General features: G+C 57.7%; 6 protein-coding genes and 1 long non-coding RNA gene across 20 annotated transcripts; 3 read left to right on the top strand and 4 right to left on the bottom strand.

Annotated features, from left to right (window-relative positions):
* Positions 1-60,887: 60,887 nt before the first annotated feature.
* EIPR1 (EARP complex and GARP complex interacting protein 1) lies at positions 60,888-144,709 on the bottom strand. Of its 8 annotated transcripts, none has more exon segments than NM_001244207.1 (9): positions 70,115-70,483; positions 71,075-71,242; positions 72,255-72,422; positions 74,302-74,438; positions 85,213-85,312; positions 97,624-97,780; positions 129,352-129,484; positions 138,385-138,468; positions 144,565-144,709. In NM_001244207.1, coding segments are annotated over 9 exon segments (1,164 nt in total). In that variant the 5' UTR covers positions 144,607-144,709; the 3' UTR covers positions 70,115-70,308.
* On the bottom strand, positions 108,959-110,282 carry LOC146404992 (uncharacterized). The gene is made up of 2 exons (XR_014842578.1): positions 109,365-110,282; positions 108,959-109,180 (listed from the first exon to the last, which is right to left on the bottom strand). It is a non-coding gene; the product is annotated as an uncharacterized LOC146404992 (long non-coding RNA).
* Positions 144,710-147,659: 2,950 nt separating the features above from the next.
* Positions 147,660-198,553, top strand: TRAPPC12 (trafficking protein particle complex subunit 12). Of its 2 annotated transcripts, XM_003354951.5 has the most exons (12): positions 147,660-147,794; positions 150,312-151,472; positions 161,562-161,678; positions 168,309-168,422; positions 169,299-169,437; positions 178,681-178,793; positions 183,092-183,164; positions 183,764-183,837; positions 187,536-187,634; positions 189,343-189,443; positions 193,489-193,576; positions 193,694-198,553. In XM_003354951.5, the coding sequence occupies exons 2-12, from the start codon at positions 150,318-150,320 to the stop codon at positions 193,934-193,936; spliced, it is 2,316 nt and encodes a 771-aa protein (XP_003354999.3). In that variant the 5' UTR covers positions 147,660-147,794; positions 150,312-150,317; the 3' UTR covers positions 193,937-198,553. The 2 variants fall into 2 exon arrangements, 1 of the variants encoding a protein (XP_003354999.3); XR_014839866.1 differs by lacking the exon at positions 178,681-178,793.
* Positions 198,554-202,090: 3,537 nt separating this feature from the next.
* On the bottom strand, positions 202,091-210,498 carry ADI1 (acireductone dioxygenase 1). Of its 2 annotated transcripts, none has more exons than XM_085015751.1 (4): positions 209,712-210,118; positions 207,909-208,028; positions 203,492-203,671; positions 202,091-202,756 (listed from the first exon to the last, which is right to left on the bottom strand). In XM_085015751.1, the coding sequence occupies exons 2-4, from the start codon at positions 207,957-207,959 to the stop codon at positions 202,637-202,639; spliced, it is 351 nt and encodes a 116-aa protein (XP_084871877.1). In that variant the 5' UTR covers positions 207,960-208,028; positions 209,712-210,118; the 3' UTR covers positions 202,091-202,636.
* Positions 210,499-226,719: 16,221 nt separating this feature from the next.
* RNASEH1 (ribonuclease H1) lies at positions 226,720-236,823 on the bottom strand. 3 transcript variants are annotated; one of them, XR_014839478.1, is made up of 9 exons: positions 236,628-236,821; positions 235,560-235,675; positions 233,348-233,512; positions 232,764-232,863; positions 231,622-231,676; positions 231,184-231,268; positions 230,596-230,720; positions 229,516-229,736; positions 226,720-229,303 (listed from the first exon to the last, which is right to left on the bottom strand). XR_014839478.1 is itself a non-coding variant. In XM_085015753.1 (8 exons), exons 3-8 carry the CDS (start codon positions 233,349-233,351, stop codon positions 229,217-229,219), a joined length of 456 nt encoding a protein of 151 aa, XP_084871879.1. In that variant the 5' UTR covers positions 233,352-233,865; positions 234,449-235,675; positions 236,628-236,821; the 3' UTR covers positions 226,720-229,216. The 3 variants fall into 3 exon arrangements, 2 of the variants coding, with proteins under 2 accessions (XP_084871879.1, NP_001230610.1); XM_085015753.1 differs by lacking the exon at positions 229,516-229,736 and having other exon boundaries at positions 233,348-233,865; positions 234,449-235,675; NM_001243681.2 differs by lacking the exon at positions 229,516-229,736 and having other exon boundaries at positions 228,689-229,303; positions 236,628-236,823.
* A 5,743-nt stretch (positions 236,824-242,566) lies between these two features.
* RPS7 (ribosomal protein S7) lies at positions 242,567-247,042 on the top strand. Its single transcript, XM_005662783.4, has 7 exons — positions 242,567-242,623; positions 242,793-242,876; positions 242,960-243,031; positions 243,145-243,288; positions 243,808-243,872; positions 246,312-246,462; positions 246,933-247,042. The coding sequence occupies exons 2-7, from the start codon at positions 242,802-242,804 to the stop codon at positions 247,008-247,010; spliced, it is 585 nt and encodes a 194-aa protein (XP_005662840.1). The 5' UTR covers positions 242,567-242,623; positions 242,793-242,801; the 3' UTR covers positions 247,011-247,042.
* Positions 247,043-251,199: 4,157 nt separating this feature from the next.
* COLEC11 (collectin subfamily member 11) lies at positions 251,200-278,809 on the top strand. Of its 3 annotated transcripts, none has more exons than XM_005662778.4 (7): positions 251,200-251,332; positions 253,618-253,760; positions 259,042-259,113; positions 272,883-272,954; positions 275,554-275,607; positions 277,666-277,761; positions 277,921-278,809. In XM_005662778.4, exons 2-7 carry the CDS (start codon positions 253,643-253,645, stop codon positions 278,310-278,312), a joined length of 804 nt encoding a protein of 267 aa, XP_005662835.1. In that variant the 5' UTR covers positions 251,200-251,332; positions 253,618-253,642; the 3' UTR covers positions 278,313-278,809. The 3 variants fall into 3 exon arrangements, with proteins under 3 accessions (XP_005662835.1, XP_084872308.1, XP_005662838.1); XM_085016182.1 differs by lacking the exon at positions 251,200-251,332 and adding an exon at positions 273,407-274,000 and having other exon boundaries at positions 253,623-253,760; positions 272,883-273,356; positions 275,289-275,607; XM_005662781.4 differs by lacking the exons at positions 251,200-251,332; positions 253,618-253,760; positions 259,042-259,113 and adding an exon at positions 266,841-267,008.
* The last annotated feature ends 255 nt before the right edge of the window (positions 278,810-279,064 follow it).

Below are 279,064 nucleotides of genomic sequence, written 5' to 3'. Positions count from 1 at the left end.
GGGGCCAGCGCACGTGCGCCGGGCAATTCCAGCTGGGGCTACTGTCCGACCACACGGGAGCTGACTCCTTCCTGAAGACACAGGCCGCATCGATTCCTCGGAGGCAGAGCAACCCCCCCAGAATGCAGGCTCTGTACCTTTCACCTCTTCTCGTCAACACCAGGGTCTACCCACACGGCAGGGCAGGGGAAACGCCACGCTTCATCAAAAGCACAGAGGAACCAGCAACGCGGGGAAGAACCCACACTCACCGGACAATGCCTGTAGCCTCCAGAAAACGGAGGCCTGGCATTGGTGGTTTCTCTCTGTGCCTGCAGACTCCACAGTTCCGGGCTGCTGCCACCAGCGAGGTCCAGGAACCCCGGGACTGTGGTCCACACCGTGGGCTGTGCTCACACCAGCGAGGTCCAGCAGTCCTGCAGCGTGACGCCGTGGGCATGCTCTCCCAGGCTCTGCATGGCCTGCTTGGCATGTTAGGTGGCCCAGCACCACCAGCCATGGAAACAACCCACGGTTAACTTAGTTCATTGACTCCTCTGCTTGACGGGTACAAGACAGGCTTCCAGTGCTGCAGGGAGTCCCCTTCCTGCCCCAGGGGGTTGCGCCCGGAGATTCTGAGTAGTAAGACGAGAGTAAGTGATACATGTCAGAAGCTAAGACGAGAAATGAAGGCATAGAGGAAACAGAGAGAATTACCAGAGGCATGGCGGGAATGCTGCGGGCACTTGTCACGGCAGCTCGGCACAGCCACGGGACCAGGAAGGACCAGGGTGTGAGTTCGGGCCCCTCTCTCCTCTTGCAAAATGAACCCTCGAAGCTTGGGGTTCTTCATCGGCAGGATGAGAAAAACCAGAGGGTGACCCTTAGAGAGGAGCCACGGTCCCGCACGTACGGGATGCCAGCATCGGCCGCGGGATGCGGAAGGCGCTGCCTAGATGCCTGTCGTGCTGTTGTTAAAACCGGCGTTTGGGCCAGGCCTTGAGCAAGGCGAGCAGGACTCGAGCGTGTCAACAAGGAGCCCAGGATGCAGACACTGCGTGGCAGAGGCTTCCGGGCACACGCTACAGGTGGACAGCGGGTCAGAGCTGGAACTCGGGTTAGAGAGGCGGGCAGGCCACGGGCGAGCCAGGTGGGGCTGATGAATTCTGCACGTTGTCCTTTCGGGGGTGAAGAGCCGCTGAGGGGTCTTGGGCAGGGCGTCTCCTGAGCTGGCGCAGCGCTTCAGGTGGGAACCCATCAGGAAGTGACACTGAGACACCGGAGCTCACCTCATGGGACCGGCAAGGGGGCTCAGAAGGGGCAACCCAAACAAAGCACGCAGGCCAGCGCCCAGGCGATGAGCACCAGAACCAGAACCGTCAGTGCCAGGAGGCTCGTGCCCCAGAAAGCAGCAGTGGAGCATGGCCGAGCCCTGAGGAGGTCAACCCCACTCAGGGAACAGCCCCACCAACAGCCTCCGAGATCGGTGCGCAGCGGCCCTGGCAGGAGCACAGGCGAAAGGCCCAAAGCCAGGAGGAGGCCAAGCTGGGCTGCAGAGACCTGGGGGCCCAGGGACACAGGTGGGCCAGGCCAGAGTCTGGATGCGGGAAAAGGAGGGAGGGAGATGGGGGCGGGGGAGAGAGAGACCCAGCCGGGCGGATGCCCTGAAGACTAGAAATGCAGGAGGGTTGGCGCAGCCCAGAGGGGCTCTGGCCCCTGATTTCAGGCTAAGTGCGCCCACTGCTCCCCTTAGCATTGTCCCCAGCCCAAGGGGGCCGGAGAAACCCAGGGCCCTGACCCTCCTGCCTGTGGGTCAGCCATCGGTCTCCACCAGGGGGCACTTCAGATTCCCCCAGGAGGCCGCACACGGAGGGACCCGGGCACACAGACAACCCGCAGAGGGCGGGCCCAGCAGCAAGGCTCTCCAAAGATCCCCGCGTCCTGACTGCAGCCAGGGCTGGGGACCCCCAACTCCCCGTGCAGGTGCGCAGAGCTGCCCACCTCCCCTGAAAAAGCAAAGCATGTTTCCATCCCAGCAGCACCTCCTCTGGCATCAAGGAGGTAGGGGGTGGAGGTGGGGTGTGGACAGGGGTGGGGGGTGGGGGTGCAGAGCCGCTGCAGCCCCCACTCGCCCCTCGGTCCTTCTGCCTCTAGATCTGCAGCCAAATTAGGCAACAGGCACAGACAGGCCATGCGCCTTTCTCTTCGGACCCAAGTCGGGTCACAGAGCTCTCGCTGCACGCGGACCTCGCCGCCCCGAGCACCTACCTTGTTGGGGCTCTCGGGCCAGCGCACGCGCACAGCGATGCACCCGGTCTGCTGCGTGACGCCTGCTGCTCCTGCAAAGGACAGCCTGGGACTCTCTCAATTCGGGCCCCCCGACCCCACCTCGGCCCCCACTGACCCCGAGGCAGGTGCAGAGCCTCCAGCTCTCAGACAAGGCACACCGTGGACCCCTCCTCCGGCCCGCTCCCTGTCACAGCCCCCTCTCTCTGCGCCAGGTCCCCTTCCGGTCTCCCCGCTCCCGCTCCTGTTCCCCCCCCACAGCCTGCCCAGCTCTGCCAAAGTCCTTTGCACGCTCTGCATCGCCTCGTGTCCGTTCCTGCAAAGCTGACTTCCATCCTCCCTCCACAGAGCGGGCCACGTGGAAAGGGACATGGGGCGGGAAGCAGGAGGGCCCTGCATCCTGTGGGACAGGTCGGTGCCACCCAACGCCCCCAGGGCATCCGGCACAGCGCCAGCACCCGGATGCTTTTCTCCAGACTTTCTACACTGAAGTCATTTCCCGGGCTCCCCTTGGCCCGCAGGCTCCGTGAGGGCAGGGACCTAACCTCGGTCGTGCCGCAGCCCCAGGAGCTCAGCACCGGGTAGGAGCAGCCCAAAAGCACGGTGGAGCAGCTGAGGCCCCTGATGTTTTCTCGAAGCACCTGCCCCTTGAGGCACCGTCCGCCGGTGGTCCCCAAGCTCCCCAGCTTACCGTTTTGTGTGTCACCTGTGCTGTAAGATTTAAGAGCCACCTCTGCTGGGTCAGCAGGTCCTCCCACCAGCCCCGGACAGCCCCGTTTGGATGGCGGCTCCCAAAAGCGCCTTCTCAGTCGGGGAACAGGGCTTCTGGGAGCAGCCCTCCATCCACGTCCTTGGGGACTGCAGGCCACTGTCAGTAACTGCGGGGGAGCCAGAAGGGTGGGGCCCCAGCCCCTGCCCCGGACACCAGTGTGGGAGGCATGCAAATCACTTGCCTCCCGAGCCTTGGCTGCCTGGTGCCCGGGAGTCAGATCCTTCCCTTGTTTGTAAATGAGGAGAGAGAGGAGGAATGTGGGTGAGAGAACCCGCCCCGACTCTGCTCCTCAGGCTTGAAATACCTGTCACCTGCCCCCAGAGACGCTGCAAACCAAGCCAGCGTGCAGGGCTGGTCGCGCTCTTGGCTGACCTGGGGCTGGGGCGGAGGGCCGGGAGCCGCGACAGGGTCTCAGGCAGCTTCCAGCCTGTCCTGAGTCAAGTCCCCACCGTGCTGGCTTCTACTGGGAAGCGGGTTTCTAGAATGCGCAGCAGGCTTGCGCTTAAGCAGAAGGATGAAGGGTGCTGCTGAGCGGCATCGCAGCGGTCTGGGGATTTTTCCGTCACGAGGTCACAGGCGGTCCTGCGTCTTCCCATTACTGACATAATCAGGACTTGTCCCTCGTTTTAGCACAGATTACCCCAAAGTCACAGATAATTGGCAAATCAAGTGCTATGCAAATCATGTGCTAATTCCAAGCAATTAAAACCTGAGTCACAGCTAAACGGCAGTTAATTTGAAATTTTATTTTTTATGCAGTGGCAAACAGCAAAAGCCTCCTGTCGAACAGAGACACAGAGACCAAAGCCATGCTCCTTACTGCTCCAAATAGACCGGACGTGCTGGGGCGGCTCTGCCTCTTCCCATCAAGGCCTGTCTCGCGGCAATGCGATCACTTCCTCTCCTGTCTCTGCCTGAAATAAACGCCAAGAAGGGGGAAATGATGGGGGGGGGCCACTCAGAAGGGAGGGGAAGGCAACACGGCCGGACTCTGGACAGAGAAGCACGATGACGCCTGGCAGCCAAGGTGCCTTTCGGAGGGGACGCTGGAGGGGGAGACGCCCCCGGATTCTGTGCCAGCCCCGCCATGCAAGGCCGGGGAGTGGCGGGTGCCGCCTTCTCCAGGCCACCTCAGTGTTCTGCACATCCTTGGTAAGCCCGCCCAGGAAGACACAGCTTGGGGAGCAGAGCGCGAAGGACACCGGCCCTGCGGGTCCTGGTCCTGGAGACCCGCAGTTTGCCTGGCTGACCTGCGCCCGCCGCCACTCCCGCGGCCAGAAGCGCTGCAGATGACAAGGAGAGGAGGACAGACCGGCCCCTGCGGCCCCTCCCTGGGGGAGCTGCTCCCTGCCGCCCCGGCTGCTTTTAAAACCCCTTTATGGCTCCTCTTCACTGCGGGTGGAAATGAAGCACCGAGGCCAGTGTCACAGGCGCGCACACAAAAGCTGCAGAGGACAAAGAGCCCTCACGGTCATTGTCTGCCCGGGAATGGAAAGACAGATGGCCCTCTGTGACAGGCCCGGTAATGTGAGCCCGCGCTCCAGGCCGCGAGGACAAGCTATCTCCAAAGGATAAATCTGAGCGCGGCCAAGCAATCACTTTGGATTAAGGCCACTTTTCCAGGGCCGGGAGGAACAAAGGCTATTTCCCGGAGCCCGCAGAGCAAATGCCAGTCGTTGTTCCCAGCGAGAGAGGCTTGCAGGCGGAGGAGAGGCAGCCCGCGTGGACCAGGGCAGGCGGGCGCCCACGGGCAGCTGCCGTGACCTGCTCGCGTCCTCGGCCTCCGGTCCTTGTGGGCCCCACACTCAGGGCCCTCCTCACAGTGCAGGCCAGGCCTTTCCCAGGCAGAGCCCCCCAGGATCCACGCTTCACCAGAGCCTTGGCGGGGGCGGGGGGGTGAGCAGCGGGATTGTGCCCCCGGGGAGGCCCTGGTGCGGGGGGGGGGGGGCGGGGGGCAACTGCCCCCAGCCCAGAGGGTCTTCTCTTTCCGTTTTTCTAGCTGCACCACATGCTTCTCCCACCGAAGCAGCCGTTTCAGCTCAGGCCACGACCTCCCCTCCCAGCCCGGCCAAGACTGGAGCACAAGGTCCCTCGTCCTGGGGACGCCAGCATCCAGGCAGGGGCTCAGGCTGCCGGCCGCCCTGGTTCACCACCCAACCTCTGCTTGCTTTCAGCGCCCCCCGGGGCTCCCCAGGGATTCCCTGAATTAGAAGGGCCTCTCTCTCCAAAGGCATCACAGCGCCCGAGTGTGACCGTCTGGGAGAAGTGGACTCAGGGCCAAGGAAACAGCGACTCCTTCACAGTGGACAGTGCGGGGTGACGGCAACGAGCCTGTGGGACCCAAAGCTTTGGGAGAGACGTTTTTCTCGAAACCGCTTCCCACAGGTTGCCTGCCCCGCCTTCTTAAACAGAACATACTGGTACCTCTTGGGTGACCTCCAGGATGAGCTAAACCTGACCTGCATCCCTGTCCCCAGGTGCCTCCCCTCTTGCCCCTGGACGCAGAGGTCACACTGCCTGCAGAGAGGTGGTCACAGTTAAAAACAGGATGTGGGGTGAGGCTAAACAAATGCCGGGTCCCCTTCTCTCAGCCCGCCCCCCCAGTCCCCCAAAACCCCGGCCCAGGGACGGCTGAGCTGTGAACAGGCAGGGCTTCCCCTAAACTAAGTGACTTCAAGTCGATGTACTCAGCACCCTCCCAAAAGTCCCCTCTGTGTCCTTCTGTCAGAAACCCTTTCCTGCTGCGATGACCGCCCCTCCAACATCCCACTGACGAGGCTGCGCTGCCCACTCCAGCCTCCTCGCCAGCCTCCCTCCAACGTCACCTTAACGAGGCTGCACTGCCCACTCTAGGCTCCTCAGAGCCACTACAGGGCCAGCGTTCTTAACCAGAGCCCTGCTCCCAACGGCCCCTGCCCGCCGGCCTATGCAATTTAAGAGCAGGGACTCCAGCTGTGCCTTGCATGGGCACGGGCTTCCCGGGACCCGGGACTGGGAGGCAGTGGCTCAGGTGAGAGAAGGGAGCTTGGCTTCCCCCTCGCTCTCCTCCGTGGTACCTCTGCATGGTCCGGATTTGGGGATGAAAACCCTCTTTGTGGCTTTTTTCCTGCTTGTTTTTTTAACCTCCATAAAATCTACACATCTACAATGAGAATTTATTTATCAAGTACAATGTGTTAAGCATGTGACCATATTTTAAGAGAATTTAAGGTGTGGAAAGAGAAATAAAAACACTTTCCTTGGGGGAAGAGGGGCCGGTATAGGAAGGGGAGCTGCTTTTTACTCTTTGACTATCAAATCGATTTTTTAGCTTTGAGCATGATTGACTATTTTGTTGGAAAACTAAAATTAAAAGAATTGAATGTACATATCCTTTCACCCAGCCGTCCATGGCCAGCTGTTATCCTCTGCGCGTACTCAGACGTCTCTGCCGGGATACACATGAAAAAGGAAAGACCTTCACTGCAACGTTTTTGGAAGTAGCTGGACCCGGAAAGAGTCGTAAACAGAAGACAGAGCTGGACACTGCAGTCCTTGGAGATGAAGGAGCTGGGAGGGCCCGTGGGGGAAAACCCTAGGACGGTTTAAGTGGCAAAAAGGGCCAGCGAGGCACAGAGAGCACTGGAGATTATCTTTCGTAATTTAAATAGTTTTTAAAGAACTAAAAATTTTCTTTGGAAAAGAAGCGCAGAAATTCGGTAGGTGCCTTTGGTGGGACGGACTGGGGGCGGGGGGCTCGCTTTTGATCGTGTGTGATCCTGAACCACGTGACCCCCCCCCCCTTTACCCTGCGCACTGGGAAGGAAAGCCACTCGCTCCACCCCTCGGGGGAACCCGTTCCCGCCCCCCGGGATCCCCGGGGGGACCCAGCACAGAGTCAACACCAGATTCGCGCCCAGACCTCAGCTTGCCCCATGGACGTCCGAGCCACTTCTTGGGACCCCAGCACCCAGCAGGTGGATCTGCGCCTTGAGGTCCCCGGGTCCAGGCTGAGGAAGCCACCGCAGAGGCCTGGACCCCGGGCTCAGCGAACCTCTCCTCCCCGACTCCCCGGCAGAAGCCGTCCTGTTTCCTCCCCATGTCGGGTGCCGGCCTCCAGACGTGCCATCCCGCGCCGTCCAGGGGGACGTGGGAGACGCGGAGGCGAGAGAATCAGCTCCCCTGAGAGAGAGCTGGTCAACGAGGCTGTCTTGAAATACTCCTCCTGTTGCAGATATTTTATTTTTAAAAGAAATTATCAACGGAGGTGTCTGAGGGCGGCTACTCTCACATCCCTTCCATTCTCTTCTTTGACACCATCAATATTTCAAATAAAAACACATGTCGTTTTTTAAAGATAAAAGTGAAACCAATGTTTTAAAAAACTATAATTACTGACTTCATCAAAAGAGGAAGTTTGAAAATGACACGCATTTCGGCCATGGGGAGGGAAGGCTTTGTGGGGTGGCGGGGTGTGCGCTGAGCGAGGCCCACCTGGACAGACAGGCAGAAGGGGGGGCATCTGGGGTGAGGGGCGGGGGCCTGTGACCCAGGAACCGGGGGGCGCGGGACATGAGGCACGTTCAAGGAACAGTGGGTTTCAGTTCATAATGTTTTCCGGGCAGAAGACGCAGGCCAGGGGAGAGGCACGTCTTTTTAAAAAGCCTCTTGCCTTGAAGTCACTGTAGAGTTACAGATAGTTGACTGGAAACGCACGGGGCACCCCATGCACCCGCCTCACAGCTTTCCCCAAAGGTGACACCTTGCCTAACTTGAGTGCAATGTCACCCCCAGGAAACTGTCAACAGTCGGTCCACGGAGCGGCTGGGATTTCACCAGTTCCACACACACTGTGGAGGGCGGGGCCGGGGCTGTGGGCTCCGTCCCTCGGCAGGGTTCCCTGTGGTCTGTCCAGGCGGCCGCAGGTAAGATGAGCTTGTCCCTTTTTACTGCTGTGTAGTATTCCACGGCGCGGTGCCCACCCTCCGCCCGGTGAAGGACGGTTAGGTTTTTCCATCTTTGGTTACCAGGAAGCTCCTGGGAATGTTCACAAACAGACTTTGGCACAAACATCGGCTTTTGGTTCCTGGGTCAGGTGGTAATTAGCTGCGTGTTTAGGTTTTTAACTAAACGGTTTTCCAGGGCGGCTGCACCATTCACATCCCCACCAGGGTGGGAGAGCCCGTCTCACCACATCCTTGCCAGCAGTTGTGTTGTCAGCTTTTTATTTTACACCTTGTGATAGCTGTACCGAAAAATCTCACGGCGGTCCCCTCTGCATTCCTCCGTGGGGCACCTTTTCAGGAGCTTGGTCACCGTATGGCTCGTCTCTTTGGTGGAATGTCTGCTCCTGTCTTTTGTCCCTTTTCTAGGTGGCTTGGTGGTGGCGGGTCTTGCTTTTTAAATTGATGTTCGTATATGCTGGAGGCAAGTCTTTTTTGAGGTATGAGGTTTGCAAATATTTTCTCCCCATCTGTCAATTTCATTCTCCCAACTGTAAAATTTTACATTTCACTGAGGTCCAGTTTATCTGTTTTTCTTTATGATTCATGCTTTTGTTGTCAAGTTTAAAAACTCTTTGCCTAGACTTGTCTTGAAATTTTCTAATTTTTGTCTAGAAATGTTATAGTTTTACATGTTACATTTAAGTCAGCAATCCATTTTGAGGCAATTTTTTTGTAGTGTATGAGGCTTTGGTCAGATTTCTTCTTTTTTTTTTTTTTTCAAACATATGGATGCTCAATTGCTCCGGTGCCATTTGTTTAAAAGGCTATCATTCCTGCATGGAATTGTTTTTTGCTCCTTTGTCAAAAATCAGTTGCCACCAAAAATGGCAGCGTAGGGAAATCCCAAATCCCATTCCTCCACTAAAGCAATGATTAAACTGGCAAAACCAGTCAGGCTGAATTTTTTGGAACTCTAGCATATAATCAAAGACTTACAACACCCAGGGGGACTTCTTTCTTAATAAAGAAGTTGTTAAATTTCAGCAAAAGAGCGTCGTGATGTTTAACTGACCTGCTTCCATCTCCTGGTCCCAGCTCCGTGAGGGCTGTGGAGGTGGCATCTCCTGCTGCAGCTTGCTGGACTCTGAGAGCAACATGGACCTCATTCTCAAGGACCTGTGGCTGTATTTTTGCTCCTTCGTGGATTCCTGGTCACCCCTGCAGGACCGACTCAAGGGCTTGTCTTTGTTCCACCCCCTTGGACCTCTCCCAGGGATGCTATGTGCCCAACATATTTAAAGGCACATGTGGTATCTGCAGCCACCTGGAGCAAAGAGTGCACACCATGGAAAGCAATAGTCACACAGAAAAGCCTGGAAGGAAGAGGCTGGGGAAGGAGACACTGGGAGGAATAAGGGGCTTTGAAAAGCCCCTGCATATCCCGGGGAACCTAGAAAGCCACAAACATAGGCAGGGCTGGACACATGCCCATGAAAACCTGAGAGAGCCTAAGCTTCCACTTCTGCCTAATGCTGTGGCTCCATGAGAAGAGGAAGTGAAGGTGGCGGCTGTGGTAAACGGCCTGGAAAGGCACTGAAGGACCACTCCAACACAGAGCCAATCTGCAAAGACCAGGAGAGGGCTGGTTGGTTGGTTGGTTGGTTGGTTGGGTTTTGGCCCCAGGCATTTAAGAAAATCTCTGCCAAGTCATTCAACATAATGGAACAGAGACTTCAGTGACCGCACATGACAAAGAACACAGCCTTGACCCACAATGTTTAGGAAAAGCCTCTAAATTAAACAATCCAAATGAGAGCAACAATAAACCCTGGCTGGAGGTGGGGGCATTGTAATTTCCAAAGTTGCCATGCCATCATATATTAAATGTCCACTTTTCAACAAAAAAAATTTATGATTTACTTTGCAAAGAAAAAAGAAAGCATAGCCATTCACAGGGAGATGAGAAATTAATAGAAAAGTGTCCGTACAAGATATGACAGTTACTGGACAATGACTGTAAATCAACTGTCTTAAATGAGCTACAACAGTTAAAGAAAACCATGGACAAAGAATTAAAGGAATCTAGGAAAATGCTGTCTTATGAAATAAAGGATATCAATAAAGAGATAGAAATTATAAAAAAGAATCAAATAGAAATTCTGAAGGTTATAACTGCACATATGTACAGGCAGGAAAAAGAAGCAGCAAACTTGAGGACAGGTAAGTTGACACAATCCAGTCTCAGGAGCAGAAAGAAAAATGAATTAAGAAAAATTGGAGTTCCCGTCGTGGCCCAGTGGTTAACGAATCCGACTAGGAACCATGAGGTTTCAGGTTCGGTCCCTGCCCTTGCTCAGTGGGTTAACGATCCGGCGTTGCCGTGAGCTGTGGTTAACGATCCCGAGTTGCTGTGGCTCTGGTGTAGGCCGGCAGCTACAGCTCTGATTGGACCCCTAGCCTGGGAACCTCCATATGCCGCGGGAGCAGCCCAAGAAATAGCAACAACAACAACAACAACAAAAGACAAAAAAAAAAAAAAGGAAAGAAAAATAAACCTTGCCTAAGAGATCTATGGAACACCATGAAGCATCAACATATGTGTGATGGATGCACATGAAAGATGCTCAGCATCATTTGTTGTCAGGGAAATGCAAATCGAAATCACAGTGAGATACCACGTCAGACCCCCAAAGTGACTGTAATCAAAATACAGAAAATAGTTGTTAGCAAGGCTGTAGATAGGCTGGAACTCTCACATACTGCTGGTTAAAAGGTGTGGGACTTTAACACTTTAAAATGGGGCAAACAATTCCACGAAAAGTAAAACACAGAATTATCATATGACCAAGCAATGTCACTCTAAGGTATATACACAAAGTAATTAGAACCAAGTGTTCAAACAAAAACGTCCATGAGAATGTTCCAGCAGCACTGTTCACAGTCGTCAAAGGGCGGGAACGACCCAAACGTCCATCAGTGGATGAAGGGAAGGGATGAACAAATGACGGTATATCCATACAATGAAATATTATTCAGCCATAAAAAGGACTCAGGTTCTGATATATGCTGTAATGTGGTGTTGCACAATAGACCAGACACAAAATTTCACAAATTGTATAGTTCCATGTGTACGAAATATTTAGAATGAGTACATTCATGGAGACAGAAAGCAAATTGGTGGTTGCTGGGAACTGGGAGGAAGGGGTAAAAATTTTATTTGGGGGCAATGAAAATAGCGCAGAAGCTGATAGAGGTGGGTATTGCACAACATTTTCAATGTACTAAATGCCGTGGAATTGTTCACTTTAAAATGGTAATTTTTTTTCATGAATTTCACCTCAATAACAAAAAAAAAAAGTTGGACATATTTGTAGGTCTATTTCTGATTTGTGTTATGTGTCCACTCCTCTGCCAATATCACATTGTCTCAATATCTATAGCTAAATAAAAAGCCTTAACATCAGGTAGGGAAATCTCTCCAACTTATTCTTGTTTTTCAAAATTACTTTAGCTATTATAGAACCTTTGCCTTTGCACATACATTTTAAAATAAGCCTGTCGGGAGTTCCCGTCATGGCGCAGTGGTTAACTAATCCGACTAGGAACCATGAGGTTGCGGGTTCGGTCCCTGCCCTTGCTCAGTGGGTTAACGATCCGGCGTTGCCGTGAGCTGTGGTGTAGGTCGAAGATGTGGCTCAGATCCCGCGTTGCTGTGGCTCTGGCGTAGGCCGGTGGCTATAGCTCTGATTCGACCCCTAGCCTGGGAACCTCCTTATGCCACGGGAGCGGCTCAAGAAAAAGGCAAAAAGACCAAATAAAATAAAATAAAATAAGGCTGTCTATATCTACCCCCCCCCCCAAAAAAAACACCTTTCTGAATTCAATAAGAATTATGTTAAAACTATATATCAATTTCGGTAGAAACAGCACCTTTATCACACTGAATCTTCCAATCCGTTAGTATGGTGTTTCTCCTTCTACTTAAGTTTTCTTTTATTACTTTCGACAGCATTTTGAAATTTTCATCCTTGAAATCGAGTCTGCACATGAGCCCCCCCGGTCGGCAAGACCAGCAGTGCAGCTGGGAGCACCGTGCCCGCGCCTCAACTTTCCCCAGCTAAACCCTGGGCGGGTGGGTTGCTTCACGTGCTTGCTTCACCAGCCAGAAATTTCCAGCAAAACATGGACTGCATGTCATGATTTCTGGTCTTCAGCCCGGGTTTCCTGGACGGCGGCCTTGGCGACGTTTCAGACCGGAAGCCTCCGTGTCCTGGGGCCGCCCTGCAAGCTGTAGGACATTCAGCGGCACCCTTGGCCTCTGCCCACTAAATGCCAGCAGCACCATGATGATCAAACAAGCCGGCAGGTGTCGCCGAAGGGGCAAATCTCCCCCTCGAGAACCGCTGACCTGGTGAAGGACCACACCCGGGCTCTTCGTCTTCCAGTGGGGCCCGGACAGAGGAGCGTGGCCCCCAGGGCCAGCCCGCCCCGCGTCCAGCCTCTGTCATTCCTGGACCTTCTTCCCCACGCCATCCAAGCCACCTAATCACCCTCCCTGTGTCCCCTCCTTGTGTGTGGCCTGGGGGCCTCTGCGTCAGAACACGGGGGTCCTGGGAGAGACTCGGGGTCCCGCCTGGGGACCTGTGTGCCCGGGCAGCTCGGGCACACGCACGTTTGAGTCTCTGTCCTGACCCAGACCGTCCTGGTGGCCTCGCTTCTTTGCAGCCCCGTGGCTGCAGCTCCGACACCAGGTCATCAAGGTCATGGACCAGGCGGAGAAGCCAGCACCCTGAGCACGTGCCATTAGCCTCCAAGGAGACACGGGCAGAGCTGGAGCACAGGTTTGTCCCTAGCCGGCGTCTTCAAAGGCCTTCTGATTAAAGAATCTCGTTTTACTCTGAAAAGTCCTCATTCTTTTATGAAAAGGGTGCCCGCAAAATGCACAACTGGAGAAACATAATCCCGTTCATTAAAAAAAAAAAAAAAAAAAGTCCTCCAACAAAAGCTCGTTCCCTTTCAAGGGCTGTTTTCCTTAACCTTCACGGCGAATAAACACCATGTTTCACCATAAGGAGTCTCATTCCCGAAGCAAGGCTGTAACAAATGCAGCAAGTTGCCAGCAGATACCTTGGCTGCGCACCTCAGCCCCCGAAGCCCAGCGTGGGGTCCTCCCGGCTCCCCAACCCTCCCTCTCCCGCTCCAGGGCTGACCCTCAACGACCCCCTGACCCAGTGGCAGGTGGCCGACAGAGGCAGGGGTCTCTGCTCCCCGGGACAGCAGCCCCTTCCTCGCAACTCAATTGCACACAGGCTCCCGCCCTCCTAGGAAGGGGCAGAGCCGAAGTAAGAAGAGAAACAGCGCAGCCTCTGCCGGGGGAGGGGCAGTGCTCAGGTCTAGAAGGAAGTGTGTGTGTGTGTGTGTGTGTGTGTGTGTGTGTGTCGGGCTGCTTGGCCCCCACCATCACCCCAGGCCCCGCAGGACCACGCTGCCTCCACAGAGCCCACAGGGCTCGCCCCCGTCGAGTCCACAGGACGAGCTGAAGCCAGAACTGGCTGAGAGTCACCTGCTGGGTGCCGCCCAAGCATTTTCACACTGAACCACTTGAGGTCCTGTGACAGCAGATGCTCGTGTCCAGCTGGCCCAGGTGGTCCCAGAGCCGAGGGTCCAGACACGCCGAATCAAAGTCAGGACTCTCCTGCCCCTGCGGCCCCAACTGCCAGCTGAGGGTGCCCCCTGGGATTCACCTCCGGAAGCATTAGGCGCTGAACTGACGACAAGGGCGGAGATGAGGTCAAGGGCGGGACAGGCTCGCCCTCCCAGTCGGCGCAGACCCGAGGACAGCAGGCCCTGGGTGCCCTGACGCGCCTGCCTGCTCCCCTGCGACCAGAAGAGGCTTCTCAGGAAGACACGCTATGACAGCTGACACAGTAAACGTCGGGAGAAGTGCGGTGATGCGGGCAGGCTGGCCCCCGGAGACCCCACAAAACGACCATGAAGGCTGAGCATGAGGCCAGAGCAGAGGGCTGTAGACGGTCAGCAGATGCAAGCCTGTCAGCAGACTGTGTGAGCAGAGAAAGTGGATGCAGGAGGGGACGTGGCTTATCAAAGCCACGGCAGCCACACACAGCCACTCCTGCCAAGGGGCCTGGGACGAGGTCCCACAGCCGCTCCTGCCAAGGGGCCCGGGGCGAGGTCCCAGACAAGAACCAGACGAACCGGAAGAACCAGGACAAGAAGCTAGACAAGAAGCAGGATAAGGACCACAACAAGGACCGGGACAAGGACGGGGACAAGGGCCAGCAGGAACGTCAGGCCTCAGGACGGGCCCCCAGGAGGGAACCAGACCAGGTGACCGGGAGGGTGAGGAACAAGATGAGAAATGGGAGAGGGGAGCCGAGCAGGAGACAGAGCAGGTGGGTGAGCCACGAGGGCTTCCGAGCTCACAGCCAGGTAACTTCCCTTCCCAGCCACCCGCCAGGAGCAGACGACTCCAGCAGCACGGGGCCCGGACCAGGGACACAGGGGACAGCTGGCGGTGGTGAGGCTAGGATGACAAGGATGGATTAAAACTGCGCGGGGAAGGGCAGGGCCCCCCCCAGGCTACTTCTCCCTTCCATCCCCACCCCCACCCACCCTCTGCCACACCCCAGCGGGGACGCTGCCGACACGGGTTTAAACCCCAGTGGGATTCTGCTGAGGGTCACTAAGCAGAACGAAGGGCCTCCAGACACAACACCTGTCACTGCCCACCTTCCAGCAATGAAATCAGCAGGCTGACAAACCCTTGCTCACACACAGCTTCCAATCCACACAGTTGCTCACTGTTACACATGAAAAGACAGGAGTTCCCGTCGTGGCGCAGCGGAAACAAAGCTGACCAGTATCCATGAGGATGCAGGTTTGATCCCTGTCCTCGCTCAGTGGGTTAAGGATCCGGCGTTGCCGTGAGCTGTGGTGCAGGTCACAGACGCAGCTCAGATCCCACATGGCTGTGGCTGTGGTGCAGGCCGAGGGCTACAGCTCCGATTCGACCCCTAGCCTGGGAACCTCCGTATGCCTCTGGTGCAGCCCTAAAAAGACAAAAAGAAAAAAGGAAAGAAATATCCCCAGAGCAGAACCACTGAATTCCTTCAAAGGAAGAGGAAGGAGGAGAAGAGGGGGGAGGCGTAAGAGAATAAGAACAAGAGCGAGCTCTTTAAAATTAAGATTATGATAGGGAGATTAAACATTCAAAGCACAGGAGTTCCCGCTGTGGCTCAGGGGCTTAAGAGCCCAGCTAGTGTCCATGAGGATGCAGGTTTGACCCCTGGCCTCACTCAGTGGGTTAAGGATCTGGCATTGCCGCAAGCTGTGGTGTGGGTTGAAGAGGCAGCTCAGATCCCATGTTGCTGCAGCTGTGGGGCAGGCCAGCGGCTGCAGCTCCGATTCGACCCCTAGCAGACCCTCCCTACGCTGCACATGCAGCCCTAAAAAAAAAAAAAAAAAGACAAGCTGGAAAATAAAGGAAATCTGCCAGGAATGAAGAAGAACCAAGAAGCCGTTAAGGGTCTAGAAGACGAACACAGGACGTGCAACATCCAACAGTCAGACGCTTCAAAACCAGTCCAGATGGACGAGGAAGCCAAGGCCGCGACGCAGGCAACGCTTCCTCCATGAGCAAGGCCACCGAGTACCCGGGACAGCGGCGAGCAGGGCCGCACACGACACCGCGCGAAATTTTAAAGGTGGAAAGGAATGAATGAAAGACGTTAAGCGCTCCCAGGAGGGAAATCAGGGCGCACGCAAAGAACGGGTGGGAAGGTGTCCGGATATGAACGCGCTGGTTCTAGGAAACAAGGCGCCACGCCTCCGAGGCTGGACTTCTCAAACCAGCAAAATGATCGCGTCTCGTAAAGACGTCTCCAGACACACAGGAACTAAGCAGTCAGAGCTCCAAATAAAAAGGCGGGGAAAGAAAAGGACAAAGGCAGAGGGTGCGGGGGACAGGAACCCCACCTCGGAGAGGGTGCAGGAGCCCAGGACGACGGTGACGTCATGCCCAGGGTGACAGCAGCCGCAGGCTGCCGGGATGCTCCGTCCACACTGGACGGAGGGGCGGCAGGTGCCGGGGGACAGGGATCAGTCAAACTGGGAAATCAAATCAGTCAAACTGGGAAAATCAAATCAGTCAAACTGGGAAGACGGGGGCTGTGACGGCGGGTTTTACCATCTCCTCAAACCTCCACAGTAGAAAACAGAGCCACTCGATAGAGCGGGGCCAAAACCACCCACAACTCGCTCCATTCGACCGGGGCTACGATGTTACGTGTGGAAGCCCCTCAACCGCCCCGTGAGTGGAGACTAACTGCTCCCCCCTAACGACGCCCCCGGCAGCAGGAAGCGGTCAGAGCGGTCATCCCCCCGCACCCCGGCCCCAACTCTAGAGGAGGGATTGAGGCAGAACACTAACCCGGGGAGTCAGTGGAGGGGCCGGGCTTCGGTGCCCCCGCTGGACCAGGACTGATGTAGGGAACTGGCCAAGGCCGACGGGGGAAAACCACATCTGCCTGGACCCCGCCTCGGTACCCCCCATCTTTAAGGGATAAAACCCCTGTAGGACAATAGAGAGCGGGGGCTCTTCTCCCCCCTCCCAGCTGTCCTGGGAGCTGTTTGCTTTCCTGGAATAAAGACTTCGCTTACTTGCGAAAACAAAACAAGAACCAGGGGCTATAGACTGGTTTGGTGTCCCCCAAAATTCACATGTTCAGTCCTAATGCTCCATGTGACGTGTTGGGAGGTGTGGCCTCTGGGAGGTGACAGGTCACGAGGGTGGTGCCCCATGGTGGGATTCACCTTCTTACAAAAGGGACCCTGGAGCGCGCCCTGCCCCTTCGCCGCGGGGCCCCTCGCCGCGTGTGCACCGTCCGTGACCCAGGAAGCAGCTCTCCCCAGACACGGACTCTGTGAGTGCCTGGATCTTGGACCGCCAGTCCCCGAATCCAGGGCAGTGAGTTCTATGGTTTGTGACAGATCCGTGGTACCCGTTGGAGCCGCCTGAACAGACTAAGATGGCCATTGGTCTCATATATTATTTCCTAGGTCTGCGGCAACCAAAAACCTGGCAGCTAAAACAGCAGAAATTCGCTTCCTCACAGACATAGAGGCCAGAAGCCCCAAATCAAGGTGTCGGCACGGACAGCTGGTTCCTCCTGGAGGCCCTGCGGGAGCCGCCTTTCCTCGCCTCTGTCAGCTTCCGACACCTGCCGGCCACGCTGGGCTCACAGGTGCATCCTCCCTACCTCCGCCTCCATCTCTGTGACTCTCTGGCTCAAGTCTCCCCTCCTCTATGTGTACAGACAGCAGTCTGGGGACTTAGGGACCGACCCTAAACTCAGGATGAGCTCATCTCAAGAGCCCCAACTTAATTCCGGGGTCCTAAGACGGGGACCTGTCTTTCTGGGAGACGTAATCCCTCCCGCTACCTGAGGCTTTCCCACAAACCCCAAAATGTAAGTGGAAGCAGACAAACCACAACCATCCACAAGGTCTGCGTGGCGCCGGGGTCTGCGAGGCAAAGGCAGGCGGTGCCCAGGAGCATCTGGCCAGCCTCAGAACAGCAGCCAGAACCAGACGCGCTCCCAGCCAACTCTCGGCGGCAGAGCCGAAGCAGTCGGCACCAAGGTCAAGGCGGCTGCGACTCTCCGGACTGATCAAGTAGGACTCCTTTCAGGACAAGGGCTGCAGAGAGGACACTAACGGAACTCGGATGAAGATAAAGCAGCACCGGGAAGAGAGAAGAGGCAACAAGAAGGTCCCGATGAAAGCGGGGGGAGGTCAGCCAGACCTGCAATCAGCAAGGAAACCGGGTGCAGCCAAGCTCAAGGACAGACCAGAACTTCTGTGGTCACCTGGACCCCTGGGGATAAATGGAAACTCTCACAGACACACTGCGACCTGGGCTCTTGCTGCCTCGCAGAGATGCTTCCCGGAGAAGCCGCCAGGCTCGGCGGCAAGCTGCATGCCAGCCCCTGGGTGCCGAGCAGCGGGGATAGTGCGGTGGGAGCTGGGGTGGCTGCAGGGTCATCGCTGCCCAAGTCCACAAAGTGAGTGGCATGTGTTTTGTTTAAGAGCACAGGTTCCTCTGCCGATGGCCTTCCTGAGCCAGGCCCCAGGTTCAGCTGCCTTCATAACTCAGCCCCTGCGAGCCCCTTCCTCCAAGTTTTGATTCCCCACCCAAAAACTGCCTGGTTTGTTCACTTTTCAGGGTATTTATATAATTTGTTTTTTAATTTTGTCCAGACATTTTAGTTAATTTCAGGAGGGTTAGCTGGTTAGGATCTTACTCCACCAACATGGAATCCACATTGATGGGTTTGCCAATGTTGAACTAAACACAGGTTCCAGGCAGACTCTACTTAAGAATGACACAGGGGGTCCCCTGGTGGTCTAGTGGTTAGGACTCTGCTTTCACCACTGAGGCCCAGGGCTGGGAACAAAGATCCCACATCAAGCCACTGCACACCGCAGCAAAAATAAAAAAATAAAAAAAAAAAAGGCAATGTAATGTCCTTTTAATATAATATTAGCCTTAATTTGAAAACACTTGGTAAGGATTTTTGTTTGTTTGTTCACTTCTGTGGGACTAGAGGTCTGTACTTTCTTAGACTATCTCGTCACCTGGTATCAGATTAATACTGGCCTCAGAAAATGTGTTGGAAGTTTCAAGTCTTCCTCTGCTTTCTGAAAGGCTTGTGTGTAAAACTGGTACCATTTTATTTAAGTATTTGATATGATTAACTAAATAAAACGAGCGGGGTCCAGAGTTGTCCCTGTAGGTTGTCCTCTGTTGCATCATGAATTTTGAAGCTTTGTGATCAGGTGCATGCATGTGTTGGGTGGCTATGTCTCCCAGATGAATTGCTCATTCATCACAATACATGCTCTGCTCTCTTGCAATACTATCTGGAAGTCTGCTTTGTCTGATATTAATATAGCGATGACACCTTTCATATGCTTCCTGTGTGCAGTTTAATTTTTTTAATTCTTTGACTTTCATCTATTTGCATCTTCAACTTTAAAGTGCATCTTTTTAAGCAGCATATAATTGGAGACTGTTTTTTCCATTCCATCTGACAATCTCTGTCTTTTAATTAGAATATTTAGGCCAATTAAATTTAATGCAATCACTCATGTGGTTGATTTAAATTTATCTCTTCTATTTCTTTGTCCCTCTGTTGCTTCTCTCCTGCCTTCTTTTGTGTCAATCAAATGTTTTTCAGGAGTTCATGTTACAGCCTCTCTTAGCTTTGTAGCTTCTTTTTTTTCTTTTAAATTATTTTTGTTGTTGCTCTAAAACAATACACATCCTTAAATTATCAAATTTTATTTGGAGGCACTATTGCAGCATTTCATGCTTCCCCGTTCACAGCTGACACTGTCCATTTTCCACTTCAAATTTCACAACTTCCCCTTACTCAGAGCAGCGTAATTCCATTTTCCTGTCCTCTCTACTCTCGGCTTCTTATACTATGGTTTTCATGTATTTTACTTCTGTATCCTTTATAAACTTCACTCTAAAGTGTTATGATTTTTGTCTTAAACGGCCAATCGTCTTCCAAGGAAATTGTGAGAAGAGGAAACAATCTATATTTACCTATTTATTTTCTGGTGTTCTTATTTCTATAAATTCCCATAAATTCACATTTTCATTCTGTCTGATCTAAAGAACCTCTTTTAACAGTTGCTATAGTGAAGGTCCACTGGTGACAAATTCTGTCTTTATTTTGCTGACATTCTTGAAAGACATTTCACCGCATAGGAAATTCTGGAAAGACCGACTTTTATCTTCCACATTGAAAGGTGTTCTTCCACCGTCTTTCCGGAGCTTCTTTATATTTGATAGGAAGATGGTCATCATTTTATCATTGTCCTCTCCCCAGACCTGCTGACTTGTTTGTCTGCTTTTGAAGTTTTCTCTTTATTGTTGGTTTTCAGCAACTTTACTATGATGTGCATTGCTGTGGTTTTCTGTGTATTAGCTGAGCTTTCTTAATCTCTAGTGTGATGTTTTTCACCAAGTTTGGGATTTTTCCAGCTATTATTTCTTCCAATGTTTTTTCTGCAGTGTTTTCTCTCTCTTCTAGGAGACTCGTTGCATGTGAGACTGTTCATTCTTCTTCATTTTTTTTTTTCACTCATCTTCAAATTGGATAAATTCTAATGCTCTGTCTTCAAGTTTGTACACTTTTTCTTCCGCCCTCTTCTATTTGATGGTGAAGCCCACACATTACATTTTTTAATTCCACCTGTTTGGTTTTCAGTTCTAGAAAGCTTCCATCTGTTTTTTCTCCAGCTTGTTTTTCTCTGCTCAGATTCCCTGTCTGTCAACTCATGAAGATCATGTTTTCCTGTCATTCTTTTTATGGAAAAGTTATTATTTTTCTATAACGTATTTTGATAGCAGCATGGGATCACATTACATAGATATTTGGTAATTTAATCATCTATTACTGGCTGTTTAGGATGTGTTTAATCTTCCACTGTTATAAACTGCACCATAGTGTGCCTCCTTAGACATAAATCCATACTACCATCTATAATTATTTCCTTAAATACCTGGAAATGGAATTAATAAGTACACACATTTTTGAGGCTTTTGATACCAAATGTCCCCTAAACAGTTGTGTATTACATTTGGATTAAAGACTTAAATGTTAAGATCTAAAACCACAAAGTTCCTGGAAGAAACCACAATCAGTGCACTCTTTGACACTGGTCTTAGCCATACGTTTTTGGGTTGTGGTTGTTTGGGCTTTTAAAATAATTCAATGAATTTTATTGTATTTATAGTTGCACAACCTAATTTTAAGACATTTCTTTAAATATATTTTCCTTTGGCTTTTAAAACATACTTACAATAACTGCTTTATCGTCTTTTTCAGATAAAGCCAATGTTTGGCTATCTTGAGTCTGTTTCTTTAGGTGCTTAATTGATTTTCTTCTCGGTTATGGTCACATTTCCCTGTTCGATTTGGCCATTAATGAAGACACATCATATAGACTCTGTGTTCTGTTACCTTCTTCTGAAGAGTGCTTGGTAATCGCCTTGCACTTATGTCGATTTGTTCTTTGTTATTTTTCCCTTGTTTTCATTTTTATTTTGGCCCAGGCTCTCTAATGTGGTGAGAGAGTGCTTTCTAAACTCTATCTTCTGCAGATCTTGTCAGAGGCTTCAGGGAAGATTTAGATAGACCTTTACCTAAGGAAATGGACTTTATTCCTTCACTCCTGTTAGCTGAGTGGCCAGAGGTGCTGACAGTGTTTGCACACACGGGGCCCAGTCCCCTAGCACTGTTCCACTTCTAGTATCTCTGCTCCTTTCTCAGCCCACAGCCCAGACCCCTACCAGCTTCTCATGGAGCCCATACAGGGACCCCTGGATGCCCCGCTGCACGGCTCCCTCCTCCCCATCCTCTGCTCCAAGTGTGGGGGCTCCCCCAAATCCTGACCTTTGCCTTCTTAGCCCAGTGGGATCGCCATGCTCCGCTGGACTCCAGTTTTCTCTGCCAGGTGGGAGTTTGACCAGGACAACCACGGGCGCACTCGTCAGGTCCCCCCAAGTGGGGTGACAGACTTGCACTGCCTGATGTCCACGCCTGATTACAGCTGTCTCACGAATGTTGCCCAGTGTTATGCCTCTTTAATATGGGGAGGGGGTAAGTCCAGCACCAGTCATTCTGCCATAGCTGGAAGCAGAAGACCCCCGGGTGTCCTTGAAATCAGCTCCTTTTTGCCCAGCTCAGCCAGAGCAGGGTATGGCTGCTGGCAACCAGGAACCCTGCCTGAGCCACGGAATGATACATCTCAACAGCTGCTTGCGGGTTCCACGGCACCATCTCCCGTGGTGCCCCTCAGGCCAATAACATCACTAGGATACAGCTCAGCAGAGGAAGTTTCCTGCAGGGGACAAAGGAGAGATTAGACACAAGCCACAAGCAAGCTCTTGTTGCTCTGGCTCCGTCTAAGGAGAATTTTCAACTCACCTAGAGCAAGATTCCAACCTGCAGGTTTCCGAGGGGACTTGAGAGTCACTGCAAGGGGTCACCAACCTGGGCGACTCCCAGAAGCGGCCAGAGACTAAACCACAGACTGTTTTCAAGTGTGCATCGATGCTGCTGCAGTTTATAAAATAAGACTCTATCTTAAAACTGTAAACAAATGCGTGGTACTTTTATTTACGCTTTTCTTCCAATCAGTAAGTATTTAAAGGTAAGCAATGAAATTGTTAGGGAGGGGGGCTCTGAAAGTTTTTGCGATGATGAGGGGGCTCATTTTGTACAACATCAGGATGCCCTGGTCCAGACAAGCAGGTGCCCTGCACCTCCAGCCATCACCACGCCCTCCCTGGCTCTGTTTTTATCAGCTGTTGGTCCATATCAGCTCAGGTCTCACTGAACACAAGACCCAAGACCAGGCTCCCAGAAAGAGACAGAGGGCAGGTTTCGGGCTGCCGGCCAAACAGCAGTGGGCGCCTTTAGCAGCAGTTGAGCTGAGGGTTACCGCAAGTGTCTCCCCAAGGAAACTGAAGACCGTGTTCAGAAGCTCTGCACAAAAACGCTCTTCCACCTCTCCTCAGAGGGCAGCGCAAAGAGCACTGAGCCCCACACTGAGCCCTGGCTGTGACCTCCAGCTGCCCCATCTGAGTCTTCAGGTCCAACCATCGGCAGTGGCTGGCAATGCACGCAGCGCGACTAAAGGAAATGAGGGCTTTTCTGTGAGATGGTGTGATGCCTGCGTTCTCCTTGGCCCCGGCCGTGTTCCACTCTGCAGACCCGGAGAGTCGGGGCAGGTGGGGGCGACGGAACCCATAGCGCCCTCGCGGGAGGGGACAGGGGCCGGCAGCAGAGACGCTGAAGGGCAAGGCGCGGGCAGGCCTGCTCACGGTGGACGGAACCGAGGCCCAAAGGGCAGAAAGGGTTTGGTTTAAACTGATGTCTTGTTTTCAGGCAGGAAAGAGGGAAAAGAACAGACACAAACAGAGCCTGAAAGAGAGACGGGCAAGAGGAAGGGCGGGAGAGAGGGCAGCGGAGCCGTGAAGCAGGCGGGCGAAGCGGGGAGCGGGGAGGAGGAGGACGAGCGGCGGCGGCAGCCAGCCTGGGCCCCAGATCTGGTCCCAGGTCCAAGGTCTGCACCGTCTGCACCATCGCCGTCACCCGGAGGGGGCGCGTCCCGCCCTGCGCTGGGTTCCCCCGACTGTCCGGAGACCGCCCACCAGGTGCCCCACCAGACGGCGAGGCGGCTCCAGGACGGAGCCCAAGATGCTGGCGGTTCCCCACCTCGGTCCCGCCGGCCCCCACCCGCCCGAACCCGCCTCTCCCTGCGGGGGCCCCGCCCCTGGACCCCCGCCCCGCCCCCTGCCCCGCCCCGCCATTCTCCGCTGTGGCTTCGGGCCGCTTTCTCTTTGTTGCTCTCGTATATTTTACTTACACAGATTTGTTTTCTCCAGGTAGCCTCACAGGATACATCTTTTTCCTCCACCTGGAAAAATGGGTTTTCTTGCATTATTCATGCTTCATCGATTCCCAGAAACGTCCAGCACGTTCAGCGGGAGGGAAGGAGAGAGTCTGGCTTTGGCGGACTTCCGCACGACCCTCGGTACGTGCCTGCCCACTCGGCTGCTGTGTAGACAGTGGATTCTTCTTGTTTCCATCTGAAAGCTAGCGCCGTGCTCACAGGAGACGTCGAGAGAGCCGGGCCGCAGCTTGATTTTCCTCCGGAAAACTCTGTCCCAGACGCCACGCCGGTGTGTGTGGGGGGGCTGGCTCTTCTCAGAAGCCCCTGCTCAGGTGTTTTGTGGATCCCGTCACCTGCCGCTCCTCCAGTCCGACGTGGTCACAGAAGCATCAGCAGGCCCTTCTCTGGCGTGTCCTGCGAGGGTGCGGCTCTCCTGGCCGCGGCCCTGCCACGTGGCCCTCGCCTAGGGGGCCCCAGCCCATGTGGTCAGGGGGCGGGGGAGCCTCCTTCACACCCACACATTCGCCTCCGCTCCCCTCGCCAAACCCCGGCCCCGGAGGCCCATCTCAAGGTCCTGTGACCCCGCCCCCCCTCCCCTGACCTGTCCCCCTCTGGTGACAGGCCCGGCTGTCAGGGTCGAGGACCCTGCACGGCCACACCCTCTGGCTCTGCCCCCCCCCCCCCATTGTGTCTGGTCACACATTATCCCCTGTCCCCAGAGCCGGGGCTTCGCACCTGCTGTTCCCCTGCCCTGAGCTTTTACACCGACCAAAAAACCGACCAAAAACCCCACTTCTCTTTCAAGACAGCTCAACCGCCCACACTGGACTCAAAGCCTCACTGCGCCTTCCCCCCTCCCGGCCGGGCCTGTCACCCCCGAGAGGCCCCGGGCACAGACCCCGTCTCACGGGCCTCTGCTCTCGGGCGCCAGACACCTGCCTGGGACACGGGAAGCAGCCAGTGGCCGCGTGAGCTGAAGACACCACGGAGGACCCGGATGCCCCCACGGATTGCGGGTTCCCTACCTGAAGCCGCCCCAGCGCAGGACACAGAGCCAACGAACCCCGAGGGACCAAGCCAGAGGTCCACACGGTCGGGCCAGGGAAGACCCGGGACACCGGCGAGCTTCAGCACGAAGTCCAGTGTGGCCCCAGGGCCAGCGTGTCCGGAGGCAGGAAACGCCTCCAGGAAGCAGTGCCGCCGCCCCAGGTGGTAAGACGCCGTTTAGGTGCGAGGGTGTGGCCATCACAGTTAAGACACACATTTTCAAGCCTCTACAAATTCACGCAGAGACCCGAGGTCCACCCTCTCCACAAACCTGGGCCAGGAGTGCTGGGAGCCTGCATTCAAGGTCACAGAACTCACGCCAATAAACCTCAATAAACCCCGCCAACCACTTCCCCGCGCGGCCGGGCTCACCTCCAGCTGGGCAGGTGCGGTCCGTGCCCTCCAGTCCACACCTCAACGCGAACTTCGTATCAACCCTGTGCTGCCCGGGGCCGGGGGCTGCAGGGCGGTTTCCCAGCAGAAACGTGAGGAGTGGGGGTTGAGTCGGCCTGGGAGGGCTTCACAGCTTAGCCACCGGTCTCAGTGACAAGTGTCAGTGAGGATGTGGGAAAGGGAGCGGTCCTGCCCTGTCCCTGGGAATGTACCTGCTGCAGCCACTGTGGAAAACAGGGGGCAGCTCCTCACAAAACCAAGACCAAAGCTGCCATGTCACCCAGCACTTCCACTCCTGGGCCTTTTTCCAAAGAAAACCAAAACAAGAGCTTGGAAAGATACGTGCACTCCCGTGTTCACTGCAGCGTCATTGACAACAGCTGAGACACGGACACAAACCAGGCGCCCATCAGGGGATGACTGGAGAAAGAAGATGTGGTTCCTATATGCAATGGAATATTATTCAGTCATAAAAAAGAGGGGAATAATGCCATTTGTACCACGGATGGACTTAAGGTGTTATGCTGAGTGAAAAAAGTCAGACAGAAAGACAAAAACCATGTGATTTTGGAGGCAAAACCAAAGAACTAGGACTTTTAAGCGGCCCTCCTCCTCTGCCAGTCCTGGGCTGGCCTGGAGATGCTGGCCCAGCTTGTTTTCAGGAGGATCCAATTACAACACAAACACTGCCCCCCCCCCCAGGGGAGCCAGGCCTCAAGGGCTCCACGGGGGGCAGGGCCAGGACGCTGCTCCCAGAGGTCCGGGCTGGGACAGATTGCTGGCTCCAGCTTCAGTGTCCCTGTGGCCTTGATGTTTTTCATCTACAAAATGGGACTGAAAAGAGAACTCACCTCAGTAGTTGCTGAGGAATTAAAGGAGTTACTCTTAGCATAGAGCCTGGAGCAGGCCGTACTCAATAAATGTGAACCATTATTATTTATAAAAACACCAAGAGCCTCCTGGGCATCTCTCCAGAGAAAACCAGGACTCGCAAAGACACATGTACTCCGATGTTCATTGCACCACTCTTTTCAACAGCCAAGACATGGAAACAACCTAAATGTCCATCGACAGAGGCGTGAATCAAGAAGATGTGGTACATACACACAATGGAATATTACTTCGCCATTAAAAGGAACGAGACCCCAGCATTTTTAGCAACATGGATGGACCTCGAAATTATCATGCTAAGTGAAGTCAGTCAGACAATGAGACACCAACATCAAATGCTTTCACTGACATGTGGAATCTGAAACAAGGACAGACTGAACTTTTTTGCAGAACAGATACTAACTCACAGACTTGAAAAACTTATGGTCTCCAAAGGAGACAGTTCAGGGGGTGGGGGGTGCACTGGGGGTGTGGGATAGAAATCCTATAAAATTGGATTGTGATGATCATTGTACAACTATAAATGTAATAAATTCATTGAGTAATAAAAAAATAATAAAAACCCTTGAAAATTAAAAAGTAGAGTAACAAACATTGAAAATACAATAATAATGGCAGTTCCCCTTGCGGCTCAGTGGTAACAAACCTGACTAGTATCCGTGAAGACGCAGTTGGATCCCTGGCCTCACTCAGTGGGTTAAAAGATCCGATGTTGCCCTGAGCTGTGGTGTAGGTTGCAGACGAGGCTCAGATCCTGCATTGCAGTGGCTGTGGCGCAGGCCGGAGGCTACAGCTCTGACTTGACCCCTAGCCTGGGAGCCTCCATATGCCCAGGTGTGGCCCTGAAAAGACAAAAAAAGAAAATACAATGATATGATTGTATTGCAGAGTGGAACAAAACAAGAACGGTGGAAAACGGGAAGGAAAGTACAAGAAAATCAGGGTACGGGTCCAGGAAATCCAACATCAAAAGAAAGCAGGAGTACAGGAGAGAGAGGGAGCAGAGAGAGGGAAATGACTAAAGAAATAACGCAAGAAAATTTCCAAACTAAAGGCCGTGTCCTTCCAGGTGGGAGGCCACTCAGCCCAGCTCACTGAGCAAGAACGGCCCTGAGAGCAGGTCCTGTGCAGGCTCAGACCATGAGCACAGAGAGGACACCACATGGCCTGGGGGCCAAGAGATGGCCTGGCAATGCCCTGCCGGGCCCCACCACCTACCCTCTGAGCCGACTGGGCCAAGTCCCCCGAGCGCCAGGAGCACGTGTCATGCTACTGCCATGACTTGTTCAATTACCTGCTTCCCTTATGTGCCAGGACCTCATGAAGGTAAGGACTACCTCACCTGTTAGATCCTTAAGCTCTGGGACGGCTCTTGGCACGTAGCAGGTACGTGATACGTGCTTACTGGACAAATGCGCGCAGGGAGAGCACTGAGAACAAAAGGAGACGCCCAGAAGCAGGGTTCCAATGACCAAAGAGTCCTGAAGCTCTCGCGTTAATTTCTTACTGAAGTACGGTTGACATACGAGGTCGCTGGTCGCAGGTGTACAGTAGCGTGACTCAGGTACACACACAGGTGCACCCTTGTCCGGGTTCTTCCCCGTCACCAGCTGTCCCAAGACACTGAACACAGCACCAATTGTGCCTTTACTACCCCTGACATCTGGAAAGGACCTATGATGTGGCAGGACGGCAGCACTGGGGACAGAAACAGGACCGAGATGCAAGCCCAGAGCTGGAGGAGCCTGCGGGCTCACGTCTACAGTGGGCGGACGGGAATTTGACACCCCGCCGCACAGCTGCACGCCCTTCCCTGCTGTCTGGACACGGGCTGTGAGCCCCGCAGAGCCAAGCGTCAAGGGTCAAGGGGCGAGCAGCTCGCTGGGGCCCAACGCCACCTGCGTCAAAGCGCACAAGCAGCCACGAGGTCCCAGCGTCTGCCAGGAACGGCGTGGGGTTGTGGCTCCACCTCAAAGGGCTCCCATCAGACGGACCCTCCCCAGAGGCGGGAGCCTGCTCAGCTCCCGGAGGTGGCGAGCTCTCAGCTGGAGGAGCCTCTGCCTCCATCAGCCTTGACTGATAAGCCTTGAAGAGCGTCTCTTTTCTAGCTCATTACCGCGCCGCCGCCGCCGGGCTGCCGGCATAAATATGAGCTATTCCTTCCTCACGTATAATAACCTCGTTCTAGTTTCTTCTTCCTGAAGCAGTTATGGTATAATGATGTCATGTATTTAAGCTTGATAAACATAATTACTATCAACATTTAATTGATTCTTGATTACAATCAATTATATTTCTGAAACAATCAAGCATCCTACAATTAAAAATAATTGATTCATTAGCACACCCCTTACTTGACAATTACACAAATGCATTATTTATGTAATTAGACACATTTACAGTTCATTATTCCACATTTTATGCTATTGTTACAAAGCTACGAAACTCTCTGGCTTACTTTTTAATCTTCCTTTGGCTAATTCTGGGAGAACACAAACTTTATTCTAATGGATCCTGTGCAAAACTGAAAGTTACCTACAGCAGCACAATTAAGTTATAAATCAGAAACCTGAAGAGCACGTCGATTCCAAAACAATAATTAACTAATTTACCTCCCATATTTTCAGAGGAAGATGTGAGGGCCCCTGGTAGCTGGATCCCAGTAAGCAGGGGCCCAGAGCTTCCTGGTGGGCAGTGGGAAAGGGATACTGGAGAAACAAGAGAATCCGCTGTAGAGCATGGGGAGCTCAACCCAGGAGTCTGTGACAACCTACGAGGGAGGAGTTCCCGCTGTGGTGCAATGGGATTGGCAGTGTCTTGGGAGCCCTGGGACGCAGGTTCCATCCCCAGCCCAGCTCAGCAAGTTAAGGATCTGGTGTGGATGCAGCTGCAGCTTGGGTGGCAACTGAGGCTCGGATCTGACCCCTGGCCCAGGAGCTGCATGTGTTGTGGGGTGGCCAAAAGAAAAAAAAAAAAAAAAAAAAAAAAGAGCGATTAAGGCATTTAAAAAAAAAACAAAGAAAGAAAAGAATCCGAAAAGGAAAGGACGTGTGTCTACGATTAACTGAGTAGCTTTGACGTGCACCTTTGAGGTCAGAGTCGGGGGGAGGGAGGGAGGGGGAGGGAGGGAGGAAGGAGGAGGAAGGCAGGCGGCAGCAGGTGAAGCAAGAGCGGCGGCCCGTTCGGTCCAGGACGGGGCTGCAATCTGCCCACCCCCCACCCCACCCCCCGTGCCCTCTAACCTCCTGCCCCTAAAGGGCACGACCCACTGCCCTGAGCGGCCACGGCAGCCGACACGGTCGTCCAAGCCTGCTCTCCAAAAGCCTTTTTCTCCGGTCTCTCCCTACAACCCTCGCCCCGCCACGTTCTTTTTTTGTAGTTGATTTATTGAGGTCTGGTGGATTTACAGAGTCGCGTTGCTCCTGCCGTACAGCAAGGCGACAAGGGTGACTCCCTTCTAGCCTCTTCCGTGTCCTCTTCCATGACGGTTCTCACCGGATGTTGAAAAGCTCCCTGTGCTACACGCACGACCTGTGCCTTACCCCTTCTCCGCATGGTAGTTCGCACCTGCTAATCCCAAGCTCCCCGCCCATCCCTCCCCCGCACCCTCGCCCCTCGGCCACCAGTCTGCTCTCTGGGTTTGAGTCTGTTTCTGTCCCACCGAGACCTTTTTCCAAAACGGTTCAACTGGCACATGCCCTTTCCCCGTTCCTCCCAAAGGTCTATCGCATGAAAGCACCTGAATCGCCCTGGAGCCAAAATGCGGGAACTGGAGCCCAAAGTGGGCCACGTACTTGACGGCTTCTGGAGGCAAACGGGGAGCGGGGTTGCTGGGGGACACGCTGGAGCGGAGGGCGCCCTGGCCCCGACCACCCCCGAGAGAAAGGCACTGGGGAGAGGCCTCCACAGCGCCAGGGCAGAGGGGCCACCAGCCCGCATGGCACGCAGGGGGCGCTGGTTTCAACCCAGGCAGTTAATCGGAGGAGTGTCTACACTCTTCCAAATCCCGGAAACCACTGCTGCCCACCTGCAGAGTCACTAACGGGAGTGGCATCGTCCCATGATAGAGCCCGGCGGCTAAAGAATCAGCCAAGTACACAGGGGACATGCGGCAGTGGGGGAGGGGGAGAGAAAGGGGGGAGGGGGACCGGAGCCAAGACCGGGTGAGCACAGCAGCGTCACGGCAACATCACACAGGAGGGGAGAGGAGGCACCCTGCCCACCCAGGCAGTGCCCCCATCCCACCCTGCCCCGGGGTGGGGGGTCCCTTCGCACACCCCTTTTCGCAGAGGCAGCAGAAAATGTCCTTGAAACAAGCAAATCTGGACACTTAGCAGACATCCCACACCCCAAATACCATCGATTCTGAGACCCAGGTCAAAACCCGGAGAAATTTTGCATGTTGTGAGTAAAGCTTCCTTCAGAAATCCAGTTTTTAAAAAACAGGATTCTTTTTACAAGCAAGTATCAGCCTGGCCTCAGTGTCCCTCTCACAACAGCAAATCCTAGAAAAAAGGGGAAGCAGAGAGTTGAGAGTTCAAAGTTTGTGACCCCAAATTCCACACCCAGCTAAGGTCCCTGACGGACACTGTGGGCCCTTCCTCCTGAAGGCACACGCCAGGCCACCAGCAAGGACATAAAGAGAAAGTCCCTCAAAAACTGGCACAGGGCACTACAGCCACGCCATCAAACGACTCTGGATAATTGTTACAAGCTAGATGCACCTGTCGTGTGTAATTCTTAAAGATGAAAACACTTCATGCAACGGCCAGCCTCGGACAACGCGAGGGGGAAACACGGGAGACAGAAGGAGAGGCGAAAATAAAATAAAATACGCATATCAATCCCCTGGATTTCTAAGGGAAGACTGATAGACAGGTCTCACTCTTAATGTGGATGTGTAGACAGCACACGCGCTCCTCTTCCCCAGGAAAGTGAGTCGCCGTAATTGAATGGAGAAGCAAGAGCAAAACGCCACGTGTGCGACTGAAAGTGTGTTCACGACGTGGTCCTCCCAAGGCACCAGCCCCGGGCACCTCGCAGCCCAGGCTGTCGTGGGACAGAGCGTTTCCATGCCGGATAAACGCGTCCAAAGAACACAGAGAGATGGCGGGGCGCCCAGGCCCCCCCTCCCCAAAGCCAGCGCGTCCTGGAGACACGAGCAAGAAAGCCACAAACGGAAACTACGCTGGGACAGACGCAAAAATTACACGTGAGCTAGGAGAGCGGTGTGCTAACAACAGTGCCTCTGGTCCAAACCCTGAAACGGGGGAGGGCTGGTCTGAGCTCCAGCCCTTCATTCTGAGTGAGGGACCTGCCCAAATGCCAGCCCAGGAGAAAGGCACGGTGATGGTGTCCCACGCGGGGACATCGGCTAAATTACACCCCCTGGTAAGCTAAGGACCAGGGGGTAATTAGAACTATGCACTCTGGGGCTCCCTGGCAGCCTAGCGGTTAAAGAGCCAGCACTGTCACTGCTGCGGCTTAGGTTCGATCCCTGGGCTGGGAACTTGTGCATGCCGCAGGGGCAGCCTAGACAAATGAATAAACAAATAAATAAATAAAATGTACTCAAACAGAAAGCGGAAAACCAATATCCCATAGCAAACCACGGGGAAGGTAAGGCAGCTGACTGTGGCCACGCAGCAGAATGAGAAAGGGGAGAGCAGAGTTTAACAGATTAAAAACATATATATCTATATATGATATACATGTTTATTATATATGTATATAATTGTGTCCCTTTTGTTGGTAAGAGGCAAAACTGATGTCAACCAAACATGATATGGCTGTGTACCTGAAAAAAATCTAAAAACATACTAATTTTTATTTTTTTATTTTTTCACTTTACTTTTTAAGGCCACACCCGCGGCATATAGAAGTTCCCAGGCTACGTCGTGGCGCAGTGGTTAACGAATCCGACTAGGAACCATGAGGTTGCGGGTTCAGTCCCTGCCCTCACTCAGTGGGTTGACGATCTGGTGTTGCCGTGAGCTGTGGTGCAGGTTGCAGACACGGCTCGGATCCTGCGTTGCTGTGGCTCTGGTGTAGGCTGGTGGCTATGACTCCGATTAGACCCCTAGCCTGGGAATCTCCATATGCCGTGGGAGCGGCCCAAGAAATAGCAAAAAAAGAAGACAAAAAAAAAAAAAAAAAGAAGTTCCCAGGCTAGAGGTCAAATCAGAGCTACAGCTGCTGGCCTACACCACAGCTCACAGCAACACGGGGGTGGGGGGTGTGGGAGGGTCCTTAACCCACTGAGCGAGGCCAGGGATCGAACCCTCATCCCCATGGATACTAGTCAGATTCGTTTCCTCTGTGCCACGATGGGAACTCCCTCTACTAATTTTCTAAACCCCACTAATATGAACATTGAAAAAGCAACCGTTTTCCTACATGGCAACAGGGCAAAAATGGAAAGGGGACCCCTTAGAGCAGTAAAACGCACTGCGGGGCTCAAAGGCTGGCAGCCACCAGCCAGCGGAGCGGTGGAGACAGGTTCACCCCGCGGACCGATCCAGCGTAGTCCACGCCCCAAGACCCGTGTTAAGACGGACACTCTCCGCAAACTCACTGATGACTCCATGCAACGTAATGAAAAGCCCCGCAGAACTGCGCACGAGGAGTTGCTCCAAGGCCCCGAGAAGGAGAAGCAAGGGGACGAAGGGGAAGGACTTGGAGACCCAGTGGCTCCTCCGCGCTGCGGCGCCGGGCACAGAGGCCGGAAACGCGCCAGGCCGTCTAAGCAGTTGGCACCCGGACCACTGGGCATCAAGATGTGGGGGCGGCCGCAGGGCTCCAGAGTCCGGCCTGCTGCCTGGCCACTGGCCGGGGGCCAGCTCCACCTTAGTCGCTGTGGCCCCGACCGACCCCTGTGGCTTCTCTTCGGGTCCCTCGTCACTAAGGTGGGGCTGGCAGTATCTCCCCACAGGTCGGCGTGCGGCCCAAAGAGGTTCGTGCATGTAAAGCCCTTTCCGGAGGACCCAGCACTGGGCGAGGCCACGTGCCAGCGCGTTCCAGGAAACCAAAAATGCTGCGAGGCACTCGGTCGTCAGGGGAGCGAGGGGCAGGACCCCCGCCTGCTCAGCCCGCCCACCTCCCGGCCGCAGGGACGCAGAGTCATGCGCAAAGCACCACCGCTAGGTTAGTGGCAGAAAGTGTGGACGCAGGAGAGTGAAGCGTTTCTAACCTGACGGCGGAGAGAGACGGACACAGAGAGGGGACGGAGGATGACGAGGTCAGGACTAGAAACGGGCAGAGGCAGCTCTTCTTACAGTCAAAAGCCCTCAAAATCCAGGCGAGGAGCTCCCTGTGGAGCAGTGGGTTAAGAACCGCAGTGTCTCGGTGGTGGCCGGGTCGCTGCTGTGGCGCAGGTCTGATCCCTGGCCGGAATTTCCACATGCCTTGGGCACAGCCAAAAATAAATAAATAAATAGGTAAACTTGTAAACAAGTCGAGAGAGATCTGTTTCCACCTGGATAACTACACAAACTCAAAGCAAAAATAAACGGGTCGGGGCAGAAACAACCTGGGGGGTAATAACTCTACCCTCAGCCTTTAGGGAGGAAACCCTCAGAAAACAAAAACAGAAAAGCTGAAACATCTCCAATAAATGTCATCTTTATTTTTTACATTAAAAACGTCTCAAGGAAGAGCGCCTCCGTCTTCCAGCCGCAGAATCCACGTGAACAGCAGAGAACCTCCATCCGCTGTGTCCGAGCAGAGTGGCCGCCTGCCCCCAGGACGCGGTGACCAGCGGGAAAGCCCACCCGGCCCGCGGCGGCCGCCTCACAGACGGAGAGCCTGGGCCGCCAGCCGCGGCTCCTGCCTAGAGGAGACATGAGGCCCAGACACCCTGACACATGTTCCTTAGGGTGAACGGCGACAAGCAGAAGAGACGGCACGTGGCCCCAGCCTCTCAGATGAGCTGGCTGAGCCCTGAGCCCTGGTCCAGGGCTGCTGGGACTGACCTCGAAGTCAAGCAGATGCCCAGCCGCTCTGGAGAGCGCCAGGCAGGTGCCGCCAGACCAGGGCTGTGCCGGAGCCGTGCCCTTGGCCAGACTTGAAGGGTTTTTAAAATCACCAGACAGCAGCAAGTGACACAGAGTCTGTCCTTAGGGGACAATGAAACGGGACATCTGTGTGTCTACTGCCCGCTGCCCCCCACGCCTCCCTCGTCTGTTTCTCTCCACCCCACCCCCAGGGCAGCACTTGGGTGCCCGGGTGGAGGGTGACACGGTGAGAGACGCTCCTGCACGGGGAGAGGAGTGCCACCCACCCGTCCTTCAGACAAGGACACGGAAGCCCGACAGCAAGTGACTTGCCAGAGGTGGCCCAGGTCTGTCACACTCCAGGGCCCAGGGTCAAGGGCTCCGGGGGGTTGTCAGAGCCCTGTGTCCTGCGGGATGGCGGGAAGGGGCCCTGAGACGGGCCTTCTGTGTCGGCACACACGCACGTGCACAGGCACGTGCACACCCCCCACACACCCTGGCTCTGACTGACCAGTCCCCCCCACCGTGTTCCCCACCCCCTCATCAGGACCCTGCTTAGTCTGGAAGAGCTCAGTGACCGTCACACCACCGGAGGTCATCATGCCACTCCAGCGAGGGCCGCGAGGGCCGCGAGGACCTGGGCCAGGCCCAGCACGGCTCCCTGGGTCACAGAGAGGCCTGGCCCTGACTGCGCAGACCCGGAATCCTAGGGGACACAGGAAGGAGGGTGGGGACAGGCTGTGTCCTGCTGTCGAAGGACTTGGACAAGAAACCGAGGCTCCCTCCTGCCCCTTCCCCTCGCCGCCTAAAGCCCCCCGACCCCTGCCAAACTGCAGAGTCCCCAGCGCCGGCCACACTGCTGCCCTGTCTCCTCTCAAAAAGGAGGCCGTGGCGCAGGTCAGAGGGAGGCCGTGCGGGTCGCTCGCTCGGGCGAAGTGGGACGGGAGCGGGCAGAGCGGAAATGAACAGCTGCTTCAGGCTTCAAGAGACCCAGGACATAAAATGCTTGATTCATGCCGGCGATGGGGCGGGTGAGATTACGATATTATTTTCCGTAGAGATATGACTCTTTTAATTTCGCTGGAGTGCCCGGCGTCAGACAGGAAATCAATTGTCGGCTGTTATCAGCCTGGAGAGGAAATAGGGCCCACATCCCTGGGCTGCTGTCTCGGATGTGATTTATTTGAAACAAAGGTTGACTCCTTGACAATAAAGACGCCTGAAGGTGGCCCTGGAGCCACGCTGGTCTGAGCTCAGGCCACAGAGCTGCTCGGTGACACAGGGACAGCTGAGGGCATGTGGCCTCCACCCAGCCAGGCCCAGCCACACCTGGGACCCAGCCCCCTGGCCGGGTCCAGCATCCTTCCTCGTCTGACCTGGGCTGACAGTTATACAGACGGGTTCAAACGCCTTTCCGCGGGGGTCAGGGACACGCCAACACCCAGACGGACACAGCAGCCGCCGCCAGCAAAAGGGACACTTTGGGCCTGACATCTGCCGCTGTGCCCATAATCACGGCTTCACGGGTTCGCTCCCGCGGGAGCAGAGCACACAAAACGACACGTGTCGCGCAGCAATTTTATTAGGGTTTTCTCGACACCATGCACAGCGTTTCTTAGCTTTCGTGATTTCATCTTTGGGAAGGCAAAAACCCTCCCTGCACAGAATTGGTTTTTGATTTGCTGGTGTTTGCCTGACAGGAAGCATTTCCCAGGAAGAATTATTCTGTTCAGCAGCCTTGCCTCGTCTCCTAAATTCCAAGCCATCTGCTTTTTCAAATCCCGTGGAGTCCATCCAGCTACCAGCCACCACTCTCTCCCTGAAATTATTCCCCAGAAAAGCTCGCATGGAGCCAGAGGCACCCCAGGGCAGAGCCGCTGGTAGACCGGGGGGGAGGGGGAGAGACAAGCTGCCGGGAGCTTCCCGGAGGGACCAGCCGTCCTGCTGAGGACCTGAGGTCACCAGGCTCTGCTGGGGATGGGAGCCTCCAGCGGCCCCGCCAGCAGCATCTAAAGGAAGCCAGTCGGCGGCAGGACAAGGCGGAGGGTTCTGGGGGGAGGCGTTGGGAGCACAGCGGGCATCTGTCCACCAGGCCCAAGGCTGACCCGTGGGGGCGGGGGCGGGGACGGGAACCTGCAGGGTCTCGACCCTCCCCCTTCCTCCCCCGTAAGCAGCTCGCAGAGGGGCCCCTGGACGTGGTGGCTACATTTCTGAGCCAAAAATTGAAATGCAGGGGGGGTTTGGGGTGTTTTTTTTTGGGTTTTTTTTTTGTCTTTTTGCCATTTTCTTGGGCCGCTCCCACAGCATATGGAGGTTCCCAGGCTAGGGGTCAAATCGGAGCTACAGCCGCCGGCCTACACCACAGCTCACGGCAATGCCAGATCCTTAACCCACTGAGCCAGGCCAGGGATCGAACCCGCAACCTCATGGTTCCTAGTCGGATTTGTTAACTACTGAGCCACGACGGGAACTCCTGAAATGCAGGTTTTGACCCCCAAAAATTTTTTTTCATTTATCAATTTATATGGGATGTTGTCAGGAGTTTTGATAAATCATATGTATTTGTATGCTACACAATCAGCTTCATTACAAAACCTGAACACTATGAAATCAGAAAAAGCCACTCACTCCTGTTGTGCCACGTTCAGCACTGGCTCGGGGGGCCAGGTCCTCGAGGGTCTGCCTTTAGCTGGGGGCTGGGACACAGAACAGGAGCAATTGCCTTATTTCAGAAAACAGGAGGGCCACACAGGAAACAGCCGCTGACGGATGGGACCGGGGGTGCTGGGGAGCGGACGCGTTTTCTGACTCTGCCCCAACAAATTCCCACAAAGGGAGCCCCTTAACCCAAACTCCTCATGTCCCAGCTGTGTGGTCCCCACTGAAGCCCCGGTGTGGGTGGGCTCTGCTCCCTTCCGGAGGTCGGGGGACCCATTCCTGGCCAGGCACCCCAGGTCCAAAGGGCACAGCATCCCCTGCTCTCAGCCCCTCCATCAGCCTCGGGCCACCAACGCGGGTTGAGCTCCTTGCGCTGCACCCCGACTCCCCGCTGCCCTCTCCCACTTCCAGGAGCACTGAGGGTCCCACCGGGTCACAGGAGCACAGGCCTCGGCACAGCCTCCATGGCACCCAGCACCTTCACGGGCCGGGGACAGGGGGTCGGCATCCTGGGGGGCCCTGTCCTGCCTTCTGCAGGGGCGACCTCCCAGCAAGTGATCTGGGAGGGGCCCTCGAGATTCTGTGACATTTAAACCCAGACTTGGCTGTCAGGGGCGGCACTGGCCACGTGGCGGACCGGGGGAGGCACCCCGGCGAAGGGACAGTGAGGGCCCAGGCCCCAGGGCAGGCTGAGCGGGGCCTGTGGGGGACCGGCCAGAGGCCCCAGGGGGCAGGAGCGGGGGTGGGGGCTGTGTGCCGGGCCCTCGGCTGGGCTAAAAGTGCAACCAGACCATTAGAAGTTTTAAGCACGAGCATGACAAGGTTTGATTTATATTTTTTAAAGATCACTCTGTTCTGTGACATTTGAAATGATATTTGAGATGTGTCTTGAGAGAGCAGGTAGGGTTTAGACGGATAAGAGGGCAGGAAAGGTGCTTCAGGAACACTGAGAGCAGGGCCAGCGGCCTGCGTGCAGGAGACCTCGAAGCCAAGATGCAGACGACGAGGGGGGGCAGAGCTGGAAGGATGAAGAGGGGGTGCCTGGGGGGGCAGAGCTGGAAGGATGAAGAGGGGGTGCCCGGGGGGGCAGAGCTGGAAGGATGAAGAGGGGGTGCCCGGGGGGCAGAGCTGGAAGGATGAAGAGGGGGTGCCCGGGGGGCAGAGCTGGAAGGATGAAGAGGGTGTGCCCGGGGGGGCAGAGCTGGAAGGATGAAGAGGGGGTGCCCGGGGGGCAGAGCTGGAAGGATGAAGAGGGGGTGCCCGGGGGGCAGAGCTGGAAGGATGAAGAGGGTGTGCCCGGGGGGGCAGAGCTCAAGGACAGGGGCTCGGGGGGCAGAGCTGGAAGGAGAGGTGGGCCCTGGGGCGCGGGAAGAGCGAGAAGGCGGGGGCCGGATGCGGCTGATGGGCCCTCGCGGCTCTCAGGAGCGATCGATGGCACTGACACTTGGACAGGCAGCCTCCTCGCATCATCAGTAGATGCTATTAAAGAATCAATAGCCGGGATGAAGGGGAGTCTCTGCAGAAGGTCCGACTGGAGCCGCAGGGAGCGACGGCCCCCCGAGGCCCTGCTCGCAAAGCCCCGCCTTCTTGCCAGAGGATTCGGTGGGAAGGCGTGGGCTGGGAGGCTTGAGGCAGAGCGGGGCTCCTTTTCCAGGTTTCTTGTTTCCGCAGCGCAGGAAATCCCTCCTTAGCATCCGCCGATTCCTGGGATCAGGCCGCAGCCCTGGGCAGCGTGTGGCCTCGGCCAGGCCCTGGGCTCGAGATGGGGGCGGCGGGGGTGGGGTGGGGGAACCTGGTGCCTCACGGCGTCGCCAGGACAAGGCCAGACAGGCTCCTGCTTCTGTTGGGATCTAAACACGGCTCTGGGCTGGAGCCGAGGGTCACGAGCGTTTGTTAAAACAGTAAAACGGAAAATGGGGAGAAAAGAGTCAGATGAAAATGGGGACCTGCCTCCTTCAGTCCTGTCCTGTCTGAGCACAGGCAGCCCAGCCTCCACACGCACGCACACACACACACACACACACACACACACACACGCAAGCACGCCCATACACACGCGCTCACACACACCCTACACACGTATAGACATGCGCACGCACACACACACACACATCTACACAATACAGACGTGTGCACACACAGGCACAGACAAACGCTACACAAGTGCACCCAGTTCATCGCTGGAATGACTCCGGCTCCCTCAGGTGTCAGCCACCTGGCCCCACGATACCCTCGGTCACCTGGAGGGAATAATAACATCTGCAGGCCTCGGCTTTTCCGCAGACACGGGCCAGCGAAGCCTGCTTTCCTTCCACACAAAGGACACCACCGCGGTCCGGAGCCACATCCCAGCCAGGGCTGGCCCTCGCCCTGAGGTCCCCAGGGGCCTCGAAACACCTGCCCGCCAGCCCCCCGGCAGCGGGGTTGGCTCGCCGAGCCCTTGGCGCCGGGTTCTGGGCTGGGAAAGGGGTGGGGCAGCTCTGAGATTCCAGCTGCAGCACCGCCAGTCCCCCTGCCACGTGTCACATCCCACAAGCGCCCCCCCCCCCAGGCCTTGCCCGGCCTCGGGGGGAGCGCCTGGCCTGCGCAGGGGGCCGGGGAAGCCCGGGGTTGGGAAGGTCGCACCCAGGAACGCAATGCAGTCATACACGGGAGCACACTGTGGTCTGTCAGGAAGGAAAAGGGGGTAAAAACTGACCAGGCACCTCTAGGCTCAGCCACACAGAGTGGACACACACAGGCGGCCAGCACCGGACACTGCAGGACATGGCCCCGCCCTGTCACCCGCTGCCACCCTGGCAGGAGGTGCTCCCCTGCTCCGAGCCCTCGTCATCCTCCGCGGAGACCACAGGCTGACCTCAGATGTGGCTCCTGGACACCCGGAGACCTGGATGGGCCGCATCCACCCATTAAGCCCCCCCCTGCAGAGAGGCCGGCCTGGAGCCCTTTGCGCAGCTGGAGGGAGAGCCACAGGGTGCAGCTGGGGAGAACAGCATCGAACAGAATAGTTCTTGGGGATAAACTAAATGCAGAACTACCAAACGAGGGAGTTCCCTGGTGGCTCCATGGGTTAAGGACCTAGTGTTGTCACTGCCGTGGCTGAGGTGCGATCCCTGGGCCGGGAACCTCTGTATGCCGCTGGAGCAGTCAGAAAAAGAAGGACCAAATGATCCAGCATGCCGCTTCCGAGCGTACACCTGCGAACCGAGGGCAGGGTCTCGGAGACACCCGCGCCTTTCCGTACCCAGTCCCAGCGTGATTCCTAACAGCCAAGGCCGGGCGCAGCCCCGCGTCCGTGGTAAACAAACGTATGAGCACAGCGTGGGCCATCCATGCCACGGAAGAGTATTTGTCCTAGAAAGACAAGAAAGTTCCGACACCCCTACCACATGGGTAGGCCTGGAAGACGCCATGCTCAGAGAAACGAGTGTCTCAAAAAGACACTACGTGGTTCCGCCTGCGCGAGGCCCCGGAGCAGATGGACCCGCAGACACGAAGAGGACGGTGGGCCCGGAGCAGACGGACCCGCAGACACGAAGGAGGACGGTGGGCCCGAAGCAGACGGACCCACAGACACGAAGGACGGTGGGCCCGGAGCAGACGGACCCACAGACACGAAGGAGGACGGTGGGCCCGGAGCAGACGGACCCGCAGACACGAAGGAGGACGGTGGGCCCGGAGCAGACGGACCCACAGACACGAAGGAGGATGGTGGGTCCAGGGGGAGGCGGGGGAGTTACCGTTGAACCGGCACAGAGTCTCAGTTTTACGAGCCGAAAAGGGTGGCAGAGGCCAGCAGTGGTGGTGGACACACAGCAACGCGGATGGCCTGCACGTCTACAAATGCTTCAATGGTCAAGTCCAGGAGTGCTCGCCGTGGCTCAGTGGTTAACGAATCTGACCGGGAACCATGAGGTTGCGGATTTGATCCCTGGCCTCGTTCAGTGGGTTAAGGATCTGGCGTTGCCGTGAGCTGTGGTGTAGGTTGCAGACGCGGCTCGGATCCTGCGTTGCTGTGGCTCTGGCGTAGGCCGGTGGCTATAGCTCCGATTTGACCCCTAGCCTGGGAACCTCCATATGCCGTGGGAGCAGCCCTAGAAAAGGCAAAAAGCCAAAAAAAATTTTTTTTAATTTTTTAAAAAATGGTCAAGTTCTGTAGCAGGTACATTGTACTGCAGGACTAAAATCCCAAAAAGGAAGAGAAGGCCAGTTCTCAGAAGCGGACCCGCAGAGGAAAGCACTCCTGCCATCTGGACGCTTGCTCTCGGCGGCCTCGGACACGAAGCCAAGAGGACAACGTGGGTCCCAGCGCCCCCGCCCCGTCCACAGAGCAAACTGGACAAGCTTTACTTTCCTCCTGCACAAAATCGGCAAGAACTCTCCTGGCCTCGGGAGAGGGAGCCATGTGCCGGGCCCAGGATGTGTCGGGCGGGGAGAGGCCCTGTAGAGAGCCCCCCCCCCGCCCCCCGCCGGCTGAGAAGTGCTGGCAGCGCGCAGTGGGGGGTGAAGGGCGCCCTGTTCACGGAGAATCGAACACGGAAATCTGACCCAGGGAGGCAGACGAGGCCAATAAGGCGAAGGCTCAGCCGCCGCCGCCAGAGACACCACTGCTCACCCACTACGACGGCTGTCGCCCGAGCTCGCAGAAAGCTCGCCTTTCTGGCGAGGATGCGGGAGACTGGACCCGTGCACGCGGCTGATGGGAATGTAAGTGGGGCGGCCGCTTCGGAAAATGTTTTGCTGCTTCTTAAGCTACCAGGTCCTGGTCCCCGTGTGACTCAGCCACTCCTCGCCTACGCGGAACCCGGGAGAAAGGGAGCCTAGGGCCTCGCGAACACCGGGACACCGTGCTGGTGGCAGCTTTTTCCACAAGGTCCCCAGAGTGGAAACAACTCAAGTATCCATGAGCTCACCCCTGGATCCATCCATCCCTCAGGCGGTGGACTGACAGACGCAATACAGACACACCTCCTTTTACTGCGCTTCACAGATACTGCATTTTGGGGGGGAGGGTTGGGTGGTTTTTGTTTTGTTTAACAAATTAAAGGTTTGTGGAGCCCTGCATCAGGCAAGCCTATGGGCACCACCTTTCCAATAGCATCTGTTTGCTCGCTTTGTGTCTCTATGCGACGTTTTGGTAATTCTCACGGTCTTTCACGCTTCTAGTCATTACCGCGTTTGTCACAGTGACCCGGGAATCACACCTTTGACGTTCCTACTGCCACGGGATTACGACTCCCTGAAGACTCCGGGGATGGCATTTTTAACGATCAAGTGTTTTAAATGACGGCCTGTACTTGGATCTTCAGACGTAACACAGCCCCGCGTACCCCTGACGTCTACACGCACTGGGCAACAACGCGGTTGGCTTATGACGCAGCTTCTCGCACTACTCACTACACGGGGCTCTGGAACGAAACGCGCGGTACCTCTGAGTCCACCCGTACGGTCCGCTCACGTAATCGAATGCTGTCCGGTAATAAAAAGAACCTCCTGCCACGCGCCGCGACACGGGTGACCCTTCAAAGTGTTATGCAACGTCAAGGAAGCCAGACAGAAAAGGGGAAGGTTGTGAAATTGCATTTATGCTGAATGTCGAACAAACAAGAAGGCACATATACAGAGAAAAAGTAGATGAGGGACGGCCCAGGGCTGGGGTCGCAGGGGAGTGAGTGGCAACGGCCTGCTGCTCCTTTTCCGGGTGGTGGAAAGTCCAGCATCAGGCTGGGTTGCTCCTGCAACTCTGTCAACAGCAGGATTCATGCACTCGACGCAGGTGAGTTTCCGGGATGCAAACCACATCTCGATAAGGCTGTTCTCAGCAGCAGCCCTGCCTTCCCTCCAACTGCTGCGCCTTCTGGCACACGCCGGTCAGCGCCACAGCAGCAAAGAAATGCAACCTGAAGCCCCAAAGCCCGCCGTCTCCTAGGAGCACTGACTCGGAAAACGCTGAGCCCTGCAGGATCCGCCGGGTCCCACGTCTCTCCCTCGCTGGTAATTTTCCTCCTTTCCTTTCTGGCTGTCATGTGAGCCGCATCTTTTATGAGAGAGGAGACACAAGCTAAAGCCCAAATCAGGCCACTGGTTGAACCGAGGGCGCCGGCGGACGCGCCCATGGAACCCCCGGGGGGCGCGGGGGGGGGGGCTCAGAGTCAGCAGGTTTCTTTCTTCCCCCTCTTCTCCTCCTCCTCGGGGTACAAACTTCCTGCGGCAAGGTCAGCGTGGAGGGGTTTAGGCACAGGGCCCCTCTGGGACGGTCACGCTGTGGGCAGCGTGGGGGCAGCAGAGCAGGCTGACGCTTAGTAAGATCGACGGGGGAGACGGAGCGTCACAGAGCGCGTGTTACAGGCCAGGCGCGGCTTGAGGGTATACAGGGTGACATCACTTCATTTCAACCTCAGAACAGCCTGTGTCGTAGTCACCATCACAGGTGAGGAAGCGGCTCGAGGTGGTGGAGGTGCTTTCAAGATCAAATGTGAAGCTCGGGGCCTGGGCTCCAGGATGCAGCAGCTCCAGGAGCTCAGAAGTGCAGCTGAGATGCTGCCAGGAACTGATGCCTCACAAGGGGGGAGCTGAGTTCCTAGGAGAGGCCTGGAAGGAGCAGAGGGAGGGAGCGGACGGGGCCCGGGAGTGCTCAGAGCCCGCCCTGCAGCCCCTGCAGAAACAGAGACGCTGGCTTGAGGGGGACACGGAAGGAGCGCCTCTCCTGCTCTCAGAGCCCCCGCCGCCAGCCCAGCCCTGACTCTCCCCACAGCTGGTCCCCGGTCACCGGGGATGCGGCGCTGGCGCCGCGCAGGGGAAGGGCATCCGTGAGGCGGGGCCCCCCACGCCGAGGCAGCCGCATCTGGAAGAAGCAGCAGACACGAGCGGAGGAAAACAGGGAGGACATTTAGCGGGAACCTCAGGCTGCGCCAGGGCGAGGGAGGAAGAGCTGGAGAGAAAGTCTCACCTGATGGGGAGTAATAGGAGGGAGTTCCCGTCGCGGCTCAGCGGGCTCAGAACCCGGCTGGTATCCATGAGGACGCGAGTTCGATCCCCGGCCTCGCTCAGTGGGTTGGGGATCCGGCATTGCCGTGAGCTGTGGTGTAGGTTGCAGACACGGCTCGGATCTGGCATTGCTGTGGCTGTGAGGTAGGGTGGCAACTGCAGCTCTGATTTGCCTCCCAGCCTGGGAACCTCCATATGCCACAGATGCGGCCCTAAAAAGGAAAAAAGAATGAAAGAAAAAATAGGAGAATTAGATGAACCCAAATCTACAGTTGGAGGAGGCTGAGGGCAGAAAACGGCAGCCAGTGCCCGGGCTGGACGGCGGCCCCAGGAAGGGAGGCGGTGAGGTCAGACCGGGGGTCCGGAAGGCGAGGGGACAGAGCAGGGCAGCGCGACCTGGAGACGGTCCTCGAGCCCCCTGCCGTGGGGCCGCCCTCGGGCAAGGCTGTGTGGAAAGGCAGCCCCTGCCTCCACACACCCTCCGCCACCACCGGGTTCAGGGGCAGAGGCGGCCGGTGGGGCAGTTTAAAAGCATTTCCAGTGCTCATTTGCAAACGCCGACGCTCCCGCCAGCGCCTGGGGTTACCCTGTTCCACCGGGAACAGTCCTTGGACACCTAAGGCTGCTCCCCGAGGCCTGGTCAGAGGCGCCTGTGGGGTCTGGACAGGGCCATCACCGAGCATGTCTGTCCTCTGTCCACGCAGCGTCCTCCTCCCAGGGGGACGGGATGGGCTTCAAACGCGGCAGCCAGCATCCAAGGGCAGCAGCAGGGCTGCCAGGTGTCTCAGGAGAGGGCCCCGGCTGGCACAGCCTCATTCCACCTCATGCTGCATCCAAGCATCCAAGGCCGGCCTTTGGGACACGAGGGCGAGGACACGGCCCCAGACGGTGGGGGGAGGACGGCCAGGGCGTTGGACAAGGGCCCCAGGGCCACCCTGCAGGCTGGCCTCCACATGGCCTTCCCATCTCCCCTTGGGCCCTGGTCTCCTGTGGACACTCGCCTGAAGCCAGCCAGGCTCGGGCTCCTACGCCGACTGAGCCCCAGGAGGGGGGTCCATGGGGATGACGCCAGAGCCAGACGCTCGGGCCCCCAGCTCTACTGACCCGTGGCATGACCTGGACAAGCCAGTGACGCGTCCCCAGACGCTGACTGAAAGTGGAAGTGGCCGTGCCCTCAGGGCCGTGGGGGAGAGGAACCGGACGGCAGGCCCTTGGCGGGTAGACGCAGGGGCATCAGCAGTCCTGTCCCAGCAGAGACCCGCAACGTCCCTCCAGACTCATCCCTCCCGACCCTGGGGACCTGGACTCTGTCACTCTTTTGAACATCATGGGCTCTTCCTGGGTGAGTCACTTGGCAGGCAGGGGGTGCTGCAGGGCTGGGCTTCTCCCCACCACCCAAGGGTGTACCCGTGGAAGGCGGTGTGGGCGCCAGTCAGGCCAGTGTGTGGCCGATCGTGCGGCAGTGGGGACCTCCCCGGGCCTCTGCAGGGGAGGGGGCTGCACCAGCCCCGGGACAGGTGGAGGCGAGCCGGGCGGGGCGGTGATGTACACGTGGACACCTCTGTGCTCCCCCTGCCGCCCCCCGAACCCACTGCTCCGTCACTGATTCCCAGCCCACCATCTTGGGCTCTTTCCATCAACCCCAGCGAGACGAGCGGCATAAATAAGAGAAAACACTCAATAAACCCTCCACGTGCTCAGACCCCTCATCAACCGCCGCACCTCTGACCACGGCCCCGACCTCTGACCCCGAGAGGACAGACGGACTCAGCACCTTCCCGCCGCCCATGCGGCCCCGAGGCCTCGCTGGGTGGACCCTCGGCTCGGCCTCCATCTGGAAAGTGTCACTGCTTCGGAGGATTTACTTGACTCTGGCTGTCCCCACAGCCTCGTTCCCGGAAATTCCATCTCTCAGAGCCCATCTGGGATTTATTGCGAGAAGCGGCCCCTGGAATAGGAGCTGCTCGTGGCCCCGACGGAAGATCGATGCCCAGGGCCGCCGGCCGGCCACGCATCCCAGCGCCACCCCCCAGGCGGGTCCTCTGAACACAGACAGGCTTGGAGAGCAGGGGGACACCCAGGCCCCCCTCCCCTGACGACTGGGAGACCTGCAGGGAGGGTGGCAAGAGCAGCTGGGCGGTGCCCTAGGCACAGCGCCCTCTGCCAGGTCTCAGGACACTTGTCCCACCAGGACACTCTGGAATAAACCCAGCTCCCGGGGCATCTGCAGCCGTCCTCACCAGGCCACGGGCCAGGGCCTGGCCTCACACTCTGGCCCCACTGAAGGCCCTCCTTGTCTCTGTCCACACAGCCCCCGGGGCCCGGCGGCTGGGCTGTGCATCCCCAGCAGGCGGCGTGGGGCCCAGGCCTCCACCCCTCTAACCCAGATGGACAGAGGATGGACAGATGGTGGACAGGGAGCTGGTAGAAGTTTTAAGGCAGATGACAAGGCGTGTTCCCATCTTCCCTAAGAAGCAATCGCAGACCCCGTGCGGAACCCCGGGCACTACCAGGCTAATCTCTGCAGGACCACGTCCTAGAGGAGGCGGGGATGAGCAGAGTCACCCAAGAGCAGCACCAGGACCCACAGGGACACGACGCCGGGGGACACCTCCATCCTGCCGGGGCCCATCTGTGCTAAGGCCCACAAGCAGCACCGGCTTCCACTCCGCTCACACTCCAGGGCTCCCCAGCCTGCTTGTCCGCCCAGTCCCGGCATGGGGCCTGAGCCCTGGTGCAGGCTGGGGACTCCCAGTGCTGGGGCGGGGGGTGGGGCAGTGGAGTGGCCCGAGGGGAGCCCTCCTCCTGGAAAGTCCTGTTTGTGCTTGGCGGGGGGGTGGGGGGCACAGGACCACGTAGGGGGTGAGGGAAGCCTGGGGTGGGGGCTGCTGCTGGAGGCACGGAGGGGCCCCACCCCCACGGCAGGGGCACAGGGACAGTCACGGCTGCAGACCACGGGGTCAAGTGAAGGCCAGGGCCCTCCAAGGCCAAGGCGGCAGCTGAGAGGAGCCTCGCCCGGCCGTGCCGGGCCCACGCTGGCCTGACCTCCGGATGCCCTGATCTAACCAGAGCCGCTTCCTGCCTCTTACATTTTTAAAGCCCGAGTCCATGCTTCTCTGTTCCATTAGAACAACAGCCGAGTAACCTTCAGACGCCCCCTCCGTGCACTTCTCCGAGCTCCGGGGAAAGCAGAGGCTGACGGCTGCGAGAGGAGGAGAGAGGCCTCATTAAATATGCATCTGCGCCCAGTAACGATTTTCCACTCCACTGCGGCAGCACAGCCAGCTCCCCGCAGACGCCCCGCGCGTCCCGAGCCCAGGTTCTCTCGATTCAAACCCCAAGCGCACGGTAACATTTCCAGCCAGCAGACAGAGGCTTTCCTGAACACCCCTTTTCCCCCTCAAACCTCTCCTGACTCAACATCCACGGCCCCTCCCATCTCTCCCCAGCTCGCCAGCCGTGGGCAGCCCTGCAGGGGGCCGAGGACCGCTTCTCCGCAGGAGCCTGGCACGCCTGGGACTCTGCACCCTCTGCCCTCTGCCCGGCCTGCTGGCTCCTCCAGCTGCGGGCCTTGGTCCCCTGGGAACGCCAGCTTGTCCCTCAGGTGACAATCTCAGACGCCACCTCTTTCTCGGGGGTCAGCCCTGGAGTCCCTCCTCGCTGCCCCCACAGCCCGGTCCATCCTGGGTGACCACCAGCAAGGGCTCTCCCTCGGGCAGGGTCTCCGCGTGCTGACGCGACCCTCACCGGCTCTGGCAGGCTGCTGGATCAGCCACCTGCCCCCAACCCTTGTTCAACAACCATGGTCCTTTGAAGTGGTCACACGTCACCCGTCACCCCACAGGGAGCTTCAGCTGCTGGAAAGGACTCACAGGACCAGGCCAAGCAGCAGGAGCGGACCCCACAGCCCAGGGGGAGGAGGAGCAGGGACAGAGCGGGGGCACCAGTCCCAGAGGCTGCCGGCAGTGCTGCCAGCGCACGGGACGTGTGCAGAGAAAAGCTGGCTATGGAGAGCGCGGTCCCCAGCAGGAGGAAGGGAGCCGCTGGTCACCACCCTGCAGAGGCCAGGACGCCCCGAGGCTGGAGAAGGAGAGGCCTCCGCTGGAGACAGACACGCGGACTTTGATCTGGGCAGGTGCTGCGACCGGAACGTGAACCTGTGCTGCTCGGCTTCCAAGGGCAGGGCTCTTTCAAGCACATCAGAGCTGTGTCCAAATACTCGCCGCCCCCATCCCGCCGCCCTGCCGCCCCCATCCCACTACTCTGCTGCCTCCATGTCCTTAAGCAACCATGGCCCCACTGGTTTCAGAAGACACCACATCCACGGGCAGGGAAAATGCTTCTCAGTGCATTTAGAACACGGAGGCCTACACCCCAGGCTCTCCCTGTTCCCACAGGATCCAAGTTCAAGTTGTTTTGTCCCAAACCAGCACGAGGCTGGTGTGAATCTCACACGTGTCCCAGGAGCGCCCGTCCCTGGGGTGTGGCGCCCCCAGACATCTCCCGGGAACAGGGGAGCAGCCTCCTGCCCCCCTCACCTGCCAGTGTGACACCCCCCCGCCCCCAGTGTGACCCGGCAGGAGCAGCTCAGTGTCAGCACGGGGACTGGGGCCTGAGGACGCTCTGTGTGTTTTTAAAATCTAAGGACTTCGGAGTTCCCGTCGTGGCGCAGTGGTTAACGAATCCGACTAGGAACCATGAGGTTGCGGGTTCGGTCCCTGGCCTTGCTCAGTGGGTTAACGATCCGGCGTTGCCATGAGCTGTGGTGTAGGTTGCAGACGCGGCTCGGATCCCGCGTTGCTGTGGCTCTGGCGTAGGCCGGTGGCTACAGCTCCGATTCGACCCCTAGCCTGGGAACCTCCATATGCCGCGGGAGCGGCCCAAGAAATAGCAACAACAACAACAAAAAAAGACAAAAAAATTAAAAAAATTTAAAAAATTAAATAAAATAAAATCTAAGGACTTCATGGCAGACATGCCCACGTCTGACGCAGGACACTGCGTCAGGACAAGCCCCCCGTCCCGCCCTGCTGGCCACACCTACTTCGTTCCATGTGGCCGTTGGCTTCTCCCGGGGCTCGAGGATCTGACCAGCGCTTCCCTGTCACACAGGTTCGGCACCAGCGGACGCTGAAGGTCCGTTCAGCAAACACTCAGGCGTCCCCGGCGGCGCTGAGCTGGCGACGGGCATGTCCACATCTGGGCGGTGGCTGGGCACACATGCGACAACGCACCGAGGTGTGTAATTCCATACACGTGTGCACAGAGGAGCACAAAGAGAAGCAGGGCGTCAGAACGGGATGCGGTTCGAACCCCGTGCCCTGGGCGTCCGCTTGACTCCAGTTCTGCAAGGCGCCGCTACTAAGGGAGCGGGTAAGGCCTACACGGGTCTCCGCCTCGGTTCTCAGGATCAGTGTGAACCCACAACTACATTAAAATTGAAGCCTGAAAACTAAGAAGGCGGGACCCCAGAGGTTCTGATCCCGTAGGTCTGACTGGGCCCCGAGAGGGAGACAGAATGAAGGCCCAGGGACTTGGGGGTCGCTGGGACCGAGGGCGCTCCCTGGAGCCGCAGCCCCCTGCAGCCGCGGCCCCTCGCCCCCGGGTCGGGGAAGAGGCAGCTGATTCCCAGGAACGCCTCGACCTGGGCCAGGTGTGTGCGGGGCTGCTTCTGATGGGACCGCCCTTCACCCTCACCACCTGCTTTCTTCGAGGAGCTTCCAAACGCTTTAACCATCTCACAAATCAAACCGCGGGCAGCGCTGTCTCCCGCGGCACCCTCCTCGCTTAATTAAACCACATCCACCGAGCGGCAGGGACAGGCGTGCCCGCCGCTTCCTGGGACCCGGTGCTAGGAAGTCCTGTCGGCCCAGCGAGCTCTCCCCAAGCAGATCCGCTTCTCGGGCCCTGCGCTGGGCCCCAATGTCGCAGGCGCGGTGCCCGCGAACGGTGCAAGGGCACTGCAAGGGCACCGCGGGAAGACCCGGGAGCGGGCGGTCGGCAGACAGCACGGCGCCTCTTCCTCACCTGCGGGTCTCGGCTGCGAAAACAGCCCTCACGTTCTGCCCAAGTTACAGCGCAGGTAACATGTTCCCTGTGTCCTCGGCGGTGCCAAAATTATCCTCATCATATTCCCCTGTCCTTGCGACTCTTGCCTCCAAGAGGTCAAACTCTCCCAAAGAGTCCCTCAGTATCACTTTCAACTCTGCTGTGCAGAAAATAAAAGTAACACGAGTGGGTCAGCTTGATACGCCGAGTGCGAGGGTCACACGGAGACGAGATGGAAAGTCCCTCGTGGAAAGTTCCACGTTCCCCTCGTGGCCCATCCAGAGAAAGGTTCTGGGGGCCCCTTAAGGTTGGCTCTTTGGGGAATAAAGTCTGGCTGCGCGACAGACAGCTCAGCGTCTTCCCCGGTGACACCACTCTTGTGCTGGTGCCACTGGCCGACGTGGCCCAGGGACTCGGGACCCAGGTTCCTCCACGTGTGGCTGGACCAGATGGCCCGGACCCTCTGTGAACGGCCCGAATGAGCACAGCCCGACGGCAGGGGTTCGAGCGAGGCGGGGACACAGCGCAGGGCTGCGCGTGCCTCTGGCCCATCATGTGGCCACCGCGGACCGCAAGAGGCCCAGAGTCACCGAGTCGCGAGCACTCGAGGTCCCGGAACCCAGAACAGCAGGTCCGAGGTCTCGTCTGGCGTCTGCACACCAGCTCCGTGCAGCGGCGACGCGCTTCGCAGAGTCTTGCAAGAAAAAGAACGGCCTGGCCCTCCCCCTTCGAAAGGGCCCTCCTGCCCCGACCCCCTCCTTCCTCTCTTCTCCCCAAAGAGACAACAAACGGCTTCCGGTGCCGCCGAGCGGGAGGGGCCCCCGTCCTCCTGGTCGCAGCCAGGAGCCGGGACAGACACGGCAGCTGTAGCTGGGGACCCTGCAGGGCGGCCGAGGCCAGCACGGGGGGGAGCTGCTTGGGCGTTACCTCGGCTCTGTCCCCAGCGCAGCCTCAGTCTCAGGACCCCCGCGAGAGGACGGGACCTCCTTTAGAAAAGACGAGCCCGACTCTCCACAGCCGCTTCCCGGAAAGAAAAGCACTTGCGACGCGCGGCATGAGGCCGGCGCTGCTCAGAGGCCAGCACAGCCAGAGACGGACAGCCAGAGGAAACAGCGGCCCGACAGCGCAGGTGAAGAGAGAGGTCAGGTGCTCAACACAGTGCCGGCAAGCGAAATCAGCCGCGTTTCCAAAAGATAAGGAATCATGAGCAAGAGGCTCTCTTCTCCCTAGTAAGGCCGGTCGACATTTAAAAACCAATCAAGGCGGATCATCACACGAACAGACCCCAGAAGAAAACCTGCATAATCGTATCTATTGGCACAGAAAAGGATTCAAGACAATTCAACATCCATTCCCAAGTTTAAAAAGCCTGTCGCAAAGAGGGATAGGGCGCTCTCGGAGCTCCCGCTGCGGCTCAGCAGGCTGAGGATCCGACATGGTGTCCCTGAGGATGAGGGTTCGCTCCCCGGCCTCAGTCAGTGGGTTAAGGATCCGGCATTGCCGTGGCTGTGCTGTAGGCCGGCAGCTGCAGCTCTGATTCACATCCGAGCCTGGGAACTTCCATATACTACAGGTGCGGTCCTAAAAAGAGAGGGAAAAAAAAGGGGGGGGAACCTTCTCAACCTGATATAAGGCAGCTGCACAATCCCACTTAATGGTCAAAGCCTGAGGGGCTCACTGCCCGAGGGCAGCCAGAAAGAAAGCGCGTCGCCTTCCACCTCTCCCGTCGGAAGGGTGCTGTGGTCCTCACCTCCCCTGCGTGCGGTGAGAGACAGAGATGAAGGGCCCCCGGAACGGCGAGGAAGAAAGAAAACTGTCTTGGTTTCAAGCGGAACACAACCACTGTCCACCCGGAAAATCCCAAGTATTCAACAGTTTAAAAAAAAGGTCCCGGATCTAACAGGTGGCTTCGGCAGGTGCAGCGTTACCAAGAGGAAAGCCACGTGCACACGGACCACAGAAAAGAACGGAGTCCGACAGTCTCACACGAACAGCCCCAGCTGAGTTTTGACAGAGTCGTAGCAGCTTTCAAAGGGTCATCTTTCCCACACAGGATGCTTGGTAACTGAGATGCTGGCCCCTGAAATTAACTCGCAGGGTCACAGGCCTGAATGAAGACGTGGGCTTGCAAGGTCCGAACTGAGAAGGGGGAGAACACCTTTCAGACTTGGGGTGGGGTTGCTGGGCTGTAGCTACGGCACCAAAAGCGTAATCCATAAAGGAAAAAGGTTACTAGACTAGACTTCAGCACAATGTTGAAGACTGTTACTCTGTGGAAGAACTTGTTAAAAGAATAATTTAAAAAAAAAGAGCCTCAAATTGGGGCAAATATTTGCAAATCACACACCTCGTCCTTTCAGCGCCATCTCCCAGGCCTCTTCAGTGTCATCACTTGCCTCTTGGCCGGGCTTCCACCTCTTTCGAAACCCTCGATGCTTTATTCCTCTTTTGATTCTTCTTAGGGTTAAATCACATGCACCCCAGTCTGCCGCTCGCCTCTCGTGTCAGAGAAAAACCTGAGCTGGATGGTGGTTTCAGTGATAAAAACTGGCTCCACTCAGGAGTAAATTGGGAGAAGAAAGGCAGCGGCAAAGACTCAAGTTCAACTCCACGTACCCAGAAGCATGTGAGGCCCCACAGCCAAGGAGCAGGTGGGGTCAGAGGCTGGAAAAGGACTCGAGGAAGCCGGGGGGTGGGTAAACCGAGCCAGCAGCACACTTGCTGCAGGCAGACAGGGCACTGCCAGCTGGGATGGGGCAGGAGGAACACAATTAGATGGGAAGATGGGGGACTCGAGCCAAACCAACCTGGCAGGACTCGTGCTAAGACGGGACACTGCAGAGCCCGGAAGTCAGGGCCTAGCTGGAAAGCTGAGGGCGGCCTGGACAGCTTGGTCAAGGAGGGCCTCGGTCCCTGGACTGAGCCCCTGAGGACAAGGATGCTGTCACCTTCTCCTGCGCCCCAGACTGAACCCTGTGCCCAGCACAGGCACTAAGCCACCTGCCCGCCACATCAGAGCCCTGAGCAGAGCTGAGGGCAGCGGGTGACACGATGGGTGTTTTTCTTTGTCCCCTGGCTCCACGCTCTGTGCTCTCTGTCCCCGCTGAGCGGGAACCCCGCTCACCCCACTCCTCCCACCCCAGGCGCCCAAACCCAGCTGGTGGCCACGGGGGTGCAAGCACTTAGCAAACACTGGCCGAGGGGACCGGACGACTGCCGTGACCCCTAGACACCCAGGTCTAGGGACTAAGGCTGGCGGCGGGGGGGGGGGAGTGGGCCAGCCACCAGGAGAAGCAAGGCTATTTCCTTAGCCTTTTCTTCCCCCCCAGGGCCACATCCGTGGCATATGGAGGTTTCCAGGCTAGGGTTCTAATCAGAGCTGTAGCTGCCAGCCTACACCACAGCCACAGGGATGCCAGATCCAAGCCACGTCTGCGACCCACACCACAGCTCACGGCAACACTGGATCCTTAACCCACTGAGCGAGGCCAGGGATCGAACCCACAACCTCATGGTTCCTCGTAGGATTTGTCAACCACTGAGCCAGGAAGGGAACTCCAAGGCTATTTCCTTGGAACAGCTGGACAGAGGAAAGTCCTCGAAGGAGGCCTGCGGACCTGGCCGGGAAGATCTGAGATGCACGGTTACAGCCGACCATCCCAGGAGACGCCAGGGAAGGGGCCCTGGTCATGGCGGAGGGGGCCCTGGTCGTTTCCATCTGGAAGTGAATTCTGCTCCACCACAGGCGGGGCGCTGGCTGCACTTCGGAGGAATCCCATTGGGTGTCTTTACGACGCTGTTCCATGCGCGGCTCGGGCGGGAGAGCACAGGCCAATCGTGGGTAGTTACAGGTGCCATCAGGATGGCAGGCACCCCCCGGAAGCACCGCCAGGGGCAGCGAGGGTCCTGGTGACAAAGCCATCCCAGGAGCATCCTGTAAGAAGCCGCCGCGCGAGGCTCTGCGTCGGGCCGGGCCCTGCTCTCCTGCCACACGTCACAACTCAAGCCCGAGGACGCGGTGGTGGACTCAGATTCCGCTCCTCCCACTTCACAGACAGGGAGACCGAGGCACCAGGGGGTGAGCTGTCGCCCACGGCAAGCAGCAGATCTGAGTCCCAGGCCCAGGTCTGACTCCAGCTCCAGCTCTGCAGGTCCCCCCGCCTCCCGCACAAGCCGTGCCTGTCCCCACCCTCTGGGCGACCCCACTGGGGAGCGAAGAACATTCTACCCTAGTGACTGGGAGAAGAGGCCTGCTGGGGGGTGAGAGGGTCACACAGCGAGGACACCAACCAATCCTGGCTCCGAATCCAGCTCTCTCTCCTCTGGAGTGGGTCCTGGGGGCTCAGGGAGGACGCCCTGGGGAGGCCTGGGGGGAGGAGGGCCTGGAGCCTCGTCTGGGCGAAGGCGGACGGCTCTGGACGGCACATCTGCTCTTCAGAGGCACTTTGGCCCCAGCTGGGGACACCGCCTGAAGGAGGACAGCTTCCAAGAGCTGGACGGAAAGGGGCTTGGCAGCACCTGGACGGCACCCTGACGCCTTAGGCGCCAACCGCACCCCCGGCAGGTGCCCCCAGCGGCATGGGGGGCAGCACTGTCTTCGGGAGGAGTTACGGTCCAGGCCCCGTCCCAATCTCGCCGGGATGACGGCTTTATGGCGCCCGTGACGGATTCCAGCCCGCGCCGCAGTGCGTCACCTCTCCAACCACCACCTGCTCTTTGCCCTGTTGGATTTTTAAGCTCTTTCCGTGCCTTCCCTTAATAAGACGACCCCAACAAGCTAAAGTTTAAATAAAGCAGTAACTCACCTAATCCTTCAGTTTAATCACACCCAGCATCTTGAATATTTCAGAAGGAGCAACATTAGCAGTTTTTAAACAAGGATGCATGAAGGTCACACAGATTTATCGCCTTGGCAGAGTGACGGTCGCAGCCCGACTGTCGCGAAGACAGAGTGCCCTGCAGTGCGGACGCCGAGCGGCTGCGTCGTGCCCCGGGAGTCCGCCTGATCACCTGGGGTCGGGGCGGTGGCGGCGGGGGGGGGTGCTGCACTGACTTCAGGGGGCACAAATGTCCATCGGAGCCTCCCTTCCGACCAGGCTTTGCAGAGCAGTTACTCTTCCCTTATCAACCAGGGCACGGGAGCCCCAAGCACAGCCCAGGGACCTGCCTGAGGCTGCAGGTAACCCCCAGGGCTGCTGGAAGGAGGAGCAGGGCCCCAGGGCGCCAACCTCCGCTTCCTCTCACAGGGCTCCGGGAGGCCCATCCCTCCTGGGGTGTGGGGTCCCCAGACTCAGTGTCTGTGCCCTGGATGCGCCCGCCTTCCTCCACCCCGTGGGACCAAAGACTCATTGTGAGCGCTTCTGAGGCAGGTCAAGGTTGCCCCGCGTCATGTCCCTCGTACCTGGCAAAGCGCCCGAAGACCAGTATATGTTTGCTGAAGGAATGACCTCAAAGAATGCTTTGCCACGACACCCTGTGACAGAGCCTACGGCACTCTGCCCTGAACACCTGCAACAGATCAAGCCTTAAGAATAAGCCTGACTGGGAGTTCCCATCGTGGCTCAGCAGTAACGAACCCAACTAGGATCCATGAGGCTACAGGTTTGACCCCTGGCCTCGCTCAGTGGGTTAAGGATCCAGTGTTGCTGTGGCTGTGGAGTAGGCCGGAAGCTGCAGCTCTGATTCCACCCCTAGCCTGGGAACCTCCCTAAAAAGAAAAAAAGAGAGAGAGAGAGAATAAGCCCAATTGTTGTCATTGCCTTGTATAACAGTATTCACTAAAAATTTTTATAGTATTGTATAAGGTACAGATCAGTTCTGGAATTAAGTCTATTCACTTAGTAACATTTATTAGAGGTCCCTGGCCCAGCACTGTGTGAGGTACAGATTCAAAGAAAAAGCTAAAACACTTACATTAAGGAAAAAGAAAGATCTCATATAAGCAGCCTAACTTTCCACCTCAAGGAACGAGACAAAGAACAAACTAAACTCAACATTAGCAGAAAGAAGAAACTAATAAAAATCAGAGCAGAAATAAATGAAACAAAGACCAGAAAAACAAGTGAAAAGATCAATAAAACTAAGCTGTTTCCCTGAAACATTAAACAAAATTGACAAACCTTTGGCCAAGAAAAAAAGAGAGAGAGAGAGAGAAAAGGATCAAATAACTAAAATCAGAAATGAAAGAGGAGGTGTCACCACTGACACCATAGAAGCACAAAGTATGGTCGGAGGTTACACCTGACCATCAAACGCCAGCACAGGCGAGAACGCGGAAGGAAAGGATAAATTCCTAGAAACAAGCAACTCACCCAGGACAGACCAATGATGAGTAAGGAAACTGAATGAGTCATCAAAAACCTCCCACCAAGAAAAGCCCAGGACCAGATGGCTTCACTGGAGAACACTACCGAACATTTAAAAAATAACTAACACCAATCCTCCTTTACGCTTCCAAAAAGCTGAAGAGGAGGGAACACTTCCAAACTCATGTCCTCAGGTCACCATTACCCTGAGAGCAAAGGCAGAGGAGGACACCACAAGAAAACGACGCCCCAGTATCCCTGATGAACACAGATGCAAACATTTGCAGCGGAACATTTGCAAATCAAAGTCTGCAACACGTTAAAAGCGCCACGCTCCATCCTCTAGTGGGACTCATTGCAGGGATGCAAGGATGGTTCAACACACACAAGTCAACAAATGCGATATACGACGTGAGCAGAATAAAAGATAAAAAGATATGAGCATCTCAATAGATGCAGACAAAGCATCTGACAAAACTCAACACCTTCTCATGATAAACCTCAATTTGAGATGTAGAAAAATGACCTAAATTTCTCCTTGTGGTGGGGGAGCCAGAGGAGGTTCTGTTGGATCCTGGCTCTGACGACAACATCAGCTGTGCAGGCCGGGCCATCTCCAGTGTGACATGAGGGGCTGGGCCTGGAGCCCTGGGTGGCCGTAACTCAGCCTGTGTCCCCCCGAGGGTCCTTTCCAGGAGAAACAGGATGGGCGTGAGCAACACAGAAGGACTCAGTGCAGACAAAACACGCAGGCCAGGCAGCAAGTCAGGAGGATCCAGGCCACGTCTGACCCCGCGTTGGCCGTAGAAACAAAGAGCTGTCCGCTTCCACATGCACAGAACCCCCTGGAACATGGCCTGATCGGAACGCCACAGCACTGCCCACGACGCACACGTCACTGGGCACTGATTTCTACCAAGTGTGATTCTCAGGACCAAATGCTATTTTTTTGATCAAGCTGAAATCTGCTTCTCTTTAGCTTTGCACGCCAGTGTTGCCTGGTGTCTTGAGCTTCAGAAATAAGCTTCCCTCCCCTCCCAGGCAGCCCCCTGACCAGGGTGCCGTATCTGCATGGAGCCACCGCTCCCAGGTCTGGGCTCCACTCCTTCCTTGTTTCTGGATGTGGAGCCACAGGGACCAGCACTCAGGCTCGGGCGGGGCGGGGAGGGGGGGTAACCCAAGACCCTCGCGTGTGCATGTACCTTGCGTATTCATCCACCTGTGAACAGAGGTGTCAGGACAGCCAGACGTCTGGAAACAGCCGGGCAGCGCAAAGAGGGGGCCTTTGCGGCCAGGCAGCCACACTGGATTCCAGACTGTGCGGCAGCCGTGCCAACCGCGGGACACTGGCAAAACCATCACCATCCTGGGGCCCAACCCCACCTTCTCAACAGCAGGTGGCACAGGTCCCTGCCCCTGTGCTGACAGACCTCAGTGACACCCGGCGCCGCATCCCCTCCCTGGTTAGACCAGGGCTGGCAAGCACAGCTCTTCTGGTCACTTGAAGTCACCGTGACGCTTCTGAATATTCTCGGTAAGCAAGAGGCTCCTCCCGGGGGTCGCCAAGGATGACAGCCAGCCACAGGACACTGACCAAGACACCCTTCCCGCGTGCAGCAGGGCGCCGGGCCTCCCCCGCAGCTCCGCCCGGATGACAGGTGTTCCCCGTTTTCCGAGGGTCTGAGCCAGGCACACCTGAGCGCCGACCTGCCCCGACCCCCAGGCCCCGCCGCCCCAGCCCCCACGGAGACGCATGTTCACTGCACCTCCAGTGCCAAAGGCTGGTGTCCGTGGGTAACAGGAGCCAGTCTGGGGTGCGGGCAGCTCCCCAGGATGGGGGATGCGGGGAGCCGGTCTCTACGACAGGTGATGGTTTCTGCCGGGACCTCCTGTCCGGCACCTCACTTCCCATCCACGCCCGCCCAACCCGAGTTCCACGTGCTCGGCCCGACAACTCCCGCCTGGACTGTGATCCACATGGCAGGCGTGGAGAGGACCTCCCGTGACCCACAGTGGCAGCCCCATATCAGGAAACATCTGGGGGGACAGACAGACCCCCAGCGGGCACTAATCCAGATCTTTCCCCCGTGGGTCTCAGGCAGCGGGAACCCCTGTTCTGCCACCAAGGCCTCAGGCATCCTGACAAAGGTCATTTAACTGCGTCTCAGATGAGAGGACGGGGGCAGAGAAGCCCAGCGATTCTGTCAAGGTCCTGGACTTGTGAGGTGGCAGAACCAGGTCAAAGCCAAGTCCCAGAGCTCAAGCCTTCTGCTCTGTGCCTCCCTGCTGGTGAGCAGGGCCAGGTGGGCAGGCCAGGTGAGCAAGCCAGGTGAGTGGGCCAGGTGGGTAGGCCAGGTAAGCGGGGGCTGGTGAGCAGGGCCAGGTGGGCAGGATGGGGAGTGTCCGCTCCTGAGCCTCAGGCCCAGGAGCCAGCTCCGCGGAGCAGGAAGAGCCTCGAGGCCGCAGGTCAGCTTCCCCGTGTTGCACATGAAGGCCAGAGGGGAGAAAGGCCTCCCTCTGTGTCACCTGGCCAGAAAGTGGCACCAGACAGAGGGCTGCTTGCTACTCTGTGGCCACACAATGGCAATGCCGCTGCATCCTGGCCATGAGCTCCTCTGCCCTCCTGCCTGGGTCCTTCCCAGAACGTCGGGAACCACGAGCCCTACAAGTGCGTGGGCCCACAGGCCGCCTGGTCCACGTTCCGCATGATGCTCACTCAGTGCCCGTGTGTGCCAGGCGCTATGCCAGATCCTACGGTCCCCAGGGAAGGGACAGGCAAGGCCCTCCCTCCTGCTGCTGCTGCTGCGGAACGTGGCAAAGGATGGAAGGAAGGGGCAGGTTCCAGAAAAGAGATGGGGGACCTTGGGGGAGGGGTGCCCAATGCCACGCACGGGATGGGGCCCAGGAGACAGCCATTGCACCTGTTCCCACCTGACACATGGGGTCTACTTGGACCAAGTCTGACAGATGCTGAGGCCCTGAACAGGGACGCAGAGGCCGCATGTCAACGCAGAATCCCTCCTGCTGCGGAGGAGCTTGTGCCCGGGGGCTGTTTCCTCTGCCTCCGGTGCTGCCCCCGCCTGCCAATGCCCCCCCCCAACCGCCGCGCAAGCACAGTTTAAGCGGCATTGAATGACAAGGGAAAGACAATTCCAACATAACCACTTTCCACACACTTATTAAGCAGTGAGACACAACAGGCATGAATTATTATGCAATAACTCCTGCCTGGAAGCAATTTCAGACACAAAAGTCGGAGGATCCATCATTATCATATATTCGGTTCTATTTTTCTTTTTCACGCTATGAAAAATCATGTCTGAATCTCCTAAACCCATCAGGGCTGCATCAAAGAGTGGCTGGGCCATCAGCTTGACAGTTCAGGATAAACCAGCAGCTGAGCGGGAACCGCTCCTCTGAGCGCCCACTCCAGGCCAGAGAGGGGGCTAAGCACCCAGCTTCTCACCCGGCTTCAAAACCAGCCAAAGCAGGCCCTCCGGGGGCGGGCATGAGGCTGAGGCTCCTGCAAGGACTGTCCCTACCCCAGGCCCCTGGCCCTGGAAAGCCTTTCGGGCCGAGTGCCAGCTCCGAGGTCCACACGGGGGATGTGGGGGCGGGGAGGCTCCATTGCCATCCTGCGTGCCCGGAACCCATCTATTCCCCCGTGTCCCATGGGCGCCGCCGGGTGGACAGGTCAGCAGTAGAGGGGGGTCTCCACCTGGGAGGCAGGTCAGTCACGGCACCCGCAGCTCCAGTCCTGTGGTACCCGCCCTCCAGCTGCTCCGAGGGACCAGGGCCATCCCGGACTTCCTGGCACCTGGGGGCCTCAGCCTCAGCCTCAGGGCCAGGACTCAACCACGCCCCCGTCCCCTCTGGCCCAGGCAGCTGAGCGGCACCTGCGGCACAAACCCCTCAGTTTCCCCTCATTTAGCCCGAGTGCCTTGCGGCAGGTGTGATGGAGTGCGAGGCAATGGCCCCTCCCCACCTCAGCCCTCGGAACCGCTGTTGCCACCGCCACCCCACCCCAACGCCCCCAAATGCAAGCGCCTCCCCAAAACAAAGCCAGGAGCAGACAAGGACATGCCCCTTGCACGTGGCAGCAGGGTGAGCCGCTGCCATGAGGGGCTTCCTAGTGGTGCCCATGGGGCTGAGGGACCAGTCCTGCCCCCATCTCTCTAACATGGATGTGGATGTGGCACCTCCCCTCTCTCAATTGAGGTCAGTGACCAAGGGACAGCAGTGGCAGCTGCAGTGACATCACGGGCTGACCACTGACCCCAAGAAGAGGTCCCACAGGCAGTGCAGGGTTCTGTGGCCCTGTGAGCCCCACCACAGCCCTGTCCCCTACAGACCAGTTCCTGGGAAAGTAATGATGGCCCAAGCCAGCTGGAGGGAGGTGGCTTGTGCTCATGGCTGTCCTGGCTGCGGGTGGCTCTCAGGGCCTAGCTGGGGGATTCATTATCTGGGCAGAGAGTGCAAGTCGTCCCCCCAGTCCCCCCGCCATGTGCAGTCCAGGGTGCAGAGCCACCACTGGGGCCTGGGGCCCCGCCCTCCACAGCAGCCCCTCCGAGCCCCTCCGTGGGCGGGGGGGGCCTGGCCCTCTTCTGACAGAGCCGCAGATGCCCCATCCAGGAACAGCCCACATCCAGCCAGTGCCCACCCCAGTGCCCACCTCAGATAGGGGCTTGATTACCTGCAAAGAGTTTATGGGGGGTCGCAAGGTCAGCTTTGCATGGCAGCTCCCAGCAGGCGGGGGTGAGGGTGATGGGGAGGAGTGGGGCTCCCTTGGGTGTGGGGGAGGGGCACGGTGACCCTGGCTTCTCCTGAGAGCACCTGGGGACATCCCCTGAGGTCAGGAACGAGAGGACAGCGCAGGTCAGGGGCGCTCAGAGGAGGGGCCTGCAGGACCCAGATCAGCAGCGACCAAGAGCTGGGCACAAGTGCTCTGTGGCTCGGCCTGGACCAGCCACCCCGACCTGCAGAACCCGGCCCGGCAGAGCCCAAGACGTGTGCCTGCCGGCATCGAGAGTCTAGTTGCCTTACACCTGTTCAGCAAGGCGTCTGCCCGGCACCGGCCACAGGGGCCAAAGGAAAGGAGCTGAAAACGTCCGTCGGCAGAGGAAGCAGCAGCTTTATTTATAACCGCCGAAACGAGATGCCCTTCCGCAGGTGGACGGACACACAGTGTCTCTCCAGGCAACGGGACATTATTCATCGCTGAAAAGAAGTGAGCCATCAGACCATGAAGAGGCCCGGAGGAACCTTAAACGCACGTCACTAAGTGAAGGAAATGTCACGACAGGCCGCACGGCGTACGGCTCCAGGTGTAAGGGTCACACGTGGAAAGGGCAAAAGTCCGGAGACGGCAAAGAGAGGAGTGTGGGCCGGGGTTGAAGGGGGCTGTGTTCCCTCGACGGGAACCTCGTCCACGGTGGGCTGTGCGGCTGAAGAGGAGGGACAGCTTCCACAGGAAGAGCCGATGCCAGGGGACAATGAGTGGCCACCATCACCAGCCATACACACCGCCCACAGGCAGGGCCCAGGGGTTCTGGAAGCCTCGGTCACAGCTCGAGCCTGGCGCCAGCAGACGGCTCCCCTTCTCTGGGTGGGCTTGTGACAGTTTCAGCTACGGGACTCGACAGAAGGGTCTCTGTGACCTCGGGGTCTGGACTGCTCCCTCCTAAGGCCCTGAGGCCACCAGGCTGTGAGGAAGCCCAGCCACAGGGGGCGGGGCGGCGTGTGGGTGCCCAGCGCCCAAGGGCAGAGCCGTCTCTGCCCCAATTCCTGCCCCAGACGATCCATCAGCAGAGTCAGCTGGTGCCGGCTTACACCACTGGGTCTGCGACGACAAAGACACATCGTTACCCCTCACCAGAGTTTACAGAGGAGGAAACTGAAGCTCAGAGAGGACAGGCCGCGGCCAAGACACCGTAGCTCTCAAGGCTCCAGGCTCCGCGCAAACCTGCTTGTAAAAGAGCACGCGCCGCTCACAGGCACGCGCCCAGCCCCGCCTGCAGACCCTCCCAGCCCCGCCTGCAGACCCCGCCCAGCCCCGCCTGCAGACCCCGCCCAGCCCCGCCTGCAGACCCTCCCAGCCCCGCCTGCGGACCCTCCCAGCCCCGCCTGCAGACCCCGCCCAGCCCCGCCTGCAGACCCTCCCAGCCCCGCCTGCAGACCCCGCCCGGCCGCGCCTGCGGACCCCGCCCGGCCCCGCCTGCAGACCCCGCCCAGCCCTCCTGTAGACCTGTCGTCCTCCCGCTGTGTCTTCTCCCAAGCTGTGACTCAGCGGCTAGGTCCCCGCTCACGAGGGGTGGGACGTGGGGCGACTGTGCCGAGGTCCTCGGCGCTGCTCCTCTTCTCCAGGTGCCTAACTGGCTCTGAACACGTTTAACAACAGCCGATTACTACCAGCCTCAAAAGCACCAAAGCAGCCCCAGAGCCAGGCTCCGCGCGGGGGTCGGCCCCTCCCTCCCTGGGATCACACGTGTGGACGGACACCCCCGGGGCAGTTCCCACAACGACTGCACTGCGGGCGGGGGGGCAGGTCCAAGGCGGGCCCAGGACCCGGTTCTCACAGCGGAGAGAGCAGACGCCCATGCCAGGCTCTGCCGGGGGTGGGTGCAGGCCCACCTGGGCCAACAGGGAGGGGCTCCTGGCCGCGCCTGGTCCTCAATCGCAGGTGCCTGTGGACAGTTCACCTCCCTCCCTGCCTCAGAACCTGGAGGCCCAGGAGTGCCCGGATCCAGAGAGATGCAGACAGATGCCCCATGCACCCCGTGTGGGCTCCAGGCCTCTCTCCCCTAGGAAGAAGCCATGAGCCCCGAGTGGTCCTGGGGTGGCCAGTGGACCAGCAGCAGATGTCCCTGATGCCCTCTCCGGCAACAGAGCCCACCTGGCCTGAGTGTCCTGTGGTGTTGGAGTGCCAGGCGCTTTGGTCCCAACCCCCACTGCTGCCCAAGGGCCCCCCAGGAACCCAGAACCCGGCTTTGTGGGATGAATGCCCTGCCATGTGCTGACTGGGGGGCGGCACTGCCCTAGACCAGGAGGCAAGAGAACCGCCTGAGCTGTTCAAGCAGGTTCTGGCGCCATCCACGAGCTGCCTTATCTCCAAGTCAGGGCTCTGCTCTGAGAAACGGGCTTGGGAAGTGACGTTCCTCAGGCTTCCATTCTCTGCCCCGCCTCAAAATGTCCATCCCCCCATCCTGAGTCTGTGGATGGACTGTCCCCCCAGATTCCTGTGATGCAGCCCTAACCCCCAAGCAGGTGCCCTCCTCACCAGAGCCCCGCATCCAGCCCCCAGCGCTGGCACACAGCAATCCCACTGTGCCAGGTGCGGAGACGTCACGCGGCCCCAGCGAGCTGAGGCACCAGGGAAGGTCCACCCCTGCTGGGTGCCGATGAGAGTACACGGTCTCCCCGCCCTCTATGCCCAGACTCCCGGTGCCAACTGCCCAGCCCACCCCCCACCAGGCCTCACCAGCATCTCAAACTCACTGCCTGAAATGGAATTGCGCATCCCCCCCTGCCTCAGGCACCAACAGCCACAAATAGATTCACATCCCTTCCTGCTAAAGACACCTCCACCCTCTGAGATGGGTGAGAAACCAAGCTGGAAACCTGGAGGCAACCCTGCCCCTCCATCCCCCGCTCGCTGATGGTGTTTCCAAGGCGACACCTGCATCCTGTGGTCCAGGCTTTCTAAGCTCCTCCTGCCGCAATTCTCTCCCTGTCCTCACTGGTTCACAGGGGGCAGCGGGACAGAGCTTCTGGACCACAAGTGGCCAGCGCACGTGCCCTGCCGGCCCCTTGAGACATGCCAGGCCCAAGGACAGAAACCAAGCTGACCAGCCGGCCTCTCTGCACACCCCACCCCCCAACCCTTGGTCTGCTCTGCCCAGGCTGTGCCTTTCCTGCCTGGCCCTGTGCTCAAGGATGATGCCAGGGCCTCAGCGGACAGAACAGTCCCCCGACTCACTGGGGCATGCCCCCCGTGGGCAGAGCAAAGAGGCCAGTAAGCTCTGAGGGTCCCTCCTCCTGTGGCGCCTGGTGAAGGTGACTACAGCTGCACACAAGCCGCCCAGGGAGTCTGCTGATTTCCTCCTGCAACCTTCCTGCTGCGACGGCCAGATCACGTGAGCTCGGCCTCCCACTGCCCACTGCTTCAGCCCGGCTGCCCTCGCCCCTTCCTCCTGCTGACCTGGGGATGGGGCCCCTCGGAGCTCTCTGGGCTCGCAGGCTCGGGAGGGAGTTCATCCTGAGTGCAGACAGATCCAGGGGTGCTTTTCGGTTTCATCTGAAACCTGGATCATCGTGACTCCATTTCCTCTCCATCTACACGTCAGCGCCTACGAGGAAGCCTCACGCCTCTCCTTTGCCTGGGGCACAGGTGGCAGGCCGGCGAGCCAGGCCCCCTCTGCTCCGCGTGCGTAGCCCCCATACAGCCCTCCACCCAGCCATCCCCTCATCCCCCCACCCCTCCATCCACACATCCACTCATCTGTCTGTCCACCCACCCGTCCGTCCATCCCTCCACGTGGCGGATGGGGAAGGGGTGGCAGCAGCAGAGTCAGGAAGGTGACCTGGAGGCCTGTGCCAGTGGGGAGGGGAGCTGCCGACTGTGAAGGGGGCGTGTTCCTGGTGACTCTGGAAAACCAGGCCAGAAATCTGTGGTCATTGCGCTTTAGGATTCAGGGCTGTCAGACCCTGGAGGGCGCTGTGGTGTGTGGAAGCCTCTCCCGTGGGAGTGCGCAGGTGCTGCCTGGACGATGCTGCAGAGAGAGTGAGGCCATCCTGCAGGTGAGTGGACAAGGCCCATCTCAGGCTACATCCGCCAGGGAACAAGTTTCATTGGATGAGTTTCGGGGACTGAGGTCTGCAGCCAGCCTTCGCTTCGCCTTGACCCCTGGGGTCCCACCTGACCTGTGTGCTGGAGAAGCCCCCAGCCCTGGGCCAGAAGGCTGGCCTGGCAGGCAACCCAGCACGAATCTACGCAGAGTCTGCATGTATTCAGTCGGCACCAAACGTGTGCAAAGCAATGCTCTTGGCCCTCTCGCAGTCCCGTCATGAGCGTGGGACGGGCAGCCACTGTGACAGAGACTGGGGGGCCAGCCTCTCGGGGGGCGGGGGGGGGCTTCCAGGAGGCGGGGCCAGAGGGTGCAGAGCGAGGCCTGCAGGCTGAGGGGGTTGGAAGCGTGCGAGCTGGGCCTGAACTGCAGCCAGGCCAGTGAAGGCAGCCAGGGCACGGTGGCCCAGTGGCCAGGCTGGGCTGGAGGAGGCAGAGCCAGCCGTGCAGGGCCCAGCAGACCCCAGAGGGACCCAGAGTCTGTGCTGAGCTCTCGGGATGCTGCCCGGGGTTGGGGCGGGGGGGGTCAACCTGGGCCTCTCTCGGAGAGTCCGTGCAGACAGTGGGGTGCAGGGCGGGGAGCCATCTACACAGAGGCAGCAGAGACTTGGAGCCCGAGGGGTGTTCCAAAGGCGACCAGGAGGAACGTGCGTCCTTCCCCCCAACCCCAGCCCCGGGACAAGCCCAGCTGGTTGCTGAGGGGGTCACAGCCTGATGGGACTGAGTTCTAGGGGGAGTGGGGGGACCTGGATGCAGGGTCAACCACAACCTCTGTGCATCACCGGGGCTCCAGAGGGTGAACTTGGGGTGCAGTTGGAGGGGACCTGGAGCAAGAGGCCTTGCAATGGAAGGAGAAGGAGCGGGCAGCCCTGCAGGGCCGCAGGCTGGAGGCCCGGCCAGGCCCTGCTCTCCTCGGTCCCCTGGCAGGTGCACAGCCAGGTGGCTGACCCGCTGCCCATTCGTCCATCCTGGTCCATGTGCTTTGATCTTGTCATCCTTTTTTCTTTTTCGTTCCTTTTATTTGGTCCTTTTAGCTTCCCCCGTTTTCTGGAAATTCCACATCACACTCTGTGCTGTGTCTGCCCTCAGGCTGCAGAGGCAAGGGGAGGGGCCCCGATTATGGGCGGGGGATGCAGGGCTGCTGGCCTAGGAGCCCTGCTGCTGCGGCTGCCCAAACCTTTGCCTGCAAGTTGCTTCTTCGGTCGAGGGGACACCTGCTCTGCTAGAGCTCCCCGGGAGCTGTCCTGCCCCTCGGTGGCACCTCAACAGCCCGCCGAGCCTCTCAAAGGTGATCACCTTGTCCCCACCGCAAGCTCCTCTGCCTCCAGGTGACACAGCTTTTTCACAGGTGCTGCACTGGCTCCGGACAGACACATTCATGTGACGCGCCACCCCCCCCCGGCCCAGGCCCCACGCCCCCCAGAGCAGCTGACCCCAGGGCAGCACACACCAAAAAGGGCTGGTGGAAAAGTCAGGTCCAGGAGCACGTTGTTCTGGCTCCAGCACAGCCCTGGGGTCTCCATAGGGCCAGCAGGCAGCCGGGGCCACTAATTACTAATGACGTCCCTGCCTCGTGCAGCCGGACAGGTAGTCGGGGCACAAGCCCCTCACAGGGACACCAGTCACCTTCAGCAATGACCTTGCAGTGACGTCCCAAGGGAGCAGGCAGTGGTGCTGCCCAGCCAGACAGGGGACCCCCCCGCCTGCCTACACTCATCTCAGGCATCCAAGCTTCCGGCTGGTGTGGCCCCTCGACCATCTCACAGGCATCTCCAGTTCAACAGCCCAAACCCGGCTGCACGGCACCCTGCCCCAGGCTCCCGTCTCGGTCCTTCCTGCCTTGGCATCTCCGTCCTTCCTGCCTCGGCACCTGTGCTAGTGGCTCAGAACAAACCTTGCCCCCACCTCCCGGGTTCTCCTGGCCTCATCCTACTTCTAATCCATCAGTAAACTGGGCGTTCCACCTGCAGAACCATCCAGAAACCAACCACCTCTGGGCATCTCAGCGCCAGCCCCGCCCCCACGACCAGCACGTCTGTGTGCCCTGCCCTCTCTCACTGCTTTGCCCCCGCTTCTCCAAAGGGACACATCGAGTCATGTCCCAGGAAGCTCGGGTCCCTGACAAGACGGAGGAGGGTCTCGCCAGACACAGCCACACCCAGGTGCGACCTCTGACCCGCGCTCTCCTGTCGTTTCCGGGACAGAAGCTTGTTTTCTCACATCCCACCTCCCAGGCAGTTTTGCAGGGGCAGCAGCGACAGTGGCAGCAGCAGAGGTCTGCAGAAGCTTCACACAGGGGACGGGACGCTTGCCCCCGACTGATGGGAGGCTGTGATCCAGGAGGGGCCCCTGCTCCTTCTCCCCAGCCTCCCACCACCGGATGGCAGGTGGGGGAACAAAGATCTCAGCAAGGGCGGAGCTTGTAAAGAGCCCCATGGTTGTTCAGGAACGCCCTGGGGACAGACGGCAAGGCGGCACCAGAACAGTCCAGAAATAGCCCCGTACAAGGAGGGCCAAGTGACGATGGAGCAAAAGTCATTCCAGGTGGGAGCCACAGTCTCCAACAAATGGTGCTGGAATACTCAGGTGTCTACATGGAAAAACCACAACCCAAACGCACACCTCATTTAAGAGATAAACTAAAAAGAAATCGTGGGGGAGTTCCCGTCGTGGCGCAGTGGTTAACGAATCCGACTAGGAACCATGAGGTTGTGGGTTCGATCCCTGCCCTTGCTCAGTGGGTTAACGATCCGGCGTTGCCGTGAGCTGTGGTGTAGGTTGCAGACGCGGCTCGGATCCCGCGTTGCTGTGGCTCTGGCGTAGGCTGGTGGCTACAGCTCTGATTCAACCCCTAGCCTGGAAACCTCCATATGCCGCGGGAGCGGCCCAAGAAATAGCAACAATAACAACAACAACAACAAAAAAGACAAAAAAAAAGAAAAAAGAAAAAAGAAATCGTGGCTCCGCATGTAAACCGTGAAACTATGAAACTTTCAGAAGAAAACTCTAGAGAAAATCTCTGCGACCTCGGACGCGACCCCAGTACCTCAATCGATGAAGGAAAAACCTGGGTACGTGGGACTGCAACACAATTCAAACTTCTGCTCTGCAGGGACGTCATCGTTAGGACGAGAGAAAGAGAAGAGAAAACCTGGGAGGCAATATTCGCCAATCACACCGCTGACCAGGACTTGTACCCAAGACACATAAAGAACTCTCTAAATGTCTCGGGACTAAACGGATAATTAACAATTGATGTAACTTAAAAAACAAACAACCAGGACGCGTGGCTGATGCTCAGTACGTTGAAAGTTGTCCCATGTCACTGCATAGAGGGGCGCGTTAACACCCCGCACGCCCAGCCGCCGGCAGAGAAACCGGAGCGCCTGCCGCCCGCCTGTGGGAACAAAAGCCACGGCAGCCCCTCGGAAAAGCAGTTTCCCGCGTGGGACCCGGCGGCCACACCTGCGAGCACCGACCCTGCTGCTTCTCGTAAAGGGTCACACGGTAAAGCCTGCAGGTTCTGCCGCTGCACCGAAGCACGTGAGTGGGTGGGAGGGAGGGGCCAGGGGCCAGTAAAACTTTATTGACAGAAAGAGGTGGCGGCAGAGCTGTGCGGGGTGTCTGCCAACCCTGCTGCCTAGAAAAGCAAAACCTGTTACACAAACGCCTACACACGAAGACTTACAGCAGCTCTGGGCACGATCACCCCAAAGTGGAAACCACACAGGCAGCCTTTGCAGGTGCACAGATAAGCTACCGGTGGTGGATCCTCCCAAGGGAACCCTAACAACATACGAGCAAAGGGACGAGCAGTGACACACAGCGGGGGCAGCGCATGGCGCTCCACAGCAGCGGGAAGACGCCCACGGCAGGTGGCACGCTGGTGGTGCCCTCTGCAGGGCATCCTCAGAAAGGCACACTAGGCCGGGCAACAGGTGCAGGCTCTGGGGCGTGGGGGTAAGGGGAGGAGGGGGAGTCTGCGGGGTAGGGGGGAGGCCAGGAGGGGGCAGCGGAGGGGGCATTGTGGTCAAGAACTGGTGTGTGTGTGGAGGTGGTGCAGGTGGTGTGACTGCAGGTGCTGAGATGCATCCTGTCCGCTGACATGAATAACAGAGCACAGGCAGAAGCAGACACCCCCACTGTGAGCCCGAGCCGCTGCCCCGGCCTCGCCCAGCGGCGTCCACCACAGGCCCCACAAGGCCTCAGCCAAGCTCTCCAGCCCCACCTGCCTTCCCACGTCTTGCTGGGGCCGGCACGCACCGCCCAGCACGCCTCGCCCCAGAGCCTCTGCGCACACTGTCCCCTTGCTGGGCACCCTCCTGCAGCTTGCCCATGCGACCCGTCACCAAGCCTGGGTCTGGGCACGTGGCCGCTCCTCAGCACCTCACCCCAGCTCCCCGCAGCACCCTGGGGCTGATCTGCACTCGCCCAGGCACCCTGCTCGTGTTCGGAGAGAACAGATCCACACCCTCTGCCCGACAGGGTCTCCTGCGGTTGGCAGACCCCGCGTGAGCCCAGGCCTTTGCCGCATGCGCTGTGAAGCCGCGAGTCCACCAGGCGCTCAGCACACAGGAGGCGCCCAGCAAACACCTGCTGAACGAAGGCATTTCGTCCAAGTGACAGCGAAGTGAAGGAGGGCTTTCGCCGAGCTGTCCTGCACCCTCGCCCGCGCAGGTCTCACCTGGAAGCGGACAGAGGGCCTGAAACTCCCTGCCTGCCCTCCCCACCCCCACGGGCCTGCCTGCTCGCGGCTCACCCGTGGTCCCCACTCTGCTCCCACTAACTCTGACCCCCGAAAAGAAGAAACCAACCCCAGATGCGCCCTCTGGGCTCACCGCGCAGCTAGAAAACCTCACACAGACACTGGGGCGGGGGGCACGTGGCTTTGGCATTTAGAGCTAGTCTTTTTTTCCTTCTCTCGTGGCTGCACTCACGGCACAGGGAAGTTCCCAGGCCAACCTGAGCCACTGCAGTCAGATTCTTAACCCGCTGCACCTCATAGGGAACTCCACGAGTCCATTTTGAGATCGAAGCCCATAGTGACAAAAGGACCAAGCCTGGAAGCCGATGGGGGACAGCCCTTCCCTCTGGGCACAGATGGGACACCAGGCCAGGTGAGGCCACGGCCAGAACAGACCCTGGGACCATGGGAGGACGCAAGCGCTCGAGTCCCATGCCCAGAGTTTAGGATCACCTGGGCGGGGCTGACCCGACAACAGAGAACACCAGTGGGTGAGGGCAGGGGGTCGCGTGACCCCGGGGTGCTGGGGCGCCATCGGGGTGACGGAGGACCCTGTGGGGAATGCGCTCGGGGACGGGGCCCACGGCCGGCGGGAGACCCCTGGTCACCATCAGCCCAGCGCGGGCGGGTCAGGCCGAGGACCCAGCATGAGAGGCTGACCTGCCTGCGTCCTGGGCGGGGACGGAAGGAAGAAACGCAGAGGCGGGACGGGACAGAGCCGCCAAGACCGAGCCGGAGCCGAGCAGCGGCCTGCTCCTTTTGTTTCATTTTTAATTTCAAGACACAGACGAGTCGCTACAGCTGCAACAATTAGAGTGACACGCCCGACATCCTTGAAGGAGAGGGGACAGGCAGGCAGCCGCGGGGCCAGGGCCCAGGCCGCCGGGCCCGAGCTGTCGGGTCGGCTGGCAGAGGCCCCGCCGTGACTCCCGGCCGGGCTGCCCACGGTCAGAGCAGGATGCGGTACTTCAGCGCCCTGGGCACCCTGTTGACGACGAGCCTCCCGTCGTAGCTCAGGGAGGCGAACAGCCAGGGGTCGGCCGCGGCCCACTCCACGGCGTACACGCTGTCCTCGTGCTCCTCATAGGTGGCGATGACGCTGTCCTGCGGGGGCTCCTGGCTCCTGCGAGGCACGGAGACACATGTGAGCGAGGGGGCGCCCGGCGCGGCGGGCAGGGGCCCGGTCTTCTCACTGCAGGCGTGTCTCCTTTCAAAAGCCATGTGCTCATGAGCAACACAGGCCCCCTGCCTGGTCCCGGCGCCCGGTTCTGCGTCACCAGGAGGGCTCTGCATGGGTCCCGAACCCCAGGACCCACGTGTCTCGCGGGTGCAACCCCAACGTGCAGAGGGCCCTGAGCAGATGCACCTGGCACTGGAAGACGGCGTGTGGGGAAGGGCACAGCCGGGATGGCATGCCCTGAGGCCAGACCGCAAGGTCACGGCACATGGCCTGGTGTCCTGGGGCAGTGAGGGGACCGGTCTCGACCAGTCCTCGACCCGACCCAGGACAGCGAGGAGGGACGCCCCCAGAGCCCCCACAGGTGTCACGGGGTGGACACAGCTTCCTTCTCAGAACCGAGGGCCACGCAGCCTCGTGTGGCCCTTCCCGTGTGGCCACTGGACAAGAACGTGGACGGAAGGCGCGTCAGAGCCACCCCGGGGCCGTGGCCGACCCACAGACGTGGCGCCCGCGGCTCGGCGCGCTCCCGCTTACTTCTCCTCTGGACGGCGCTCCTCCTGGTCACTCAGGTCGTCGTCGTCCACCAGGTGGCCGAAGGGCTCGGAGGAGATGGACGCCATGTTGGACAGGATGACCCTGCTGTCGCTGCTGGCCGTGAGGACGAGCTGGTCGTGCGAGTGGTTGTAGCGCACGTTCCACACCCTGGGAGGGAGGGGCGGGGGCGGCAAGGGGCGCTGGCACCGCCGACCCTCCCGACCCAACCCGACCCAACCCGACCCGGCCCGGGCATTTCCCGCAGGGGCGGGCCCGTGGCCAGGCTCCGAGCCTTTCTACGTCCCAGCCAGATGCCAGCACGCAGCCCGGGGAGGAGGCTCCCTGCTCCGTGTCCGCACAGGCCTCCCCCCGTGATCTCAGGCAAAACCACCCACGAAGTAAAAGACAGACTAGACACAACCCGGGGCCTGAGCCCACCCAGGGCCGCTCTCCGAGTCGGGTCACAAGGCCCAGCAGCTGCGGGAGCTGGGCCGCCTGCCTGGCAGGCCCTGTGGGCCCAGGGAGCAGCGGAGCGCCAGACAGCCCGCCGGGCTTGGGCTTCGCTTCTGACCGCAGCCACTTCAGCCACTTCCCAAACTGCCCCAAGTGCACGCCAGCATACAGCTTCTAAATGCATGCGAGCACCCACAAGCGTGCGTGCGCACATGCACAAGCACACACATGCACACTCGTCACACTAGGCACACTTTTCTACACCCGTCCTCTTTCACTTTCTGGCCAGGAGGGCCCAGTGTGCAGCATCTACGTGAACACACGCTCCAGGGAGAACGGCCGGTCTCGGGCTCGGCCAGTCCACACGCACAGCCACGCCTCCTTCCCACGGACAGCGGCACAGCGCCCCCGCCCGGCTGGCACGGGGCTGACCTAACCGTCCCCTACGTTGGGCACCGGGCGGTCCCCAGCCCTGCACCGCAGACAGTGCCACGTGAGCGTCTGTGCAGGGAACCAGCGCTGTTTCCAGAGGAAACAGAATCTACTGTTTTTCTTCTTTTCCTATGTTTACAGATCATAAACATTCAGATATGGAATCAGCGTTCCTTTGGAAAAATAGAACTGGGCTGATTGACTGATTCGCAGCAGCACAAACTGAGCAGGTTTGACGGTAAAGCAATTAGCGAGACGCATTGCCTGAGCCTCCCCCAAGCGGCGGCGAGCGCACCAGTGCGAGTGCTCCTCCAGGGTCCTCACGGGCTCCGTGACCTTGCGGGTGTCCCAGAACTTCACCCTGCAGTCGTCCCCGCAGCTGGCCAGGCAGTACTGCTTGTTGGGGTTGAAGTCCAGGTCCCGTACCAGCTGGCCGTGCGCATTCTCGATGCAGTAGATCTGGCTGCAGGGGAGCGCGGGTGAGAGGCGGCCCCACACCCACACCCACCTTCCCCCAGACCCCGGCCGGTGCGGGGTCCTGGCGGGGTCCTGGCGGGCGCTCCCGCTCGCCAGCAGCTGGGGAAGGAGGGAGCCGGCGGCTCTCAGAGGCAGGGCCGGTACCCTGAGAGTGAGAGCAAGCAGATGGCTCTTTAGGGGGCACTGTGCACGTACATGTGCAGGCACACACACGTGTACACACATGCACAAGCACGCACGCACCTGCAGACACAGGAGCATGGGACACCCGTGCACGCGCACACACGCACGGACCTAACTGAAGCACCGACTGCCACACCCAGGCTGCTCCTCACAGGGTGTGGAATCAGAATGAATACTCCATCCTCCCGGGACCTCTGCAGACATGACCTGCCCAAACCAGAGGTCAGGTCCTCTGGAGGCAGAACAAGAGGCCTACATCCCCCCTCCGAGGGCCCCCAGGCCGGCCGCTCAGCCGCCTCCAGTGGGTGTGACCTAACCTCTCCCAGTCTGCGCCCCTCTGCGCTCTGCTGGCTCCTGGGGAGGGGGGCCCTGCTCCCGCACTCACCCCCCATGCAGGACTTCGGCCTCCAGGCTCCCTGCGCTCCAGGCCACAGGGCCCCAGCCCTTTCATCTTTTCTCTGGCGATGGGTTTTCCGGCCCAAAACCACTTTTAAATCTTGATCCGGTTTTTACATCCCACACCTTCCCAATATCCTATAGTTTTTCCTAAAATAAGACCGCCAAATCTAAGATCTCCCGAGTGAAACAGGGAAGTGGATAAAAGCAGGCCTGGCAAGGTCACAGGCAGCTGGGGGAGGCCCGAGCAGCGGACTGACAGGATTTACTGCAGGCTCTGGGGGCAGCATTTGAATACAAAAGCACAGAATGTTCCAGAAGAGGCACTGAAAGCAGCCGGCAGAATAAAAGCCCGGGCTGTCTGCAGAAGAGAAACGGTGCCAGGGGAAGGGTCGGGCGCTGGCTGCCCCTCAGCCCAGGGACAGGGCGGGGGGTGTGCGGGGCGCCTGCCTGGGTCTGCGGTCTGCGATGCCCGTCTCCGAGGTTCTGTCTGGACACTGCGGCCTTCCCATCCTTCAGAAACAACGGGAGCGGAAGGACACAGAAGGACCACAGGCCCCGGAGCGAGGACCCCTGTCCTCATGCTCGTCTGAGACCGCAGCGTCCAGCCTCTGGCAGCAAGACCCCGCAACCCCTCCAGACACGCGCCGACTATCTGACCCCCACCTGCGCCTTCTGCTGGGCCGCGGACCTCGATTTAAAGCTGTGTGCCTCCCCTCGAAGGCAACACGAGTTCCTTCCCGACACCCGTCCCTGCAGCTTAGTGATAAATGACGGTGCGCTGAGGGGACAAACGGTATCTTACACAGGATTGCAGGGCTCCCGTTGCCATGACAACCGTGCGCACACCGTCACTCCTTTGCTGTCAACGCCACGCCTGCCACGGAGAGGCTGCGCTTCCGTTAAAGCGCTGGCTGCTGTGTGTAATGACCTCAGTGACAAGCTATGATCACCCCGAGGGGGGGGGCGTCCACGAGGCACAGAGATGGTCACAGACAGCGCCACACGCTCGGCCAGGGGACGGCAGCCCTCACCTTGCGGTCCCCGCCACGGAGACCCAGAGCCCCCGGTCGCCAACCCTGCCTGAGCTGCTACAGGAGCCTGACCTTAGTTTCCAGCGCAGACAGGCACCCACGGGCACAAGGCCACCAAGGAGGTGCATGTGCACTCGAGCTGGCGTGGAGAAAGGTGAGGGCAGCGCCCCACAAAAACGAGACGAGCACACGGGCCACGGGGCTCAAAGCCAGGCGCTCGCGATGGGGCGGGGGTCGAGGTGCCTCACTGACCTCATGGTCCGCGTGTCCCACCCCCGGACGGCCGTGTCGTTCGCTGTGGCCACCTGGGTGCAGCTGTGATGCGGGCTCCACCGTCCCGTCGTGAACTTCAGCTGTCCCTTCCCTTCCAGGGACGCCGAGCTGGCCAGCTGCGAATTCAGCAAAGTTTCCAGAAGAAGAAGAAAAGAAAAGTGATTTGAACTCAGTTCAGAAAGTTGGACAGAGCATCCTGCACAGGACAGCATCGCAGAAAATCACCGAAAATAACGACGAGGTGCTGTCTTTGTTTCCTTCCCTTAAGAGGCAAGAACGTTTGAACCTTATTTGGAAAAAACTATAAAATTGAACGCTGCAAAAAATAGAAGGCATATTAATAGCCCCTCTTATTAAACAGGACATGCCAGCATGTGATTAGTCTGCTCAAACGTGAGGCGACGACACGCAGCAAGCCGACACCTGCTTCCCCGAGGACAACGGGGCGGCCACCGAGGGCCCACGGAGAAGGGCAGACCCTGAGGGCCCCTACTCCCCGTCCCCCGGGCTAACCAACCTTAGCAGTATCGGAAGAGGCCTCCAGACCCACGGGCAGTCCCCGAGGACAAGCCCCGCAGAGCCCCAGGCTGAGGGACCCCTGCCACCTGGGACTTTAGGAACAAGGCCTGTCACGCCAGCGAGGCCGTCAGCTGCCCAGAGGCTGGGCCTCTCTCCACTGGGTGCCGTCTGAAGGCAGGAGGGCTCCGGTCACTCACGCCACTTCGCCCTGAGCATCGGCCTCGCTCTGCAGACCCTGAGAGACCGGGGGCCGGCCGCCCGAGGCCTAGGGGTCCCAGACGGGGAGCCTCCTCAGTCCCACCCCCGCCCTCGGCGCTTCATCGGGATGAAGTTCGAGCACAAGGCAGGGGCCCGGGTTCAGCCCGGCTGCGCTGACTCAGCAGAGACGGGAAGCCTGGCCTTGGCCGCCGGGCAGATGCATCTCCAGGGAGCTCCTCGAAGCCAGAGAGCGGCACCTGCCTGGCGTGGAGGGTGCCTGGCGGCAGGGGCACGGCTGGAGCTGGAACCTAGGCCAGCGCTGCAGCGGCGACAAGGGCCAGAGGCAGGGGATGGTCACAAAGGGCAGAGCAGCTGCAGGAGAGAAACGGGGGCTGCCAGCGAGCAGAACACATGCAGCCGGGACCCGGGGGTGAACCAGCCTGAACCACGCGGCGGATGGGCCCCCCGGCCCAAACCACACCTGCCCCTCGCCTCACCTGCCCTGCTCCTCCGGCTCCAGACCAGGGTCCTCACGGGCACCCACAGCGCCGCATCTGACACCCACCCCACGAGTGGGCTCCACGGAGGACCCCACCGACCCACAGACTTCCCCCCAAATTCCTGGAGGAAGTGGAGACCAGCTCAGCGGGTGGGGAGCCCACGGGGAGGGGTGGGGAGGGGTCAGTGAGGGCCAAGGGGTCGGGCAGCAGGGGGCCCTGCTCTTGGCTCCATGTCTCTCACGTCAGCGGAGCAGCACTGGAAAGTCAGCCCCGGAGCAGGGCCGGGAGCACTTCCCATCGCATGGGGGACACAGAGCCTGGACCAGCCACCGGGAGAAGCCCGGCCCCTGCAGGACACAGAGGGGACTGTGCAGAGCGGCTCCGCAAAGCCACGGAGGGGAAGGGGACCCTGAGAGCCGGTGCAGGCGGAGGTCATCCCAGCTGTGCCTGTGCCCAGGACCCCAGTCCCTGAAAGGGGCCTGAAGCACGACCACCAGACCCACAGCAAGAGCGCACCGGCCTTCGGCTTCTCCACCTCCACACCAACAGCAGCTACGAGTTTAGAGTATCTCCTTTAGGAGAAAAAATCGGTCAAACCAAGAGTACAGGCTAGTTTTCCAACGACTCGGTAAGTAAGACCAGCAGAAACACAAAAGGGTTGAGTGTAGCAGCCACAGAAGAGAGAGAGCCTGCCCTTGGCACCAGCATGGAGAGCGGGACGGCATTGCTCAGTGAGCTCGGCCAGAGAAAGGCGAGGCCTGCAGGGCATCCTCGCACACGGACTCTAAGCCACAACAACCCGGTGACTGTAACAAACACACAGGCTCACAGATGTGCAGGAAAAACCAGTGGTTCCCAGCGCGGGGGGCGGGGGGGGGCACGAGGGGGGAGGGGTTAAGAGGCACAAACTACTCGGTAGAAAATAAGCTACGAGGAGATACTGTGCAGCGCAGGGCAGGTGGCTACTGCTGCACAGTGACTGCACCTGGAATGCAGTGGTTAAAACTTGAGACTCACTGTACTGTACCCCGTGACCTACCGAACATCACTGTGCGGCTTTTTTAAAAAGGGTTGAGTATGTTTCCTAACTAATGGACACTCCGTGTTTTAATTAATTTTCTCTCAAACAAGGGTTTCTTTATCAAACTCTTCAGCCAGATAAAAGCATGAGATCCCATCATCAGAAAACAGGCGCCGTAAGCTAACGGAGCGATGCTCCTGAAGAGGCTGCTGGGGACACACCCCAGGGAAAGGGCCGCGACTGAGCGCAGGGCTCCCAGGCCAAGTCCTTGACAAACGGCACGTCAGCAAAGCTCCGGGCACTTTCCCTGCTCTGATGCCAACAGGCCCGGACAGGTTCATCAGCAGAAGCATCAGGCACCGCCTGCTCCCAGAACCCACAGTGCCAGGAACCCAGGCCCTGGATCCTACGGGTCCTGCCACAAGCAAGTCCGTGAGCTCGGGAGCAGACCCTCCTGCGAGCCCTCAGATGAGACCCCAGCCCTGCTGCCTCCCGGTTCCTGATTCCCCGCGAGACCAGGACAGCAAACGTGCACCGTGGGAAGCACTAACCCGGTGTCGGTTGTTTGGGAGCCCGGGGACACCCCGCATGAGCTTGGCCGACCAGAGAGGGTAGCTGCCTGGCCCCGGGTCACACTGTGCAGAATGGACCGCCTCCTGCTTTGGCCCCACTGCCCCCTCTAACGCACGAACCTCCAGGGCAACGCGACACCTGGCCCGCAGGTGCAGAGACGTCTGCAAGGAAGATTTAAGGAAAACCGGAAAGGGAGCCCACCATCAGTGGGTAAGGGTCCCTCGGAGCCGCCTGCAGGCGCAGTGTGAGGCCAATCCGTCACTTCCCTGGGCTTCCTGGGGACACGGAGATGGGACTCAGCACGGACACCAGAGGGTGCGGCGCCCAGCTCATCTCATCTCTGGCTCCCGAGGGAAAGGTCCAGTGCGTCCCATCCAGAAGCACGGACTGAAGGCCCCCAAGGCCCTGAGGAGGCGCCCAGAGAGGGACAAGAACGAGGGGGAGCCGTGCCACCTCAGGCTCTGGTCACCAGCCACATCTAAGGAGAGTCTCCAGAGACAGAAGCTGCTCCCTGCCACCGAGACCCCCAGCTGCCAGGGCACCAGGTCTTAGGAGGGGGCAGGACGAGAGGATGCAGGGCTGAGCACGTGCTGCTCGGCACGGAGGATGGAGGATGAGGCAGGACGGGCGAGGACGGAGAGGGCCAGCTTCCCCTTCTGGAGGCAGAGCCCAGCAGCGCCACGGCTGTCTGAGTGGGAGAGGCATGACACATCCAAGCAGGCCAGTCCACCTGTGTCCACGGGCCCCTGAGCTGCCAGGAGACAGAAGCCCGTCACACAATAGCCGTGACACCACCTGAGCCCCTCCTCCCATCAGATGCAGCCCCGTCTCTGCCCCGGAAGCCTTTCCCACCCCCAGGACTGAGAGACGGCAGAGCCGAGCCTAACATGTGATGCCCAGACATGGGGTCATGCCTAAAAGGGGGACAGAGGGACTTCCAGGAAAGGCTTTCCTTACAAACCAAGGGCGATGCAGGGAGGAAACCTGCAGCCTCCTTGTGGATGTTGTGGGACTCTGGATGTGATGGCTGGAACCACTGCAGCTGCCTTACAGTCACAACTGGGGACAGCAGTGACATCGGGCATGCAGAGCAGAGACATGCAAAGCGGCTGGATGCCACTGAGACACTGGACTAACCAACCCTGCAGTGGCTTTATTCCCACGTTTCTCGTTAGGACAGATCAGAAAAGCCCCGCGTTATCTGAGTCACTTCCCACATCCTGCAGCCAAAAGCATCCTAACCGACCCACCATGGTGCCAGTTGAGGCAACACCATCAGGCTCCCACGGGTGGGCCTGCCCCTGCCCCACGGGCTGGGAACCCCAGCCAGCTCTGCAGGACCCCTGAGCGGGCTCCCTGCCCTGCCTCCTGGTGAGCGGCCTGACAAGTCCCTCCGTCTCTCCGGGGCCTGGCTTCCTCTCCCGTGTCTTCCTTGCAAGACAGAGACGCTAAAGAACCAACCAGGTTACGAGGGTTAAAATGAGACAAGACCCCGAAAAGGCCTGGACCGTGCCGAGGACTCTGATCTGCCCTCGGGGCCACGGCGGAAGGGCCGGGTCACAGTGGAAGGGGTAGGGCGCGGTCTACGGGGTGCGGGGGGGCCCTCAGAACTGACAGGGTGGAGCGGGAAAGGGGCTAGCAGGAGCCCCCCACCCCCAGCCCACGGGACGTGGAAGAAATGCTCCTTCCGCCCGCTGCTGCCAGCGTCACGGGCAGGCCGGCCCCCTCCCCTGTGTGGGGCCCACAGCAGGGCCACAGACCCAGCAGCGCTGGCAGCTCCCACACCCTGTCAAGACGGAGGAAGAGCTGGCAAGGGAAGGTTTTGGGGGCAGCCTCCTGGAAACCAGAGTCCCCTGTGCTTAGAAAGTGCACAGGAGGCCTGAAGCGCCAGCGGAGGTGAGGGACTTGGGGTTGGCTTCAGTTTAGCTTTAGTTCTTTCAGACAGAACGAAAGGGGTTTGCCCCTTGGCTTCACCGAAACCCAACCTCTCCACGTGGAGAAAAGGACACGTCCAATGCCCACAAACGCAGGTCTGATCTCAGCTCCAGACTCAACTCAGGAAAGGCCGTGAGGGCAGATTTAAAGTCTCTGACCAAGACAGATGAGAGCTGGACAAGTATTTCCGTCCCGCCGCCAAGATGCAGGCGATGCATGGAGAAGGGGTCTCTGGAGAGGGAAGATCTTGTGAATAATGAAGGCTCAGGAGTTCCCGTCGTGGCGCAGTGGTGAACGAATGCGACCAGGAACCGTGAGGTTGTGGGTTCAATCCCTGGCCTCGCTCAGTGGGTTAAGGATCCGGCGTTGCCGTGAGCTGTGGCGTAGTTTGCAGATGCGGCTCGGATCCCCCGTTGCTGTGGCTCTGGTGTAGGCCGGCGGCTACAGATCTGATTAGACCCCTAGCCTGGGAACCTCCATGTGCTGCAGGAGCAGCCCAAGAAATGGCAAAAAGACAAAAAGACAAAAAAAAAAAAAAAAAGAACAAGGAAGGCTTGAAGCACCAGGAGTGCTGTGACAATCAGGACACACGCTCCCCGTCTGAGCTCTACTTCTCACTCAACAACCTCGGGACAGGTCACCTCGGTATCACATGAACAGAGGGCTTTTTGGTACCTGATTCCTCTCCCTGGTACCACTTGCCTTTCACCAGGCACCCACTGAGTGGCCCAACCCCCGTTCATGATCCAGTTTTGGAGATGATGTTTGCCAGCTGCTCTGTCCGCCTACACATCCACACGCCACCCCCTCCCTCCCTCCATCTATCCATCCAGCACCCTCCTTGCATGCCTCTATCCCGCCATCATCCGTCCACCCCTCCCCCAGCACCCCTCCATCCATCAGGCCTGTACTGGCCACCTCCCTGCACCAGGTGCTGCGGGGATGCTGTGCTCACACGATGCTCCCGTTAGGTGGCCCCGCCTCCCAGATGTGGACACTGATCCTACTTTACACATGTGGACACGGAGGATTGGACAGGCCAAGTGACTCGCCCAAGGTCATGCTGCGACTGGGTCTTAACTCACAGCCGTCAACATCTCCCAAATGTGCCCGCGTGCTCCAGCCCCATGTCCCCTGAGCCACTGGCCCGCGCCTGCCCCAGCCTGTTCCAGGAAAACCCGAAAACTTAAAGGCACCCTCTGCGCACTACAGACCCTGCAACTGGATGTCGAACGGCAAAGAAGCAGAGGCTGTATTTCTACTCGTCACACCCCAGACGCGTGGCCTTGACAGCATTCGCGCACCCAGCTTCAGCAGCTGCTTTTTCTCATACACACTTAGTTTCTAAACTTTCTCTTGCTCTTTCTTATGGAGAGAAGTCCTCTGAGAGCTTAGCAAACACTCACTTGCTAATAAATATCTCCATTCAGCCCATTCTGCATCTAATGGTTTTTTCCAAGAGCTGCCTGGAAGATTAAAAAATGCCAGTTGTCTCCAGTATTTATAAAACCAAAAGGCATATCCCGCTCTTAAGATATGATATTAAGATACGCACCCTTGCAAGTTACCAAATCCCTGTCCTCTTAAAGATCCCGAACACGACGGGGGAAAGAGGACACCAGGGGAGGGCCGTGACCTTCAAATGCCCTTCGGGACACCTGCAGCCGGGAGGGGAGGTGGAGGCGCTTTTCTTTATTTACAGCCCCCGCCGAGCAGATGAAACCGCTGGATTTACACACAAAGCAAAGGTAGGCAGGAGCAGGCTGAGGGGAGGGGCCTGGGGCACAAGGGCACAGGGGCTGAGGGCCTGCATTTCCTGTCCCGAGTGCCCCAGGCCTGGGGCTGAACAAGCGGGCAACCCAGGACATCGTGGCTGCAGACCCAAGCCCAGGAACCCTCGCCGCCAGCCTGAGGACCAGGAAGGGCGGCCGCAGGAGAGAGAAATCTTGCCCACCGTGACTGCTGTGCTTCAGGCCAAGCGACCCAGGAAGACCCTGCCCCTGCGCCACGGGCCACCATGAGGCCCTGCAGGTCTGTCCCCTCTACAGACTGATTCATGAAGGGCTGCCCAAGGGCCAAAATGTAAAATGCAAACTGTAAAACCCTCAGGGAAAACCTTCAAGATGCAAGGCTATTCAGAGTCCTCGTGCCTGACCCCAAGGCACAATCCGTAAAAGGAAAGCGGATCAACTGGACCTCAGCAAAATCAAAAACCTCGCAGACAATGGAATATTACCCAGCACTAAACACAACAAGCCACGAGCCGTGAAAAGCCATGGGCCTCACACGCTCACGACTAAGGGCAGGAAGCCAGGCGGGAAGGGCCGCGTGCTGTAGGAAAGGCGGAACTGTGGACACGGCATGCGGATGAGCCGCTGCCACAGGCTCGGCAGGAGGGAGGGAGGGTGGAGCAGAGGGCATGAGGGCGGCGAGGACCCCCTGCGGGTGGGGACACGGGGTGCAGTGGTGACACGTGCCACTACGCCTGCATCCAAAGCCACAGACAGCGTCGGGAGTCAGCCCTGATGAAACGAGGGACGTCGTGTGACGGTGACGGCCCAACGTGGGCCCACCCACTGCGGGAGATGCCCCTTCTGATGGGGGCGCTGATAACAAGGGGGGTTACGGGAATCCCACCATCCCCTCCAACGTGCTGCGAACATAAAACTGCCCCCAGCGACGACCACCAGAAAAAGAGAAACCTCCGCCCTGCAAAGACGCTGCTGAGGAGACGTGAGCAGAGGAGGGAAAGCTGCTTCCTCGCCAGGACCACGCGGGTCCTGGGGCGTCAGCACGACCCGTGATGCCCAGGACTAGGCGGGAGACAGTCCCGGGCGGCTGCCAGGCCCCGAGGCTAACCCGGCAGCCCCTCCCTCTCCCCGCCTCGGGCTGCACCCCAAGCCCTGGGGGCCGAGGGAAGGCAGGGCCACAGCAAGAAGTGGGGAGCCCCGACTGCACCCACAGGCCCAGTCCGGCTCTGTGCCAGGTCCCCAGGGGCTCGGCCTCCGCCCCATGCTCTGTCCCCAAACAGCAAGGCCTGTGCTCTGGGCAGAGTGGGCAGGTCACCGTCACTACCCAGCCCACCCCGTCACTGTCCGTCCCCCCCGCCCCGCACCGCACTGCCCACCGCGTCACTGCCTGCCAGTCACTGCCCAGCCTGTCACTACCTACCCCATCACTGCCCCCCACTCCACTGCCCCCCCCACTGCCCGCTCCCCTCTGTGCTTGAGCAGCTGGGTCTCGTTTTAAACCCTGGATTAGAGATTCCTGAAGACACGCTGTGCCCCTGAAGCCCTTTCTCTGCCGTCAAGGACCTGATCCGCGTGTAAACCCCGCCGGCCTGCACCACGAGGTGACACCCGGGCCTCTTCCCGAGGCTCCTGCAGGGAGGCAGGGGTGGGAGGAAGGGCCCTGCCCCAGGGCCACCTTGCCCTCCTTCTGTCCCTGCCCTCGAGACGCTGCTCACTTGGGCGGCAGTGAAAGCCACTGTCACGCAGCAGAGATGAAAGAGCACAGCCCCCACGGGGAGGCACAGCCTCTGCCTCCTCGGGCCAGGACCCCACAGGGCCTCCCTCCAGGCCTCCCCGGGCTCCACTAATGATTATAAATGGCACGGCGCCTCCGATTTAATTGCAAAAGGTAATGATGCAGGGAGCATAAGATTAGATTCACCACAGAAGGCAATATCCTCAAACAATGAAAAAGAAAAAAAAAAAGGAAGAGCCGGGTGTGAGGACAGCGGACATCGATTGGAAGCTTCGGGATGACACACTGCAGCCGATGGTCGCAAAGTGATAGCGACAGAACTGCTGACAGCAGAGAAAAATGGGCGGAAGACGCATTGGGCTTTGCTGCAAAGAAGTTACAGATTCATCACCTGCCGGAAAATCAGTGAGAAGGCAATGACCGGGGGTCGGAGGTGGGCTCCATCGGACCCCAGCCACGGCCCGGGCTGGGCCGAAAGCCGCCTTCCCGCTGGGCGCCTCCTGCCCGGGGTGGGGGCTGGCCTCCTCTGGGCTGAGCGACCCCCGCCCCCGGCGGCTGCACCTGCCCGGGAAAGCAGGGGCTCCTGAAGAAGATCTCCCGAGACGCAGGCTGGACCCCTGGGGACACCCCGGGCTCTGGCCCAGATGCCCCAGCAAGTCCCCAGAAGGCGGGGGCCCTGCAAGTGTCCAACGGGCACGCGCGGGGGGCCAGGGACAACCTGGACCATGCAGTTTGCTTCAAGTTACCTGCTGCAGCCTAAACGCTTGGGTGAGATGTGCATTCTGCTCCATGACACATAGGTGCGCCTTATTTTTTTAACTTTAAAATTAAAAAGTGATTCTTTTTCCCTTAAATATTATTAACGTGCTAGAAAACAGCTTAACTTCACGTTGAAGCCGTGACACTCTCTGATGGTGCCGCCTGAGAACCTGAACAGGCCACCCCAACGCTGTGAAGTCTGACTTTGCGCCACGTGGTGAACACGACAACCCTTCTCACGCGTCTCTTCAACCAGCAGGTGAAGAAAGGGTTTATTAACACGCAGGTGCCGTGAGGGGAAAGCTGAGCACGCGTCACAGGAACAAGGGGCGATGAGGAGACACACGTTTGCAGAAGAAATCCGTCCAGGAGACTTCGTCCCCAAGCCCCTCTGGACCAGGGGTGGGACTCGGCCCCCAGGTAAGGGCGGCATCAAAGCTTTATTGTTTCAAATCCCTTCAGGGTCTCCCTAAAGTTGTCGCTTCGATGTATAAATGCAATAAAGTTATGAATGTATGTGAAACCCTTTTTTTTTTTTTTTTGCTTTTTAGGCCTGCACCTGCAGCAGATGAAAGTTCCCAGGCTAGGGGTCTAATTGGAGCCGTAGCTGCCGGCCTACACCACAGTCACTGCAACGCAGGATCCAAGCCGCATCTGTGACCTACACCACAGCTCACAGCAATGCTGGTCAGGACCCACTGAGCGAGGCCAGGGATCAAATCAGCATCCTCACGGATACTAGTTGGGTTCATTACCACTCAGCCATGATGGGAACTCCATGACAAACATTTTATTTATTTATTTATTTTTTTTGTCTTTTGTCTTTTTGTTGTTGTTGTTGCTATTTCTTGGGCCACTCCCGCAGCATATGGAGGGTCCCAGGCTAGGGGTCCAATCGGAGCTGTAGCCACCGGCCTACGCCAGAGCCACAGCAACACGGGATCCGAGCCGCGTCTGCAACCTACACCACAGCTCACGGCAACGCCGGATCGTTAACCCACTGAGCAAGGGCAGGGACCAAACCCGCAACCTCATGGTTCCTAGTCGGATTCGTTAACCACTGCGCCACGACGGGAACTCCATGACAAACATTTTATAAGAGGAAATTTTAAGAAATCAAATATGAAAATATATATTCCAATAGGAAGAATACGCTATGAAAAGCAAAGCATTCAAAGCAACGAATATTCGAAAGCCAAAGCGGTTCCCAAGAAAGCTGGTGTGACACCTTAAAACGGGTCTGGGAAAGAGCAGGACTCCTGGTCAGGAGCCCACAGACAGAGCCGCTCCTGCGCCTGGTGACGGAACTCGCAGGGTGACACGCGGGTGCCCGGCGGGACGGGAAGGTGGCCTCTGTGTGGGTCTGGGTTCCAGCAGTCACGGGGACAGAAGAGCTGCCGTGACTGCCGGCCAAACCCTCAGGACGTGCACACGAGGGAGTGAAGGGAAGACAGGCCGAAAGCCCACTGGGCCACAGTCAAGCGTTATTTTCACTACCAAGAAAAGCATCCATTTCATGACTTCTCTCACCTAAAAGGTGATTTTAACCAAATATACACTGAAAATCCACTCATTAAAAAGACATCCAGTTGAAACAGAAGAAAATATACTTCTGGATACCTGCTAACTCTCGGGCAGATTATGGCCAAAGGGGAGCCCTGTCAACTGCGGGGTTCTGGCGGCACTCGCACACGGCCCAGACGACAAACCCCGAACAGCCTTGGCCTCAAAGAGCCGCTCACTCAGGTCTTCGACTGATGATTTTGTCTGTTCACTAATTCTTTTACAACCACTGTCAAAATCCTAAACATACATGAATCTAGAAGGGCATTCTGAACTCGGCTGAAAGATCCCATTAAAAAACACAAAGGCCCCAAAGCTGTGGACTCTTTGCCTTACCAGAGCCTGGCTGGAGCTCTCCTGCAGGTCCCACAGCAGGAGGTGGTTGTCGGCCAACGAGATGACTCTCTTCCCGTCCCCCGCGGGCTCCCACGCGACACTGAGGGAGGAGACAGACAGGTTACAGACGGGCTTTCGCACACGGCCCTCCGCCCCCCGCAGTGCTGTCACAGCGCTTCTCCGACGGCACCGTCAGCCGGGCGACCGCGCCGCTGTGGACTGGCTGTCTGTGTCCCCCCCGGATCTCCTGTGCTGGGGCGGGGCTCAGGGAGTGAGCGGGCTTCAGGGAGGCCAGGAGGGTGGGGCCCGTGACGGGATCAGCGCCCTTTCGGTGATGGACGGGTTCCGAGCTGTCTCCCTGTGTGTCTCTGAAGGTCTCTGTCCCCCTATGTCCCTGTCTCTGCTTTTATACGTCTGCCTCTCTCTTGCTGCCACGGGGACACGGGGGGAAGGCGGCTGTCCCCAAGTCAGGGGAAGGGGCCCCTCCAGTGCCTGACCTGCTCGCACCCTGACCTCAGACCTGAAGCCCCTAGAACTGGGAGATGTCACCATTTGTTGTTGAAGCCCCAGCAGCCTGCGCCGACCGAGACACTGCCCACGGACCTCCCAGGGCCCGATTCTGGCCGCTGAGACGTGGAGGGGCCCACTGGGGGCTGGGTCTGAGGCGCAGGGGACGCCCACACCTGCGGCCACCTCCTGAGAGCAGCGCAGAGTCGGGGCCCCACAGCCCCGAGGTCCCAAGCAGGGCTGAGACCCAATGTCCCGCTGTTTCAGCCAACGTGAGCCACGTTTCCTGTCATCTGCAGCCCACACCATCCTAAGCGACACAGTGTGTACCCCAATAAGCAACGAAAGGCGGACATCACATCATCTCTGGGACGAAAGCGTGAACAGACGGAGACGAGGGGGGCTGTCTTCCCGGGTGAAACTCGCCAGTGCGTAGAGAGGACAGCTGCCTCGCTTCGAGGGAGGGACTGGAGACGCGCTAAGACCCCCGCGACGTCTTTCAGACGGGCCACGGTGCTGACCGCCAGGACTGCCAGGGAGCCGTTACCACTGCCACCCCGACATTAACGAAAGGCCAAGCACAGTGTCCGTCTCGTCTAGTGTAGGAAACACAAAAGTTCACAGCCCTCTGACCCCGCGTGCACCCTCCTAGAGCAGAGGAGAGCGGACTGTACCTTTTCCAATGACAGCAACGAAAACGGCCCGATTTCAAGCCACTAAAATAAAACACCGCGGGGATGCCAAGGAACCAGTTCTGAAATCTGCTGCTCCGGTTATCCTAAGATAACCACCTGGAAATTCCAATTTTGAAGACACTTTTTGGGAGCAAGCTGATGGGTCTTCTCCTGGTTCACAGCTACACTTAGGAACAGTTCAGACCGCTGCCAGTGGAGGCCAAGGAGAGACGCGAAACGGGGAGAGAGAGTGGACAACGGTCACCCCAGCCCTGTCCTGGAAGAGGACAAGCACGTGCCTGTGTGGGACATGGCCTGTCCCGTCCCAGACCACAGGCCAGGGCTGAGCTCAGAGAGGCTGGTCTCTCAGAGCCCCGGAGGTTAGAAATCCGAGGTGGGCTGCCAGCGTGGCGGGGTTCTGGCGGGGTTCTGGTCAGGCCCCTCCACACGGCCTGCAGGCAGCCACCTTCTGGCTACATCCTCACAGGGGTCAGAGCAGGGGAAGCTCCAAGTTTCTCTCCTAAGGGCCCTACCCGCATCCCAAGAGCCCCAGCCCATGATCTGATTATCTCGCAAAGGCCCCACCTAACACCCCACCCTGGAGATGAGGCTTTCAACACCCGAGTCTCAGAGACAGAACTGCAGCTCCTGACACTCGCTATCAGGAGCAGGGAACCTGGACTGGTCTCCAAGCTCCTCAGCACATCCCGCCTGTGACTCCTGCACGGCGCCTGCACGTACACGCATGCGCGCGCGCACACGCACACACGCACACACACACACACACACACACACACACACACACACACACACACGCCGGGGTGGGAGCAGCTGCCGGCCAGGCCACGCCGTGAATGCTGTGACGTGACGGACACTGCCCGACACTGTGACCGTCGGTCTGAGAGTCATCGCACGGATACAGGCGTCTTCGGCCGACACTGCAGAAAGCCAGGGGTTCCCGGGTCTCTGACATCACAGGAAAAGGGCTGGCCTGTCGGCTGCCACGACGGACCCGCTGACATGCAGCCAGGCTCCCGGCTCAGGACCCTGCCCGTCTCCCTCAAAGACCACGTCCAAGGGCGCACTAGCCCCCAACGCCATCTCTGGGGCATGGACATCTGACGTCGGTTTCCCGCCACACTGAAGGCTTCTGGAGGGTAGACCCAACGTAGCAAAAGTCCTGGACAGGGACCGGCAGCAGCGTCTGGGGCGCGTGGTACTTAATGCACAGCTGCTCAGGGACCCCCAGGGTTTCCGGCAGGAGTGAGGCACCGCACGGAACAAAACGAGACCGGTTTAACGTACCCCTCGCTCCGCACTGGTGCGTGAGGGTTGCGAAAACCCTAAAAGGAGAACAATGAGAAAAGCTTTTAGGCTTCACGCCTGTTTTACCTTCCAAATGCGCGCGGCTCCAGCCGGGCCTCGTCATCGCCTGCGGCACCTGCCTCGGCTGACGCTCCTGGTCGGCGACGTCGGGGTGGACGGGAGCACAAAAGTGGGGACCCTGAGAGCAAAGGGCGGCGGGGCTATGAGAGCCGAGCGGGGAGGAAGGAAACAGACACGGCAACTCGAGCTGGAAACGGCACCCTGGCCACGGCAGGACCCAGCACGACACGCGCTGAGCCGGCGAGGCCTGGCCTCACCTCGAGACCAGGTGCGCAGGAGCCTCGACTGGAAAACAGTAAATAGCAAATTCGGTTTTAGAAAATGTTCCATCTAATGTGGGTTTTTTATTTCTTTTTTTTTTTTTTTTTTTTTTGTCTTTTTGCTATTTCTTGGGCTGCTCCCGCGGCATATGGAGGTTCCCAGGCTAGGGGTCCAATCGGAGCTGTAGCCACCGGCCTACGCCAGAGCCACAGCAACGCGGGATCCGAGCCGCGTCTGCAACCTACACCACAGCTCACGGCAACGCCGGATCGTTAACCCACTGAGCAAGGGCAGGGATTGAACCCGCAACCTCAGAGTTTCTAGTCAGATTCGTTAACCACTGCGCCACGACGGGAACTCCGGTTTTTTATTTCTTTAATTCTTCTTCTTGAAATATAATTCATTTGTAATGCTGTGTTAGCTTCTGCAGTCCAGCACAGTGACCAGACATTTATACATACATCTTCTTTTCCTCTTCTTCCTCTTCTGAACAGAGTCTAGAGTCCCCTGCACTGCACAGCGGGACTTTCTGTGATAAACGATATATAACTGTTTGCATCTGCTGACCCCAAACGCCCAGTCCCCCATCCCCCTTGGCCACCGCAAGTCTGTTCTCTGTCTGAGGCTGCTTCTGTTTCACAGAGAGGTTCATTTGTGTCATAATGTGGGGTTTTTCTAAGTTTTGACGGCTGATTTTGTGAATTATGCTGAGCATCTCAAGCAGATGGCTGCGGTTCACCAAGGGGCCATGAGGTGACCTCGGGGAGCCTGGGACGGGGTGGGCAGAACACCACTCACAGCGTGTCTGGGGGTAAACGGTATTTCTTGAACCTTCTATTCCATTACACAGGTACGTGTGTGCGAGTGCAGGTGGGGGTCATGGGGTATAATTACCCCGATTCTGTCGAGAGGAACGTGGAGAATCCTGCCTCGGACCCTCCACTCGTCTCCTTGGTTCCTGGAAGCGGAGAGGCCGGCATTTCCTCTGCAGGCCTTCGCCCTCCTCTGGCCTCTTTCGGGAGCACGTGGAGCACTTGGCTCGCCCGGTGCTGCCTGCTGACCCGAGCGCACTCACGTCACCGGGCGCGTGTGGCCCCCCGGCCATGACCCCAGGCCGGTGCTCTTTTCCGGAGTCCCTTCATGACACGTAGTCGGCAACACCGCTGGAGCCACTCTGTGCCCCCTGGTCCCCACGCGGGCTGGCAGAGCAGGTACATGCACCCCCCGCCACGTCTGCACAAGAGCCCCACCGGCGGCGCCAGGACCTCCCCCTGCACAACACACACGAGAGCCCAGCCCTCGCCTTCACTCAGTCTTGCTCGAAGCTGTTTTATTTTATGCCCTAATTTAACACTGGCTCACTAAAAATGTTTAAACCCCGGGAAAGTCCGAGACTCCACCCCGTGGAGGAAACGACAGGTGACACGTGGCTTCGGGGCCGACTGCACGTCCGCTGGAACGTGTGATGTCATCGTAATTTCTACTTAACAGGAAGGTGGTGGCGCAGTCACGTGACTCCACAGCTTCCCCAGATCTGCCTCTTGTCCCAGACCCTGTGCTCAGGGAGATGCTTCGACAAAGCCCCATCTCTGGTCTTCTCCAGGGGGATCCCCCGGGACGGTCAACGCAGCCACAGGACCCTCCTCGAGAAAGTGTCCCTCAGCTGCACACAGAACTACCGTCCGCAAAAGAGGCGCCTGTGACGGCGGGGCCCAGCCGCCAAGAACGGCTTCTATTTATTACCACCCACGGGCGACATAGCGGAAAACAAGCGTGCCGGGTTTATCGGGAGCAGCCTCTGCGATCACGAGCATTTGGAGTAAGTGGGGTGTGCACAGAGCAATAAACAGGGAAATTCTATTTCCTCACGGTTCATCGCCAGGAAACCAGTGCCATAAACATAACAAAACAACCCAGAATTTCTGCCACACTCGCTACTCCAAACTCACAAGTTTATTCCTTTGTTCATAAAAAGCACTCGTGTTTCTGCTTTTTCGCACTCTCCCAGCAAATGCGAGCGGACGTTAGATTTATATTAAGTCGCGAACAGTGGCCCAAACCTCATACATGTACACCGGAGCCTCCATAATCACCGAGAGAGACACAGGGAAAGGGCTGTTTCTGTAAATAAACCCGATGGAAACCCTAAACTCCTCTGAGGCAGTGAAGAGGACAGTAACAGCAGGATTGATGGTTCGGACTTGGCGGGTCTCACGCGGATCAAACAGAACACACACCCTGCTCCAGACGAGCGAGTCCGAAGAGCACGAGTCACACTCTGGATTTTGGCGCCTGGGCTGAGGACGCTCAAAGGGCACGTGCAACTCTTAAAACGACTCAATGGAAAGTGTACTTTACTCAAGTCACTTGCACACATACCCTGCCTCTCCCCCGCAGCCCCTGAGGTGGGGGGCGGGGGCCAGAAAGGCAGCTGTCAGGGCACAACCGCCCACCAAGGGGATGGAAATCAGAGAACAGGACACGGGAGGCAGCGGCCACACGGTGGGAACCAGATCAGCACACCGGGGTGGGGCTGAGACCTGTCCCGATGCCTCCCCGACTCTTCACACTGGTTACTTTACTGTAAAGGGAAAACCTCAAGAAAGAGGCCTACCCATCAAGACACTGGTGACGAAATGAGTGTTCACCCGTCAAATTTTGAACACCCTTTACAAAAAGAATGTAATAAATTATTTCCCCAGTTTAGACATCTCTCTCTTAAAATACACAGATTTGGCCATCTGGCTCATTTCGAAATTCCTGCTCAAAAATTCACAGCAGAACACAAGACAGCTTTTCACAAATGCCATAAGGATGTTTTAAAAAGAGCACTTTAAGAGGTCCACTATTAAGCCAAGAAGCACGCTTTGATCAAACCTGCGGATGCACGGCTTCCTCGTGGCTGAGACGCACGAGCGCTTGTAGTGACCATCACGCCTGAGGACTGCCCGCGCCCCTTCTGACCGGCGAGTCTGTAACTCTGGGCACTGAGGGACTCAGTTCTCAAAAGTCTGTGTTTATTCTGACGTCTCTCACCTGCACAGACTTACAGCTCCATCACCCACCTGCACAGCTCAGCACAAATACACACTCACACTAAAATTCAGCCACGCAAATTGTGTGGGCAGAAAGACACCACCCTCCACAAAGGCTTCCCTTGGGCGCTCTGTCCGACGCGGGGGAACGTGGGGGCCGATGGACACAGCTGCCCCCGCCTTCCTGGGCGAGGCGCCTGTCTTGTCCTGCCCCAGGGGGAGCCAGGGACTCTCTCCAGCCTTGAAGTCCAAGTCCCCAGGCCTCTGCTCCGAGGCCGTCCTAGCCCAGGCCACGGCTGCTGCTCACTGCAGACTCTCGAGACCGAGAGAGGGGCCAGTGCCCGGCAGGGGGGGCACCATGCCAGCCTGACGGCAAGTCCACCAAGTGCAAGGCTGCTGCTCCTGGTCTTCCCAGCAAGTCCAGAGCTAGCTCAGAGTCAGGCGCTAACCGTCCAGACCCAAGACACCATCCGAATTCCCACCAGCAGCCTGGCTGGCCCTTCTCCCCGCTCTCCTCCCACACCCTCTCCTCAGATAGCAGGAGAACAAGAGACCACAGCTGAAAATTCTCACAGGCAGAGTGAGTGGTCCTTCAGGCTTAAATCAGATTATTTAAATCTCAAGCTTAACAAACAGAACTTCAAAAAAATCCCCTCTAAGCTGTCCCGCTGGACGCAGCGGGATGTCTGTCCAGCACATTCCAGGAAAGACCCTTTGGGATCGGGGGATGACCAGCAGAAACACACTCTGAACCCTATTATTTAATGGAAACTTGAACTACAGTCTCAGAAAGGCTATGAGTTTATCCGTGACTGATGACTTACACTCTCTGCACCGTGCATTCAGTGTTCGTACCCTGACTCCCAGACGAGCCGCGTCCCCGAGCTGCCGTCTGCGACTCTGTCCCCACCTGCTTCCTAGCGCGCAGCCTCAGTCACCCTCACAAGGGCCAGGGCACCCTCCGCCTGCAGATGGAGACTTCAGCCGAAGTGAGGGAGGGCAGCGCCTTCATTTGTCCTGTGAAACCACAGGCTGTTTTCTCCCTACACAAAACCGGGCTGCCGGGCATCGTCCAGGCTGCTCTCAAAGCCAGCGGCTGATTTCCATGGTGGGCCAGCAACCAGGGAAGCAACTCCTGGGCTCCAGTTGAAAACTCTTACACCCAAGTGCAAGGGCGAAGCCAGAAAGCGGCAACGTGGATCTTATGACACCTGACGAACCTCCCACGAGGACACGGTCAGAAGCACGGGGAGCCTTCCGCCGCCACGGGCAGCAGCATCACAGCACAGGACCTCTGAAAACTTCAAACATCTCTTCTTACTTATCCTCAGAGACACCTCTTACAAGACATCAGGGATAACTCTGAATTTACTCGGCAACATTCACCCGAGCCAGTTCACATCATTCTACTCTCTGAACTAAAAAGAAGAAACACGATTACAAACAAGATCAAATCCTTGATTCTGGCCAAACCACCTCAAGGATTTGGGGGCCCACACAAGTTTCCTTGCTTGTGCTTCCTCCCCAAGTCCAACCCCAATATTCAGGCCCTTTCCTTCTTCTAATTATAAAGGACACTGGACACCCCCTCTCAGGAACCTCCAGCCCCTCAGCCTGCCTGGCCTCCGGTGCCATGTTTACCTCCACCTGCGTGAAAGAAGCATCTTCCCCCAAAGCTGGCTCAGAAAGCAGAGGTCAGCGGCCAGTGTGGACACAGGCATCTGGAGGAGCAGTAGAGAAAGACTAGGCCTGGGGGTGGGGGGGTCTCCAACTCCACACTCTGCGGGGGCAGGTGAGTGGGGAGGGGGCTGCAGCCAACCGTCATGAATTTTGCTTCACCCTCCAAAGCTGCCAGTTCCTGATTTTAGTAACTTTTCCTTTAAGGAGTTTCTCACCATCCAAGAAACACTGCCACTTGCCTGGCTGCTCCCGACACGCAGGCTGGGACACGGCCCGCGGTTTCCACTCTACTGGCTTTGCTCTGACTCTCCAGCGGGGAGCAACCCCCAGCAGCAGAGGCGCGTAACTCTTTAGCGGCTGGAGAGCCTCTTCATCATCAGAAGGCGATGGAGAGCCAGGAAGTCACCCGTGGCGGCTAATCAGCCCCTGGGCCAATCGTGATGGTGACGCGGTCCCCACCCTCACAGGGAGCTGGCGCCAGAGAATGGTTCCCTCCTTCCTGTTTTCACCTGCCACATCCGAGCCCTCCCCCCGCATCAGGCTCCAAAAGAGACGGGTGTAAACAGGGACGGGGGTGCAGTGCCAGGGGGCCCTGGAGAATTGGGGGGCTTGCAGCCCCACTCACACTGCCCACCCCTGATGCAGACGCCGTGTATGCTGATAAAACCCATCACCCATCAGGCTCCCCAGTGACTCGAGAGACAGTGACCCTAACATCTGCAAAACCAGGAGCTCCTCTCACAGGCAGAACCCTCTACCCTGGGCATCCAGGCAGGACCAGCAGGAAGATGCGTGAACACTCCAACCTCATGCTCAGGAAGACGTGTTTCTCTCCCCAGCAACTGACACCACATCTAAATGGTGTGGCGATCATTCGGCCGGCGGGGGCTGGTTCTGGGGTCGGACCACCCAGCTCCAAAACCCAGTGACTCCCCGCAGAGCGCGTCTCGTCCTCTCTATGGTCCAGCCTGCAGCGGTCCTGCTGGTCAGGGTCACTGCGGGAACCCAGAGCCCGGGTGACAGTCCTGACTCAGCAGCCACTCTCTTCTCATCAACCACAGAGTGAGGCCCTGAGGACCTGCGCCGGGGCGCTGTCCTCGGTGCTGATTTCGGAAACGTTTCTCGGGGTGCGGAGGCTGCCGGGCGCTGTCCTTGGTGCTCAGTACACGGCCCGCAGTGGGCCTGGCCCTGCCCGGCTCAGTCCACAGAGAAGGCAGAGGAGCAGGCAGTGCCACGTCAGGCGGTGGTGACGCCGTGACGAAGGTGAAACTGGGCAAAAGGGCAGAAAGGCGTGAGTGGGGGTGGAGCAGGCGCAATTCCGAGAGAAGGGTTAAGAAGGACCTCTCTGAAGAGGTGACACAGAGCCAGAGGAGCTGAGCGCTGCAGGTCACAGGCAGCCCCCTTGAGGCCAAGTTGGGACCCGCGTGCCACAGGCAGACCGGGAGTCAGCCCCTTCACGGCTTCTCAGACCCTGGAAGGACCACATGTCCAGAGATCCTGCCCGGAGCCAGAGCCGTCAGCCCAAGTGTCATCACCTTTCCAGAAACAGGGACTTGATCTAGAGAAACGGGGGACTTGCCAGTGACCCTACGGCCACCTCAGGACAGGTGAGGACTAGAGACCTCGCGAGCGCCGCCTGGCCCTGCTGGCGGAGACGGAGGCGTGGGGACCGTCACACCACAGCCAGGCTGCTCCAGAACAGGAAGCGGAACGGCCCTGGGATGGGAACCCGCGCCTCTGCCTGTGGGCACAGCGACAATGCTGGGCGTTGGGGCTATACTGCGGTCCTGGGCACCCCCTCATAGCCAGCAGCGGTGGATGCTCGGCGTGCCCAGGAGCCCCTCTTCCGGAAATGCTCGCCGCAAAATAATAAAGAAAAGTGAGCAAACAAAAAACCACCGTTTCTCTCGTGTTTGACCACAAATAGCGTCCCTCACCCCCACGGATTTGGCAAACTTCAATTTCCATTAACTTTACTTCCCTAATGATGAAGCTTAGACACGACAGCTCCCAGCGCCAGTGAGGATGCAGAGGCTGGACCCCCACACACGCTGGAGCGGCGCCTCTGGAGCAGGACACAGCTGTTTCCAAAAAAATTAAACACCACGCCGCAGGCCCAGCGACTGCCCCCGGGCCCTCAGCGCGGAGACAGAAAACCCAGACGAGACAGTGAGACTCGGAGCATCGTCACTCACAGCAGCCAAAGCTGGGGCCCAGATGTGCTCCACGGGCGAGGCACCCACAGACCCTGCCCACCCCCCTGGAGTCCCGCTCAGGGAGAAGGAAGGAGCGACAACAAGGAGGAGCCCCAGGGAGGGCCTGAGAGCACGAGCTGCCGGCAGATGCAGGCAGTGTGTGATCCCACCTGCAGAAGCTCTTGGAGAGACAGGTGTACTGCGTAGGGCACAGGCTCGCGGCTGCCAGGGGTTAAGAGGGGCGTGGGAGGGTGGTGGCATAAAAAGGTGGCACCAGCGATCCTGGCTCTGTGTCCCGACGGTGGCGGTGGCTACAGAGACAGACATGCCTGATGAGACAGCATGGGGCTCAGTGTGCACTCACGTGTGCGTGTGGAACGTGCTGTGAGCGGGGGCCCAGGTTGTCTTGATGCCTCGTTCCTGGAACTGACCCCACATGGCAGTTACACAAGGTCCCCGTGGGGGAGTCGGGCAGGGCACACGGGGTCTCCGTGCCGTTCCTACACCTGCACCCGCATCCCCAAGTGAAAAGGCCAAGGACACACCGGCACACCGCGGATAACAAAAGAACTCGAGGAGTTCCCATCCTGGCGCAGCGGAAACAAAACTGTCGAGCATCCATGAGGACGCAGGTTCAATCCCTGGCCTCACTCAGTAGGTTACGGATCCGGCGTTGCCCTGAACTGTGGTATAGGTCGCAGACTCGGCTTGGATCTGGCGTTGCTGTGGCTGTGGTGTAGGCTGGCAGCTGCAGCTCCAATTCAACCCCTGGCCTGGGAACCTCCATATGCCACCAGTGTGCCCTAAAAGGACAAAAGAGAGAAAAGAAAAGAAAAGAGAAAAGAAAAGGAAAAAAAAGAAATACTTTGAACGAAGGCCGCAAATTCTGAATACCAGCACTCCAAGGCAAATCTGAGGAGGATGGGGAATAATACCAAGTAATTAAATACCAACGATGACCTCCTGACACGTTTCCCTTCAAAAGTGAGGGCGCAGCTGTTTTGCGATCTGCATCTCCTGCCACCACCCCAGGGGCAGGCACGGCCTTGGCGGCTTGCACAGCCTGCTCCTCCAACTGGTGACCTGCCTGATGGGGAGCAGGAGGCACGTTCCCTCTGAGCTCACCCCGCTCAGCGCCCCCCAAAGGTAGGGACGCCTCCTACACCTGCCAACTGCCTGGAAACCGCAGCCCGCGCTGTGTCACTGCCCCAGTGCCAGGGTGCTTCCTGGGATACACACACACGCGCGCGCATACACACACACGTAAAGACATGCACACACGTGCACAGGCTCTCACACTCACACACGTGCAAAGACAAGTGCAAGGCTCTCACACACACATGCACACATGCAAATGTTTGCTGGGGAAGCAGGGCTGCTGTCTGAGTGAGATGTGGGCTCCAAACAGCCCTGTGTGGGCGGCAGGGCTGCTCTGCACTGGGCAGGCAGTTCCTCGAGGGCAGGACAAGCCCCACACCCCTTCTCCGCAGGTGGCCGGCGGCTGGGCTCCTCGGGGATCTGAGACGAGCACAACCTGGCGCTTGCTAACACCCCACACCCCGAAGGCTGATAGACAAGGGCATCCCAGGTCCCCAGCCGGGACTCTGCACCCCCTGCCTCCAGACACAGCTGACATGGGGACACGGATCAGTCTCGGTTCCCTTGTCACCTCCTCTAGTAAACAGTAAGACTCTCTTCTCAGGGGCCCAAGGAGAGTGGGTCACAGCAGCTCCACGTGGTCCCCACCTGCCCTGCCTCGGTTACACATTTACACCAAGGTCTCCCCAAGACACCGTGACTTGAGGCCGGGTCCCCCGACTCTTCACCCCAGGTCCCCAGAGCCGGGCAGGCATGGGCGGCGGGCGCTGAATGTCTGCTGATTAACGTGTTTAATTGGCAGAGTGACTGAGGAAGGACCACACAGAGGGGGTGGCGCTCTCGGGCAAGTGTGCACGCACGCGCGCGCACACACACACACACACAGGCGTGTCGCTGCATTACTGAGCAAAACAACTGCAACCACGGCAACCATAAACACCCATAACAAGGGTACGCTCCCACGGGCCCTCCTGGAAAGCACGGCTTCCTGAGGGGGCCGCGGCTTCAGTGCCCAGACAGCTGCGCAGGGGATCCCAAGGAGAGTCCATGAGTCACCGCGGGGGCACACGGGCGACCATGGGCCAGGGAGCCCTAAGGGTGGCAGTGGCGCGTCGGCGTCCTGAGACCGCACGGGACATTTGGGGGAAACGAATGCAGGACGAGGCCTCCGAGGGCCTGGGACATAGCAAAACCTGCACCCGGGTGTCCACACCTGGTCCACAGAAAAGGAAATTTTAAGCCTTCAACCTGAAGCAACGCAGAAGTTACTGATGCCCAGGGCTGCTGAGTGAAGCGTGCGCCTGACCTAACAGACAACGGGCCTAAGAGCTGCGCGTGCCTGACCGCTACCCCGCGGGCAGGTGCCAGCAAGACCAACTCTAGAAAGAAAGGCGCCGATGCGGCTTCTCCTGGCTTGTGTGCAGGGGGGTCTCTGCCCACGTGTCTCGTCGGGAAAAGGACAGGCGTTGCAAAGAGGAGGCGGGCGCCTCACGCCACCTTCTGCAAAGACCGGCCAGGCCTCTGCAGGGTGGACCCGGCCTCCAGGCCTGCCCGGGTGCGCAGGGCGGGACCTACCAGGCGGTGCTGCCGCGGGCCGGGTGGTCCAGGTGGCAGAGCAGCTCCAGGGCGTGCGCAGGGCTGGCTGCGTCCTCAGGGGACTCGTGGCCGCCGGGCTCCAGCTCCGCAGGCATCCTCCACACCGCGGCGCACGTCAGGACTTTGCTGTCTGCAGCTGAGGGACAAGGGAGAGGTCAGGAGAGTGTGGGCGCCCCCTCCCCGCCCCCGGACCTGCAGACGGCACCCCGGCACACCCCCTGCCGAACCCGCAAGACACCCTCCCCCTACTCCAAAGCAGTAACATTTCAGAGAAAAAAATTAATTTCCTCAAAATAGATTTACTTCTGTTCTTCTCCAACAGTCCTTCCAAAAAGGGAGCAAAATTGGGGGCGGCGGGGGGGGATGGGGATATCATCACCAGAGGGGCAGCTGGAGTCTAAGGTGGGCATGAAACAGATCTTCCCAGAAAGCGTGTGCGAGCACCTTGCACAGGCCTGCAGGTGCCACATCCACACACGTACTAAACGGTATGAGCCGTGGTACTGGCCCGTCCACTGAGGGGAGGAGTGAGGGCCCAGCCCCACAGGCTGAGCCCTGCTGGAGAGCCACCCGGCGCACAGCCACGCGGGTACAGCCTCTCCCACAAACAAGAGCATGCCCACCAGAGGCTGCCTGGCACCCCAGGGGTCAGACTCCTGATCTTTAAGATGCTCCGGGAATCTGCTCATTCCGGGGTGCCTTGCAAAGCCACTTTGAGGACAGAGAGACTAAGCTCAGACGAGAGAGATGGGTCACCTCTTTTCAGAGACTGTGCCTGGCTCCAGGTCTCTGCCCCTCTTGACAAGTTTTCAGTGAGACAGAAAGACAAAGAAAACGCAAAAACACAGACTTAACATTATGTGATAAAACTGCACCATAAATTCCTAGCTATAAATCATCTCCAACTTGCTTTCCATTTCGTCCTAAGCCACATCTGTGCTAAACACGTTCCCCTCTTAAAGACGGTCTTCAGTAAATACGGATGAAACGATGAACGAGCAGGCTCAGCAACTGGTATCGGGGGAAGAATACAGAAGGTAGAAAAAGAGAGAACACTCGTGAATGGCAGTTCCTCCACACGAAATAAGGCACAAAACAAAGGACCTCACAGCACTTTCAAAAACGTCTCACTTCTCATTGGAGACAACGGTTCTACAACCTACATGCCAACCGATCGGCGGAGAAACGGAGCAGTGAACACGTGGGCCCAGAGCCTGCTCCCTGCTCCCTGGGTGTTACTATCACAACGCCACGACTACCCACGATCTGACAGCACCTGGAAGGATCCAGATTTCAACTAAGTCTTTCTGATCCCGCGCTCAGTGCTCAGTCACCTGCCTCACTGAAATGGCCTGCGTGACACGCAGGATCCCGCGCTCAGTGCTCAGTCACCTGCCTCATTGAAATGGCCTGAGTGACACGCAACTGCAACTTAAGAGGAACGTGGAATTCCCGCTGTGCTGCCGCGGGTTCAGGGTCACTACAGAGGCACAGGTCCGATCCCTGGCCCAGAGCACTGGGTTAAGGACCTGGTGTTGCTGTGGCTGGGATTCAATCCCTGGCACAGGAACTTCCAAATGCCATGGGTATGGCCATTAAAAAAAACAAGCAAAAAAAGGGATAATGTATATTGTCTATAACTTTAATCTTAACATTTCCATTGTCAATCATGAAAAAGCACGACAGTTGCTGTCTATGCAAGAAACTTTATTTATTTATTTATTTATTTATTTATTTATTTATTTATTTTTTGCTGAGATTTTCAGTTCCATAGTTTTTTTGCAGAGTCCATGGAATTGGCAATGGGACTCCTGAAAGAGAAGAATGACCAACCGAAGAGAGTTGGCAACTTCGAGTTAGAAAGAAGCAAATGCCCAAGACTCACCCAACAGAAGCACAGATTATATTAATCTTCCTACATAATAAAAAAATCAATGCCTAATCTAAAAAGTGATGGAAATACTAACATGGGGACTAAACAGTGGCTGCAGAGCACAAAGAGTGAGCTGCATGACACGGCAGAGGCAGTGGGCAGCAGAAGAGCTACTGTCCAGGAGAAACGACTAGCAGCGGAGTCCCCGCTGAACAACGCCTTCTTCGCAGACTTAGGCTCAGGTGTCAGGAAAATAACTCTTCCTGTAGCTGCCTGCTCACCCAGCAAACAGCTGTTAAGGGTGAAATAATAAATGCTTTCCCCTTGAGAGAGGATGGAGATGAGAACGCTTTGTGTTACAGCCTCTAGTTAAATTTACGCTAGAGGTCCTAACTAGCTCAAGACGGCAAGAAAAAAAACAATGGTACAAGAATAGGAGAAGACTAAAAATACTACTACTTGCAAATGACTATGTGTGTAGAAAACGTAAGAGAATTTACACATGTAGATGTTACAGATAAGAAGGGAATTCAGTAAATTGCTAAACACAAATGTAACATAAAAATCAATTGACGTCAAATTTTCGAAAACAGGGGGTTCCCATTGTGGTTCAGTGGTTAATGAATCCGACCAGGGTTGCGGGTTCAATCCCTGGCCTCGCTCTGTGGGTTAAGGATCCGGCATTGCCGTGAGCTGTGGTGTAGGCTGCAGACCCAGCAACGATCCCGCATTGCTGTGGCTGTGGTGTAGGCCGGCAGCTGCAGCTCCAATTAGACCCCTAGCCTGGGAAACTCCCTATGCTGAGGGTGCAGCCCTAGAAAGACAAAAGACAAAAAAAAAAAATTTAGAAAATAAAATTTGAAAAAAATTACCAGTCGAATTTAAAAAGTGAAATATCCAATAATATTTCAAACTAAAGATGTGCAAAATGAAGAATACTGCTGAAAGATACCAAAGACCTCATTAAAAGAGAGGTATACCATGCTCATGGATGGGAAGTTTACTACTGTAAAGAGTCTGTGAGCCCCCATCAAAGTTCAGTAGAAATCAACAGCCTGCTTCCTAAGTCCTAAAACTTCCATGGAAATGTGAGCCACCCGACAGCCAAGACAGCCATGCAGAAGAACCAAACTGATGGTTTGGCTGCAATCTGATATTTACTACTGATACACAGATAGATACACAGCCCAGAGAAAGAAAATGGAGTCTAGAAATAGACCTTCCAGAGACGGCTGCCTATTTACAACAAAATGCCATTTACTGGGGTGGACAAAGGATGGTCTTTTAAACAAAAGATGGTGGGTCAACTGTATATCCACAGCAAAAAACGAGCTGCATTCTACTGCACAACACCCCCCAAAACTAACTCCGGATACGCCGAAGATCATTGTGAGAAAGATAAAATAAAACAAATCTTTTCTAGAACACACAGTAGAACATCCTCCCAACCAGAATAAGCAAAGATTTCTTCATTGAGGCAGAAAAACCATTGATTACAAAGCAAAAGACTGATAATAACTTCGGCTCTCAGAAAGACACTGATTCAGAGTTCCCGTCGTGGCTCAATGGTTAACAAATCTGACTAGGAACCATGAGGTTGCGGGTTCAATCCCTGGCCTTGCCCAGTGGGTTAAGGATCCGGCATTGCCGTGAGCTGTGGTGTAGGTGGAAGACGCAGCTCGGATCCTGCGTTGCTGTGGCTCTGGTGTAGGCCAGTGGCTACAGCTCCAATTCGACCCGTAGCCTGGGAACCTCCATATGCCATGGGACCGGCCCTAGAAAAGGCAAAAAGACAAAAAAAAAAAAAAAAAGACACTGATTAAAAATGAAGCAAAACTGGGCGAAAATATTCAGAATACATATGTCTGTAACCAGATAAAGAGCTTCTGTCCAGAATATACAAAGAACCCTTATAACTTAATAATACGATACATGACCCAAGTTTTTTAAGTGGAGAGAACAATGAATCAGACACTTCACAGAAGAAAACATATAAATGGTTGACAAGCACCAGAAAAAATGCTAAATGACAACAATCGGAGGAATGCAAAATAAAACCAAAATGAGAGACGCGACCTGCCAGCCAGAAGGGCCGGACGCTGAGGTAAAGGCCATCACCACCCCAGGCGCGGGTGGCGACAGAGAGCGACCGCATCTCTCGAGGCTGCCTCGAAGAGCGTAAAGCAGTGCCAACGTCTGGACGGCGCTTTGGCAGGTGAGCATCCACTCACCAGGGGACCAGCAGCTCGAGTTCACCAGGAGAGACCGCCACAGAGAGTGGCTCGTTGGTACCTGGCTTTGTGACTCCCCTCCGATTCTGGCGGTTAGACCTGGCCCCAAGGCCAGAGTGTCCTGGGGATGGACGTAACTGCCAGAAGTCAGGGCGTAGCAATTAGCATAGTGACCAACCAAGGGTACAGGCCAAGAAAGGCCAACTGGCCAGAGACGACAGGAGACAGCACCCCACGGAGTAAAGCAGATGGCCCCCAACACGGCAGCACTGCCTGCCTCGTACGCACAGGCTCGCACACGCGAGTTCGAAGGGAAACAGGAGTTAGGAGCAGGGGCTGAGGGAGGAACCCCATTAAAAGTCATGATCCCTGGGAGTTCCCTTCGTGGCTCAGTGGTTAATGAACCTGACTATGATCCATGAGGACAGGGCTTGACCCCTGGCTTCACTCAGGGGGTCAAGGATCCAGCACTGCCATAAGCTGTGGTTGCAGACACGGCTTAGATCCCATGTTGCTGTGGCTCTGATGTAGGCTGGCAGCTGTAGCTCCAGTTCGACCCCGCGGTTAGGGTGAGGGTTAGGGCTAGGAGTTAGGGGTTAGGGGTTAGGTTGGCCCCAGGGTTCTAGTGAGTCACATGCCTTTTGAAAAGCTGCTCTGACCATGTTCTGGGCCCTGATGGATGGACCACAGGGCACCTAACCCTAACCCTAACCCAGTACACTGGGTACTTCCATAAACCGCGGGTGTGGCCCTAAAAAAGCAAAAAAAAGGAAGTCATGATCCTTTACCCAGGCCTGGTCTGAGCCCATTTCAGACCTGGAACCCACTGACGGGAACAGGGCCGGATGCCAGCAGTCGGGAACCCACCACACCAGGGCCGTGAGTGGTGAGGCGGGCCCCTGTCTGTCCCCAGAGACCTCCTGCTGCTCACCTGAGGATCGCAAGCGGGGCAGAGGGCCACACCCAGGCAGTGCAGGGCCCACTGAGCTCAACGTATCCCCTGTCCTCCTGCTAGACTGGGACACTTGGGGGTTGGGAAGTAAATGGACAAAGCCAGTCACGTGACCACTGGGCCTGCAGACTCGCCCGGCAGTACATCGTTTCGGTGGGACAGACAGCTGGCGGTGGGTAAGACGCCCACTGGCCCGTGGCCTGTGGTGGCAGTGGGTGGGAGCCTCAGAAGCTGCCCTCCCATCCCCGCCGTCAAGGGAGAGGGATGTGGGCCGCTTTAAGGATGAAGGCAGGCAGGCCAGCGGCCTGTTTAATCTCTGCAGAAAGCCGGGGTCCTGCTGGCCGACCGTGGGCTGCCATCAGCCCAGCAGAGGCGGAGCCCTGCTCACAGCGCGCTGCTGGACGCGGGGCTTTGTCAGAGCTGTTTCACGGGGCCTCAGGTACAGGACCTGTGGGCGCTGCCCCTCCAACCTGCTCCCTCACCCCCAAGAAAGAGGCCGGGGAACTGCCTGCTGTTGCGCAGGAGGAAACTGCGTGTGGTGTTGCCAGAGCCCTGCCGGCCCACCTGCCACCGCGATACAGTCCAACGCAGCTGGACGCCCAGCAGGTGGCACGCTGAGGCGCAACCTTGACCTCAGCAGGAGGGCAGGCGACACCCTGAGGAGGTCAGGACCGGCTGCCCGGAGGGGGCAGAGGTCCACTGGTTGGAAGACGGGGCACCGCATCCCACATCCTCCGTGGAGGTGCGATGCCTGGAGGCCTCCCCATTCTGGAGCCGCGCCCCACCCTGGGAGCACGGGGCCCGCCCAGCCCGGCGGCGTGGCCGGCTGCCTGCTGAGTGGGGCACAGGGCTCTGCTGCATGGCCAGGCTGGGACACGCGGTTTGGCAGACCTGCTGGTGGTAGAGACAGTACAGCCTCGGCTTCACAGAGGCCCCAGGGTTCTGGTGAGTCACACGCCTTTTGAAAAGCAGCTCTGACCATGTTCTGGGCCCTGATGGATGGACCACAGGGCACCAAGTGATGGAGTATCACTCCCGAGAAGGCTCGGTGGTAACCGCCAGGGCACGGAGGCGGGCAGGCCCAGGGGACACAGACCTCAGGCCACCCCCACCCTCAGTGCCCTCCTTCGCGCACACTGATGGCCAGTTAATTGCAGGGGGAGGAAGAGCCTGGGCTCTGAGCCTGAGGAGGGCGCGCTTGGGCAGGTGCAGCAACACAGCAGTGGCACAGAACAGCTGCACTCAGGGCAGCCAGGAAGGCAATGGGGGGGCACCGGTCAGCACCGTCCTCCCCCTCTGCACCCCCAAGGACAATGGCTGGTGGCCCGCTGGGCAGAGGCCAGCAGGAGGAAGGCGGGAAGATGAGACACAGGTCCGAGTCAGGCCCAGATGCTGCCCCCAAGGATGCAAATCACGATCAAAGAGTTAAATTAATAACACAAGGCCAGGATGGGCAGGTGCCTGAAGAGAGAGGCGGGTGACGCGTAAGAAACGAGGCGCCTTCCCTCAGGCAGAGGGAGGCTCTCAAGAGCAATGGACGCAGGGACGTGCTACGGTGGGATCAAGGGCCCAGGGACCTCAGAAAACAGAGAATGGCTGACAGGCCAAGTGGGATACAGTAAGGTGAGTTGGTTTTTGTTTGTTTGTTTGTTTTGGTCTTTTGAAGGGTGCACCCGCAGCATATGGAGGTTCCCAGGCTAGGGGTCAGATTGGAGCTGTAGCCGCCGGCCTGCCCCGCAGCCACAGCAACGCCAGGTCCAAGCCGCGCCTGTGACCTACACCACAGCTCACCGCAACGCTGGATCCTCAACCCACTGAGCGAGGCCAGGGATCGAACCTGCGTCCTCATGCATACTGGTCAGATCTGTTTCCTCTGAGCCACGACAGGAACTCCAGTGAGGTGAGTTAAGCCTCCAAGGACCAGCCAGGAAGGGCCTTTTTAGGAACAGATGAAGAGCGTGGAGGGCTGGCGACCTGAGGTCTGGCCACAGTGCCTGGCAGACAGAGAGAATTCAACCAATGCAAGGAACGAGGGGAGGCTCGAGTGTCCGCAGACACCAGGGATCATCCAGAGGAAGACCAGAGAGTGACAGAACTCAGCGCAGGCTGGAGGCGCCTGCCAACGTCCCCTTCCCTCTACGCGTGCAAAGCTGCAAAATTTGCTGAATCAGAGTGAGCTTTAGGTCCAAGGAATATGGTAGGCATTATCAGAAACTCTGCAAACCCTCGGAAGCAGACGAAATGGAAGGTAAACAGCACTAAATGAGAATCACTGGAGGTACACCCAGCGAGACATGCAAATTGGCTCTGAAACTCCAAGGATTTCCACATCGGCAGGAATCTCAACAGAGCCTTCAACACACACCCACCAGCTATCAAAGAAACCGAGGTGCTTTTAAGAAGGAAACCCGATCTTTAGAAGGAAAACTCTGTAATAACCACAGAGGCACTCCTCTTTGATCTCTGCGTTCAAAGCGCTCCTGAGGTTCACCTGCAACGTACCGGCCCGAGCTGAAGAAGCCCCGCTGCAGTGACCGGCCGCAGAGGGCAGGGTCGCGCCTCCACACCAGCCAAGCCTCCGGCAGGAATCACAGCCCTTCACCCACGGTGCACCCCACACAGGGGACTCCCCACCGCGCCCCTTCATCCTACAGCTGGGAAACCAAGGCCTGATGCCTTAACCACCCCAGCTCGCAGGCCTCACGCGCCGGGAGTCAGAGACAAGGTCAAGCCTCCCGACCCTGGCACAGCCCAGCGCTCCGGAAGCGGGGCTGCGCACTGCGTCTTGGCCAATTCGAGCTGGCCCGGCTCTTACAGGAAACAGCGCGCTAGAGGCACTCCGTGAGATAAAAAGACAATCGGGCACATGAATGGAAAAGGCACACGGAGGCTGCCAGCTGTCCCCCGCAGCGCCCGGGCTGCGGCAGGCTCAGGGCTCAAAAGAGATTACTGCCTTTCTGAGCCCCATCAGCCACTCCGGTTGGCTCCGCTAAAGGGCCAGCAGGGCCTGGCTGGGGACATAATCTTGTCCGAGGGCGCTGCGACTCGGAATCCGAGGGTGTTTTTAGAGATTTCTGCCGGCTCTGAGTCTGACACAGGCTGAGCAGAATGAAATGAGGCAGAATCCAGCTCCAGGAAGCAGCCGCCTGAGCAGGTACAACGTGGTGCGCCCACACTGAGCCCAGAGCTGTGCCCACAAACGCCGTCCTATACTGGCCTTGACCTTTAAATCGCTCCTGGAGAACACCCCCCGCAAAACCTGCACCTCCCGGCAGCGCAGGAAGGAGCCGGCAGGGAGGAACAAAGGGGAGGGCAGAGCCCTGCGCCTGAGAGGCCAAGAGGGATGGACAGGGAGACGGCACCGCAGGAACAGGCTCCCAGCTGTGATGGCGAGGGTGGATGGGTGGGGTCTGGCCGTGGGCTCCAGCGACAAGGTGGGGACAGGAAGGAAGTGCCGGCCAGAGAGGGCCAGCCCAGGGGCTCCAGCAGTGGAGACGAAAAGAGAGCGGGGCAGGTCCTCAGGCAGCCCCTGACCTGTGTGAGCAGCAGGACTCAGGTCTGGGCGGACACGTGCTCGATATCTGGACAGTGACCCACCCACGGTCTCATGAAACACCCTCAGCTGGCGCAGAATGGCCCGTGTCCCCCAAGACCCCAAGAGACGAGCTTATTTTTATTTTTCTTCTGCTCTCACTTTCAATGCAACTCCTTTCTTTCTTTTTGCTTTTTAGGGCAGCACCTGTGGCATATGGAGGTTCCCAGGCCAGGGGTCAAATCAGAGCTGCAGCTGCCGGCCTACACCACAGCCACAGCAACGTGGGATCAGAGCCACGTCTGCAACCTACAGCACAGCCAGGGCAACACGGGATCCTCAACCCACTGAGCAGGGCCAGGGATTGAACCCGTGTCCACAGGAACACTGTGTCAGGTTCTTAACCCACTGGTGTGTTTAGGTTTCTAGCAGTTTGCCCCCGGCTGAAATATCCGAGAGGCCCTTCCATAAAAACACCCAATCAACACAATTTACACAAAATAATTCTGACTCTTCCCTGTGAACAGGGGCGGGAGGGGGGAAGGGTCTTTGCACGTGGAGCCCGGGGAGGCAGCACGGGGTCTGCGTGGCGTGGGGGGCTCAAGGCTGAGGTGCTGGCTCCTCACAGCAGGTGACCGTCCTCCGCTTCCGTCTCCCCAGTGGAGAAACGGGCACCCCTCCTGCGGTGCCCCCGCTCCTGAGGCCCGTCTCCGGGGACTCCAAGACAGCGACGTGAGACAGGAAATGGAACACACGAATTACACCGTCCGTGAGACAGGGTGACCCTGAGCCTGACGGCGAGCCTACAGGGGCTGTGCTCTCCAGGCGGGGCTGTAAACGGGGCCTTGCCACCTGCAGAGGCCCCTGCTTTCCAGCCGTGCGGGGGCTACGTCACACAGCACGTGGTCTGCGGGACAAAATGCCCCACCCTCGGCCCACGTCTCTGGCCCAGTTGCTAGAACCGCACTGCAGCTTGCAGTCGTTCAGCTAAACCCTGCAAGGAGCCTGTTCTAAGGAGGGAGGGGAGATGGACTCTGATTCTGCACAGTCCCTCCTGGGTCCCCATGGTTCAGGAATGATCTGAAACAGGAAAGGGCGTCTCGTGGCCCCTCTTTCCTTCCTGGTCTTCTTAACCCCAGGGGTGGGGAGGTAGGACTAGCCCTGATGCCCGAGTCTTCCTCGTTCCCCGTTCATCATCCATCTTACGCAAAAAATCCCCCTTTAAACCAGCTTAGCCTCTCAGCGTCCACCCCTGCATGCGTTCTGCACCCCGACCCTGGGTCTGAGGACAGGCCAAAAAGACCACTGACACCCCCCCGCCCAGTTCCCAGGGAACAGGACCCCGGCCTCCTCGGTGCACAGGTGCCCCCCGACCCCCTCAACCGCTCGGGCGGCACCTCTGAGATGAGAAGCAGCACAGGCCACAGACAGACAGATGGACAGACCCTCGGCTGACCGAACCTGACCCCGGGAGGTAGGGCTGTGTGGGCTCAGTACCGGACGAACCTATGGGAAAGAGAACTCAGGGTGTGGCTGCTGAATAATGAGCTCGCCTTTCAGGTCTGGGAAGCGTCCAGCCAGATTCTTTTTTTTTTCTTTTTGTCTTTTGTCTTTTCCCAGGGCCGCACCCGCGGCATATAGAGGGTCCCAGGCTAGGGGTCTAATCGGAGCTGTAGCTGTCGGCCTAGCCAGAAGCACAACAACCCCAGATCCGAGTCGCATCTGCGACCTACACCACAGCTCACGGCAACGCCAGATTCTTAACCCACTGAGCGGGGCCAGGGATCAAACCCACAACCTCATGGATGCTAGTCGGGTTTGTTAACTTCTGAGCCAAAACAGGAACTCCCACCATTAGATTCTATAGTGCAGAAGGCTCCCCCCACAATGCCTGGCCCCCGGCTGGTGCCGTGAACAAGAGCCCCCCCAGGCACAGGCACTGCGTCTACCACGCAGTAGCTGCAGGGGGGCATCCACCCCACATACAGACGGGAGACCACGGCTCTGGGGGGGGGCAGCCAAGCCAAGGATGCACCAAGGACACATCAGCAGGTAGGACCCAGCCGTGACGTCAGCCCCAAGCTGCTGAGTCCTGGGCCTCGGCGTGGGCCTGCCGGAGAGACACAGGGCTGCTTCCGCTGCGACTAAGCTCCCCATGGCCAGGGGCCTGGGTGACGCGTCTCCCCACCATCTGGAGACCTGGCCGCCACGGCACATGCTTGACTGTGTTTGCTGGGTGGGTGGAGAGGCGCTGCGCCCTGCCCAGCAGGGCATCCACTCCGGGGTGCCCACCGCCAGCCCGGCTCTCTGGTTTCCTGAGAGGTGATGAAAACCAGCTCCTGCCGCCTCCTCCCCGGGACTCTTCGCGCCAGCTCTTCCCACCTCGATGCCCACCGCATTCCTGCATCCTCACGGCCACGGCCGAGCCTGTCCTCCCGAGAAAGCCCTGGACACGTGGTCTGTGCGGTTTAAGGACAGGACCGAGCTGGCTTTCTAACCAGTGGGGGCCCTCCCGCCTCACGTTCCTGTGGTTAGAGGTGAGTCTGGGCAGTGAGGAGCGGGTGCCCGGGGAAGGAGCCGGCAGGAGAAGCCCGCCCGCTCCCTCGCTGGAAACCAGGGACGGTCCTTTCCAGTCCGTCTTCCGCTTCTCCTGAGGGGCAGGAGGGTCCTTTAACCTACACCCACCGTCTCACCCCAAAACAAAGGAGGCGTTCGAACGCTGGACGTGAGGCGGATTTGAGGAAGCTTTAGTAGTTTTGGAAATTTTCACTCAAGTTAACCAACTCCTGCGAGAGTTACTACGGGGTGAACGGACGACTGTGGGATGCCAAGTGTTGCCGCTGAGAGGGGCCTGCCGTCACTCCGCCTGCTAGTGTGCTGGGAAGGTTCTTTTGCTCCCGACTGGGAGGATCAAGCACATTCAAGTCGCTCATGGTGCAGGAACGTGACTGTAAAAAACAGAAAGTCCTTCCGGTTACAAAGCGGCCGCGGCTGTGGGCCTGGAAGGACAGATGCTGACCGGAGTCGTTGCCAAGCAACGGGCCGCCTCCCCAGCCCTCCCGCCCTCCCTCCCTGGGCCCCGCAAGTGTGGCTCTGGGACTTGTCAGCCAGGGTGGGATGGCAGGCACTTGCCTCGAGTCCAAACGTGCAGATCCCAGTGGACAGGGCCGACCTCTCACCATCTCAGAGAGAAGCCTCCCCTTTCAGCAGAAGCTTCTCAGACGCGGCGGGATGGCAGGGGCGCCCCCGCCTCGGGGCCAGAATCTGACACAGACACATCTTATTCCAGACTCCGCACTTACAGGAGGTCTGCGGGCAGGCGGGGGCTCTTCTCAAAGCAGGGGCCGTCCTCTCTCCAAATCCACAGAGGTCCTGCCGGCACGGCGTCACCCTGGCAGCCAGGCCACCCCTCCCAGGCCACCCGGTCCCTGAACGCAGGACCTGCTGGCGCGACCCCGGTGCCTCCACACCCAGCCTTGGCCCTCATTAAAAGCATCTTCCAAACCCATGATCCTCACGCGTGGCTCAGCTTTCTGAGCCCTCATTGCCCGCTTTGCCCTCTTCCAAGAGCAGAAGTGCTCTCTGAACGCGTCCACTGGCTGGGGCGAGGCGCGGGCACTCGGCTTCCCCGCTAACTGGCGGCCCCTCTGCTGACCGCCTCCCTGACCTCCGGGCGCTCGCTGCTGGCCACTCTCCAGCCATCGGGCCCTCTGCCTGTCTTCTGTCTGGCTCTCCCCCTGGTCAGAGTTTCAAAACAAAGGACGCCAGCCTCAGGATGTCCTCCCCTCTGGGCAGACAGGGGTGGGGGTGACACGACCCACAGACCCCAAGACACCCCCGCCACCAACGGTGGGAACTGGGGGAGGGGACAGAGGGACGGGAGGCCCTGGGTCCTCACCCCCCTCGCCTGGGCACCACGTGGGGCGCAGGAACCAGCCCCCTGCCCTGCTGTGTCTGCTTCCCACCCACTGCGGGCAGGGGCTGCAGGCCCAGGGCCCGGCCCCCACCCAAGGCCGGTGTCATAATGTAAGAAGTCCTTTTCTAAGTCCCAAAGGTTACTCGACGATGGCCCCTCGTAAAGTTGCAATTTTGCCCCTTACATGTGGTGGGGGATTGGGTTGGAGAATCAAGTTCCCAGGAATCTAAAACTTAAAAGAGAAAAGTCTTTCCCCCAAAACATGGCCCCAGCAATCAACTCTGCTCACACTTCGGGAGGAAGTTTTCCTAAAGGTTATTAATTATATTATTAAAGGTTATTAACTTGGGCTTTGTCACAGCTCGTGTCAGCGTCTGTACTGAGGTTAAGGGGCCCAGGGCCTGTCAAGGAGCAAGAGGATGGGTTTGGGGGCAAACGGGACGCAGGGAGGGAGGGACTGAGCGGGACCGCGCAGGGCAGCATGGCTGGGACGCAGCGGCGGCCGGGAGCAGCTAACCAACACGGGGATCCTGCAGGGTCCTTCTGCAACCCACGAGGCGAAGGGCCCCGGACCACGTGTGTCAGCAGGTACAGACATGCCCAGCTGACTGCCCGGGGCACAGGGGCACAGGCCAGGCCAGGCCAGGAAGAGAGAGAAGCCACCAGAGCTGGTGGACCGCTCCACGCTCCGGGAGCCAGCCCCCAGCTTTCCAACCAGGATGTAAAACAGGACTAAACTTTACCTTCGGCTCAAGCCCTGGAGTCCCCAGCCCTGGGGACCTGCTCACCAGCCTTCACACTGAGGGACAGGCTCCCGCAGGTGGGGGACACGGCTCACAGCCAGCATCACCACTCAGACACGTGGAGGTCAAGAATTCAATTTTTTTGTACTTGGGATTCACATCGAGGGAAAATGGGATGCTGGCTTAGGTGAACAGTGCACAGTTCATCACACACCTGGATGCCCTCTCGGGATCGGATCCTGCTAGACACCGAACAGTCATCACGTGTAATCCAGCTGCTTTCAAAAGGGGTTGGGAAAGATGGCTCCTTCCTAATGCATTATAATGGCGAGCAAAATAATATTATTTTAAAAAGAGGTCATACTTTTAAAATCATCTTATCTAAACACAATGCACCCTCTGCTAAGACAGTGGTTTTAGGAATAACCAGCGTGAGCCACACTCGGGGCAACGTACTGGAGCTGCACGTTGTGGTGGCGACGCAATGAGGCTCCTTCCACAGCCTCGCCTTTAATCCCCTCGACAGATCTGCCAGGTATCACCTTTTTATATTATAGCATTACTGTCATTTCATAAATAGCAAAACCAAGGTTCTGAAATATCAACCATTTTCTGGGCTTTCTGGGAGAGAATACAATTAGATACTATCACATGGCTGAGGGTGTGGCCAGGATGCAGACGGATCTCTGCCTGGCTCCAAAGCTGTCTGTGCCCTTGTCCTGCACCACCCAGGGGACAGTGCGGTGGCCCTGGGCCCCTGTGTCCTTCTCTGTGAACAAGGCTCTAGTTCTGGCTGCCTGCTAAAACCATGTGGGACACCTTAAAACTCCTGACGTCTGCCGCTACTGCAAAACCTTCTGGCTCCAGCTAAGGCCAGGTCCGGAGACCTGCACAGGGAATCAGGTGACCCTAGAGCTCGGCCAGGCGGCGGACCTGCCACTTCATATGCTAATGGTTGTCACCTTCAAGCAGGCCCATAAACTAGTCGCCCAGCAAAGACAAGTGCCTAAGGTGACCCAGATGCTCCTACGCCACCATGATGGGGGCGGAGGGGCTTTTCTCCACAGCTGCCCTACTGTGTGCGCCTACCACGAGCATTTTGACACGTAGGTGCCATCACTCCTCCTTTACAGCCCGCAATTCCGAGTCTCAGAGAACCCAAGAAACCTCCTCAAGGTCACACAGCCTCGTGGAGGGCTGGGGTTCAAACCCAGGCTGGTCTGACTCCGCCCTGCCTCCTGTGATGAACAGAAAACAAAAATGCCCTCAGCTGCAAACATAAGGCCCATTTCTTCAGAATGGATTACTACGCATTAAATGTCCCCCACCTTTGTATGTTGAAATCCTAGTCCCCAAAGTGATGGTGGGGGCTTGGGGGTCGCGTCTCGTGACGGGATCAGCCCCTGGAGGGCCACCCTCCCTTCAGCCGAGGACACCACCGAGGAGCCAGGAGCAGGTGCTCGCCAGACACCGAGCGGGCCTTGGCTGGACGTCCAGCCTCCAGAACTGTGGGAAACCAGCTGCTGCTGCTAACCGGCCCCCGCGCCTACAGTGCTGAGCTACGGCAGCCCCGGCGGGGTCAGACGAGGCCCCTCTTTCTTTTTATTATTAGGGTATAGTTGACTTATACCGCTGGACGGAAGGGTGACCCAGTCATTCATACGTATACACACACATACGCACACACACGTTCCTTTTCTCACATTTCCATCATGTTCCACCCCAAGGGGCTGGCGAGAGCAGGACCTCACGGCTCATCCATTCTAAATGGAATAGTTTGCATCTACCGACCCCAACCTCCCGTCCCTCCCGCTCCCCTCGCCCCCGCCGGCAATCCTGTCTGTTCTCTGGGTCTCTGAGTCTCTTTCTGTTCATTTGGTTCTGTTCATTTGGTAAATAGGTTCATTTGATTATTTCTAAATATAATAAAATATAAGGCAGGCAGAGATGAGAGGGACCTGTTTTACAAAAAAAAAAAAAAAAAAAAAAACCCTAAAGCTAAATATAAACCTCAGTGGCTGGATCTCAGAAAAAATAGCCATGAATAGGAGGGAAAAAGGTTTTTCCACATTAAACGAGAAAAGCCATTTCAAACCCAGAATATAAGACCCTCAGCTCAAAGGCAGAGGCTTCCAGCCGAATGAGAACTGCCGTCTGCTGCCACGGGCTGAGGCTCCCTGAGGCCGCTGCCACCCCTTGTCGAGGCGCCTTGGCTTCCTCTCCATCACGACCGCTGACAAACTACCCCAGCCCGAATCCACACACGCACAACGTGATTTGCTGAATGACGAGCTCAGAACATCCTGGTACCCAGAGCCCTGCCACCAGCCCCGGGGCCACCAGCGAGGCCCACCCCAATGGGGCCTCTCCCAGGGACGTTTGGCAGGTAAAGGGCATCGTGGCCTCTGGGTCAGGAGGAGGCTGCGAGGGGGCTCGCAGCAGGGCTGCAGGCACCCCAGGGGGCCAGCCTCGCGGTCCCGACGTGCAGACACCTCTGGGCTCCGAGGGGAGCGTGGGCAGCCTGGCCACGCGCACCTCAGCGGACCCCCCTCCCCCCAGCTCACTGCCCCTCCTCCTGGGCTTCCAGGGAGCGCGGTCCTCACGGGCGTCAGAGCAGGTGTCTCCAGACAGCGGGTGACGTTCTCACAGGCTCCAGGGAAGCCCTACCGCGCGAGGAGAAGTGAGTTGTGATTTTAAGGCAGTGACCAGGTCATCCTCACCTTTCTCACAGGCGACTTTGACCCTGCCCAGAACCCCGCCCGTCAGATGTCCTGAGAGCACCTGTAACGTGGTGCCAGGGGAACACAAGCCACGCTGCTCAGTAAGGTGTTTCTTCTTGGAGTTTAAGCCAATGAAATGGTGGCTATTTGAACATCGCAGACGCCAAACCCCTGAACAAATACCAACGTTAATAAGCCTTAGTTGAATCCAACATGAAATGATATACTCCCTCTTCCACTTAAAAGGACCAATCAACAAGCAGTCACATGCAGGAAACATAGGGGGTTTTTGGGGGGGTTTGTTGTTTTTGTCTTTTTTGTCACTTGTTGGCCGCTCCCGCGGTGTATGGAGGTTCCCAGGCTAGGGGTCGAATCAGAGCCGTAGCTGCCGGCCTACCCCACAGCCACAGCAACACGGGAGCCGAGCCGCGTCTGCGACCCACATTACAGCTCACAGCAACACCGGATCCTTAACCCACTGAGCGAGGCCAGGGATCAAACCCGCAACCTCATGGTTCCTAGTTGGATTCGTTGAGCCACGACAGGAACTCCGGAATATTTTTTAAAACATAGGTAAAAATGAACTTTAGAGGAGTGACCGTGTTCATGGGCCCAGCGCCGGGCACAGAATGACGTTCCGCCAGCTCAGCTGACCTCAGATTTGGCCGAGACCTTGACTTCACCTACGACCTCAAGTAAAACTCCTAGCCTCTCAGAGTCCACATCTGCGAAATGAACACCCCTGGTTACCTGAGGCAGTTTCAAAATGCCACAGTGCTGTCGGGTCAGTTGCAGAGACTGTTTTCCCCACCACAGGTGCACCTGCCACCTGCACCCGGACGGTGGGGGAGGGTGCGAAGGCCAGGCTTGAGGGACAATCCCGCTAGAGCCCCCTCTGCGTTCCAGGCACCCTCGCCCCCACCCCCGCCCCCTCCTGGACGCCTTGGGGTCTCAGCCGAAGGCCCTACACACACGGCCTCCACTCTCACAGTCGTCCCTTCTCTTTCATGGCCGCACCCGCGGCAAATGGAAGCTCCCAGGCCTGGCACCGAATCTGAGCGGCACCTGCGGGAACATCAGATCTTTAATCCACGGGCCGGGCTGGGGATCAAACCGGCACCTCCACAGTAATCTGAGCTGCTGCAGCGGGATTCTTAACCCACGGAGCCACGCGGGAACTCCTCACAAGTGTCTTCTACTCGGTCCCCACGAAGCCTGCCGAGCCGTCACCAAGGGCCTGGGGCTGTCCTCCCTCACCCTTCCCTGTCCAAAGGTCAAGGTCAGACGGACTCTGAGCACTGACCCGACAGCCCATCACAGCCCCCGCCTGCCACACCAACTCCATGAAAAAAAAGAATCATCCAGAAACAGAACTGGGAAGCTGACCGACACCCACTGATTCCGGGATTATTATTTAAGGACGTATTTCAGGACTGTCCCTGCCGCACCAACACCTGATGACCCAACATTGTGTTTGTGAGGCAGGGGTCACCAGGGCACACCTGCGACAAAGACACACCTGCCAGGTTACGAACGCGGAGCGAATGACGAAGCCTGGAACCCCAGCGCTGATGGCAATTCCTGCAGCTGCCCAGAGCGTCCTCTGACTGCCTTTCATGAGGAGAAGGTGCACTGGAGTCTGCAAAGGGGGTGCTGCAGGCCCGCCCTGAGGAGTGCGACGGGCCACCCAGCCGGGGACAGGCAGCAAGGCAGGTCTCCAGGGCCTCCGAAAGTGCAGGGGCGAGGCAGCTCCTGGGACAGGCAGGGGCCAGTGCTCACCGGGGACGGGGACGTGCGGGTCTACTCGGTGTAAGAGGACAAACCACCCCGTTTGTAAGCACCCCTTCTGGGATCAGCAACTCAGTTCCCAGCAAGACGAAGCAGACGGCCAGGAAAACGCCTCCGGCCTCAACAAGCTGGAGAACAGGCCCTGCCTGTGGATGGCCAGGGGACAGCCCCGGGAACGTGGGGACTCTCCCAGCCAGGCTGCTGGGTCCGGGGACGCGCTGACTGCCTCCAGCTGCACCTCGTAGTCACTCCTGAACTGCCAGCCTGAACACAGCTGCCGGGCAGGTGCTTCTATCCCCGTAAGTTAGGTCGACAAGTCACACCGCTTCCCTCCAATTCAGACTGGCCACATGTAGGCTCAGAGTGACAGCCATAACAAGAAAGTTATGGTGGAGGAATCACAAATGAGCTGCAATCTCGGGATACTCAAGTGCACCTTATAAAATGTCTGGGGTGATGGGGGAGGTGGGTGGACGGGGAGTCTGGGGTTAGCAGGTGCAAACTATGACATTTAGAATGGATGAGCAATGAGGTCCTGCTGGACAGCACAGGGAACTCTGTCCAGTCTCCTGGGACGGACTGTGAAGGAAGAGAATATTTAAAAAAAAAAAAAAGAATATATAGATATGTATGAGGGTCACCTTGCTGTACTGCAGATATTGACACAACATTGAAAATCACTATAATTTTCAAATGAATGAATAAATAAAAGCTCTCGAGTGTTGGAGGCGGCAGGCGTTTCCCTGAGGAACACAAGGGAATAAAAGCGACGGCAGGGACTCGGTCTGAACTCACTCTGGAACCAGAGCGGGAGGCGGGAGGTGGAGCGGCAGCTGCTGAGGGCCTGAGGGGACCTGCACAGGGGCTCGGGGGCCACCAGGTGCAAGAAGGCCCACGAGTACTTCATAACAGGGCCCCCGAGACTACACAGCCTGGGGCAAAACCCCCAGAGTTTTGAAAGGGAAGGGACACAGTCACTTGGGGGGCTCCAGATCCAGCCGTGTGAAGGCCTGTGGACACACAGCACAGGGAACTAACTTCCCTGAGCTCTGCCAGTCCTGAGTGTGAGGCAGGTGCCAGCAGGGCATCTGGGGGTCAACGGGGGACCTGCGCGTGGAGGGGGCCCTGCCTGCACCCTGCAACCCCTGGAGAAGCACGACCTTGCAGCCCTCGGGAATCACAAGAAAAGCTGCCTTAAGAGAAGAAAAATAAACATCAACAATCTGGGGAGTTCCCTGGTGGTGCAGCAAGTTAGGACACAGCACTGTCACTGCAGTGCTCAGGTCACTGCTGTGGCTCAGGTTCGGTCCGGTTCGGGGAGAGGGAAGGCCTCCCGTCCCACACCCCTTGCCACGTCCCCTCGCCCCGCCCGGCCCTGGGGGTTTCTTTCTCTAAGCAGCAGGGCCTCCTTCTCAGCAGCGATGGCTGCAGGAGGCTGGTCCGACAGCGTCCGTTAAATGACAGGCACTGGACCAAGGGACACGGAGAACCAGGGACGTCGAGGGGGAGGAGGGGCGGGTCTGGGCCACGGCCAAGGGGTCACCACCCGGGGAGCTGGCGCCAGTTCCGGGCAACGTTGCCATGGGGGCCGGGCCTAGGGCTGACCCCCACCCAGACATGAGCTCTGCCAGGGACAGAGTCTCCTCCAGACGCCGGCACTGACAGGTGGGAGCCTGGGTGGCCTGGCAAGGACAGCAAAGGGCCATGTCTCCGGGTCCTGACCTGCAGGACTGGCATCGGAGCTGCAGGTGCACTTCAGGTGTGAGCTACCAAAGCCGCCTCCTGCCGGGGACCTGCTTCCACCTGTCACCACGACCCCCTTCCCCAGAGCTGGCAGCTCTGCAGCCGCCGCACCTGCCACAGTGGGGCTCCTGCTGTCCCTGCACGGGGTCCCCACTGGTCTTGCACAGGGTCCCTGACCCCAGGGAACTGGAAACCTGATCAATTTCCACGAGGGGAAAGGCGCCTAATAACCTAGGATCCCCCACTCGCAGGAGGCTGTTCAGAAGGTGGTGAGCAGCCCCAAGGAAGGCAGGTGTCCCTGCTGATTTCCGAGTGCCAGTGTGAGACACACTTAAGGCCACAGCCTCGGATCCCGGAAGAGCCTCGCCCTCTGCTGGCGAAGCGCACATCCCAGCCTGTGGCCTGACAGCGCCCGCTGGCTCAGAAGGGCTCCAGTTAGGAAAAGAGAAACGGCTGCCACTAGTCATTAGCAAGGATGAGGCCCAAATAAATGGCTGCTGCACGTTTGCAAGTGGGTATTTTCTATGGTCCTACCTTCGAATTCATTGACTCTTTCCTCTATAACATTCAATCTATCCAATCCATCGAGTCGTTTCAGTTTTTTTGTTTGTTTGTTTGTTTTGTCTTTTTAGGGCTGCACACGTGGCATATGGAGGTTCCCAGGACAGGAGTCAAATCAGAGCTGCAGCCGCCGGCCTACACCACAGCCACGCCAGATCCGAGGCTCATCTACGACCTACACCACAGCTCACGGCAGTGCCGGATCCTTAACCCACTGAGCGAGGCCCGGGATCGAATCTGCATCCTCGTGGATCCTAGTCGGGTTCCTCACCACGGAGCCACGACGGGAACTCCTGAGTTTTACTCTCGGTCTTCATGGTCGTCAGTGACAGGACTGCCACTTGGTTCTCCGCTTTCTCCTGTCCCTTTCCTTCCCTTCGTCTGGGTGGCAGCCCTGGGACAGGGGAGCCCCAGCCGCCCCCTGTGCACACAGCCAGGGGCATCCACCAGGCTGGGGGTCAAGCCGATGACCACGTCTGTGGGAGGACGGGACGAGGAGCTATTTGGACCTTAGAGGTGCACTGTTAGCGCAGAACGAAGGGCAGAGGTCAGGGGTCACTGAAGACTGACCACAGCAGAGAGGTGTTTGTCACGTTTTTCCCCTGAGCCTGAAGAACACAAGCGGTTTCGGAAGAAGAGGGTGTCTGGGAGTCTGTAAAAGTCACTCTTCCTAATGTTCTGGTTGGAAAGAGCAGAAATACTTTAAGTCCTCAAAGCTCTTACATGTCTTGATGATTTAAAAACAGCAAATTAACCTGAACTTCAGGGCAGGTCTGTCCTGTGTTACACAGAACACGTCAAAATCTGCGGGTCCACCTGCCCTTGGGTGCGACGTCTCTCCTGAGGACAGAAGTATTTTAAATGTTTCTATCCATTCGCCTTTGGCACACTGCTAAACTCTTTATGGTCCTCTCCCCCACAAGGCATGGGGTTTTTTCTTTTCCAGATAAACAAATTGGCCTGGTCTTCCACCCTCTAGAGGAGATAATCACTGGGCGGGGGCGGGGCGGGGGCGACGTGCCCTTGGAACCTGGAACGCGGTGTGTCACCTGCAAGGCCCTGAGCACTGAGCTCCCTGAGCCTCTGCTTTCGTACTGCTCAAGTGGATCTGGGAGGACGTCTACACAGCACACTACCGGAAAGACCACCCGAAGAGCTCGGAGGTGCGTGGGACATGTGGGAGAGGCTCTCTGCCTCTGGGGCTTTCGGAGCTGAAGGACCAGCTCTGGAGTTGCGCACTCTCAGGTCAGACTGGCTCTCAAAACGTAACATACAGCTCTTTAAATACACTAACTGCTGATCGTTTATCTTTTAGTAACTCTTCGCTCAGTTTACTAGTTCTTTGGATGAAGAATCTGGGATCTGAAAAGTGTAAGGATGTCCACAGGTTTTGCAAGACCACACAGGTCTTATCCCATCCAGATGGGGCCTCTCCATCCAGAACCTGGTCAAGGAGTCTGTTAGAAACAAGGTTATAAAGCAAGATTCCTACTGATTCTTCTTTCATGACCAAAGAGAAAATGCGTGCAGAGACTCCAACTTCTTCACAGTGCCGTAATTTGGTATGAAAGCAACCTGGCCGCTCTGGGGCAGGCTGGTGACCAGTGGCAGGAGTCAGACAGCGTGGCCAACCCAACCCAGTGCACTTCCAGCAACTTGGGATCGGAAGTGACCCAGCGCTGAACAAAGGCTGAGACGTTAAGGACAGACAGTGTTCCGCAGGGTCTGTTTTGCTGGGGGCGGGTGAACTGCAAACACTCCCAGGAGTCAGGACTCAGTTTGTTCACACTTGAAACACGTGGGAGGCAGTCACGTGTTTGTATCTGGAAACAACCTGACGTTCCCGAAGGTTCCCTCCTTTCTCCGCTCACTGATTTCACCTGAGACTTGAGCGGGGGCAGGCCCTCCGCCCGTCCAGGGGCCGGCGGCCGGCGTGACACGGGACCTGCAGGAACTGAACCCCGGCCCTCAGCGTGGGTGCACGTGCCCATCGGCATCTGCTGGACATCTCCGGGGACAGTCTCCCGTCTCCCCCAGGGGAGGTCCACCCGGTCCCTGGTCAAGCGGTGGGTCTCCTGCGACAGCTGCTGAGCCTGCTGGCCCCGCAGCTCCACCGGCTGGCCGGGAGCGCCCCACTCTGGCCACAGCACAGCCGTTCCCTCTTTTCGAAACCAAAGGCGAGCTCTGGGCCTCCGGGTTCTGCTCCGTGAAACGAGCCGGGGCCACTGCAGGTCCTCTCCTCCGCCCTGCGTGTGCCTGACCGCCAGGCCCTCCCAGCCACCCACCCCCTCCGCGTCGGGGACAGAGGCCAAGCTGACACGGACGCTTGAGGAAGGAAGACCCGTGTCAGGCCATGTCCTTGCCAAGGGGAGGACGCTTCATTCCAGGGCAGAGGGCACCCCAGACCCAATTATGGCCTGTTTCTGGGGCTCCTCCCAGAGACCCTTACACTGCAGTGCATTTTCCCTGATTCGCCCAAATGCGAACCTCTGCCACTCGGTGCCTGCGCCCCCCGCACCCCCACCCCGTTCTCAGGACCTGCCCCCTGTTCTCAGCGGGTATTTTTAACACACTATGAAACCTGAAGCTTTGTCCCAGACTTACTAGTGAAGCCCCCGGATAAGGGGGGCAGCCCCCCCCCCCAGGATCCCATGGAGTCCCGACTCCAAAGCCAGGAGCTGGACGTGAGGAGCCCAGCCGGCCGCAGCCCCCGGAGCGGCCACCGGTCCACGGGGCAGAAAGTGCCACTCAGAGAACTTGAGGTCCAGACACTCGGTCAGCCGAGGGGAGGGGCAGTGTCCGCCGCGCCCCTCGCTCCACACAGCCCGCACTCGGGGTCCCCGGGAAGCAGCCTCCAGGACCCTGACTCCTGCCCAGGCTGACTGGCGGGAGGAAGCAGGACACCCCCGGTTCAGGCCCCGCCGCCCCCATGCCTCCCGCCAGGCCCTTGTCCGCTGCCCCCTCCTCTTCCTCTGGCTGCTGGGGGCAGCCTCTCCTTTAGCACCGGGTCCACTCCCTGGGGGCTTCATACCCCTGATAGCCAGAGCTGCGCCTAAAACTGGGGGCCCCAAGGAGCACTGCTGAGGGAACAGAGGGACGAGAAGGGCTTGGGCAGGCGGAGGGCCGGGCAGGACCAGGGGAGCACGCGGACGGCCGCCTTCCTGGCCCCCGCTTCCCCTCCTGCCTCCCCCGCCAAGGACTAGCTGGGGATGAACCGAAACTGACAGCCGGGCCTGCCAGGGCGCCCGCGACAGCTCCGACAGCTCCGGGCAGGCGGGACACAGCCCGTTCCAGGGTAACCCCTCGCGAGGATGCCCGCCTCAGACGCCAAGGAAGGGCTGTGTGATGGTGACAGACGGCGGAAAGGCTGAGTCTCACCTCCCGCCCCATCTCCCCAGAGCCCAGGGGCCGAGGGAACGTGGGAACGGTGCGGAGTCCTCGGGGCTCCCTTTCGCTACACACCCCGCCACAGCGCTCTTCCAACACACGCAGCCTGGTGCAGGAGGTGGAGGGGGCGGGGGCTAGGATGAGACCGACTGTGACAGGCAGAGACAGGAGGAAGAATGCTTGAGGCAGAGGGATCAGCCTGAAAATCAGCCAGAGAACTGGCCGAGTGCAGGGGGTGCGAGCGGAGACCTGGGTGGCCGTGCAGTGGGACCGGAGGGCAGCTCCCAGAAAACTGTACCATAATCCCGTAATGACATTCCCGGCCCCACACGGACGTCTGGGGAGGCTCAGGGAGGGTCCCTAACTGCTCCAGGTCCAGGGGACAAACTGAGGCCAGGACAAGTCCCACTGCACCAACCAGAAAGGAGGCGGTGCTCTGGGTGGGTCCCGCAGCTCCGCAAAGCAGAGCCGAGAGGCGCACCTGGCTTTGGGGGATGAGCTGCAGGAGTCCAAGGGGAAGCGTCAGGCTGAGACCCAAGGGCCCGCACTGTGGCCTGGGCAGGAGACAGGAGAAAACGGGCTCTGGGGGCAGCGCAGGGAGGGGGAGACCTCTGACGGCACCCAGGGTCTTCATCAGCAGGTGCCCCCGGGCCCCCTGGCTGCCTCCCACTCCCACCCCCGCCACAGTCTCAGCAACAGCTCGGGCTGTCCCCAAACGTCGAGCCTGGTCAATGGGCCCGGGAGGACTCCGCTGCCAGCCGTCCTGAGCTCGCCGTCTCCGGGAGGGCGCGATAGAGGCGGCATCTAGGTGCCCGCTGCTCCGTCAGCCCCTCCTTGTTCTCATCCCCTGAGGACCCTGCGCTGCATGATCTGCAGTCTTCCTGACACTTCGCCTCCCTCTGCGGAAAAATCCAACCCTGTCCTAAGCTGGGACACTCTCTCCTCAGCGGGGGCGAGATCGAGTCCACACCGGCAATACCAGCTGCCACTCACCCTCCGCTCGCGGTCACCCGTCACGTGGAGGCCTCCTGAAACGCTACCTGGCCACCGCCCCCATCTTCTTTTATTCTCCGTCCTGGGTTCACCTTCATTATTTTTTATTGTTATTATTTTTAAAGCGCATCTTTAAGTCCTTCTGAAATTCCACCAGCGTGTTGAGATTTTTCTCCTCTTCAGGGCACTTGCAACCACCTTTTTTAAAGACTGTTTTCGCAGGGTTTTCTACCTGGGGAGCAACATGAATGACAGGACAGAGAGCACGGCCTCCGGAGCCCTTGGTGTCACAACCCCATCCTCTATCCCCTCCCGACCCTTCCTTTCAGGGCTACTCCCCACGCCCGGCCTGGGCCTGAAATGCCCTCCACCCGGGGAGTCCTGCTTTTCCTGGGGACCCAGGGCGCAGGCGTGGTCACCGCCAGGCCCAGCTGTCCACAGATGCTGCACTGGCCCGTGGCCCCTCCAGCATAGAACGCTCATCCTGGGCCCCAGCACTTGCCCCGCCCCCTCCAGCCCCCACCCCTCCAGGCCCCGCCCCTTCAGCTCTGCACCTCCCGCAGAGCCAGAGGAGGGCGGAGCAGGGAGTCTTCCCACCCCCACCCTCTAGCCACACCCCAAATGGCTCACGGTGAGAGTCTCATCAGAATTGAGGGGGCTGCGAGGTCTCACCTGCTGCCAAAACCACCGGGCAAAGCACAAAGCACGTGACCTACTGTGCCGCCTGGCAGGTGGGCGGAGGACTGTGCTGAGGGAGGGAGGCTGGACCCCCACCATTCGTCGGAGGACCTGCTCCAGAAGCCCTCCGCAGACCTCCCACATAAATAATGCATCAAAGGATCCACACTCCTAGTGGCTGAACTGCATCCCCCAAATTCACATGCGGAAGCCCTAGCCCCCAGCTCCTCCAGGTGTGGCCCTGTCGGCAGCCGGGGCCTCTATGGAGGTGATGACGGTCAGGGGAGGTCCCACCAGCACCAGCGTCCTCATAAGAAAAGCCACTTGGAGCACAGCTGGCATCGTGGGACAACCAGGCAGGACCGGAGAGGAGCTGGCTGTGGCTGCTGGGGCTCAGGCCGGAGCCCTGGGCCATCAGGGACACATCTGTACCTCTGTGTCTGTCCCGGAGACCAGAGCAGGCGCCTCCCTCCGTGCAAGGTGCACAGCAGGGCGGAAGGAACCACCTCACAAAGCCAGGCAGCTGAGGGCCCCTCCCCGCATCTCCAGGGCATAGGCACAGCGGAGGGCGGGGGCCAAGGACGCAGAGCGGTCGCCAGGCCCAGGAAGCGCAGAGAGACAACACAACACGTCTGGGGCTGAGGGAGGAATCTGGCACAGGGCTTTTTACAGTTTTACTGGAAAAATTAATTCAAATTGGGCTCCGGGTAAGCACCCCCCGGCGGCCCGAAACCTGGAGAAAGGGCCGTAAACAAAGTGCACTGATAAATGACAGGGTATTAAGCTGTGAGGACGCGTCCGGTGGGCGCCCCGGGGACCCGGTCTTATTTAACATCTTCATTAGCGACCTGGAAGGAGCAGTAAACGGCACATTAATTAAATTTCCAGATGAGACTAAATTTGGAGGTGCTGCAGAAAGTCAATGAGGACAGAGAACGATACAGATGGGATCCAAAGAGGTTCGTTACAAGGGTTAGAGACATCCAGGATGCCATCGCAAAAAAGAAGCTAATGAAAAACTTCCCCTAATTCTGGAATTCTATCCGATGTCTATCAGATGCCTGGATAAGAACAATGCATAGAGTTCCCTGGTGGCTAAGCAGGATAAGGATCTGCCATTGCCCCTGCTGTGGCACAGGTTTGATCCCTGGCCTGGAAACTTCTGCATGCCATGGGTGCGGCCAAAAAAGCCCCAAAACCCAAAAAAACAAATGAAACAACAATGCAGGTGGCCCATGTTGCCTGAACTCTCACTGCCCAAGACCTCAGTGCCAACAGGCAGGGCTCCAAGGGAGTCAGCAGTGCGCAGAGGGGCCCCTGCAGCCGGAACGCTCTTCACCTGTAATTCGAGAGTCGGAGGCCAGAGAGTTCCCGCCATGGCACAGTGGAAACGAATCCAACTGGGAACCATGAGGTTGCGGGTTCGATCCGTGGCCTTGTGTAGTGGGTTAAGGATCTGGCCTTGCCGTGAGCTGTGGTGTAAGATGCAGATGTGGCTCAGATCTGATGTGGCTGTGGCTGTGGTGTAGGCTGATCGGACGCCTAGCCTGGGAACCTCCATATGCCGCAGGCGTGGCCCTAAAAAGCAAAAACAAAACAAAACAAAACAAAAAAAAACTCGGAGGCCAAAACAGACTCTGGTAACACAGCACCTGGTGCCTAGAGGAGTGATGCCAGAGGACGGGGGACACCTGGGGCAACGAAATGCTGGGTACAAAACGTCATCCGTTCCCCAGAGAGGTCACGAGGGCCTGCATTAAGATCTTTGCTCTCACTGGCCTCCAAACCCCAATATTTGAACGTTACAAACATCACTCTGGGAGCTCCCTGGTGGTGTAGGGGTTAGGATTTGGCCCTTTCACTGCTATGGCCCAGGTTCAATCCCTGGTCTGAGAACTGAGATCGCACATCAAGCTGCTGCACACCTCAGGGAAGGGAGGAAGGGAGGGAGGGAGGAGGGAGGGAAGGAGGGAGGAAGTTAGAAAACGTCACTCAAAAGGGAGGAACATTATTCCTCTATTCTTTTTTTTTTTTGTCTTCTAGGGCTGTTCCTGCGGCATATGGAGGTTCCCAGGCTAGGGGTCGAATCGGAGCTGTAGCCACCGGCCTACACCAGAGCCACAGCAACGCGGGATCCGAGCCACATCTGCAACCTACACAACAGCTCACGGCAACGCCGGATCCTTAACCCACTGAGCAAGGCCAGGGATCGAACCTGCAACCTCATGGTTCCTAGTCAGATTCGTTAACCACTGCGCCATGACGGGAACTCCGAAAACATCTTTATGAGAAAGAATATTTACAAAATCCTCGCCCCGGAAACAACATCCTTGAAGCCTCAAGCCTGCGGGTCAGGTGCTCTGGAACCACGCTGCGCAGATGCAACCCCGGCTCCGCCGCTAACAGAGCCGCCAGCCCGTTCATCACGGTAGCAAAGTCCTGGCTGGAAAGGGCGCTAAGGGCAGATGAAAGGGGACAACCAGGGAGCCGCGAGCTCACTGCAGCACGACCCGCAACAGCCAAGACGCGGAGGCCACACACGTGCCCACCGACGCGGGCACAGAGGATACGGTGTACACGGCGGAGTATCACTCAGCCAGAAAAAGACGGAAACGTGCCGTCAGGACCTTGTGGGCACGACGCCAAGGAAATGAGTCAGAGGGAGAAAGACAAGCACTGCATCATACGCGGGATCGGAGAAAAACAAGCTCACAGAGAGCAGAGGGGAGGCCACCGAGGAGGCGGCAGGCGAAGGGGGTCAAAGGGACGACTCCCTCGGAGTTCCCGTCGTGGCGCAGCGGAAACAAATCTGACTGGTATCCGTAAGGACGCAGGTTCAATCCCTGGTCTCCCTCAGGGTTAAGCACCCGGCATTGCTGTGAGCCGTGGTGTAGGTCGCAGATGCGGCTCAGATCCCGTGTCCCGAGTTGCTGTGGCTGTGGTGTAGGCCGGCGGCTACAGCGCCCATTCAGCCCCTTGCCTGGGAACTGCCATGTGCCGCAAGAGGTACAGCTCCTAGCTCAGAGACAGCAGGTTCTGGGGACACAACTCCAGCACAGTGACCGCGGTGCTGTGCTGTGTGTAGGAAGAGTCCCTAAGAGCGTTTCACCACCAGAAAAACGACTGTAACCACGAGGCGGTGGGTGTTAACTGTGGTGGCCATTTCGCAACCCGTTCGTGTGTGAAATTGTTACGTGGTACACCGGAGACTGATGCAGTGGGTTTTGGTCTCGTCTCTGTCATTTTATGCCTGTGGCATATGGAAGTTCCCAGGCCAGGGATGGAATCCAAGCCACAGCTTCGAACCCACACCTCCGCAGCAACCCGAGGCACTGCATCCTAACTAATGCAATGTTGCCTGTCAATCATGCCTCCAAAAGCTGGAAACAATTCTAACACATGAAAACTAGACGGTTCACATAAGCACTCAGCCCAGCCCACACGGCGTCACTGTCAACATCACCGTCGCTTCCTCACGTGTAAACGGGACGATGACAGCTGACTCCAAGGCCTGACCTGCCCGAGCACCACCAGAGCCACAGAGTGGGGCCTGGACCTCAGTCTCCTGGGGGCACCACTTCCCAACCCGCCCCACTCGGCACTGGCCTCCATCCGGGCCCCGTGGACCAGCCCAGGCCCTTGAATGGGTCACACCAACCCACACCCTCGGGCCAAGCTGTCCAGAAGCTCTGCTTCCTCTTCACAGGAAGCCAAGTGGCAGAGGAGCCGGAGGTGGCAGAGAACGCTTTTCTCTTGGCCACCCGACACTGGCCGCTAATGGAAACTTCACTGAACAGGACACCACGTGACGCACAGCCTTGGGCAGATAAGGATTCAGCATAAACAGCATTGAAACAAAACAGTAACGTGATGCGAGAATCACAACCAACAGCACTCTGATCAATATTCTACGTGGCTGGTTTGCCATCTCCCACCAGACAGGGGACCCCAGGGAAGGGCCTCCACGCAAACCCCAAACCCAAGAGGAGACACACACCCTGTGTTCCCGCAGCACCCAGCCCCCTGCACGGGGCACCCACGCCACTGCTGGGCACCTGGGCCGCCCTGGTGAGGACGCCTTCGGCTGACACTAGTTAGTGGGGCTGCCCGTGGGACACCTCTGGGCCCCTGGTCTCCCTTTTGGACGGAAGGTCCACGGCTGCTGGGCTGTCCCACGGCTTGATGGCCGGGCTGGGGGCGAGTGACATCGCAGCACAGTCCACCAGGAGCCCGGATGGCCAGATGCCGTCAGGGCCGCACATCTAGAAGGGCGACCGCGGTGTTCTGCCCCCGTGAGGCGGCTCCAGGGGCCCGTGAGGCCGGTCTCTAGGGGTCACATGCTGTCAGCAACCCCGCCATGGGTGCGGGCAGGACCCACGGCTGCTTCCACCCCCAGATGCGGTCAAGGGGGGCTGGCACGCCCACGGTTACAGGCTGTGACACGGCACAGGGGAGGACTCAGGTCAGCCGCGTTCATCTGGAGGGAGATGGCTCCCGCACGCTTGCAGGTATTTCCTACAAGAGCCCGCAGGTGTTCTCCTGTGTGGAAACTTCTGGCTCTCTCCAGTCGGGGGGTGGAGGCAAAAGCCTCGGCAACGCCAGGGTCGGGGCGGCGATGGACCCGCCCCGGTGCAGGGATGGCTGGCTTCCCTGGAACAGCATCGGCCATCCGAGCGAAAGCACCTACCGCCCGGGGCCCCGGGCAGGGCGGGGGTGGCCCAGAGGCCGGGGGGCGGCGTGTCGGCCGGCACTCGGGCCTCGTTGGGCAGAACAGCCGCTGATACAGCAGCGTGGAGCTCGTCACCCTCCCAGAGGAGCCCTGGGAAGACGGGCGGCGGACACCAGCCCCGCAGTCCTCGGGGACAAGGCAGCACAGAAGAAAGAGGCTCCAGCCCTGACGGTGGAGGAGAAAGGGAAGCACAGCCGCGCGGCCAGAAGCTGAGACCGAGAGCAAAAGAACACACGCGCGCGCGTGTGTGTGTGTGTGTGTGTGCACTCTGCCACACCCCTAAAACTAACACAACACTGCGAATCAACTATACTTCAATAGAAAAAATTGTTTAAGCTAAGAACAAGAAATAGAGAATGTGGGGAGAAGGAGCTCCCGTTGTGGTTCAGTGGTTAATGAACCCAACTAGTATCCATGAGGACGCAGGTTCCATCCCTGGCCCTGCTCAGGGGTTAAGGATCTGGCATTGCCATGCGCTGTGGTGTCGGTCGCAGACGCAGCTCGGATCCCGTGATGCTGTGGCTGTGGTGTAGGCCAACAGCTGCAGCTCCAATCGGACCCCTAGCCTGGAAACTTCCATATGCTGCAGGTGCAGCCCTAAAAAGAAAAAAGAGAGAGAGCGAGGAGAATAAGGAGAGAAAAAGGCCTTTCAGAAGACAATGCTCTAGCCCCAAAGAAAAGGTGTGTTTGGGGGGGGCTCATGTGAAGGTAAAGAAGCAGCAGAATTCTACAAACGCGGGCAATCGAATCATGCAGTTCTAGAAACAGAGCATCCTGGGGACCAAACTCCAATCAGAAGGAAAACGATCCCTAAAACTAGAGAATGAGAGGGGAGATGAGACAGAGTGCTTACAGCTCATGTCTAAAAACTACAGATAAATGAAGAAATAAACAAATACTTTAGAATCATCCTCCACGCTGGATCAATGAAGGAAACATTTTAGAAATTACATTGCAACAAACAAACACCACACAGACCATTCTGGTTTATGTAACATAAAACAACAGAACAGAAAGTGAGTCTTCCCCCAAAGCCAGAATTTTTTTTTTTTTTTTCTGTCTTTTGTTGTTGTTGCTATTTCTTGGGCCGCTCCCACGGCATATGGAGGTTCCCAGGCTAGGGGTTGAATCGGAGCTGTAGCCACCGGCCTACGCCAGAGCCACAGCAACAGAGGATCCGAGCCGCGTCTGCAACCTACACCACAGCTCACAGCAACGCCGGATCCTTAACCCACTGAGCAAGGGCAGGGACCGAACCCGCAACCTCATGGTTCCTAGTCGGATTCGTTAACCACTGTGCCACGACGGGAACTCCTTTTTTTTTTTTTTTTTTTTAGATCCACACCCACGGCACATGGAGGTTCCCAGGCTAGGGGTTGAATTGGAGCTGCAGCTGCTGGTCTCCACTGCAGCCACAGCAACGCCAAAGCAAGGATTTGAATACTCATTACTGATAAGACAGCGAAAGGAGAATTAAGGATGCTGTGTGGCCAGGTTAGTGCCCCAGACTTCGGACTGGCACGAACGTTAAAAGATCCAGAGACAGGAGGCCGGGCAGAAGCCAACTAAGGACCACAAACACCCTGGGAAGCTGCTGCCTACTGGTCCCGAAGCGGCCGTCACACCGACAGGCGAGGGCAGCCCCGCCCACAGGGGCACCCTCGGGCACATTGCTCCCGGGCCGGTCAAGGCTCCTGGAGCAGCTGATCCAGCCTCGATTCTCAGGCTTTGGTCCTCACAGCCACTCGTGATCCCTACATGAGCCCACGACATGACTCTCTGCAAACGGCACCTCTCCGACCGGCATATCTCACGAATCGCGCGCCGACCCACCTGCGGGCACAGACCCCAGGATACTCACTCTTGTTGTAGCAGGTGGCCAGCACCCCTTTGTCTGCAGGGCTGGCACTGATGTGCCAGATCTCGCCCGCCCGATGGAGGAGCACGTTTTTATTTATGATGTTGTTCTCATCGTCAAAGTCTATGATGTGGATCTACAAGCACAAGAGAGCGCACGTCAGAGCCTCCCTCGCTGTCCCCGTGCCCTCGCGGAACCCGTGACTGCGAGGAATCACCCGGGGCACCTTTAACCAGCTGGTGCTACGAGTGCACGGGTACTGTCGTCAGGCAGGTACTATGGGTGCACTGTCAGGATTCGGACGCTGTTATTAGCATCACCCGGGCGCTATCACTACATGGACAGCATATGCTTCCACAAGCTCACCTGACCGTGCTCCTCTCGGAACACAGGTAGGAAGTCCCCACAAAGTGCTGCTGAGATTGCAAAGCTACACAACACTGCCCCGGCCACACCGCAACACCAGAAGCTCCGCCCTGCCTGGTGGGGGTAGAGCATGGCTGGTGGCAGAGTCATCCAGGTGCTGCCAACCAGCCAAGACCTCCCAGACCTGCTCTGGGAGAAGAAGGGGACAGGCACGGCCACCTGATGAGGCCCAGGCTTAGTCTGCTCTGCCCACTCCCCAGTGCACATAATGCACGTTGGAAGCAACGGAGGAGGGAAGGGGTGAGAAAGTGCTGCCCGTGAGCAAGTCATAAACCTCTTCCTAACAACAAGGCCAACAGGAGTTCCCACCGTGGCTCAGTGGGTAACGAATCCGACTAGGAACCATGAGGTTGTGGGTTCGATCCCTGGCCTCACTCAGCGGGTGAGGGATCTGGCGTTGCCGTGAGCTGTGGTGTAGGCTGCAGATGCAGCTCAGATCTGGAGTTGCTGTGGCTGTGGTGTAGGCCAGCAGCTACAGCTCCAATTAGACCCCTAGCCTGTGAACCTCCACATGCTGCAAGTGTGGCCCTGGAAAAGACAGAAAGACAAAAAAACAAAACCAAAAAAGACCAACAGCTGTCAATGCAAATGATCAAATAACACTCAGTAGTATAACAGCGTGACATTTTAGCCACTAAAGATTACTGTGCTGTCACCATGCTTTTCTGAATAATTTTTAGAGGAATGAAAAAGATGTTCACATTCACTCTCTTATCAATCCCTAAGTCACTGGGGAAAATAAAATTCAACACCTTAAACAGCGGGTTAAGGATGTGGCTCGTCTCGGTGGTGGCACAGTGGGTGAAAGGAGCCAGCACGGCTGTGGCTGTGGCATAGCTTGTGGCTGTGGCTCGCATTTGATCCCTGGCCTGGGAACTTCCATGGGTGCCACAGGTGCAAAGGAAAAAAAATAAAAATAAAAAATAAATTGATATTAATAATTATGGACATGCACAAAGATTTACATCCAAGAATGTTCACCGTGGCATGGATTGTGGTCATGAAAAATCAGAAGCCACCTAAATGCCTGGCGATGGAGAATTGCTCAAATACACTGCGGTGTCTGACGGTAACACAACAATCACTCCACTATAAACTCCTGGTGCCAGGGAGGGCCCACAACATGCTCTTAAAGGGAAAAGAGCATAAAAGCGCAGCCCAAGCGCTCCCTGCGCTTTTGTTAAAGAGGAAGCGCGTCCAGAACAAGAGAGCCAGAAGGAGACTGGTTACCTCCGGGCAGCGGGGTTACAGCGGCTTTTCCTTTGCGTCTTTCTGGTTGACTTCTTTTTGTTTTTAACATTTTTTTCATGATTAATATGCACTGCTCTGCAGTCAGAACAAACATTAAATGCTATTTTGAAAACGTTTCCATGACACCCGAAACATCCCTGCTCTGTGCTTGCCGAGGGCCTCATGCTATTCTCGCTGCTTCCAGGGCGCCCTCTGGTGAGAACGACCCCTGGTCCCCTTGGGGGCCACTCCGGACTCAGTTCAAATCCTGCCATTGCCACTTACAGCCTGCGTGACCCTGAGCCTCCGTGACCCGGGAGGCACGGAGAAGGTGAAGGAGGAACCTCCTGGAACTGCTGGGACCAAGGTGGCCGTGTGCGGCTTACCACACACACACACACACACACACACACACACACACACACGAGCGCCCTCCCTTCTCTTGGGGGTGCACGGGGGTGGGGGGGAATTAAAAACCAAAACTCTTGTTGTCATCGTGAAAGCTCTCTTCAGCCCGTCTCTGCAGCACCACAGCCCCATGCAGTTCTGGCCGCAGGTCTGGACATTACACGGTCAGCTGTGAACACGGACGAGAAAGGCAACACGCAAGGTCAGGGCCAACGCGTGTGGTGTGGGGGGAGCAGACAATTCCTCTCTTCAGTGTAGGGCACGTTTCCTACTTACAGAAAAGCCCTCGACAGGGAACAAAGGCTGCGGGGACGCGCTGTTCCTCCTCCCGTGACCCTTCCGCGGCCTCCGCACCGCCACACGGGGGCGCCCGAGCGCGCGTGTCCCCAGCCCCTCGCCCCTCCACCTCCTCCTCCTCCCCCAGCTCCTCCGCCTCCCCCTCCTCCTCCTCCTCCCCCGCCCCTCCCCCCCCCTCGGTGGCTGGTGCACCCAGGCACCTGGTGAGTGCACCCTCCCCTGGGCACCCCTGCTCTGAGCCTGACCTCTGACCTCTCCACCTGCCCCGCATCCTGCTGTGCCCACGTCTTCCGCTGCTCCAGATCCCTGCTGCCGTCTGGGGAAGGGTCCCCCCACCACCTGACAGGGAAGCTGCTGACCAACCAGGCTGCAGAGGACACTGTTCAGATCCAAACTGTTCTTCCTCTGCGAGGGGGCTTCGTCCACCCTCGGGTGACTATGGGGGGGGCAAGACCCCCAGGTCCACCTCTCCGCATCTAACACACTCAGACGGTCTGGCCCCTTAACCTTCACCACTAAGCCTGCGAGTCCCAGGGCTTCTCCACACGCTGTCACGTACAGCAGGCTCCCGGACAGACAGGTCCAGGGTGGTACCTCCGCAGGAGATGCTGTACGGCGCCTGCTCAGAAAGCAGGAGGACGACACCACACACAAGCCGGGATCAAAGGCACAGCGCCTAACACACCAAAGACGACAGGCACCGAGCGCTGCACACACTGGTTCCTTAACCCTCAGAGGAGCCCTGTGCTGCCACATCAGCAAGAGCCACGACCACAGGTGGAGGAACCCAGGCTTACAGAGCGGACGTAGCGATCCATTCAGTTAGAAACAGGGTTCCAGACACCTGCTGTGAACCCCGCACCACCGGGCACATGCGGACACCACACCAGGTAGTCGGGGAGCCTCGCCCTCCCCAACGCTGGGCTCTGCACCGCAGCAGGTCAGCACGAGAACATGAGGCAGCTCCCGATTCCTTAGAAAGAGACTGTATCTTACCTGTCTACTCTCAGGTACCACCCTGTGCCCGGCCCGCACAAAGCGCAAAGAAATCTTGTGTTGCCTAAATACACGCAGTCACCGGCCAGTAAGAAAAATAAGCAATACAACAGAGAACACACTGCAATTGAGGTGAGTGCAACAGATTAAGGGAACACAGAAGACAGAACAATTCGTGTTGCCTCAGAGCCTGGAGAAGGCGTGAGTTGTCTGGGTGGTATTTAAATGTGACTTTAAATGCTTCTTGCCATCGCTGAGTTTGTTTTTAACAGCTTATAATGAAGCTCCAACTCATACACTTTGAATTACCGTTACTCACGTTCTGAAGTTGGATTTGCCAGTGCAGGGCTAAGGGCACAGATGACGCTCTACAAAAGCCCAGGAGCCAGGGTTACAGCACGTATCAGGAAGTCTGCAAAGACGGCCTTAGTCCAGCCTCGCTCATTCCCGGCAGCGTCAGGGCTCAGAGAGAGCTGTCCCTCGTCCAAGCAACCCGTCACCAGACCTGAGCACGTGACTAGGCCACCCCACGGTCTGTCCCTGTCATCTCCTTTACTGACCTCGAGAAAATTCAGAAACAAAAAAGTGGACAAAATTGGAAGTGAGTACGTGAACGCGCCCCTCTCAGGGAGAGCTAAGAACCCAGGGTCTTCCCGGGGCAGGATCCTCCCAGGAGCGCCTGACGGTGGCGCCACCCGCCCACAGCCAGTCCAGGCCGAAGCCTCGCCACCAACACGCGCCTGCCTTCCCGCCCAGAACCAAAGCCGCCTTCCGGCTGGCAGCTCCCTGAGGCAACAGAGCCCCCGCAGTCCTCGTCTGAGTACTTCACGGCCACTGTGTTTCCACTAAGGGCAGGTTTGCAGCAACCCTGCATTTCTAAGATCTCTGTGCCTGATGGAAACCCACGCGGGCCTTTGCTGAAACCTAACAGGCTCCGGGTTATGGAACACGCCCCTGCCTGACCACCGTCTCCCATCCCTCTGCCCCCGTGCGCCTACAGCTTGTGTCTGTGATGCCCGGAGGACACGAGGCGGCCCAGGAAAATACCACCCCAAGTGGCACAGCCTCTGTGTGCCCAGCCAGAGGGTTTCCCGGAACAACAGGGACGGCGTGCATTCAGCCACGGTAACAGAATGGCCAGACCAGGGGCTTATAAAGCCCAGACGCTGATTTCTCACGCTCTGTAGGTGGAAGTCTGAGATCAGGGTGCCCCCTGGTCGGCTTCTGGCCAGGTCTCTTCCTGCGTCCTCACCTGGGGAAGGGCCAGAAGCTCTGCAGCCCCTCACCCACCCCCACCTAACGAGAAACAGCGGGTAGGCAACACGCAGAGAGAGTGCGGGTGAAGCACAGCCAGACGCAGGGCAGCCCTGCCGCAGCCTCGCAAGGAGAGCCCCGGGGAGGGAAAGGCTCAGGGGTGCCTGGCCTGCTCTGAACGCAGGGAGGGCCTGGGCAAGATGAGAGGCACAGAAAACCAGGCAGAAGGCTGGCATCTGTGACTGCCTCTAACACGTCCAGAAAGACAGCCCAGCGGAGGGAGTCAGCAGTGCTGACTTAGGGGCAGGCACTTTCCAGGGAATTGACGCTGCCGGGACCTGGGCACAGCCTGAGACAAAGGCCCCGTGGCTCACGCAGGGAGGGCGGGCTGCGGAGCCAGCCTGGAGGTCACCCGATGCCACAGCCACAGCTCCATGCTGTAGGTGCTGCGGGGCAGAGGCACAGCAGATGAGGGAAGCTGGCGTCTTGGCGGCCGCCCCACCACACGCCACCAGGCCGCCCGGGAGAAACCAGGTGGCTGCCGAGGGCTGATCCTCCGCTTGGAAACGGGGCCAACAGCACCCGCCCTGCCCACCGAGGGCACAGGAGTGGAGCCCTGACCCGGGGGAGGGTTACCTGTCTGGTCCTGGGTCCCCAAGGGCTGCAGGGCCGGGATGGCGGTCACTCTCTCACCAGCTCATGGCTGGAGCCGGGGGAAGGGGGGGAACCCCAGACAACACAGGACACAGCAGCCGGGGACACACACGACACCACTGAGCGGAGAGGACACAGGGAGCCCCTAGGCAGCCCCAGGCGCCCACCCTGCAGGGAAGCACGCTGGGGACAGGCGACCGGAGACGGGGCCACCAGTGAGGACGTCCTCATCATTTTCAAAGGCACTGGTGATCGTGCTGCGACAATAACGCTTCTGGAAAGAGAGGGACCGGTGCTTCTCCAGTGGCGACAGAGGGCCGAGCACGCCGCCCCATCTGCCCCGGGCTCCTCTCCCAGGACCCCGCCTCCCGAGACACGCGTGTCACACGGGGAGGAGCAGGTGTCATGGGCCAGGCTCACCCCGTGTGCAATACCACGCGTCATGTGTGAGAGAAACATACAGTCACACGTGGGTGGAAACGTGTCACGTGCGACAGGAACACACATGCCATGGTGGGGGGGATACACATACCACGTCTGCGACGAAACGCGCACGAAGCGTGAGCACCTGCCTGCGCCCTCGCCCCTGCCCTCCTGCCCCTCGCGCCCCTGTCCCGGGGCCCCCGCCCCAGGAAGGAGCCCAAGTACCAGGGACGTGAGTCACCACGGCCAGAAGGCCTCAGCTCAGAGGCCCCTTCTTAGAGGTGGCGGCTCTGATGCCACCACGACAAACCAAGGGCCCTCCCGGCCACATGCCGCTTTGCCTGTGCCTCCCTCCTGAGTGTCAACCATCAGCACACCTGTCTTGGCACACCTGTCACTGTGCGGCAGAGGTGCAGGAGCAGGAACAGGCCCGGTCCCCGGGTTTCCAGCACAGAGCTGGAAGTTGGAGTCCCACAGGTCATGAACTAAGCGCTGCAGGTGAGCCAGGGAGGGGCCGCCCTGCGCCCGGGACCCGGGACGGGACCCCAGCAGATGGAACACATGCCTGCATCGCTGTGGATTCAGAGGAAAGCCCCCTTCAGGTCAAGTGCAGAGAAGGAAGCTCCGAGCCTCATCCTCCTCCTTCCGCTCAACCCTGGCCGGAAAACCAACCGAAGGCGGAGGCTACGCGCCTCACTGAGCAGCCGGGGAGGCAGCTGGAAAGGTGAGGGGACGCAGTGGCTCTGGCCAGAGCACCCGGGCAGCCGGGACTCGGGAGGAGGCGGGGGACCAACAGCTACCTGCTCGTTACCATATCTAACGCTGCGGTACCTTCCACGGGAAAGCTGAGTTTCTAGGCTGATTACTAAGAAGGGCCGGAGTCTCTCATTTAACAAGAAAACGTTTCTCCCACTGGGTCCAAGGACTGAGACCAGGACGGTTTACGCAGAGAAACTCCAGGTGATAAACGGCGCACGTGGAGCTGTCACCAGGGTGTCAGAGGAGGCTGCTGTCCACCCCGGCATGGCTGATTCCAGCTCCTGTGACAGTGCCACACAGGGGGTCCTGAAGCCTGCCAGAAACGCCCGTGCCTGGGCCTGTCCCCAAGATGACCTTGCTCCCGAAAGGGGCTCAGGGAGATCAAAGCACTTTGTCACTTCTGCCTGATCCTTTCTTAGTGTCACAGCCAAGTGGCACGTAACTTCGGCTGATAAACCAGGTTGAATGTAACTTAGTAATGGCTTACATGGCCTCATTTTGTTTTGGGTTTGTTTGCTTGCTTTTAGTGGCTGCACCTGTGGCATATGGCGGGTCCCAGGCTACGGGTCAAATCAGGGCTGCAGCAACGCCAGATCTGAATCCTATCTGCGACCTACGCCACAGCTGGCAGCAATGCTGGATCCTTAACCCACTGAGCCACAATGATAACTCCTCTTTTGTTTTTAATTCATGTGTTTCTGTTAGCTTGTAATATTTTCTAGAAAAATCTTATAAGCATCCCTCATTACGTAATAATAGTTTCTTACTAATCCTCAGGAATTTTAAAAGCTGACTTCCTACCAAAAAGGTCAATGATACAGCTCTGAATTGAGTGGAATTGAAAAGCAAGTAGATGAGAAAAAGGCACTTTGAGGCCTGGGGACAGAAGCCGGTGGAGACTAATGCCCACCCCATCACCAACGCCACCCAGGCCATCCCAGGCAAAAGCACGTGCCCAGCCGACTCCTGCCCGCGGGACCTGGCCAGCTCCGTCCTGAAGAGGCAGCTGTGTGCCCATCACCTGCCAGGTACCGTGGCCTTCCTCCCTGCCCCTTGCCGGCAGCACCCCCAGACCACGCGGTGCCATCAAGGGCATTCTGCTGTCCCTGGGACAGGGCTCTGCAAACTTTTTTCAAAAATGAACCATATTCCCATCCAACATTTTCCAGCAGAAAATTAACACTCACACATGCTCAGAAAAATGGAAATTATAAACAGAACACTGTAAACCAACTATAATGGAAAAAACAAAAATCATTAAAAAAAAAAAAAAAAGAATTTATCAAGAGACGATCTGCCTTGCAAACGCTCACGTCCCCGGAGGATAACCAGGGCTCGAAGCTTGAGCCCTTTGGACCAACTTCTTTCTAGTCTTCACTCTACGCGGAGATTCAGTCTTGTACGTCACTGTTTCACAAAGCCATCCCCGACACAGTGTTATCCTAGTGCCACGTGTACAGTGTGATGCTCTGACATCTGCACACACTGCAAAAGGATCTACTTTTTTACATGACAGTGGCCACACGGAAGATACAATCTTAACATTTCACTGCATCGTCTACGAATGTTTAGGCTGTGATGCTTATGAAAGGCTGTAACTTTCCGTAAGTGCAATGAGTGAACACGATTCCGGGCAACCAGGTCCAACCAGGTTAATCATGAACCTGCCACTGTCATAACAGCCAGCCTGGTACCTGCACGATGTGATTCCTCTAATGTTCTCAGCACTACAGGTACCGTGAAAACATTCCTTGTATCTAAAGCTTTTTCTATGTTTCGGGTATAAGAACTAATATATTTAACTCATACATATTAGTTAACGACGGTGAAATAACACAAACATTGACTTAGGAAGCTCTAGATAGATATCATCAAATGCGTTGCCCAGATGGCGCCACCAGCAGAAATCCTCCTCACGGCGGGAGTGAGGACGTCACCACCCTGCCCGACACCGACCTTCCTGGGCGGCTATGTTCAGGCCATGGCCCCGGTGACGATGGGGCCTGCCGCGCACCTGCCCAGGATCAAGGGCAGCGCACATCTCCGCAACGCCCCCGGCACCCACAGCGATGAGGCAAATGAAGTCCACCAAGGCGGACCCATTCGCCCAAGGTCAGGGGCCTGCGACCTTGTCAAGCCATGGACTGAACCCTGAGCTCGTGAGCAGCCAACTACAGCAGCCACAACAGCGTGTGGGTCACTCCCTGTGGGTCCCCCTGGGGGGCCGGCAGCAACGGCCGGGACTCTACGCTGAGATGGAGGAGGGCCCGTCCAGGCTCAGCCAGAGAGGGCGCTGGGGGGCATCAAAGCGGGCGCCCACCAGCCAGGGTCGAAGGGCCGATGCCGCCCACGTGCCCTGATGGCTCCTCAACCACTGATACAGCGAGGCCAGGACAACCACAAGACCAGCTGACGGCCTTTCACTAGGCCATCGCATACAGTTGGCAGTGTAAATCCCAGGGGGAGTTTTATTTTGTTTGTGCGGCATTGATTTTCTCAAATGCTGCTTGAAAAACCAAGAACAAAATGGCTGTAAAACTCAGAACAGGCTTAGCAATGAACATGTATACGTTTGTCAGAAATAGTTACCTGATTATCATATTTTAGAGACTGCGTCCCAACCAAAAACCGGATGGCATCTGTCTCGGCAGTTTGAGGTGTGAGCGCGCGTGCCTGCAGGAGGGAGGCAAAGGCACACACATGTGAAGGCAGCTTCAACACACAGACGCAGAGGCGGCGGCTCCTCTACGCGGACGGAGCAGCACGGGTGCAAGGGCCTGCGAGGCAATTTTTTTTTTTTTTTTTTTTTTTTTTTGTCTTTTTGCTATTTCTTTGGGCCGCTCCCACGGCATATGGAGGTTCCCAGGCTAGGGGTAGAATCGGAGCTGTAGCCGCCAGCCTACACCAGAGCCACAGCAACGCGGGATCCGAGCCGCGTCTGCAACCTACACCACAGTTCACGGCAACGCCGGATCCTTGACCCACTGAGCAAGGGCAGGGACCGAACCCGCAACCTCATGGTTCCTAGTCGGATTCGCTAACCACTGCGCCACGACGGGAACTCCTGCGAGGCAATTTAGAAGGACGTATGCACAGCCCTCGACTCTTGTGACACTTTGTGACACTCCACCCCGGAAACAACTGTGAGTGAGCAATGACGCAACAGAGACAACATTGTGCTTTTAACAAAACCATTATTCATCTTCAGCAGTAACCGACTCAACAAACGACGCTCCGGTAACAGAGAGGAAAATGGGTCCCTGTGGTTGCAGAGCAGGTGGCTGAAGCCAAGTCTCCAGCACAGGGAACACGAAAAACTCAGCCAAAGCCCCGAGTCTGGGGCAGGTGTTCAGAGCGCTGCCCGGCAGTGACGTGCAAGATCCCCAGGAAAGGGGGCAGCTGAGAGCGGCAGGCAGGGCCTCCTGCCCCTTTCAGCTGGAGGCTCTGATCAGTCTAGCAAGGGTGGCAAAGTGGTGATGCTGAGCAGAGTTCTGACGGCTCACGGGGTGGGCGTAGCAAGTGTGGGATCCACCACGGAGGAGAGGCTTTGGGTAAGGACCCCAGAGGTGACCAGCCAGGCGTGAGCGTGAACCTGCACATAGAGGCGCCAAATCATCTCAGCCTTTGCCTGGATTTAGGGTGACCTGAGCTGGTCCTCCTGTGCCCACCTGCTGCCCGCCAGCAGTCACAGCACATCCTCTGGAGGAGGTTACAGACAACCAAAGTTTCCTCAATTTTCACACGATGTCCAACACACCATCAGAAATAACCAGACAGGAGTTCCCATCGTGGCTGTGGAAACGAATCTGACTAGCATCCATGGGGACACAGGTTCAATCCCTGGCCTTGCTCGGTGGGTTAAGGATCCGGCATTGCTGTGAGCTGTGGTGTAGGTCACAAACGCAGCTGAGACCCTGTGTTGCTGTGGCTGTGGGGTAGGCCAGCAGCTGTAGCTTGGATTCGACCCCTAGCGTGGAAACTTCCATATGCCACAGGTGCAGCCCTAAAAAGACAAAAAAAGGAAAAGAAAAAGGAAAAAAAAAAAAAAACAGACATACAATAAGACAGAGTCATATGATCAGAACTCCAACCCCAGACACAGAGCAAGGCCGGCTGAACGTCCAGAAAATCAGGATCCGGAGAACGAGCTCTGAGCCACTCGGCCGTGTGCACGGGGTTCGCTGGGGGCAGGGGTCTTGGATCTGCACCACGCAGGGGGTGAAGGGAGCTGGGCTGTGCTCAGGGAAAGTGGTGCAGCAATGCAACTGCAACGGAGGTCTCAGCCCACCCCCTGGGCAGTCTGGAGCCTGGGAGGGCCCTTCAGAGTTGAAGCAAGACGGCCAGGCCACCCCCCCGCCCAACCCCACCTCACTGACCAATCACTGGCCACAGGCTGCCCCTGGACAAAGCAGTGACCGGGAAAGGGGTCTGCTCAGTGGGTCCAGAGCAGGACCTGGCCGAGAGCTGCAAGCCAGCAGGGCCCCAGGAGCTACAGGATTTCCTAAGAGCAACGCGGGCAGGGCACCCAGCTCAAATTGCAATGTCTACACTTAATATGTTTGATGTTTAGAGGATCAAATTAAGAATCCCAGGTGAAAAGCCCGAGGCCTAGAGAGGAAAAGAGGAGCGGGCCCAGCGCTTTGGCCTTAGAAACTCAAACCCGGCTCCGCCAGCACAACCACGGCTGTGTCTCGTCTGCTCCCTGTGGCTCATGCTCTGATGCCTGTGGGAGGCAGGGAAACGGCCCCAAGAATGACCGTATCTCCATCCCCAGACCTGCGCAGGTGTTAACTGACACGGCAAAGGGCCGTGCAGGGGTGATCGGGTTACCGGTCTTGAGAAAGAGAGATTATCCTGGATTATCTAGACACACAGGTCCTTAAACTCAGAAAACCCTTCTTGGCGGTCGTCAGAGAGGTAAGGACGGGGGGAGGACCTGAGAGCTGGCCGCCTGAGAAGGACCTGGCTGGCCACGAGAGGGACATGGGCAGCTGTCACTGGCTCTGGAGCTGGAAGGAGTCTATGAGCCGAAGGGCATACGAGGGCAGCTTCTAGAGGCTAGACGGCCAGTGACAAGCCCCCTGAGTCGCCAGGAAGGGACGAGCCTGATTCCCCGTGATCCTTCGACTGGCCGGTGCCTCGACTCCCGCCCGGGGGCCCTGTTGGGCCTGTGAACTGGAGAACGGGAGGGGGTATTCTTTTCATCTGCGAGGTTGGTGCTGATTTGTTAAAGGGCAGCAGGACCCTGACCTGGCCGCGCGCAGTCCACCAACTGGCCCGCTCTGCCCACGTCCTCTCCTCCGCACGCGGCTGGACACCCTCCTTCCCTCCATCACGTCTAATGCCCACAGATTTTGCCCCAGTGCCCTGATCCATTCTTTTTAAAGCAGGGTAAGAGGAATCACTGAACATCTGTCCTGGCCACTTCATCTGGTCTTGACTTGGTTTCCACCTCCGGGGAAACAACAGTCTTCTGGCGTTCACCGCCCAAAGGACGGGATGCAGAGTTCCCGCTGTGGCCCAGTGGGTTAAGAACCCGACCAATATCCATGCGGAAATGGGCTGGATCCCTGGCCTGGCTCGGCGAGTTAAGGAGCCAGCGTTGCTGTGAGCTGTGGTGTAGGTCACAGATGCATCTCAGATCCCGTGTTGCTGTGGCTGTGGCGTAAGCCAGCATCTGTAGCTCCAATATGACCCTGAGCCTAGGACCCTCCACAGGCCACAAGTACAGCCCTAAAAAGACACACACACACACCAAAAAAGACTGTAGACAACAGTTCCACATCCTGCTCTCAGAGAGAATATGTCTAAGGCAATATTCACATTATTAGACATTTGGAGGGGAAAAAAAACCCTACTTCGACCATTCAACTATTTTAAGCAGTTTTCAGGTTTCCTGCATCGGGATGCCTATACCCTTCTTGGCAAAACGCAGCTAGAGAATTTCTGGAGCCTTAGACCCCTCTGTAAAATCGATGAATCTTGGCAAATCTGTACACCTCCCGCCAAAAAGGTACACACACAACACAGAATTTTGCATAATACCAGCAAATTCCCAGACTCTCCGAATGCCCCTTAGAGAAACACCACTTCTGAGGAAGGGTCTGCATAGCCTTGGAATCAAACCCCTGGGGTGGAACTCAGGTGTGCAGAGGACAAGGGGCCCACGGGGACAGCAGGGCTCAAAGGCACACGTTGCCCTTGAGGGAAAAGGCCTGAAAGTCTCCAAAAACAGGGCCCCACAGAAGACTTACCTGAGAAGGAATGACCAGTTTCCACAATTCAGGAGATGAGTACAAAAATACGGAAAGGCACGAAACTTAAAATTCAAACTGGGAGTTCCTGCCATGGTTCAGCAGAAATGAACCCAACTAGCATCCATGAGGATGCGTTACTGTGGCGGTGGCATAGCCCAATGGCTACAGCTCCAATTCGACCCCTACCATGGGAACCTCTGTCTGCCACGGGTGCAGCCCTAAGAAGACCAAAAAAAAATTTAAAAATAAAAAAATTCAAATTGTTTCTGAGCAAATATCCTGAAAAGCTGGCTAAACAAGTCAGAGAAGCCTACTTGAATAGCAGTCAACAAAATTGTGTAATTAGAAAAACCAGGAGTTCCTGTTGTGGCTCAGTGGTTAATGAATTCGACTGGGAACCATGAGGTTGAGGGTTCGATCCCTAGGCTTGCTCAGTGGGTTAATGATCTGGCGGCGTTGCGGTGAGCTGTGGTGTAGGTCGCAGATGCGGCTCGGGTCCCGTGTTGCTGTGGCTCTGGCGTAGGCCAGTGGCTACAGCTCCGATTCAACCCCTAGCCTGGAAACCTCCATAGGCCATGGGATCGGCCCAAGAAATGGCAAAAAGACAAAAAAAAAAAAAGAAAACCCAGAACCGTGAACAAGGATTTGGCAAAAGACTGTGACTGACTGTACGGGCAGCCTGAAGGCAGGAGGGCACGGAAAAGCCAAAACCCTCTTGGGCCACGTTGTCTAGTCACCAGGTTATACCCAGGGAATAAAAGCAGGAAGGTAAGGACCAGGAGAAATGGTTTTTTTAATGTTTTTAGCCCTGCTGCATAGGGAAGTTCCAGGGATAGAACCCACATGCTCATGGATACAAGTCAGATTCTTAACCCACTCAGTCACAAGGGGAACTCCCAGTTTGTTAAGTGTTGAAAATGGTTGTTCTCAGGGAATCACATAAGATGTATAAGGGGGGTTTACAGCCTGCTGATTTTAATCAGATTTTCAGCAACCTGACTTCTTAAACAACTCATAAGAATTACTCATTTTAGGAGATCCTATCATGGCTCAGCAGTAACAAACCCAACTAGTTTCCATGAGGATGCAGGTTCGATCCCTGGCCTTGCTCAGTGGGTTAAGGATCTGGCGTTGGTGCAAGCTGTGGTGTAGGTTGCAGACGTGGCTCAGATCTGGTGTGGCTGTGGTGTAGGCCAGCAGCTGCAGCTCCATTTGGACCCCTAACCTGGGAACTGCCATATGCTGGGGATACAGCCCTAAAAAGCAAAAAAAAAAAAAAAAAAGTTCCCAGCTCATAGGACACTTAGATACTGCCTTGTGTGGAATTCATCTGTAAGAATTTTGTCTCATTATAATAATCAGAACAACATTTACTGAATGCTTATTATGTGCCAGGCTAAGTGCCTGAATTAAATGTATTAACTCGTTTCATTTCATAACAGCCACAAGGGGTAGATGCTCATGTCCCCATTTTATGGACAAGAAAACTGAAGCTCAAGGATAAGTGCTGGAACCAGGCTTCAAACCTCAGGAGCTTCAGCGGTGTCCAGGTCTTTAAAAACTAACACTGCTGCTTCTCTCACTGTATGTTTCTTGAAACTGGAAATCATTTATATTTTTAGCATGCATTTGCTGAGCACAATTAAGCATCAGCTACTTCATAGGGCAACCAATTGTGTTCTTATTTCTCTATGGCTATCCTGCAATGCCTCGAACATAATCGGCCAGCCATCCGAATAGACAGAAACCAGTACAGGGCTGTAACAGGCCCAGCTCAGTGTGACCTACCTGCCCTTCTAACTCATCCTTTTAGCCCACCGCTCCTCCCTCCTTCACTCTGTCCACTCAGCTCTCTTGCTGTCCTTCTAAATGGCCAGAGGCATCCCCACTCCACCGCTTACAGTGGGACCCACTCATTTCAGTCATCCAGGGAGCACTGAATACAGTATGGTCACAGTAAACAGGCGTTAGAGAACACAGGACGAGGAGGAATAGGACAGGAATGGGAAAACACATGAAATCCCACCAGAATGTGAGCTTTAGTTAACAGGACTGTACCAATGCTAATTTCCCAGCCTTGGTCAAGGTTCGCTGGCCATGGGAGATGCCAGCGTTAGGGGAAGCTGGGTGAAGGAAACACAAGAACTTTCTCTGTATCTTCACAAGGCTTATGTGGATTTAACATTGTGCCAAAATTAAGCCAAAAAAAAACCCCAGATACAGATACAGTGCCTGCCTCCAGGAAGGAACTCCAATGCTGGAAGAAACGTACACAGGTAAATACGCCCAGGTGAGTGGTGCGAACTAGGCCACAGTAACGCCCCGGGATGGGGGGACGCGGCGGGGGGCTCCCAAGCCCGGGGGTCGCGGGCGGACCTGCTGCGCTCACTCTGGGTCACGCAGACCCCTGGCCCGTCCTGGGTGACCACGGCCTTTGGTCTCCGGAGGCTCAGTGACCTCGGCTACACAGGGGAAACCGCTCCGGGCGCCGCGGGGCCTTCTTGTGACCCACCTGGAACTCCAGGCCGTAGATCACCGGCGCGTCGTCCTCCATGCTGCGGCCGCTCACACGCCTAAGGCGGACCCCCGGAGCCGGCGCGCCCACAGCTCACTATCCATTCATTCCCTCCAGCCCAGGCGGCGTCTAACCGGAAATCTTTATAGCCCAGTCCGGCTTCGGTAGGGCTCACTTCCGGCGCCTTCCTTTTTCGTCATCACTGTACTCCTCGCCGGCGGCCAATAGTGGCAGCGCGGGTCTCGCGCGCATGCTCACTTGGCTCCCATCCGGGCTCTCAGCTTCGCGGCCCGGCAGCGGGACCAAGAGGGGAGGAGTCTCGCCTGGGGCGTCGCTGCAGCGCCAGGTCGCAGCCCTCGCTGGGCCGCCCACTGCGGGGAGCCCTCTCGGCTCCCTTGCTCCAGAGGGAATCCCTCACCTGTGGCTGCGATGACATTAGTACTTTTCCGGGCGCGCACTTTATAGGCACTGTCTTGAAATTCTTCCTTTCAGCCTTAGGCTAAGGCATCATACTTAACCTTGTGCAGATGAGCCGCTGCAAATGTGTGACAGTTTGGGGCACGGGGGTGTTAAGGTGAGGGGACCAGGGTATGTGCCTGGTCTTTCAGACCCGGGTAGGCTGGGCCCAGGAGCCTTAGAGTTAGGGGCCGCGCTAGTTCATGTCCGCAGGTGCCCAGCGCTGTGTGTCGACTGGCAAAAGGACCACACTACCAGCGCCGCGGTGACGAAGGATGCTTGTCAGGAACCACTGCCATTGTTTGGCAGCATTCACTTCTAAAGGGGTTTCAGTGGGAAGACCCTGGCATCCCTCCGTCTCCAAAGACGTTCGTGCTGGAGAGGTTGCCCCTCTCAGGCAGTACTCCCAAAATGCCTGGCCTTGACATGTCTGCCAGTGCCCTTGGCAGACAGGAATGACATTCCAGGGAATCCTAAAATGCTGAAGCTGAACCTCCTTAACTAGTCTGAATTCCATAAGATTCCAGGACTGCGCGCTTCTCTTCCATCTGTGCGACCATTTAATTTTACTGTCTTTCCTTAATCTTTGTGACAAATAACTGGGTTTGGAACAGGTGATATGAAAAGATGCTCGATATCACTAATTATCAGGGAAATGCAAATCAACCCCAATGAGCTCTCACCGTGACACCTCACAGAATGGCTGTTATCAGAAAGTTAAAAGACAACAGGTGTTGGCAGGATTGGAGAAAAGAGATCTTTTGTACACTGTTGGTGAGGAGGTAAATTGATACATCAACTAAGGAAAACAGTATGGAGCTTCCTTAAAAAATAAAAGCAGAACTGCTATATGATCCAGCAGTCCCACTTCTATGATCTGAGAGAAAGGAAATCACTAACTCAAAGAGATATCTGCACTCATTGTGCATTGCAGCAGTTTTAACGTAAGCTAAGGAGACATACTAAGCGTCTGCCAACAGCTGGATGGAAAAGGAAAAAAATATGTATATATTATAATACCAAGCGAGGGCTCAGTGCCTGCCGCCCATAGAAGCCCATACTATGGCATTGGCTTTTGAGAAAAGAACAGTCCTTATTGTGAGGCTGACCAGCAAGGGAACATAGGCAGGTCTTAAATCTATGTCCCTGATGCAGGATTTGGGGAGAAATTTGAGAGATTAGGGGAATTTCAAACTTGGAAGCAGATTGACTAGTCTAAAATCAGTCCATATAAACGACTCGTGCTGCTGGAAGCCACATAATCCTTCTTGAAAGATTTCTTGCCTCGTAAAGGGCTCCAGCCACGTTTCTACTTGAGTTGTATAGACTGAAGATTCTTTGAGGGGTCGCACTGGAGACATAGGTTCCCGTCTTGCGTGTGTTATGTGCTGTCCATAAAACAACTCAAGGTTTGATTAATCATCTATTTAAGGAAACCAGTTTAAGCTGGCCAGTTTTTAAGTGCCTTTTCATTATATATATAGAGAGAGAATATTATTCAGCCTTTAAAAAGAAGGAGGTTGGTCATTTGTGACAACATGAATGAAACTAGAGGACATTGTGCTAAGTGAAATACGCCAGATACAGAAAGGCAAACACAGCATGATTCCACTTCATGTGAAATCTGAAAAAGAAAGTTGAAATCCTTGTAACAGAATGGAATGGTTACCAGAGACAGAATGGTGGGGAAAGGGGGAGAGATGGGCCAAGTAGTAGAAACTTTCAATTATAAGATGAATAAGTTCTGGAAACATAGTTAATAATAATATATCCTAGACTTCGAATTGGCCAAGAGTAGATTCCAAATGTTCTCCATCCACCCACCCACCCACCCACCCACACACACACACACACACACACACACACACGCACACACTGGAAAATAAGTGAAGTGATGGATAAGTTCGTTTGTTCCATTGTGATCACCATCTTACAATGCATAGATATATCAAAACATCACGTTGTGCACCATAAATACATAATATTTTTATTTGTCGAAAATATTTTAAATCATTAAAAATAAGAACGGAATGGCTGAGTCTGGTTTGGCTCAGCTGTACTCCAGCGCCCAGCACTTGCCTGATACGGGCTGGGTAGGTAACCTCATCTCTAGAATGAGATCTGGTGGTTACAGTAGAAATCAGAGAAGCAGAGGCACAAAGGCATCCTGGCCACCCCACCCCACCCCCGTTTGCCTACGATTAAGTTGTGGCGCTAGGAATGCAGGAATCTTCATGCCGCTGGATCAATCCACCCACCCATTAGTGGTATTACTACCATTACCATTGCCATGGTTAATAGCTCACAGAAGTAGTACGAACGGGAAAAGTTTGCAATACAAATATGCACAAAGACAAATCCTCGAAAATAGTTATCTCTAGGGTGCTTTGGCCAGGAATAAAGAGACCTTAACCAACTCTCTTCCACCTGCCCCACCCCCTGCCCCAGATACGTCTGCGGCCTCTGAGGGTCAGAAAGATTTCCCTCCGCCTTCCCAGGGGTGGGGTCGGCTCCCCAGTCCCCGCCCAGTCCCCGCCCAGTCCCCGCCCCACCTTGGGGTCAGGCCCCGCCCACCGCAGCAAGACCCGGAAACGCACTGTTCTGCCGGCTCCTGCGCTGGGCATGGGCATGCGCGGGAGGGGCGCGCGCAGGCGCGGAAGCCGCAGGAGGCGCCGAGTGCAGTCCCGCCTTCCCGGCTTCCTCGACCTTCTCCCGGACCCTGGTCTCGGCCGCAGGCGACTCTTTCCCCAACCCGAGGGGGCCGGTGCCAGGTGAGGACAGGGCCGGGGCTGCAGGGAGGGGGTCGTGCCGTCCCTAATCGCAGCCCCGCCGACCCTCAGGCCCAGCTTCCCGGGGTCTCCTCTCGGGTCGCTCCTCCCCGAGTCTCTCCTCCTTCAGAGTCTCACCTCCCCGGGTCTCACCTCCCCGGATCTCACCCCCCGGGCCTCTCCTCCCGGGTCTCTCCTCCCCGGGGGTGCCCTCCCCAGGTCTCTGGTCTCTCCCTCCTCCCACCAGGCCCCAGCCCCCGTGTCCTGCCGGGTGCGCAGCTCCGGCCTTCGGTGTGTGCCCTTCCCGGGGGCGGCCCCCAGGCGCAGGAGGGGTCTGGGCCCTGGTCCCGGCTGGCCCCGGTGCCTCTTGCTCTCAGTTTAGTCTTAGGTAGATGGACGTTCACAGTAACCGCCCGACCGGACGCTCAGTGCTGGGCGGGCAACATTCGAAGGCTTGTGTAAAAGCGCGTAGGTCTCTATGTAAGCGTTGGCTGATCCCGAGAACATCCCGGATGGAACCGATGGAGAGCGTGTACAGGGAAGACCCGAAGACATTTTTATCTTAAAAGAAGCGCAAGGCTCAAAGATGCGCTCTAAAATGTGCCTGTTTTTCTCACCCTCGCCCGCAAACAGGTTTAACCCCAATGAAACACTTCCTTGAGCCCACAGTTCAAACCTTTTTATGGCTGCTGAAAGACACCCTGTCTTTTGGATTTAAATACGTCACTCCGCGTTTCTTCTCACGAATTCAGAAGATTATACTGGGTGGCAGACAGTGAGTTAGGCTCTTGGGGGTGGGGGGAGGGAGACAGACTCTTAGGATAATATAGTTACAGCATTACTCACCAGCCTTCACATTCTACTTCTTTTCTTTCTTTTTTTTTTTTTTTGTTTTTTTAGGGCTGCACCCACAGCATATGAGAAGTCCCAGGCTAGGGGTCACATCAGAACTACAGCTGCTGGCCTACACCACAGCCACAGCAACACCAGGTCTGAGCTGCAACCTTGACCTGCACCACAAACAGCAACGCTGGGTCCTTAACCCACTGAGCAAGGCCAGGGATCGAATCTGCGTCCTCACGGATACTAGTGGGTTCGCTACTGTTGAGCCGGACCAAAACACCTATGTTCTATGATTTCTAACAGGATCTTCGCCACTCTGCTTCATCATTAAAATGATAATTACCATGTGTATACAGGTGCAGCTCATCACAGTTTTTAAAAAGTTTCCGTGCATCAGTTGCTATTTAATCTTTGTTATCCCAGTTTACAGATGAGGGAGCTGAGGCTAAAAGATGAAATCACTTTCAGAGACCACTTCATAGTGAAGCTAAGACTCAGGAAGCAATCCAGCGCCCATGTTTGCTGCTCTTTCCGCCTCACCTTAGCCCTCAATCATGACCTAGCCTAGTGACCTCCCAAGGACAGCAGAGGCAGAAAGATCTGTGTGGGAATCCTGTCACCATCAAGTATGGGTACTGTGACTTTGGGTAAATCACTTGGCTTTCTCTGCTGCACGATGGAGCTAATAATTTGTAAGGTGCTCCTAAGGATTAAATAAGCTAATACAGGTAAAATGCTTGATCTGCAGTGGGGGTTCTTTACCTAGCGGCTTTCGTATGTGAAATATACGCTAGTAGATTTTTACCTCTTGGCAGCTCTTTCGTGGAAATAGGATTAACATTATTGTCATCTGGTAAAAGATAATTCCAGAGTCTCCAGAAAGGGAACCTGACCAGCAGTACTTTTAGTTGTTCTTAGTGAATCTAAATCACCTAAAGTTAGTAGTCCAAAAATATCTTAAGGCATTCGTTAAGCTCTTTGTGCACAGCACTCAACTGCACAAAAAGAAAGATTTCTTGGCTGCATTTTGATGCTGACATAAGCTTAAAATCATGCCTATAATTTGATCAAGATTGTAAGTCGATAGTAGGAGAAGCAAAGATGTATGTCACACATGAATCGGGAACAGATACCTGTGTTTCCCCTTTTGAATTAGGAAGTGTAAGGACTGCTCATGACACACCAGGGAGACCTGACCTGGTCTTCTGCCCAGCTTAGACCCTCATGTATTTCCCCCCCATCAAGCTACACAGTCCGTAAGTGACAGAAGGGTTCAAGGTTGGTGGTGCATGTTCTGTGGATTCGAACACACGTATATAATGACATGTATCCACCATTATAATGGCATGAATTCATCGTCTTTCTTTTTTTTCTTTTTTGGCTTTTTAGGGCTGCACCCGAGGCATGTGGAAGTTCCCAGGCTAGGGGTCGAACTGGAGCTGCAGCTGCTGGTCTGCGCCACAGCTCACAGCAACACTGGATCCTTAACCCACTGAGCGAGGCCAGCGATCCAACCCGCATCCTCATGGATACTAGTCGGATTCATTACTGCTGAGGCACGACAGGAACTGTGGATTCGTCATTTATTTATAAACAAAACGAGTCCAGTAGAATAAGTCAGCTTAGTAATAACTGAAGCATAGGCCCGTGAGGTTGATGTGTGTGTGTCTGTTGCAGGCGACCATGGAGACTGCTGGAGGCGCTGGCCAGAGCTCGGCCTCACAGAGCGGTCCCGCGGAGGGCCCAGCCCCGGGCGGCGGCGCTGCCCAGGCGCCCCAGGAAGATCAGGGGCAGCTGCTTTACCACGAGGAAACCATCGACCTCGGTGGCGACGAGTTCGGGTCTGAAGAGAATGAGACCGTCTCGGAGGACTCCAATACCTTTGCGGACAGGCTCGCCGAGCACCTGATGGAGAGCGTGCTCATCTCGGACTCGCCCAACAGCAGCGAGGACGACGCCGGGGAGCCCGCGGGGGGCGGCGCAGACCGCGGCCTGGCCTCGGGTGCCGGCGCGCTGAGCGACGACAGTGGGAGCGCCGGAGAGGACGCGCCCGAAGGCGCCTCCCCCGGGCCCCCCGACGGCCGGGCGCCCTCGGGGGAGAAAGACCCCGAGCCAGAAGGGAGAGAGCCACCCGCCTTGGAGCCCGGCGGCGCGGGTGCCGAGGCCTCGGGCCCCGGGGGGGACGAGAGGGCGCCCCCGGGGGACGCGGCGGCCGGCGAGGCCCCCCGGCAGCCCTCCCCCAGGGACGAGCCGGTGCCCGTGTGCACCATCTTCAGCCGACCGCCCGGCTCCCAGCGCGACGGCTTCCAGTCGCAGATGGTGAAATCGCCGAGCTTCGGCGGCGCCAGCGAGGCGGCAGCACGGGCCCCGGCCCAGGGCGTCCAGCCCAGCCCCAGCCTGAGTAAGTTTTTTGGCGACGCCGCGGGCCCCAGCTCCCTGGCCTCGGACTTCTTCGATTCGTTCACCACGTCCACCTTCATCTCGGTCAGTAACCCCAACGCCGGCTCCCCGGTTTCGCTGGCGGCCACCCCGATGGGCGAGACCGCCCCAGGCCCCGCCGAGCCCGCCCGCCGCCCGGAGCCCGCCGTCGCCACAGGCGCCCCGGAGATCCCTCCGTCCCCAAAACCGTTCTCGCAGATCCAGGCCGTGTTTGCCGGCAGCGAGGACCCCTTTGCCACCGCCCTGAGCATGAGCGAGATGGACCGGAGGAGCGACGCCTGGCTCCCCGGGGAGGCCACCCGGAGCGTGCTCGTCTCCGTGGCCACCCAGCAGTACAGCGCCGTCTTCGTGGACAAGGAGGACCTCACCATGCCCGGCCTCAAGTTCGACAACATCCAGGTGAGAGCCGGGTCCCGCTGCTGGCCGGCCGACCGGGCTGGGCTGCTTCTCCGTGAAGCCCTGTTCCTCTCAGCCTCTTAGGATGTTCCAATGTCCTAGCTCTGTGGGTGGAAAACCCGTTTCTCAGCAGCTGCTAAGGTTCTGACGGCGAGGGTCTGTGTTGCATTGTCACTAGGTAGTTTGGAACCTGGCTGGTTTCTCGGACACAGTGTATTTAAGGCACGAATCAGAGTCGGAGAAGTACCTGCCAGCCAGGCAGTCGTGTCACTGTCTTTCTCTCTGGAGTAGTTCTGCACCTCGTGTGGTCAGTGTGTTTGTGACACGGGAGCACCAGTAAATGACAAACCCCCATTCCTTTTTTTTAGATATGGAAAAATACGTTTGCATTTTATATAATATACTTGATGTAGAAAGAGTCTCATAGATTCAATTAAACAAAGAGAATGGGCCCTCAAGATAATAAATCATAAAAGCATGCAAATGTTACATATAGTAAATAGCAGTATTAAAAAGCTCAATCGCACCAGTAATCAAAGATGTAAAGCGATTTTCGCCTCCACCGTCGAGGTATTTGTGTGTGTTCCAGTGCGGGACGGTGGCCTGCCCAGGCAGCCCTGAGGGGCTGGAATTTGGCACAGACTCTGTTAAGTTGTAGGACGCACGTCCAGTGTGCATCTCCTTCCACCCGGAAGCCCACCCTTCGGCGTTCTTTGGAAGGAGATGGTCTCACTGCCTGCAGACCCCCGGCTTTGGGGACACCCCTCCGAGGGAGGGGTGTCATTGCAAAGGAGCTGAACCGTCTGAAAGGCCAGTGGCAGGAGGCCGCCTGAGTTCCTGTGACACGTGTCATCTTATTGGTGGAGTGTCCGCGTAGGCATTGGACGTGGCGCGGTAGCGAACTGTGTGACGAGGTTCCGGTGTTACGGTCGCCAGGCAGGCCTACACTGGTGAACCCCGAGGGAGGCCAGCTCACTGCCCGGCAGCTGTGACTCCTGGCACCCAGGCTGCAGGTGGGATCGGCGTTTCTGTGCGCCAGCCTCGGCCCGGCATCCTGAGAGCGTCCTTCCTCTGGGGACTGAAGGAGGCCCCCCCGGGGACGGACACCCTCCCACCCCGCCACCTCGCTGGGTCGGAAAGCAGCACAGAGAGTTCTCTAGAGAAGGGGAGTGGCTGCCGCGCAGTCAGCGGGTTTTCTAGGTAACCGAGGGGTGAGCCGCAGGTTCCCGGTATTTTGCACGTGGGGCTCCAGCGTATTTGCTGACTCAACCCGTCCCCTCGTGGCTTGTCCTCCCCCCTCCCGGCAGAAGGCCCTGGCCCCGAGGGAATCCCGCCTGTGGGCTCTGACGGCAGGGCCATCTGCTGTTTAGGATCCCGTGTGTGCCTCGTCTCGCTGGGTCCCTGCCCCGCTGCATCCCCTGCCCCCGGGGGGCCTTGGTGTTCCGTCTCCTCCCTCTCTCCCCTCGTGGGGTCTTGGCGCCCTGCCGCAGAGTTCCTTTAACGGCAGCAGGTCTGGCCTTCAGCTGTCTTGCCCAGCCCGTGCTGTCTGCCATCTGCATCCCCGTCTGAGTGTAGCCCAGGAAGAGGGAAGGTTGCCGCAGCGACCACCTAACCCAGCACTCCCCACGGTGTGCTGGGCCCAGGCCCGGCCGCCCCCCCCCCCCCCCGGCCCCCCCCCCCCCCCCCCCCCCCGGCTGCTGGCTCTGGCAAAGCTCATCGGTCCTTCTTGAGAAGCCGCGCTGGCGTCCTGCTCGTTTACCCCGGATTGAATCAGGTCTGGAGGCCCTTTCTACCAGTGAGAAGCTGGGGTTCTGCAGTGGCGCCTCTGTAGCTGTAAAGCTTGCAGGCGGCCGGCTGCACAGTAAGCGGGGCGTTTGGCGAGCCCGCCGGGGTCAGGGAGCGCCCGCCACCGGGGCAGGACACATCCTAGCAGCCAACCTGGAGGCAGCGGCCTCCCTCTGCTTCCTTTCAATCCCAAGGCAGCCATCCTCACCTCTCCCACTTGGCAGCGGTGGCTTTGGAAACCTCCGTAAATTGAAATACGAATTAAGAACAGTTCCCCAAAGGCCTTTGCCTTTGCCACGTAACAGATGTGCTGGAGGCTTCTTGGCCTGTGTCTCCACAGTGCTGTGTCGCCCTTCAAAGAACTGTTCGTTCCCAGGATAGAAGGGCTGTGTGGTTTACCTTGGAAATGCTGTGTGTATTCGCCAGAGGACCTAAGATGGCTTTTGAGACGTCAGTCAGTCGGCGGTTGAACGTACCTATGAACAAGTTTCTCCTTGTGCCGCTGCGACCGTCGCAACGTTATTCTGAGCTGGCTTTTCTAAAACGCTTGCGTTGACGCTTCTCCAAATTGCTCACCCTCTGGCGTCTAATTAAAAATTCCTTCTTGTGGGATAGAAGTGGGGGGGTTAAATTGTTGCTTTATGAAGTGACTTTTTGAGCAGTTTGAGTTCTCAAAGAAGGAAAAATGAAAAGCGAGGGCGTAACTCTCCGTCCAGCCACAGCAGCGCCATTCGAACTTTAGACGGCCGGTGTTCTTAGAGACGTAAATGTGAAGTTTGTGGGGAAATGATGGGAAAATTCAGAACCGATAAAGAATGGAAGTTGTGTACTATTTGGATGATGCTTGGTCAGTAGAAAGGGGGAGGGGGGTAAACAGACAGGAAGCAGCAGCGTCTCGGCGGCGGCGGCGGCAAGGGAGTAAGATTGGGAAGGAGGCACGAGACCAGGCTATGGTCCCAGATACCTGCGTCCAGACCTGCGGCCGAGCCCTTCCACCCCACGAGCCCTTCCACCGTGCGGTCTGGTTCCGTTCCCTGAGCCCCTCGGCCCCTTGGACCTGACCTTCTGTCTCCTGCCTCCCCCACTCCTCTGCGCCTCTGCTGTGTTCCTCCTGGTTCGCACCTCTGGGCCTGGGGCTGGGCTGGCTGGGCTGGGCTGGGGCTGGGGCTGGGCTGGGCTGGGCTGGGGCTGGGGCTGGGGCTGGGGCTGGGCTGGGCTGGGCTGGGCTGGGGCTGGGGCTGGGGCTGGGGCTGGGGCTGGGCTGGGCTGGGCTGGGGCTGGGCTGGGCTGGGGCTGGGGCTGGGGCTGGGGCTGGGGCTGGGCTGGGCTGGGCTGGGCTGGGGCTGGGGCTGGGGCTGGGGCTGGGGCTGGGCTGGGCTGGGCTGGGCTGGGCTGGGCTGGGGCTGGGGCTGGGCTGGGGCTAGAGCTGGGGCTGGGCTGGGCTGGGCTGGGCTGGGCTGGGCTGGGCTGGGCTGGGGCTGAGGCTGGGCTGGGCTGGGCTGGGGCTAGACCTGGGTCTGGGCTGGGCTGGGGCTGAGGCTGGGCTGGGCTGGGGCTAGAGCTGGGTCTGGGCTGGGGCTAGAGCTGGGGCTGGGCTGGGCCAGGGCTGGGCTGGGGCTAGAGCTGGAGCTGGGCTGGGCTGGGGCTGAGGCTGGGCTGGGCTGGGCTGGGGCTAGAGCTGGAGCTGGGCTGGGCTGGGGCTGAGGCTGGGCTGGGCTGGGGCTGAGGCTGGGCTGGGCTGGGGCTAGAGCTGGGGCTGGGCTGGGCCAGGGCTGGGCTGGGGCTAGAGCTGGAGCTGGGCTGGGCTGGGCTGGGCTGGGGCTGAGGCTGGGCTGGGCTGGGGCTAGAGCTGGGGCTGGGCTGGGGCTAGAGCTGGGGCTGGGCGGGGCTGGGGCTGGGCTGGGGCTGAGCTGGGCTGGGGCTGAGCTGGGGCTGGGGCTGGGCTGGACTGGGGCTAGAGCTGGAGCTGGGCTGTGGCTGGGGGGCTGGGCTGGGGCTGGGCTGGGGGCGGTTAGATCTGCGGAAGTTGGAGTCGAGACAGCCATTGGCACGCAGAGGGGGCTCTGCAGCTTGGGAACAGCAGATTTAGCTCTGGGGTGATCTGAGGATTTGGTTGACGTCAGGCATTAAGTCAGAGGCTGTCTGGAACCGAGAGGGTGAGCTGAGTGCATTTGAGGACACCAAGGAACGGTTCCTGTGCACGTCTGCGAGCCTCTCTCTCTGGCCCAGGGAACGTTCCCACGCAGTGATGGCTCCAGATCCAGAAGAAGGCATTGTGTCACGGAACCCACACAGTCTGGGTGAAACCCCTTCCCGGGCCATCCTCAGCCCCTGTGTTGGAAATTCGCAGACAGCCAAAGATACTCCTGTTCCTGCAGGTCTGCTCGCTGCAGATTCTCTCAACTTTAAGTCTGAGAAAACGATGTGTCTTCATTGTCGAGGCTTTCTGCAGGAAATGCAGTGTGTTTACAATACGCAGACTTGGAGGTTGGCGCATTCTTTTTCCTTTGGGCGTGTTGCCGATGCCCTTGGTCGTCTTCTGGTTTGTATCCTTCACTGATGCAAAGTCTGTGAGAAACTTCATCTTTGCTCTTCTGTAAAGAGCACGCTCTCCTCTGGTTGCTTTTAAGATTTTACACTAGTTTTCAGCGGTTCGATTTTTTTTTTTTTTTTTTTGTCTTTTTGTCTTTTTGCCATTTCTTGAGCCACTCCTGTGGCATATGGAGGTTCCCAGGCGAGGGGTCCAATCAGAGCTGTAGCCGCCAGCCTACCCCACAGCCACAGCCACGGGGGATCCGAGCTGCGTCTGCGACCTCCACCACAGCTCACGGCAACGCCGGATCCTTCACCCACTGAGCGAGGCCAGGGATTGAACCCACAACCTCATGGCTCCTAGTCAGATTCGTTAACCACTGAGGCACGACGGGAACTCCTCAGCAGTTTGATTCTGACGTGCCTTCCCGTGGTTTTCCTTTATGCTCATCTTGCTTAGGACTCGTTGACCCTATAGGATCTGTGATTTATGTCATCAATTTTGGAACGTCTTTAGTCGTTGTTTTTTCAATTAGCTTTTCTATTTCTCTCTCTTCTACTTCCGGGAACTTCAGTGCCGCGTGCTGCCTGTTGTTACCGAGAGGCCATTAATGACGTTAATGATCGGGCCTTGCTTTTGTTTTTCATCTACTTTTCTCTTTGTACTTAAGTTTGGAATTCTGGTTTCGTGTCCTAAGTTCATTTATCTTTCCTTCTGCACGTTGTAGTTTCCAGTTGATGCTAGTCAATAAATTTTTCATACTTTTTTGTCTCTAGAATTTCCATCCAGCAGCTTGATGTGGGTTGTCAGTTCCCAGACCAGGGATTGAACCCGGACCACGGTGGTAAAAGCCTCAAACTCCCTGGTTCTTTTTTTTTTTATCTATTTTTCACTCATTGTGTTCAAGTTTTACTTTAGAAGGTTGAGAACATTGGCAGTAGGTCTTTTGAGGTTCTCTTCGGAAGATTCTATCCGCTCTGTAATTTCAGAGTCTGTTTGTATTTAACTTTTCTCTTAGTTGTGGGTGACACAAGCCTGCTTCCTCACATGTCTAGTTTTTTTTTGGTTGGTTTCTTTGTTTGTTAGGGCACACCCACAGCATATGGAGGTTCCCAGGCTAGGGGTCCAATTGGAGCTGTAGCTGCCAGCCTACACCACAGCCACAGCAACGCAGGATCTGAGCCGTGTCTATAAGCTACACCACAGCTCATGGCAACGCTAGATCCTTAACCCACTGAGCAAGGCCAGGAATCGATCCTGCATCCTCATGGACGCTAGTCAGATTCATTTCCGCTGAGCCACAGCTCGAACTCCCTAGTCATTTTTTATTAGAGGCTGGATGTTGTGGGTTTCCTGTTGTTGAGTCTGTGTTTTGTCGTCTTCCTTCAGAAACACTTGTGCTTTGTTCTGGCGGGCAGGCAGGTTACATGCAGATTTAAATGATCTTTTTTGTCAACTGAAAAAATGCACAGTCTGAAAGTCGAGAATTATGTTTTATCTGGTGGAGAAAAATGAGGGCTTAAGCCTGAGACCCAGCACCTCACATGGCTCTGGGGACCGCTCAGAAGAGGCAGGGAAGAGGCCAGGCTATAGAAGCGCTTCTGTCACAAAGACCAGGGGGTGGGAACCTCAGGACATTGCTGGGAAAGGAGACCGGCCTCTCAGGTGAATGCAGGTAGGACTTTCCTGGGGGAGGGGGGGCGGCAGGGGCAGGTGCGGGGGCTGGACGTCCTTCCAGTGATAGGGGCCTGGCTGCCTGGGGCCTGTCGTGTGCTTTCCCGTCCTGGGTGCCCTGGGGCGCACCGTCCCGGTGGCTGTAATGTGACAGCTGGATCCTTTATTTCCTGATGTGGCAGGCAGTGTTTTTCACCTTTCTGGGTTTGGTTTTTCGCTTTTTCCAGGGACCTGAGAGTAGCTTTCACTCTTGGGTGACCTTTCTGACATCTGCCCTGAACACCTGGGTGTCCCAGAGTGCTCCGCGGTGGTCGGCTGGACTGGACATCGCTCAGCCCCGAGGGAGCGCACGGCCGCCCTGTCCCTTCTCCCCGTGCAGGGACCGCTCGCCCTCGGCCGTAGACCCCAGCGCCGTCCCGGCCAGCATCTGGTGCCAGCTCCAGCCGCCTCCCTGCCAGCTCCCAGCTGGTGCCCACTCGCAACTTTGCTGCACTTCGCCCCCCTCCCTGCCCCCGTGCCTCTGGGTTCAGGGGCTCACTCGCCCTCCCCTTCGCTCAGATCACAGCCCTCGTCTGTGTCTGAAAACAGGTGTTCCGTCTGCCATTCCAGCGTTCTCGTCGGGATGCCAGGACGACAAGCCCAGGGCCAGTCGCGCTGACGACAGAGGCACAGGGCGCCCCTCGCCCGGGTCCCGGGTGTGAGGCGCCGCCCGGAGCTGGCCCCGCGGCTCCCGCGGTCCCTCGAGAACGGCTAGTTTGTTGAGGGCCTCGGACGAAAAGGGCTCGAGGTCTGGTTTTGCTTTTACGCTTAATTAAGATGCACCTCGCATGTCGTGTCAGTCGCACACTTAGTGTGCCCTCAGTGGTGTTAACCCTTTTTGGACAGAGTGGTTCACCCATCACCGCAGTCTGTTTCCGGACCAGTTTCACCCCCCCAAAAAGGAAGCCCCCAAACCTTTAGCACCCAGTTTCCATCCCCCACCCCTCAGGCCCAGGCAGCCGCTCCTCTGCTTTCTGTTCTGTGGGTTCCCCTATTCCGGACGCGTGGTCTAGGGGCTCACCCGGCACGGCCTGCCGCCTAGCGTCCTGCATCAGCACCTCCCCCCTTCTCCGCCCCCGCAGCTGACCTTGGACGGCACGGGACTGGACTGTGCGGGTGCGCCGTTGCGGGTGTGGGGTGAGGCTGTGGCCCCCCTCCGAGGAACACCCCAGCCGCCTTCCCGAGGCCGCGCCGTACCCGGCCTCTCCACAGCCTCGCGCTTGAGTGCCTTTTGGTTTTGTTGGCCGATGCCCTCCGTTCAGCTGGCTTCCCCTCCCGGGCCTGAGAGGACCACCGAGGGCTCCCAGGAGGAGGCGCTGCCCTTGTCCTTGGCCCTGCGGCAGAGGGCTCGCCAGGCCCCAGGGCCGGGCCACGGGCCTTCCAGCGCCACCGTCCCTGCGTGTCATCTGCTTTGCTAACAGTGAAACCCACGCCCTGAGTCAGCTGCCCTGGGCTCTGCCTTCCTCCGTCCGCGGGGACTGAAGGTCGCTGCTCAGCCGCTGCCAGGCTGCAGGAGAGCAGCCCCCGACCCCGCGGGCTGAGGTCCAGCCTCTGATGCCCCCCCCCCCCGTTGCCAGACCGTGGGTCCTGCGCCTCCCCGGCTACCTCCCCCGTGCCCTGCCTCGGCTGCAGGAGGCCCTCCCCCAGCGCCTCCCTGACTGGAAGGGGCCCATCACCCGCAGGGGCAGCGACCCAGCTCTCAGGGCCTCGGGGAAGCTTCCTCCCCACTCCAGGAACCGGGGAGGGTCTGGGGCACAGACGCCAGGACCCCAGGGCAGAACCTTCTTGGCTCGGAGACACAGCCAGAGCAGGTCTACACTGGGACGCTGGGCGCGTCTTCAGCTCTGGCTGAGGCCTTTGTCAGGCCTGCACATGTCCCCGGTGACAGGTGTCTCCGGTGACAGATGTCTGCCCGTGTCTCGGGACCTTCCTGTGTAACCAGGTGCTAACTCACAGAACCGTGAGGGCATGAGGTTTCACGGTACCGTCTCATCAACGAGAAGGATGCTCTGGGGACGGAGGAGAGGGACCCGCCCGCCCGCCGCAGCATCAAGTGTGACTCTGCCCTTTCTCGATTCTCGGCCCCTCTGGCTCCGTGAAGCTCTCGGTCTGCCAGGAGCTGCGTGGGCGCGGAGTCGGGGCTGCGCGGCTGAGCTCTTTCCCTGCTGCCCCGAACCATCCCTCCCAGATCTGTTAGGCGCTCCTGGGGTTCTAGCCCTTTCACCTGACTCTCTGAGCCCTGCTGCTTCCAGCCCTGTGCCGCCTGTGCCTAGAGGTGCAGCTTGGCCTCTGAGCACCAGGTGTGGTGCCGGCCAGAACCAGCCCTCAGGAGGGCAGCCTTCCTGCGCCTCTGCCCCCTGCTCCTGCCACATGGTCTCTGTGCCAGTGCTTTGAGTGCAAAGTCACCCCAAGTGTGAGCAGCCTCCCTCCTCCACCCCCACAGGTGGTAAGGCAGTAGGGGGACAGCTTCTGTCACCACCTGCCCCCGCTCTGCCCCCCACCCTTGTGGTCCCTGCAGAATCAGTGTGTGCTGGGCCAGGACCGCAAGGCCGGCCTTTGGTTTCCTGGCCTTGTCCCCACCTCCGCCAGGTGGGCCTGGTTTTTGTTCTGCAGGTGGCTTAGTGGGGAGTTGGGGTCCCTGTGCTGGGCTCCTGTTAGCAGCAGGGGGCCCACTGCCTGGCCTGCTGCCCTCGGGACCCAGGAGCAGGTCGGGGAGGCCAGACCCGCCTCCACGAAAGGGTCTCCCCCGTCCCAGCGCCTCATGCTGGCCCTGGGCCACCCCGCTTCACGGCCCGCACCTCACCCCACCCTGGGGGCGCCCGGGCCTTGTGTGGATTCTGCCCACCAGCCTTGGCCTGTGCCTGGTCCCCAGGCGGCCCGCGGCGGTGGCTCTCTGTGGCTTTCTCTGCTGGCTTCTGTTCTGGTGCAGGGACAGCCTCTCCCTCCCTCCTGAGCTGCGAGGTCTCCTCTGTCCCAGCCCTGCCTGGGTTTCTCCCTGGTCCCTCTTCCCTGCCCTCACCCGTCTGTCCCCCGTCACTCAGCCTGGGTGCAGGTGGGTCCGACCCAGGGCTGGGGCTGAGGGAACCCCTGCAGGGGGAGGGCACCTCTTCTCCTGGGGCTCTGATGGGACTCCTGAGGCCCCGGCCCAGTGGCCAGTTGGCGGGAGGGGGCAGAGGGCACTCAGGCCCACCCCAGCCTGGGCCAGCCCCACATAGCATTTCTCCCAGGACACCAGCCCCCTGTCCCTGCAGTGTCACCTCATGCTCCCCAAGCCCCTCGTCCCCAACCCCTCCTCTGGTTTGGTGCTGACAGCTTAAAAAATATGCACCACCTAAAATTTGAGAGTTAGGTTTTATTTGGGGCAAAATGCGGACTCTAGCCCGGGGCGGGGGCGGGGGCCGGGGGGCAGCATCTCCGGAGCCCGAGGAACCGCTGCAGAGAGGCCGCGGCGTGGGCAGGATGCGTGCGATGTGGGGAAGGGGGGGTCAGGCCACCAGCACACGCGGTGCAGGGGGTCGCTGCTGGTCTCACAAGGTCGCTGCTGGTCACGAGGAGCTGACGCCACCGTGAAGGATGCCGGTGCCTTCCTAGACGCGAGGAGATGCGAGAATTGGGCTCATCAGATCTTCTGAAACTATCTAACATCTGAAGGCCTGTTCTGCCGGTTTCCCCGGAGCGCAGAGCCCTCACTCCCTATCCCCCAGAGCTCCTTTCGGGGCCCTTGAGGGTCAGTGGCTGCAGTGGCTCAGGATTCGGTCTGTGGAGAGCAGGTGCCCAGGGCCCATCCCCAGCTCACAGGGTGCCTCTCACGTAAGGCTGATCCAGGCAGCGGGGCTTTGACTGCTCCGTCTCCAAAAGAAAGAGCAGTTCTAAGGTCGCATTTCATTAAAGCTCTTGCTACGTTAGCATCCGGTTAATTGAAGTTTTTCTGTACTGTAACCACGTTTTCGCCTCCATACACCAATGGAGAAAAAAGAAATTTTGGTTCGCCATGGGTTCTGGTTAGCTGAGTTTAATTAACATTTTATTGTCCTGACATATTTTTCTTCCATTCTTTCCAGGGAGATGCCGTTAAAGACTTAATGCTTCGCTTCCTGGGTGAAAAGGCTGCTGCAAAGAGGCAGGTCTTAAGTGCCAACTCGGTGGAACAGTCTTTTGTTGGATTGAAACAGCTCATTGTAAGTCACAATGCATTTGATTTTCAGTATCGTTTCCTTGATAAGCCCTGCCTCCCTTCTTAATATTTTCCCTGCAGTTAATTGCTTTGAATATCTTATCCTGAGCCCTTTCGCGTAGCAGAATCATGTCGGATTAGATACCAGTCCAGTGCAGCTAAGAGCATTCTTAAGTCCAGTTAGTTGAAAGCAGTATTTCAGATGGCCAAGTTCCTTGAAGCAGTATATATTTTGAGTAAATAACTAGAGTGAAATGACTTTATGTTGATTTTCTTAAAATCTCCTGTTTTCTCCGCTTGCTGTGGAAGGTCTCTTATCGCATGAGTGGACTCACCAGAAATGCACCAGAGGTCTGTCTGCCCGTATTCACAGGCGGGCGTTGCAGACACCAGGCAGGGACGCTGCCTGGATCAGAAGTGGGAGGCCGACTGCAGGCCTTTGCAGGTGGGCGGGCAGGGGCCTCCGTGGGCTCTGAGCCCCTGGAAACTGGGTCCCCCACCCCCAGCACCTTATGTGACGATGCAAAAGCTTGTGTCCTCCATGGGTCCGTGGGGACACTTGCCCAGGTGCTTCGCCGACAACTGACACGTCGAAACCAACTAAAGCTTAGCTTCTAGTAAATGTAAGTCTCACGCTTCACTGAGCTTCTTTTACTTGAAGTGATTCTAGAATTATTGCTGTGAACCAGAAGCCTGGAAAGGACAGGCGTGGAGTCACTCTCTTCCCAAACGGGGGAAAGCAGAGCTGGTCTCCAGGCCTCTGTGCGCGTTCTCATCTGTTCGCGAACTTCCCGTCTTAGGAGGGAGCCGAGTCGCAGCCCCTGAAGCTGGTGGGATGCAGGGCCTCCGCCGTCGGGAGGGTTGCTGTCACCCCTGCACTTGGCCTTGAAGAGCTGCTGCGACACAGTGCCGCGCACGGGGGCTACACGACGAGGGCCTGGTGGCGAGGTGGCCAGAGGAGACACAGAGCCGGGCACGGTCCCTGCGATCCACTGCCAGGCGATCGGTTTACCTGCCTGGATCCTTCCTGGTGGGAATTAACACGCACGCGGTGCTGTGCTGTTTGTCCGGCGCTGCGGGTCCCTGAGGCCGGCAGAGAGGCTCTTCCCGGCCCCGACAGGAGGCCTGTTTTAGGCAGAAACCGTCCCTGTGAAGAGACATTTCCTCCCCGGTGTTTTAATGCCGTCCCGAGACGGGGGCGCCTGTCTTGACACGAGGCAAGCGTTTCTCCGCGGCTGCTCCTGCGTGGCCTCAGCGCACCCGAGGCTGGGCCTCCCAGGGCAAGCGCGTTGCCGTCTCCCCGGCGTGTCCCGTGCAGCGTTGTTCACGATTCCCTTTGAGTCGCGGGTGGGAAAGGCTGTGGACGCACGATTAGGACTCAGTGGCGTTTATGGGACCACGTCTCCCATCCTTTGGGAGTCGCAGAAGCCTCGTGCAGCTTCTCCAACAGAATCTGCATCGCGTTTCCTAGTTTGAAAAGTCATGTTCGTTTGGATTTAGGTATTTTCTCACATCAAAATAGCCTCATTAGAATTCTGCATGACATCTACAGTAATTATGAGATTTTCATAAGACTTTCTCCACAGAGCTTAGGGCTTAATGAGGTACATTAAAATTCGAATTTTAGGAAGCTCCCGTCGTGGCGCAGCGGAAACGAATCCGACTAGGATCCGTGAGGTTGCGGGTTCCACCCCTGGCCTCGCCCAGGGGGTTAAGGATCCCGCGTTGCCGTGGGCTGTGGGGTAGGCCGGCAGCTGTAGCTCGGATCCGACCCCTAGCCTGGGAACCTCCACATGCCACACACAAAAAATCTAATTTTAAAAGTAATTTTTTCACCAAACACGTCTGACATCTAATATTGAGTGAAATGGAGGAGGACCTCCAGGAGCGGGGACCAGAGGAGAAAACAATGAGATAAAAAGAGGGCAAACCAGACGTTCCCGTTGCTGTGGCTCCGCCCAATCTGCTGGTCTGGTCACCCCCTGTGCCCAGGAGCCAGGTCATTTTGTCCCCTCGTTAGTGTGAGTTTAGACGAGTCTGTGTCACGGACAGACCAGCGTGCTAATCAGAAGGCCGCTCAGCCCGAGGTGGCCCCTGTGGTCAGGAGGGCAGCTTCCCGGGTGAACCCTCACAACAGTGTCCATGGGGGCCCTGGACCCCCTCGGATGCAAAATCCGTGACATTCTGCATTTTCCTGTGACCCACACCCCCTCCCGTGCACTTTAGTTTTGTTTTTTTTTTTTTTTTGTCTTTTTAGGGCCACACCCACAGCACACGGAGGTTCTGAGGCGAGGGGTTGAATCAGAGCTGCAGCTGCCGGCCTGCATCCCAGCCACAGCCACTCGGGATCCTTAACCCACTGAGCGAGGCCAGGGGTGGAACCCACATCTTCACGGACACTAGTTGGGTTCCTTACAGCTGAGCCACAGTGGGAACTCCCTCCCAAGCACTGTAAATTGTCTCTGGATTACTTATCCTCTTATGTGAGTCTTGGCTGGTGGGGGGCAAATCCAAGTTCTGCTTTGGGGAACCTTCTGGAATTTTTTTCTAATTCATTTCCATCTGAGGTTGGATGCAGAGCCTGTGGATATGGGGCAGGGGGTGGGCTGTATTCACTTGTTAGGGGAAGAAGCTACTAAGAGTGTAAACATTTTTGCTTTTTTTTTTTTTTTTTGTCTTTTTGCCTTTTCTAGGGCCGCTCCTGAGGCATATGGAGGTTCCCAGGCTAGGGGTCGAAGTGAAACTGTAGCCACCGGCCTACATCAGAGCCACAGCAACGTGGGATCCAAGCCGCATCTGCCACCTACACCACAGGTCACGGCAACACCGCCGGATCCTTAACCCACTGAGCAAGGCCAGGGATCAAACCTGCAACCTCATGGTTCCTAGTCAGATTCGTTAACCACTGAGCCATGACGGGAACTCCCATTTTTGCTTTCTATGTTCAGTTAGGAAAGAAGCCACTTTTTAAGACTTCACACTTACTAGATAAATAATAAAAAAAAAAAGAATGAGACATTGTTGCTTCATTTTTAATGGTGATCTGGTTTGAGACATAAAACGTATCTTGGTATAAAAATCACAGCAAGAGCTGAAGGGGGTTTTTTTGTTTTCTTTTCTTTTCTTTTTGCTTTTTGGGGCCAAACCCGTGGCATATGGAAGTTCCCAGGCTAGGAGTCTAACCAGACCTGTAGGTGCCGGCCTACACCACAGCCACAGCAACACCAGATCCGAGCCGCATCTGCAACCCACACCACTGCTCACAGCAACGCCGGATCCTTAACCAACTGCACGAGGCCAGGGTTGCAAACCGGCAACCACATGGTTCCTAGTCGGGCTCATTTCTGCTGTAGCCACGACAGGAACTCCCCTAAAGGCTTTTTATACGATGCATTTTTTCTACTTTTAATCATCTATGGAGCACAAGGAGCTAGTCCTTGCTGATTGTGTCATAAAAAGAAGTTTAAGTCTAACTCAAGGAAGAAAAGGCCGTGAGAACCATTTGAATTTTCGCCTGCACTGCTCACGTTTTCAGGGCTTCCGCCTGGCCCTGTGCTCCGTGTTCTCCTGTGCATTGTTTTGTTCGGCCTCACGTCAGTGGGACAGATGCCCTCCACCCCGGCGCCTCGGGATGCGGGCAGCTTGGGTCCCTGGGGGCTAGTGCTGGTGCTCTGACAGCCCCCAGCCCGAGTGGGCCTGGGCCCTGGGGAGTTGGTACGGAGCACCTGCAGGGCGGCCTGGAGAGACCTGGAGAAGCTGTTCCCACTCGCGAGCTCGTCCGTGGCGGGGCTCGTGTCCTCTGTGTCCTCGCCACTTAGGCGTCTGCCTGGCAGGTGTCCACGGGGCGCAGCGCGTGAGCCCAGGGCACAGAGGAGAGGTGGCAACCTGCTGAAGGCGCGTGTTGATCAGGAACCTGCCCTTGCTCTGCCTCGGACCCTGGGGCTCCCGTCGCCCTGGGTGAGCCTGGCTCCCTCCCGGCCGGGGCCCTGCCTGCACCTGCCCCCCGCCTGCCTGCAGGGTCCTCCCCTCCCCCCGCCGTCCCCCGTGCTCCTGCAGGCTGGCTCCGGCTTCCACCCTCCGAGGCTGCGTCAGGCCACCTGGCTGCACACCCCCCCAGCCCCCTTGGCTTCGAGAAGCGCTTTGCAGCCTGTGGGCAGCTGATGTGCTGCAGGGAGACGGGACGTGCGGGGAGAGAACACGGTCTCGTCCTCGGGGAGCGGCGCTGGGACACGGGACACGCCGGCGTCCGAGGATGAAGTTAGAACGCGCTCTCATGCCACACGCAGAACAAGCTCGGCGTGGAGGAACAACCTAAACGCAGGGACAGATGCTGTGAAACTCCTAGAGGGGACCACAGGCTGAACATTCTTTGGCGTAAACAAGTGAGACCCAATTAAATTTAAAAGCTTTCACACAGCAGAGGAAACCTAAAAAAAAAAAAAAAACCACCCAAAGAATGGGAGAAAAGCTTTGCAAACGTTCCGAAGGATGAAGCTCCAAAATGTGCAAACGTCTCATGTAGCTTTATATCAAAAAATGTCAGAAGATGTAAATAGACCTTTGTCCAAAGAAGACAGACCAGTGGCAAACGGGCGCATGAAAACATGGTCACTGTCACCAATTATTGGAGAAACGCAAATCAAAACCAAAATGAGGAAGCTCCCGTCGTGGCGCAGTGGAAACGAATCCAGCTGGGAACCGTGAGGTTGCAGGTTCAATCCCTGGCCTCGCTCAGCGGGTTAGGGATCCGGCGTCGCCCTGAGCTGTGGTGGAGGTCCCAGACGCAGCTCAGATCCAATTAGACCCCTAGCCTGGGAACCTCCACATGCCACAGGCGCGGCCCTAAAAAGACCAAAAAAACCCACAATGAGGTTTCACCTCACCAATCAGAATAGCCATCATCACAAAGTCTGCAAAGCAGGACTGCGGGAGAGGGGTGGAGAAAAGGGAGCCCTCCTGCACTGATGGTGGGAGTGTCAGTTGGTGCAACCACTGTGGAAGCCTGTGTGGAGGTTCCTCAGAAAGCCAAATGTAGAGCCGCCGTATGACCCAGCCGTCCCACTGCTGGGCGTGTACCCAGAGAAAACCGAAATTCGAAAAGACAGAGTCATGCACCCCCGCGTTCACTGCAGCACTCTTCACAACGGCCAAGACACGGAAGCCACCTAAGTGTCCATGAGCAGAGGAGCGGATAAAGAAGATGTGGTGCGTACACACGATGGAGCACCCCGCAGCCCTAAAAACAACGCAATAATGCCATTGGCAGCAGTGGATGCAGCTAGAGATGATCTTACTAAGTGAAAAAAGTCAGACAGAGGAAGGCAAATACCATGTGATGCCGCTTGTACCTATGAAAATGACACCAGAAACTTAGATAAGATAGAAACACACTCACAGGTTTTGAGGTCAAGCAAGCTGATGGCCACCAACAGGGAAACGGGAGGCGAGGGGAGGGTGGGCCGCGCACCGCCCGAGGCAAAGGACCGCCTGCGAGGCACAGGGACGCCCGGTGGTCTGCGGTAACCTGCGCGGGAAGGAGAGAGGCTGTGTGCGTCTGTGTGACCGACTGGCTCTGCTGTGCACCCGAGGCTCACACCGCTCGGGACATCCCCTCTACCCCGAGGCGGGTTTTTGTAAGAAGGCCCTTTGCGTGCGCAAAATCCCTCAGCGGATCCTTGAAGAAACGGTTTAATGTCCACCTTCCTTGCTGGAGCTGAGCTCGCCCGCACCGCCTGTGCAGTCTGCGGGCCCTGACCCGCAGCGGCGCCTGCAGCCTCCGGGGTGGCGCCTGTCGCGTCGGGAGGACCCGCTCGCGCACCCGCTGGAGCTCTGTGAAGGGGCAGCGCCCCTCGGGTGGTGTTTGCAGGCAGCCCTCCGCTCTGCGTGGCATCGGGTCTCTGGGCCTGTGTCGGACCAGCCCGTGCGCCTGTGGTTCCAGCCGTGACGCGGGGTGGCGGGAAGGTGGGCTGCCAGCTGATTTGCGGCCTGGGTGGCACGGGCCGAGCCGGGCAGCTCCTTGGTTTCTCTCATGGTGACGACCTGGCGTCCGTCAAACATAGAAGCCCACTTAGAGCCGCGGGCAGGCCTTACAAATACGCCTCCCCAGCACGTGGGTTAACGTTAAACAGCTGGTAACACGTGGATGAAAATCAGAGGGTTGGAGTTCCCGTCGTGGCGCAGTGGTTAACGAATCCGACTAGGAACCATAAGGTTGCGGGTTTGATCCCTGCCCTTGCTCAGTGGGTTAACGATCCGGTGTTGCCCTGAGCTGTGGTAGAGGTCGCAGATGTGGCTTGGATCCTGCGTTGCTGTGGCTCTGGCGTAGGCTGGCAGCTACAGCTCCGATTAGACCCCTAGCCTGGGAAACTCTATATGCCGCAGGAGCAGCCCAAGAAAAGGCAAAAAGACAAAAAAAAAAAGAAAGAAAAGAAAATCAGAGGGTTGAGTTCTCTCGCTCAGAAGGGCTCGGGGGCAGGGCCGCTTTCCAACAAGAAGCCCCCCGCCCCCGCCCCCAGCCTGATGCTCGTTAAGCACTAAGGTCTCATCGTTGCTCATCTGGAAGCGTGTGTCCAGCTTGGCACCCTGCCCGCCCAGGGCCGTGGGTGCCGCGGGTGACGTGTCCCCTGTCTTACAGAGCTGCAAGAACTGGAGGGCGGCGGTGGACCTGTGCGGGCGGCTCCTCACCGCCCACGGCCAAGGCTACGGCAAGAGCGGGCTGCCAACCAGCCACACGGCGGACTCCCTGCAGGTACAGCCCTGGGTCCTCCTCTGGTCTGTCCCCGTCTGGGGACAGAGACCCCGGGGCCTTACCTTTGTAAAAGGCAGGGGCGAGAAGCACAGGGAGGGCCTCCCATGAGAAGGAGCAGCTGCAGGGCCCTTTGGTGCTGCCTCCCCGGGAGTCCCAACCTTTATTCTCACTTGTATGGGGTCCCCCAGGGTCACCCCAAGCAGCGGCTCTCAGGACCAAGGGGAGCCTGTGGGAGGAGGAGGAGGGGACGTGGGGCGTCCCAGCCCGCTCTCCTCTGTCTCCCACCAGGAGCTGCCAGGCCCACGTTGCCTGTGCCCATCCTGGCCTCTGCCTGATGCAGGGCTTCTTCCTCCGTTTCCCCGAAACCCGCCGCAGCCCCCGGGGACGCAGCTTTGCCCTCCCGAGTGCGCCGCACTCTCCCCTCTGCGGCCGGCCGCCCACCCCGAGACGGCCGCCCGTGGATGCTGTCTGTCACCTGCCGGGCCACGTGGTCTGGAGCACTGGCTCCTTTCTGAACCTCCTTGGTGAGATGAGGTTGAGCTGGGTCACTACCAAGGCGCCCCCAGCTCCCCGCGCCCCTTGTCGTCACGAAGGTGTTGTGGCCGCTGGGGCTGACCGCGCACACGCGCTGTCCCTCCGTGTGCCCGCGGCCTCCTGCGGGGGCTCCGCCCAGCCACACCCCTTTCTCCTGGGGGGAGAGCTTCTCTTTGTATCCATTTGCCTAACCTTGTAATTATGAGACGTGCTAGAGGGAGTTGGCTGGCCCTTGGTTTGACGGCCTCCCAGTCCAGCGCCGATAGGCAGTGAATGGGGATGCGACCTCTGGCCTTGCTGTTGGCAGAGGCCCTGTGGTCTCACCAGGCTTTTGTGTTTCAGCTTTGGTTCGTGAGGCTGGCGTTGCTGGTGAAGCTGGGCCTCTTCCAGAACGCCGAAATGGAGTTCGAGCCCTTCGGGAACCTGGACCAGCCAGACCTCTACTACGAGTACTACCCTCTCGTGTACCCGGGGCGCAGGGGTAAGGCGCCGCCGGCGCACGCGGTTTGGCCTGGCCTGCACTTAGGGGCCCGGGGCTGGCTCCCGCAGGCCCTCCCTCCTGGCAGCCTGGCCTGGGCAGGCTCCCTGACGCCTCCGTCTCTTTCCCGGCCGTGCCTCGGGCACCTGCCGTGTCCCAGCACCGAGACCTGGCCTCAGGGCTCGGTGCTGGACATGCGGGCTTTCTGACTGTGCTCGGGAGTGAGGACACACTCCGTGCAGCATGCACACAGCGCTGAAGCAGGCGTCCTGCAGCAGGGCTCCCCGTGCCCTTCTCTCCCAATCCCCACTCTCCCAGGCTTCATTTACTTAGCAGTCTGCTTGCAGCTCACCAGGGCGTCGTGACTGTAATTTGGAAATGTCATTTGCAAACCCTGGGCTACAGCTCAGGGTGGTGGTCGGAGAGTAGCAAGACGTTAGACCCCGGGGGCGGGGGGGGGGGTCCAAAGAGCCTTCCAGGCTCCTGGAGGGGAGTGAACTTCTCTTGGTGGAGAACCTTATAAATATGTTTGAAACCCATCAAGTGTTTGTATCAAATGCACTTTCAAAGGACTTCTGCGGAGACGCAGCAGAAGCAGCGTCACTGAAAGCCGGGGCTCTGTAGCCAGACCTGCTGTTAAACCCTGGCTCCTCCACTTGTCGGTGCGTGGCCTTGGGTGGCCGGCTCGGGCTGTCTGCCTGGTGCCCTTATCGGTACAGCCGGGGTGGGGGCCACGCTTCTCCCTGGAGGGTCACGAGGATGACGTGAGGTCGTGCGTGCGTGCGTGCGGCCTGCAGCAGTGGCCGGCACCCAGTGAGCAGCACTCTGGCTCTTCGCATTCTGTTCGTAATTCACGAGGGACACAGGAGGCCGCGGCCGTCTTTTGTCAGATGGGCTGGTCAGCGCCCGGGGGTCAGCAGTGGAGCAGCGGGACGGTCGCGGGGCCGAGCCTGACGGAGGCAGCGGTGGAGTAGCAGGACAGAGGGCGCAAAGGCCGGGGCACCAAGAAGGAGGAGTCTTCTAGAAGTTTCGGGAAGTCAAAGCCGTGTCCTAGCTCAGTAGGTAAACGATGAGCGGAGAAGACGAAGTGAAAGCGTTTCTCAGCGTCTTTTCGTGTTATTTTCCCTTAAAGCTCAGACCTGTTTCTCTGGGGGTCGGGGGCGCTTGCTTAGTTCCCGGCTTTATCCGTCATCATCCCGCTTTCCCGGGGCGATGGGGGTTAGTCCGCGTTGCCCGGGTTTGCCGGGAGGGAGGAGGGTGTTCAGCGTGCGGAGCTGTCACAGCTTCAGCCTCGCTGGTGTGAGATCCCGTTTCTCCCTCCTGACGATCGGTCGACTCTCTTCGCGAAAAGGAAGGGAAGGGCAGGTTTAAACCTGAGACGTGGCAGAGCTCAGCCTTGCCGAGGCTGCCTCCCCCGGGCGGGCCGGCAGCGGCGAGCTGGGTAGACGCAGGGTCGGGAAGGGCGGCGGGCCCGGGCCCCGATTTGAAAGCTCTCGCCCCCCAGGGGCCCCGCTAGCCCCCAGAGGCCCTGGTGGGCAAGGTCCGGGGTGCAGCCCAGCCGCGGCGGTGGTACGTGGGTGGGAGGGCTCCCCGGCTTGGCTCCCTCGAGGTGCCGCGCGGGTGAGGCCAGCACCCCCGCCTCCTCGCTCAGAGGGCCCCTCCCACGCGCAGGGCCAGGAGGCGCCGGGGGCAGGGCTGGACCCCAGACGGCCTCCCACGCCTCGAGGCTCCGGCTGGGCACTTGCTGGGCGGGTGGTTCGCCTGTGTCCTCCGGTGCGCTTGGACAGCACCGGCCTCCTGGCTGCTCGGGGGACGCTCCCCCAGCTTGCAAGCCACCCTTTGTGCCATTTGGGGCCCACCCTCCCTAGGAGGTGAGGAGCGGACTTGCACCCCAAGTGAGGCGAGGCTCTGTCGCCACATCTGGCACTGGAAAGGCACTTGATGGAAAGGCTAGAGGCATCTTCCGTGGGAAGTTTGGGGTGGCTTTGTTTTCTGTAATTGTGCCTGGCAGTTTTCATTGTCAGGAGATGGCTGTTCTCATGCTGCTTGTAAGGAGCATCTGTGATTCCTTCCAACCTTCCTTCCGAATGTCTCTCCCTCTGCCAGCCTGCCCCCCACACCTGCCATGCTCGCGGGCAGAGGGCCGGACCCTCTGCTGGCCCCAGGGCTTGGCAGCTGACGTTGCTTTGTCTGCTGGTGACAAAGACAAGACGTCCGTGTGCGTGGGCCCGTCGCTCAGCGGCTCCAAACTGCAGATCCCTGTGCCCAGAGCTGCGTGGAGGCGCTCTGACTCCGTTCCTGCCCAGGTCCGGGCCAGTGTGGATTCTCGGTGACTGCCGATACCTCAGCTGCTCTGACGCCCTTATTCAGGGGCGAGTGTGAGCCTGCAGAGGAGGTAGTTCCTGCTTCTTGCGGACCCCCAGCCCTCGCCACCGCCGCCTCGAGCGCGCGGCCTCCCAGGGTCCTCTCTGACCCCCTGCGCCGGGCGGCGGAGTCTGGGGGCGACGGACGGAGCTCCCCGTGACAGGAGGAGCAAGGCCAGGGTCCAGGCACGGGGCCCTTCCGGCAGCTTGGAGGACGCAGTGGCCTGAGGACGCGCAGACCGAACGCCCGTTCTGATGCCGCCCAATGGAAAGAAGACGACGGCCCCGTGCGTCACGGAGCCGCTCATTTCAGTTACGGAATCGACAAAAGTCACATGTGTACTTCAGCTCCAGTGTGGCAACATCCGTCCCCAGCGACATGCTGCATGTTTACTCATTGTTCTTCTCATTTTGTGGCGTAGCAAGCATTAATGTAAGAGTTTGATTCACTCACTTCATATAAGCAAGGCAGGTCATTAAAACATGCTTTAAAAAGGAAGCTATAATGATACAAATAAATAAGTTTTATGAATGAGCTTTAATATACTTTGTCTAGTATTGGGCGTAATTTTTACCCATTCAGAATCTTCATGGCGAGATGTACTGAATCAGGAGTAAAAACCCTGAGATTTCCTTTTGAATTTTCATCCGAGAAAGGAAGCGCGTTGTCTGGTGTGTTTCTCTGACTCTCCGGCAATTTCACGGAGTTTCCTTCAGCCTCTGCGAAGGAAGGAGCGTGTGTTTCCACGCACTCGCCCGTCTTTTCGTCAGTGGTTCGGAATTCTCCCTTGTCCGCAGGGGACAGCGGCCGTGGCCCCGGCGCAGAGGACAGTGTCACGAGCGCACGCTCCGTGTTTCAGGAAGGTCTTGCTTTGACGCGTCGGTCACCGTTGCTACGTTACCATTAACAAAGGCTCGCTGTTTGCGCTCGGGTTCATGCTTTCAGTTGTACGTAGTCCCTGAAATTTCATGATCAAGAAAAGATGAGGAGTTCCCATTGTGGTGGCGCAGCGGAACCGAGTCTGATTAGCGTCCGTGAGGATGCAGGTTCAATCCCCGGCCTTGCTCCGTGGGTTAAAGCTCCCGCCCTGCCGTGAGCTGTGGTGTAGGCTGGCAGCTGCAGCTCCCGGTTGACCCCAGCCCGGGCGTGTCCATGTGCTGCGGGTGCGGCCCTAAAAAGACGACCAAAAAGAGGACTTTTTCTTCCATTCGCGGCGCAGTTAACACGTGCCTTCCTGATGGAGCTGTTCTCAGCCCTCGTAGAGCAGGAAGCCTTCGCAGAAGCCCGGCACCACCCCTCAGTGTTCGTGGCTCCCTCCTGTTGGAAAGGAAGGGCCGTGACGGCGGTGAGCGCGTACAGCTTATCCCGAGCGCGGCCTCCACGCGCCGCAGGTCTCTCCGGCTTTCCCTGCAGCCGGGAACTTGATGCCCGGATCTTCCCCTTGGATCCCGTTTCGATTGGTGAATACGAAGCGCACAGATCAAAGTGCCTCTTCTCAAGAGTGAATTCAGCTCTGTGTTTAGTCTAATTATTAGAGCCGTAAGGATTCCGTATGAGGCCTTACTTGGAGACTGAGTCCTTGTGGATTAAGAGTCAAGCTAAAATCAAGAGAGACGCTCTGCGTGGTGCTCAGGCCCCCGGGGGCACTGCCCTGCCCGGGTCAGCGAAGGTCCTTTTCTGCCCTCCTCCTGCGGGTCGTGAAACGCACATTCCTGGTTCTCACGGTAAATCCAGACGCTTTATCAATGTGTCACCACGCATGGTTCGAGACGAACTGCTCAGTACATTCAAAAGGTCGTATGTTGTTTTCCACGGGGAACTTAAATCGCCTCTCACCGTGGACAGCCTCTGCTCAGGTGGGATTTCCAGTTTCCTCTTCGCCAGACGCCTCTGAATGTATCATTCCCAGCGGCCTTTCCGCAGTCTGAGGAGGCTGCTCGGGAAACCTGCAGCTTTCCGCGCTGCTCACCTCTTATCCCGGCGAACTTGGCGCGTCCGCTCCTCCGTGGGACAGACTGTTGAAGGCACGGGCGGTCCGGCGTGGACTCCACTTCTTTCGGGAGCACCGCGGGGCCTCTCCCGCCCGCCTTACACCCGAAAGCGCCGGCCTGTCCTGAGTTCCCTTCCTGCCTCTCGGCCCTCGGAGCAGCACGGACCCAGCCCTGTAATGAAAAGCCATCCAGAACTTTCTCGAGCTGGTTTTCTGTTTTAAAACGCTGCCTTCAAGTTGCAGGTGGCTTTGCTGGGAGTGGTTTTGTGGTGCAGGTGAGTGGCCCTTGTCCTTGGCCAGGCCCAGGCCCCCAGGACGGTGTCCCCACAACGGGGCAGTGAGAGTGGAGATGAGGCCCCTCCCTGAGCTGCCAGGATACTGGGGGGAGGTGGGGTTGGGGGCAGGGAAGTGGGCAGCAGCAGCCCGGGTCCTGCCTACCTGGAGGGGACTGGGAGAGAGCTGAGCGGTTGACCCAGAGGGCAGAGGGCCCGCAGAGTCTTTTGCTCCCAGCTGGGCCTCCGCCAGGCATCACACGCTGTCCCAACAGCACACTCGGCCTCCCCGCAGCCTGACCGTGGCCCAGTCCCCTGTCCTCCTGCGTGGTGGCCAGAAGGGCTGAGAGAGGACACTGCCTGTCCAGTGCACAGGCAGCCCCTAGACTGTCCCCAGGCCAGAAAAGCCCTGCCCCTGCTGGAGACAGCAGCACGTCCGCTGAGGAGAAGCTGACCGCATCCTTGGCTGTCTCTCACGCTCCCACCCGGCACGGGGCCTGAAGAACCTCGGGTGCTGGCGCTCTGGTGGCCGCCTGGCCCTGCGGCTCGGCAGGCCCCTCTACACCGTGGATTTTGTGGGGTGTTTTCATTGAATGTCTCCGAAATGGTTAATGAGCGAGCCTCTATGGTGTTTAGACCAGCGTGGAGTTGGGCAGGTGGTGCCTGTCGCGGGAACCTCCCGGAAGAACAGAGCCACTGGGACGTGTGTTTCCCCCAGATTTCCGACGAGCCCTCTCTTCAGGGCGCTCTCCCTGCAGGATGGACAGGCCCCCGGCTGGTGTTTCGTGTTGCTGGATTCTGCTGGCTTGAAGGGTGTTGCGGATTTCCAGGACTCTTCACACAGCTCACGGCTGGCCGCGTTTGCCAGACCGAGAGCATCAGTTTGAAGTACTTTTATTTGCATTTCTTTGAAACAGACAAACAAAATTGGGGAAGACCTAAGTTATATGAAGCAGCTTCTCCTGCACTTTATTGGCAAGATTGAAGAACCGCTTGGGGGCAGTAGTCACACCCCCCGTCTGTCTGTCCAGTGCCCAGCCTTGCATTTGGCTCCTAAAAGCTGCTGAGTGGGTGGCTGCTCACGAAATTCACCTGTTGCGGCTGGGGTTCGGGCTGGAGTCGGTGGATGCTGTTTCTCCCCCTGCTGCCTTTGTGGTTGTGACTCCATAACAGTGTGTTTCTCTAAGGAGGGGCGTTTTCCTTTCTGATCTCCTGATTCCTTCTCCAGGAGCTCTCTAAGCTGGGCACGGCCCTTCCTCCGGTCCCACAGAGGAGGGAGGCTCTCCCCGCTCTAGCCCTGGCTTTCTCGCAGACCCCCAGGAAGCTCACAGCCGAGGAGGACGTGTTGAAGCGAGACCTGCGGCCTCTTTCTCACCCTTTCTGCCACGTCGAGCCCCAACTTCAGATGCAAGTCCTGGGGTGGGGGTGGGGGGTCAGCGTGGGTGTCCCCTGCCACCAGCAGGGGCCCAGGAGCTGGGTCTGGTGTGGAGGGCTGCGCCTGGGCTTGCGCGCAAGGCTTGGCGGCCTGGGAGGGGACAGGGCTGTGCGCTCACTCGGGAGACGGGGCCCAGGGCGGACAGCTGCAGGGCGAGGGGAAGGCCCGGGCAGGGAGCAGACCGCCGGAAGTGGGCGCCAGGCGTCCAGAAGGCCCGTGCACTGTTACCCCAGGGGCAAGAGAGGATGTGTTAACATTTTTGAAATACCATGCTGAATTTTTTTCTTTTACTAAAACATGTTAAAATTTGAATGCTGAAGAATCGTGCTACTGTACTGGCAGCTCTGTTTTTGGATTTGTTCATGTCCCACACATTCAAGGAGAAATGAGAAAAATCTTAGTCACCGGTGGGGGTGTGTGTGCGGGGACCGAGGAGCCGTATGTCGGGAGAGGCAGGGGGCAGAGGCGGGGGCGGCAGGGATTTACTGCACTGCGTCCATCTCTGCTGTCCAGCACAGTGACCCAGCCGTCCATACACATGCTCTTTCTCGCATTGCCTTCCATCCTGTTCTATCCCGAGAGTTGGGATATGGCTCCCTGTGCTGTCGAGTGGGATGTGCCATTAGACTTGGTAATTTTGGGGTTGGATTTGATTTGCTAATTTGGTGGAGAATTTTGTATCTGTACTCGGAGGCTTGCTGCTCTCTGGCTTTCCTTTGCTGCGCTGCTGTCTGGTTTTGGTGTCGGCGCAAAGCTGGCCTCGTCGGATGAACCGCGAAGTGTCCCTCCGCTGCTGTTTTCGGGAAGAGCTTGTGGAAAGTTGGTGCCGCTTCTTCCTTAAATCTTGGGTAGAATTCACCGGGGAAACTGTCTGGGCCTGGTGCCCTCTGTTTCTGGAAGGTTGTTATTTAGTAACTGAATTGCTGAAATAGACATGGGCCGATTGAGTTTGTCTTTTTCTCCTTATGTGAGTTTTAGTGGGTCGTGTCTTTCAAGCACCGGTCCGTGTCGCGTAGCTTGCAGAATAGGTCGGCCTAGGTTTGTTCTTAGTGTCCCTTTCCTTTCCTTTCAGTGCCCCTGTGGTCAGTAGTGATGACCCCTTCTTCATTTCTGATATTAGTAATTCACATCTGCTCTCTTTCGATTGGCCTGGCTAGAGTTTTATAAATTTTACTGATTTTCGGCAAAGAACTGGGTTTGCGTTTTGATGCTTTTCTCTGTGGATGTCCTGTTTTCGGTGTCATTCCTTTCTGCTCTTTTTTTTTTTTTTTAGGGCCGCACCTGCAACACAGGGAAGTTCCTAGGCTAGGGGTCCAATCAGAGCTACAGCTGCCTAAGCCACAGCCACAGCCACGTGGGACCCAAGCCACACCTGTGACCTACACCACGGCTCACAGCAGCGCCAGATCCTTAACCCACTGAGCGAAGCCAGGGATTGAACCCACATCCTCATGGATACCAGTCGAATTCATTTCTGCCAAGCCACAGTGGGAACGCCTCCTCTGCTTTTATGTTGTTTGTTTATCTCTAGTATCCTGTGGTAGCAGTTTAGGTGACTGATTTTAGGTTTTTGTTTTAAATATATGCATCTAATGCTCTTAGCACTGCTTTTGCAGCAACCTACAAATTTTTGACAAGCTGTGTTTTCATTTTTATGTAGTTCACAGTATTTCCATGTGTCCTTTTAAGTCCAGAAAGTTCCCCCAGGCCGTGGGCAATTGGCAGGTCAAAGAGCAAGTCACTCCTGGCCCCCTTGTCCTATTTTCAGCTCATTTGTAAGCTGGGCTTAGGAACTTCCACAGCGTTTTGTTTCTGCGCTTAGGGAGCTCGAAGCGCTTGAGCTGCACCCTCTCCTTCTGCCTGCCTGTCCTCCGTTTGGTGTGGGGGACGGAAAGACACGACGTAGGCATGACGTACCGAGTTGGCGCAGTCCCTTTTTAGTGCTGCTGATGGTCAGTCGCCTCTCTTTCTGGGAGGCCGAAGTGACTGATACCACAGTGGAAACTCGGTGCTCCACCCTCCCACACACGGGCCTGTGTAGCGTCATCAAAACCAGCCACAGTCCCGATTCCGACAGTCCCAGTTCCGTAATTGCCGTCGCTCTCTCCCCAGGCTCCCTGCGCGATAGAGCCTGTTTTCCGTCGCGTTCCTCATTTTTCTTTGTCCTTGGGACCTCGCTCCTTCCCATCCTTATTAAAGACCAGAGAGCATCCTACAGTTTTCAAGCCAAGAAGAAGCACCAACCCGAAGCCGTCTCAGTGTGGCACCTGCCGGCCCTCGCTGATGGCGAATGGATGGACGGCTGGCTGACGGAGGCACAGAGGGGCCGAGTGGCTTGTGGCTGTCTCACAGCTTGTTGGCGCAGCATCGCTAAAGTCTGGTCCAGATCTTGCTGTTGCCAAGTCCTTTTCTGAGTGCCCGTGACTGCCCTGTGCTCCAGTTTCCCATCCTTTGTCTCGTTCTAGTCAGTGCCGGTTTGCTCATTTGATGATCTGTAAGGTAAACTTAGGTTAATACTGGCTCAAACCCCAAGTCACGTTAGGAGCTTATCCTGAGGACGCAGCCACACCCACCCCCCGTGGAAGTTCATGTCAACTGCAGCCCCTTTCAGGGAGCCGCCCTCAGGCCCTGCGCCAGCCGGCGCTGCCCTGAATGCCCTCCTCCGGCTGCCCGGGCGTCTCAAGGCCAGCTCCCCGGCCCTCCGTGGAGTCGGCTCCCAGGTAGAACTTTGACCCCAGAGCCACAGGCAGGCTGAAGCTCCGTCGCCAGGCCGGCCCTCCGTCCTCGGGGCCCGGGACTTACACTCCCATCCCGCCTGGTCCTGCGTCCCCGCTTCTGACTGACCAGCCCCTCCCTTCGGGGCCTCTCCCCATCAGGGAGCCAAGAGGGCACTGTTTCCTTTACTGGGGCAGGCGCCCGTCTCTACCGTTTCGCTCATTTGGGGATCGTTTCCACACGCCTGGAGCGTAGCTGTGGACACAGCAGTGACACCCACTCTGTCCCTGACTCAGACGTGCGTACATGCAACTTCATAGAGAAAATCAGGACGCGTCTCATGCTTGGTGGCACCGTTGCGACCTCCGCCAGGAACCGAAGGCATCCGTCGTCCTTGCGCACGAGTCTGCGGACGCGCCGGGTCTGGGAGCTCAGGGAGACTGACGCCTCCGCCTCCGCTTCCTTCCCAGGCTCCATGGTCCCCTTCTCCATGCGGATCCTGCACGCGGAGCTGCAGCAGTACCTGGGCAACCCGCAGGAGTCGCTGGACAGGCTGCACCGCGTGAAGGCCGTCTGCAGCAAGGTACCCCGCCCCGCCTCCGGAAAGGCAGGCGGTCCCCGTGCGCCCTGCTTGCGCTGTTGCGCCAGGCACTGTTCCGGGGGGTGGTGAGCGGTTGGGGGCCAAGGTGAGTCCCGAAGCCCTTCCTCTTGGCGTTCCTCGTGAACGAGAGCAGGAGCGCTCTCCCTGGTGTGGAAATCTCGTGTGTGAACCGAGTCCGGGCTGCCAGGCCCTCCCGCGTCCGGCAGAGCCCCCGCGCGCCTGTGTGCGGTCAGGGGCAGCGTTTAGAGAGATGATGGGTGCGAGTGCTGCAGAATCGGCACACATCACACGGTGTCGGGACCGCTGTCACACGTGACGCTGCCTCCGAGGGCGGCTAAGGTTCAGAGGGGCCTCCCGACTTACTCTGGGCTGTGAGGTAATGATTACGTGGAAGACAGCAGGTGGCTCCCGTAGCGGGTGGCGGGGGAAGGGGTGGTCTGGGGGCTCTGTCTCCAGGCGGGGGCAGCCCGCCCTCCGAGGGCCTCGGTCTGGGCGCCGAAGCCAGCCTGCCCTTCCCGAAGCAGCCAGGCCGGGCGGGAAGGGAGGCGTGTCCGTGGAAGCGCTTTGCAGACTATCAGCAAACGGTAGGCGTGCGGCAGCGGGCGGGGTGAGGTCATTTGTACTGGGGACCTCCTGCTTCCTGTCCCCGCGGCTCTGGGGTCTGCAGGGTCGTCCTCGGTGCCCCCCGCAGGGAGGCAGCCCAGCCTCCTCCGGGCGCGGCCGGCCCCCCGTCCAGCACATGGGCGCGCCTGGGCGCCTCGCCCCCCAGCTTTAGATCAGCTTCCAGTTTTTATAACTGAAAAGATAGTAAGAAAACCTTTGCTCTCTTTGAGCAGTTGATTGGGAAATTATATTATGTTATCAATGCTTCTTAGATTCTAACGCTTTCTTTCTTCTTGATTTTTTTTTTTTTTTTTTTTTTTTTTGCTTTTCAGGGCTGCACCCGCAGCACATGGAGGTTCCCAGGCTCGGGGTGTAATCGGAGCTACAGCTGCCCGCCTACACCCCAGCCACAGCAGCGTGGGATCCGAGTCGCGTCTGTGACCTACACCACAGCTCAGGGCAACGCCGGATCCACTGAGCGAGGCCAGGGATCGAACCTGTGTCCTCGTGGATGCTCATCAGATTCTTTTCCTTGAGCCATGACGGGAACTCCCATCTTCCTTGGGTCTTCAAACGTGGTTAAAGTCTAGTTATTTTCAGAACTGGGAAAACAAAACTTGTGATTGAGAAACGCTGGCTTGGTGATGTCCCAAACCGCGTGCGGGTGACTTTCTAGTTGGCTTTCCCTCCGTCCGCATCCGGGGAGTGGGCCGAGTGCTGAGGCTGCGACCCTCGGCTCCCTCCCGAGCCCCCCCCCCGCCCCGTGGTCCGCACTCTCCCTGCATCGCCCACGCCCCACACCTGCCCCCACGTGCGAGGTCCCCGTGACGGGAGGGCCTGGTGTCGGCTCGGACCGGGCTCTGGACGGCCCCCTGCCCCTCTGGAGTCCAACTGCAGACATTCTTCTCCCCGCCCAGCTTCAGTTTGTGCCTGGTCACCTTGGAACGGATGCTCTAGGCTTTGGTCACACGTGTCCCTTGATGGTGCCGGGGTGGGTGCAGCTGCACTTGCTTCTGTGAGAAATCCGTCTCAGTGGGTTCAGGGGTCAGTGGGGCCCTCACTGGACGGGGGGTGGGGGGTCAAGCGGGAAGAGGGGCATCTCGCGGGAACATCCCTCCCGGGGCCAGGTTTTTCCTCTGCCCCTGCTCGGTTCCGACCCCGCCGCCCGCCCAGCAAGCCGCCCGCCAGACCCAGAGGAGGCCGAGTGGGACCCCGGGTCCAGGCCCACCACCACCGCAAAGCTCTGCTTCCTCGTCCAGGCCGCGTCTCTGCCCTTTGCTGTTGACATGCATGCTGCAGGCCCAGTGTGCTCTGAGGTCACAGCGGGAAGAGCCCGTGGGGACTTCCTCATTTGGAAATCTGCCCCTTTGGAAACTCCAGCTTGCATCACGGGAAATCCAGCACAGGGAGCCCTCAGCAGCCCCAGAGCAGCATGAAGTCTGATGTGCCAAGGTGACCCTCAGGGTCCCCCAGCTTAGTGACAGTCCTGCCCTGACACCGACACGGCAGCCCAGCAGCAGGCAGGCTTCCGTGGCACGGAGCGGTCGGGCCTTGCTCATCCTGCATCCCATGTTCTCACCCTCCGACTTGCGCGGAGGAGGGCAGCTGGCCTGCAGGTGCGCAGCCCTTCCTGGCAGAGTGACCGGCCTGTCTAGGCCTTGAGCCGCCCACCTGTGCAGGAGGCGGCCGGCAGCTGCCTCGGGGCGGCCGTGTGGTCGGATCACGATGCGGGCCAGTGACCGGGCGCGACACCCAGTCGGCGGTTGTCAGTATGGCCTGTGTTCCAAGAGCCCCGGCGCCTGTGGGAAAGGACTGACCCAGAGAAGTCTAGGCTCTCTAGGGAGACCCGGTCTGGAGTCAGCAGGGAATCAGTCCGCAGCCTGGGAGTTGGGCCTGCCCCCAGGGGTCTGTGTGCTGGAAGCTTCACACATAATACCCGTTCCCCAGATCTACGCACCCACCACCCGTGGAGGCTGACAAGGGACAGGTGCAAAGGCACTGGGGTGGCCCGGAGCTCATCGGAAGTACAGCTTTTGGGGCTGTGCCCTGCCTGAGACTCAGAGCCTGAAATTTAACGCACCAGGGCCCACAGACTTCTGGGGTTTCTGGAGGAGGTGTGGACGGGGCCTTCCCTCGGGCTGCTGGAGGTTTCTGAGAACCCAGAAATGTTCGTAAGTGACCCAGCAAAGGTGTCAGTTATCCTAGGCCGTCACCCTGCCCTCCCAGGAGAGCGGCAGAGAATTCAGAATGCGGGTTTGGTTTCTCTATAAGGAATAGGCTACAAGTCGCCTTTTTGAACTGTTTGGTGATACATGGGGTCGGGCAGCTGGGCCGTTGGTTCAGGCTTAGAGTTTCCTCCTTGGGCGAAACACGGCCCCTGTGGCCGAAGTCTCTTGCCCGCCCCGCCCTGCTGTCAGGGTGTGCTGGCGTCTGTGCTGCTGGGTGACGGCCCTCCCAGGATGGGTGTGGGGGTGCCATGGGGGTGGGGGCCCTGCAGCAGCAGGGATCCCCCGCGCGCGACCTGCCGGGGCTGGAGAAATGGTTCCCCATCTCCCTCAGCGGACACCTGGCACCACTCGGGATCTCAAGGCTGCGCGCACGGGGTGCTCTGGGCTGTAAATGGGAGGAGGGGGCCGGGGTGTGTCCTGGCGGCCGGCAGAGGAGCTGCAAAAACAGGAGGTTATCGGATGAGGATTGACCCCACCGGACTCGGCCCTGTCGAGGTAGCGGCAGGGCCGGCAGGAGAGAGAAGGCAGGGGTGCATTTAACTCCTAGATGCTGAGGTTTTCATTACTTGTTTCAAGGCCCCCTCCTCCACCGCCCCCACCCCAAGATTCACCCCGGCCACGGGTCAGGGCCACCAGCCCGGCCCTCGCCCACAGCCCCCACCGCGCTGCAGATTCCAGCCTCTGTAGCTGTGGCTGGTGTCACTGCCGGGCCGGGCCGGACCCTCTGCTGTGCGTGTGGCCCCTGAGGCCTCCTGTTTTCTTCCCCGGTACCTCTGGTCCCTGTCCCTTCCCTTCGTTCCCACCCTGCAACGTGGTCCCAGCATGGTCTCCCTTGTTTCCGGGTCAGCTTCTGGCTTTCTGGTCGGTTACCAGAAGACAGACTCCCTGAAAGGTGTCATTCGACCTGGCTGGGACCAGCTTGCTCATCTTCACGCGGTCACCACTGAACCCCGGCTGTGTCCCGAGTGGTCACGTGCTCACAGCAACGTGTCCCCACCTGGTGTGTGGCCCTGGGCCTGCAGTGAGCTGGGTGTTTGGGGCCGTGTTAGCTGGCGGGACCCACTGAGCCAGAGGGTGTCGCCCGAGGCCCGAGGCCTCAGGTCGGTCGTCCCACGGCCGGGACAGGAGAGGCCGGCTTGCAGTTGGCCCTCTCGGCCTCTCCCCAGCAAAGCGTGTCTGCCGTGGTCGCCTTTCCGCCTCCGCCTGCCTCCAAAACATCCCTGCCCAGATCACAGAGGCCGCAGCTTCTCCTTTCAGGGAAAGCAGATCCCACAGGCAGCGACCCAGAGCCCTGAGCCAAAAGGGAAACGATGGACGTGACGGGGGCCACGTGTCCCTGTGAAACGGTCCTGGACAGACAGGCTTCCGGGGACAGCGGCCGCTCCGGGGAGGCCCTGCGACGGAGCCTCGGAGCAGCCTCACGCTCGGTCTCTCCTGAAATCCCTGCAGATCCTGGCAAACCTGGAGCAGGGCCTCGCGGAGGACGGGGGCATGAGCAGCATGGCACAGGAGAACCGGCAAGGTCAGTGGCCGCCCGGCCCACCCCAGCCCCTCCCTGTCCCCCGCCTGTCGTCCTCCCGCCGCGCTTCACCCTCTCGCCCTCGGCTCCTCCGCCCTTCCCGGGAGAGGCCAGCATCTGGCATAAGCATCTTCTCTGGGGGATTGTCGTCCCAGAATGGACCCCTGGTCTGGCCGTAGAAGGAAGGTCCGTTTAAGGCAAGCTGGCCCAGTTACTGTCATTCAGACACGTCCGGGTCCTGCTCTCCCTGGCCCGAGGGGACAGCGGCTGAACCACCTGGCCGCACACCACCCGCTCCCCGCTGCTCGACCCCCCGCCCCCGACCCAGCCCCCAGAGCCTGGCCAAGCAGACGGAGAGAGGAGCTGTCGCTTCCCGTTAAACGGCGAGGCCGCAGGCCCGGCCACTCCCTCACCAGCCATCCAGCCTGGGAACGTGGCCCAGGTTTGATGAAGGGACGTGTCCGCCCTGAAGCTGGGGGGTCCGTCCCCCTCCCGTTTTCCTTGCTCCTCCCAGAGCCGAGAGCCCGGGGTCAGAGGGGCCACTGTCCCCATCAGGGCTGATGGACAGCCCCACCGCGCACTCACTGTCTCCTCTCTTGCAGCCTCCGTGCAGCTGTGGCGGTCCCGCCTGGGCCGGGTCACCTGCTCCATGGCCAACTGCCTGCTGCTCATGAAGGTACGACCCTCGGGGGTGGGGGCACCCTGTGGCAGGAGAGCACCCCGAGGCAGCAGGAGGGGCTGCGGAGCCGGGAGGCCGCTGACGCGCTCAGGCCTGGTGCACTTGAACTTGTGCTAAAGGAATGTCAGTAGACGGGAGACTTGACACTGGCAGGTTTCACTCTTCTAACGGGTTCTGGGCGATGGAATTGAAATCCTCGTTCATGCTCTCAACTCCTTGCCCTGCTTCTCTCTGAATTCGTCCCCAGCAAGGCAGCCTCTGTTTCCCGGGGTTAGAGGAGGTGGTGGCCTCGTCTGACCTGACCAGACCGTCCACAGCCCCAGCTTCAGGAGACAGGCTGCCCCTTGAAACCTGCCCCTTAGGCCCCAGTGCTGGGCGCCCCGAGGGGACAGCTGGGGACCGGGAGGCTGAACCAGCCCCAGCCGAGGGCACGTGACCTTCCTTCTCCCGTCTGTCCCCTCCCCAGGCAGGCCCGCCCCCGCTCACAGCCCCATTGGGAGCAGTGGGGGCTGAAGGCTGCTGCTGCCCAGATCCTTGGCTGCAAATGCCCAGAGCAGGTCCTGGCTTTCAGCACAGCAGGCCAGCTGCCCGGCGGAGAAATGTGCTCTGGGAGCTGGGGTTTAACCCCGACGGGCCGCCCCACAGGAGCACCATGTCCTGGGGCAGCCGTAGGTCCCCTCAAGGAGGCCTCGCTGCGTGTCCTGGGGGCCCCACCTTCCATGCACCCCCTGAGCTGCCGTGACACTGGGGTGTAGACCACCTCGCATCCCTCTCAGCTCTGGGCCCCAGAGCCGCCCCTGAAACTAGGCACAGAAGCTGGACAGCGTGGGTGGAGGAGCCCTGGTTCCCTAGGTTCCTTCCTCCCGTCCACTCCTGACCCTGCAGGTGGACCTGTCCCTCGTGCCACTGGCAGCTTGATGGCTTACACAGAGAAACAAGTTGTAAATTCACAGGCGGATGTCTCATTAATCACGAGCTAGACCTCCTCGGGAGGGCTCTCCGGCTCCACCGGAGGACTTTTGTGCGTTGTCGAGGCACAGGCATAGAAACTTCCGGGAGGAGAACCATCCTCTTTGCTGTGCTGTGGTCTTCTCCGTACGGCCTCGCGGCTCAGACATACTTTTACAGCAGATGCGATTTAATTTGAAATTTGAGCCTCTTTCATTGTCTTGAGTTTAAAAAAGTGAAGAATTTTACAATGAAAGCCTCAGCGAGGATGTGCGTCCTGCCGCCATCTAGTGGGCGCACCCAGCATTACAGCAGCGTGAGGCCCTAACAGGTGGGCTCGTGTTAATCAGATTATGCGTATGTGGACTAACAATGAGTTATTCAATCAGCCAGTTAATTATTTTGAATAACATTTCTATTACAGTGAAATAACTATTAATATAGCTTTTAACGAGGAGCAGTCTCCATACGTTTCCGCCCCGAGTATGTGCATGGAAAGCATCAGGCAGCGTGGCGAGTGCCCCAGGGCCTGGAGACCCCACCCGTCTCGCAGGTGCACGGTGTCCCCTCCGCTCCTGGGGCTCACGCGGCCTTGGTGCCTCGCGGGCATCCACACGGGCGCAGGTCCCGCCTGCCCAGCCTGCTCCGGCATCGAGGGACCGGGCAGCTCCTCCTTGCCAGCATCACCCTGCCCAGCCTTCCTGGTCGCGGCGCTCGTGTCGCAGCCACCAGCCCGCGGAGCTGCTGGAAGACGAGGTGAAGACAGGTCAAACAGGTCTGTTCCTGCGGGCAGGCCTCGCGCAGCCGAGCTCAGAGCCGCGTCTGCAGAGCTCTTTTCAGCCCTTTTCCCTTAAAGGGGCCCCGTCTCCTCACCTCCGGTACGCAGACAGTGGCGGGACGTGGTGATCGGGCCGAAGCTCTGACAACCTCCCGCTCCAGTGTGTGGGCGGCGGGACTCCTTGGAGCCTGCTGGAGTCCGTCCCCGTGGCTGCAGCAGCCACCAGGCAGCCCCGTGACCCTGCAGCTGCCCACGGCCCCCTCCTCTGACCTCAGTGGTGCCCACGCCTGTGGGTCTGCCCCCAGGTGCTGACCCAGGAGAGCCCTGCTTAAGCGGAACCGCAGCCAAATAGCTCCATCAAGGGTCGGGGCTTGGTTTTTAAAACCCGTCCTTTCCATTTCCAATTGTCGTCTGCTACCTTGACGCCTGGCCTGGAGCGCCCAAAGGTGAAGTTGAAAGGCAGTGACCCAGCCAGAAAGCCATTCTGGAAGGGGCGCTGACATGCCCCCTCCTCACCAGCAAGGACGGCAGAACCTCCAGGGCCCCGGGCTCGGCCCACAGCGTCACCTGAGTGAGACTCGCAGGCCAGGATGAACGTGGGCGAGATCCAGGGCCACGTGGTGCCAACTAACAAGAACTGAAAGTAAGGGCTGGAGCAGGTGATTCTCAGATGCTCCAAGGTCTCCCCAACCCCCTGGACGTCCAGAGCTCGGCTGGAGCCAGGCCCACAGCCCGTGAGGGTGCCCGCACTGGCAGCCAGGCACCCGGAGTCAGGGTGCCCTCGTTCACACACTCACCCTGCATGGGGCAGCGGCGGCAGGAGCCAGAGGCCCAGGGGCCGGGCAGGTGCAGCAGCTCCCTGCGCCCCACGCGGAAGCTCAGTGCCTTCTGATGAGCTTCGCTCAAAGCCGCCAGCCCGGCCTCCGGAGTCAGGGTGCCCTCGTTCACACACTCACCCTGCACGGGGCAGCGGCGGCAGGAGCCAGAGGCCCAGGGGCCGGGCAGGTGCAGCAGCTCCCTGCGCCCCACGTGGAAGCACAGTGCCTCTGATGAGCTTCGCTCAAAGCCGCCAGACCAGAGAGTCTTCCCTTTTTTTTTTTCCGCTAAACTGGAATTTTCTTTGTCATCTGTCTGTCTTATAACATCCCAACTCCAAACTAGTGATTCCAGCCCCAGTTTGCATGAAGGTTGAAAATGTAGAAGCATAAAGAAGGAAGAGCTCCCGCTGGGGTTGTACAGAGACTCAGACTACGGCTGTGGCCCTGTTTGTTGCTGAGCAAGCGTATAACCGAGTCGAGAAACAGAGCTGCCAACAGGAGTTGGCACTGCATCCGCTCATCAGACCAGACGGTGACCCTGCGTCTGAGAGCTCAGGGTGTCCCCGTGACTCTGCCAAGATGGCATCTCACACCTGAAATTCGATGGCTTCCACCTCTGCTTGTGGACTCTGCCCACAATGGCCCCGCGCCCAGCCGGGGACACAGGAGAATGGGGAAGGGAGAGGTGATGGCGCAGCCAGGAGCGCAGAGCTGTCCTGATGCCCCCATGATGCCCGGCACCCTCCTCCCGCGAGAACCAGCGTGCTCTCCCCGCCCAGCTGTCTCACTGGGCTTTTGTTACATTTAAGAACTTTCTCTCTCAAGTTCTAGCAAAGAAAATGTTGAAGAGACACTGTGAATAAATTGGGGGTATGTTTATGGCAGGTGGAGACAAGATTCACTTAACAGTTTTGTTGGGAAGGAGTCCACGTGAAACACGAAGTGCCCAACCTGAAGCCACAGGGCAGAGGCGGGCTTTCAGGATGCTGGTTACACGCAGGGCCCAGAGCCTGTTGGCCGCACCCGCCTGGGCCAGCTCCCCTCCCCAGGTGGTGTGTCCCCTCCCTGTGAGTCTGCAGGTGCTTGAGCTCCTGCGAACGTGTTCGAAGGAGCACCACCATTAACTCTGGAATGTTCCCTGGGCCCCGCAGGATTACGTGCTGGCCGTGGACGCCTACCACTCGGTCATCCAGTACCTACCGGAGCAGGAGCCCCAGGTGCTGAGCTGCATCGGCCGGATTTTCCTCCAGGTAAGGGGCCGGGGGCTGGGCGTGCCTTGGTGTGAGCTCTCGGGTTGAAGGAAGGAACGCTGCCGAAGCAGAAGTCTGTGCCCAGTGGTCCTGCTGTGGCTCCCGTGTTAAGCCCTCCAGCTTTGACACACTAGGAAGCCGGTTGCTAAGCATGAACGTACACACACGTTCATCTAGGAGGCGCTGAGAGGGATCACTGAGAAATTGTCCTGTTGCAGTTAGGAAAGTGCCGGCAAACCACCAAGAATCTTATTTTAACGTGGCTGATAGTAAGTCGCTGGTGTTTTGCTGGAAAGAGCGCCCCAGTCCGCGTGGATGGACGGAAGACGTCCTCTGTGGAGCCATGGTCCCGGGCACGGAGCCCGACGTGCCCGCTTTGCCAAGAAGGGCACAGAGCCAGGGCGCGCTTTGCTGACGAGGTGGAGAAGGGGTGCAGGCACCCAGGACGGCGGCCCATGCCTGCGGGTGCCTCTGTCCCCCCTCAGTCTCTTAGGGCTTCTGCATGACCCCCGGAGCTCAGGGGCGGAGCGTCCTGGGCCATCCGCTGTGGTCGGAGGAAGGCCGGGCGCACCAGAGCAGGCGCTGGCCCTTGGCCGCAGGGGTACCACCAGCTCAGGTTACAGATGGGCAGACTGAGGCTTCCTGGGGGCGTGACCTGCCTGAGGAACGAGGGCTCTCGGAGCTGGGGCAGGTCTGTTCACTGATGCGGGGTCTGCCCTCCATGCGCATGCGCCCCCGCCCCGCCCAGGGGACAGGGAAGGCCTCGGGGTCCCCACCCCAGGCTCGGAGTGAGGTGCGGGGGCAGGAACGTGTGCACCGCCAGCGTGTGAAGCAGCCGGGCTTCTCTCTGCTCCCGGTGCTTCTCCGGGGGAGCCTGCGCAGCGCGGCTGGAGCTGCGAAGCCCCTTGTGCGTTTGTGTCCTCTCGCCATCAGGTGGCCTCGTTCATTGGTCCCCGCGTGCTTTGCTGCATCTCTGCCCCCGCGGGAAGGCGAGCGCAGACCAGCCTGGTTGGTAGGGGCTGCGGCTGCCTGGGCTTCAGACCAAAGGAAGGAGGGGCCGCCGGCAGGGCTGCCCTCGGGGATCACAGAGCCTGTGCGCGCCCAGGCCCTGACCAGGACGCCCAGGGGTCGTCAGGTCCCGTGTGCGCCTCCGGCAGCGGGTTCTGCCCCCACCAGGCAGTGCCAGGCTGATTCCGAGGGCACCTAGCCCAGGGTCGGGGAGGGGCGTCTGATGGAACAGGGCCCGTCCACTTGCTCGGAAGCCCTTCGTGCCTTCACGGTCAGCATCTAAGCACAAATCTCCGCACAGGGACTTGGATCCTCAGGCAGTTCTAGGTCTTTCTGGACCACAGGCTGCTGGACCGGCTTCAGCTCAGGGCCAAGGACCGGGTTCAACTCTCCCTCCCCCAGGCTGGCCCTGCTCGTTGCCCTCCGCTGCCCTCTGGGCCCTGAAGCCCTGACCTGCCCAGAACCCACGCCCCACCCTCGGGGCTCCAGACACTCACTTGCCAGCACGTAGATGCTGACGATCCGCCGTGTCCTAAGCAGCTCTTGCTTAAAAAAAAAAAGTAATCAGTGAATGGTTACCAGAGTTTTACGCGCCTGATGTGTAAATGTCCCCAGTGTCCCACAGGATGCTAGGGAGCCATGTATGTGATGTTGACGGAAAGTTGTCACCTGCACTGACTAGAGAATTTTCTCGAAGCAGATTGGAGACATAAAAACAGCTGAAAAGTATTTTCAAGATGTGGAGAAAGTAACACAGAAATTGGATGGACTGCAGGGTAAAATAATGGTTTTAATGAACAGGTACGCATTTTTTATTTTTCTTCCAGTTTTATTGAGACGTAATTGACGTACAGCAGCTTCATGTTTAAGGCTGCGGCCTAACGTGGGTCCCTGTGCGTCGTGACGGGATGCTCACGGGACGTTGAGTGAACATCCGTCGCCTCGCGTAGATGACGCCCGAGGGCTTGCCCTGGGCGACGCTTGCACCCCCGTGGGCGCTGTTCCGTGTGCTCGTGTTGGACCCGGTACCGAGGCACTCACCTAGAACTGCCCTCGGCGTCTTTGGGCCGCCCGCAGCCTCCCCGCCGCCGGCCGCAGGCCCCACCTCTGTGAGCGCGTCTGGCTCTGAGGTGTGGCTGACCTGCAGCGCGGCGCCGGCTCCCGTCACACACGAGGGTGCTTGGACATGTCCTTAGCTTTCACACGGACGCCACGGTAAATCCAGTCACCGTCTGCCACCAAACAGAGATGTCACTCAGTCACCCACTGCGCTTCCTTCCCCCACCCCGAGATTGCGTCCCCACGACTCGTTTACTGGGGCCGGGACGTTTCTGCCTCCTGACCCCCCCCCAGCTGTCTCCTTCTGCTCCCCCCACCGCCCTCCCTCTAGCACCCGCCTGTTGGTTCTCTGCGTCTGGGACCGTTTCTTTGTTCAGCTGGGGTCGAGATTCCACAGCCAGTGAAGTCACTCACCGTCTTGGTCTCGCTCACTTAGCACAGTGCCCCCGGGTGCATCCGTGTTGTTGCAGATGACAAGATTTCATTTTGGGGGAAGTTTCCATTTGGAGGATACTAAGTCGGGGGTAGTTACGAACCCGACTTAGTATCCAGGAGGACACGGGTTCAGTCCCTGGCTTCTTCCTTCAGTGGGTTAAGGATCTCGTGTTGCCATGAGCAGCTGTGGAGGCTGGAAGCTGTAGCTCTGATCCTACCCCAAGCCCAGGAACGTCCATGTGCTGCAGGTGAAGCCCTAAAAAAAAAAAAAAAAAAAAAAATTCATGACTAATATTCCATTGTGTGTGTGTGTGTGTGTGTGTGTACACACGTGCGTGTCATCTTTCCCCTTCGGTGGACACTTAGGTTGCTTCCATATGTTGGAAATTGTAAATAATGCTGCAGTGAACGTAGGGCGCACGTGCTTTTCTAATGAGTGTTTTTGTTTTCTTCGGGTAAATCGCCAGGAGTGGAGGTGCAGGGTCACACGGTCACTCTATTCTCGGTGGTTTGAGGAACCTCCGCCCTGTGCTCCGCAGCGCCTGCACCCGTGGGCACTCCCGCGGGCAGCGCACAGCGGTGCCTTTTTCTCTGCATCCGCCCGGCGCTCGTTGTCCGTTACCGCGTTGAGAGGCGCCATCCTGACGGGTGCGAGGTGACAGCTCCCCGCCTGGATGTGCACTCCCCCAGTAGTGGTGCCTCGCACCTCCCCAGGTGCCTGTTGGCCGTCCGTGTGTCCTCCTTGGGAAATTATCTACTCTGACCCTCTGCCTCCTTTGTAAGTTTTTTTAGAATTTTTTAGGGCTGCACCTGCAGCATCTGGAAGTCCCTGCGCCAGGGATTGAACCCAAGCCACAGCTGCAACCACTGCTTCAACTCTGACAATGCCAGATTCCTTGCCCACTGTGCCACAGCGGGAACGCCTTCTGCCCATTTTTTAATCAAGCTTATTCTTTTTCTGCTTGTTAGGGCCACACCTGCAGCATATGGAAGGTCCCAGGCTAGGGGTCAAATCAGAGCTCTACAGCTGCCAGCCTACACCACAGCCACAGCCATGCAGGCTCCCTGACCCACTGAGTGAGGCCAGGGATCGAACCCACATCCTTGTGGATACGAGGCAGATTCATTTCCACGGCGCCATGACAGGAACTCCTTTGAGCTCTCTCGGATGTTGGCTCTTACCCCTGATTGGTCATGTCACTTGCAGATATTGGTCTCCCATTCAGAAGGGTGTCCTTTTTGTTTTGCCAATGGTTTCGTTTCCTTTGCTATGCAAAAGCTCGTAAGTGTAATTAGCCAGCACTTTTTTATTTCTTGTTTTATTTCCATTCCTCTAGGAGATGGATCCAAAAAATATTGCTGTGGTTTATGTCAAAAGAGTGTTCCTTCTATGTTCTCTAGGAGTCTTGTGGCTTCTAGTTTTACATTTAGGGCTTTTATCCATTTTGAGTTTATTTCTGTGTTTGGTGTTAGAGAATGTTCTAATTTCAGATCTTACGTAGAGCTGTCCAGGTTTCCCAGAACCACTTAGGGAAGCGATTGTCTTTTCTCCACTGTAGGTTCTTGTCTCCTCTGTCATAGGTTAATTAACCATAAGTGTATGGGGTTATTTCTGGGCTTTTGTCCTGTCCATTGATCTACGTTTTTGTTTTTGTGCCAGTGCCGTGCTGTTTTGATGACTGTACCTTTGCAGGATGATCCGAAGTCAGGGAGCCTTCTTCCTGGAGCTCTGTACTTATTTCTCAAGATTGTTGTGGCTGTGGCTCAGTAGGCTAGGATCTGACATTGCCACAGCTATGGTGTAGGTCACAGTTGTGGCTCGGATTCAGGCCCCGGCCCAGGAACTTCCATGTGCCACGGGTGTGGCCTAAAAAGGAAAAGACAAGATTTGTTCTAGTCCCGTGAACGACACCATTGGCGGTTTGGTGGGAATTGCATTGACGCCGTCCATCACCCTGGGGTGTGGTCGTTTTGACGGTATTGGTTCTTCTAACCCAGGAGCATGGAGCATCTTACCGTCTCTCTGTGTCATGCTCAGTTTTCCTCATTAGTGTTTTGTTTTGTTTTCTGATTTATTCCCCCATATGTATTTTATCCTTTTTGATGTGACAGTAAATAATTTTTCTTTTCTTTTTTTTTTTTTTTGGCTTTTTAGGGCTACACCTGTGGCATATGGCGTTTCCAAGGCTAGGGGTCTAATCGGAGCTATGGCTGCCGACCTACACCGCCGCTCACGGCAACACCGGATCCTTAACCCACTGAGCAAGGCCGTGGAGCAGACCCGCAACCTCCTGGTTCCTAGTCAGGTTCACTTCCGCTGCGCCACGACGGGACCTCCCTTCGTTTTTCTTTCTGATAGTCCGTTTTTAGTGTGAAGAAAGGCAAGGGCTGTCTCTTAACTTCGTGTTTCAAATTGGATGAACTACAGGGTAAAACAATGGTTTTAATGAATAGGTTTGTGTTTTTTATTGACCATTTTCTCCAACGTCCCATCAAGGTAAACTGCACAGCAGAGCCGGCTCTGTCCTGGGCTCCATCAGGGGCCCAAGAAGTGTGTTTCCTGGAGTCGCAGTTGGATTCCTTTAGTCATAAAGTTCTCTAAGATTTTTTTTTTCTCTTGGGTTTTAAAGTGCTACTTTATGCTGCCTCCAGTTTTCAGCATAAATGTGTATAAATTTTAGTATCTCTAGTCCACCAGCCATTCTAATGCCTGTGTGTTGGTGTCTGCGGTTGGCTTTTATGAGTAAAACAGTCCACTATAAAGTGAGGCTTTGTGTGGGTGGGTTTATGCTCATTAACATGAAGCTATTTTAAAAAAAAGGGCCAAAAAAATGGGAGTTCCTGTTGTGGCTCAGTAGGTAACGAACCCAGCTAGTATCCATGAGTGTCTGGGTTCGATCCCTGGCCTCGCTCAGTGGGTTAAGGATCCAGCGTTGCCGTGAGATGCAGTGTAGGTCGCAGATATGGCTCAGATCCCGTGTTGCTGGGGCTGTGGTGTAGGCTGGCAGCTGTAGCCCAGATTCAACCCCTAGCCTGGCAACCTCCATATGCTATGGGTGTGGCCCTAAAAAAAAACCCATCATAATGAAACTACTGCCTGGGGTGAAGCTCCCACAAGGAGAGAGTCCAGGTGGAGCAGGGACCAGGCTGTCCAGCAGGAGGTGATCTGGGTGAGGCTCCGACGCCTAGAGGACGAGGAGGCAGACCCCCTGCCATTCGCCCCCCGAGCGCATGCCCCCCACGGCGTCTGGACAGCCCTGAGCCCCGTGCCCAGAGGACGCCCTGAGGGGCAAACGCCCTCCAGTGCGGACAGCGCGTCCTGCCCAGTCCTTTACATGCTGCTTGTTTCCAGAGCTTTCCTCCACCTCGGCCAGAACAACTTTGCAGAAGCCCACAGGTTCTTCACGGAAGTGCTAAGGATCCAGCCAACAAACGCGGTGGTAAGACATGGAGTCGGGGGCGGGGGGCGCACCCGGGCTGGGGGGGGGCACCCGCAGGGGCTGGGGGGGTCCTGGCCCCCCCAGCAGAGCCCCGCATGTCCCCCCCACCCCCCGCAGGCCAACAACAATGCGGCCGTGTGCCTGCTGTACCTGGGCAAGCTCAAGGACTCGCTGCGGCAGCTGGAGGCCATGGTGCAGCAGGACCCGCGGCACTACCTGCACGAGAGCGTGCTCTTCAACCTGGCCACCATGTACGAGCTGGAGTCCTCGCGGAGCCTGCAGAAGAAGCAGGCGCTGCTCGAGGCCGTGGCCAGCAAGGAGGGGGACTGCTTCAACACGCAGTGCCTCAAGCTGGCCTAGGCCCCGCCACGGCCACCAGTAAAGCCTCCCGCCCCCGTGCTTGTGGCTGCGTCTCTTGGTCTGGACCGGCCCGGCCAAGGCCCAGGCCGAGCTGGCCGTCCGCACGCAGGGTGAACATGGCCCGGGGCTGCGGGGGGCGGGACACAGCGGGCCCCGCACGTGGGCTGATTCAGAACAGCTCAGAGAAGAGCTGAGCAACATAGCAAGGCCCACTGGCTCTGTGCCGAACATTCTAGAGGCCTGGACAGTGCGCACGGACCACAGGCCCCATGCCACCGTGTGTGGACCCCCCATCACTGCAAGTGAGGCGGGGGTCTCAGCCCAGCAGGGCGGCTGGGTCTGCCGGCCCTCGTGCGGGGCTCAGTCCCAGGGCCAGGCCCTTTACGTGAGGGTGGGCCAGGCGCCACCTGGGCCCATCCCCGTCTCCCAGCATGACCGGTGCCATCGCGGGGGCAGGGGCCCCGCCAGGGTCTTGCTGGTGGGAGGAAGAGCTCCCTGAGGCAGGACCAGTTCCCTGGGACCGTCCCCAACCCCCCCGCGGGCCCCCCACATGGGGTCTCCCCATCAGGCTGCTCTCCCAGCCTCGCCCTGCACCCCGGGCAGAGGCCACCCCAGCTGAGATCTCTGACCTCAAAGGGGAGTCAGGAGTGGACACAGCTCACATCGTCCTCTTCCAAGTCACGTGACTGGAGTCAGGGCCGCAGCTGCTGGCCCCGGAGCAGGTGCAGGCCCTCCAGGGACTCGTGGCCCCCGTCAGCTCCATCTGGCAGAACCTCGGGGCCCTGCCTGTCCGCCCCCGTCTGCCCAGGCTCGGCCTCCCATCCCCGCGTCCTGGCCCGGGTCTCCCTCCCCCCGGCTGCGCATCCTCCTGGCAGCACTGCCCAGCGGCGGTCCTCGCTCTGGGACCTCGCGGACATCCACCACCCCGCCCCCACCCCGGGCCCTGGCCCCCGCACAGGAGAACCTTCTGGAGGGGCCACCCTGCTGTTTGGTCCGCAGGCCCAGGCACCCCTGGGCTCAGGCACACGTTGGCAGAGGCTGGGCTGGGATCGCCTGTGTGGGGGGACAGCTGCCAACATCCCCAGGGCCTGCTCTGACCTGGGACTGGACCCCGCCCACAGGACGGGACAGCTCGAACCTCCTGCCCTCCGTGGACCTGGGGCGGCGGGGCGGGCGGCGGGGCTCCGGCCCTGCATGGCCAGACCGCGTGCCCAGGCCACTAGGACGTCGTGGCCACAGGTCTAACGTTCTCCCAGCAACACCCGAGCCTTCGGCCTCCAGTCCTTGCAGGTGACGGAGGCCAGTGAGAGCCAAGGCCAGTCCCCCTCGGTTCAGGGGGAAGGGGCGAAAGTCAGGTTTAACTACGCTCAGAAGGAAAGGAGTGGATGTCCCTTGCTGTCCTGAGACTGTGGCCCAGAACCGACCTACTGGGCTGTCAGCTTGGGCCGGTGTTCTTCGTGAGCCGCGCCCTCCGCGCTGCTGTCTGCACGTCCCGCTCCCCTGAGCCTCAGGCGGGCAGCCCCAGCCCCAGCCCCGCGGGTCACATGCACAGGTCACGCGCAGCGTCAGCAGATGTCTGTCCCTGAGTGAACGAGGCCACAGGCCACGCTGCCCGCTGGGCACGCGCAAGGGGTTCTGAGCAGCCGAGAAGGAGCTGGGCTTCCTCCCCAGCCCAGTCGCTGAGAGGGGCGGGCAGTTTGTGAAGATTTGCCTGAACCATGAACTCTAGTTTCTTGTCACCCATGGCCGTTACAAACACCGACGCCTGAGCTGTCGCCCTTTCAGGAAGGAGCCGTATCACTTTCTTATTTTTCTCCTCCTGCTGTTCAAGAAAAAGCAAAACTCAGATTTCTCAAGCCTCGGTGTCTCTTGTAGAAATGCCATTTCAGGAGTTCCCGTCGTGGCGCAGCGGAAACGAATCTGACTAGGAACCGTGAGGTTGCGGGTTCGATCCCTGGCCTCGCGCAGTGGGTTGGGGATCCGGCGTTGCCGTGAGCTGTGGTGTAGGTCGCAGTCGTGGCTCGGATCTGGCATTGCTATGGCTCTGGCATAGGCCAGAAGCTATAGCTCTGATCAGACCCCTAGCCTGGGAACCTCCACATGCCACGGGTGCAGCTCTAAAAAGACAAAAGACCAAAAAAAGAAAGATGCCATTTCAGCATGGTCTCTGTGCTTGGTTGGGAGCAAGGGCTGCTCAGGTGAAACAGGGTGGCAGCTAAGTTTCTAACGTGCCAACCCGATGAGCCATTAAACTAGAGGCCTGAGCCACCTGCCCCAAAGGAAGAACCCTCGGCCTCCCGCCTGGGGCACTCTCTGCTCCTCTTAAGGCCTCCCGGCTGCCAGCCTGTAGGCCATTCTCACAAGAAGAGACCAGTCCTGCTCCCGACACCCCGGACGGGACACGGGCCCAGGTGGGCAGGCGTCCTGACGGCCAGGTAGGAAGCACTTGAAGACTCTTCTTTGGTTTGTTTTTTGTTATGACTCCTTAAGGCTGGGAAAACCTGCGGGACAGTCAGAAACAGGCCCGGTCCGCAGCTGGCACCGTCACGGCAAAGGTCCCCAAAGGTGGTTCTTGCGGAGACAGTGCCACCTCCAGCTGACGACAAAGGCGCTGACCCATGGTGTGGACCACAGGCCAGGTTAGGCCGCCGGGCCTGGGCCTCCATTTCCTTCTTGTCAGAGGGGGACAGAGGCCGGCGACGGCTTCTCCGGTGGCCTCCTGCCCCCAGCCCTCCGCCGGCTCCCACCGCGGAGCGAGGTCTGCCCCTCCCCCCACGGCTGCTCCCGTCCCTCTGCACCTGCTGCTTCCTTCCTGTGTCGACAGAGCTGTGCCCACAGTGTCCCCAAAACTCCCAGGTTGAAGCCCTCCCTGCAGTGTGGCTGTGTGTGCAGATGAGATGAAGTCACAAGGCGGGGAGGGGTGGGGGGGTACGGCGTCCTCACCCGAATAGACGCCAGGCACTGTGCTGTACAGAGAAATCGACAGCACACTGTCGGTCAACTACAACGACAATAAAGGACAGCCGCCGGGAGTTGCAGCAGAGTAAGGGCCACATGAGGACGCAGCCAGCCCAGCCGGCACCTTGATGACACGCTCCAGCTCCCGGGGCCAAGAGCAAACATCTGGGGTTGAAGCTGGGCTGACAAACACCCAGACACCTGGGGGGGCAGGACCCCACCCCACTGCCACTCACCAGCTCCGTGCTCAGCTCTGCCCTCTCTCCTGGAGGGCGAGGGGCGAGGCCGTCCGCTGGGGCCTGGGAGCCCTGAGGAAGCAAGCAACGTACACCTGCCCGGGTCTGGACCCGCCCCCAGCCAGAGGCTTGCCAGCTGGAAGGTGTGGCTGTGCCCTCCCGCTCTGGCCAGGGACTGGGGGCCCTCAGCCCATGGAGCGCCTCAGCAAGCCCGCTCAGGCGGGGCTGGTGGGAGAGGAAGGGGAGGCAGCATTTCTAGAAGACAGAGCAGCCCCTGAGCCAAAGGTATTTAACCAGAGGGAAGACAGCCCTCCATACATGGTGCAGGGACACTGGATGGCCACGCAGAAGAATGAAATTAGAATACTCAACACCACACACAAAATCAACTCAAAAGGGATTAAGGACCTAGATATGAGATGGGATAGTATAGAACTTAAAAGTGTCTGCACAGCGAAGGAAGCCGTAAACAAAATGACACAACCACGGAATGGGAGAAAATCTTTGCAGATAAAGCAGCTGACAAGGGGTTAATCTCCAAAATTTACAAACACCTGCAGCTCAATACCGAAAAAACAAACCACCCCATCAAAAGATGGGCAGGAGATCTAAACAGTTCTCCAAAGAAGACATACGGATGGCCAGAAAACACATGAAAAGATGTTCAACCTCACTCATTAAATAGAGAAATGCAAATCAAAAACCCTATGAGGTACCACCAGCTAGAGTGGCCATCATCCAAAAGTCTACAAACAATAAGTGCTGGAGAGGGTGTGGACAAGAGGGAGCCCTATTGCACTGTTGGCGGGATTGTAAATTGGTGCAACCACTGTGGAAAACAGTATGGAGATGCCTCAGAAAACTAAACATAGAACGACCGATCCAGCAATCCCACTCCTGGGCATCTACCCAGAGAAAACCATGACTCAAAAAGACACACATACTCCAGTGCTCACTGCAGCGCTATTTGCAACAGCCAAGACATGGAAACAACCTAAATGCCTGTTGGCAGAGGTGTGGTACACATACACAAGGGAATATTACTCAGCCGTTAAAAACCGGCATTTTTAGCAACATGGATGGACCTAGAAACCATCATGCTAAGTGAAGTCAGTCAGACAACGAGACACCAACGTCAGATGCTTCCGCTGACATGTGGAATCCGAAACAAGGACACAATGAACTTTGCAGAACAGATGCTGACTCACCTTATGGTTTCTAAAGGAGACAGGTTGTGGGGATGGCCAGGGGTTTGGGATGGAAATGCTATAAAATTGGGTTGTGATGATCATTGTATACCAATAAATTAATAAAAAAAACTCATTGGGTAATAAAACAATCTTAACAATGCATGTACATAGTGAGGAAAATCTGTAAAGTTGCTTTTCATGTACATGAAAGCATTAAAAGCTAATAAATCAAACTGCACTGAAAAAAAGTTACTTAACCTGGACGGCAAGGCGCACTGGTCCTGAGAGAGGGACCGCCGGGCGGGACGCACGCCTGAGGCAGTGGCTTTCTGCCCAGCAGTGGTCTGGGCTCTCCTTCCAGCCCTCAGCCCTCCCTTCCTGCTCCTGCTGGTCCAGAGGGAGGTGAGTGGGTGGCGGTGGGCCCCTCCTCGTCCCTGCAGAGGCCCCGAGCTCCCTCTGTAACGAGCACAGGATCAGAGCAGTACCCACCCCCGCCCCTGCCCCCTGCCCCAGCTGCAGATCCAAGATTCCCTCGGCTGCTCCCGCTGGAGGCCTCAGGCCGTACGGGAAGTACACCCAGCCCTGCGCCGGTGACCGCCCGCCCGGCTGTCCCGTGACCACCTGACCCTCCGAGCCTTCTCGGCCAGCTTCTCCTGTGTGAATGCGGATAATCCACTTGTCTGAGAGTCAAGTAGGGTCACGTTTGCACGGGAATTCCCAGCACAAGAGCAGCCCAAAGTAGATAAACTACAGGCCAGCTCCCCCCTCATCCGCGACACCCCCCCCCAGGACAAGTCCAGCCTTTCACTTTTATCCGAAGAAAGCAAAAACATGCGCCCCTATGTTCACTGCAGCATTATTCACAATTTCCAAGATACGGAAGCACCGTCAGTGTCCGCTGGCTCTCCCTCTGCCCTGGGCGAGGACACAGCCAGGAAGAGGCCCCCCCGGAGCCCGGCCCTGCCGGGGGCGGGCACCCACCCCCCAGCCATTGAAACCCAAGGCTTGGCCCCAGGTGGAGACGACCCTGGGGACCAGGCACGGAGCGGGCGGAGCAGCTGGCTCTCCTGCCGCAGATGCTTCAGAGCAGAGCCCGGGGGCCAGAGCCTGACGGCCGAACTCCTACCCCAATGCTGCCCGAGAGCCGGCCGCCCTCTCCTGTCCCCATCCTCCGCCTGCCCAGAGCCGGGCTCCTCTCCCAAAGCGGTCCGGGCCGCCCTCTCTGTCCCTGGAATGAACCTGGCGCCTCCCAGTCCCTTGGTCCGGAGACACCGTGGCTGCTCCTGCATGTGGCCCCTCGGGGCATGGACGACACCATAATAGCCCCTCCTTGGACACTGCGTGTGACATCGAGCTCCCGAGCCAGCTGTGGTCCCACAGAACCCGCCCCCTGGGAATTGGGGGGACCAGAGCTGGGCAGTCACTCCAGCTCGCAGTGGGGCCGGGAAGTGAGGCTCCAGCACCGTCCATGCCACTTCCACGGCGAGGGGCCGTCTCATGTGCAGCAGGGAGAGAGGGTGACGCTCCTGCCCACAACAGCCTCCTGGCCGAAGCCCTTGACAGCGCCTGCCTGTCACAGCACCAAAGCCCCAACAGGACGGCAGGACAGCACAGCGGGAACAGCGCGAAGCACAGGATCAGGGCCAACGGGACGGGACCCGCCATCTGGCAAAGCCTCGGAGACACAGGGGTCGGCGCCCAGCTGGCGCCTCCCCCGGGGGGACCCCCGTCTCCAGAGGTGGCCAGGGCAGGAGGGGCTGTGGTGCGCAAGGACGCACAGGCCCCGCGTGCCACCCTCCCGCACTCCCGGCCTGACGCCTGGCGTCGCCCGTGGGGACAGGCTGCCCGCCCCCGTCTTGTTTCTCCGTCACTCTGACTCCGTTTGTGTCCACTCCCGACATCTGGGGGGGCACAGAGCCCCACTGAAGAGGATTTACATCAGCCCGTACAGATGCCGTGTGACAGAACTGCTCCAAGAGCTGGTGACTTAAAACGGTGTTTCAAGGCGCTGACAACAAGGCAGTGAGGGTACCAGGGCCCAGAGCTCCCAAGTCAGGGGCGGGCTGTGCTTCAGGGACCCTGCGGGGACACCACCTGCAGGTGCGGGGATGGCACCTCGGGCAGCTGCCTCCCTGAGGGACCACAGGCCTCTCTGACCTGGCGACAGCTGTCACTGTCACGTCTGCCACGTCTTACCCGTGAGAGACAAGTCACTAGGCCCCGCACACTCAAGGGGAGACGGGCTCCATCCCTGAGGCGAGGGTTTGTCTAGGAACCTGTGGATACACTTCCCAGACCACCACAGGAAATTTAACGCAAAACAAACCCTTCCCGTCAGAAGGCGAGAACACGCCGCCGCCCCGTCACCTGATCTGTACAGGCGCTCCTCCGCCTCTGGTCCGAGCAGGGCCCTGGGGAGGCGCACCCCCTGCAGCCCCCACATGTGGCCAAGCTGATGACGCCTCCGTGCAAGGAAGCCCTTCACGGACGTCAGCGGGTCCTCAGCGCCCAAAGCCCTTCAAAGGCGTGAGCACGCGCCTGCCGCTCGACCCCAGGCTGGGCCAGGCCAGGGAGGCCCGGGCGCTTGGACAGAGGCTGCCAGCCCTGCCTTCCCCAGAGTTCTCCCCGCAGCGAGCCGGGGGCGCTGAGTCCCCAGCAGGAGGAAGGCAGGTCGCCTGATGGCCCCGAGGCTCCCCTCCCCCAGGCCTGGCGACAAGGGCTTCTGGCTGATGTCAGCGCCCCTGGCAGGTGAGGTGACGCACACCTGGCGGAAGGCGGCTGCTCCTCTGCCGTGCGCTCCCCCGATGAGCCCGTGTCAGGTCTGTGACCCGCACACGCAGCCCGTGGTTGGCAGCACACAAAGCGACTCCACGAAGATGAAAATGGTGCAGCTTCCCCTCCAAGGCCAAGCCACGTGGAGGGGCGGGTGCGAAATCACAAGCATCCCTCACTGGTCGGGGATGAGGAGGGGGAGGCTGGGGTGGGGGTGGGGAGGCCGTCCCTGGACGTCGTGCCAGGCGGGCTGGCCTAAGTGGAGCCAGTCACCTAGAATTTTCCAACAGCCCCGGTGGCCCATAAGAACCTGCAGACACTGCTCACTTGGGATTTATTTTTTAAGCACACTGGAGAGAGAGAGACACACACACACACACACCCCCAACACGCAAGGCTGAGCCAGGGGCTTAGTCCCCTGATGCAGAGCAGCTGGGCCGCTGCTGGGGAAAGGCAGAGGGAAGTCTTGGCTCAGATACAGTGTCAGCCGGAAAAACACACCACCTACAGGTTGAGGGTGGTTTTATTTGGCGGACTTTCTAAAGACACAGCCTCTTAGTAGCTCTGAGGGCAGCAAAGAGCAGGTGGTAGGAACATCGAAAGATCATTGTTAATTAAGAAAACCAGGAGTTCCCGCCGTGGCTCAACAGAAATGAATCTGACTAGCATCCGTGAGGTTGCGGTTCAACCCCTGGCCTCGCTCAGTGGGTCGGGGATCTGGCGTTGCCCTGAGCTGTGGTGTAGGTCGCATATGTGGCTCGGATCCCGTGTTACTGTGGCTGTGGCTGTGGTGCAGGCCGGCAGCTGCAGCTCTGATTCGACCCCTAGCCTGGGAACTCCCTTGTGCCATGAGTGCAGCCCTAAAAAGACAAAAAAAAAAAAAAAATTGCAAAAGTTCGACTGTAAAAGAGACGCATGAGGGAGCTGAACCTAGAAAATCTCCCAGGAAACAAACACTAAACAGATAAGATATAAATGAACGACACACACGCCCGTCACCCAGTTTACATGAAGGGGGTGATTTTAATGTGCTGTAGTACATACAGGGCAACCCCAAGCCGCAAGCAGAAAATTAAGGCGCTACTTTATCTGGAACAGAGAAGTGGCATCAGCAAGTGAGCGTCCCCCCAACACACCAGCTTGTCCCCCGGCTTCCCCCACCAGCGCCCCCGTGTCTCCTCCCCGGCAGGGCCTGTCACTGCTGTCACCCCCCACACACACACAGGTGGCCTTGATGGATGGGCATCTGCTTAGAGGCCAAGAGTCACGGGGCAGCGAAGCGTCGGCGTTCGAGGCGACAAACTCGCTGGGTTAGAGCTGAAGGCACCAGCGGACCCAGGGCCACCGACCCACCGATCCCGAGCCAGAGAAAAGCGGCAGATCTGCCCAGATGCTGCCGGGGACGAGTCAGTCATCAGCGCGCACTCTGATCAAACAATCCTGAGAGGGAAGCCCCCCCAGCCTCGGCTGCAGCCAGAAAAAGGAGAAAACGGGGGACTTCCTGCAGCCACCACAGCGGACCTGCAGCAGGAGGCCGGGGCGGGCTACGTGGACTGCGCCAGGAACCGCAGGTACTGCCCGCGGGCCTCCAGGTGGTCGGCTGGCCGGTTGTACGGTGTCCACACGGGGTCGCCCACGAACAGCCGCATGGCCTTCACGTAGTTCTGGAAAACACACGAACACGGCCGGCAGCGCTGAGACCGCGGGCCAGGCAGCTCCCCGCTGCCCCTGCTGGGTCCTGGCGCGTTGTCACGGGAAAGACGCCTGCGCCCACCTGCTTCCCTTGGCGCAGGGTCCTGAGAGCCCGCTGCCCACGGGGAGGCCGCCTGGCACGGAAACCTGCAACGTGCTTACCTGTCCGTCCAGGTTCACCTCCTCCAGATAAACTCACATCAGGACCACATGACCCACGGGGCAGGTTATGCCTCAGGCACCTTCTACAGCAGCCAAAGCCCTGGTGCCCCGGTGTGCCCGCCTCCGGGTCACCATCAAGGGAACAGAGCAGGTCCCTGCGCAGGGGCGGACGGCGCTCTGCCGGGAACCAGGCCCCTGCGCCCTGGGAGGACAGGGCCACGGAGCCCAGGGACGGAAAAGGGGGACACGGCCCCGCGTGCACGAGCCCACTCCCCGGGTAGGAGGGAGAGCCGCGACCGCGGGCCCTGGGTGGCCTGACGTCTCTAGATCATTGAGACGCAGGCCCGGCCCCTTCGGGGGAGAAACGGCGCTCTCCTCGCGTCCCTGCCCCGAGCCCGGCTCTCCGCCCCCCTGCGTTTATCTTCTACTCAAAACTTAGACCCCAGGTTAGTCGGAGAACCTAAGAACCACCGGTCTCCACGACGCTAGGGCGGGACGGGGAAGGCCACACCCAGCTGCTCGTGAAGGGCGCTGCCCGTGCCTACCTGCTCGTCCAGCGTGAAGCGGTGGTAGATGCCGGCGGGAAGGGTGATCAAGTCCCCCTTCTCCATGAAGATCCGGATCCACCGGTCGTCCTGGTCTCTCACGTCGAAGTAGCCACTGCCGTCCAGGATGTAGCGGATCTCGTCATCCAGGTGCAGGTGCTCCTCGTAAAATGTCTTAATCTGCGCGGGAGGGGCCGTCAGGACCGGAGGCCCGGGGGCACGGCGGCCAGACCCACCCTGCCCCCTGCCCGAGCCGGCCCGCGCCAGGGGTGGACAGACACCGCTCTGCGAAGGCGACACGCTGGCACACGCAGAGGAGGCAGGAGCCAGAACAGCCGTGAAACAAACACCCACACAGCACTTGGCGCGGGCGGGCAACGTCCGAAGCGCCTCTCTAACCCACTCGGGGCGCTCCGTCACCCCCACCGGACAGAGGAGGGAAGCGGCTCAGAGAAGCCGGCTCACCCGCCCAACACCACGCAGCTCGGATGTGCAGAGACGCCACACAGACACCCTGGCCCCGGCTCGGAACGTGCCGTACAGGGTCACGCCAAGTCCATGCACGCACACATCACGTGACCTGACCCACACCATCACGTGACCACACGCACATGGCATCGCGCTGACCCCCCAGCAGGTCAGAAGCCACATGACCTCTGAGGAGGAGGTCGCCGTCTCAAGTACGCTTTCCGCTTGTCCAAACCGACGTCCACGTCCCCCAGGTCTCCGTCCCTCTAACATTTTGTAATAAAAATACTCAAGTGTGGAGTTCCCGTCGTGGCTCAGCAGTTAACGAATCCGACTAGGAACATGAGGTTGCGGGTTCGATCCCTGGCCTTGCTCAGTGGGTTGAGGATCCGGCGTGGCTGTGGCTGTGGTGCAGGCCGGCAGCTGCAGCTCCAGTTCGACCCCTAGCCTGGGACCCTCCACATGCCGCAGGAGCAGCCCTAAAAAAGGCCAAAAAAAAAGGAAAAAACCCTCAAATACGCAGCAAAGTTGACAGAATTTTACAGGAAACACAGAATAACCTTCGCCGTTAGAACCCAGCCCTACGTGCCAGACCTTCAACCCGAAGGCCCCCCCTTCACACGCAGAAGGAAGAGCAGCCCGTAGACGTAGGCGGACGTGCGGCTCTGTCCTCAGCCAGAGAAGCACTGAGCAGCCTGAGACGCCACTGGACAGGGGACGGCGAGCGCACAGCCGCCACACCGGGACCCCGGCGTGTGGATGGATGGTTGATGTGACGGGGGACAGAGACCCGGGGACAGACAGGGAAGTCCTGAGGGGTCTGAGGGCCGGTCGAGGTCTTTGTCTGAACCGAGTTCGCCCGCTCACACTCACACACACACACACTTTCACTCTCTCTATCGCCCGGCTCACGGAAGGACCCCAGTGCAGCAGCGAGGCCGCCAGGCACCCATCCGGGCTTCTGGGGCCTGGTGCTGGCTCCCAGAAGAACAGCTGGCTCCAGTGCAAGAGCCCAGACTCGCCCATCCAGGCGCGCAGGATGCTCGCAGCACGACAGGGCCGAGGCAGGGGACGGGCCGCGGCGACGGGCGCCCCCGCGCCAAGTCTGGACACATCCGAACGTCCAAACGGACCAGGCAGAAACGGCTGCCAACCAGAAGGAACACGTGGCTCTACGGGCCGGTCCATGAGCCCGGCAGGTGTCAACCAACAGGAGGGGAGGGGAGCCACTCCTGCGAGGCCAGGTCCCCGGGGGCCACTGCCCTGGGCAGCTGCACCGTCTGTGCAGGCCGCCTGCCAAAAGCCACAACGGAGTCTAACCACGAGGAAACCTCAGGCGAACAGGAGATGAACACAGAATAAGGCTCGTTTAGAAAAACAGGAGAAGGAAGCCTGCACGAGGAAGAGGGTTTCACTCTGACCTAGAAGACACTGACCACAGAGCGACCTCACTACCCGCAACAGAGCCCCCGCTGCGTGAGACAAAGGGATGCTGACAGAGACAGGAAACGTGAAATTCCAAGTAAGGACAGACATCTTAACCCCAGAGAACCTCGGAGTTCCCGTCGTGGCTCAGTGGTTAACAAATCCGACTAGGAACCATGAGGTTGCGGGTTCGATCCCTGGCCTCGCTCAGGGGGTTAAGGATCCGGCATTGCGGTGAGCTGTGGTGTAGGTTGCAGTCACGGCTCGGATCCGCGTTGCTGTGGCTCTGGTGTAGGCTGGCGGCTACAGCTCCCATTAGATCCCTAGCCTGGGAACCTCCATATGCCGCAGGAGCGACCCAAGAAATGGCAAAAAGACAAAAAGAAAAAAAAAACAATAATAATACTAAGAAGAGAGAAAATAGACTCATATAAAGTGCACAACTAAAATCATGCAAGGCAGAAAAAGGACTTTTTTAAACACTAAAGGACAAATACAACAAATAAAAAGTTACAAATATGGTACACACCAATCCAGCCACATCAACAACCAATGTAGTGTGAACGTCTAAATCTATCCATTAAAAGACAGACGGGGAGTTCCCGTCGTGGCACAGTGGTTAATGAATCCGACTAGGAACCATGAGGTTGCGGGTTCGATCCCCTGGCCTCGCTCAGTGGGTTAAGGATCCGGTGTTGCCGTGAGCTGTGGTGTAGGTCACAGACGCAGCTCAGATCCCGCGTTGCAGTGGTTGTGGGGTGGGCCGGCGGCTACAGCTCCAATTGGACCCCTCGCCTGGGAACCTCCATATGCCGCGGGAGCGGCCCAATAAATGGCAAAACACACACACCAAAAAAAAAAAAAAAAAAAAAGATGGTCAGAAGAGATTAGAAACAGAAAACAAAAAACTAGATGTACTGTCTGCAGGAAAAACCCACTTTAAACACAAAGACGTAAAAAGGTTAAAAGTGAAGAATCTGGAGAACGAGACCCTAAGTCAACACGGATGGAAAGAAAGCCTGAGGAGTTCCCGTCGTGGCGCAGTGGTTAACGAATCCGACTAGGAACCATGAGGTTGCGGGTTCGGTCCCTGCCCTTGCTCAGTGGGTTAAGGATCCGGCGTTGCCGTGAGCTGTGGTGTAGGTCGCAGACGCGGCTCGGATCCGGCGTTGCTGTGCTTCTGGCGTAGGCCAGTGGCTACAGCTCCGATTCAACCCCTAGCCTGGGAACCTCCATATGCCGCGGGAGCGGCCCAAGGAATAGCAACAACAACAACAACAATAACAAAAAAAAAAAAAAAAGAAAAAAAAAAAAAAGAAAGCCTGAGGCGCTGCGCTACCTGCAGACACGGCAGACCTCAGCGCAAGGGCAATCCTGGGACACAGGCGTGCAGTCCACACCGAGCACCGAGAAAGCGCCCAGGGAAGCGTCTTGAACACAGCGCACCTGAGCGGAGCAGTGCCGCCACCCACCGGACCCAAGTGACACTCAGAGAAAACGTCCACCGACCGTCCACCGACCGAAGAGCACGCTCCGCCCGAGCTCCCCCGACGCGGTCACCCAGACGGACCACCGCCTGACCCACGAGGCAAATCTCAACGCGTGCCAAGGCCTCAAAGCTCCCAAAACCCCGTGGAATGAGACCGACAAGAGACAAATCTCTGGGAAATGCCCGAATAACTGGAAACAGACACGTATCAAGAAGACCGTATGGTTGAGCGAAGAAATCAAAAAGGACATTAACGTGAAGGAGTTTTAAACTAAACGAAAATACCAAACATAACTTGTGTGATGCCACTAAAACAGCCCACGAAGGGGACGTTTACAGAACTAAACACCTAAATTAAAAACGAAGGAAGGTGTCATGTCAGGGACCTCAGCATCCGCGTGAAGAAATGAGAAAAGAGCAAGTTAAACCCAAAGTGAGTAGAAGAAAGAAAAAAAAAAAAAAAAAGACAAGCGTGGCCTTCAAGGAAACAGAGAAACGACACAGAGAATCAGTGAAACCAGAAGTTGTTGGAGAAGATCAGTCAAACGGATTCCCCTCTAGCCCGACGGGGAGGAGGAGGGCAGGCCGCAAACGACCAGGATCAGCAGCGGAGGAGACAGCAGTGGTTAAGGACAATGACGGAACCGCCTCAGTAACCCTCTGCCGATGAACCTGCACACTCGGAAGCAAGGGACGGATGCCACCCAAGGTCGTTCAGGAAGGCACAGACATGCTGGATAGTCCCGCATCTAGTAAAGAAACGGGAGTCACAGCTTAAAAACCTTCCTGCAAAGAAAGCTCCAGACCCACATGGCTTCCCTGGCTCATCTGCCAAACGATAAAGGAAAAAAATACAACCATTTGACACACACGCTTCCAAAAACCTGAAGAGGAGGGACGAGACGGCAGCTTATTCTACGAGGGCAGCATCACTCTGACACAAAGCCCAAACGAAGACGTTAAAACAGGAAGCAAACTCGTGTTATTAGCAGCAAATATAAGGACGCCCCTCTGCCCTGAGCTTCGAGCCCTTACCTTCTCCTCGTAATTTGGTAGTTTGTCTCTGCATATGGTAATTATGTCCATCCAGGAGTAGTTTCTCTCGTTTCGGATTTTCTCTAATTCTGGATCATTCTCATATTTGTCAGCATCCAGCTAAAAGAGTTTAAACAACAACAAAAAGATGCGGGTTCGATCCCTGGCCTCGCTCACTGGGCTAAGGATCTGGCATTGTGGTGCCGTGAGCTGCGGTGCAGGTGGCGGACGAGGCTCAGATTCCTCGCAGCTGTGGTGTAGGCCTCCAGCGCAGCTCCAGTTGGACCCCTCGCCTGGGAACTTCCAGATGCTGCGGGTGTGGCCCTAAAAAGCAATGAATAATAAACCAACCAACCAACAACCCAAAGGAGGCCACGTGAATACGCGGAAACCGTCCCTGCCTGCATCGCTAATGGGATGATACTCCGAATGTATCACCTAGTCCTTTGTCGACCCCAAAATAACCTTTTCTCTCCCCTTCTTTTCCTTCTTTTAATGGTTCTTCCATTCTCCCTACCCTCACGTCTCTCCAGTCTGCTTCTCTCCAACGGTCCCTCCTGGGGGCCTCTGTGTCACCACCCTAGTCCCAGTGCCAGGCGCCCAGGGCAGGTTCTCATGGCTTCAGGCCTGTCCACGTCCCCCCACACATGCCATGTCCTGTTCTTCTGCCACCGTCCACTCCCCCAGGCCAACCTCTCTCCACAGCATCTCTGGTTACTCTGTTTCCCGGGCCAAAAAATCCAGGGCTCTCAAGTAGAACCCAGTTCATCAGGCAGCAGTCAGAGGCCTTCCACCACCTGGCCCCAACTGCTGTTTCTACCACTCCGTCTCTATACCTGCCTTTTAAAAAAATCTTGTCTAGAGGTCCCACTGTGGCTCAGTGGGTTAAGAACCCAACACAGTGTCCGAGAAGCGGCGGGTTCGATTCCTGGCCTCACTCAGTGCGTGGAGGGTCTGGCGGTGCCACAAGCTGCAGATGCAGCTCAGAACCAATGTTACTGCGGGAGTTCCCACTGTGGTGCAGTGGAAACGAAGCCGACTAGTATCCATGAGAATCCCGGTTCCATCCCTGGCTTTGCTCAGTGGGTTAAGGTCCCTGGGTGGCTGTGGCTGTGGCTCTGGCATAGGCTCCAGTCAGACCCCTAGCCTGGCCAAAAAGAAAATAGTTTAAAAATATAAAAGCAGGAGTTCCCGTCGTGGCGCAGTGGTTAACGAATCCGATGAGGAACCATGAGGCTGCGGGTTTGGTCCCTGCCCCTTGCTCAGTGGGTTAACGATCCGGTGTTGCCGTGAGCTGGGGTGTAGGTTGCAGACGCGGCTCGGATCCCGCGTTGCTGTGGCTCTGGCGTAGGCCGGTGGCCACAGCTCCGATTGGACCCCTAGCCTGGGAACCTCCATATGCCGCGGGAGCGGCCCAAGAAATAGCAACAACAACAACAACAACAACAACAAAAAGACAAAAAAAAGATAATAATAATAATAATAAAAAAATATAAAAGCACATTCCCATTGTGGCTGAGAGGTTAACGAAATCTGACTCATATCCAAGAGGACGCAGGTTCAATCCCTGGCCTCGTTCAGTGGGTTAAGGATCCGGCATTGCCATGAGCTGTGGTGTAGGTTGCAGGCATGGCTCGAATCCCACGTTGCTGGGGCTGTGGTGTAGACTGCACCTATAGCTCAGATTCAACCCCGAGCCTGGGAACCTCCACATGCCGCAGGTGCGGCCCTAAAAAGCAAAATAAACTAATTAATAAAAGCACAGGATAAACAAAGTTTCGTTTTGACAGCCCTTTGACTCACCACCCGGAGCAGAACCAGACGGCAAGGGGAACCGGGTTAGAGCTCAGGGAGTAACTTTTGTCCTTTGGATACACGCATTCTTGCTCTTAAACAGCGAAACCCCCTTAGTGCGGTAATTTGATCCTTCTGCGTGTCGGGTTGCAGACAGATTTTATTGCAAAACAAAGTTATTTTCCTCTCGGATCAGACGTGACGTTGCTTTCAAGACGGGACCGTCCATGAGGCTGCGGGGGGCGGCCCTGCGCCCTCCCCGGAGGACGCGCCCTCGCCGGGGGGCCCTGCAGGGACCCCTACCCGTCTCCCCAGGCCGGGCCTTCGACTGGGGCAACCGAGGACCCACCCGCGCCGAGTTCCCACGACAACCCTACCCCTCAGAGCTACACCCGACCCCAACCTACCCACCAACCAACCACCCCGCCCGGACCCCGACCCCCCCCGCTACTGAGCATGCGCGGGGCGCCCGCACACCGCCCACCCGCCGCCGGGCATGCGCAGTGCGCCCCGCGCCCGGCCTCCCCCGACACCGGACCCCGCCGCGGAGCATGCGCGGTGCCCTCGGGCCCCCGATGTGGGCGCGCGCGAGCGCGGGGGCCTTCGGGGCGGTGGTGCCGGGTACCTTCCAGTAGAGGACGCCGAGCCGGCGCAGCTGCTCCAGGCCGACCGGGCGGGCGGGCTCCGTGCGGTGGGGCAGCCGCGGGTCGTCGGCCGACTCGTCCATGTACCAGGCCTGCACCATGGCGGAGCCGGGGGCGCCGCGACCGGACCTCGGCCTGCTCCGGGCGGCTCTGAGCCCAGGCCCGCACCCGGGGCGTTCGCGGGGGCCGCCCCGCCCCGGTCTCCCCGCCCCCGGGAGCGGCCGCCCGAGCGCAGGGAGGCCTTTGTCCCGCGGGGCGGGGCGGGGCGAGCAGCGGCGGGACGAGCTCAGGCCCCGGGCGGAGGGCCTCCTTCCCGCCGCCGGCGGGCTCGAGCGCAGGGCGGGTGTCCCCGAGGGCTGCCCGTCGGCTCGGCCCAGGCCTGGGGACCACACGGAGCTGAACCTGAGCGGGGCGCCCTGTCCCCTGCCACAGCCAGTCAGCTCGTGATTTGGGAGGCAGAGGGGGATTTGGAGTCTGCGAGGCCTGGCCCTCGGTGAGCCTAAGGCCTCCGGCGGACGGGCTGCTTGGCCGGCCCTGTGTCCCAGGGAGTGCCACCACCTCCAGCGCCACACAGGTGCCTCGTGGTGGTGGGTGCTGCCGTCTCCTTGAACACCCAGTCTTGTGACACTGTGTTTTACGGCAAAGAAAACATGCCAAAAAAAAAAAGCTTTGTTAAGCCCATGCCTCGCATGTGGGGGCACCGCCATAGCTTGAAGCCAGGTCAGGTCACCACGTAGAACCCCGGGAGTTACTCGGGGGGTATATTGTGCTCCTGCCCACCCCCCTGGTTGGTTTTGTGTTTGTTTTTTTTGGAACCGTCCACGGCATGCACAAGTTCCCCAGCCAAAGACTGAACCCACGCCACAGCAGTGACGGGAGCCACAGCAGTAACAAGGAGGGATCCTTAACCCACTGAGGCACCAGGGAACTCCTCCCGATTTTTGCTGTACCAAGAGTCTGCAATATTACCTATAACTTTAAATTTGCTTCTTTTCCCCTCTTTTCATCCCATCTCCTTTCCCTAAATAATGGTATGTCCTAGGATAAAAACAAGCTTCTTCCCAATCTTTGCATTTCTAATCAATTTAGCTAATTAAAAAAAAAAGTCCAGCTGCTCAATAAAGCTAGGTTTAGCTCGTCCAAGCAATCAATCTATTTATTTATTTATTTTTGGTCTTTTTTTTAGGGGTACACCTGCAGCACATGGAAGTTCCCAGGCTAGGAATCAAATCAGAGCTGTAGGTGCCGGCTTATGCCATAGCCACAGCAATACTGGCTTCAGCAACATCGCATCCTTAAGCCACTGTGCAAGGCCAGGGATCGAACCTGCATCCTCATGGCTACTAGTTGGGTTCTTAACGCACTGAGCCACACCAGGAACTCCAAGCAATCAATTTAAAAAGCCTCAGGTTGGGAGTTCCTGTTGCGGTGAAGCGAAATGAATCCAACTGGTATCCATGAGGACTCGGGTGTGATGCCCGGCCTTGCTCAGTGGGTGAAGGATCTGGTGTTGCTGTGGCGTGGGCCAGCAGCTACAGCTCTGATTCCACCCCTAGCCTAGGAACTTCCACGTGCTGCAGGTGCGGCTCTAATAATTTAATAAGTAGTATCAGGTTATCTCAGCCATTCACCCCAATCTCTTTAACAAGGAACCAAGGAGTTCCCTTTGTGGCTCAGCGGGTTACGAACCCAACATAGTGTCCATGAAGATTTGAGTTTGATCCCTGGCCTTGCTCAGTGGGTTAAGGATGTGGCGTTGCCACAAGCTGCAGTGTAGGTCAAAGATGCGGCTCAGATCCACCGTGGCTGTGGCTGTGGTGTAGGCCAGCAGCTGCTGCTCCAATTCAACCTCTAGCCTGGGAACTTCCATATGCTGCACATGTGGCCCAAAAAAGACAAAACAAGGAAGCAAGTAACTAGGAAACTCGGGTTTTAACTGGAGCGCTCCGAGACAGCACAGCCCCAAAGCTTACGGTTGGCTCTAGAACTTGCAAAAATGTTGGATGGAAAGCACGCGTTTACTTCGGTTGTGTTCTGCTCCAGCGACGGCACATCCTCTTAGAGAGCCTGCCCACCAGCTGCTTCCTTGATATCCACGGCTTGTCCTTCAAGACGCCACTGGAGACGTCGCCAGCCGTTTTCCTCCCTCCCAAATCCACTCGCTTCCGTCCACGCAGCCCTTCTGCATCGCCACTGAAATTGGCGTCCTGCTCCCACCTTGGCCCTGGCAGCCCGTTCTGTGCAGAGCCTACACTTCAAAACACAAACCAGGAAGGAGTTCCTGGTGACCTAGTGGTGAAGGACCCAGCATTGTCACTGCTGTGGCTCAGGTTCAATCCCTGGCCCAGGAACTTCTGCATGATGCGGGCGAGGCCGAAAAATAAAGACAAATGTTTGCTGAACAGAAATGGAAAGGGCGTGATGAGAAGCCTTCTGAATGGCCTTCTGGGAGGTACAGTGCCTGCCCTCCGGATCTGCTCTGGTGCCCCCTTTGTCACTCCCTGGAAAACGGTGACAGCACCATGTGCTGCGTGACGCTGTCCCGTCCACCTCTCGCAACACCCCCTGCCCCGTCCCGGCTGGGGAGACACGGCTTATCAGCCACATTTCAAAGACGCGACCACTGGGGTGCAGACAGCTCAGCTAACTTGCTCAAGGCCAGGAAGTTGCAAGGCAGGGGTTTGAGCTCAGGGAAAGCACCTAGCCCCAAGGTTCTGTCAGTGTAGACAGGGCCGCTGAAACACGGCTCAGGCAGTAACGATGCTGGTCTCGTTTGGCTGGGGAATTACTGCACCTCGGAAGAGGGAGAGAACTGTTTTCTGCGGTAAGAAAGCAAACTGAGGGAAAGCAGGATGATTGGGGTGCCCTGGAGGCTGTCCCGGAACCCAGCGCCTGCGCCAGAACCAGTTCAAGCCTCGGGGTCAGATGGGAAGAGCCCACCCTCCTCACGTGACCGCTGGGGGCTCAGGGGACGGCTCTCTGAAGGGGAGTCCTTTGAACTCCTCGAGAATAACCAGCAGCAGCCCAAGAATGTACTTTGTGGCCAGAATTTATCACCTGAATGTCGACTTAAGGAAAAACACACAGCCTGAGGCTGTGACTCTCTCTACTCAGGGTCTCACTGAGGACTTGGGCCAGGAGAGGCGCCGCGGGCTGAGGGATCGGCCCGGGCAGGTGCCCGCGGGCAGCACACGCTGGGTCAGAGGTCACTGCTGGTCCCAGCGCAGGCAACTCAAGCTCACGACTCGGTGCTTTTCTGTGTGGGGGAGGCGCACGCATCCGGGCCTTTCAAGTCCTTCCGGAGGCTGACCTCTAAGGGCCCGAGGGGGCGGCTGTCCCCTGTTCCTCCCGAATTCCTCCCCCGTCCTGCCGGCAGCGACTGCGGTGGCCGAGGACCTCGTCCCTGCAGAGCTGGGCGCTGAGCGGCCGTCTCTGTTCCCGGACGAGGGTGATGAGAGGTTTCGAAAGACCGATGGTCCCCTCGAGGCAGCCCTGCCTGCGACCCTTCCATCCAGGCTTGAGAGGCGCTCCCAGGGGCCACGTGCAAAGCACACCGGGGCTGCGACGGGGTAGCCGGGAAAGAGCGGAGTGTTGAGCCCCGGAGGACGTGGACAGGCGCCGACACGGGGGGCAGCCGGCCCTCTGGGAAGGGCTGGGGGAAACCTCTGGGCTTCGTGGGCCGGGAGGCAAAATGCAGACTGCCGGGCGGGCCTTCAACCACAACCACGTCTTACTTTTTTGATCGTTTGTTGGCCGCAGCTTCGGGATCAAACCCGAACCACAGCAGTGACCGTGTCCCTCAGCCACCAGAGAACTCTCAACAGTAACCACTTCAGCACATAAACACCGTATTCGCGGCCCGTGAAACATCCAAGATCAGGCACCGGGCGGTGCACGACCCGGCCGCACCCCATTCCGGACGCTGCAGCTTCAGCTGATCATCCAGTTCTTTCCTCTCCTCGCCGCCAGGAAGCGCTGCCGCGGGTCACGCCTGCGCCCGCCCTGGGCTCCCGAGAGCAGCAGGCAGGGTGCTGCGTTCTGCGCAGGCCCCCACACGCCGGGGCACGAGAAGGGGGGCGGGGGCCCTGGGGGCTGAGTGTGCCCTTACAGGAGGGAGCCCACGTCGCTGTTATTCTGGGCAGGAAGCACGCCTGCTCTTTGCTCCAGGCGTGTACGCCTCCCTGAAAGGAGGTTCTGGAAGAAAGCCAGGGCCTCAGCCTGGATGTGCGGAGACATTGGAGCCCCACGGCATCGTCTCCCAGTTCCTCTGCAGAAGGTTCCTCGTGGCTGCACTCATGGACACGGCTGGGGAGCTGTCCCAGCCGCCCACGTCCTGCAGGCCGGACACGTGAGCCCGGTGAGGCTGGTCCCCTGCTGGGCGTCTCACGAGGCTGCAGTCAAGGGGTCACGAGGGCTGTGGGTCCTCTTCCAGGCTCATGTGGTTGTTGGCAACCCTCGCTGTGAGTCTGAGACACCGTTTTTTGATGCGGGCCGTCCGCCAGGAACTGCTCTCGGTATTGGAACGCTGGCCTCTGTGCCCCTGGTGCTGGAAGTGACCCACAGCACAGAGGCTTCCTTCCCCAAACCCGCAGCTTCTCATCCCTCGAATCCCATCATCTGGGAAGACTGCACCTGATGCGTCCAGACTCACCAAAGACAACCTGCTGACTGACTCAGAGTTGGGAGGCCGGGCCCTTAGTTAACCCGCAAAGCCCTCTCACTTTTTTCTTTTCTTTTTTTTTTGGCCATGCCCACAGCCCGTGGAAGTTCCTGGGCCAGGGATGGAACCTAGTCCACAGCAGTGACCTGAGCCGCTGCAGGGACAACACTGGATCCTTAACCTGATGTGCCACAAGGAAACTCCAAAACCCTTTCACTTCTGTTGTGCAATTTAGCCACTGGTCACGTTCATAATCCACCCACATTCAAGGGTCCGGCACAGGGCTTTTTCCCCGGGGGGCACGCGTGGAAGGCTGCCGACCCCCCTAAGAAGTCCACTCTCCTTACCGCCGCAGTGCCGGACTAGAGCAGGACACGGTTTAAAAGCAGTGGCCCCTCTCTATCTTTTAGGCGTAACCACAATGAATAAATATCACCCTTCAATGGAATTAAAATTCTTAATATGACCGACTAGGGAAACCTCTGAAAACCAACTCCGTGAAGACAAATAGAATAACCCGACGTTTGCTCACAGCGTAGCATTTCCTGAAGTGTCTGGATAAACCGCACAAAGCGATCGCAGTTTTCTTTCCTCGAGGGGAGGCTTCTGCTCCACAGCAGGTGTCACAGCGTCGTCAGTAAGGGCTGTTTGTTTAACATTCTGCTTCTGTTCCCTCAACCCCGCGAGCGGCTGCAAAGTCAGGTCACACTCTGCCCAGGGATGAGTCACCCAGCGGCTGGTCCCACTGCCTGGAGCCCTGGGCAAAGCCACTGACCCACGTGCTGTTCCCTCCTCGGGGGAGGAGAGAGGAGGAGAGAATGAAAGACGATGGAGTGGCTGCTTAAACCGGCGGGAACCCCCGCCTCGGGGGGAAATGTAACTGAAGCAAAGTACAGCTTTTTCCAAGGAGAAACGGGGTGACGGGGTCAGTATACGGAGCCGCTCAGCAGCAGCGTGACGCCGACGTGGAGGGCGAGTTTGGGGCTGGGAGGAGGGCACGGGCTCGGGAAGCGGGGGGAGTCCCGAGGAGCCTGGGCACCACACACAGGCTCTCCAGGCGCTTCTCAGATGCCCCTCCCTGCGCCTGGCTCCCGGGGCAGACGCTGACTCGCGCTGGTACCCCCGCCCCCAGGCGCCAGGGGAGCGACGACGAAACAGAGATGGGCAGCCCTGCGAAGAGAGGGGTTTAGCCTTACTGGCCTTTCTCTCCGGAAGACGGACTCCGGCAAACACCGAGGGAAGCGCCGGAGAAACACCGATGATGGCCCAGGCCCAGAAACCTTTGTTTCCCCGGACCTAACTCGTTACACGTCAACTGATAAAACAATCTGGACAAGAACAGGCCTCCTCGGCCAAAAAAAAAAAAGTAGTTCCATACTTAGCCTCCCTATGTATTCAACCCCCCAAGACCCTCGACGCAGTGGCCCGGCCTTGTTCTAAGACCAACGGTGGCCCCTCCCCGCCTAACGAAGGTGCCCTGGCTCGGCCCTGGCTCTGTCGCGAGCGTCTCCCCTCGTCCTCCCGCCCCCAGGGCCCCTTCATCCTGGGCTTCCAGACCCTCGGGCCCAGTGCTGAAGCCGCTCTGCTCGGGCCTGTCTCCGGCGTCACCCGCGCCTCGCCCTGCCAACAGCAGGACCCCAGGGCCGTTTCCTGCCGTGACTTCTGGCCAGTGGCACTCCTGGGTTAGCCTCTGAAAACGCAGTTACGTATTAACTCCCCTAAACAGAACGATGCCAACATCACATGTTAACAAGTAACATTTTTATGAAAAATAGTCGTATTTTACAAGTAGAAAAATAAGGAGGCACGGCGCCTTTTACATTTTACACAGCTCTTTATTGTCTGCTTAGGAAGAAAGGGGATTCTCGCATCTGCCTCTAGGTCCCATCTCTTGGTATATGTTATTCTGGTTGAACTGTATGAAGACTATCCAGCCGCACAGAGATACGTGGTTGGAAAAAGGAGTGTTTTGTTTTAATGGCTGCACCTGAGGCATGTGGAAGTTCCCCGTCCGAGGATCCACCCTGCGCCTCTGCAGTGACCCGAGCCACTGCAGTCCGGCTCTTAACCCACTGCACCGCAGCGGGAACTCCCGGGAGGAGTGTTTGAATAGCCTCTGGATGGCTGCAATATTCATCTTTGATGCTGCACCGAAACTCGACAGTGGTGGTTTCCTAAAGGTTAGCTGCACTGTGGCACCTGGCAGTCCAGCGACGGCTGCAGACTCTTGTACTCTGAACAGCTGGTGTGAACGTGATTTGGGAACCGCATGCGTTAATCATTTTGAGACTACTGATTCACAAAGTTCCGTCTCTCTTCCAAATGTCAACCCATTCCGGTCTATGATACCCACCGGCCTCATCAGCAAAGTCTGGGAGGAGGAAAGCCCCCAGGGTCACGGGGCAGATACAAGTTTTACAAAGTTTGAATTTTGTTTTGAAAGCTTGAATTGTGCCCTTGACGATAAACGCTGTCTGTTGCTCTCTTAAAAGACAGGCTCACCTGGGAGGTTCCTAGTGGCCTAGCAATTAAGGACTTGAGGAGTTCCCGTTGTGGCGCAGTGGTTAATGAATCTGACTAGGAACCATGAGGTTGCGGGTTCGATCCCTGGCCTTGCTCAGCGGGTTAAGGATCCGGTGTTGCTGTGAGCTGTGGTGTAGGTCGCAGACGTGGCTGGGATCCTGCGTTGCTGTGGCTGTGGTGTAGGCCAGTAGCCTGGGAACCTCCACATGCCGCGGGAGCGGCCCTAGAAAAGGCAAAAAAAAAAGACCAAAAAAAAAAAAATTTAAGGACTTGGCATTGTCACTGCTGTGACGACTGCTGGCTCAGGAACCTCCACATGCCACGGGCATAACCAAAAAAAAAAAAAAAAAAAAGCTCACTTGGTTCATTTTTGGAAAAACATCGGCCCCACAGCCTGCCTGGAATCACCGTAGTTATCTGGTGGCAAGTGGGGCTTGCAGCTCAGTCACACAAGAGCTTTCCCTCAAAATGACAGTGCTGGGCAGACAGGAGCGGTGCTTTCTGAATGCCAGTCTGGGCCAGAGGCTCCTAAAAACATGGCTACTTGGGTCGAGACTGATGCAGTTAATAGTTTCTACTGCTTCCTCGGAGCATATTCTCAAGAGAAACCAGGCTTCGTTTTGCTTTGTCTTGTTGTCAAGAACACGATCCCTGCTGGTGGCGGTGGGCGGCAGCCCGACGCTCGCTCAGGCACCAACAGCTCAGCCCACCGGCCCTCACGCCGTCCTGCAGCCCCTGAGGAGGAGGCACGCAGCTCGCATCCCCCCCAGGGGGCTCTCGCTCAGGGCACCTGCCCCTTAAGGATGCCGCTCCCTGCAGCAGATACCAACTACTCTGTATCCAACAGCCACGCAAACAAGGAGATGGCACAGCACAGGGACTGACACCTGCCAACCTGTCATAACCTGTAACGGGGTATAACCTGCAAACTGCCGAGTCACTTTCCCTGTACCCCCGGAACTAACCAGTGTTGTAAGTCAGTTATACTCCAACTAAAAAACGACGACGCAGCTGTCAGCTCTATTGCCCAAGCGCCTCAGGTCCCAGTTGACAGAAATCCAAGCTGCTTTAGCGACAACAAACAGCAGCGGTCCGGGCCCAGGTTCCTGGGAAGGGTTAGAACGTCCGTTGCCTGGACACGATTGCGTTTGGGCTCAGAGGCGTGTAAGAGCGCTGTCTGGCTCCGTCTCTCTGTCTCATCACATCCCAACTCGCCTCTGTGCTTTGGCTTGCTCCTCATCCACGGAAGCGAGTTTTCCGCACGTGGTAGGAAACAGCCACCAGTAGCTCTGAAACCAGGTTTGCCTGTAATTCAGGGAAAAGGAGCTCTTGAGGTCTGGGTGTCCAGGCTCACAGAGGTTTCCAGGTGGCCCGGCGGGAGCCCTGCGTCCAGGCTGCGGGAGCCCGAGGTCCGGCCGTGGCTCAGCGGGCGGCTGTCAGGGAGGCCCCGAGCCCAGCAGCCCCTCAGAGCCTCGGGACGGGCAGGGAGAGAGCCCGGCCCAGGAGAGAAAAGCTGGGCAGACAGCATGCGGCGCTCACAGCGGCGCTCACAATGCCAGGCGCTCACAGCGGCGCTCACAATGCCAGGCGCTCACAGCGGCGCTCACAATGCCAGGCGCTCACAGCGGTGCTCACAATGCCAGGCGCCCGGCTCTGGGAGCTTCTAATGAAGAGGGGGTCAAAGGCGGGCAGAACGGCTTCCTGCCCCAGGGGGAGCCTGTGTCACAACCCCTTTCCTGTCACGGCCAAAACTGAGGGATGCCTTTTATTTATTGATTTTTGCCTTTTTAGGGCTGCACCCTCGGCATGTGGAGGTTCCCAGGCTAGGGGTTGAATCGGAGCTGCAGCTGCTGGCCTGCACCACGGCCACAGCAATGCCAGATCCGAGCCCCGTCTGCGACCCACACACACCACAGCTCACGGCAACGCCGGATCCTTCACCCACTGAGCAAGGCCAGGGATTGAACCCGCAACCTCATGGATACTAGTCGGGTTCGCTACTGCTGAGCCATGATGGGAACTCTTGAGTGATGCTTTTTAAACAGAAGAACCTGGAGGGCTTTCTGGAAAATACGGAAAATGTCCAGGGAGAATGAACATAATAAGTAGAGGAGTTAATGGCAACAGCTGGGAGTGGCAAAGTGACCGGAGTAAAAGCGCTGCTCTGGGAGCTTTTTATTGGCCTTTTAGGGCTGCACCTGCGGCACATGGAAGTTTCCAGGCTGGGGGTCAAATTGGCGCTGTAGCCGCCAGCCTACACCACAGCCACAGCCACGTGGGGTCCCAGCCGTGTCTGCGACCTACACCACAGCTCACGGCAACACGGGATCCTTCACCCACAGAGCGAGGGCCGGATCAAACCTCGTGGATACCCATCGGGTTGTTCACCCACGGAGCCATAACGGGAACGCCTTCAGGAGCCTTTTAAAAGAGGAGCTGGGAATAAAGGTTTGCTGTGAAACCCCAGGGCCATCCAGCAGTGGAGGAAGAGTCAGCAGTAGGGCCACCGAGAGAAGCCAGTGGGACGCCCCGCGCCCCCGCCCAAGCCCAGAGGACCCTGCAGGTTCGCTCGCCCTGCAGGGAAGCCTGCAGAACGAAGCCGGGTGACAGGCAGGTTAAAGAAACGGTCCTCTTGCCGTGTGTGTATTTGAACAAGTCCGATACTATAGTATTTGAATTGAGAAACAAGCCGTCTGCGCATGGACGCTGCTCTCCCTGCAAAAGGGAGCCGGCGTCTGGATTTCCTACCGAAGCAGCAGTGTTTGAAACGGCTGCCTAGAGGCCACAGTCAGCAAAGTTGTGTTCAAACTAATTAACGGGAAAATCTTTCTCTGGGGTCTTCACACATCTTTGCGACGAGGGAGAAGAGCCCCGCACGGCTGTGGGCCCTTCCTCCTGAGGGGGAGATGCAGGCTTATTTACAGCGTTGCAGCCGCGGGTCCCGAACCTGTGTGCCTCCAGGGTGAAAATAAGCCCAAGGGTTTATTCCAGTGTGAGGTCACCTCTCCTGTTCCTCACGCGTCACCCGCTTTGGGGCCACGCTGTCCCCAAAGCACTTGCTCCAATAGAGCCTTTCCCCAAACGTGTCCCCAGTCACATTCGCGGAGGGAGTGCCTGGCGGAAAGGGTTGTGAGGTCGGCACTCAGAGGAGACTCTGCGATTTCATCTCCCTTCTGAAAGCTGGCGAGGGCTCGTCCCGGAGCGGCTGCTTGATGGGGACGAGCCTTCTTCCCGTCCTGGAGGGCACCCACCAAGTCCAGATGCGCTCCGTAGAACGCTCTGGTAAACACTGTCCAGAGCTCAGAAATAACCCAGGAAAACCAAGGGAGCCCCACAGGGTGACGAGTAAGTGCGTGTTGTGCCCACACCGCAAACGGGGCTGCGAGCAGGGCGGACTCAGACCAGAGCGCAGGGGGCGGGGTGCGCTCTCAGAAAGCAGCTTCTGGGCCAGGGGACAGGCTGGCGCGTCTCCCCGGGACAGGCTGTGACATTAGAATTTTGGTCAGTGGTTCCCTCATACCCATTCGGGGACCCCTTTGAGTTTTGCTCAGGATTTGCGGAGGCAGAAGTAAGAAATGGCCCGGGTCAAGCTGACCTTGCAAATAGGTGAGATGGAGCTTTGCTTGTGTGGCCACAGGGTACAGTCTGCTCCGGGGAATTTCAAGGCCGCTTTGCTTTGGATTTCAACACCGTCCAGGCTGCGGGGGGCAGGAAGCAGAAACACGAGAAGGCCCAAGGCCTCAAGGAAGCATCAGGACTAAATCTTCTTAGTAATAAAAAACCACAAGAATGTATAAATAATAGCTAGTGAAATCTGAACTATGAGGAGAGCTTTTCAGAAAGCAAATCTCATTCCGACGCAAAGTAAACTTTTGCCAAAGTGACAGATTCCCACCATCGACTCAGCACATCAGGGCCCTTAAACAGCTGACCCCACACCTGGGTCCAGCTGTCCAAGGTCACCCCTGAAGGGGTCAGGGGGCAACGTTTCCTCTCGGAGCAGGCCCGGCCCCTCCTCCACCGCTCCGTCCTCATCTGCCTTCGTGTCCCCTTCGGTCCCACTTCTGGCCGAGAGCCCACACCTAGCTCTCTGCTCAGACCCGTCACCTTAATGCGGATTCTCAATTCATTCAACAAATATTTACCGGGGACCTGCTCTGTGCCTGGTGCTGCGTCCTGGGCCCTGGTTATGCAACAATAAGCAAACAAAAAAAAAATCCCTGCCTTCGCAGAGTTCAAGTTCCAGTGTGGGGTCAAATGGTGGCCAGCCCTAGGTGGCAACAGACAGGTGAAGAGGAGTTAAACTGCCAGCTCTGTGCATGCGTGACAGTGACAGAGGGGAGACCCCAAGGACAGACTGGGAGCGGGGGACAGGGAAGCAGAGGTGGCACTTTTTGAGGCTGACATTAAATGACCTTTGAGCAGGTGTGGGGTGGGGGGAGGAAAAGTGTGCCTGGCGGAGGGAACAGCGAGTGTGCCTGGGGAAGGAGTCCGGGCAGCGGAGGGGCTGCAGGGCACAGCTGGGGGGTGGGCAACGGAGCCAGGCACAGCCTGCGGGAGGCAGGAGGGAAGCAAGGACCGGGGCTGGAGGCTACTGCAGAGGGCGGGGAGCGGGGCTGGGGGGCTGGAGGGACCAGGCGGACTGGTCAGACCTGCATCAGTCTTACGTGAAGGCCAACAGGATGAGAGCGGAAGGGCCCAGGCTCGCACGGGGCAGCCTGTTCCTGTTCTGAGGGTTGCGGCCCGAGCATCTAGGAGTGTGGGGTCGTGATCGGCTGAGCTGGGGCGAGCGGGTGGAGGGCGGACAGTCTGGAGGTGCACGCATCCGACACGCCTGTGGGCGGGTGCCTGGCATGGACGCTGAGGGGCCTGGGGCGGGTTCAGGCTGGAAACCCCGTGCCCATCCGGAGTGGCCCGTGTCTGGTAGAAGCTGGAGCCCATTCTGAGCCTGTGGCCATCCCCACTGTGGCCAGGGGACCCGGAGACCAGGGGACCAGCGGATGCCGCGTTCTGGGGACCTGGCTTCCTCTTGGCTCCAGCCCTGCGTTTTTGCCCTGCACAGGCTCTGGGGTCCCTCTGGGCTCTACCCAAAGCCCCGCCGGCTGCAGAAGCAGGGACACAAAGCCAGGACCCCCAGCTCCACGGCCACGTTTTCCGCAGTGTTTATCTCAAAGGCTCGAGTACGGCTGATGCAGGATTGCATATGTTAGAGACGAACTACGTAGAGATTCCTACCTTTAACCGGGTACTTCTTCTATAATTGCTATAAAGCATAGCCTATATTCCCTGCACTGTGCAATATATTCCTGAAGCCTACTTTTTCTGTAATAGTTTGTGGGAGTTCCCATCCTGGCGCAGTGGTTAACAAATCCGACTAGAAACCGTGAGGTTGCGGGTTCGATCCCTGGCCTTGCGCAGTGGGTGAAGGACCCGGCGTTGCCGTGAGCTGTGGTGTGGGTTGCAGACGCGGCTTGGATCCTGCCTTGCTGTGGCTGTGGTGCAGGCCGGCAGCTATAGCTCCGATTCAACCCCTAGCCTGGGAACCTCCATCTGCCCTGGGAGCAGCCCTAGAAAAGGCAAAAAGGCAAAAACCAAAAACAAACAAAAAACGACAACATAATAGTTTGTGCCTCCCGCCTTCCTCACTCCTAGACCACCCCCGCCCCGGTCACCTCTGGTTTGTCCTCTTTATTCCCTGAGTCTGCTTCTTTTTTGATATATTCACTAGTTTTTTGTATTTTTTTTTTAGATTCCACATATGGGATATCATGGGTTTTTTGTTTTGTTTTTTGCCATTTTCTTGGGCCACTCCCACAGCATATGGAGGTTCCCAGGCTAGGGGTCCAATCAGAGCTGTAGTTGCTGGCCTGCACCACAGCCACAGCAATGCCGGATCCGAGCTGCGTCTGCAACCTACACAGCTCACGGCAACGCCGGGTCCTTCAGCCACTGAGCAAGGCCAGGGATCGAACCTGCAACCTCATGGTTCCTAGTAGGATTCGCTAACCACTGAGCCATGATGGGAACTCTAGGATATCACTTTTTATCTTTCTCTGATTTACTTCCCTTTAGTGTAATGCCCCCAAGTCCATCCATGTTGTTGCAAATGGCAAGATTTCATTCTTTTTTTAACCACTGAACAGTATTCCGCTGGAGGTATGTGCCATCTTCCTCCACCCATCTGTTGATGGGCACTTAGGTTGCTCCTGTGTCTTTGCTGCTATAAATAGTGCTGCCATGAACACTGGGCCGCATGGGTTTTTTTTTTTTTTTTTTTTTTTTTTTTGCTTTGCTTTTTAGGGCCACACTCACAGCATATGGAGGTTCCCAGGCTAGGGCTCCAGCTGCCGGCCTACACACAGCCACAGCAACATCAAACCTGAGCCGCATCTGCCACCTACACCACAGCTCATGGCAACACCGGATCCTCAATCCACTGAGCGAGGCCAGGGATCCAGCCCACAACTCATGGTTCCTAGTTGGACTCGTTTGCACTGCACCCCGATGGGAACTCCTGGCTTGTTTTTTTTGTTTTGTTTTGACAGTACCCAGGGGTGGGACTGCTGGTTTACATGGCAGTTCTATATGCAGTTTTCTGAGGAAGCTCCACACTGTTTTCAGTAGTGGCTGCACCAGTTTACACTCCCGCCAGCAGTGAGGGGGCTCCCTTTTCTGCACGCCCTCGCCAGCGCTTGGTACCTGCAGACGTACTGAGGACGGCCATTCTGCCCGGGGTGGGGGTTCTTCCTCATGTTTAGATGGTCCAATCCGCACGTTTGTATTAAACACAGACACAAGTTAGTGGAGAAAAATCAGAAACCACAACTCAGTCAACAGCCTGAAAGAGTAACTTGCAGTCACTCAGAGCCCCGCCCCTGGGGTCCCCATTCCCGTCTTGGGATGAAATCTTCCAAACTTGCAGGCACGCATCTGTATTAGTCTGTTGAGGCCACCACAGCAAAATACCACGGAGTCAGGGCTTCAACAAGAGGCTCCCTTCTGATGACGGCTACACAACTATAACTGTGACAAAATCCACCCTGAATTAAAAAAAAAAAAAAAAAAAAAAAAAAGAGGCTTCCTCCCTCCCAGCCCTGCAGGCTGGGGCTCGGGGACCAGGGCGCGGGCAGAGCTGGCTTCTGGAGGCCACCTTCTCACGGCGGCCCGCACAGCCTCCCCTCTGCAGGGGCCTCTGGGGACTGGGGGGACGAGGGCCGCCCAAACGGCCTCGTTTCAACGCCGCCACCTCATTCAAGGCCAGTCGCAAAATAGAGTCACGCTCGGGGCGGGGGGGTGGGCTGGGGGCCAGCACCTCGAGATGTGGACCCGGGGGCACGATGCGGCCGCAGCAGCCCCCAAGCCCACGGGCAGCTCAGCGACCTCCAGCAGGGCCCCGGGTCCTTGCCCAGGTCCTGCAAGTGCTGTTTGCCGCCGGCTGGTCTCCGCGTGGGGGCGCTTCTCCCTAACGCCCCGAACCTAAGACCCTGCCCGTGGACCGAGTCCCACAAGGCGACGGACCCAAGCTCCCGCAAGCGTAAGATACACTCACCTTGCACGGGCCTGACGGGTGAGGTGACACATCCTGACTTCAGAGAAGGCACGACCCAACTCCCGCCTTCAAGCCCATGAGCTGCGCCGCTGGGACTGGCCTCCCCAGGGGCCCTCGGCCTGGCGGCCCTCATCCAGGCGACGCTGGCTGGGCTGGCCTGGGGACGTGACGGGACACGTCTAAACCCAGGGGGCAGAGGCCGTGACAGACACAAACACGCAGCGTCTCTCCCAGACAGGGACTCACATTCCAGTTGAAGGACGAGCCCCAGGCTGACTGGTGACACGGCCCACGGCCAGGGCCTGGGGGGGCCCGGCTGGTTCCCTGCTACTGACGCCCTAACCAGGCCCTTCAGGGGGCCAAGGCGCACAGAAGACCCACGGAACACTCGGCACGCGGAGGCCCCAGTGGTACCGTGGCGGCCAAGGGGCTAGAAAGACCAACCCAAGCCTTCCGAGAAACCCCACAGAGGTGCCGCTCCTCTGGGCACGAGGAGGGCAGGGATCAGACAGCCTTTCTGTTCCTGTTTCTTTGGAATCCCACTCCCCTTTTAAATGTCACCCTGCTACCCAGCATCATCAAGACGGGCCGTGCCCCTCAGACTTTAACACACAGACGAGAGCAAGAAGACAGGCCCTCGGAACAGAACACACACACCCATCCGCCCGGACAGCCGCACTGCAACCAACACCTATCACCCAGGTGAGCGGGCCTCTGGGTTCCCAGGGGCCGGGTTAAAGCGGGGCCCCGACCCGAAAGGGGCGCTCTGCTCGTCACGTGAGTCCCCGGGGCAGAGGACAGCGGGCTTTGGAGACGGTCTCTGTCTGAGAGAGTGGACGTGGGCTGAGAGGACTGAGGGCGGCTGCGAAAACCTCAGCTCTGCAGGTCCCTCCTGGACCCCAGGGCTCCTGCCGGGAGGGGGATTCGGTGTCAGCACACCCCCCCCCCCGCACCTGCCCTCTTGGAAAACAGACTCTCACGATCCACGCGCCCCAGTGCTCGCAGCAGCACTGTGCACAGCAGCCGAGACACCAAGTAGCCTGGGTGTCCGCTGACAGAGGGCTGGATGGCAGAGGTGGTTCACACAGACAAGGGAACGTGATTCAGCCACGAGAAGAACGAAAGCGCGCCACCCTCAGTGACACGGACGGACCTGGAGGGCATCGGGGAAAGACAGACACCGCGCACAGTCTAAAAATACACTCCCGGAGCTCTTGCTGCGGCTCAGGGTTATCAACGCTACCAGCATCCATGGGGGGTTCGATCCCTGGCCTTGCTCCATGGGTCAAGGATCCTGCGTTGCTGGGGCTGTGGTGTAGGTCGGTGGCTGCAGCTCCAATTTGACCCCCAACCCGGGAATGCTGCAGGGGTGGCCCTAAAAAGATTAATAATAATAATAAACTACTGAATATAACAAAAAAGCAGACTCACAGAGAGAACTAGCGGTTGGCAGGGGGGGAGGGACGAGATGGGGGAGGGAGGAAGAGGTACTCGCTACGGATCAAGGAAACTCTAAGGACAGACGGTACAGCCCAAGGAGTACAGCCGACATTCCACAGCGACTATCAATGGAGTCTCACCTCTAAGAACTGTGACTCTCTCTGCTGTAAAAAACAAGAAAAAAAATAGACTTCTAAAGTATTGGAGCTAATACATGTATTTGTTTTCTTCTTACAGCTGCACCTGCACCACATGGAGGTTCCCAGGCTGGGGGTCGAATCGGAGCTGCAGCTGCTGGCCTACACCACAAACACAGCAACGTGGGATCCGAGCTGCTGTGTCTGTGACCCACACCACACCCATGGAGTGAGGCCAGGGATCGAACCCACGTCCTCGTGGTTACTAGGTGGGGTTTGTAACCCACTGAGCCGCAACAGGAACTCCTGTAGCTAATACATTTGAACATGGCCTTACAACACAATTCAAACATCAAGAACAGACACTGCGAAGCCTGTCCCCTCCCAACGCCAGCAGCTGGAACGCCGGCCCTTCTGTCCCTCGCCCGCCTCTGCGTCAGGACGGCTCTGTCCTTCAAGGTTCCAGATGGGTCCAGAGCGGTTCTCCCCTGGCCGCTCAGTCCCCCAAGTCCTCCCCAGTTCTGAGGGTACAACTCCCGCCCGTCCTTTATCTGTACGTGTGCAGGTGCAGCTGCAGACACATTCTGAGAAGTGGCGACCGGCAGGTGCAGGGATACGTTTCGAGTTTTGACCGACAGGCCAGCGGCGCCGCTCTGTGCTGATCACAGACAGCAGACAAAGGCTTCGCTTCCAGACCCCGCCACCACTTCTGGATTCTGGCCAGTACACCCAGCAGAAAGACTCTCACGTGGTAAAGCGCCCCAGTGTGCCTTCAGTCTGCAGCCTCTCCCGAGGGGAGTGGAGATCTCTGTGATTCTTCTCTTAGCTGTTTCCTCAATTGCTAGAAGTTCTTTTTGTATGTTGGAGAAATCAGCCCCTTGGTTTTGTTTGTTTGCTTGTTTTCTTTTTAGGGCCACACATGGAGGTTCCCAGGCTAGAGGTCCAATTCGAGCTGCAGCTGCTGGCCTGCGTCACAGCCACATGTATTCCGGCCACATCTGCGACCTACGCTGCAGCTCACAGCCATGCAAGGCCGGGGATCGAACCCGCATCCTCATGGATACTCGTTGGATTTGTTGAGCCACAACAGGAACTCTGAGAAATTAGCCCTTTGTGGTAGGAGTTTCAAATTCTGTTCCTTGTTTGTCTAGCTTGTATTTTTTTATTCATAACTTTCCATTTTTTACAGTTCTTGCCTTTCTGATTCATGGATCTTGAGCCTTAGGGAAAAAGGCTTTTGTTTGCGCCTCTGGTGAGTTAGTGCCCATAATATACGCTACGTTCCTGCGCGTGTCTAGGTTTAAAGATTAGCGCTTTGTAAGATGGAGACAGCGGCTCACCAGTCCTGTTTGCCGCTTCAGTGACCGCAGCTGCAGCCTTCCTTCTACTGGCGGCTCCCAAAACCACTAGAGAAGGACCCGAAGTTGGAGGCATATTCTGATGAAAGCTCTGCTTTGCGAATGACCACTCGGGTCTCCAGGAGCCCTGCCATGACCGGTGGCTCCACACCTGGGCATTTACCCAAGAGAGATGAAAGCAAACAGCCACCCAAAGCCTCACACAGAAACGTTCTCAGCAGCTGACTTACGACAGCCAGAACCTGGACCCGTCTACACACCCACGAAGACACCTGGCACACCAAGCGTGTCCATCGACACCACAGAAGCCGCTCGGCAACGGCATGGAGGGAAGTTCCGGAACTGGTGGGTGATCAAAGGCCAGAACCCTGCCCAAGCAAATGAAGCTACCCCTGCAAAGAGCTTATGTGGTCGGACTCCATTCAAATACAATCCCGGAAAATGCCAGTTAGTCTGTAGTGATAGAAAGTCCACCAGCGGTGGCCTGGGGGCGGGGGTGGGGGGATTTCACACGGAAGTTCTGGGAGTTGCGGGGGCGTCCCGCGGGCTGCACCCAGCAGAGTCGTGCCTTCTTGCATCCAGCCAGCACGTAGACACGAGTCCACCCGCCATCGGGACTCGATCCCACCAACGGTGAGCGAGGAACTCTTTCAGAATACTGCTAGACTTCATGTCTGCATTTTTTTAACCAAGGTTTATTCATCCTTATTAAAGCAAGGTCCTAGCATCTTTGTCCAGCCTGCAATAAAACTAATGAGAACAGCATCAAGCATAGTGAAGCCGAGTACTCAAACCTCCGACCATTCTCACATCACAAAGGACGCTCAATTTCTCACACCTGCAGATCCCGCTGTGGTGCAACAGGACGGACGCGGGGATGCAGGTTCAATCCCCAGCCTGGCACAGCAGGTTAACGACCCGGAGTTGCTGCGGCTATGGCGTAGGTCACAGCTGCAGCCTGGATTCAACCAATGGCCCGGGAACTTCACATGCCTCGAGGCAGCCAAAAAATCAAGAGAAAAGTATTCCACAGCTGCCTTTATCGCACGCTCCCACCCCGCCCCCGCCTTCCTGATCCGGTCTGAAAGCTGTGTCTGCCGTCGACAGCACTGTCCACCCCGTCGTTTTAGTGTCCACTCCAGTAAGCAAAGGTGACAGAACGGCCACGCTCAAGTTCTTCCAAGAATGAAATGCTGCATTCGTTCAGCATGCAGGCTGCTTGGCACCTTCTCTTGCTAATCGGTCGGCTTCTTCATTGCCTATAAATCCCGCATGGCCAGGAACATGCATCTGTTAAATAAATGTTTCCTTTTATTTTCACTAATTTTTCACACAAACAACACATGACTACTTCTCCTTGTAAAAAAAATTTCTTTTTGTATTTTTAGGGCCACATGTGCGGCATATGGAAGTTTCCAGGCTAAGGGTCGAATTGGAGCTACAGCTGCCGGCCTAGGCTAGAGCCGCAGCAACGCCAGATCTGAGCGGTGTCTGCGACCTACCCCACAGCCCAGGCAACACCGGATCCTTAACCCACTGAGCGAGGCCAGAGATCGAATCTGCATCCTCACGGATACTGGCCAGGTCTGCGGGCATCGCACGACAACGGGAACTCCTCCTCTTTAAAATGTTTCGACCATTCCGAGGGCAAGTACAGACGCCCGCCTCCTCACCAGGGTTCTGCCAGCACAGGGCACGCGCCCAGCACGCCTGTGCAGTGGATCTGCGAGGAGAAATGCTTTGGTTGCTCCACGGATTGGATGTTACCGTTGAAGAGCTTTGTTCCCCCTTAACGGTGGGGCCCGAGAAGCTTCCAGGCAGAGCAGATGCCTGGATGGACGTGCACACCAGGCACACACATGCACACACACACGCGCGCACACACACATGCGCACACGCACACGTGCACACACACGCTTTATCCTCCTGCTGTTAAAAAGAAGGGATGTTGAACTGCTGTTGCTGAAAGGCAAGCTCACATGTCAGGCTGCCAAACTGTCACCGTGGTCCTGGGCTGGGAGAGCAAGGGAGGATTAGGGAAATGGCTGCAGTTAAACGACCTCGCATTGTTTGAAAAAGTAATTTTAGGAGTTCCCGTCACGGCTTAGCCCTAACAAGCCCGACGGGTAGCCGTGAGGATGTGGGTCCAATCCCTAGACTTGCTCAGCGGGTTAAGGGTCTGGCGTTGCTGTGGCAACCATTTTGGGAAAAAAGACACGTTAAGAAGGTCTATGCACACATTTTTTTTTTTACTAAAATACATTATAAATTAGCTGCTTCCCAAGAAACAGGAAGTTGACTGTCACAAGTCACTTTCACAGGGGTCAGACTGCCAGGGCGAGGACAGCGTCGAGGACACTGTCCCCCAGTCTTGTGACAGGACAGAGCGCTCTGGGTACAGGACCTGCTGTGAGAGCAGCAGGACTCACAGGAACATCAAAAAAATCCTAAATCAGTCCTGACACCGGCTCTGACACCGATTCCGCGGACAGTGATTTTCGCGGAAGTCATCCGGTCCCTCAGAGAAACCGAGCTCCCCGGTCGACGCACTCGATCTGGCCGAGACCCGGGGAGACACTCACCCACTGAACGTCCATTCCCTGGGCGAGGCGCTCCAGCTCCTGGAAGTCCTCTTTGTTGACCACCTCCTTGTGGGTGCTTGTCCGCCAGCCGTTCTTCTTCCAGCCCGGAACCCAGCTAGTGATGCCTGGAGGACGGATCACCCCCCAGCGTCCTGGTCCCTCTGCCTCCCACACGGCCCTGTCACCAGGGCTGCGCGTGCACCCGAGCAGCCTCCTGGACTTCCCACCTCCAGCTCGGCTCTGCTCGTCCCCGTGCTCTCGGCTAAGACACGGCCTCCTCCAGCCTCCTCTGCATCCCCCGCTCCCCCACATCGTCCTACACCCGCGCGGACACACGCTTGGACCAAGAGCCCTGAGAGCCGGGGCATATCCACCTACCGCCCTGCCTTGGGTGGCGCCTTTGTGCCAAATATGGAGGCACACAGGCGCCAAAGCGCCCATGCGTCCTGACAGCAGACGCCCAAAGTCACCCCCACGGACCATCTGGGTCCTGCCCTGCCTGCTGCAGCTTCTCCCGGGGAAGGATACACCGACCTCCCTTCGTGGTTACTAGGAAAAGACCAGAAGTAAAGGCAGACGCTTGCTCACCATTGATGGTGAACATGCTGTCCGTGTAGAGAACCAGCTTGCTGATGTTCTGAGCCTTCGCCAGCTCGAGGGCTTTGCAGGCCGCCTTCAAGAAACAAGTCAGTTGTCTTGCTGCAGAAATTGTTCAACTTTGGACATGACTGATGTTCAAAATCACTTCAAAAGGTAAAATCCTTTTTCTGGGCTAACCGTATGATCTACATGGAATAATGCTACATGTACCATTCTCCTCTATTTAGACATCGATTTGAAATAAGTTTTATAATTTTTCTAGAAAATTCCTATTCTTTAGAACTCTTACTGATCCCAAACTAAGTTTCTTCTGGATTTTAAGTATCTTATATACACAGAAAGTAGAAAGTTCATTGATAAGTTCCAGTCAGTGGTAAAGAATGATAAATTAACATCTTTAGTGGAAATACGCATCTGATAACTTACATGAATTTCTGCTCTTTGGTTTGTTTGCCGTCCAGGAAGTCTAATTCCTACATTTCTGGGAAAACAAAGGAAAATAAAATGATATAGCTAATTCTCAAAGTGATTTCTTAAGCTTCTTAATGGGTAATAGGCTTGTGTGTGTGTGTGTGTGTGTGTGTATTTTTCTTTTCTTTTTTTTTGCTTTTTAGAGCCGCATGTGCGGCATGTGGAGGTTCCCAGGCTAGGGGTCTAATTGGAGCTATAGCCACTGGCCTACTTCACAGCCACAGCAATGCCAGATCGGAGCACGTCTGCAACCTACACCACAGCTCACGGCAACGCGGATCCTTAACCCACTGAGCAAGGCCAGGGATTGAACCCGCGACCTCATGGTTCCTAGTCGGATTCACTTCCGCTGCGCCATGATGGGAACTCCTATGTTTTTATTTGGATACAAAAACACAGCTTTTAAAAATCAAGCCACCAATGCTAGCATTTTACTGGAAAGTGCCATGGTGTGGTCCTGCACAAGAACCCTGGGCCAGGAGGCAAAAGCTAAGTTTAATTTCTTCACCTGAACCATATCAGCATGCGGCCTTGGGCAGGCACCCAGGCCACGGACCCATGGACCCTCGGGTCACACCAGCCAGCCACCCCTTCCAGGGTTCAAAGCTAAACGAGATGCTGAAGCGAAGCCAGGACCCCATGGACCAGGACGCGCCAGCGAGCGGCGTCGTTACTCAGCAGCTGTTAATCACCTGCCGGCGCCCGGGCTCTGGGAGCAGCTGGTCCACTGCGTCCGGGTCCTTTCACACTGAACCTTTGGTCAGTTAACACTCAGGTTCTTCTGAATTCAGGCCCAGGTGTTCACTGCACTGCACCGCACTGTGACTTTGTGCCTTTTGAAAAGCAAGGGTCGGCTCTAGCCCACACGTCGTCAGACTCCGGAGTTGGGGGGTGGTGGTGAAGGGCCTTGAGTCTGGTGACCCCACCTCGTGCATCTTTGCCAAAACCACCTCCCAGCGCCTGGTGGCCCCTCTGCCTCTCCTGCCAACACCACAAATATTCACTCCGTAGGCGGAGCCTGCCTTCCCCCTCCACAGTTCTGGGATATGGCGCATGAAATGTGAAGCTTAAGAAACCAGCCTTTTCAGTCTACTTACAAAGGATGGCCTGGCCCCCAGTAAACACCAATTCCTGCTCGAGCCCGCCTCCGCCCATTACTGGAGCAGCAGCCGTCAGTGTAGACAACGACAAATTCCCCTGTAAGCAAGAAGCCTAGTGAGTGCTCCTGGCTCGACCTTCATCTAAAACATTTACTAAGGCTGAATCAGCATTTGAAACTGAGGGTATCACGCTTTGGAAGTTTTCTGTGTGGGAAAACATGACCGAGTCCACACATGAGGAAATGCGACACGTTTTGTTTGGATCACTCGCAATACTCCCGACTCGCACGGCGGGAACGTTAAGGGTGAAAGCCGTCTCTCTGTAAACCTAGCATCCCCTCCCTTGGAGTCAAGGACCAAGGCCGCCGGGCCTCTCACAGGCAGGGAGCGACCTTGCAGACACGCGCTGCCTCAACGAGGACCTGCCTGGCAGAGGTCAGGTCCTCCGACACATACCGGCCTGACGGCTTTGCTGGGTCCTTTTGCCACTAGGGAACGGGTCCTGCCTTTGTTGCGTTTTTACACATAAATATATTTAGACAATGACTGTATGGAAATTTTAGAAACCAAGAAAGAGGTACCCATGTAAGAAAACGTGTCCTTGCCGACGGGCGGCGGGGGCCCTGCGCTCTGTTTCACGTGCTTGGCTGGCAGCTCGGCCTTCTCCACCTCGTCTTCGTCCTGGGGCTCACGCGGGCGCTTGTTCGCCTTCACGTGGGATTCCTGTACCTGTCCGTTCCCCTGCCCTAAGAGACAGAGTCCCCTCAAAAGCCAGAAGAAACAAACACTGCGTAGAATGGCTGAGAATCACGAAATGTGCTAAGCCAGGCTCTGCAGGCAGCTTTCTACACAGGGAAAGACAAGATAATCCACACCACCTGAGACACTGATGTCTGGGGAAGTCACTCTAAATCTCCCACGACGGGAGGTCCTGCCGTGGCGCAGCGGAAATGAATGTGGCCAGGAACCACGAGGTGGCGGGTTCGATCCCTGGCCTCAGTGGGTTAAGGATCCGGCATTGCCGTGAGCTGTGGTGTAGGTCGCAGACGCAGCTTGGATCCTGCATTGCTGAGGCGGTGGTGCAGGCCAGCGGCTACAGCTCCAATTAGACCCCTGGCCTGGGAACTTCCATATGTTGTGAGTGTGGACCCAGAAGACAAAAAAGACCAAAAAAAAAAAAAAAAAAAAAAAAACAACCAAGACAAGAATCATACTTCCAAACCCGCTTTCTATCCCAATCCCATTTCTTTGTCTTTGGTAGAAAATGGAATTGTCACATCACAACCCCCTTCAAAAGCTGTGGGGGAGGAGTTTCCTGATGGCTCAGCAGGTTAAGGACCTGGCACTGTCACTGCTGTGGCTTGGGTCCCATTCCTGGCTGGGAATCTCTGCATGTTGAGGGCCCAGCCAACCTCCCCCACCAAAAAAACCCCAACAACCAAAAAAAAGCCAAAAAGCCAACAAAACCTGCCGGGGGCAGGGGAAACAGCTACACAGTGACTGAGGGGCTCCTCAGCTTTGGAAATCTGCCTTTCAGGGTAGAGTCCTAGCGTGATCTGCCTCTCCCCAGACTCTGCTTTGTCCAGAATTTTTTTTTTTTTTTTTGTCTTTTCAGGGCCGCAACAGCAGCACATGGAAGTTCCCAGGCTAGGGGTCTAATTGGAGCTGTAGCTGCCAGCCACAGCCACACCAGATCCGAGCCGTGTCTGTGACCTACACCACAGCTCACGGCAATGCCAGATCCTTTACCCACTGAGCGAGGCCAGGGATCAAACCCACCATCTCATGGTTCCTAGTCGGATTCGTTTCTGCTGTGCCACGACGGGAACTCCTGTCCAGAATTCTTATGACACCCCAAGAAACAGTTGTTCAAAACCTGAGCATCACAGTGGGTTCCAGAGATTGTTCAAAAAAAGCTGATTTAAAATATCCTCTGCTCAGTCTTAATCCACTGCAGTACAAAAGTCTGTGTAGAGTTAATGAAAAAGCACTTCTTCGAGCTGGGTTATGATATATTTTGAGCTCTAAAGCAGTCGCCCTCAGTCCCGCCTACCCATGGGCCTTACATTAGGCCTTAAACTTCAGTTACTATACTCTCTGTAACATGTGAAATTGGAAGAAATTCTGATTGTGTGACTCTATCCTAGAAAAAGAAGAAACACCACACAGGTTCATGCTGTGAAAAGAACTACATTTATCATTTTACAACTAGCGCCCATTCAAGCCAATAACAAAGTTTTTTGTTTTGTTTTTTCTTTTTTTTAGGATGGCGCCCGCAGCATATGCAAGTTCCCAGGCTAGGAGTCCAATCAGAGCCACAACTGCTGGCCTAGACCACAGCCATGGCAACCCTAGATTCAAGCCAAACCTGCGACCTCTGCCACAGCTCACGGCAACGCCAGATCCTTAATCCCCTGAGTGAGGCTTAAGGATCCGGCATTGTCACCGCTGTGGCTTAGGTTCTATCCCTGGCTAGGAACCCACATCCTCACAGACACTACGTCAGGTTCTTAACTCACTGAGCCACAAAGGGAACACCAAGAGTAAGTATTTTAGAAGACGGAATTAAGTAGTGAGGACGCCGAATGGAACAGGAGAGGTGAATCTTGGTTTGTCTGATACTGTTAAGAACCTCTAAGCTAAAGTGTTTACAGCCTGTCTCCTGATCTGTAAAATGGAAACAATCATAGTATCTTTATATGCTTAAGGGGTAGCTATATAGATCACATGACACCTAGGATCTGAAAGGCTTCGACTAGGTTAAAATGTCACAATGATGAGACTGGGGACTACCTTCTGAACCCTCATGGCTTGCAGAGTTTCTGACGAAAGCCCAGGCTTCCTCCTCTGTGGCAAACTTCTTAAATCTGGCTGCAGGAAACCGATCCACCTGTGCTCTGCATTCATTCCTAGAACAAAGTGCAGTGTTACTTCCTTTCTCTGTTATTGATCCTCTTTTTCTTTTTTTTTTTTTTTTTGTCTTTTGAGGGTAGAACCCATGGCATATGGAGGTTCCTAGGTTAGGGATCGAATCCAAGCTACAGCTGCTAGCCTATGCCACAAGCACAGCAACTGGGATCTGAGCCGCGTCTGTGACCTACACCACAGCTGATCGAGGCCAGGGATTGAACCCGCGTGCTCATGGATACTACTCGGGTTCGCTACCCACTGAGCCACGAAGGTGACTCCACTGATCCTCTAACAGATTCTTTTCTTAGGCTGGGAATAGTGTGAAAAGGTTGGGGCTGTCAGCTCTTTGGGGGTAAATGGTTGTACCTCACTGTCTGTAGTTTTTTCCTGTATGTCCAACCCTTCACCCCGTCACGCTATGTGCCAGGCAGCACAAGGCTCCATCAAAGCGTAGAGAACTCTGGACCGTTAACCATTTCCTTACAACGGAAAGGTCAGCTTCTGTGATGCTTCTTCCTCGGTAGCAGAGCTGCACCGGGAAACTCGGTGCACACACAGTCAGATAATAAGTCGCACAGTGGGAACAGTGCTGGTGGTGGAGTCACAACCCCTGTTCAAGCACCATGAACTTCTTGACCACGGTAACTACATCCAGTAAACTCACATATATTAAACAACTGTCACAGGGATACAAACATTAACCTACAAAATTTCCCTTTTTAAAAACACCGGGAAGATTAGATTAGGCATTGAGTTCCGCGATGTGTAACTTTTTGGAAACTCTTTCAACAGCGAGGAAGGGTTAAGTTGAGGCCTCTGGCCAACCCCAGACTGGCGTTTCTGATACTCCCCCTGAAACGAAACCGAGTCGGACCGACGCCGGGAGCTCCCGCGCCTGCCCCGGGCCCACGGCCGCCCTAAGCCCCTTCAGGGGAGGCGCGGCTCCCTCACCAGGTCAGGAAGACCCCGGCCTTGCGGCCCCTCCTCACGGCATAGAACATGGCGAGCGCGCGGCAGCCACGGCCACTGCAGCGCACGACGGACACAGCCACTCTGTGCACCACGTCCAGGAGCCTGGTCATCGCTCACCCCCGGCCACCAACGGGCATCTCTGCTCCAGGCCGCGCGCCGCCATCACCCAAAACAGACTTCCGGCGCCGGCGCGGGGAGATGACGCGCGCCCGGGGCGGGGCCTAGAGTCAAGCGCTTTCTGACTTGTCAATTTCCTGGCCGTCTCTGGGAGGGTGGGACCCCGGACGGGGAGGGGGCGGGGCCTGGGCCTTTGTGGGCGTGGCCCAGGGCGGGGGGCTGGGCGGGGCGATTCGAGGCACCTACTCTCGCCGCGCACCGCCCCCTGCAGCAGCCCGGGGACTGCGGGGGTCCCCGGGCTCAGGTGGGCGCTGGAGGCTCCGGGTGGGTGGGGTCGGACAAGCTTCCTCGCTGGCCTGGAGGCCAGAAAACTCTGGGGTTCACAAGCGGAACAGAGGAGTGAGTGCCTCTGAGGGAGAGGCGGGAAGGTGCCCTGCTCTAGGAAGCGGGGAGGCCTTCCCCTCGCCCACCCCCACCCCACTCCACCCAGGTGGGTGTGTAACCAGCGGGAGCTCGGATACTTAATTCACCGCGACCCAAGGAGAAAGTGTATTTAAACTACTTAATTTTCTTGAAGTCTTCAGTTCACAAACGTTATGGAACACCTACTATGTGCCACCCAGCGCCGGGAATGCAAAATTGAGTCAGTCTGAGAACCAAGGAGTGAGTCCCCAAGATGGACACGTGAACACATAGAGGACAATGCAAAACCGGCTGCTTGAGAAGCAGGTGGGAAGAGCGAACACCCGTGCCCAAGGGCCCGGGACGCACTAGCGCCTGAGTGAGGTTTTGAAGGATAAAGGATAGTTTACGCCCGTGGATTAGGCAGAGAAGGAAGTAGGGTGTTGCTGGAAGAAGGAAGAGCAAAGAAGTGATCAACGTGTTGTCTGTTGATTCGATGAACATCAATTTTAAAAATTTCAACTTTCCTGGAAGTTCCTCTTGTGGCTCAGCAGTATGCATGAGGATGTGTGTTGGATCCCTGGCCTCCTTCAGTAGGTCAAGGATCTGGCGTTGCTGTGACCTGTGGTGTAGGTTGCATATGTGGCTCTGATCCCTAGTTGCTGTGGCTGTGGTGTAGGTGGCAGCTGCAGCTCTGATTTGACCTGTGGCCTGGGAACTTCCATATGCTGCAAAAAAAAAAAAAAAAAGTGCATTAAGAAACTCTTAATGATTATCACGATTGTGATTGAAAATACTTTCATTGACTAGAGAACGGTGTTAAAAAAAAAAAAAAGCTGGAAATTCCCGTTGTGGCACACACACACACACACACACACAAACACGAATCCAACTAGGAACCATGAGGTTGTGGGTTTGATCCCTGGCCTTGCTCAGTGGGTAAGGATCTGGCATTGCCGTGAGCTGTGGTGTGGGCTGCAGACTTGGCTCGGATCCTGCGTTGCTGTGGCTGTGGTGTAGGCTGGCAGCTACAGCTCCAATTCGACCCCTAGCCTGGGAAGCTCCATACGCCTAAAAGTCAAAAAAGAAAAAAAAAAAAAAAAAAAAAAAAAAAAAAGCCCCTCTGGGCATCAAATACACTTGAGAGGCCTGGCCTTCCGCCACACTCCCAGGTTGCTACTAGTTGTTGGCGGTCTTCCCAGTGTGTGCTCTCAGCTGGAAGGGCAGAGTAAAAGTGCCACCATCCCCTATCTCCGTAACATAGATCAGTTACGGAGCTAAAGACATTTTAACTGTAATCTTCCCAAGACAATGGGCTTCTGTTATTTTTTGACCCATTTACACGACACCCTCAAGGGGGTCACCAATGTCCTCCTAAAGGGGACCTGTAGACCAGAGCAGGGCCAGCGAGTGTGACACCTCAGCAACACTCGGTGAGTGTGACATCTCAGCGACACTCAGCGAGTGTGATGTCAGCGTCGCTCAGCGAGTGTGACACCTCAGCGACACTCAGCGAGTGTGACACCTCAGCGTCACTCAGCGAGGCTTTGTCCAGCGGCTTTCCAGACCTCAGTCTCCAAGCAAGCGGGGCTCAGGTCTCCAGCGCGTGGAATTGTGGGGGCTTGAGCAGCACTTGACCAGCACACTGGGGGGTGGGGGGTGGAAGTGTGGGTGTGGCTCATTCCCCTCCCATCCCACTTATCTGTCCCTGAGCCACTTCGCATACACTGACCTAAAATTCTGAGCCACGTCTGCAACCTACATCACACCTCGTGGCAGCTCCAGATCTTTCACCCACCGAGCGAGGCCAGGGATCAAACCTTCATCCTCACGGATACTAGTCAGATTTGTTTCTGCTGAGCCACGAGAACTCCTGAATGGTGCTGCTTTTGATGAAATATATCGAAGATGAGCAAGTTATCAGTTTATGATTAAAATCAAAAGTGAAACAGTTCTGGAGTTCCCGTCATGGCTCAGTGGTTTACAAACCTGACTAGCATTCATGAGGACATGGGTTCCATCCCTGGCCTTGCTCAGTGGCTTAAGGATCTGGTGTTGCCGTGAGCTGTGGTGTAGGTTGCAGATGCAGCTTGGAACCTGTGTTGCCATGACTGTGGCGTAGGCCAGTGGCTACAGCTCTGATTGGACCCCTGACCTGTGAACCACCATATGCCGCAGGTGCGGACCTAAAAAGAAAAAAAGAAGTGTAAACATTTCTATAATTTAAATATTAATATCTGAGCAATTAACTTCTGTCTACTGGTAGGTCACCAATGTCTCCCAGTCATGTACTGTTATATAGGAAGGATGACCTTGAGACTTTCCAGAAGAAGCCAGTGTCCTTGCTTCAATTAAATCTGCAAGGTTTCACATTCATTACAGGCTTGCACATTTATTTCACTCACATGCTTCTTACACTGGCTGATAGATAATAATAATAAAAATGCTGCCAGCTATAAGTAGAGGGGAGAGAAAAACCTTCTGTTAAATTCAATCCATTAATTCTTGATCGGACAGGCAGGTCCATAAATTCATTTTACATCCAAGGACTCATCAGTAACTCTCCGTCTGTCATTTTGTTATTAACATCGAGAACTGTGATGTGGAGGGGAAAGAATGACCTTGAAGTCCAGGCTCTCTCATCCACCTGACCTCCAGTCTTCCTGCCTCACAGCACTGAGATAAAGCACTGCCAACACCGGGGCCTCTTCAATGGGGACTTCTACACACTATGGAAATAATTTTTTTTAATTTTTTATGATCAAATTGGGTATTTCTTCAGAATGCAAAACTGATTCAGTACTTAATACAGTCCATTGATATAAATTATCTCACATAAGAATAAAGGATAAAACATGAGATCACCTCAATAGATGCAAAAAGGATGTTTGAAAAATTTCTCTGTTCATGGATATTTAGGTTGCTTCTATGTCTTGGCTACTGTAAACAGTGCAGCATTGAACACTGGGGTACATCTATCTTTTTGAATATGGTTTTATCTGGATATATGCTCAGGAATGGAAGTAATTTTTTAAAGAACAGATCTTGTTTAACCATGCCTTGGCCAGACTCTGCATCGGGCACCACCTTCTTCCCTCCAACCCCCCCCCCCAACACACACACCCTCAGTCCCGACACCCATTCTCTCCTCCAAGTTTTGCTCTGGAACTCTCCCCGCCCCTTCTCCTCTGAACTTGCCCGAAGCTGCCCCTTTGAAATGAAGCCTTCTGAGGAGCCTGAGGCTAAACCCTTTATTTTTCATACTCCCTGGACCAAGGCTGAACTGTGAGCCAGGGTCAGCAATTTTCAAAGTAAAGATCCTCACAGATTTGCTGAGGAATTTAAGCATTACTTCAAACGTCACTTGGTCTCTCGTATATCAACTACTTCAAATGCTCGTTAGTGAAGGTCAGACCCAGCACAGGATGAAAAGCACTCACTGGGGAAATCCCGACCCATCTCCAGAATGACACACCAGAGACCAGCCACAAACTCCTTATACGATTGGGCTGGGGGATTGCTAAGCAATTCCTAGGGCTATACTTTCTCTTTTGTTTTGCTTTTTTCTTTTTAGGGCTGCACTCCAGGCCTGTGGAGGTTCCCAGGCTAGGGGTCAAATTGGAGCTACAGCTGCCAGCCTACACCACAGCCACAGCAACGCGGGATCCTCAACCCACTGAGCGAGATCAGGGATTGAACCCACAACCGCATGGTTTCTAGTTGGGTGTTTCCTCCGAGCCATGTCAGGAACTCCTATACTTTGTCTTTTGAACAATTTCCAAGTTGACACTTAATTTCTCAGTGAGGAGTTCCCATCGTGGCGCAGCGGTTGATGAACCCCACTAGGATCCATGAGGATGCGGGTTCCATCCCTGGCCTCGCTCAGTGGGCTAGGGATCCGGTGTTTCTGTGAGCTGTGGTGTAGGTTGCAGACAATGTGGTGTAGGTTGCAGTCACAGCTCGGAACCTGCGTTGCTGTGGCTGTGGTGTAGGCCAGCTACAGCTCTTTTTCAACCCCTAGCCTGGGAACCTCCATATGCCTCAGGTGCAAACCTAAAGAAAAAAGCAAATAAAAAATTCCCAGTGAGATTATAGCTTTTTTCTTTCTTTTTTTGCTTTTTAGGGCCACACGTGCGGCATATGGAAGTTCCCAGGCTAGGGGTCAAATCGAAGCTGCAGCTCTCAGCCCACACCAGCAGCACACTGGATCCGGCCGCTTCTGCGACCTACATCACAGCTCACCGCAATTCCGGATCCACTGAGGGAGGCCAGGGATCGAACCTGCATCCGCATGGATACTAGTCTGGTTGGCAACCCACTGAGCCACAACGGGACCTGCCCCCTTTACCTACTTCATTGTTTATGTTACTGCAGTTCATCCTCCTATACTTTGTCCTACAATTTAGGTGACGTCTTCTTCACTAAACTGCAGTCTCACAAGGGCAAAGGCCAGTGGGTTCTACATGTAACTATGGCACCTAGGGCAGGATTAGCACAGAACACACGGATCAACAATTACTTGGGGGAGTTCTCTTTGGGCAACTCGTGCCGCCTTAAAAAAAAACCCAAAAAAACAAAAAAACCCAAAAAGCAAAACCCCCACAATTACTTGGCTCCTGTCTAGGGGGAGGGAGTCCTTTACACCCGAGTTTCAAGTGAGAGGATGGTAGGACTTTTTCAGTAAACGAATTGTGTGTTGAACTCCTGGCCCGTTCTGAAGCAATTTGCCATCCCTGAATCTTTCATGACACCTCGACGAAGTTCAGGTGTCCGGCTCCAGCCCTGGCTCTCCCCGAGCATCCTTCCCGGGCCCTGCGTCTGGCCCCGAGGGCATCACCACCCGGGGTGGTCTTCCTCCAGCCTGAGGCCGCCCCACGACAGGTGTTCGCTGACGTCTCAGACTTGTGTCGGCAGCACAAAGCAACCGATGCGAGAGCCCAGTGTGGCCAGAAAATCACATTTATTCGTAGAGCACTTCGTTTCCAAACAGCCGTCACAAACGTCATCCCACTTGGTTCTCCACAAGCCGAACTGGAATCCAGGTTTCTGATTCCTTTTCATGGCATCAGCGGGGACGTCGGCCTCCTCGCGTCAAGTTAGCCTTTCTTAAACGTCCTGTCTTCGAGGGTAGCCCAAGTGGCTTTTCCTGGTCTCCCGCCCAGACCTCGCCCAGCGCCCGCCTGGATGCTCAAGAGCCCGCCCAGGAACTCCCGCGCACGGCGCCGAAGAGGAAACTCGCGGGGCGGAAAGGCGCTACGGACGCACTGGTCCCCCGGAACCCCTTCCTGGGGCCCTCTAGGCTTCCACCGCGTCTCAGTGGTTCTTCCGGTTTCTCTCGCGCTATTCCCGCCTCTTCCGTTCTGTTGCCGAGATTTAACGGACTCTCGCGACATCTAGGCCTCTTCCCAGGCCTACAAGCGTCGGTGGCGGCAACGAGAGTTGCCGGCATCGTCAAGGTATGTCTCTCCCCGGCGCCATGCCCGTCCGCCGGCTTTGAGGGGCACACGTCTGGGGTCCTCGGGTGGGGATGCGGCCGATTACCCGGCCCGCGGCGCCCGATGGCTTGTGCGGGGAGGGCCGGGCCGGGGCCGCGGGCCGCTCGGCCTGAACGCTCTGTGCTTCCAGGTCCAGGCCATGTTCAGCTCCAGCGCGAAGATCGTGAAGCCCAATGGCGAGAAGCCGGACGAGTTCGAGTCGGGCATCTCCCAGGTGAGGGGCGGCGCCGGGGTCGGGGGCCTGGGGCCGGGGTCCGGGTCGCGCGCTGACCGCCGCTCCCGCCGCCTCCCCCGCAGGCCCTCCTGGAGCTGGAGATGAACTCGGACCTCAAGGCCCAGCTGCGCGAGCTGAACATCACGGCCGCCAAGGTGAGCGGGGGCCCGGGAGGCGGGCACGGGGGGCAGCGTCCGCGCCGGCGGGCGCCGGGGGCCGGGCGCCGGGGTCCGGACCGAGGAGGGCGCGCGCTTTCCTGTCCCTCCAGGAAATCGAAGTGGGCGGCGGTCGGAAGGCCATCATCATCTTTGTGCCGGTGCCGCAACTGAAGTCCTTCCAGAAGATCCAAGTGCGGCTCGTGCGCGAGCTGGAGAAGAAGTTCAGCGGGAAGCACGTGGTCTTCATCGCCCAGGTACCGGCGTCTCGTTCGGGGCGCTCGCGGCGCCGGGGTCGGTCAAGAGCGAGACCCACGCTTCGCGGGCGGGTCGGGAGCTCGCGGCCCCGGTGGCCGTCCACGTTGGGGCCGCTCCCGTGGCGGCGGCGGCGGCGGCCCGTCCCTGGCGAGGCAGGTGGAGGCCTGGGAGGGAGGGGGCACGGAAGGGCTGGTGGGGGCGCGGGGCTGGCTTTCCCGCCCGCAGGGCCCAGGGGCGGCGGCGGCCCGGCCGGTGAGCCCCGCCGCGCGTGCGGAGCGAGCGGTGTGTCCGCTGGGGAGAGACGCGGGAGCTTGCGCCTCCCGCAGTTCCGCTCGCTCGAGCCGCAGGTCCTGAAAGCAGTTCCGAGGAAGGACTGCTCAGGCTGTCGGGCTTTCCGGGGCTTCACATGTACCCAGCCCGGAGGCCCCTTGGCTTTTAAGGCGCTGGGCCGCTTCGTTTTCCGACACCTTAGGGCCTTGCTAAGGCAGTGTTACCGCATGACAGTGTCTGTCTTGCAGAGGAGAATTCTGCCCAAGCCAACTCGGAAAAGCCGTACAAAAAATAAGCAGAAGCGTCCCAGAAGGTGAGTTCTCAACATCAACAAATCTGTGTACCACTGTTACTAGTTCTTGATTTTCCTGGGTTGTTTATGTAGGTTTCTGAATTAAACATAATTTAGGAGAGCCATTCACATGGCAACTTGTATCGAGATTGTTAGTTTTTGTATATAGTTTTGTGGTTTAAGTTTTAGACATTTTGAAATGAACTCTGGAGGTAGGGGTCACGGGGCAGGGACTCACACCGGTGGTGGAAGAGGTTACCGTTGTCACAAAACGCGAGGCTGATCCTCCAGTTCCTGGGCGAAGAGGAGGAGGCTTTCCCGGCGGGGCCGTGGGGGGGGGCTTCTTCACGTCTCACTGTTGTGGGTCGAGGCTGGAAAACTAGGTTTCCTGTTGCTCACAGGCTGTAGGTGTCACTGGTTGTAGATGCTGGCGGGCGATGTGTTGTCAGTCGACTGACTTGCCGGTTCTGGGAGGTGAACTCCGATGTTGGAGGTTGATTCCGTGATCTGGGCTCTCGGGTGCTCTGCTGACATCTCTGGTTTCCCAGACTTGGCGCGTCGGGTCCCTGCAGAGGTGGCCGCAGGTAACGGTCCCTCTGGCGCCCCCTCCACCTGCGAACAGGCTGCAGCGCCGGGTGAGCACGCACACGCGCCTTCAGCTGTTAGTAACGCAGATTCTAAAATCCCCGGGAAACAGGAGGGAAGAGTCTGGTGTTGGGCAGAGTCTCCTGTGCCAGTCGAGGTGGAGGAAGGAGCGGCGAGGGGGTGAGGCTGGAACTGGGCTCGTTGGTCGGTACCTCGAGCTTGCTCTCAGGGCGGCTGGAGCAGCTTGTGAAGCCAGGGGTTGGTTTGCGTCCCCGTGCGTTGTGACGAGTGAAGTTGCGTTGCCGCTGCTGCTGCTCACAGAGGTGTGAGGCAGAGCTGGGGTTTTTCTCGGAGACTGGCTTGGATTCCACTCTGCTTCATCCCTTGAAGGAGGTGTAGCTGGCGAGTGTCCGAACGTGTGCCTCCCGGGCCTGGGCCTGGGGAGGGTGCGCTGGGAGCTGGGCAGCCATCGATCCGGGGCCCTCTGTCTGCTCTGCTTCCCAAGCGCGATGAGCGCTTTGGGAGCTGGGCGGCGCTCAGCTCCCGGGACCCTGGGGCCATGGGGCCTCCGTGGTCTGTGAGGAGCCCCTGGCGTGGGGAGCTGCTCGGAGGACGCAGAGATGAGTGCGGCAGAGTCTGACCTGCTGAGGGGCGGTACGACCCGGACAGGTGCCTCAGGCGAGGCGCCCCTGCAGACACCGCGGTGAGAGCCGTCTCTTGGTTGGCTCGCTGCGGGGGCCTCGTGGTCCAAAGCCGAGGCCCTTACAGTTTGGGATGAATCGACCCTTCTTGGCGTCGGGCAGCCAGATGGGCTGTGAACCTGGAGTGGTGATGCGGGAAGGAGCAGGTTCCCCTGGCGCTTTGTGCGGTGGGTTGGGTTGAACACGGGGGACCCTCGCAGGGGAGGCTGTGTCCTAGAGCTGCGGCCGGCAGTGTCTCCTGGGGCGGAAAGTCACAGGGAACAGGGGCGAGTTGGGTGCGTTTTGGAGGCTGAGGGCGGCCACGTCGGGTCAGAGGGCATCAGTAGTGGTTTCGACAGCATTGCAGGGGGTGGTTTGGGGAGAAGAGCTCACTTCAGGGATGGAGGCCAGAGGCATGCAAGTGACAACAAACCCAGCGTGTAAAAACGAAAGTTCCGGGAGCTCCTGTGGCGGCTCCGTGGGTAAAGGGCCCGGCAGTGTCCGTGAGGATGCGGGGTCAATCCCTGGCCTCCCTCAGTGGGTTAAGGATCCCGCGTGGCTTTGGCTGTGGTGTAGGCTGGCGGCTACAGCTCCAGGTGGACCCCTGGCCTGGGCGCTCCCATTTGCCACAAGTGAGGCCCTAAAAAGAGAAAAACACGCGAGTCCTCCTTAACCCCACACCCTGGCGGTCATCACTCCCAGGGGCTGGCGTGTGTCGTTTACAAGGCGTCAGTTTAAAACGCACGGGGGAGTTCCCGTCGTGGCACAGTGGTTAGCGAATCCGACTAGGAACCATGAGGTTGCGGGTTGGGTCCCTGCCCTTGCTCAGTGGGTCAAGGTTACAGTGTTGCCGCGAGCTGCGGGGTAGGTTGCAGACGCGGCTCGGATCCTGCGTTGCTGTGGCTCTGGTGTAGGCCAGTGGCTACAGCTCCGATTCGACCCCTAGCCTGGGAACCTCCACATGCCGCGGGAGCGGGCCAAGAAATAGCAAAAAGACAAAAAAAATATAAAAATAAAAAAATAAAACGCACAGGGTGCTGACCTGTTGTCTTGGGCACGGCTCTGGCGTGATGTTTTGAACGTATGTAGTCTGTTCGAAAGCCGGTGTGCATTCGGTTTCGAGAGGTGCCCGGGGCGGACAGGAGGGCAGACTGGGCTAGACCTCGTTGTCACCTTTGTCACCGGCTTCTTTAAGCCGCACGCTGACAGCCGTGCACGATGCCATCCTGGAGGACCTGGTTTTCCCGAGTGAGATTGTGGGCAAGAGAATCCGCGTGAAGCTGGACGGCAGCCGCCTCATCAAGGTCCATTTGGACAAAGCACAGCAGAACAACGTGGAGCACAAGGTAAGGGGCCTCCTGCCCCGGGGGGCCTGGCCCAGGCGAGGGGGGCCTGCAGCCTGACCTGTCTCCACGGGGCGCGGCGCCTGCAGCAGTCTTGGGGCACTCGGCTGGCTTTCTGCATCCGCACCTCAGCCCGCTCCCCCCAGAACTGGGTGTCAGGTTTGAAATTGGGGTGTTGTAAAAATTGGCATTCCCTACCTTTTAACTAGTAGAGAGGGAAGGAGGCGAGTCTGCGGCGGGACCTTCAGTGAGGCTGCGCTTGTGCGCGGGGCGTGGGCGTGCTGGCATCCCATGCTGGCACCCCAGGAAAAAGAACCGAGCTGAGGGCCCAGCCCTCGTGCCGTCTGGTGTCCGGAGCCCGGCCTGGTGCCAAGCCTGTCAGGTGCCCAGGAGAAAACCTGCGTGGTAATTGTTAGGCCTTGACAAGTGTACTTAAAGGTTTTGTGATGAATGGATTGTTTCTTTTCTTGTAGGTTGAAACATTTTCTGGTGTCTATAAGAAGCTCACGGGCAAGGACGTTAATTTTGAATTCCCAGAGTTTCAGTTATAAACAAATGACTAAATAAAATACTATTCACAGAACTCTGTGTGTCTTTCAAAATTTCAGGTGTGGGGAGTTCCCATTGTGGCGCAGTGGTTAATGAATCCGACTAGGAACCATGAGGTTGCGGGTTCGGTCCCTGCCCTTGCTCAGTGGGTTAACGATCCGGCGTTGCCATGAGCTGTGGTGTAGGTTGCAGACGTGGCTTGGATCCTGCGTTGCTGTGGCTCTGGCTCAGGCCTGTAGCTGTAGCTCCAATTAGACTCCTAGCCTGGGAACCTCCATATGCCGCAGAAGCAGCCCAAAGAAATAGGAAAAAAAGGACAAAAAAAAAAAAATTTCAGGTGCGGGTGCATCACTGTCTCAGCTTTCGGGTCGCTTCCTACACAGGCCGGAGGGTTTTGACCCTAACCCCAACTCCGTCGTTGGCTGTGTGTGTGTGTGTGTGTGTGTGTGTGAGAGAGAGAGAGAGAGGGTCGAGCATGTGGTTCCGTGTGACGTGAAACACAAAGAAGCTACTTTCCTGTGCTGAACCGTGGCCTTGGCTGCGTATCTGTTTTATGGGTTAGCACCAGTCCTTAAAGCGCTGAGTCATAAGAGCGAACCGAGGTTATAAAATCCATCCGTTGCTTTCAGTAAAATAGGTGTCTTGGTGAACAGAAACGTTAAGGCCCTGTTACTGTTTGTGTGCATTGGAACTTGGACCCCAGCAGTGCGCCCTCAGTGCCCTTGTGTTCTGGGGCCGGGTGGGCATCGGGTGGGTGTGCTACGCACTCAGTTTTCCTCAGTGAACTTGGCCGTCAGAGAAGCTTCAGGATCTCTTTGAAAGGTTCGATCACAGACCTGCGCGGTCGATGGACACCTCTGTGGAAGGTCACTCTCCCTCTCTGGTCTCCCCGACTCCTGCAGCTCCTGCAGCATCGGAGTGAAGTTGCTGATGAAGGCGCACGTGGCAGACTCCCTACCGAGCAGAGCTTACTGAGTGCTTTGAGGCACCGGGGAGGGTGACGTTTGGTGGCTAAGATATTAGGCCAATTGTTAAGATGTCTACGGCACAGCCACCACCTCAGACATTGCAGCCGCCAGAGATGGTCCCAGCTCCCAGACTTGGAGCTGCAGGGGCTGTTAATGCTTGGAACTCACTGAGCAGCCACCACGGGGCTTCCCTGGGCCTCTGCCCCCCACCACACGGTAGTGAGTGAGATACCATCCCAGGTCACCTGGAAGTCTGGTTCGACGAGGACGAGGTGGCTCGGCTGGCAGTCCTGGGTCAGGACCTCTCAGGGAAGGCACGGTTGCATCGCGTGGGTGGTGGATGATGCCAGGAGAGCTGAGTCACGCCTGCCCTCGTCCTGGGTTCCACGTTGATGGGTAGTGAGCGCCCAGTGTGTGTGGATGACTTGTGTGTAGTTGGAACTGGACAAAAGGTCACTCCTGCTTGGTCTCCAGCTGCGGTCCTCCGAGCCTGCGCTGCCCTCGGCCCCGGGTGAAGGCGGTGGTGAAGGGGCGTGAGGCTCACTGCTCCGGGTCCTGTGGAGGGGTCCTGGGAGGGAGAGAGGCCAGCCAGGTCACACCACTGCCCAGTAGGCGAGGCACACACAAGAATGACCATATAAAAAGGCAGTGACTTCTAACACAGGCGTGTAGGAAGCTTCATTTCCCACTTTGTGTGTGTTTGTGTGTGAGTGTGCGCACGTGCGTCTGCCCACGGCGGTGCATCGGGGGTTCACCGGTTCTGAGACTCCAGCATTAGGTCCTGCTCATGTCCGCTGCTGTGACGTCAGATGTAGTGTGTCCTGGGGTCTCTGAGCGTAAAGCCAGAACCTGTGTCTGGTCACAGGCGGGGTGCTGGGCGATCAGATGGCATCTGCAGTAGAGATGGCCTGGCCGGCCTGTGTCCACGAGCGGACAGAGGACGGGGTGAAGGGGTCCCTCACTGTTCTGCACTGTCGGGAGTTTGGAGAGAGAAGCCTCGAGGGCCGAGCAGCGAGGCCAACGTCCTTGGGGACAAAGCCCCTGAGATAGGGCTGCAGAGCAATGCGAGCTCAGTGAGAACTCCCAGCCAGAGACACGGCCTGGTCCTGCGCTGGGTCCGGGTTTCTCAGTTATGTCCGAGGAATGTAAATATTCAGTGGGGGGCGGGCCAGCCTCTTGTCCAGGCCTACTGGCAGCGCCTGGCAAAGTCCTGCTCCTGATGGCGGCGACTTCAGGGCCGTCAAGAGAGCTGAGAGATGGAGCTCCCGCTGTGGCGCAGCGGGACGCAGATTCAATCCCCAGCCCCACACGAGGGGGACGGGCCGCAGCTGCAGCTTGGGTTGCAACCGAGGCGCTGATCCCCGGTCTGGGAGCTCCATGTGCCGAGGGGCGGCCAGAAAATGACGACGGAGAAGGAGGAGTTGGCAAGTGGGAGACTCCACATCCAAGAGTGTGGGTTACAATCGACTCGAAATGGGCAAGTTAGTGTATGATGGTGTGTACATAGTATAAAGAATAGTATCGTTTATTTGTGTAATTGAAATTCCCAGGTTCTCAGCCCTTTATAAAAAGTGCTCAACATTTCAGGACTGAGAAACGGAAGGCAAATACCCCGTCTGTCATCCGGGACACAGGAAGGAGTGTGGGGGCAGAGGAACAGCTCGGGACATCTGTGCGCTGTCTGCTGTCCCACGGGGCCTGGCTGCCCCCACCCCCCCGGTTGACTGGTCTTGGCTGGGCGCTCCGATTCTCTGCCCCACTCGGAGCTCCAAAGGTCGAGCTGATGTCTCGCTCGAGGGCGGCTTTTGAGGCTAAGGCAGTGGTCACGCTGATCCCGCCACCACCCTCGTCCCTGGAGCTGAGCCTTCACCCCGTTTCATTAAGGGGGACCCAGTGAATGTTTGTGACAGAGGTGTGCTGTCCCTTAGGACCACCGGCCCCACCTCCTGTCCGCGGCTGTTAGCATCCCGGACCCGGGGTGCCGCCTCTGCGCTCTTGGCCCTTGGGGCTTGGTTACCCCTCGTGGCGGGAGCCGTCCTGTGTATTGTCACGTGTTGAGTGGGATCCCAGAAGCCAGAGCCCTCGCCCGTCCACAGTGACACCACTAGGAGTGTCCCTAGATGTTGCCACGTGTCCCCTGGTGGGGACGGGGGCACCATCGATAATCACTGGGGCAACGCGAATCAAAGCCACGAGCCCCCCCCTCTCAGAGCGCCGGGCTTTGAGAAGGCAGAGAGGAGTTCCCGTCACGGCTCAGTGGTTAACGAATCCGACTAGGAACCATGAGGTTGCGGGTTACGGATCCGGTGTTGCCGTGAGCTGTGGTGTAGGCCGGCAGCTACAGCACCAATTTGACCCCTAGCCTGGGAACCTCCATATGCCTCGGGAGCGGCCCTAGAAAAGGCAAAAAGACCAAAAAAAAAAAAAAAAAAAAGGAGGCGGGAAATGTGGGGAAAGCGTGGGAACGTAAACCCGTGCAGCCACCACGGAGAACAGCATGGAGGAGGCGCCTTGAAAACTAAGAGTGGAGCCACCACGTGATCCTGCAGCCCCACTTCTGGGAGGGTCGGCAGAGGGAGCAGACCCTCGAAGGGCTGGCTGCTCTCCCCGGTTTATGGCAGCATTTTTCACACCGTGAAGGTGCAGAAACCTGAGTGCCTGTCACAGGGTGGATGGTGAGGATGGGACACACACACATGCACACACACACACACACACACATGCACACACACACAGTTGTATGTGTATCTTTGTCTTAAAGGACTCCTCCTTCTGCGTGAGAGCCCTCGGGAGCGAATCTGCCCAGCGCCCCATGGGACGGGGATGTGCACGTGCTGCCCTAAAGGAAACTCCAGGGAGAGGAGGGCGTTGGGGTCTCCCGCGGGTTAGGTCTCAACAAGCAGCGCAGGAGACCTTGTGCTTCCGCAGGGAAGCCCATGTGGAAAAAAAGGGTGGGCTGGGCTCACTCCCTGCTGTGCGATGCCAGGTGACAGCTGCCACCGACTTTCCACGATTCTCGTGCTTAATTTTTCAAGAAAAGAAAAGAGAGGAGCAGCAAAGATGGATAAAGAGGGGCTGTTTGGGGAACTTGGGGTGCGCAGTTACGGGGTGTCCCCAGGAGGGACCCGGGAGCCCTGACGGATCGCTCATCTCCACGTTCCCACACTCCCCTTCCCCGCCCTCAGCGGGACGGCGGATGCTTCTCAAACAGGAAGCTGTTTGCAGATAACGCCCCCCGCCTGATGTGCTGGGAGGTCTGTCGGCCAGGCGCTGCCCGCCGTGAGGGACCCTGGAGGCCCCGGGTGCCGTGTCCCCTCAGGGGCGGTCAGGACACCCCTGCGTGGTGTGTGCCTCAGGTAGGACGCTGTGTGGCGGGGAGGTGGGGGCAGGACGGCGGAACCAGCAGCTGAGGCGGGGGTGGGGATGGAGGGTCCCGAAGGTGCCGAGGCCGGAGCTGGGTGCAGAGGGCCCCGCTCCTGGGTGGGGTCTGCCCAGGGATCAGGCACCCGAATCCCCAGGCTTAGTGGATCCGTAGCTGACCCACAACGAGGCAGTCACTTGGTGACTTGTCAAGCTCTGTTAAGTTCATACACATTCAGAGGGGCAAAGCACTTTCTCCCAATTCCCAGCCAGGGCACAAGTGGCTGCAAGCCCCCCGTTCCTGACCAGCCAGCGAGGGCTCAGGGGCCTGGCTGATCCCCTGTGGGTGGGGCCGCGGGAGACCAGCTCATGGGCACCCATGACCAGCTGCTCCGTTTCAGGCTCAGTCATGGGGGTCCCAGGTTTGGGGGAAGGGCAACTTTCAAGGGCAAACAGGGCCACCTTCCTCGGGGCAGGGGGTCATCCAGCCTCCAGAACTGGACGAGACACAGGTGTCACTGGCACCCCCACCCCCGCCTTGACCCCTGGCTGCTAAGCTGGTGTCACCAGAGGAAGGCAGGCAATGGGCGGGGTGGGGGGAGGTCGGTCGGCCAGGAAGACCTGCGAGGCTCCCAGGCTGTGCTTTTCCACGGGCGTTTGTGGAACCTGGTACCCCTAAGACGCTGGGTCCCGCTGTGCGTACTTAATGAAAATGGGCGATGGCATATGTTTGGCCAATTAAGTTGCATTTTTTTCATTGCCTATTTCATTCTCATAATGTTTTTCTATTAAGAATTCCAAATCGAATTTCCTTTCCCCTCTGAAAAGCCGGCCCCCTTCACCGAGGGAGGGTCTGGGCCTCCCGGCCCGGCCAGAGATAAGGGCGTTGTCCTCAAAGAGGCCCTGGCAGAACTGGGGTCTCCCCGTTTATACAACAAAATTCCGACAAAGGGGATGGAGGGAGCCCAGCCCGTGTGGGCCCAGGCTGCGGGTGCGCTTTCCTCTTTTCCGTGGCTTTGACATCCGCGCGAGCGCAGGGAGCGGCCACCTGGGGAGGCTGTTCAGCCTCTCATGGCATCTTCATCGCCCTTGAAACGAGGGACCTTGCACCTTACAAGGTGGCTGGGGGACTAAATGAGGACCGTGTCTGCGTTTGGTCCACAAACATCGGCGCCTTTTCTCTGCACCAGACACCCGCACCAGTGCACACGTAACCGAAACCAAAGCCCGTTCTTGCCGGGACACGAGGACCCGCCTTCCTTTGCTGCCGACAGGCGGGCGGGAGAGCGGCGTCCCAGCGTCCGGAGGTCTCCGTCCCAGCCCCCTCGCCACCACTTCCGAGCTGTGACCGAGGGTCCCCACCGGGTTCCTGACCGTGACGCTGGAATGATGTGCAGACCTGCAGAGGGTCACCTGAGCATCATGGTCCCAACATGGTGGAGGGGCCTCTCCCCACCTCGCCCTGCAGGGTCGTGCCTGTGACCACACGTGGGCAGCCGGGGCCTCGCTGCAGGACAGCTCTGGTTCTGCGGCCGAGCGTCGTAGTTTTCACGTCCCTCTAAACACGGCTTAGGATGTGAAGAAGCAGGAGAGGCTCCCGGAGCAGCGCCTCCCAGATGGTGACACTGTGACCATGCGGTCAGTGGGGCGTCTCCATGTGAATCTCTGTCTCGGTGAGAGAGACACAGAGAGACAGACAGACAGAGAGACAGAGATGAGAGATACAGAGAGGCAGAGAGAGACAGAGACAGAGAGACAAGAGATGAGAGAGACAGAGAGACAGAGACAGAGAGACGAAGATAGAGACAGAGATAGAGATACAGAGATGAGAGACAGACAGAGACAGAGAGACAGAGACAGAGATGAGAGAGGGAGGCTGAGAGGGACAAAGATGAGAGAGACAGAGAGAGACAGAGATGAGAGACAGAGACAGGAAGAGACAGAAACAGAGAGACAGAGAGAGAAGGACAGACACAGAGACAAAGACAGAGTGACAGAGACAGAGACACAGAGATGAGAGGGAGACAGAGACAGACAGAGGCGCACGCGCGCGCGCGCGCACACACACACACACACACACACACAGAAAGACAGAGCGATGAGAGAGAGGGAAGGAGGAGAGAGAGGGACAGACACAGGGAGATGCAGCAAACGCCGGGCGCTGCTCCAGGACCCCTGCGCCCTGGCCCCTGGAGGGCGGCCGGCGTGGCCTGCACACTGTCACGGGCTGTCGGCTTTTCGGAATTCCCGTCACTGTTTATTCCCTCCTTCCTTCCTCCAGGAGTCAGTGTCCCGCGGGGCTCAGGATGAAGAGGGCTCTGGCTCTGGTCGGCCTGGCCTTCCTGTCGGTGCTGCGAGCTGGACGCCCTCAGCAGACGGCGGACGACGCCTGCTCCGTGCAGATCCTTGTCCCCGGCCTCAAAGGTAATGGCCACGTGGGCCTCCCAGGCCGTGGTCGGCGGGCAGGTGGGGCGCCTTCCCGGGCCCGGGGCCGGCTCGGGCTCTGACCGCGGGCAGATCCGCCCCGTCGGAGGCCAAGCTTGAACTTCACAGCGGCCACGCCGTCTTCAGGCAGGGATTCTGTAATTCTGAAACTGGCCGTTCACTTGCAGCTCAGCCCTCTCCCCAGGCCCCCGTGACGGCCACTGAGGTGTGTCCCGGGCACTGCAGGCGTCACCCCCAGCGACCCCAGAACAAGATGCTCTCACGGGCCCTCTGTGCCGGTGCGGCCATTCGAGGCTCAGGGCAGTCTTTGCCCAGTCGGCCCCTGGCTCCCACGCGGGTCCCCGAGGGCTCCGTGTTCCTTCTCCCAGATCCAAGCCGCCTCTCCGACCGGATGGGGGGGGCACCGGTACGTGGGGAAGATTTTCATCTCAGAAAGTCTCCAGTTTCTGCCAGGCATGGGCAAGAGGCCCCAGACCTCGGGACCCCCAAGCAGGACCTGCTCGGTAACTTGGGGGGCCCAGTGCTCGTGAAAATGTGGGGCCTCCTTGTTCAAAAGTCAGAGGAATTTCAAGACAGAGTCAAGGCGCCTCCACCCTGGGGGGCGAGCTTGACCCTTGGGCCTCGTGCTGCTGAGAGCAGAAGGGAGGGTTCCGGTCCCCGACCCCACTCTGTCCTTCCGTCCCTTCCTCTTGGGGGCATGTATTATTTTTCAAAGAGTCAGCAACTTTTTGATTTTTTTGCTGCACTCTCGGTGCGCAGAAGTTCCCAGGCTAGGGATCGAACCTGAGCTGCAGCAGTGACAGTGCCGGATCCTTTAACCCACTGCACTGGGCCGGGGATCGGACTCATGCTCTGCAGCAACCTGAGCCGCTGCAGTCGGATTCTGAACTCACTGTGCCACAGTGGAAACTCCCAAAGCAGCAATTCTACTGGAGAAACTTCTGATTATATTTATTGAAGCTCCTAAATCTGGATGTCTTGTTCTTTTTAAAGGTTGCAGGGAGTTCCCGTCATGGCACAGGGGAAATGAATCCGACTAGTAACCGTGAGAACGCGGGTTGATTCCTGGCCTCGCTCAGTGGGTTAGGGATGCGGTGTTGCTGTGAGCTGTGGTGTAGGTCACAGAGGCGGCTCGGATCCCACGTTGCTGTGGCTGTGGTGTAGGCTAGTGGCTGTACCTCTGATTCGACCCCTAGCCTGGGAACCTCCATACGCCATGAGTGTGACCCTAAAAAGAAAAAATTAAAAAAAAAAATAAAGTTTGCAGCTTTGTTGAGGGATCATTGACAAACAGGGACGGACAACGCGATGCTTGAATAAGCAGGTTCATCGTGACATGACTGCGGGGTCACAGACACGCTCTGTCCTCACCCCATCGCCCTGGGTGCCTGCTCGTTCTCACGCAGAAATGTGGGGTGTCAGTTCCTTCCCTGTGATGAGCTGTGCTGACCAGAAACAGGAGGAGTTTCATTGTTCTGGGGCTTATTTTGGGCAGCAGGGGCAGGGGTGGAGGAGAGGCATCTATGGCAGGAGAGCCAGTCTGGGGCTTCTAAACAACCAGAGTTCAGGAGCTCCTGCTGTGGCGCAAGGGGATCGGCGGCTTTTTGGGAGCGCTGGGACACAAGTTCCATCCCCAGCCCTGCACAGCGGGTTAAGGCTCTGGCGTTACCGTGAGCTGTGGTGTAGGGTCGCAGACACGGCTCAGATCCTGCATTGCTGTGGCTGTGGTGTAGGCTGGCAGCTGCAGCTTCACTTTGACTCCTAGCCTGGAATCTCCATATACGGCAGGTGCAGCCCTACAAATTGGGAGAAAAAAATAAAAATAAAAACAGTCTTACTGTCAAACGATGCACAAGTCCTCTTTCTGCTTCAGTCGGGAGAGTCTTGGGGACACAAGGCAATGTTTGGGCTGTTCGGGCACCTTCTGGCCACAGGTGGTTGCTGGAAACCTAGTCTGAGCAGCTGGGAGCCGGCGGTGGAAGCTGGTGGAGTCGAGGCAGAAGGTGTCAGGCCAGCAGCTGTGCCATCGCTTTCTCGTCCAGGAGGAAGGTCCAGTGGGGCAGGCAGCCCTGCTGTTCTCTGATTAGGGTTTTGCTGCCCCAGGACATGCGGTCAGGTGGGAGGTGAGAGCTGGCTTGCTGCTGGTCTGCCGGCCTGGCTCCATCTGTAAAGTGGACGAGGTCCCTGCCATGGGGCGGGAGGGGAGGTTAAATTGTGGGGATCCGTGAAGGCCGTGTGAACGCCTGAGTTGAGCTGTGAGTTGTCTTAGTCCACCAGTCTGGCGGGCGTGCCTAGCGTTACTTTGCCCCGAGTGCTGGGGGCAGGCCTGGGGTCAGGCTCTCCCGCGTGCTCTGGGGGATGCTGCTGGCAGGATGGGCTCCCAGTCCTGGGGAGATGGGGCGGGGACGGTGACAGCCTCCAGCCTGGATTCTCCACAGACTATTCTTACCATCCTGCAGGCACTGGGTCGTGCTAGTTCCTGCCCTAAGTCCTGGGTGGCGTTGGGGGGGCCGTAAGCGAGGGTCCGAGCGCTGTCTGCTCCCAGCCTTCCGGCTCCTCCCACCTCACCTGCCCAGGTGTCCCGTTCTCCGCTCCCTCTGCCTGGCTGCCTCTCCCTGGTCCAGCGGGACTCCGTTAAAAGCCCCTTCGCCAGGGAGGCCTTTTCTGATCGCAGCCTAAATCATGGTCCTTCCGTGGAAGCTGTCGCCTCGCTTGAGTCTTGTTCCCCGTGTTGCGAATGCGGATTCTGTGTCCATCTGGTTCCCATTCACACGGTTGCAGCCTTGAACAAAATCCTGTTCCTCGCGATGGCGCTTGTAGAATCTTCTCTTTCTCCTTGAGGCGCTGCGTGTGGCTCTGACACGTCTGAGTTCTTTCCCCTCAGCTTCCCCGCGGGCGCTCTGTGGGCACGTGCACCATGCCCTTTCTTGCCCTTTCCTTAGCGCCAGGAAACCACGGCCATTCAGTCTTCGCAGCTCTTAGGGCGTCAGTGTCTATGCTCCTCTCCTGGAATTCTCGTAAGATGGATATTGGGATCTGGGAGTGTTTTCTGTCGACTCTCTCAACTTGATAATTTCACACCCGCAGCTTCTGCTCTCTTCGTGCTGCATCGTAAATAATCCTTCAGCCTAAAATCTTTTGTCTCACGCCTCAGCTTTTATCCTTGGCCGTTCTGTTACGCAGCCTATCCAGAGCACAGGTTATTTCAAAAATCTGTTTCACGCCCGAGGTCCCTGGCTGGCCCCTTTTCCATTGCTGTTTGCTCTTGTCCACAGATGTCTGTTTCCTCCTGTCTTTATGGGAATATTCAGAGCTGCCTCATGAGTTCTGTTTCCTGTGTGCCCTTCCTCTTTCCTGACGTGGGTACCTCTCCAATGTCTGCTGATTCCCGAAGGTGAGAGCAGTCTGTGAGTGGGCACTTCCTGCTTCTCCAGATATTGATACTGTAGTGATGTCCTTTCTTTTGAAAAGGTCAGGAAAACAATCGAGAAGGACCTAGAGACTCAAAGGCCCATGCAGGTGCCAGGCGTGTCAGCCACCCTTCAATAGTGGCTCCGTGGAGCCGCCTCGGCTGGGGCAGGGGTGGCAGTGACACGCCAGCCCTGCCTTCAGGTTTGGTTGGCACTCGCTTTGCTTGTCTCGTGTTTACCGGGATTTAAATGGAACGCAGCCTCCTTTAGGCCAGGGGACCGGTGTGGGGAGTTTCACTGGGGGATCTGTAAGCTCGGTCAGGCCTCTCACCAAGTGGAGGTGCAGAGACTTACGGGGAATGAAAGTGTTCTTGAGTGTTTGCCTTGCGCACAACTGGGGAGGCCCCGCGTGTCAGCATCAGCACCCACTCCTGGGGCAGGTGCACAGAGGAGCCCATGGAAAGGTGTTAGAGCAGGGGCCCCGTCATGGGAGCGGGGAGACGGGGGGGGGGGGGGGCTCGGCAGCAGCTTCCCGGGGAGGCAGGTGAGAAGGCAAACAGGTGCCCAGGTGGGCTGGTGACCCAGGCGGGGCGGCAGGTAGCGTGTGAGAGAAGCCTGGGTCTGGGCGCCGGCCCGGTGCTGAGCAGCTGGAGGACGGGACATTATCTATAACCACCAACACCACGGGCTGCTGGTGGATCTGAATCTCCTCTGAGAAGGGAAGTTTGACGGGCTCTGTGTTTTAGGAAAGTAGTTCTGGTGAGAATTCGCGTGAGGGTGGGGGAGGCTGGGGCGGGGCCTCGAGGTCCCGTCAGGGCTCTATCCCCTGCTCCCTGCAGCCTCTGTCCTGCAGGTGTCCCCGCCGTCGGCTTCGACCCTGTCTCCTGCCCTGAGCAGTGATGGCAGGCTCTGTGTCCACCACTCCAAAGCTGCGATGCAGCTGAGCCCGAGGCCCGAGCAAGAGTGGGACATGGCAGAGGGTTGCGGCTGGTGATGGTTTGCAGGCCGGGCAGGTGCTTGCATTTATCCAAAGAGGGAGACAGGAAAGCCGAGACCACCCAGGGCCCTGGAGTCTGGGAGAGGCGAGGTGTCAACAGCAGAAGCAGGAAAGTGCACAGAAGAGACTCACTTCTGGGGAAAACCACGGGTGGATTTGGGACACACTAAGGGTGCGGGGTACCTGGGAGACTTAATAAAAAGCCTGTTTCTGCACAATACAAAAAATAAGGCAGAGACTAGAGGAAGGTCCTGATAGAGGGTCAGGATCCGTGATGAAGACTGGCGAGCTTGGGGCTCAGGCTGCGAGCAGTGCACGCCTGGCCAATGACAGATGCATGTGTCACCTGGTCACAGGTGTCCCCATGCTGCGGGAGGACCCTGCCCCCAAGCAGGTGTGCCCTCTAAGGGGGCTCATGCCAAAGGGACAAGGGGTGCTAACAGCTGTGCGGGTTTATTCTTCCCGAGTGGATGGTCCACAAGGCGGATGAGAGAGGCCCGCAGGGACTCGGTCCCGAGAGGACGCTGGGGGACACTTCCTCTCTTCACGGTAACCTGAGGGCAGTTCCCGGGGGTTCTGGAGAGGACGCTGGGGGATAACTGCAGAGGGACAGCTGTGTCTCCGAAGGGAGCAGGTGGGACAGGGAAGCAGAGCCCGGAGAACAGACCAGGAGCAGCAGGAGCCCTCCGTGGAGGGTGGGGTCTGGCAGAAGGGCTGAAACCCCGGGGAGCGGGGAGAGGGGGGCCTGGCTGGTGGCACAGGCATGTGAAGCTCACTCCTGCTATCCCTCCGCGCAGACCCCGGAGCCCCGGGCTCAGAGCGGGGGTCTAACGGCCTGTGACTTCTTCCACAGGCGATGCTGGCGAGAAGGGGGACAAAGGCGCGCCGGGACGGCCTGGACGAGTGGGCCCCACAGGAGAGAAAGGTACCTGCCGCCCCTGGGCCCCCGAGGGTACCGTGTGAGCGGGGGCTGGGGGAGGGCAGGCGGTGGGGGGTGGATTCTAGAGGAATTGACAGCAGTGCGGGTCTCGGGGATGAAGCCGGGCGCAGAGAGGGCTCTGGAAGCAGGGCTCCTCCGCTCCCACCCCGCCGGCGCCTGGAAACTGGGTACCTCCTGGGAGGGGCGCATAAGGAGATGGTTCCTGCCCAGAGACCCAGCCGCCTCTCCCCAGCCTGGTGTGCACAAGGGGGCGGTTTGTGATTGCTCCCCCTGCAAGTGCACTTATGCGGGTGTGCACGCAGCTTCCGAGGGGCGTGAGCAGACGGAGGTGTGTGAGCGGAGATGGGCGCAAACAGCACGCAGGACAGAGCCCGGCGCTGAGTGGGGCACCGAGGGTTACACCCTGGTCCCCGGTGTATGCTGACTGGCCTCCAATCACCGGGTCTTTATGAGTAAAAGAGTATCCTTCCGCCTGCCTCCTGGGCTGCCCTGCAGCTTTCAGACACAGATGCCACCTAGGAAGTAGCTGCACGTACGCGGTCGTGTCAGTAGACATCACCATTAGGATAGACTTACTTGTTCTGCTGTCAAGTTTCCGAGGTCGAGAAAGCTGTCTCGGAAGCGCTTTGTCGGCTTACACACAGCTCGGTGGGTGCAGGTATCCAGCTATCCGGCCGGGCCCAGGCAGCCCCCAACGTCGTACTTAGGCAGTTCCCAGTACATAAATATTTTTGGCCACACCCATGGCATGTGGAAGTTCCCAGGCCAGGGATGGAACCTTCGCCAGAGCAGTGACAACCCTTGATCCTTAACCCCTTAGCTACCTGGGAACTCTCCTTTCCACTTTGAAAGACGTTACTGTAACAACACAGATAAAGGGCATTATGTTTTTAAGCCCATACCCTGTTCGTTTTCATTTTCGCCTGTGATTCATGTGGAGCCCCTTTTTTGAAATGTACAGTCAGCGAGTTTGGCTTATGCGGCAGGTGTGGCCCTAAAAAAATAATGAATAAATAATACATAAACCAATGATTATCATGGCCCAAATTTCCAAAGGAACAGAATTTTTTTTTTTTTTTTGGTCTTTTTGCCATTTCTTGGGCCGCTCCCGCGGCACATGGAGGTTCCCAGGCTAGGGGTCTAATCGGAGCTGCAGCTGCCAGCCTTCGCCAGAGCCACAGCAACACGGGATCCGAGCAGTGCCTGCGACCTACACCCTAGCTCATGGCAACGCCGGATCATTAACCCACTGAGCAAAGCCAGGGATCGAACCCCCACTCTCACGGTTCCTAGTCAGATTCGTTAACCACTGCACCACGACGGGAACTCCCCAAAGGAACAGAAATTATTCACAGTGCCTAGTGCCCTTCCTGCCCCCTAGAAACCCAGTCCCCACCAGCCGCTGTTAGGTTGATTCATCTGACAAAGTATCAGACGGATTTTGTGATCTGCTTCCTTCCCTGCTCCTGTACAGACAGATGCGCAGTGTCTGTACAGCATTTTCCTCGTTCCGCTTAACAGTGGACCTGGAGGTCGCGCTACGGGAGGACGCATAGTGTTTGCTTCCACACAGCGGCGAGGTGTCCGTGCTTATCTCACCGCCGTCCTGGTACTGGGCGTTTACATTTGCCTAGGCCTTTGCTGCAGTCACCCGGTAAATGTCCTTTTTCTCGAGCACGAGTGTAGCTTGGAGCTAAATTCCTGGCGGTGTAACTGGAGGTCACAGCGCACGTGCGTTTCAACGGTTGGTGCACGTTTCCCTCCGAAAGGATCGCATCCGTTACCCTCTGTTTATTGAAGCCCAGGAAGCCCCGTGGTCCCCACCGCCTCAGAAGGCTGCCAGGCTTCAGGCTGTGACAGGCCCCACCAGAGGGGTTCTAACCTGGCCTCTCTCGTTAGCAATGACATCTGCTCATTTTTCGTGTGTTTGAGTCATTTGTATTTCTTTCCTTTTTTCCTTTTTTGGGTGTTGCCTTTCTGTCTTGTTAAAAAAACTCTTCTTGGGAAGTTCCCTCTGTGGCGCAGTGGGTTAGGGATCCAGCTGCGGTGGTTTGGGTCCCTGGGGAGGCGCGGGTTTGATCCCCAGCCCAGGAAACTTCCTTATGCCGTGGGTGTGGCCATGGGGAGGAAGAAAACCCTCTTTTTGGGTTCCTTTCTTTCTTGATGTGAGGGGTACTCTCTCCCGGACCTGACCCTGTGTCCGTCCTTAGACTACGTGGCCAGGAGTGGAAGGAGGAGCTTGGAAGAGGCTCTCGGTGCTCAGGCTCTCCTCCCGGGGCCCGTGACTCCCGCTCTCGCCAAGCCGCCTGCTCGTGTTTGCTGAAAGGGCGGGAGGAGTTCCCATCATGGCTTGGTGGGTTAAGGGCCCCGACATTGTTTCTCTGAAGATGCAGGTTTGATCCCCGGCCTCACTCAGTGGGTTAAGGATCCAGTGTTGCCACGAGCTGTGGTACAGGTTGCAGATGCAGTTTGGATCTAGTGTGGCTGTGGCTGCAGTGTAGGCCTCAGCCGCAGCTCTGATTCACCCTTTAACCTGGAAACTTCCATGTGCCTCAGGTGTGGCCATAAAAAAAAAAAAAAACCCAAATCCCTGGAGTTCCTGCTATGGTGTGATGGGATTGGAGGAGTCTTGGAAGTGCTGGGACACAGGTCTGATCCCTGGCCCGGCACAGTGGGTTAAGGATCCGGCTTTGCAGCAGCTGCAGCTTAAGTTGCAACTGTGGCTCAGATCTGATCCCTGGCCCGGGAACTGCATATGTCACAAGGTGGCCAAAAAGGTAAAAAACAAAAACAAAAAACAAACCAAAAGACAAACCAAAAATTTAGGAGGGAGTGACGTCCCGGGAGGCCTGGTGAGAAGCGAGGCAGGGGCGGTGGGGGCGGTGGGGCTGGCAGATGCTGCGCAGCTGCGCACGATGAGGAGAGCTGGCCGGGGGGCGGGGGGGTGCTCCACGGTCACATCTGAGTTTGTTTTCTCAACTATAAAAGAGGGCGGGGGGTGCACAGGGACCTGAGTGCTATGTAAAGTTCTTGGGTTGCAGCAAAAGTATCTCAGAACTGAGTGCTTATCATTTTTTCTCGGTTATTCTATTTCTCATAAAAATTGAAAGCACGGTCATGGTGCTTGTTCTGAAACGGACACAGCGATAAAATGGGGGTTCCTCTATCGTCTTGGGGTGGATGTTGCCTTTCAAAGTCAACCACATGTCCCGGGACTCTGGATGGTGGCAGGTTCCTATCCGTGAGGCCGTTTCCCTGGTTTTTTCAACATAACCGTGTTGGAGCCCCGTGCACGGGTGGCAGCAAAGGCCTCCTTTCACGACGACCTGACTCCTCTCTCATCTCCCTCATCCAGTATCGCCGACCTTCGGCTCTCTCACCTCTCTTGTCATGAGTCCCTCTTCTCGCTCCTGAAGGGCAGTTCAAGGGCACGGCGGCTAGAAAGGCCTTTGCAGGAGCGTCCGGCTTGGCTGACGAGGATGGAGGCCGCTGGGCGGGGGGACAGGCTCGCCGCCGTGTTCTCCGTCACCGACTCCCAGCTCGAGTGCCGTTAGGTGCTGCGGGCCTGGGGAGGCCCCCTGGAGCCCTGAGCCAGTGGGGACGCAGACGTGGGCCCTGCGGGTAAATGGAGACAGAAGGCTGCGGGGACGTGGGGGGACTTGGGCTGGATCAAGAGACGGCCTTGGGGGAGTTCCCACTGGGGCGCAGAGGAAACAGATCCGACTAGGATCCACGAGGATGCGGGTTCAATCCCTGGCCTCGCTCAGTGGGTTAAGGATCTGGCGTTGCCGTGAGCTGTGGTGTAGGTCGCAGATGAGGCTCAGATCCCACATGGCTGTAGCTGTGGGGTGGGCCGGTGGCTGCAGCTCCGATGTGACCCCTAGCCTGGGAACCTCCATATGCTGCAGGTGTGACCTTAAACAAACAAACAAACAAAAGGAAACTGCCTTGTTTCAAGGTTTTCTGACACCTGGCAGGAATGTGTGCTCATGGTGGAAAATGTGTGTGTTTCTAAAAGTGGTGAGAAAAGTCACCCATAATAAAACCACCCGGAAGTAACCACTTATTTCGGTATGTTTCCTTTCGGGGGGGGGGGTGGCTTTTTTTTTTTTTTTTTTTTGCTTTGTTGTAACTATAAGGTATATTAAATTTTTTCGATGTAACATCTGATTTTAGGGTGAGCATTTTTTCTGCTGTAAAGTCATTTTAATGCATGTCCACCATCCTTGTACCTTAAAAGTGCACTCGGGGCCGCGTGCGCCCGCTGGCGTCCTGTGTGGGGCGAGGGCAGGAGGGAGCTCAGACCCTGCCCTTCCCGGTCCCATCAGCTGCCTCACGGCAAGCCCGCCAGTGCAGGAGGCGCGCAGCGCTTGATTGCTGAACTTGCTGGGGTCCGGCAGAGCCGAGAACCGCTTTGGTCCTGTTTTTTTGCTACTTTGTGGAGTGTAGGGAACAAATCAACCCCAGTGGGATGTATTTCCATGATTGAATCGTGGGGCTGTTACGTAGAAATCTAGGAAATGTCCTTTTTTGGGTGATCTTGTTTGTTTGATTGGCTTTCTGTTTGTTTTTGGCCACATCCTCGGCCTGTGGAAGTTCCCGGCCAGGGAGCAAACCTGCGCCGCGGCAGCACCCTGAGCTGCTGCAGTGCCGACGCCGGCTCCCTAACCCGCGGCACTACGAAGGCGTTTTTGGATGATCTTTAAGAGGCGGACTGGCCATGGCCTGATAGAACTTAAGAGAGTAAATTAGGATATGAGAACAGACATGCGATTGACTAAGATATTTACAAAAGGACACCGAAACCGGATGGGAAAGAAATAAATCAAAGTATTAGTAGACATTTCTGGGTTGTAGGATTATGGACTTTGAAGTTTTCCTATTTTTTTTTTTTTTGGCCACACCCTCAGTGTGCAGAACCTCCCGGGCCAGGGATTGACCCCGAGCCACAGCAGTTTTCCTTTAAAAAAATTTTTTTTTCTTCTTGTTCTCAGGGCCGCACCCGCGACATATGGAGGTTCCCAGGCTAGGGGTCGAATCAGAGCTGCAGCTGCCAGCCTATGCCACAGCCACAGCCATGCCAGATCCGAGCCATGTCTGTGACCGGCACCACAGCTCCCGGCAAGGCCGGATCCTTAACCCACTGAGCAAAGCCAGGGATCGAAATTCCGTCCTCCTGGATGCTAGTCGGGTTTGTTAACCACTCAACCACGATGGAAACGCCCTTAAATTCTTTGCATTTTCTCCTCTCGTATTCCGTATTCCTGACAACGAGAATGCACTCCGTGTTTGATGTTGGCACGTTTCGTGGCGGTGGCGGTGGTGGTGGCCGGGCCTGCTGGCCGGGTCGGCTTAGCCGGAGGCCGCGGGGGTCTGCAGGCTCTGGCGGCGACATCCCACGTGCCGGCCCGGCTCCCCGTCAGCACGGCAATCCAGGGCGGCAGAGCTGCAGGCCGCCGGGAGACCCCGCAGGTCTGCAGCATTTTCCGGCCCCCTTCCGTCCTGCACCCCGGCTCCGGGGGCCGGGGCCCTTCCCACTCCGCCCACCGCTTTTAGCTGATGGTCGGTCCCCGGGCGGGGGGCGGGGCTTCTGGCAGCTGCGCGGGAGGTGCGGTGACGGCGACGGCGACAGCTGCAGGGCGGGGGTCGGGCCTGGCCTGGTTTCAGCATCCGCTCTGTTCCTCCTAAGCAGGCATCGGGCTGGATCTGGGTACCCGTCCCCGGGCTTCTCGCAAGGGACTCCCCGGGGGTGGGGAGGGTGGGGAGGCGGGGACCCGCTCCACACCCCCTGTGCACCCCGAACCCTAGGTTCCAGCCCGTGAAGGCAAAGGAACGACGTGCTCGGGTCGGAATCATTCCCAGTTGTTTAATTAAAGGATGATAGTGACAACTTTACAACAGCAGGCCTGGTGTACAGTCGGGGCTCCGTCGGCTGCCTCGTTCCTGCTTCCACGCTGTTCCCCCACGGGCACTGAACTCGAGGGGGGCCCTCCCTCGGCCCCAAACAGCGACCCTTCCACCCGCCCCCTTCAGTCACCCGGGGCTTTTTTATTTATTTATTTTTTATTTATTTTATTTATTTATTTTTTGTCTTTTGTCTTTTTGTTGTTGTTGTTGCTATTTCTTGGGCCGCTCCCGCGGCATATGGAGGTTCCCAGGCTAGGGGTCCAATCGGAGCTGTAGCCACTGGCCTACGCCAGAGCCACAGCAACGCGGGATCTGAGCCGCGTCTGCAACCTACACCACAGCTCACCGCAATGCTGGATCGTTAACCCACTGAGCAAGGGCAGGGACCGAATCCGCAACCTCATGGTTCCTAGTCGGATTCGTTAACCACTGCGCCACGACGGGAACTCCACCCGGGGCTTTTTTAAAGTGGTTATGTCGGCGTGAGGCTGTGGGGATGTTTCCCAGGAGGCAGCATGAAGCCACCCTGAACCCGTGGTCGTGGTGATGGAATGCACTTACACTGTTCTCACTTGATTTTCATTTTTTGGAAATTATTTTCACTGGAATCATTTTCTTCCGTCTAAGTTTTCCCAGACTCCTTGAGCAGTTTTAAAATTTTATTTCTTACCTGCCTCCCATCTTCCCGCCTATCGCCTCTGCCATTCTGGGCTTTTGCCATCACAGTCATTATTCATACCTGGTTGAAAATATCAGCTCGAAATGGTACAGAGAGGACCTCCCATCAGTTTTTGCTTAATGACAATTTTTCCCTGTGTAGTTTTAGCCACGTTGGTTTTATTTCGTGACCGTCACTCCTAGCGGTAACATTCTCTGTGACTAAAGAAGACTAAATGCTCAGGTTTACTTTTTTGCCAGTTTATGAAAAAGCGTGAGCAATTCCCTCCAGACGGTTCAGAATCCGCCCCCCCGCCCCCCGCCGGGGCTTTTCCATACCCTTCTGTCCTCTTCCTTCCCTGTCACCTCATTCCTGACAGGCGACTTCACGACCCTTCAAGGACCTGGTCCTCAGTCGAGTGTTTGGAAAATATCTTGAAAGTCTTGCAATGTCTTTTTTCTCCTTCTTTTTTGGCCACCTTGTGGCATATGGAGTTCCCCGGGCCAGGGACCAGATCCTAGGCACGGTTGCCCGCTGTGCCGGGGCCAGGGATTGAACCTGCATCCTGGTGCTGCAGAGATGCCACTGATCCTGTTGTGTCACAGTGGGAACTCTGTCTTGGAATATCTTTGAAACCTGTGGGGGACCTCGTCTGTGACCGAGGGTGTCAGGTGTGTGTGCACCTGTCCCTCCCCAGGTTCTAGAAGGGTCTGTGGGCTGAGACTTCTAGAGTCTGGCTTGGCTGGGTTCTTTCCCTGCTGCCCATAGTGCTGACAGCTGTGGTCCAAGGATGCTTCTCAAACCATGGGGACCAGCTGGGGATGGAGTTAAAATGCAGGTTCAAATTTGATTTTGGGGGGTGCGGCCTGAGATGCAGTAAGTCCGCCAGAAGCATGCCCGCCTGCTGAGGGGTCTTGGCCTGCAGATTGGTCACGAGGACCTGGACCCCCCCCACACCTGGTGCCTGCCTCATCTCAGCCTCCACGAAATGCGAGCTGTGGAGCTGTGCGTGTGGGGCTGGTGGCGGGGGAGGGGCTGATGTGCCTTGTGCGGGGTGGGGGGTGGGTTCTCTGGTCACGCCGCCAAGCAGCCCTCCTGCTGGGAGGAGGATGCGCCTGCGCCCCTTCCCTGGGGTAGCAAAGGCCAGCCCCAGCGGCGGAGCCTTCCTGCTGTCCCCTGTCCTTTATTGAAATGAGAGCGATCCCACATGTTTAGCCTGCATGGCTGTGTGCACACGGCGCAGGGCTGGCTTTGCTGACGTCACCTGCTAAAATGTGTCATCTCAGCTTTCAAGTCTTGGTCCCCAGACACTCAGTTAAGAGGCCTCCAGGGCACCTCGGCCCACAGGCTGGGGACCCTCCTGGCAAACCAGGGGGAGGGCAACCCTGTGTCAGCGACCAGCTTTCTGGGCTCTAATGTGCACATCATCTTTGTTCAAAATCGCTGAGGAAGCTGGATTCCAAGTGCTTTTATTCGCCTCGTCTCCACTTCAAAGGGTTGTGTGAGGGCTTCATTAAAATGAATAAGCATTACCAGCCTGCTGCGAGCTGCCCCCATTCCTGTGTGTGTCCAGAGGACAAACGTGTGTGAGCACACTTCTCATTAGCAAAGAAGGGCATCACAGCAGTCACAGCCCCCTGGGGAATTAAAGGGACAGGATCTCAGCGAGTCTGGTGCATTGCCGATCGTCCCACAGAACCAGGGAGGGGACATGTGTTAGCTTTTTGCAGAAAGCTTCTGTTTGGAGGAAAGCCATAGCCTACCCGTAGTTTGAGGGCTCACTGCTTTTCTGTCCCGCACCCGTGCCGAGGACTGTCTGCAGTTAAAGCAGGTCAGCTATGCAGGCGACCTTGGGTTGCTCCGAGTGGAGTGTGCGGACAGCTGGGGAGTCAGTGGTTCCCCTCCCTCTCTTCTCCGACACACCCCGAGGTAGAACAGCCCTGGTAGGAACTGCAGCCCGCACCCTCTCGTGTGCAGGGGTCCTGGTGCTGGTTGTGCACATACACGTGTGTGTGTTGTGTTTGTATGTTTGAAGGTGTTTGTGTCTATGCGTGAATGTAGATGCGTATGTCCGCATATATGTATGTGTATGAGCATTGTGCACATGCGCACGCATGTGTGTGTATGCACATGTGTATGTGCATTTATGCATGTGTGCATATGCATGCATGTGTATGTATATCATGCATTTGTGTATGTATGTGTGCATATGCATGTGTACACATTTGTATATGTATATATGTGTATGCATGTATATGTCTGTACGTATATGTGTATATATGTACACACGTGTATATGTACACATACATGTGTGTATATGCACACACATATGTGCACACGCAGTGTGCACGTGTGTATATGCATGTGCAGACATGTAGATGCATCTGTAAACATGTGTACACACATGCTTATGTACACTACACGTGTATATGTATTAATGTGTACATGTGTGTATGCACATGCAGCTGTACATATATGTACACACATGCACAATGTGTGTATGTATAAACGCATGTACACATGTGTATACACACGTGTATGTGCATGCTTATACATATATGCATGTGTATATGCATGTGTACGTGTACATGTATGTGCACACGTATACATGTATATGTACATGTACACGTGTGTGTATTATGTGTACGCATGTGTGTATGTATACACATGTATACAGTGTATATGTATATACACATACAAATACATGTGTGTATGTAATCTGCACATGTATATCTATGTGCACACATGTACACATACATGTATATATGTACACAATACAAATGTGTGCACATGTGTATATGCATGTGTGTATATGTAAATATAGTGTGTATGTGTACACGTCCATATGTGTGTATTACTATATGTTGTGTATATGCATGCACATGTCTATGTATATGCATGTGCGCAATGCATGCATATGTGCACATGTATGTACACATGTGTATATGGATGTGTATATACAGCAGTATGGTGTGTATGTGTACACATTTGTGCATATGTGTATATACATGTATGCATATGTATATGCATGCAGAGTCTGTGTATCTGTATTTATGTGTGTATATGTGTATATGGATGTGTATATGCATGCACGTGTATATATGCACACACAATGCATGTGGGCACAGGGGTGTACATGTGGAGATGTATATGTATGTACACACATGCATACATGTGCATATATGTGAACATAGTGTTTATGTGTACCCGTGTGTGCACATGTGTATTTGCATGTATGTGTATGCATGTACAGTCTATGCATGTGCACACAGGTGCGTATATGTGTATAAGCATGTCCATGCATGTCTATGTATACACATGTGCATGTGTGCAAATGTTGCCCAGCACTGTCACCCCACAGCAGGCACCCACAAGTAGTGGCTGCTGTCACTCTGCTCCCTCGGAGCGGGACTGATGGTCATGGCAGCTCTGGCGGCTCCGTCCACCCCAGGCCCGGCTGTCCCCAGCCTTCCCCACAGAGGCCCTCTTGGGGGCTCTTCAGGAGGCCTTGTGTGACCAGGTCTCCTCACATCTGAGAGCCTGGGGCCTGGGCCCCGAGGAGGAGGCTGCAGTGAGGGCTGAGTGGGAGAGGCCTGGCTGCCCGGGACTCCTCATGGATGAGCTGGCCCCCATTTCCCACCTTCTGGGGTCTGGAGAGGCTTGCCTGTCTCCAGGAGCCCGCAGCGCCCTCAGGCCCGGCCTCTGCAGCCTTGGTCTGTGGCTGGGTCAGCAGGGATGAGGGCTTGGGCCCTGGACGTCATCACAGCCCTGGGGCGATGTCGGGTGCTGGGGGACCTGAGGTGTGATGCCGCTTTGCTGGGGAGGAATCGAGGCTGGGACTGTGACTCATCCAGGGCTGTGCAGGTGGAGGGCAGGGACCTGGCCTGGCCCGGCCGCAGGCGGGGCCCTGGATCCCTGGACACCAGTGGTGCCAGCTAGGGGACCCGTGGTGGGCGGTGCCCTTCATCTGAATTCCAGCTTCTCTTCCGGGGCAGAAGGAAGGTGCGCCGTCCTCTGGGGCAGCCCACAGGTGAACGATCCTTCTCTCAGCTCCGGAGGCTGGAAGTCGGAGGCCGTGGCCGCCTGCTCCCCGTGTCCGCCTTGCCTCGGCCTGCGGTGCCCCCCAGTGTCTCTTCCTCTTGCAGGGACACCAGTCTGACGGGCTGAGGCCTTCACCCTTTGACCCCAGCATCCTTCCTGACCCCCTGAAAGGCCCGGTCACTGGGGGTGAGGGCTTTACTGTATCAGTTTTGGGGCCACACAACTCAGCCCGTTAAGAGGGGGTAAAGGCACTAACACCGTGAGACTGAGATCCATCGAGACGTGTGAACGTGCTCTCCTGGCACACGCCGGACCTGGCAGTGCTCTCATGTCTCTTGGAGAGATGGAAAAACCTCTGCTGCTAGCTCCAGGTTGCACCCGGCGCCCCCAGTGAGGGGGTTACAGTGGAATCTCAGCCAAGAGAGGGGCCGCGCCCAGGGTCTGGCCCATCCTGCTCCAGCTTTGGGGCCTGGGATCACCCAGGGGCGTGTTCGAATGCAGATTCTGGTGCTTGGGCTGGTGGGGCCTCATTCTGCGGGTTTGTGCAGGTCCAGGTGGGGTCTGCGGTGCTGGGCGTGGACCCCAGGTGGGGAAGCAGCCTCCTGACTCCAAGGCTCTGCCTTCAACCACAGTTCCAGCGGCTGACACTTAGTCCCAGCGCTGTGCCTGATGCTCCCCCACCAGTGCTCGTGTTTCCCGCAGCGCCCACGAGGTGGCGCCCTTGTTGCCCTGATGGCCCCGACTTGTAGGTCAGAAAGGCACAGAGAGGCACAGCCCAGCGGCAGGGGAGGACCAGTCGGCCCCCAGGCCCGAACTCTAAACTCCATGCGGCCTGTACTGTGGGCCTGGGTCTCTGACAGGACACCACTTCGCAGAGAGAAAACAGAGGTGCAGAGGGAGTCCGCCTTGGAGGGCAGAGCTGGGCTGCAGACCTGGGGCTGCCTGAGCCCCCTGGGCCTGTGCACACGGGCTCCGGCCCCTCCAGCCACCCCGAATCCCAAAGCCCAGGGGTCCATGTTGCTGCAAAGGCATTATTTCATTCTTTTTATAGCTGAGTAGTATTCCGTTGTATGTACGTACCACATGATGGAACGGATCTTGGCTGTTGTCTCTGTGTCTTGGCTGTTGTGAATTGCGCTGCAGTGAACACTGGGGTCCACGTAGCTTTTCAAACGAGGGTTTTCTCTGGACAGACGCCCAGGAGTGGGCCTGCTGGGCTGTGTGGTGGTTCTGTGCTTAGTTTTGCAGACCCTCCATACGGTTCTCCATGGGGGCTGCATCAGTTTGTATTTCCAGAAGATGTGGTACCGTGTAGGAGGGGTCCCTTTGCTCCACACCTTTTCTAGCTTAGGCATTTTTTTAGTTCATGTTTTTGGCCCGTGTTACTACAAGACAGTGCTTATCAGTGATGTTGGTCCTATTAAGCGTAGTTGATGGATTGGCTGGTGGATTGAAAACCGTTTTGTCCCTGAAGTCTCTTTTCCTTTTCACTGCTCTGCCATTGTACTCTCAGCGAATCCATCAGGTTGAAATGGTGTCATAACTCACCACAGAAAGGCTCTATTCTGCTGACCCTGGAAGGCCCGTCGGGTGGCTGAAGCAGGGCCGTCCCAGGTCCCAAGTGGCTGAGGGGAGGGCAGAGCTGGCCCAGCTGACGGAGCCCAGAGATGGTTACTTGACTGAGGCTCCCCCTCTGCCCGGCTCTGCAGGAGCTGTCTATACCCGGGGTCGGGCTTCTTCTCCCCTGGTCCTGACTGCCTGCCCCTCCCTCCGAGACCCTCTGGCTCCCCGCCCTCGGCCTACAGCTTCTCTGGGCTCCTCATGAGCACAGGTGTCAGTGCCTCCTGCCCCCCCCTTCAGAGCAGCGAGCGCTCCTTCCTCAAAGCGGAGCCCCCGGGGTCCCCGGCTTGCTCTTCCCGCTGGGGGCCTTGGCCTCTCTGGGCCCCTGGGTCCAGGTCTGTGACAGTGGTTACCGTTGTGGACTTTGCGCTCCACCCCCCAGCTCCCAGGGGCCTGCTGGACACCCGCCTCACCTGCCCCCCGGGATTCGGCTCTGGCGGGTCGTCTTCTACACCTTCTCGATCCTGCCCTCCGGAAGCGCACCCCCAGCCCTGGATCCAGGCCCGCCCTCGTCCACGCGCCTCGCGCCGGTCACTCGGGCTTTGTCGTCTGCCTCCCTGAGATGTTCTCAATCTGGGCAGTCCCCCCATCCCCCCTTTCTTCCTCGGGCCGCCTCCAGCTGGTGCCTGTGCTCCCCGACGGCCTGTCTCTGCCACTCGTGGGCCCTCTACACGTGTGAGCAAAGACACGGCGACACGGACCCCGGCTGCCGGCTCCCTCCCCCCACCCCCCGGAGCCCCCAGCTGGACTGGGGGCCCCTGCCTGGGCCTCCTCAGAGCCCATGCCTCTCCTTCCACACTGCTTGTTCGTGGGTGACAGCAGATTGCCTCTCGCCCCGCTCCCCGCAGCAGACTTGGAAGCCTGTCGCTCTTGCGTCCCCAGCATCGCGCACAGCACACGCCGTGTGCGGCAGGAGTCGCCTGACTCCCGTGAACTCCATCTGTGCCATGAGTCCCTTCTGTAACCAAATAAGAGGGCTGCATGCACGTCTCTGTGGCCCACACGGGGCCCGATGCGGGTGTAACCCGGCCCTGCGCGTGTGTGGCCGCGTCAGCGTGGCTGTTCCCTGCACCTGTGTTCCGTCCTCTGACCTCGGCCTGGCCCCAGGCTGGGGACACCACAGACCGGGGAGCTCCCGGCTGGAAGTGCGCGGTTTGAAGGCTCCTGGGTTGAGCCGAGGACTCGGGGATGTCGGGGTGGCAGCCGCCGTCTGCAGTGTGTGTGACTGCAGGGCAGGTGCATCTTCTGGAGGAAAATACAGCTGGCGGCGTGAAGAAGCTTCTGGTGTCCAGTGCACACGTGACCTTGAAGAGATTAAGCTAAGAGCTAGAACCGTGTTTAGTCTCCTCGCGTGCGCACGTGTGTGTGTGTGTGTGCACGTGCATGTGTGTGTGTGTACGTGCCTGTGTGTATGTGTGTGTGTGTGTGTGTGTGTGTGTGTACACGCACGCACGCACGTGAGACAACGACAGGGCATCTGCTGCATTACCTGTGCATCAACCAACTGTGATCTCATTGTTTTCCACAGGAGACGTGGGTGACAAAGGACAGAAAGGCGGCGTGGGTCGCCATGGAAAAATTGGTCCCATTGGTTCTAAAGGTATTTCCGAAGCACCCCTGGCTCACGTTCCCTCCCAGGCCCCCCCGCCCCCGTTACTGCGAGAGTGATGGGCTGGTGGTCGTGTTTATTTTGTGCTCTTTACACATGACAAGGTGTGTCCCAGTGTCGGGAGCCATCAGAGTTGACTGCGTCACTGGGGGTGGGGGTGGGATAGTGGGGGGTGGGGAGTGTCCCCCCACAGGGCTCACATGCCGCCCGGGTGGAAAACCAGGAGCCCCATTTGACCAACAGAAGGACCACGTTCTGGAAACACTGTCTGCCACCCTCCAGCTCGGGTGACTCAGCCTTTTTGAGACTGGGGGTGTTTCCAGGAGGGCAGCAGCGGGGAGGGAGTGGCACTAGTGCCCACGTGACCTCGTCTGCCCTGCACGACCCTGGAGGGTGGGCGGCCTGGGAGGCGAGGCCCCCGGGGCAGTTAGGAGGTTGCTCAGTATCATCCGGCTCCTCCGCCCTCATCCTCACTCAGCCAGAGAAGGTTTTCTGAGCCCTGGCTTATCCTGAGCCCATGCTGACTCCTGAGGGCTGGGGGAGAGGGAGGTGAACCCCCCCGCCGTGAAACCTCCTGCAGGGCTCCCCACAGGTCCTGTCGGGGGTGCTCCAGCAGGAGACCGAGGCTGCTGAGAGGTGGGGGGCAGGAGGGAGTTTGGCTGTGGTCCCCGAGTGTCTGGGCCTCACCCTGCCCGGGGGCTTGAGCTGTGAGTGGGTCCAGTGGTCCCCCCACCTCCCCCGCTGGCCCAGCCTGGCCCTGGCAGGAAGGGCCCTTGGCTGGGACTGTGATGGACAGTGTGGCCAGCTCAGTGGCTCCTCCTGGCGAATCCTGGGAAGCAGCTGTCACCTGCGTTCGTTAAAGAGCACACAGGAGTTCCGGTTGTGGCTCAGCAGGTTAAGCATCTGACATAGTGTCCCTGAGGATTCGGGTTCCATCCCTGGCCTTGCCCAGTGGGTTGAGGTTCTGGCATTGCCGTGAGCTGTGGTGTAGGTCACAAACGCAGCTTGGATCAGATGTCGCCTTGGCGGTGGTGCAGGCCAGCAGCTGCAGCTTAGATTTGACTCCTAGCCTGGGAACTTCCATATGATGCAGGTGTGGCCTTAAAAAAAAAAAAAAAAAAAAAAAAAAAAAAAAAAAAAAAGAGCACGCAGGTATCATGACCTGGAGTGGGCTATGAGAAACTGGAAAGAATTCGCAGAATAGTTACGTAGTTTGTCATTTTAACCATGTTAAGTGTGCATTTCAGTGACATTAAGTATGCGTGCAGCGTTGTCCGACCATCACTGCTGTCAGTGTCCACCTTGTTTTCATTACCCCGAAGAGAAAGTCTGTCCTCTTAAAGTGCCAGCGCCCCACCCTCCTCCAGCCCGATAACCGCTCATCTGCTTTGTCTATGAACTTGCGGACTTAGATGCTTCCCGTAAATGGGATCAGTCGATGTTTGTTCTGCTGTGTCTCGTTCCACTTCCCGTAATGTTTCCAAGCCTCGTCGATGGAGCCCGTGTCCGAACTTCCTTTCTTCATGAGGTGGAATGATGCTTTGTCGCATGAATGGGCCTTTTATTTATCCGTCCACCTGCTGAGGGCCACTTGGGCTGCTTCTGCCTTTTAGCTACTGTGAAGAATGCAGTGGATATTGGCTACAAGCTGGGATGTGCTTTTTATTGATTTATTTATTTAGTTTTTGGCTGTGCCCACAGTGAGTGGAACTTCCCAGGCTAGGGGTCAACCCCAGGTCATAGCAGTGACCCAAGCCACTGCAGCAACAATGCCAGATTCTTTTTTTTTTTTTTTTTTAATGGGGCCGCACCTGTAGCATATGGAAGCTTCCAGGGGGTGGCGTGGCCCGGGGCGGGCCCTGTCTGGCGGAGGCTGGAGCCCGGGTGTCCTGGAGGCTCTGCCTGTGTGACCCCACGCGCCTCAGCGTGGCTCCTGCTCTCTCCTCTGGATGAGATCTCACCTCTCGTGTCCGTCTGTCTTTGACGTCACATGTCCCACCTGCACTTTCTTGTCGTCATGAGGATACACCGAGAGAACTGGCCTTGGGGCTGACAGCGTGTTCTAGCAGCCGCGCTGCAGTTTTCCAGAATCGATTTAAAGAAGGATCGTCCGATCATCTCTGAGGTCCCGCGATGTATGTTCCACGTCACATAAACAGAGCCTGAAGAATCCATCACCCAGAGAACACCTCCCAACTGCGCACAGCACGAGGGTCTGGCAGTCTCGCACCCACGCTGCGCACAGCACAAAGGACAGTGCTCATCTGGGCTCTTTTTTTTTTTTGTCTTTTCAGGGCCACATCTGCAGCATACAGAGGTTTCCAGGCTAGGGGTTGAATTGGAGCTGTAGCCACTGGCCTACACCACCGCAACACCAGATCCGAGTGGCGTCTGTGACCTACACCACAGCTCACAGCAGTGCCGGATCCTTAGCCCACTGAGCGAGGCCAGGAATTGAACCCCCAGCCGTATGTTACTAGTTGGGTTTGTTACCCCTGAGCCACAACGGGAACGCCTCACCTGGACATTTTGAACTCAGGAGATATGTCCCATTCGTGCTGGGTGACTTTGGCTTGCTTCTCTTTTTCAGGTGAAAAAGGAGATTCTGGTGACATAGGACCCCCTGGCCCTAGTGGAGAACCAGGTATGGCATAAAAATGTCCAAGGATTTTTTTTCTTTGTCTTTTTAGGGCCACACTCGCGGCATATGGAGGTTCCCAGGCTTGGGGTCGAATTGGAGCTGCCGCTGCTGGCTGACACCACAGCTCACGGCAACGCTGGATCCTCAAGCCACTGAGTGAGGCCCGGGATCGAACTGCGTCCTCATGGATGCTAGTCGGATTTGTTAACCACTGAGCCACGACGGGAACTCCAAGGGTCCAAGAATTTAAAAAAAAAAATCTTAAAATCGCACTTTTAAAAAGCAAAGCTCACGACCTAAAGCGGCAGTGGGATGGAAACCAGTATGCGTGTGACAGACTCTCCCGTCTGTCCCGCTTACTCCGCACTCGACCTCCTGCTTCCTGCCTGTTTGCACCTCCAAGGACTTGCGGTCACCACCTCCGCACACCTCATCGCCACTGGGCTCAGACCCGTGTGTCCTAAAGCACGTTTTCCTCCTTTGCTAACGCGTCTCTGGAGCCTCCGGACCCCAGCCTCTGACCCCTGCGCGCCCCAGAAAAGCACGTCTGTTCTTCCTGGCTTTTCTCCTCTTGCGGGATGTGCTTGCGGCCACCTCCCCACAACTCTGCTCTGCTGCCCCCCCAGAGGTCGCGGGGGACCCTGGCCCAGCTCCACCCTTCCCTCTCTGGTGCCAAGGCTGCTGGCGGGCGACCTCCCATCCTCTCTGCCAGCCAGCCTCCCTCTCCTTCCTTGTCTCTTCTCCGAGGAGCCGTCTGCTCCCACCCGCTTTCTCCGGGGCTTGGCTTGCTCCCTGCTCCCCCGCTCCTTGGGGTTCAGCCTCACAGCAGCCCTCACTGGCCAACCCGCCCACCTGCCTGGCACCAACCTCCACCCCATGTCCCTCTGCCCTCTCCCACCGGGTCCCGTTGCCCCTGAGCAGCCTCCCCACCATCTGCCCATCAGACTATCTCCCAGGCTGTCCCCAGGCTGTCCTGTTTCTGTCCCAGCCACCACCGCACTCAGCTCTCCTGGCTGCTCCGCCCAGTTATGGAAACACCTCCTACCTGGTCTGCACATTCCGGGCGCGTCCCACACGTGTGACCGCAGGGGACACGGCGCTGATACCAGATTTAGTGGAGATGTGGTGTCTGTGTCCCCCGGTGGGTGGGGGGGCTGTCAGGCTTGCATGGGGCCCATCTCTGCAGAAACCCAAGACCCAGACCTCAGTGAACTCAGAGACCGGGTGGATCTGAGAAAAGGCCGGTTACAAACCAACCCAGGCCCAGGGTGGGGTGGGGTGCCCACACGTGGGAAGGACCCTGCGTGGGGGTGGGGAACTTTCTGCCGGTGAGGGCGGGGGGTGGGGGGGGTGGGGGGGGAATGGCTGAGGGTTTGCAAGGCGGGGTCAGACACTGAAGCGCAGGTTCAGACTTTGGTCGAGGGCCGAAAACGCAGCGCGCCGGGATTTCTCAGGAGGCGCAAAGCCCTGCCCCTGGCACCGCGGCATCAGAGCGGAGGGTCGGGGGTGAGAGGGGGGCCCTTCCAGGTCTGCTGGAGAACCTGAGGCCAGCTGCGCTGCCACGCGGCCGGGCCCCAAATCCTGTGACGGCCAAGGGACGGTCAGAGGAGGTCCCCGAGCACGGAGCCCCTCCCAGGCGGAGGATCGGGGCCTCTCCGGGGTCTGGGAGAAACGCGGAACCGAGGCACGTGGGCCACGCAGAGTTGATGCAACACCCCTGGTTCCATCCCCACCCTTTCCTCAAACGCCTTGTCTTCTCCCCACCTCACTGTCCTGAGCCACCGCCGTCTTCCTGGTGACTGTCATACCCCGCCCCCCGGCGCTGGGCCACCCCGCCTGGTCTCTGCACCCCCACTCCTTTCTCCCCACGACCAGAGGGACACCGGGGCACCTCGCTCTGCTCCTGGCGCTCCCGGGGCCATCCTCTAGCCCGCTTCGCCTTCGGGATCAAGTCTCGGTTCCCCATCACGCCCTGAAAGCCTGCGGGCTCGGCTGAGTCCCATTTGTACCTTGGGGAGGGGGCGCCTCCTCGGTTCCTGAGCTGGGCCCTGGTCTCCGCAGGCGTCCCCTGCGAGTGCGGCCAGCTGAGGCAGGCCATCGGCGAGATGGACAACCTGGTCTCCCAGCTGACGGCGGAGCTGAAGTTCCTAAAAAACGGTATGTGCCCCGGGGGCTTCCCCGCCCGCGCCTCCCCCGCGCCGTGTCCCTGCCCGCTGCTGGCGCGGCCCCGAGGGGACGGTCCCCGGCCACCCCGTGCGCCGCGCCCAGTTCCTCTGGGAGCCGCGGGCGCGCACCCCCAGCCCTGCCTCCCCGCAGCGGTGGCCGGCGTGCGCGAGACGGAGCAGAAGGTGTACCTGCTGGTGAAGGAGGAGAAGAGGTACGTGGACGCGCAGCTGGCCTGCCAGGGCCGGGGCGGCACGCTGGGCATGCCCAAGGACGAGGCCGCCAACGGCCTGCTGGCCGCCTACATCGCGCAGGCCGGCCTGGCCCGCGTCTTCATCGGCATCAACGACCTGGAGCGGGAGGGCACCTTCGTCTACGCGGACCGCTCGCCCATGCAGACCTTCAACAAGTGGCGCAGCGGGGAGCCCAACAACGCCTACGACGAGGAGGACTGCGTGGAGCTGGTGGCCTCGGGGGGCTGGAACGACGTGGCCTGCCACCTGACCATGCACTTCCTCTGCGAGTTCGACAAGGAGCACGTGTAGCGCGGGCTCGGCTTCTCCAGGGGCCGCGGGGCCGCCTCCGCGATGCGCGGGTGGGGGTTCTTCCCAACACGGGGTCCCCGAGCAGGAGCGCAGGGCTCCCCGCAAAGGCTCCTTTTCTGAATCTTGGAGCATGGTGCGTGCTTAGACGAAAAGGCGGTGTTTCTGGGTATTATTTCTGAAGAACTAACGTTTTATTCACTGTGTTGTCGCCAGAATGTTCATCACGTAATTGTTACTCACAATTGCTCTTGGCTTTGTCCGAAGTATAAAAGGAAATCTTTGAATATTGCAGCTGTTAGTACAAACAACGGTAGTGAGGTCTTAAGTTCCTGTCATCCTTTTAATTTCTATATGGAGAAGGATCCTTTTTGACCAATGCTTCTGCAAAGCACATTAAAATATACATTCCTTTTCACTATTAGCCAAGTAGGAACAATTTTGCTTTGCTGCAAACCCAGTTTCCAGGAAAAAGAAAAAGAAAATCTGTGGAATTGAAACCGAATGTGTGATGTTATTTTGTTCTTTCAATTTTTCGCTTTCAAACACGGAGGCGGGGTCCACAGCCATCCACTCCGAGCCCTGAGCTGGCCCGGGTGCCCGCCCCTCACAGGACAGCTGTCTTTTGCCTGGGGCAGGTGCAGCCCTGGGGGGTGGGGGTGGGGGGCTGTGCCACACAACTGACCACGTGGTGAACGGGGTCTGGCATGGGGTCCCCTGAAGCCTGAGCTCCCCCTGCCACTGTCCTCAGGCAC

The sequence above is a fragment of the Sus scrofa genome, chromosome 3 (assembly GCF_054392235.1).
Source record: "Sus scrofa isolate SSC_HxYL_T2T_F1_AM1 chromosome 3, Sscrofa_HxYL_maternal_Yorkshire_Landrace_v2.0, whole genome shotgun sequence".
Classification (NCBI taxonomy): Eukaryota; Metazoa; Chordata; class Mammalia; order Artiodactyla; family Suidae; genus Sus; species Sus scrofa.
The sequence above is the reverse complement of the archived record's forward strand: the minus strand, read 5'-3'. Positions and strand labels throughout refer to the sequence as shown.

What these genes read in the sequence shown, in the direction of transcription:
- COLEC11 (XM_005662778.4), top strand. Translation starts at nt 253,643, where the DNA reads ATGAAGAGGGCTCTGGCTCTGGTCGGCCTGGCCTTCCTGTCGGTGCTG. An exon ending in GGGCCCCACAGGAGAGAAAG is followed by an intron (nt 259,114 to 272,882) that starts GTACCTGCCGCC and finishes TGTTTTCCACAG; the next exon opens with GAGACGTGGGTGACAAAGGA. An exon ending in GCTGAAGTTCCTAAAAAACG is followed by an intron (nt 277,762 to 277,920) that starts GTATGTGCCCCG and finishes GCCTCCCCGCAG; the next exon opens with CGGTGGCCGGCGTGCGCGAG.
- TRAPPC12 (XM_003354951.5), top strand. Translation starts at nt 150,318, where the DNA reads ATGGAGACTGCTGGAGGCGCTGGCCAGAGCTCGGCCTCACAGAGCGGT. An exon ending in TCAAGTTCGACAACATCCAG is followed by an intron (nt 151,473 to 161,561) that starts GTGAGAGCCGGG and finishes CATTCTTTCCAG; the next exon opens with GGAGATGCCGTTAAAGACTT. An exon ending in CGTGTACCCGGGGCGCAGGG is followed by an intron (nt 169,438 to 178,680) that starts GTAAGGCGCCGC and finishes CTTCCTTCCCAG; the next exon opens with GCTCCATGGTCCCCTTCTCC.
- ADI1 (XM_085015751.1), bottom strand. Translation starts at nt 207,959, where the DNA reads ATGGACATAATTACCATATGCAGAGACAAACTACCAAATTACGAGGAG. An exon ending in TACCAAATTACGAGGAGAAG is followed by an intron (nt 203,672 to 207,908) that starts GTAAGGGCTCGA and finishes CCTCCCGCGCAG; the next exon opens with ATTAAGACATTTTACGAGGA. An exon ending in GCTTCACGCTGGACGAGCAG is followed by an intron (nt 202,757 to 203,491) that starts GTAGGCACGGGC and finishes TGTGTTTTCCAG; the next exon opens with AACTACGTGAAGGCCATGCG.
- RNASEH1 (NM_001243681.2), bottom strand. Translation starts at nt 236,758, where the DNA reads ATGACCAGGCTCCTGGACGTGGTGCACAGAGTGGCTGTGTCCGTCGTG. An exon ending in ACCAAAGAGCAGAAATTCAT is followed by an intron (nt 231,269 to 231,621) that starts GTAAGTTATCAG and finishes TGTTTCTTGAAG; the next exon opens with GCGGCCTGCAAAGCCCTCGA. An exon ending in CAGCATGTTCACCATCAATG is followed by an intron (nt 230,721 to 231,183) that starts GTGAGCAAGCGT and finishes TCCGTCCTCCAG; the next exon opens with GCATCACTAGCTGGGTTCCG.
- RPS7 (XM_005662783.4), top strand. Translation starts at nt 242,802, where the DNA reads ATGTTCAGCTCCAGCGCGAAGATCGTGAAGCCCAATGGCGAGAAGCCG. An exon ending in TCGAGTCGGGCATCTCCCAG is followed by an intron (nt 242,877 to 242,959) that starts GTGAGGGGCGGC and finishes CCTCCCCCGCAG; the next exon opens with GCCCTCCTGGAGCTGGAGAT. An exon ending in AAGCAGAAGCGTCCCAGAAG is followed by an intron (nt 243,873 to 246,311) that starts GTGAGTTCTCAA and finishes GGCTTCTTTAAG; the next exon opens with CCGCACGCTGACAGCCGTGC.
- EIPR1 (XM_005662769.4), bottom strand. Translation starts at nt 144,606, where the DNA reads ATGGAGGACGACGCGCCGGTGATCTACGGCCTGGAGTTCCAG. An exon ending in AGAGCTCCAGCCAGGCTCTG is followed by an intron (nt 74,439 to 85,212) that starts GTAAGGCAAAGA and finishes CTGAATTCGCAG; the next exon opens with CTGGCCAGCTCGGCGTCCCT. An exon ending in CTGGAGGAGCACTCGCACTG is followed by an intron (nt 71,243 to 72,254) that starts GTGCGCTCGCCG and finishes CCTCCCTCCCAG; the next exon opens with GGTGTGGAACGTGCGCTACA.